General features: G+C 41.3%; 32 protein-coding genes, 2 long non-coding RNA genes and 5 other non-coding genes across 58 annotated transcripts; 22 read left to right on the forward strand and 17 right to left on the reverse strand.

The window, feature by feature from the left end:
• Positions 1-1601: 1601 nt before the first annotated feature.
• Positions 1602-5442, forward strand: LOC115673215 (uncharacterized). 5 transcript variants are annotated; one of them, XM_056308473.1, is made up of 6 exons: positions 1602-2256; positions 2918-4336; positions 4423-4491; positions 4584-4782; positions 4931-5032; positions 5143-5442. In XM_056308473.1, the coding sequence occupies exons 1-5, from the start codon at positions 2254-2256 to the stop codon at positions 4999-5001; spliced, it is 1761 nt and encodes a 586-aa protein (XP_056164448.1). In that variant the 5' UTR covers positions 1602-2253; the 3' UTR covers positions 5002-5032; positions 5143-5442. The 5 variants fall into 5 exon arrangements, with proteins under 5 accessions (XP_056164448.1, XP_030451173.1, XP_056164446.1 ...); XM_030595313.2 differs by having other exon boundaries at positions 1602-1761; positions 2135-2256; positions 4931-5442; XM_056308472.1 differs by having other exon boundaries at positions 1603-1761; positions 2056-2256; positions 4931-5442.
• A 466-nt stretch (positions 5443-5908) lies between these two features.
• Positions 5909-8095, reverse strand: LOC115673258 (WAT1-related protein At2g39510). The gene is made up of 7 exons (XM_030595371.2): positions 7878-8095; positions 7726-7788; positions 7491-7607; positions 7067-7301; positions 6803-6964; positions 6443-6594; positions 5909-6310 (listed from the first exon to the last, which is right to left on the reverse strand). The coding sequence occupies exons 1-7, from the start codon at positions 8081-8083 to the stop codon at positions 6100-6102; spliced, it is 1146 nt and encodes a 381-aa protein (XP_030451231.1). The 5' UTR covers positions 8084-8095; the 3' UTR covers positions 5909-6099.
• A 6250-nt stretch (positions 8096-14345) lies between these two features.
• On the reverse strand, positions 14346-18977 carry LOC115673216 (ras-related protein RABE1c-like). Its single transcript, XM_030595315.2, has 8 exons — positions 18819-18977; positions 17421-17493; positions 16939-17039; positions 16301-16366; positions 15967-16064; positions 15583-15645; positions 15405-15497; positions 14346-14760 (listed from the first exon to the last, which is right to left on the reverse strand). Exons 1-8 carry the CDS (start codon positions 18889-18891, stop codon positions 14677-14679), a joined length of 651 nt encoding a protein of 216 aa, XP_030451175.1. The 5' UTR covers positions 18892-18977; the 3' UTR covers positions 14346-14676.
• A 2533-nt stretch (positions 18978-21510) lies between these two features.
• Positions 21511-23705, reverse strand: LOC115673155 (inorganic phosphate transporter 1-4-like). Its single transcript, XM_030595241.2, has 2 exons — positions 23040-23705; positions 21511-22870 (listed from the first exon to the last, which is right to left on the reverse strand). The coding sequence occupies exons 1-2, from the start codon at positions 23449-23451 to the stop codon at positions 21681-21683; spliced, it is 1602 nt and encodes a 533-aa protein (XP_030451101.2). The 5' UTR covers positions 23452-23705; the 3' UTR covers positions 21511-21680.
• A 3007-nt stretch (positions 23706-26712) lies between these two features.
• LOC115673327 (40S ribosomal protein S15a-1) lies at positions 26713-28341 on the reverse strand. The gene is made up of 4 exons (XM_030595467.2): positions 28252-28341; positions 27494-27650; positions 27247-27407; positions 26713-26947 (listed from the first exon to the last, which is right to left on the reverse strand). Exons 2-4 carry the CDS (start codon positions 27624-27626, stop codon positions 26849-26851), a joined length of 393 nt encoding a protein of 130 aa, XP_030451327.1. The 5' UTR covers positions 27627-27650; positions 28252-28341; the 3' UTR covers positions 26713-26848.
• Positions 28342-36637: 8296 nt separating this feature from the next.
• Positions 36638-39467, forward strand: LOC130137454 (uncharacterized). The gene is made up of 10 exons (XM_056308775.1): positions 36638-36894; positions 37261-37350; positions 37534-37588; positions 37689-37807; positions 37979-38061; positions 38222-38416; positions 38518-38598; positions 38712-38777; positions 38994-39050; positions 39250-39467. The coding sequence occupies exons 2-10, from the start codon at positions 37302-37304 to the stop codon at positions 39385-39387; spliced, it is 843 nt and encodes a 280-aa protein (XP_056164750.1). The 5' UTR covers positions 36638-36894; positions 37261-37301; the 3' UTR covers positions 39388-39467.
• A 2709-nt stretch (positions 39468-42176) lies between these two features.
• Positions 42177-52455, reverse strand: LOC115673039 (uncharacterized). 2 transcript variants are annotated; one of them, XM_056305277.1, is made up of 12 exons: positions 52268-52455; positions 51247-51349; positions 49714-50676; positions 49509-49627; positions 48421-48585; positions 47983-48315; positions 47358-47916; positions 46478-46879; positions 46054-46367; positions 45440-45535; positions 45114-45239; positions 42177-44460 (listed from the first exon to the last, which is right to left on the reverse strand). In XM_056305277.1, the coding sequence occupies exons 1-12, from the start codon at positions 52415-52417 to the stop codon at positions 42673-42675; spliced, it is 5118 nt and encodes a 1705-aa protein (XP_056161252.1). In that variant the 5' UTR covers positions 52418-52455; the 3' UTR covers positions 42177-42672. The 2 variants fall into 2 exon arrangements, with proteins under 2 accessions (XP_056161252.1, XP_056161251.1); XM_056305276.1 differs by having other exon boundaries at positions 47358-48315.
• Positions 52456-53370: 915 nt separating this feature from the next.
• On the forward strand, positions 53371-56525 carry LOC115669192 (THO complex subunit 4A-like). The gene is made up of 5 exons (XM_056306602.1): positions 53371-53589; positions 53975-54106; positions 54245-54313; positions 54645-54835; positions 56032-56525. Exons 1-5 carry the CDS (start codon positions 53386-53388, stop codon positions 56189-56191), a joined length of 756 nt encoding a protein of 251 aa, XP_056162577.1. The 5' UTR covers positions 53371-53385; the 3' UTR covers positions 56192-56525.
• A 405-nt stretch (positions 56526-56930) lies between these two features.
• On the reverse strand, positions 56931-72456 carry LOC115672985 (uncharacterized). Of its 4 annotated transcripts, XM_056306589.1 has the most exons (19): positions 71814-72456; positions 70695-70774; positions 69992-70042; positions 68907-69395; positions 68551-68808; positions 67499-67564; positions 66313-66486; positions 65741-65792; positions 65381-65662; positions 64630-64740; positions 63010-63201; positions 61803-62078; positions 60697-61320; positions 59264-59745; positions 59096-59156; positions 58944-59012; positions 58200-58512; positions 57905-58082; positions 56931-57451 (listed from the first exon to the last, which is right to left on the reverse strand). In XM_056306589.1, the coding sequence occupies exons 1-17, from the start codon at positions 72048-72050 to the stop codon at positions 58426-58428; spliced, it is 3591 nt and encodes a 1196-aa protein (XP_056162564.1). In that variant the 5' UTR covers positions 72051-72456; the 3' UTR covers positions 56931-57451; positions 57905-58082; positions 58200-58425. The 4 variants fall into 4 exon arrangements, with proteins under 4 accessions (XP_056162564.1, XP_056162570.1, XP_030450857.1 ...); XM_056306595.1 differs by having other exon boundaries at positions 56931-57427; positions 57905-58512; XM_030594997.2 differs by having other exon boundaries at positions 57905-58512.
• A 610-nt stretch (positions 72457-73066) lies between these two features.
• Positions 73067-77295, reverse strand: LOC115672986 (UDP-glucuronic acid decarboxylase 5-like). Of its 5 annotated transcripts, none has more exons than XM_056308839.1 (13): positions 77141-77295; positions 76435-76544; positions 75994-76080; positions 75705-75792; positions 75117-75208; positions 74921-74985; positions 74750-74838; positions 74399-74476; positions 74176-74269; positions 73978-74044; positions 73819-73882; positions 73693-73733; positions 73067-73526 (listed from the first exon to the last, which is right to left on the reverse strand). In XM_056308839.1, the coding sequence occupies exons 2-13, from the start codon at positions 76522-76524 to the stop codon at positions 73341-73343; spliced, it is 1041 nt and encodes a 346-aa protein (XP_056164814.1). In that variant the 5' UTR covers positions 76525-76544; positions 77141-77295; the 3' UTR covers positions 73067-73340. The 5 variants fall into 5 exon arrangements, with proteins under 5 accessions (XP_056164814.1, XP_056164812.1, XP_056164817.1 ...); XM_056308837.1 differs by having other exon boundaries at positions 76435-76539; positions 77147-77272; XM_056308842.1 differs by having other exon boundaries at positions 76435-76539; positions 77143-77253.
• An 871-nt stretch (positions 77296-78166) lies between these two features.
• TRNAH-GUG (transfer RNA histidin (anticodon GUG)) lies at positions 78167-78238 on the forward strand. The gene has a single exon. It is a non-coding gene; the product is annotated as a tRNA-His (tRNA).
• A 1259-nt stretch (positions 78239-79497) lies between these two features.
• On the forward strand, positions 79498-79570 carry TRNAR-CCG (transfer RNA arginine (anticodon CCG)). Its single transcript has one exon. It is a non-coding gene; the product is annotated as a tRNA-Arg (tRNA).
• Positions 79571-82177: 2607 nt separating this feature from the next.
• On the forward strand, positions 82178-82702 carry LOC115673156 (RING-H2 finger protein ATL52-like). The gene has a single exon (XM_030595242.1). It carries the CDS (start codon positions 82178-82180, stop codon positions 82700-82702), a length of 525 nt encoding a protein of 174 aa, XP_030451102.1.
• A 2190-nt stretch (positions 82703-84892) lies between these two features.
• Positions 84893-88727, forward strand: LOC115673260 (uncharacterized). Its single transcript, XM_056308127.1, has 4 exons — positions 84893-85013; positions 86880-87062; positions 87316-88161; positions 88393-88727. Exons 1-3 carry the CDS (start codon positions 84893-84895, stop codon positions 88113-88115), a joined length of 1104 nt encoding a protein of 367 aa, XP_056164102.1. The 3' UTR covers positions 88116-88161; positions 88393-88727.
• A 1271-nt stretch (positions 88728-89998) lies between these two features.
• LOC115673361 (CASP-like protein 4D1) lies at positions 89999-91085 on the forward strand. The gene is made up of 3 exons (XM_030595514.2): positions 89999-90363; positions 90433-90568; positions 90705-91085. Exons 1-3 carry the CDS (start codon positions 90212-90214, stop codon positions 90906-90908), a joined length of 492 nt encoding a protein of 163 aa, XP_030451374.1. The 5' UTR covers positions 89999-90211; the 3' UTR covers positions 90909-91085.
• A 2726-nt stretch (positions 91086-93811) lies between these two features.
• Positions 93812-95082, forward strand: LOC130137489 (uncharacterized). The gene is made up of 2 exons (XR_008815915.1): positions 93812-93995; positions 94924-95082. It is a non-coding gene; the product is annotated as an uncharacterized LOC130137489 (long non-coding RNA).
• Positions 95083-96741: 1659 nt separating this feature from the next.
• Positions 96742-101243, reverse strand: LOC115673157 (uncharacterized). Its single transcript, XM_030595243.2, has 2 exons — positions 100402-101243; positions 96742-97000 (listed from the first exon to the last, which is right to left on the reverse strand). The coding sequence occupies exons 1-2, from the start codon at positions 101241-101243 to the stop codon at positions 96742-96744; spliced, it is 1101 nt and encodes a 366-aa protein (XP_030451103.1).
• A 6147-nt stretch (positions 101244-107390) lies between these two features.
• On the reverse strand, positions 107391-108633 carry LOC115673360 (uncharacterized). 3 transcript variants are annotated; one of them, XM_056307379.1, is made up of 2 exons: positions 108529-108633; positions 107391-108428 (listed from the first exon to the last, which is right to left on the reverse strand). In XM_056307379.1, exon 2 carries the CDS (start codon positions 108321-108323, stop codon positions 107532-107534), a length of 792 nt encoding a protein of 263 aa, XP_056163354.1. In that variant the 5' UTR covers positions 108324-108428; positions 108529-108633; the 3' UTR covers positions 107391-107531. The 3 variants fall into 3 exon arrangements, with proteins under 3 accessions (XP_056163354.1, XP_056163360.1, XP_030451373.1); XM_056307385.1 differs by having other exon boundaries at positions 107391-108444; positions 108529-108627; XM_030595513.2 differs by having other exon boundaries at positions 107391-108447; positions 108529-108627.
• Positions 108634-119427: 10794 nt separating this feature from the next.
• Positions 119428-119530, forward strand: LOC115663827 (U6 spliceosomal RNA). The gene has a single exon (XR_004003498.1). It is a non-coding gene; the product is annotated as a U6 spliceosomal RNA (small nuclear RNA).
• A 5106-nt stretch (positions 119531-124636) lies between these two features.
• Positions 124637-133197, forward strand: LOC115667417 (heterogeneous nuclear ribonucleoprotein 1-like). The gene is made up of 6 exons (XM_056308128.1): positions 124637-124835; positions 132057-132140; positions 132303-132349; positions 132439-132541; positions 132619-132788; positions 132880-133197. Exons 1-6 carry the CDS (start codon positions 124637-124639, stop codon positions 133195-133197), a joined length of 921 nt encoding a protein of 306 aa, XP_056164103.1.
• A 12024-nt stretch (positions 133198-145221) lies between these two features.
• Positions 145222-148379, forward strand: LOC115673232 (very-long-chain enoyl-CoA reductase). The gene is made up of 4 exons (XM_030595339.2): positions 145222-145610; positions 145765-145804; positions 146832-147586; positions 148097-148379. Exons 1-4 carry the CDS (start codon positions 145542-145544, stop codon positions 148163-148165), a joined length of 933 nt encoding a protein of 310 aa, XP_030451199.1. The 5' UTR covers positions 145222-145541; the 3' UTR covers positions 148166-148379.
• A 1820-nt stretch (positions 148380-150199) lies between these two features.
• Positions 150200-153443, forward strand: LOC115673119 (actin-97-like). Its single transcript, XM_030595199.2, has 5 exons — positions 150200-150284; positions 151501-151570; positions 151683-152076; positions 152467-153080; positions 153179-153443. The coding sequence occupies exons 2-5, from the start codon at positions 151511-151513 to the stop codon at positions 153242-153244; spliced, it is 1134 nt and encodes a 377-aa protein (XP_030451059.1). The 5' UTR covers positions 150200-150284; positions 151501-151510; the 3' UTR covers positions 153245-153443.
• Positions 153444-154120: 677 nt separating this feature from the next.
• On the reverse strand, positions 154121-158774 carry LOC115673317 (uncharacterized). The gene is made up of 10 exons (XM_030595454.2): positions 158529-158774; positions 158343-158391; positions 157426-157532; positions 156673-156718; positions 156217-156351; positions 156003-156092; positions 155773-155904; positions 155600-155683; positions 155402-155466; positions 154121-154676 (listed from the first exon to the last, which is right to left on the reverse strand). Exons 1-10 carry the CDS (start codon positions 158639-158641, stop codon positions 154490-154492), a joined length of 1008 nt encoding a protein of 335 aa, XP_030451314.1. The 5' UTR covers positions 158642-158774; the 3' UTR covers positions 154121-154489.
• Positions 158775-158879: 105 nt separating this feature from the next.
• TRNAK-CUU (transfer RNA lysine (anticodon CUU)) lies at positions 158880-158952 on the forward strand. The gene has a single exon. It is a non-coding gene; the product is annotated as a tRNA-Lys (tRNA).
• A 2950-nt stretch (positions 158953-161902) lies between these two features.
• On the reverse strand, positions 161903-163287 carry LOC115673343 (uncharacterized). Of its 3 annotated transcripts, none has more exons than XM_056307396.1 (2): positions 163159-163287; positions 161903-162975 (listed from the first exon to the last, which is right to left on the reverse strand). In XM_056307396.1, exon 2 carries the CDS (start codon positions 162824-162826, stop codon positions 162143-162145), a length of 684 nt encoding a protein of 227 aa, XP_056163371.1. In that variant the 5' UTR covers positions 162827-162975; positions 163159-163287; the 3' UTR covers positions 161903-162142. The 3 variants fall into 3 exon arrangements, with proteins under 3 accessions (XP_056163371.1, XP_030451345.1, XP_056163375.1); XM_030595485.2 differs by having other exon boundaries at positions 163145-163267; XM_056307400.1 differs by lacking the exon at positions 163159-163287 and adding an exon at positions 163056-163074.
• Positions 163288-172551: 9264 nt separating this feature from the next.
• LOC115673294 (receptor-like cytoplasmic kinase 176) lies at positions 172552-175624 on the forward strand. The gene is made up of 6 exons (XM_030595417.2): positions 172552-172803; positions 173405-173712; positions 173893-174028; positions 174126-174268; positions 174377-174500; positions 174908-175624. Exons 1-6 carry the CDS (start codon positions 172752-172754, stop codon positions 175330-175332), a joined length of 1188 nt encoding a protein of 395 aa, XP_030451277.1. The 5' UTR covers positions 172552-172751; the 3' UTR covers positions 175333-175624.
• Positions 175625-176279: 655 nt separating this feature from the next.
• On the forward strand, positions 176280-176352 carry TRNAK-UUU (transfer RNA lysine (anticodon UUU)). The gene has a single exon. It is a non-coding gene; the product is annotated as a tRNA-Lys (tRNA).
• A 286-nt stretch (positions 176353-176638) lies between these two features.
• Positions 176639-180306, forward strand: LOC115673293 (uncharacterized). Its single transcript, XM_030595415.2, has 9 exons — positions 176639-176940; positions 177065-177181; positions 177601-177913; positions 178058-178481; positions 178573-178672; positions 178769-178828; positions 178958-179041; positions 179308-179415; positions 179513-180306. Exons 1-9 carry the CDS (start codon positions 176704-176706, stop codon positions 179819-179821), a joined length of 1752 nt encoding a protein of 583 aa, XP_030451275.1. The 5' UTR covers positions 176639-176703; the 3' UTR covers positions 179822-180306.
• Positions 180307-181129: 823 nt separating this feature from the next.
• On the forward strand, positions 181130-187228 carry LOC115673011 (protein INVOLVED IN DE NOVO 2). Of its 2 annotated transcripts, none has more exons than XM_056307339.1 (8): positions 181130-181518; positions 182608-183575; positions 183885-184066; positions 185346-185435; positions 185535-185822; positions 186003-186218; positions 186423-186661; positions 187004-187228. In XM_056307339.1, exons 2-7 carry the CDS (start codon positions 182654-182656, stop codon positions 186657-186659), a joined length of 1935 nt encoding a protein of 644 aa, XP_056163314.1. In that variant the 5' UTR covers positions 181130-181518; positions 182608-182653; the 3' UTR covers positions 186660-186661; positions 187004-187228. The 2 variants fall into 2 exon arrangements, with proteins under 2 accessions (XP_056163314.1, XP_030450889.1); XM_030595029.2 differs by having other exon boundaries at positions 182629-183575.
• An 8504-nt stretch (positions 187229-195732) lies between these two features.
• Positions 195733-197731, reverse strand: LOC115673012 (expansin-A6). Its single transcript, XM_030595031.2, has 3 exons — positions 197475-197731; positions 196581-196899; positions 195733-196377 (listed from the first exon to the last, which is right to left on the reverse strand). The coding sequence occupies exons 1-3, from the start codon at positions 197623-197625 to the stop codon at positions 196068-196070; spliced, it is 780 nt and encodes a 259-aa protein (XP_030450891.1). The 5' UTR covers positions 197626-197731; the 3' UTR covers positions 195733-196067.
• Positions 197732-210950: 13219 nt separating this feature from the next.
• LOC115673010 (scarecrow-like protein 9) lies at positions 210951-214245 on the forward strand. 2 transcript variants are annotated; one of them, XM_030595026.2, is made up of 3 exons: positions 210951-211079; positions 211364-213790; positions 213916-214245. In XM_030595026.2, the coding sequence occupies exon 2, from the start codon at positions 211512-211514 to the stop codon at positions 213759-213761; it is 2250 nt and encodes a 749-aa protein (XP_030450886.1). In that variant the 5' UTR covers positions 210951-211079; positions 211364-211511; the 3' UTR covers positions 213762-213790; positions 213916-214245. The 2 variants fall into 2 exon arrangements, with proteins under 2 accessions (XP_030450886.1, XP_056164522.1); XM_056308547.1 differs by having other exon boundaries at positions 210979-211001.
• Positions 214246-216456: 2211 nt separating this feature from the next.
• Positions 216457-219018, forward strand: LOC115673248 (uncharacterized). Of its 2 annotated transcripts, XM_030595360.2 has the most exons (6): positions 216458-216679; positions 216794-216880; positions 216976-217038; positions 217209-217310; positions 218260-218518; positions 218640-219018. In XM_030595360.2, exons 1-6 carry the CDS (start codon positions 216602-216604, stop codon positions 218750-218752), a joined length of 702 nt encoding a protein of 233 aa, XP_030451220.1. In that variant the 5' UTR covers positions 216458-216601; the 3' UTR covers positions 218753-219018. The 2 variants fall into 2 exon arrangements, with proteins under 2 accessions (XP_056164774.1, XP_030451220.1); XM_056308799.1 differs by lacking the exon at positions 217209-217310 and having other exon boundaries at positions 216457-216679.
• Positions 219019-219221: 203 nt separating this feature from the next.
• Positions 219222-222777, reverse strand: LOC115673247 (B-type cell cycle switch protein ccs52B). Its single transcript, XM_030595359.2, has 10 exons — positions 222067-222777; positions 221158-221280; positions 220917-221021; positions 220654-220833; positions 220486-220548; positions 220205-220399; positions 219892-219993; positions 219710-219772; positions 219552-219620; positions 219222-219460 (listed from the first exon to the last, which is right to left on the reverse strand). Exons 1-10 carry the CDS (start codon positions 222532-222534, stop codon positions 219407-219409), a joined length of 1422 nt encoding a protein of 473 aa, XP_030451219.1. The 5' UTR covers positions 222535-222777; the 3' UTR covers positions 219222-219406.
• A 6953-nt stretch (positions 222778-229730) lies between these two features.
• Positions 229731-231800, forward strand: LOC115673008 (uncharacterized). Its single transcript, XR_004004778.2, has 2 exons — positions 229731-230415; positions 231112-231800. It is a non-coding gene; the product is annotated as an uncharacterized LOC115673008 (long non-coding RNA).
• Positions 231801-243584: 11784 nt separating this feature from the next.
• LOC115673133 (peptidyl-prolyl cis-trans isomerase FKBP20-1) lies at positions 243585-247259 on the forward strand. Its single transcript, XM_030595217.2, has 6 exons — positions 243585-243746; positions 244968-245092; positions 246069-246202; positions 246283-246362; positions 246639-246731; positions 246863-247259. The coding sequence occupies exons 2-6, from the start codon at positions 244984-244986 to the stop codon at positions 247011-247013; spliced, it is 567 nt and encodes a 188-aa protein (XP_030451077.1). The 5' UTR covers positions 243585-243746; positions 244968-244983; the 3' UTR covers positions 247014-247259.
• Positions 247260-247363: 104 nt separating this feature from the next.
• Positions 247364-250941, reverse strand: LOC115673132 (E3 ubiquitin-protein ligase SDIR1). The gene is made up of 9 exons (XM_030595216.2): positions 250527-250941; positions 249870-250030; positions 249700-249754; positions 249544-249596; positions 249184-249412; positions 248925-249039; positions 248647-248692; positions 248158-248286; positions 247364-247754 (listed from the first exon to the last, which is right to left on the reverse strand). Exons 2-9 carry the CDS (start codon positions 249945-249947, stop codon positions 247632-247634), a joined length of 828 nt encoding a protein of 275 aa, XP_030451076.1. The 5' UTR covers positions 249948-250030; positions 250527-250941; the 3' UTR covers positions 247364-247631.
• Positions 250942-253931: 2990 nt separating this feature from the next.
• LOC115673034 (aspartic proteinase PCS1-like) lies at positions 253932-255782 on the reverse strand. The gene has a single exon (XM_030595055.2). It carries the CDS (start codon positions 255716-255718, stop codon positions 254366-254368), a length of 1353 nt encoding a protein of 450 aa, XP_030450915.1. The 5' UTR covers positions 255719-255782; the 3' UTR covers positions 253932-254365.
• A 4930-nt stretch (positions 255783-260712) lies between these two features.
• On the reverse strand, positions 260713-262780 carry LOC115673130 (probable E3 ubiquitin-protein ligase RHC2A). The gene has a single exon (XM_056308319.1). The coding sequence runs from the start codon at positions 262420-262422 to the stop codon at positions 261286-261288; it is 1137 nt and encodes a 378-aa protein (XP_056164294.1). The 5' UTR covers positions 262423-262780; the 3' UTR covers positions 260713-261285.
• Positions 262781-271447: 8667 nt separating this feature from the next.
• On the reverse strand, positions 271448-273662 carry LOC115673023 (glycerol-3-phosphate acyltransferase 5-like). Its single transcript, XM_030595042.2, has 2 exons — positions 272943-273662; positions 271448-272632 (listed from the first exon to the last, which is right to left on the reverse strand). The coding sequence occupies exons 1-2, from the start codon at positions 273540-273542 to the stop codon at positions 271709-271711; spliced, it is 1524 nt and encodes a 507-aa protein (XP_030450902.1). The 5' UTR covers positions 273543-273662; the 3' UTR covers positions 271448-271708.
• Positions 273663-277586: the final 3924 nt, after the last annotated feature.

Raw genomic sequence — 277586 nt, forward strand, 5'->3', positions numbered from 1 at the left:
ATAGACTTCTAGCGATAGATTTTGATTAGTGTATGTCCTTTTCGGGCGATGAATATTTACTCTGGTTTAGCAACAAATCTACACTTTTCGCGATTAATTTTTTGGTCATTAGAGATAGTGTTTTTCTTTTTTCCTTATAGCAGACGGGATAAAGGCCATTGCAGTATAATTTCTTTTAAGTTGCTTTTCTTAAGAGAAATTGCAATCCGATATACTTTTGGTCCATTGTATATCGAGTAATTTAACGTAAAATTCGCGTCATCAATTTTGAGATGTACTTTGTCCACTAATTAATATGATACTTAACATCATTGAATTTTGAAATTCATATGACTAATATGGATCCAAGCTTATACAATGTCTTTGCCCTTCTTATTGATGCCACATGCATGCATGAAATCCAAGTAAGAACAGTAATTCTCCGCTCTTTAGCAGCAATAATGGGCTCTAATTGATGGGTTATTAATCTAGATCTACTGATTTAAACGATGACTATTAATGCCATTGAGGGATAGTTACACAAATAGTCTATAAACTTTTGTCAAGTGCGCAATGTCGTCCATGGAGTTTTGGTAAATGCTCAATCCAGTCCCTAACTTATATAAAGATATTCAATATTATCTTTTCATTAATTCAAGTTCAGAGACAGCAATAACTTTTTTTTCTCTCTTATGTTGTTTTGCACATTGGACTATGAATTGGCCCTGCCGATTGTCGCAGCCCCCGTCATCGCCTCATCTTACTATATTCCTAACGAAAAGAGGTCAAAGAATGATGGCCGCCTCTAAGATATTTACTTATTCCGGAGGAGCAGATAATTGCCTTTGGTTCAGGTATCTTGATGATGTGCAAGATAACGATGGGGATGAGTACGTTAGGAAACTCTTTAATAAGAAAAAAAAAAGGAGTGGAACGAGAGACCAATGCATTTACCTTAAAAAGGTTTACATCCGTTATGGAATATGGGATTTCGGCTATAACTATCAAGTCTCTCGTAACTGTACAGGCTTATCGTTACAGTTCTATAGACATACCAAAAGGTAGAAAATCCCGTCCACATGAGGTAACGAATATCTAAGCGATAAGCTCATTGGATGTTCGTTCTCTACAAGGCTTGTTATTGTGACCTTATGAAAGATACAGGGACCCATTCACCACTACACTACCATGTTCGATGGTGAATACGCGAAAAATATTTCGGTACGTATTTATTTTTCAAAAAATACTCGCCATACATCCAAAATAAAGTCAGCAATTTCAATACTTTTTGCACCTCAATAGACCTCTAATTAACTCCTATATATATATTCTATATCTATATAATATATACCATTAAAAAGAAATATATATATATATAAATTTTTTTTTTGGTTGGATGGGCATTGGTCAAATTGGTTTCGAAAGCTTCCCGCACGGAACCCCGCGAAGAGCACGTGGCCCATGGACACAAAAAGACCGCGAAAAGCTGAAGCGGCGCGGCCCCGTTCGAATCGGAGGGACACGTGTACGGCCGATCCGCCGGGGACGCAGGGGGCTTACGGTGGGGGCGCGCCGCAGCGTATGGCCATCCGGGGCTTAAACCCCCAAGAGCTTCCGCAGTGTGTGTGTGTGTGTGTGTCCTCCTCCTCCTTCTCCAGCAGCTCCCGCAGAGGTACCCCACCTTTCCTCCTCGCGAATTCCCCTGTATAAAAAGAACCGATTTTTATCGCTTCCCCCCGGCGCGGAGAGCCTCGCCAGAGATCGGCTTCGTCGCCGGAAAAGGTACCTCCGGTGGCGAGATGTTCTCGTACTGTTCTAGTTTCTAGGGTTTGATCTCTTGTGTGCGCGGGCCGCGGCGTTTTCCTAGTGCATGCGGGGGTACTGTAAATCTTGTGTCGACGGAAGTTCCGATCGTCGAAGTTCTTGATGTTCTCGATCGGCGTTTCTTGCCTCCGGGTGTGTATTTCGCGTGCGGAGTTTGATCGGGCGGATTGTTTTGTGCACATTGCGCATGTTGTTGGGTCCGTGGTTTTTGGCGCTGTTTAAATTTTTTTTTTTGTTGTTGTTGGAATCGAGTCTTCGTTTCCGGGGTGATCGATGAGGTGAAATCGCTTCTGCTTCGAGTAAATATCGAAGACGGTGTTTGTTTCGACAGGGTTGCCGTGACAGGGGACTGACTTGGTTGGACGCCGGGTGCTCTTTACTCGATCGTTTCTAGTTCGCTCCGCGGGGTGCTTCGCGAGTTGTGGAGTTCGACTTCCGGGTGGTTGAAAAATGGTAACTTGCGGAACCCCCTTTCGAGTTTTTTTGTGCAAATGTCTTGTTCGCAGTGCGTGAAATCATGGGTGCTTGCATGGTCATTTGTAAAATGCTGTGATTTCTTTATACGATGGCTCCGCAAAGATTATGGTATTGTCAAATGATGTGCCTTTTGCTTTCGGGATCGATTGTTTTTCTAATGTGAAGAGCTGTTTTGCTTGGCATTGTCGAATCTTCCGAGTTCTATCGGATACTTGATGTCCAAACTGTTGCCTCTTTAGGGGTATATCTAGCCACACACTTTCGAATTGCTTGTCACCCCCCAACCTCCTTGGTAAGTTCCTGCCTGCCTGCATGAAATGCAGAGTTTACGTGAATAGTCTGATCTTGTACGTCATTCCTTTAAGTTTCTCGATGGTAGTTTTGGATAGACATGAAGAGCATACTCTTGTTTCTTTTATCGTGCGTTACTCTTGTATAACGCCTTGCCACGTTTCACACCTTTATTTACTTTTCTTATGCGAATTCACGTGATTATGATTTCAGATGTTTCTGGAATCTAGCTTCTTCTCATTAATGTTCTTTCGCCGCTCTCATTTTCTTTTTCTAAATTTACTCATTCTAAGCTCTAGATCTTGTCACTTGGCTAAAAACCTGTCTAAGCAAATGGTTTTGGCAGTCTTTCCAACCTAAGGACTTTTGGATGCCGAGAGATGGAGGACCTGTCACTAATGGGGAGATCAACTATGACAATTCTTCCAAAGTAGAACCTAAACGAAGTCATCAATGGTTTATGGATGCATCCGGGTCAGAACCATTCAGCAACAAAAGACAAGCAATAGAAGCCGTGACGAGCAGGCCACTATCTGGAATCTCATCCCTGAATGTTTCTCCTTGGGACAATAATCCTACTTTTAATGCTATTCCAGGGCAATCCACTGATCGGCTCTTTGGTTCTGAGTCCATGCGGTCTGTTAACTTAGTTGATAGGAATATCGCTCCCTTTGGTGCTGGTGATATAAGTATGGTAAGAAAGAGCTTTGAAGGTCAATATGGAAATGAGTCATCAGTAAGTTTGTCTATGGCTCATGGCACTGAAGATCCCTCAGCATTTCTGAATTTTGGAGGAATCAGAAAAGTCAAAGTTAATCAAGTTAGGGAACCTGAGAACAGCATTTCTGCGACAATGGGTACTTCCTATAGAAGTGGCAATGGCAGTGCAATTCCTACTGATACTGGTTATCACAAGGGCCACAATAGCACCATATCTTTAGGCTCGGGTTATCACCATAGGCATGAGAATAATATCTCGATGGCCCCTGGCTACAACAAAGGGGAAGAAAGTTTCATGCCGATGAGTCACACCTTCACTAAGGAAGATGGAAACTTCATATCAATGGGTCACAACTATGAGAGTCGGGGTGAGAATATTTTATCCATGGGTCAGCCCTTTGCCAGAACAGATGGGAATTTCATCGCAATGGGTCCATCATATACGAAGGGAGAAGGGGATGGTCTATCCATGGGTTCCTCCCACAACAAAGAGCATGCAAATTTTATTTCTGTGGGCCAGAATTTTGGTAAAGTAACCGATAGTTTTATCTCAATGGCTTCGTCCTATAACAGAACTGATGACAATATGACACCAATTAGTCGCACCTTTGACAAGGCTGATCCAAATGTTGTTGCGGTGGGTCACACTTCAACCTATGAGAAAGGAGATTCTGGCATTCTATCCATGGGTCAGAACTACAAGGGTGAGAGCAATACCATTTCTTTCGGAGGATTTGAAGATGAACATGGGGCCCATACCTCAGTTGGGATCATTGGCAACTACGAATTAGTAATAGACAACGAGACTTTGCCTCAGGGTTCGGTAGATCCAGGCCAGAAGGATGTTGGTTCTGGTGCCGATCCAATTATTAATAGCTCTTCTGCATCGAAAGCAAATTCTAAAGCTGAGAACATCCCCAAAAACAAAGAGCCAAAGACGGCTAAGAAGGTGCCTCCAAACAATTTCCCATCAAATGTCAAAAGTCTGTTATCTACTGGCATGCTTGATGGAGTACCTGTCAAATACGTTTCCTGGTCGCGTGAAGTAAGTCTTTCATATTTACCTTTCTGTGAGCTTATGTTCTTCTGTACGGATCAGTTTTTGTTACTTATAAAACATTGGTTTGGCAGAAAAATCTCCGTGGGATAATAAAAGGGACTGGCTATCTTTGTGGATGCGAAAATTGCAACCACTCAAAGGTAAGAGTTTTATTCTACTTTGGAAAAAGTGAATTGAGCAATTGCAGTTCGAGGTTCTTGAGCTTATTCTTTTATTTGAAATGGAAATACAGTCTCTCAACGCCTATGAGTTCGAGCGTCATGCTGGTTGCAAGACTAAGCATCCCAATAATCACATTTATTTCGACAATGGTAAGACCATTTATGCAGTTGTTCAGGAGCTGAAGAACACGCAGCAGGAAATGCTCTTTGATACAATTCAGACTATCACAGGGTCTCCCATTAATCAAAAGAACTTTCGTATTTGGAAAGGTGAGCTCATTTTTTCCTCCCTGGACCTCCTAAGCTAGAATAGCCTGCACCTGAATTCAGGGAACACTGAAATTTACTGGCATGTCGATGTTTTTAAAATGACATTAATTGTTCATGGCCTCATGGAATTCCTGATTCCTCTTCTCAGCATCATATCAAGCTGCGACCCGTGAACTTCAACGAATATATGGAAAGGACGAAGTCACGATGCCTACTTGACAAATGGCACATGCACTTTCAGGTTCACTTGGTAGGTTGCTCTTGTGATCAGTGAATACTCCGATAGTACCTCGTAGATCAAGATGGGAATTCTAGAAATGGCTTATAACCATGCTTGCACATATAATTTTCTGGGTGTAGATGGTAAAGTTGCACCGGATTTTGGGATCAACTCTGTTTGAATTGAGCAAGCAGTTTAATTTTCCTTCAGTAGCATAAGCAACAGGATTGCTTCTCCCATTGTGCTTGGCACAACTCTTACCGTGTCGAATAGGTGGTCTGCACAATTTTCTTTGGGGGTAAGCGGGACTATTTATGTGGTGGACTTTCTCGTAGAAGTTGCTGTGTTGGGTGAATCAGACCTTGCCCATTTTAACTTATGTAAATATGTTCGAGAACTTTTTATCTTATTGGAAAATAATTGATGTTTTATTCCTGAAATTTAAGGATGGGACCTTGTAAAGTTTTGCAGCATGTTAGCTTCGTTGTGGCTGCCTGGTTAGGTTTCTGTGTTCCTGCAAATTAAACTGTTCTTTGAGCTTACTTGTTCCGAATCGTGCCTATAATTGTCAATAGTCGCTAGCCTTTCTTTCTTTACCATAAAGTAACTTCGGTTGAACTGAACCGAGAAAGGTAAGGCCAGACGGAGGTTGAGCTCCGCGGACCGAATGTGGCCAGCAAGCTCAAGATCCTATCGATTTCAGTATTAAGGCTAAACTTTAATATACCCACGAGATAATGACTCTATAGCCGAAGAAAGAAGGATTAAAAGCTTGGGAATTATTTATACTCGCCCAACAATTACCGCTTATGCTTTCCCATGGAGAGAGTACTCGACTCAACTTACTCGTACCTGCTCATTAGTCATTAGTTTACTAGTTAGTACCCGACGCAAGAATTCCCTGGCTACACCAAAATTTGCCTTTTTCACTATTGCATGCGAAAAGGTGGCTTTGGCTTTATTGAGTGATGAACATCAACTTCACATAAACACAACAAACATGACTAAACAACAGAACATTGAGGTCGAATATCCATATTTGAAAAAACAACTCAAGTTCTTGAATTGCTGTTACTTTTGGAGCTTGTTCTTCCCCTTCAAACGGCTTCGGTCGGCCTCACTTTGGTGACATCAACGATGACATACGAGGAAGCAGCAGCCTCTGCATTCCCGTCTGCAAAACTTGTATTGGCTAATTGTAGGTTCAACGTTTCTTGCTTTTCACTGCTTCCCGTCGCAGGCTGATCTTTGCTCTTGCCCCACAGGACAAGATACAGGCCGAGAACAATCACAAGTGCTCCGATAACCCTAGGAAAACGGAGTGCAAACTTTGTGAGGATCCATACGAGATAATACCATGAACAAGAACAATGCTTGATGATTCTTCAAAAGTCAACAAGTTACTAGGGTTGAACTATTCTGGGAAAATTGAGAAGATACCTTCCAAGGTATAAGATCTCATGTAAAGTGAAGGATCCCAGGATTGCTACCAGGACCATTTGCAGAGGATTGAAGGCAGTCACAAAAACTGGCCCCTTTACCTGCATCACCACCCCTTGAATGTAGTAACCCATCCCAGAACATACTATGCCCTGCATTTGATGAATCCATCAGTTATGAACTTCACAAGAAAGTGAAGGAGAGAGACCCTTTTCAACTCATGACTAGAGTGTCCGAAAACTGTGTATTTTCTCATGCTACGGGTCCGGTATCGAGTGACCTGGGACATGGAAAGCGTGATCATACCAACACCGAAAGACTTTGACATGGACCTCACCATTTCGGCGGGAAATGACTTACACCGTAGACAACTGCCAAGAGCTTGACGTCAAACTGGAGAGACCAAGCGGCAAAGTTGCTTCTTTCCATCGCAAAAGCGAAAACCGCTCCGAGGCACGTCCCCGTCAGACATATCAGAGCCGTCAATGTGAGCTCTGCTGGGTATGATTTCAGCGTGATCGCCTGCGTGCATTTTGCTCTCTTGTTTAGAACGAAGTGCTTATACAATGCCACCGTTGTTGTCTCTCGAATATTATTGATTAGTAATAGACGGCGGGAACTTACTTGGAGAATGAAGAAAGAAGCCCAGCAGAAGCAGCCTAAGGTGATCATAAGAGCACCCTCGATTGGTTTTTGCACAACACCATCTGAATCAGCGTGTGTTGAAGTTGATTCTGTCCATGGAAGACCAAGAACAGGACCTTTCGCTAGAGTCATGAGCATCGCTCCTCCTATGGTGACCAGGGTTCCCACTATCTTGGCTTGGCTGTGCTTGCTTCTTATGCTCAATCTCTCAAGCCTATCGTTCGAATTCCACATTGGAAGAAGGAGAATTAACCAAAGAGGTAACTATATGAGTTAGCAACAAAATGCGATGTAACGTGTGACACGTAAATACTTTGTTTGCAACAAGCTTAATTCGAGTTTTTGTCAAATGCATGAAACTTAAAGAGATATTAGATAATGAGTAAGTGCGTATATTAATTACCCGAAAAACCAGGCCATGAGGAACGCGAAAGCAGGAAGCATATTGGACATGGCGGCCGTGAAAGACGCAGTTGTTAACTTCATTCCCGTGTAATACAGATTCTGATCGATCACTGGCCTGCGTTCGTTGCATTTTGGAGAAGGAAAGAGGGATGAATTCATGTTATTTGACTCATTTTCCCCTACCAATATTTCTAAGTAAGACATAAAAGAGAGAAGAAATGAAATCCTCTTACTCCAGTAAGCCTAGCAACAAGATCTTCCAAAGGATGGACCTCGTCATTTTTGGCCTTGTCTTCCTGTAATTATTGCAATATTTTCCCAGAACATTAGTGCTTTCATTTACTATAGACACTTTCTAGATCGAGATCGAGATCGAGAGAGAGACCTCTCAAAGAGGATGGCGAAAGGAGCAACGAGTACGGTGGCCGACGCATGTCGATAGACGACGAAGACGTGCTGGCTCATTCCTTTGTTGAAGGAGAACTTGGCGACTATCGCCATCCCCGCCAATCCGAACTGGAGGAGCACCACCGCCAAGTACAGCTTGACCCGGTTCAAGACCCGAACCACTCTCTCCCCATCCTCACCCATTCTCACTCAAACCTTTGCTCTGTGCGTGTGTTAATCTGTTATGGGGCTTGCATGCAGATGGCTGTGGTTATAAACACCATCTGCATGGGGGGCAAAGGAAACAATCCCAGCACGTTTCCCTTCGTAGTCTACGGACTCCACTACATGTAAACCGTAAACAGATTTGCCAAGGAACTATGTGTCACTCGTGAAAAGAGGTATAAAACACGTCATTCCCACCAGAATTCAAAATAGCTATTTCCATGGAAGCAAAAGTAGAGCACTAATCGATTGAGCAAACCCTGTCCCCAATGTGGATGCCTTTGCTTTATTCCAATCAAGCCAGGGAGTGCATTTTCATTGCGTACGAACATGTTGTTTTAATATTGAATCATTGTACTCCTCAGTGTGGTCTCCACTTCGATTTTTTGCCTTGGATGGAATTTCTAGAAAAAGCAATTCCTTGTGAAGTCTTCCAAACCTAAATATGCGGATGAGCTGTTTTTGACTGGACGAGAGTTGTGGCTCTCGAGAACTAGATTTCGTGCTTTCGTCCGCACTCCTGTTCCCTACAAAATAATCGATACGCAGAATGACGCATCGACCTATATTAAAAATGCCAAATTCTTTTTGCTCGAGTAATTTTTTTAGACGAGCACTTCGGTAATTCTTGAGGCGCTAAGCAAATGTTCCGTAAAATTTAGAGCTATAACTTTTCCTAGCTATAACAATTGGTTACTAAACAGAAACTATAAAGCACTTGACTATCATTGGTATATACGACGATCATCGGTAGAGAAAAAGAATTCAACTTTAACAGAGTAAGGTAAATTGCATAAAAAGCGTAAGGACTCAAGGGACATTAATTATAATCGCTACCTATTACACGCGTGGTGCGATCTAGAATGCTTTGTACCGCAACAGACTTAACAAAAACCTACGGAGAATCGCCTGTCTTGGTGCCATAAGAACTCAATTGACCATATCTACGTTGTTACATCAAACTAAAGTAGGATCAGGTGAACATTGATGAGGAATATGCTATATAGTTCCTCAAATGGCCCCATTCTTCTTGCAGGATCTATGTGATTTACATCTCACTGAGCACTCAAAAAGGAAAATCAAGCAGAGGGAAGATTGTAACCACTTAACTCTTGGAGGTGGATTTCGCTGAGTCAATGAATTCCACAAAGTCCAAAGAGGAGAAAATTGTCCAAAAAGTCCTGAACCTATTGCACTTTTGCCAATTCAATCCTAAACCTTTTTAAGTTTGCCAATTCAGTCATAAACCTTTTCACTTCTTGCCAATTGAGTCCATTCGGCTAATTTTGGCCGGCCGGCGCTAACGTGGCTACCGGCCGACGCTGATGTGGCAATTTTTAAATATTTTTTTCAAAATTTTTAATCTTTTTTTCTTTCTGACTTCTTTCCTCTGGCCGGTCCGGCGACTGGCGACCGGCCAAAGGCGAGGGCCGACGAGATCGACCTCGCCGGCCTTTGGCGAAGCTCGCCCCCGTCAGCCCCTAGCTGGGCGAGGTCGCCTCGCCCAACAAAGGCGAGGCCAACCTCGCCATCGCGACCCATCTCCCTCGCTTGGGTTGCGACTGCAAGGTTGGCCTCGCCAGATCTGGGCGAGGTCAAGCCTCGCCTAGCCAAGGTGAGGCCGACCTCGCCGTCATGACCCATCTCCCTCGCCTGGGTCGCAATGGCGAGGTCAGCGTCACCTTTGCTGGGCAAGGTGACCTTGCCCAGCCAGGGGCCGGCGAGGTTCGTCCTCACTGGTGGTCGGCAGGGGAGAGCTTTGCCAGAGGCCGATGAGGTTGACCTCTCTGGCCACCTCGCCGGCCCTCACCTCTGGCTGGTCGCCGATCGCCGGACCAGCCAAAAGGAAGAAGTTAGAAAAAAAAACACTAAAAAATTTGAAAAAAAATATTAAAAATTGCAACGTCAGCATTGGCCAGACGGTTGGCGGCCACGTCAGCCGGCCTGCCAAAATTGTAATGAACTCAATTGGCAAGAAGTAAAAATGTATATGACTGAATTGGCAAATTTAAAAAGGTTTAGGATTGAATTGGTAAAAATGCAATATGTTTAGGACTTTTTGGATAATTTTCCCATCCAAAGAGCAATCTATACTAGGCCTTTCTCTTTTCGTAATACACGAAATTACACCCAATCACCAATGCAATTCGCACGAGATGACTTTAATGCCCCTATTTCTTGAGAAATTTACTCCAAAAAAGATCTAAACCAGAACACAATATCTCTTTCTGCCACGGAGAAGAGGGAGGGAGGGAGGGAGCTTGGGAGGCCGGGAGGACGCGAGGTGGTGGCGTCACGCGGCTTGAACGGAGGCCGGCGAGGCATGACGACGAAGGGGGGGCGATGGCGGTGGGTATCTCGGGGAAGGGCAAAAGAGGAAGGATAACAAAAAAAAGGAAGATAAAAAGAAAGGAGAAGAAAGGGAATATTTAAATCGAGCTGTCCAAAATTCACACGTGTTGTACTAAATTTGGGCAAGAGTTGGGTCTTTTGTACGGGCACAAAACAAAAGAACCCCATATTTGACATACAACTTTTCCTTCACGATTGATGGGTTACAAGCATAATTAGCGTGGCCCCGGTATGACTAGGCACGCGCAACATTACTCTTGACCAAAGCACCTTTCTTACTCTGCACTTCACCGCTCGAATAATAAATCATGCTGTTGATCTGTGCTTGGCTTATTTTGACTTCACCACATTATTTTGACGTTTCTTACCCAGCACTTCAACCTTGATTTTGGTTCTATAATTTAGATTAACTTAAGAGAGATAGAGACATTCTTTTACCTTCCTGAGGGTGCACATCAGATTCCTTTGAAAGACGGGGAGCGATCTCGGATCGGGTTCGACCTCGAGCGAGTCGTCATAGGGTCTTGCTTTTCGAGGAACGGACGGACCAGATAGTCGTGACTGTCTTTCCGACTCTGACCTCAACAGCAATTAGTCAACACTAGCAGCAGCAAAGTCAACGTCCAAGTCCACAGTTTTGAAGTCGATTTTTGATGATGAACATCTGAATCGGACACCATTAGAGAATGATAAACGGACAAGCTATTCGGGGTGTTAAGAATAGAAGACGCCTCGCTTCTTCCAACCCCAAATTTTTATCTCCATGATTGAACTTTTCTTGGCTGCTAATTAAAGGGTTAAGAGAAAGATTGTTGATTTGAATTTGCTATTTCTAACCAAAATGCCATCCATCTCATGAACATGTCAAAGTGGTTGTGTCAAAGCATTCATTAGGCGCAGTCTCAATCGTCATTAGAGGCAGATCGAAATCGTCGCCTACACTAATGGAGTCCACAATTTGTAGCTTCTTGCCCATTGGTAACACAATTGGGAATTTGATTTACGAATGGAACTTCTTTAATTAAATAAATTTCCTTTTTTCACCAGTTCTTTTCAAGTTGCTCCGAAAAAGCTTCACGTCACTTCACATTTCTTTTCCCTCTTTTTTGGTCTCGTCGTTGTCCCGATCGTTTTCGCATCAGAATTCAACAAATAATTACTGTTTGAATTAAGACTAATATATTCGGTTGATGTGTTACAAGTATGGATGTTACGTTTTTAACTTTAGTTAATTTTGCACATGATTGATGTCCATAAGCTCGGAGGAAATTTCTTTCGATTATGAACGAAGCTTGTAGAAACTACAAAGTGAAAGTTCTAAATCTTGCAATTATCGATATGATCTAATATTTATTAAATATATCTTATTAGGTAGATTCAAAACTGTTTTCACTTCTATATTATGACTGAGTGGCTTGGTTTCCTTTGTTCTTCTACATAATCTCTATAACAGGGCTCTACTGCGAAGAGTATGTATTACGGGTTCTGATAATGACCATGGTTACAAGTAGACCTGTCAAAATGGGTCATTGACCTGTTTCTTAACCAGTGTTTGATTGGTTGAGTTATTATATGGATTAGTTATGTGTATTAAATGGGTTATAAATGGGTTTAGAATGATAAAACCCAAACTAATATTAGTATTAAATGAGTTCACAACTTACTTAGACTCAACTCACTTCCATGACTCTTTCTTCGCTTTCTCATCCTCACTCAATTTTGTGCTCTCTCGCTCCTCTCTCACCTCAATTGAGGTATGAGTTTTCCTATATTGACTTTAATATAAAAATGTTTTAGTAATATGGGTCGGATTGGACATAGGTCACTAGATTTGTATTACTTGAAAATGGATCAAAACGGGTTAAATTAGCCAATTAAGGTCGGACCATTTTCGACCCGACCCAAACCCGACATGACCCACCCATTTGACGAGTCTAGTTACAAGCCCCTTTGTTATTTGTTTTTTAAAGTGTTAAGATGCGTGTTCAAGTTAAAGGCATTCATGTTGAAGCATCAAATATGAACAAAAGGAGATTCTTACTGTGATTGTGGATCAAGATGCAAATTGAATGTGGCGGCCCATTGGATTTTACTACTATAGACGACAAAGACGATATCCCTCTCGTTGAGTTAACCTTGATTGGGGTTCTTCTATAATTTAGACGAACATCAGAAAGAGACAGAGACATTCTTAACCTTGCTGAGGCGGCAACTAGTCAACACAAGTAGTAGCAAAGTCAACTTCCATGCCCACAGTTGTGAAGTCGATTTTGATGATACCATCTAAATCGGATACCATTATAGAATGATAAACAGACAACAGCGTACGGACTCGTGTGCGTTGTTAAAAAGATCAGGATGTTAAGAAAAGAAGACGCCTCCTTTCTTCCATCCCAAATTTTATCTCCATGATCGAACTTTTTGGGGCTGCTAATTAAAGGATTAGAGAAAGATTGTTGATTTCAATTTGGTCTTGCTAACCAAAATGCCATCCATCTCATGGACATGTCAATGCGGTCGTGTAAAAGCATTCATTAGGCGCAGTCCCAATTGTCATTAGAGGAAAATCGAAATCGTCGCCTGCACTAATGGAGTCCACAATTTTGTAGCTACTTGCCCATTGGTAAGACAATTAGGGAATTAAATTCTCAAATGGTTCTTCTTTAATAAAATTGATTTGCTTGTTTGCCAATGTTCTTTTCAAGTTGCACTAATGGAGTCCACAATTTTGTAGCTACTTGCCCATTGGTAAGACAATTAGGGAATTAAATTCTCAAATGGTACTTCTTTAATAAAATTGATTTGCTTGTTTGCCAATGTTCTTTTCAAGTTGCATTTCCTTTCCCCTTTTGTTGGCTTCATTTGAGAGTTCTTGTCGTCATCGTAATCAGGTCTGCCTGGAATTTAACGAATAATTGCCGTCTGGATTAAGTCTAATGTATTATCCGATTTTTAAAGTTAAAAGAAGTATGTGATAACTTACCGACAAATCTCAAAGAAATATAATGGGTTGTTAGAGAAATCCCTCAACCAAATGAGTAAGAAATACTAATCACAGAAAACTCCAGATGAAGAAGCAAATCAGCGGTTGGACAGAAGGTGGTGCGGAATGACCTTAGCACCACAGTGGTCTTTAATTTAGATTAAATAGGCCACCACTGAAAGAGCAGCAGCACGCATTCCTCAATCCTAACAACACAACAAGATACTCAGTTTTCTTCCCTCTTGAAAAGGGAGGGAACAAAGGGTGAATTGGGCAATGGGGTTAGAAGATTTGCACAGAGAGAGAGAAAGAGAGAGAGATAGAGAGGGATGATGGTGATCGTAATTTATAATGAATGACGTGGTTGTCACTAGTTAGTGTCCAGTATTAACCTTCCATCCTGAGCAAAACATGATCGTGCAACTCCAAGCATAATCTAGATTTACCACTATAAACAAGTGCTGTTATTGCAAGATGGGGCATTGTGTTCCACCCAAGCCGGATGTTGATCGACCCTTGCAAGGTTCATTTAAAAAGAGTCGCGTTCGGCGTCCATAATCACCATTCACCCCGCCAACGATGTGTCTCTCCTCATTGTGTATGAGGAGCCTTATAGTTGGTACACGATGATTGATTCGATGTAGTGAATGCCCACGACATCTTCTTGTGATTCATTACATTGTGAAAGACTTAATGTTTCATCCTCCGGCAGAGAGCTCAATTTGCTTGAAGATCGACGAGTTGATTCCTGATGAACCAGCATACATAAACAAACAGGCCGTGATCAACACTACCATCTTTCATCGGGAAATTCTCCTCAAGGAGACTCCACAACAATGCAAAACCAAACACGATTTCTGACGAAAGATACGTCACATACTCCCGCCTCTCACAAGATGTAGCCAGTTAACAGAAAACACTATTCAGATTAATTTTTTCCCCCTTCGAAAGAGAAAAAGGCTAATCCCAGAATCTTCTATATCAAAATAAGCACACTAGTGAGAAGGTACAAAGAAATGGAGGAACCACTAGGACATACCGAAGTTGTGAAGACGGAAAAGACAGAGTCTAACATAAGCATCCCGAAAAACGGATCTATCATAAAAATAACAATAGGCAGAATACATATGTGAAGCCAAGCCACCATGTTGGCATCCTGATAAGCCATTCATAAAAAATTAAAGATACCACCACTCGCAGAATCTCCTTGTATTTTCCTCTGTCCTGTTTTGTTTCTTCACGAGCCACAGCAAGAGGATCTTTGTGGAGCTTGGCCAGCATCAGCTGTCTTGTCTGGTTGACTTATCCTGATTGTCTGAGGCTGAAAGCAAATGGCAGCAGCATCAAATATTCATTCAATCCCCTCTCTACTTACGAATGATTTTCTAATCGTATTACGAGGCATCAGACATCAAGCATTCATCATGTCATTCTTTTCTCCTTTCCGATAACACCCCTCTCATATCGCAATTCTGAATACACAAAACTACTGCAAACGGGGAAAGGGCTAGTGCAGTAGGCGTGACAGAATGTCAATTCCACTGTACTTTTTTCGTGTTAAGCGTGGCAATATGCCGTCCACTAGTGCAATAGGCCATTATAGATGACATTTTCGTGTTGGACAGCCATATGTCTGTTAATTTGCAAAGACCGAACATACTCGTCAAAGGTGGTTCATAAAAATAACTGACTGGAAGATAGTAATATACACATCTCGACAGCTTTCTTTTTTGTGAACCGCCGCATAGATGATTTAGCAATATTTTTTCGCACATTTCATCGTTAAGTTTACCCTAATGTTGGTTCATTCTCACGATAACATGGAACTGACTCTTAGGCTCTGCTGCAGCAGAAAGTTCTTTCGCTAGTTTAGGAGTACCAAGTGCAGGTATGAGTGTGATGGAGCAAATCTGCAATGCTTAAGGAATTGAAAAGGAAACTGAAAAATAAAAAAACTAATTTTACCTCAGCCCTCGTATCACTTTCTGCAAGCCTTTGCTTAATATCCTTTGCAATTGAAAAAAATACTTCCTCGACATTCATATTGGTCTTTGCACTCTGCATCATTGAATCCCTAACATTAACAGAGCAGAAAGCATGATTCCAACTGCAGAATTACTTCTAGCATCAACTTGCAACTTACTGTTTCAAAGAACTTGATACCATATTCATCAGCAAGAGCTTGACCCCTGGAAGTAGGTACAGCCTATGCCAAAGAAAAGTACATTCTAGTCATCAGTAGACATTTCTGGATATAAGCTCTTTTTGTACATGTGTTGGCACCCCCTTCGTGCCTCATAGCGAGTTTCTCTTTACTCAACTAAAAAAAAAATAAAGCGGAAGAACAGTACACAGTGCACTGACACGCCTCTCTCCATAAACAAGCATTCATACCCATCATAGAACAATGACAGTGTGCACACACAGTGAGAGAGAGAGAGAGGGAGTCATGGTAAGGATTTTGGGGGGACGAAGGTTCTTGGAAAGAAAGTGCTAATCATAACAGCCAAAAAGCCAAGTCATTTACCCTTTTGCTTTCGTCCATGTCAGCCTTGTTTCCCACCAATATTTTGTTTACATTGTCAGAAGCATGCTGTTCAATGTTGCGAATCCAGTTTCTGATATCTGAAGTATAACAAGGAAAGTACTCCATCAAAATTCGAGTTAATGCTCATAGAAATTTTTTTAAGAACAATCAACAGACAATACACAAACTAGCTTCTTCATTAGAAACGCTACGATCAAGTATAAAGAATCATAGCAATTTACCGATTAAGTATCAGCCTGATGCCTTCAGCATTTTAATACGCAACTTACACAAAAGCAGGACCACCAAAAATCTTCAAATATGGAGAACTTACTGTTAAAAGATGACTCATCAGTGACGTCATACACCAGCAAAATGCCCATAGCTCCACGATAATAAGCTGAAAAACCAGAAAAAAAAAGTGAATAAATCTGTAGCTGTTAGAACTTAAATAGGCAAAAACAGAACTATTAAACATGATGTAAGATGCAACCTCAAGGAGGACAATAAGGATTTAGGGAAAGAAGAGGCTATTAGGGCTATATGCTCGAAACTCATTCAGGTGTCAGCAAGCAAAGACGTGTACTATGCCATAATCAATGCTCCTTTGGCTGAGTGGTTATGTCATCAGCCTAATGCTGTGGTTTCCACAAGATTTCACATCTCTCCATCTATCGAGTTTTAAGTCTATGTTCATGCGTCAAAAGAATCAGCTCTCTCGTATAAGAATAGCTTAAAGCTGGAAACAACTTACTCTTGTGATCAAACATTTGAGCTCTACATAGCCTCAAAATGCCAAATACATCACATTCGATCTAATCCAGTAGAATAGCAGGTAGCTTCAGTTTTTACTATGGAACCGATAAATAAAGCTTTCAGGCAAACGTGGCTTAGAATGCATCCCTTGTACAAAAATCCCAACAAAAAATGTCATCCATTAAAGAACAGACGCTATTTTCAGTTCAATCAAACCTGTTGTGATGGTTCGAAATCGCTCCTGCCCGGCAGTATCCCAGATTTGTAATTTAATTCGCTTTCCATCAAGCTCGATGGTCCTGATCTTAAAGTCAATGCTGTTAGGAGGAAAAAGAACAACAAATGAGAGAATTTCCAATATTGCAGAGTTTAAGCTCAAAGGAACATCCACTTTCCCCTCCTCCTGTACATCCCCTGATCTGATATCCATCGATCAAGCCAAACGAAAGAATTAAAGAGCTGCACACAAGGAGCATGGATATGTAAATTCCACTCTTTTCAATTTCTAGATGAACTATCCCCGCATGTCTATCATTTATGCCGAGCATTATAATTGATCTTTGAACTGTCATGAAATCCTCAGAGAACTCTGAACTATCGTGATCTTCCCACCCATTACGCCTCTGAACTCTAAATTGCATAGATATAACTAGAATAGTATATACAGGAAATAATATACTCATCCTCATGATACAAACCCTATAGTGGTGATGAAACTAGTTGTGAAGGAACCATCAGAAAATCTCAAGAGCAGACAACTCTTCCCAACACCTGAAACATTTTGGAACATAACACCGTCGTCAGATCTGCACACAGCAAAACTCTCTTACTTTTGCTATAGATGTACTAAAACTCATACACAACAAGAGACCAGCACAATACAACACAACACTTGAGTAACTAACTATAGATTTTTTTTGTTGGAAATCGTCAAATGAAGATTTACGCCATCAAAACCAAATACATAGAATCAAGTCCGCAAAACTGGAGAATTAGTATAGTCAACAATCAACTCGAGAAGCGTATTTAGCTAATCTGTAAGGATTAAACTGCTTAATTGCCTCCTTTCAGACACAACGGGGTCAACTCCTGGAAAACAAAGGTCAATAGAAGAGAATTTCCTCATCAAGCTTGAACCAAGTGTTCTTATCATGGGACTTACGATTTCGAACCGATTCCAAAGTTCAGGACTAATGCGCCTGATCATTAAACTGGAGGTTTAGAAAGATTTAGTTCACAAAACAAGCCAGAAAAGCAAAATGCCCTCCTCCTGCCCAATGTTCATTTAATCACATGTCAAATAAGCCTAGATGCCTCATCTCAATCTAAAATGGACTATATATGAGTTCCCAGGTCCAGGGGGCCGATTTGTCCGAAGCAAAAGCAACCACAGACGGCGACATATGCCCGACAGAGTAATAAGCCGGGAAAGATCGCGTCATTTGCACGCACGCACTTGGCCAGAAGACACAAGTGTAGAGAGAGATAACATCGTCATGTGCATACTTGCCTCGTTGGTCAAACTAATGAGCCTTGGAATCATTTATCGTTATAGCTTCGAACTTCGATATAAGTCCAGAAGAAAAGGTATACCGATGATGAGCTCTAAATCTCTATCGCAGTACTACCATTGTCTCAATCTCATCTAACTTTCATTTACCCCCGGAGCCAATCCCGTCTCGCTTTTCGGGGTAGAAGATCAATGGCTTTCGAGTCGTCGAAAGACCCCAACAATGAATCCCAGAAACAAGCGCGCCCGCGCGCACACGAACGAGCGTAAGGCCACGCCAATTCATCAAATGCACCCGACAAACTACCCAAAAAAAAAACCAAACCCTTTGAATTGCTCGATCGCACCCCCCCCCCCCCTACCCCAGAACCTCACAATCATATCTCCCAATCGACGAAACGAGCACCAAAACAAGCGCACAGCGCCAAGCCCAAACTCCTACTGATCCCCCCCCCCCCCCCCCTCCCTCATTTGCTCAGGAAACCAAGCACGCGCGCACACGAAAGGGCACAAAAAAAAAAAGGAAAAAACAAACAAACAAACAAACCCCAGGAGCGAGCAAAGGGAAAGGGGGGGAGAAACGAACCGCTGTCGCCGATCAGGAGGAGCTTAATCAGGTAATCGTAATCGGCTCGGGCCCTCGCCGGTGGCGCCGCCATCGAATCTCACCACCTCCTCCTCCTCCTCCTCCTCCACAAAAGTGGCCAAAAAAAAAAAGAAAAGAAGAACGAAATCCCTCCCTGCAAAAAAAAAAAAAAAACAGAGAAAATGCGTTCCCGAAGTTCAGAATCGCGAATCGATGCCGTACGAACGCATCCGAAACAACAACAACACAGATGCGAATCAGCGACGAGAGCGAGAGAGAGAAAGAGACCTGCGGTGGAAAAGAGAGAGAGAGAGAGAGAGAAATTAACAGGCGAGCGAAGACAAGGGAGAGAGAGAGAGAGAGAGAGAGAGAGAGGGGCGAAGAGGGGAGAAGGGAAGGAAGAAAGATGGAAATTTATCATGGCAAATTGATTTTTCCTCCCTTTTTTCGTCATTCGTTATTTGTTTTTTTTTTTATTTTTTCGTCTCGAATTTTTGGAAAGAAAAAAGGGGGAAATTGTTTTCGGGCCGAGTCGTCTTCCCCCTTCGGTCACACCGCGTACGGAAGAAGGGGGGGGCGCCGAACGTGTCTACGGTAGATCTACAGTTTGTATCCCTGCTCGCGCAGCGTGGGGCTCGGCCGCACCGAATCTTTTTCCTTCTCCCATGGACACGCGGATCGCGTGCGATCCGAGTGAATGTTTTTTTTTGTGGAGCCTCCTCCCGGTGACTTTGAAAAACGGGGGCTTTGATTAACCCCCGGTCGGCATACGTCGTTGGATCCATTCGATTCTAGATAAGGAAATTCCCCCCCGGTCCACGAGTACATCGTGCAGATACGGAACAATTGGACTCGAGCATCGGGGGCTTTAAAGTAGCTGCTCGGGCCGTTCATCGCGGGGCAAGATAACGGGTACATCGGAAGATGCGTCTTTTCGTGATCCTCTCGTACTTTACGAAGAAAATCGGGGGTTCTCTCGATGCTCTCCACCCGTCGCTTACAATACCAAAAGGATTTTAAACTTTTCCATGGAAACCATCTTGTCCGTGCCCGTGATATTGTTTGTGCGCCCAGACAATTTTGTGGCGGGGATGAGTATCGAGTCCGGTTCGATTACCGGATGGAGCCGGTTTTTGGAACCCCCGCTAAAATTTTGTTTGCGCTCTCCAAGATCTGAATCGGGGGTCCGCACTATGGTCAAAAAAATCCACATGAGAACTTCACCAACAGAAATTTTTGCAACAAAATTATGCGATTTTCTTTAATATAATTAGGATATATTTAATTCTTACCGAAACATAAATATGGATCGATTCCGGAACTGATTGGTCGTGTCGGTTCCCTAGTCCGGCTTGTTGAAATGGGGGGATTTCACAATGTAGGTTCTTGATTCGAGATCGGGTACCGATCACCCTGTTTTTGGTGAGATATGTTAAGAATAATGCTAGCCAGGCATCCCTATTTGAACAAATGGCTATACTAAATTAATACCACTCATTTTATTTTTATGATTATTGAATATGACTCACTTGCACTTAGTCAAATCGTTTTGGTTTGCTACTTTTGTACGGTAGTCGGAGTATTCCAAGTGTTACTCCTTTTCAACGGCTTTTGTATAGACGGTAGTCACAATATGCCTAGTGTTGCTCTTTTTAACCGAAGTCAATCACCAGATGCTTAGAGATATGCGATTTTCCTCGTCTTATAAGCTAAAAAGGATGGAAAGGGACCACCAATTAAGCTATCCTTTCTGGTCGATAGGATTAGACTCGCACACCACTAGCTACTCAATATTCGATTTGAGTCATTATAACTCTGTCCACTTGTGAATTTTACATGCTCATTGCAACTTTTATTAACATGCCATAAATCCGAAAGTCTTTTTCACATAGGTAGTAGATGTAGGAAAGGTTTGCTCACGGCATGACTCGAGCTTGTGATCTCATGAAAGAGAGTGCGATACTACTAAGCTATCAATATACTCTGCATTTGCTTTCAATGTAATTAATGTGAACACAAACGCTCTATTTAGAAATCATATTAATTTTTTTTCATTCGGAGACAGTAATTAGGCTTAAAGCAATTTAAGAGTTCTCACCAAGTTAGAACATAGGGGAGATTGAGAACCCATGTTTAAAAAAAAAAGGGCGGGAGCAAGGTTTTAGATTTGGATCGAAACTTATCCATCCTCTCAAGAATAATCATGAAAGAAAATATAATCACTCATAAAAAGCGTTGGTCATAGTTCAATATAAGGTGGACCTAATTAGGCAGATAGTTTTTTTATTTGCCTAATTTGAGAAGAAATCAATGATCGATCGGGTCAATATATGTAAATTAAAAGAAATTCATCATAATTGAAAATTTTAAGAATATGAAATTTCACTGTAGTTTCTTTGATTTCCATTAGTTCAAAATGTAGATGACAGATAACATCATAATCTTTTGAATTTGAATATTTATAGATGCATAAAATATCAATGGATTTGATCTCGTGATTAGTATCTAATTTTCTTTCTGATGTGCACTTAGCGTTTAGCTAACAGTTAACTAATCCTCAAAATCGGACTACTTTTCCGTGCCAACAAATATCTCTCAACATGCAACTATGGTGGTGCATCAAAAAAATTATATCATAAGATAAACATTAGTAACATACTTCTACGTAATAAACATATGAAATCATAGCTCCAAAACCAAAAACTGAACTTGGTCATGCGGTAAAAAAACTCAGTTGGCAACATTAATCAAAGATCCAAAAAGGAAGAAGAGATGTAAAAAACTGAAGGCAGACCTAATGATCAATGCCAAATTTACAGAATTATATCTAGAGAGATTAATGTAATTACTGTTCTTGTTGCTCTAGACAATTGCAGACTCGTTCTTGGCATGATTCTCTGTACCTTCGCAATTCTCCTGTGACATTTCCTCGAGTGATTTTCCTTTGGATTCAGGCACGAGAAGAGTCATGAGCAAGCCCAGCAGATTGATCACCGCAAGCACGATCAACGAGTTCCTCATCCCGATCCCTGCGGGGAACCCCGGGTCGGCCTTGGCCTTGTCCTTGTTCTGCGACGCGTACAGGAACCCGAACGCGCCCACAATTGCGCCGGCCTTCCCTGAGGCTGCCGAGATCCCATGGCACGTGGCCCTGAACCGGGCTGGGAAGATCTCAGCGGGGACGACGAAGGTCGTGCTGTTGGGTCCGAAGTTGGCGAAGAAGAAGGTCAGCCCGTACATGACCACGAACCCGATGCGGTTCTCCTTGAGGGTCCAGTGGTGGTACGGTAAGGCTAGGGCGAACATGAACACCGACATGAAGAGGAACCCGATGGACTGGATGGTGAACCGGCCGATGCGGTCGATGAGGAAGACGGTGAACCAATAGCCCGGGACAGTGCCGCACAGAGCGATTAGGGTTTGGGCACGGGCGATCTTGTAGAGCTCGCCGAGGGCGCTCATGGATTTCGCCGCAGGTAGCCATCCAACCGCGCTGAATATGTCCTTCTGGAAGAGGTTTTGGCTGTAGTAGGCAATGTCAAGCAAGAACCAAGTGCTTGTTGTGCCCAGCAAGTGCAAGCCATGCCTACGGAGGAACTCTCTCGAAAAGAGCCCGAACCGGGTGGTTTCACCCCGGCCTTGGCTCTCGAGGTCTTGCTTCTCGACTTGGATATCAATTTGCAAGACCTTCGACATGTCGGCACAGGTCTTCTCTGCGTTCTTCGCCACCAAGGCGGTGTAGCGCGGCGTCTCCGGCATCTTCATCCGCCAGTAGTAGGTCAGGACCGCCGGCAGTGCACCAAACATCAGGATTATCCTCCACACGTAGTCTGCCTGTGGGACGGTGGATCCCAAGGGATCTACGGAGAATGGCGGCGCGGGGTACGCAGCGCTGAAGATGGATGAGACGACGATGGCGACCGTCCCACCCGCGAGGATCCCGAACCCTTGCATCGCGAACACTGCCGCAATGAAACTGCCGCGGGTCTTCTTGTTGGAGTACTCCGCCATGATCGTTGCGGACAATGGATAGTCCCCTCCGATGCCAAAACCTAGCCAATCAGCACAACGGTGAACATCAGAATAACGTACTACTAGTTCACGCCAATTCGTGTGATACCGCATTATTATTCTTTTTTTTGGAGCAAAATCTACTTTCAATCGAACGTATGATCGTGCACCTAACATTGTCAATTCATCCAACACTACTTAGAAACTCACCTAGCCAGAATCTGAAGAAGCAAAGGGTCGCCATGACGGCCCTGGGCGAGCTCCCAAAGGAGAGACCGGAGGCGATGGAGCACCCCACCATGAGCATAAGGGTGATGCCATAGACGCGCTTGCGGCCCAACTTGTCCCCAAGCCACCCAAAGAAGAGCTGCCCGGCCAGCGTCCCACACAGGGCGACCCCGTTCACGGCCGACGCCGCGTTTGGGGGCAGGCTGCCGGGCTTCGAGGACCCGGGCACGTAGTAGTAGATCCGGCCGAGGAGCTTGGTCACCAGGGATATGCAGAAGAGGTCGTACGCGTCGGTGAAGAAGCCCATGCCGGCGATCACCACCGCGGTGAAGTGGTAGAGCTGGGTCTTGGCCTGGTCCAGCACGTTGAGGACCTCCAGCTGATCCTTCGCCATGGCGGGCGTCGTGCCTCTCCCTCTCTTCTGTTCAACTCCTGAGCGATGAAGCTATCAGTGTTTGTGTTTGTGTTTGTGTGTGTGAAGGGTGTGACACAATGTGTTCGATATATATACGATTTGATCATGGGAATTGTTGGGAATATTCGGTTCACGATATTAGTTCCTCAACGTCAAGGAAATACTTGTACGAGTAGTAGTAGTAGTGGTAGTTTAGGATATAGATTATCTGTTGCGTTTGAAATGCTTGGCTTTGCTTCTAGTTGTTATCAGAATAGATCAAGCTCGAATTGGTTTCGATTTTTCTCTTTTTCGAAACATCGAATGGGGCTCCTAGAAAAATAGATAGATACAGATATCCACTGGCCAGAAAAAAATAAAAAAAAATTTGTGATGTGGTTAACAGCTTGGCAGAATTTGTGCATGGATTTAGGATCACTTTCAGGGGTGACGAAATCTTGTTAGTTAGATATCCGAGGATTTTAAGGATGTTGACTAGGACTAGGTGCTCCGATTGTGACTTTGCACATCATAATATTAGGTGTCTCAAAAAAATAAATTTAGAGGGATTATGGGTATGTTGTCTATACTATGGATAAATCGGGGTCCTATTTGTAGTATGATTCGCCTCGCTCTTCAGATTCATTTCGATTACACTTAACAATTATAAGTAATTCAAACTTCTTGATATTCTATTTTGAAAAGATTGTTGGGTGGGTAGCACACGATAGAATGTGCTTTTAAAGTATCCTCCATTCCCTATGCTCAACATTGTTTGAAATATTTACATAGTCAGCCATCCAATTCTCGTTTTTTTTGCGATTTAAGTGTTTTAACGACCGAGTTCCAAACTCCCTTAATCCATGCAATCAAATCCTCCATCATAATCATTGCTAACACCGTCACCAAAATGTCGAGAGATGTGCCCATACATCATCCCGGGGTTTACCGACCCGCGACAATGCCAAGGGTTGGAATGGCACGGTTCTCGCAAGCCTTATTCAGTAATTTCAAATACCAAAGCTTTCGTTATACTTCTCGTCTTAATTTGAAATAAAGGCATATTTTCACAACACGTGATTCACCAAATTTATAATCAATTTCAACCGACATATATTAGTTAGTCTGCTTTTCAACAAAAAAAATAAAAGCTATCTAAAAGACATGTTTTCCATCTTATTTTTTCCTTATGCCATGAATTTACGAAAGGAAGCAAAAAGAGGAAAAACAGAAGGAAGGTGAAAACGAGAGAAACCGAAGGACGACACACCGACGTCAGAAAGAGGCAGGTCGACGCGTCCATTCCGTTCCAGCGTTAGTGGGACAACAAAAAAGTTGGTACCTCCTCAAGTATATGCTCCGAAGATCCTCTCTTCCCTCCCTAGAAAAGACATCGCCTCCACAATGCCCACAAGCTCCAACCCCCCCATTCGCCACCTTCCCATTCAGGTACTGGAAGAAGAAGAAGAAGAAGAAGACACGCCCCTGAAAGAATCGGTGATGGGTTCTTCGGAAGCCATTGATGGAGGTGGCCGACGATGGGTCCTGGCCCTACTGGGGGATGAGTTCGAGGAGAAGGGAGGGTGAACGGCTTGTCGCGCGCGAGGGAAACGGAGACCGTTTCTTTTGGGCAACTGTTATCTTTGGCATTTCCATCGAGCTCGTGGAGCGAGTCGAGATGAGAAGATTCTTGGAGAGCAAGAAGAAGAGAGTTAGGACTCAGTTAGGATTTGTGTCGTGTTGTTGCTACTGTTGTAATTAGCTTTAAAAGTGATGCCAGATCCTTACTCATCAATCAAGTTCTTCGCGCGGAATTTGTGTTGTTGGTTTAAACCATTGAATGAAAGAGGGATCCGTTTACTGTCAACCGTTCTTATTTATGCCTCTTTATTCCGACAGGACAGCGCTTCCATCCAATGATGGATCGAACGAATGCCGCTGTCGCGCAAACATTGAACGAAAGGGCCAGCTGAAAACAGCACATGAGTCGACTCTCTTGTCTTTATGTTTCATATATTATCGCAAGAACGACCTTTTTCGAACGGGCCATACCCGGCTCTGAAAGAGAGAGGCGAGGATTTTGCTCTCAGTTTGAAGGAATAAGAGAATGAGAGTGCCAAGTAGATTTTGATCGACGAAAATATGAACGCTAGAGGTCATTTTTCTCTCTTTACGGCCAACAATTTGTACAGTTTAATAACAGTAAATTACCCGAGAAGCCGAACGTTCGCGAGATACACTATATTATGATATCGCTGAGAATCATGTAAGTTGGTCTTCCATTAGGCAATCGGGAAACTTGGAAAGCCATGAGGTCGTTCTGAGAGAAGGATCTAGCACAAGACCACGAAAATGTGCCGATTCTCTGCTCAAGCAAAGCCGCGTTCGTTTAGAGAAAAACTAAACAAAAAATGCCACATAAATCCTCTGTTAGTTTATGGATTTATCATCAGTCATAATGACAATCCACAGCTTCACTCTTTCAACGCAAAAAATGTCACATAAATCCTCTGTTAGTTTATGGATTTATCATCAGTCATAATGACAATCCACAGCTTCACTCTTTCAACGCTTCATTTTTCACGGTACAACAAAGCAGGCAAATCGGCCTCATCAGCGCCTTGTCAAGCACCCCTGGTCGACGAGATTTTTCAGTCCTCTCCAGTGCAGTCGATTCCGGCTATAAGTTTAAAGCCAACAGAACTAAGGACGAGTTTGATGCGGCAAGATATCATGCAAGGTAGGCACTGTTTTTCCCCTTCTTCCAGTCATTTCAGCTATATAGATGATACATAATCCAGCATCGCGTACGACAAGCCATTGCACTGCCATTATCAAACACTTCGAATCATCGAAATACCCCCAAAGAAGTAGACAAAGATAATCAATGACCCTTACCAAAAAACAAAAAAGATAACCAATAACCAAAACCGTGATCACATACTTGAACCATATCCCCTGTCCAATGACCACTGAGGATTTTGCTCTCACTTCAATGAGCAGTTATCAATTGGCTGACATTCGTAGAAATACATGAAATCGCATCAAGTCACAGTTGCACTGTACAGTAAAAACTACTCCCCACTAAAAGTGGGGATTGAAGATTCCACGGCTAATACATCATACATATGACCAATAATCCCGCACTTACTGCGAACCCAAACGACCACCATGTCATTAGACAATCACCAGAACATCCATAATTAAAAGACAAACTGCATATCTTTTCAACTGCATATATAGCAGTAGAGGATAGTGGCGGAAAGAAATATCAAAAGCTCCATTAAACGAAAAATGAAACCCAATAAGGTGAACCGTATGGAAAACCAGTTCAAAAATACACGACAAAATCCTCACAGTAGAAATATTAGGGATCCATCGGCAAAATTAACTCAGCCTAGTAAAAGAAACCAAGTACTTTTCCACCAACATTCTTCCTCCTAGCCTCTTCATGATCCATGATGCCAGCTGAAGTTGTTAACACAATGTAACCAAACTGCAAGTTTCAAAGAGTTACTGAGTTTAGATCAAGAGAAGAAATCAACGGGTTGCAAAATTTTAGTCAAGTTAAGCTAAAGGCATCAGATATATTCTCAGTTCAGTCAACACAATAACTAGATGTTAGACAATATGAATGTGGCAGTATGGTAGACAATTACAAGTCGAAGCTCAGAATGCCATGTGAGAAATGCAATAAACCTATCAAGGCGAGCAGCAACAGGTAAAAGACAGCTTTGAAGTACAACAACTAACAATTGAAAATACTGAATGTAAGGAGAAGCTTTTGGAACAAACCTGTCTTGAGGGAAGCAACCTTGCGGTCCAGCCTTCGATCTCCTTGACACCGATATCAAAACGGGGACTGATAACTCCGCACTTGTTTAGCCTTCCATTGAGTTCAACCACAATTTTGCCAGCCCTGTGGTCGTCGACATACTCAAACTCGCCAATGTAACCTAGCGATGGCTCCAAGGATAGTACGACAATAAGTGCAAACCATACAAGTATCAAGTATCGAAAGGTGATTGACAAGAGAGCATACCATGCTTCTGCATCACCAGAAGAAACTTGATGATCACTTTCGACGAGGGTCTGATCATGACCTGTCTCTTTCCCGTCTTTTCGGCATTATACATGCTCTTAAGAGCATCATTCAACACACTAACCCTCACCATCGTAAACAATTAATAAGCTGCGCCCTGCAACACAGAGAAACTCAACATCATCAGCATAACAGGGACAGACATTCTCAAGACAACCGCGCAAAAGAAAAACAGAACATAAGACTAAGCAACTTGACATCATAGGTCATTTCGATCAAGTCACATCGGACACGGGGACACGGGGATCCAGAGATCAAAATCATGGGTAGCACAGATGCCGGACACAACGCAGGGCTCTCTGTAATCATCTGGGTATGCCCAAAACAGTCAAACAAGGTCATCACAGCATGAGAAACGAACACGGGATACGAATTCGTTCGTCCTACGACCACCCAACACACCCTCGAAAATATCGAAGGCTCGAATCCAGCACGCGAAGCAGCACGCGCCGAAGTAAGTGCTCAAACCAAAATCCCACGAAAAAGAAACAAAGATCCCAAAAAGCAGCAGGGCTCATACAGTACTAACGACAACACGCACGAAGCATTCAGCAACAAGATCAAAAATTTTACGTAAGGCAAAAGCAAACGAGGCGAAGCTAATCTGCTACACCAATCGAAACCCAATTCACTCAACTCGTCAGAAACCAACAAACAAGGATGCGATTGATAGAGGGACCGATGCAAACGAGCCGCACCTGAGATCGAGACGGCGCAGAAGCGAAGAGAGAGAGAGAGCGCGCTGCAGAGGGAGCGACCGAGATGGTGCAGGGTTTTCGAGGGAAGAGGAGAAGGCGGAAACCCTATTGCTTTTATACATCGCCTCTTGCAAAGCTTGGGCTCGGGCCTCGACCCGTAGGAAGCCCGCTTGCGAGATTGCAGCCCATTTAAGAAGCCCACGGCCACAATAAAAGAGAGAATGGTGAAATGAGGAAGACGACCCATTGATTCAGAGGCTTCAAACTCGCCAATATTTAATACCGTCCTTGAAATTTTAATTTATTCAATATGACCCATAGACTTTAGCCCAATGTGTAATGTCATCCCTAAACTTTTAATATGTTCGATGTGGTCCATGGACTTTTGGTATATGTTCAATTTAGTCTCCGAACTATATGGAAATATTTAATGTCGTCTTTCAATTAATTCAAGTTTAGGGACAGTATTGGACATTTTCATATAGTCTAGGGACTATAGTGAATATTTACAAAAATTTCAGGGATCATATTGAACAAATTAAAAGTTTAGGAACGACAATGCATATTGGGCTAAAGTTCAGGGATCATGTTGAACAAATTAAAAGTTCACGGACAATATTGCACATTAAACCAAAGTCCAAGGATCATTTGGATAATTTTCCTGTACTTTCGTAAGCATATGCTCAGAAGATCCTCTCGCCCTCATTATAAGAACAATTCGCATACGTATATACTCACTAATTCTCGCCTTTTCTTGAGTTTCTTTTGTTTTTTTCACTCCCCCCGGTATTCCTAATCGTCACCTTCTTCGTTCGGGCTTGAGTTTCTTCTTTCTCCATTGAAGAACAGGTGAAAGTAGACCCATTATTCTTTTGGGAGCAACTGCCATCTTTGGCATTTTCATCGAGCTCCAAGGCGAATTGAGATGGAAGAGAACAATTAGAATTATCTCCTCCTGTCGCTATTTTTATTCCTCTAAAAAATGACGATGATCCTTGCCCATCAATGTTGTTTCTGCAGTATTTGTGTTGCTATCGCCTATAAACAAAGACCGAAGAGTAACCCATCTATTGTTATCATCGTCCTGGTCGGCTCGATTCGAGAAACCGTGAAAAAACAGTACATAAAGTCCAGTTTCGTGTGCTTCGTATATTGTTAAGTATCGAGGCGATAGTGAATATGACGAAGATAAGAGTATGCGAAAGCCATGACTGTCCAAATCATCTATAGAGCGTAGGTACTTCGCCGGGTGAAAGAAACTCCTCCAGTTTATAACAAAGAAGCAAACATACAGAGACGAATTGCCAAACGTAAACATCTCCAACGTTTACAAATTTAAGTGTTTATCTGATAAAGTCGAATGAGGAATTTGCAGAAAGACAAGATTATCCGGAGAAAATTACTAAGAAATATGCGCAGTCAGTATACTAAACTAATACTATCAGTCAGAGTCAACATCTGCGATTTCTCACCTAAGAAACCCAACACAACTTTTTTTTGTTTGTTTGACGTTGGACAAAGCATCTGGCCCGGCCCAATACTTCTCAAGCGAGCACATGTTGACGGGCCTTTTGAACGGTCTCAAAATGCATGAGCGAATCGAGGCCCATAAAAGAGTTTCGGATAAATCGAGAGGGCTCGGAATAGGAAAGCCGGAGACCGGAGAACATCGGTCTCCGGCTATTCTTTTGTGGGCATTAAGATGTGAAATTGTTACGCGTAACGGGACCGGCCGAAAACTCAAATTGTCCCGAATAACCACCGTCATCCGCAAAAGTGAATGACATAAAGCACAAGTCATGCCAAGATTAGACATTTGTCAAGGAAAAAAGTTAGATAGCAAATCAATCGATAGTTAAGTTGGTAACTCCCAAATTAAAGAGGAGAATGAGACGAATGAAACTAATGGAATAAGAGGAAGTGCAACAATTCTTCATTGAAGAATATCATTATATTCATATGCATCTTTTGATATGGTTCTCTAATTCTAGATATTCAAAATGGTCACAAAACGAACAGATTCAAAGATGCACCAATACAAACTCGGCCTGCACATGACATGGGGATCAATATTTTAATATGAGAAGACATCATCTAAGTCACTTTGATATCTTTGAGTAGATAAACCGAAGTAAAGTCGATCATATTAAGTTGCGATAAAACCAATTTTATATTGAATTGTATAGATTGTTTCAAGGGCATCAGCAATAACCAAAGTCATACTTGATAGCAACAAGACCATCTGGTTTTATAATATCCACATGTGTTATAATAAGAAATCTGCTGCATGGACTTTGAGCAGCTAAAAATTAAAGAGGTCCAAGCTGTTGATGCAAAGTACAAGACCTAAGAGACAAGACTGTCCTTTGACTTATAAAAGTTTTTCAATTTCAGTTAAACTTCAATCCACATAGGAAGTATCATAATTACAAGTTGAACCTTTTTGCTTTGGTGCTATTATATTGACACTTTTAAAAAAAAGACCTTCAGTAATTGTCCTTGTCAGAAGCAGTAGCATACCATATATCATTCCAATAATTTCCAAATAAATGACCTAAGATTTTTCCATGAGAGTTACGTCGATATTAGCACGATAGCATACAATATATGTTGATATTGGGGTACCATCGAAACAATGGAAAACAGAAAAACATCCTAAGTAATCGTTTTAAAAGATTAAGGAATAATGACACCGCAAGTACTTGAAATTTTGCTATTTCACAATCGAGCACCTAAACTTTTTCTTATACAATCAAGTACCTTAGCTTTTCAAATTTGGCTTAACAAAAGGCCTTCGTTAAAATCATGGACGAAAAATGCCAACATGGACAGTAACTCCGTTGTATATGTTAGTGGTCTGCCCTAAGAATCAATCAAGGTTGATACTCTAATATTAGTTGTGGATTAGGTTGTGTCGAAAAACCGATCTTCACTATACTTAGGTAGTCATAATGTCTTGCTAGAGACCGCTTATGACTTATAGGCCAAAAGAGTTTTGGGCACACTGCTAATGTTTAGTGAACATACAGGGTCGCACACAATAGCGAACGGACTTAATATTGTCTGTGCGCCTTGATCTACTTAAGAAGTAGATTTTAATTTATTCTCCTATTTAAATTATCTATGCGGTCGTGCGCGTTATGAAATAACGATTAAACGTACGATTGAAGGTGGACGGTTTGGCAGGCCCAAATAGCCCGGCCCACTTCTTTTAATTCCGCTAGATAATGAGGTTGTATAAATAGATAGAGAATCGTTCTCTGTCTAGGGTTTTTCGATAAAGTATCGAAAATCAAAAGGCGTTCAAGAAAAGGAACTTCAAGATCTTTCGCTAGCACGTGGATCGTTGGAGAATTCCGTTCGTGTGTGTGGATACCGGTAGAGGCGCAACACTTGGGGCGCTCATCCAGACACAATCAGTTGCTGATTTATCTTCAATCTGCAAAAGGTACGTATCGAAATTCCTTTTCGATTTCAATATACACATGGATCCTGTTTAGGGTTCTATATTCCGCTGCGTTGTTTTCGTTGATGAACCCAACAGTATAGCCGTTAACTGTCAACATTGTCATTCGATGTGGCCTCTTGAGATGATGACATGTTATCAGAGATATATTGGATGGGTTAGCTCGTCTAGACCAACTCGCTCTCCTTTGTCATCACCCAAATACCTAAACGGACATGACATAAACTTTCTTAGGTAAGCGAGTAATGTTAACAATTGTCCTTAACTTTTGCTGAGAAAACAAGTCATATTAGCAAAAACGCAACACCTGACAATCTATCTAATGAAGGCCCTTGCAGTGAGCCAAATTGAAAAGTCGAGATACTCAATTCAGCAAAACAAATTAGCTACTTTGATTGTTATACGGACTAAAACTCAGGTACTCGTGGTGTTGTTACCCCAAAGATTAGAGTGGAATAAATACCCCCATCTCAAAGAGCTTACGTTTAGGTACTAGAAAGGTCCGACACCTTGATATAGACTCTTCATAACTTGGGTTTATTATAAAGGTTTACATAAGATACATGACCGGTGTTAAATATATGTTACACAAGCAGTCGTGAAGTGGAAACTCTCACGTTTCTAGAACGAATACAATTGCCAAGTAGAGGACGATAAAGCTGCCGATCAATTTTAAAAATCACCGTGATTAATCATCTGACAAGTCCCTAAGGAGATAATTGGTAAACACATTAAAAATAATAAAAATCCACATCATTAGTTAATTACGCGCCACGTTTAATAAAACCCTACAATCTCCCAAACGCGATAACTCCACCACCCGAAGTCCAACAAGAATTCATATGTAATTGTCTCTTTTGGGGTCACTGGAAGGGCTCTAGAGCAAGGCAACTCGTGTAACGTCAACAAAACAAGATTAATAAATTATTAATTAGCAAGTTGATTACATGATTAATCTGGGGGCTTTAGCATCGTTACACATGTTAGCAGTCGGTATTTCCTTGTATAAAGAATTTCGGAACGTCTACAGGACAAAGGGAAGAAAGCTTTACATGCTGTTCCTTTTGGTCTCTCCCACGCTCGGTCAACGCTTTTTCTGAGGTTGAGAGATCTGTACAGATTCGAACTGCCAATCGAAATTATATACCCGTGAATGATCGGTTAATCGGTTAATCTCATTATTAAACCCTAAGACGGTCGGAATCAGACGCTTGAGACCTCGCAGTTTATAAATTATGAACAATTTATTACATATTTTATATCATGATTCCTTTGATTTTGTTTTTGGTTGTGCACGGTTTTGAGAAGTTAATTTGTCGCCAGTTGTTTCGACTTGCATGACACGATGGGACTAAAAAACGTGGTGACATAAGACTTGTATTGCTGAGATATATGATCCTCTTTCATTAATTTTTATGTGTCGAATAAAATATAAAGTAGCTAACCCGATTTCCATCACCGTATCTAATTTTGATTTTAGTTGGGAAAAAAAATCATCTATATGAATTATGGATCAACACCTATCTTCTTCATTTTTAATGGATCGACACAAATGTTAGATTCAGATCAATGTACATGTGCTAGCATGCTCTTCGTGACGAGGATTTCGGATATTGGACAATGCTTTATTCATTACGAGAATCTAATGATTTCAAGGCATGATGAAAAAGAATAGTAGGATTGTCCTTGAAGTTATATGCTAAACCTACTCTAGAAACTTGACACTCTTTTGACTCACTAGCCTACGCTACGGCTTAGCCACAAACCTCACGTCTATGGCAGACGTCTTACTTGTCCAATTTTCATTAAGAACACCACGCACACTTACGGTGGTGCCCCCGCTTTTTCAAGGCAAGAAGGGGTAGAGAAAATGCCCCGAGCCAGGCGTTACGGCGCTGAAGTAATCTACGCCATACTTCTTTCCTATATTCATAGGGATAACGTGGCATTATTCAGTAACTTATGTATAATTTTGACCCGTACGCGAAAGAAAAGGGCGAGGGGCACGTGTTTTGGATTGACTTTTACCATTTCACTCTATGTTTCATCAAAAAACCGTGACTCACGCACTTTTTATTTTTTTAATTTGAGACTCCCGAAAGCTTCGTCATGGATAAACATCGACACGTAGATTAACACATAGACAATATTTCGAATTTCGATGGGAGCATTTTTTGCTTTCACTTAATTCCAAACGAAACTTCAACAAGGAATGGGCAAACGCACAATGACTGTGTCAAGACTCATCGTGATGTGACCAAGAGCCCGAGACAACGCAATGACAAGCAAGAACGAACTAAAAGATCGCGACCGACCCCTAAGGCAGGAAGAGAACAAAGACATACGTTATCGACAGAGTTTTTAGGGCTCGTTGTCCATCGATTTCACAGCAGAGATGCGATTAAAGTCAACCATGAACAGACGTAGGATCAAATGCTGTCGTGTTCATCCCCCATTTGAAAACAACATATATGTGTTTCCTTTCAGCTCTTTCTCGGCCGACCCAAGTCGAATGAAACTCCGTCCGAGGTTAGGTTTAGGTTTAGGTATAGGTACGACTTTATGACTAATCTCGTGGACTGCCCGAGATTAAAAAGCGAAATACACGTGGATTATACACATCGATATACATCATCGATGATCGGCACCGACGATATACAATTGCTTGTGGGAGTTGTTCTGCTCTATGAACTTACGTGCGCTTTATGATTTGGACAAGAAACGGGGGGAAAGGAGATTTGAGAGCCAAAGAGAGGTACGGGTTTAGGAAATGAAGAGATCGCTAATTATGTCTTTACTATCTTTTTTTTGGTCGGTGTCTTTACTAATTATTTAGGCCACGTTTTGCGCGAAAATACCAAGTGAAAAGGTTATCGAATCGGGCAAGCATAATGCGGCCTAAAGTTTCGAATTTGAAATCGACTAATATAGACATATGTTAGAGAATTTAGAAGAGAAAAGTTTAAATGCCATTTGCTTTTGTCGCAAATTAGGTTGTATTTTCGTTTTTTGAGTGTGTGGATTTTGGTGTCTTTATACTCCTGATGACATTTTAATTCTATCCGAATGGGTAAGTTAAAAATCGAGACTATTTTACTTATCCATTATTTAAATATTAATTTAATGACTAAATAAAAAAAATTGATACTATCTTTCTTTCTCTTTCTTTGATGAAAAAAGGATGACAAAAGTAAGAGAAAGTACATGAACAATAAAAAGATACGTTACTCATTCCAAAATATATGTATAATATTCAAGTATTAGGAAAAATAATAAGCCATATTTAAAGTAGCTATAACTTATTAATCTTATTCTTGTTTAAATTAAGTTACTTCTTTGTTCATTTCAATAGTTTGATGTCCTAAATTGTAAAATTAATTTATATGATCTACCAATTAATTTATTATTTTAATAGCGGATGTCTTTATTTTTGCCATTCTACTCTATTTTCATTTGAGTGGATGTCTTCATCTTATGAAGTTTTCCCATCCCAAAAACTGAACTGATTATACAAAAATAGATATAAAAAAATGAAGAATCCTCTTTGACTAATTATTAACTCAAAATCTATAATACAATTTAGCTTATAAATTGATTTAAATTACATTTTTCCAATCTAATAGAGTTTACATGTATAAAAGAAGAACATATAGTAAAATTATAATACAATTCAATTTATTGTTTGATACGTATAATTTGCCTAATTTGACTGTACCTTTCTCCATTGCGTGACTTTTGGAATAATTATGTGATTCGATGAAAATCTACATGGACGGTTCCTGTTAGTTTCGCACAATATTAGAAATATAGTCTCTGTTGATGTGATGAATTGACACGGAAAAACTCCAAAAATTTAATTGGAAAACACTGAACTATTATTATCGATAAAACCAAGGGTCTCCTTGAATTTCATGGTTATTTGTCACTATGTCATTACTGTGTTGAAATTTAAACGTGGATAAGTACAGTTTTCATTTGCTAGACTTTAGGAAATGCAACGAAAATGTTAAAAATTTTATGACATCTCTTCCTTGTGACTCAAGACCTATTTACCTTTCCATTCACGTAAGTAACTTGAAGATCCTTTCCTCCTCCTCCTTCTTCTTCTTTTGTCTTCGTGTTCATAAAGCATCTTGCTTTATATACAATACCATGTGAAAATGGCAAGTAAAAAGTCAAAACTGAACAACCCATCAACGTATATATTGGAAAAGAAATGGTATTTGTACCAGTACCCAGAAATAACGCTAATCATGGTCCAGATATATTTTGATTTTGACATGCACCGCGACAACTATTAACTAGTGCAATCGTATGTCAATGCATGCGGGCGCTCTTTTCTCGAGAGCATTTTCGCTTGCATCGTGATATTAACGAGTCGATAACATCGAATCAAAGATTGCGTTAATCACACCGTCATTTCTATTAGTCATATAAACGACTGTAAGTAGGATTTCCTGAAGCTAGCACCAAACGACGTTTATAATGAATTCGACACAAAGCAAATGCGTATGCTAAAATCCAGAGAAAACCTGAAATGCAGGATTAGAAAACCGATCGACGGATACGCAGCCGACCAAATACATTCAAGACCCCATAACTCAACTGATCTGATATACTTGTTTTAGGGTTTGACTATGATCAGCATGGCAATAAATAATGATCAATGGCAGTGACATGGTGAGGAGTTATGCGTCCATCATTTTCTACTGCTGAATACTGAATAGAAGTCAAATGAAGCGATGGCGACGTCGAACTGATATTATTTTCCAGAAGTAGAGAACTAAGACCCACCTTGGTGAATTGCACATAATGATAAATAACGTTGTTAATGTTTGTTTTATGTGTCTGAGTCATTTGGACGTTTGAGATTCCATTTATGCAATGAAATCGAGCTTTGATTTAATGAGCCTGCAAAGCCATGGCAAAGTCCCTCTCTAAAAACAGAACCGTTTGCTCATACTCCAAGCAAAGCTCTAGATCTCTGCTGTCATAGCTCCTCTCTTCATCTTCCTTCTCAGTCTCTATATACTCTCTTTTGTCCAACTTCCACAAGCAAAAGCCCCATTTTTTTTTTGGCTTTTTATGAACTTTTTATTGTCGTTTCTGTTTCGAAACGAAGATCAGCACACTATATAATCCCAAGAAGAAGAAGAAGAAGAAGATATCTTCAAACAGTGAGTTTTGTCTGCTCCTTTTGATCGACCAATTTATGCATTAGTTTTAGTTCCATGTTCTTGCTTTTATATTTGCCTAATCCTTCTCTGCAATTCTTTCTTTTTTGGTGAATATATCTGGAAATGGGAGAATTAAATGGTCACTGAGAAATTTGGAAGCTTTTTGAGTCACCAACTTGCACGGAATAATTCACTTGTGATCATTTTTAAAGAAATGCATGATCTTTAATATACCCACATTTAAATTTGAACTTCTGGATGTGTTTTTCTGAAGTTTTAGTTAAGTTACCAAAAATCATTTGAAGATGGTTATACTCATGAATCATTCACTATCTGCCATCTGGTGGGTTTTCTGTTTGTGCGTAGGCCATTCCAAGTTGCATTGAAGACCCTATTTAGTTGCGACAATGAGCAACTCCTTTCTTCCATCTTTACAATCTGAGCTTTTCAACATTGGTAAACAAGAATTCTTTGACTCATATTACTGTAGTTGATCTATATGCATCACCAAGCTTGCTCCTTTATTTGATTGCGACCAATGAAGGATCATGACTTTGTGGCCAGTTCAGTTGAATTTTTCGTGTTGATTAGTTTCTTCCTGATATAAATTGTTTGAAATGCTCGTTTGTTGATCTTCAGGAAACGAGTTTCGGATGCCGAATTTGGAAGTTTCTACCCTGGTGGACAACAAAATGTATTTGTCTTCTTTTTGTCTTTTACCTGAAAAAAAGAAGAAGAGGAAAACTGGCAATATACTTACATTTTTTTTCCTTGTGATATGCTTTTGATGACAGGAACATGCACAGCAATGGTGGATTCTATTTGCAGTCCAAAGCATTCAATGATGACTACTGGTTAAGAGGTGAAGATAATATGGCTATTCCTGCTCAGCCCCTTCATGATCTTCAAGCAGGTTTGATGTGTTTTTTTTTGTGATAAACTTTATAGTCTTTCTCTAAGATTAAGGAGAAATCAAGTGATATAATATCGAGCTACACACGCCTCAAAATTCATCTTTTCTTTCTAGGACTGCATCGTGCATCTAAGAAGGGATTAATGAATTTTTACCTTCTGAATTTGACAGGTTATGAGTACATCACATCAAGCTATGATACTACAATCTATGAGCAGCCAAGAAAGAAGCTTTTGGTTCCACAAACTCCAAGTGTATGCTATTTATCTCTTAGATTATTTCGATTTAAGAAAAAATTAGTTGTCAATTATAGCTCAGGATTTCCGAAGGTTAATGTAGTATAAGTTGATTTTGGCATCGAATGTGTGTTCGAGACAGAGCGGTTCAGTGTTTTGACTTGTGATCTGTCTCCAGGATTTGCAGGCCAATCACAGTGCAAGGAAGCATCAATTAGAGGGAAAAGGGTTTGTACCCGAAGAGGGCTTTAGCGTATCGCTGCTCAAAAGCATGCCTTTGAACGAGTGGAATAAGAACAAGAGGAAAAGAACCTTGTCTGATGAAGAACCTCATGAAGTCAAAAATGGCTCGGTTAAGGCTCAACGATGCAGGGTATTTTCTTTTCCTTTTAGTATAGTTCACCAGAGAAATATCGATTGTCAACTTAACTATTGTTTCTCGGACATCAAGTGATTTATCAGTTAAATTTGCAGATGCAAGTTCCCGTAAAGAGAAGTCAAAAGATAGGTGACAAAATTACGGCTCTACAAAAGCTGGTATCTCCATATGGCAAGGTCAGTTTGCATCTCATTGAGAATTTTAGTAACTTCTAAAAGATGCGCAATATATCTGAATATTAGCTCCTCAATGTTCATTGCTTTCTTCCATGTTAACGAAAACATTTCAGACTGACACTGCTTCAGTACTCCAAGAAGCTTCCCTATACATCAAGCTCCTTCAAGAACAAATTCAGGTAATGGATGATCTTCATCTACCTTGTCCAATCGATAAATGATCCAAAGACTCAAAAATCAGATAATGGAAAAGAGACCGACCCTTTTCATCTTGTTTTGATCCCTATTTATCTAGTCCTGTTTCAGAATGCATGCCGATGAACTTCAAGTGAAAATTGAATTTACCCAAAAAAGTCACTGACGATACTTCCTCATTTCTGCTGTGTTGCCTACAGAATCTTTTCCAGATGCTAAGCAACTCATATAGTAGCATCAGAGCACTCCAACCACAGGTACTCAATCACTAGCATTCACTAACTTTTCTCTAATATATTATAGAGCTTAATCTCATATGCTAGTTTCACAAATGTTATGTCTGTACAACATTTTTTCCAGTTTCAACAAGGAAAGTTATTTAAAAAAACTTTGGAGCACTCAAGAGATTTTTTCTAAAACTCTCTTTAATCTGATTATGTCATGCTTTTCTCGCAGCCGTGCCTTGGTGTAGAATTGAACGGGGAAAGGAAACTTGATTTACGAAGCAGAGGACTCTGTTTGGTTCCGGTATCATCAATTCAGAAAATGTCGAGAGAGATCCGTGCTGAAGCTCACAGTCATACAATTTATTAAGGAAGTTGGCGAAATTGTTATTACGAGACTTGTCATACAAACTTATTTAAGAGCCGATTAAAGTATCACCCGCAGGAGAAACAGTTCAGAGTGAAAAATAGAACAGGTTTTTGATTGGTCAAAGAACCTTTATTTACTCTAGAGAGGATGAGAACTAGTTGAAGAGGGTCTCTAGGTGCCTTCATAACTCATTGAGGCTTACAGATATTTATGAGGGTAGATTGATGCATCTTTATTTGGTGATTGATTAAGCTTTCTTGTTTGCTCTCTCTCTCACACGCGCGCGCACACAAATTTCAAGAGAAGAAACCATAACATTTGAATCTCGGATCAACACCTGAATACATCTTATGTCGAAATCGGGTCACAAACAGCAAAGAGACGGCTTTTAGATTTAGCATCCCAAACGTCCCACATGAGATGAACCTACAGATAAAGCTATATCATTCTTCGTCATGGGGAACACATCTCTTGTCACCGACCACGATCCAGAGTCGTCCTTCTTCCTATCTGCCCGCCGCGAGTATTCTCGCGTATTTCTCTCAGAGGGCACGGCATCTTCTGGTGACGGACTTCAGAACTAATAACCAGTGGCTCTGAATGAGGCAACATCCACTTCAAGCTCTCCATCAATGCAGGACCAGTATCTACTTCAGGAACGTTATTCAAGAGGTGAAGTCTCAAATGCTGGAATTGCACAGCAGGGGAAGCATTTCGCCTTGAATTCCTTTGGGAAGAACGAATGCTTATATAAAAAGAACGAAAACGGAAAAAGACCATGTAAGCAAATTGCAGGATTTAATCCCTTGATATTGAAAGGCGACAAATCTTGATATTGGAGTGTGCAACCAACACTTCATGTATGCTCATGTATTCTATTCAATATTTTGTGACAGTGTGTAAGTCAGAATCACCTCAATAAATCATGAGATTCACCTGCAAAAACATTTTTGGACTTGCGTGTGGAGATATGGATTTGGCAAACACAATCTCTGAGATTCAACATCAGAAGTTTCCAAGGGTATTTTTAAACCATACCAGATATCAAACCAGATTTTTGAATGTTAGGTGATTGAACCCTTAGCCGTGCCATCGGATGCAGTATTACAATGAAACTATATGGGAAAAAGATGATTTTCGGGTCGGACAATGCGGTTGCATCAATCGGTTTCCCATAAGGTGGTTAATATTCTATGTTACACAAGATACAGAATCTATCAGAAAGAATGCTAGCAAGTACAGGTATTAGAAATTAGTAGGGCCCCTATTTTGCTTATGTTGTACGAGCTGCGGAGCACCACAAGAGTGATCCTTCAATTTGCATGTTGTGTGCATCATTGCGAAATAGCATGTAAACAGAACTTGAGATTTAGGTTTAGATAATTCGCCCTCGATCGGACCAACTGAACTTGACTTATCTCGTAGCTATAGAGGTTCTATGTACACAATTTGGTTTGCTTCTAATTACTTTTTATGTTCATTTACGGCCTGTTTGGTAACCGGCCAAACAGTGCCTGATTCTATTCTTTTGTTCCTGGAAACAAAAAAAGAATAGAAATCCGTTTGGTAAATTTTTTGTTCCCGGGTACAAATTTGCTCTCAAAATCAATTTTGGAATAGAATCAAGAATTAAAAAAAAAATCATTCTTGATTTTGGGAACAATAATCGGAAATAGAAAAGAATTTTTTTGTTTCTTCTTCTTTCTTGGCCTGTGACCGATGTGCTAGCAACAGGCCACTGGCCAGGGTTGGTGAGGGCGTCGCGGCCCTCGCCCAAGCCGCGAGCCACCCTTGCCTAGGCCGCAAGCGGCAAGGGCCTCCCTCGCCTGATCTGGCGAGGGCGACCCTCGCCCAAGCCGCAAGGGTTCAGCCCTCACCTGTGGCCAGCGAGGGCCACGATGCCCTCGCCGGCGCCACCGACCCAGCCATGGGCTAAGGAAGGAGAAGAAGAAAAAAAGCAAAAAAAAAAGAAAGAAATATTAAAAAATTCAAAATATTATTAATAAAAAGAAATTTTAGGCAGTTACCAAACGCCTTCAAATGCTTAGAAATTATTTCCAGAAACGGAACAAAAAAAAAAATCATTTCTGAGCAGAAATTATTTCCTAAAACAGAATGATTACCAAACGCACCCTTATACTTCATTTTCTTTGTACTTTTATGTTTCATTTTTAAGACTTAGAACAACAGGTAAGAGGTTAATGTTAAGCTTCTGATTGGTTGATTATGCGAGCTATCCGCATCATGCATATATTTGGTAATTCCCACAATCTTCAGGAGCATGCAAGAGGCTCTTTTTAGTATTCAATTGTAAGGAACGCCACTGATAAAAAAGAGACCAAAACAAATGCTCGAAGCGCATAGCTAAGACTAACCGTACTTCTTGGATTCGATTGAAGCAAAACATAACTCACAATTGTCACGGCACATACCAACCCATTCAATCAACCACATTCGTGTATCGTGACTTACGTTTCTTTTAACCGACCTCGCTTATTACTAAAATGATCCAGCCTTCCGAATATTAGATCAAGACAATATCGTTAGCCGTGGCCCGTAGATTAGTCTAAGAGTGATTTTAGAACTATAAGACACTACCTGATAATTGCGGTTGAAGCGATAACATGGTAGTTCAACACCAAATGTGTCTTTGTTCCGACTACCCCTTAAAAGCAATAGGTTGATCTGTCTGAAGAGAATCCTTTCTACGATCTATGACGCTTCCCATCACTCACACAATAACGGCCCATAAACAAAAACTGCAGGGTGTCCGATAGATCAAATACAAATGCGGAAAGACACATAATTTGCATTTCCAGTAATTTCACAACTGCAAAGATGCAAAATCTCAATAGAAGAAACCATCACATTGATTACTGTACTAGTGAGGGAACAAAAAAAAGGTCTTTAACACCATCTATAAGAACGAATGGGATACCTTTTCAACTTGCGTGAATAAGCCTATGGGCGGGGGTCACAAAAATAAAACTAAACCCAAAGTTGCAAATGTTCTATCCTAAGCTAACTTCTTCGACAAAAACTTCAAATATGTAGTAACTGTGAGATATTGTAATGGCTACTTACATTTATCTAGTCCTGTGCATGTCCTCTATATATTCAGTGTGCTTCCTATGTCCTATGTTAGCATCCACCATGCAGCTGCGTGAACATGTCTTGAAGCTTGTTCCAAGGCTTGCCAATCCACCAGTCAACACAAATTGGAGCGTGGCCTTCGACAGGAACCAAAGTTGCTACAATTCAAGCACATCCAAGTTCACCAACCGGCTACCTTATAATGGTTGAGAGAAACTCCAAATCGGCTTCAATGCCCTGTTGTTCAGCTGCTCTGAGGACAGAGCTTGCATCCTTTCCACTCTTTGTTGAAATATGAAAGGAATTCCACAGTTTAACGGAGAATGGATATACAGATAAAGCTCTCTCATAGAACCCATCTAAAACGGGGTCAATACCTGCAATATTTTCCAATAGACCAGCTGCTTCTGCCCATGCATACTCCGGTGCTACTGGAACAGCACGAGAAATTGTGCTTACCAAGACAGAACTCGCCCAGAACAAGAGACTGGCAGAGGTAACAGCTGAGGACTTATAGTCTCTTTTAATTAGCTTACAGACCGAAATAGCCAGTGGGTAATTTGACGGTGAAATTTCCAACATGGCTTCGACAAAGTCCACTAGATGATCAGGCTTATCAAACTCTTGAGGCAAAAGAGAGGGGCCGCACCATGCCTCAAGGACAAGGTTCACAAGTGAAAAATTAGAGGAAACAGGACATAAGATATTCTTCATCAGCTGCTGAACCCTGGTTCTTTTGATATCTCCTATGAACTTTCTGGGCAATGTCTCAGTGATGGGAAAAGCTCGAGGATCATTTAAGTAAACACTCATGTAATCGAGTATCCCATTAATTTGAGCACCCTCCTTCGCTACTGTCTCATCCATTAGCAGAAACTTGGCATGCTCTCTTACACAAAGCTTGTAGTTCTCAGGAGTTGCAACATGTAGCGCCTTGTCAATTGCAACGCGAGCCTCTGCAAGTTGCTTCTGCAACAACTTATGCAGAGAAAGATTGAGGAATCCAAAAATCTCATCCAGCTGACCATAACTAGATGCTGCAGCATGCCTATCTGCTTGAGAAGCAATCCTCGAAAAGGAACATGAATGATCTTGATCCATCCCGGCCACACCTTCATCATGGGGACATCTGACTTGCCAAGCAGAGAGAAACCAACGATCCATGATGTCTTTTGCATGGTCACGTCTTCCATTCTGCAAAGCATATTCAGCAAACTGATTCCAGATGCAATGCAAGCCTGGAGCTTCTCTCGGCCACTTACTAAGTGCATTCTCGAAACCTGAAAAACTAAAATCCTCAAAATCACACTCCCCTGCCCGTGCAGAAAGGAGTAGTAGTTCTAAGCTGGTTGGATACATTGTCTCAAATCTCTCCAACAAATACCTATTGCAGTTTAAGCCATTAAGTACCACTGTACATCTAAAATGGTTCACAGCGAAATGCTGAGCTAATCTGATGTTGGCGTCATCTGCAAGTGATGCCTCAGTGATGTCACAACGTATTGCAAAATCCACAAGGTCAAAAGCTCTCTGCCGGTCATCCTCTCTCAGATGAGCAGAGGGCCAATCAATTAAGAGGAGCTCTTTCTCACATTCAAACTGTTGTACTATAGCATCAGGAAGTTTCCTGTAAATAACTAAGTACACACAACAAATCCAGAAGATGCATTTGTCAGCAATTGTTAAGCGTGAGAGGATATTAGAAAGCAACAAAGTAAACCGTTCATCAGAGTTTTCTGCACTCGGCAGGGTTTCGCAGATCATCTCTATGGCCTTGTCCACCCTTCCACACAAGCAAAAGCAGTTCACCGTCTGCAGGAATAAATCCAAGATGCACATACTGGCATGACCATTAGAAGCAGATGAATGGTGACAAAGCGCCAGTAAAGCATCCTCATATGCATGAAGTCGATCCTCAAGCTTGCTACGACTATTGATGTACATCAGCCAGAGTTCGTAAGATCCTTGGTTATGCTTGACCTGAAAGAAAACAGATGAGTATGTCTCTAGGAAATATCATCACATTTGCTCCTGATACTGAGGAGGATTAGTAAAGTGGCGTAACTGTGCAAGAATGACACAGTGGATGATAAAAAGGTGGGGGAGGAAAACGGTGAGAAGATAGACAATCATAGTAGATAATAACTATTTAAGCCCATTAGTCCGCAAAAGTATACTTCCCTCTCTAATCCTTCCACCAGAGGAAAAGAGAACAGTTTTCACACAAGAACATTAGCATGACAGTTGAAGTTCCTGAAATTATAGTACTCCCAGTCTCATAAGTGGGAGGTAGAAAATGGATGGATGACCCGTGGTGAGTGTATGTACATAAGTTCCGAACAAGAGACTTAGCAAAACTTAAAGGCGGAAAGGTGAGAAGTTAAGATCCATAGTAACTTCAAACTTTAGACGGAAATATATTCTGATGCATGCACAGTTCAATGTAAACACTCTCAAGAGAAAAGAAAATGTCGGAATGTTAAGTGTGTTGCTGGTACCAACTCATTGTCAGGAGCAAGTGGTTCATAATATGCACGGACATGTCCACGGTTAATTCTTGATACCTAAAAAGGCTGTATTCAGATTAGATAATGCTGTCTCATCATAAATTAATCAGGAAATGCCAAACATACCGCGATGTAATACATGTCATCCTTTCCGGTTGTCTTCATCTCGCTATAATAAATGAAAAGATACACAGTCCAAAGAACCACAGAAGTTGGATCAGCCTCGAGTGCACGTGACAACATAGTGAGAGCCTGGGAAATGCCAACCATTAAAGACGAGAAAGAGAAATTATTTCAGCCTCAATAACAATTCCTATTAAGAATGTATAGAATCTGGCACAATCTAGCTCCTCTTTTGAACTTGATTTAGCTGTCCAGAAGAGAAAGGGTGAAAAAAAGGGAGGCTAGCAATAAGAAGTTGCCGATACTCCGCACTGAAGAAGCAGAAGTACCTTTTTCTTTCTCTCTAATATATTACCATCCTGATTCAAAAGAAGAAGAGCTATCTCCAGGGGTTGACCATCAATTGAAGCTTGGTTTATTTGATTCTAAGAACATATCATAAAGAGAGGAAAGAAAACAAAAATGAGTAAACGCAAGCTAAGATAATCATATGGAAAATGAAACAAACAAGAAACTCAATATTCCATGAAGGTGGGTCCATCGCATATATACAAGGTCAAATAAGATTGAAACAGACAAAAAAATTAACAAGTGACAGAATAATGGGAAAAAAAGAAATAAATCGAACAAATTGAAGCACTTAAAAACCAGGTGCACTGACAGATCATATCCAACTATCCAACCTCACCCCTTAAAAAATGGTACCCTACAAACAAGCAAAACTTATAACTGCTACAACAAAATTGCCTACAGTAAGGTAACTCCATGAATCTTGAAAAAGAATGAGCTTCATTGCACTTATTAGTTGATCAATCAAAACCACCCAATAACACCTCCACTGTCAGTATTTGGAAACTAAGTTGTTAAAAACCACAAAACAGGAAAAGTCATAGCATCAGGCGAAATTGTAAGTCAATCAAATAAAAGAACACATAAGACAAACCAAGCCGCCATTTCTATTCCGGAAGAATGACGATTGTCTGCTCTGACATCCACTGATTTCGATACGGCCATCACTATTTTGCAGAACTGAATCATCCATATGTCGTACTTGTTTAGGGAGACTTGATATAGCTAAGGAGATACTAAAACATTTTTGCCAGCATTGACCGATATGTTGAGTAACAACTGCTTCATATGAACGTGAATCAGCCTTCAGAATATCTAATCCAACTACATAAGTTGGAGAACAACACTTTGAAAAACTGGTCGGAACAGCCCAGCTTTTTGCACTTGATGTTGATTCAATGTGGCAATCTGCAATTTTCGAGAAGTTTTAGAATATCTGCAACTTTTGCATCAGCAAAAAAAAGCAAGCTGTTGATAAAATATTTCCAAGAACATCGTGAAGAGTACCATGTCATTACCATTAGTATCACTGTATAGGTTCTGATGCATTTTTCCATCTGAACAGTCCTTAATATGTTGCCAAGGACATTCGTCATTGTTGCACTTTCCTCGAAGCTCATACATGCAAAGTGGCATAAGTGGATCCACAGCAACATTGCAGGAATAGCAGGCAGTGTCTTCTAAAAGTAGATCCCCACGAGTCTCACTGGATAAGCTTGTTGATGAATAAATTGAAACTCCCTCATCATTGCGCACATCATACAAGTGCCTTTTCTGCTGAGATCTGCTTAATTTGAATGAGGATATGTCTTTCACATGACAAAATGCACTCCTTATGATAGAAGCCGAATTGTCCAGAGACATTCTGCTTTCACCTTCTTGCACGACCTCATGTGGGTGTCCCTCTAGCTCGTTAGTGCCTGCATTATGGGACAACATATCAAATGAAAGAAACAGAAATTTTTAATCATTACTACACATCCATGTGTGAATTTATACTTATAAACATGTAAACTAACAAAGGGTAAAGCTCATAAACCCATAAATTACTGCTGTCTCCTTGTCTCCAAGAGAAGTAGACCATAGATCAATAAAAACAACCAAACTATGCCGAGAAAAAGATTGGATCATGGACTCCATAGTATTCTTATTTCTACATATCACAAAGATACAGCATCCAGATGCTTCAACCAAATTCTAGCATTGAGAGCCAGTCCTGGACAAAGACACAAAATTATCTCAACTTCTAGTTCATATAAATAGTGGTAGAGATAATCATGCAGAATGGCCCAAAATAAAAATTATGAAGCAAGCACACGAATAATTCTACATAAGCACTCAAGTATTCTGCTTAAAAAAGAAATAAAAGTTGAAATATTTCTTGCCAAGGACTCTCACCTTCAAAATCTGCATGCTTAACTCTCTCTGCATCAGAGAATGGTGCACTCCAGTTACTCACGTGGGTTTTCTCACTTCCAGCATCACTCTCAGATTCTTGTTCAATGGCAGCCTCCATGCTACACAAATCTTTCCGATGCTGTGAACTTTTGGTCCCCAACCGTGCAACTAGTTTCGATCTTAAAGTTGCTTCACGAAGTAGAAAATCACGAGTGCTATCATCGGAGATCTTTGTACTAAACTCATTGGTCATGCTCTCATGCCTTTCCCCAGCTTTTTGGGCCTCTCTCGGGGAATCTTGTTTGGATTGAACAAAATCATGGCCAAGTGGAAGATCCACATCTTCTTCATCGACTGACCTATTTTCGCCAATTAAGGGAGAAAATTCCTCATTAGCAACTCTCCTGCCCTTGTGAGACAATGGCTCTGATGTGATAGCATCTGGCTCACTGCATTGCTCTGAGCCATTCACAAGAAGATGAGAGGAATCGCCGGGAACACCATCCAGGCATCCGATATTAGATGCGTATCCTGGTTGAATAGATTGATCATATTCTTCCTGCATAATATGGCTGGATGAGGGCAGTGAATTCACATTCTGAATCAGATTATCTGAGGATTTCACCTGAACTCCCAAATGCTTGTTATGCAAGGAGGACCAAAATAAGCTTGTATCATCCATAATAAAAGATCGCAATTGTGATGAATACAATTCTCTTTGATGATAGAGGTGAGCACACTTGGCATTAGCCTCAATCAAAGCCCTTTGGGCTTTACGATAAGCTTTAAGAGCATTTCTTTCTTCAATCTCGCATCTCCGCCTCTGCTCTTGAGCTTCCTCGAGTTTCTTGTCTAAAGATTCCTCTATCTCAATGAGGGACTGCATTTCCTTGATGCCAGGCTCTGGCCCATTTGCATTATCCAAATCACTCAACATGCTCATATTCTTCAGAGACCCCTAAAGCAAAATTAAGAAGATTAAAGAATAATGGAAACAAAAAAATCAGTCATTTATTCAGCTGCATACATGCCTCAACTGGTGATCTACAATCCCACAATCTACCTCTACTGAGTTTTTTAAGGACACTTCAACTGCATGATCCCCAGTCAAAACTTCATCGTCTTTGCTGCTTCTCTCTAATTCAGTTTCCCTTCTAATTTGACTTGGGTCAGAACCCACTACATTTCTTCCATTACTTATCATTAGATGGTTTGTCTCCATTCCAGTCTGCAGAGCCAATTATAAAAAAAATTAGAGATAAGGTGATACTGGTTCATTATATAGGGTAATATAGTATAAGAAGTTGATTATCAAAGACTGCGCCAAAAAAATTCAGGAAAAATATATAACTAAGCAGCAAACCGTGCAATTTATCAAGAATAACAACATTTCCTTTTAGAGAGTGGAGCCTCCTTAAACACAGGAAAATTTCTAATTTCGTTCTAGTAACTTCAACAATTTTCTAATCAGGTCTCTTTACTTTCAATTTTCTAAAGTCCTACTTATTCAAAATGTCTAATCAAGTCCCTCTGATACAATGTCCAACGAAATCTAGATAACAGGGCAGTCAAAAGATGCCAGATTGTAACGTGAATTAGATATTGCTTAAATAAATACCCACTGTGAATAGTGAATTGAACGGAGCATAAAAAAACAAATTAACAGAATTAATCCATTCGCTATCTACGGTCCACAGTAGTTGTCCACATAGGCAATATTTGATTCACGTTACACTCTTGCTTCCTTTGACGGCTGCGTCAATTGGATTTGGTTAGAATTTGTGTCCAAGGGACTTGATTAGACATGCATAAGTCGAGGACTTGATTAGAAAAATTGAAAGTAAGGGACCTGAACAGAAAAGTAGTGAAAGTAAAAAGACAAAAAGTACAATTTTTCTTACAGTAGAGTATCAATAATGCATTCCAAACATTTTGATTGAAGATTTCCATAAGCAAGAGATCTTCAAAAGAAATTTAAAGACGGCATTTCCCCATGACTGAAAAAAAACATAGAAACATTCAAATTAAAATTGCAATCGGCATTACGAGGGGACAAAGATGAAAAGGGCAGAACAGTAATGTGATATTTCAAGGACCTACTAGGCGTTGACTGGCTCTGAGTTCTGAACTTAAGCAGAATCAAAAACTTACACCCATATTCTTTGTGAATGTATTCTGAGTCATCCTAGTTAGAGGCGGATTTTGTTTTGAAAGAGAACACGCGTTTACCACTCTGCCTGTCCTCTCAGGATGATCAGCAACAGTAATACCTGGATGACAACCGAAGTAATTCAAGGGTCAGTAGATCTCATATAAGGATCTTGTACATTTTAAAAACAAACAACCTTTACCACACCGTGTAGGTTAGCTGAGGCCATCGGCACCCTTTCACTATCTTGTATTTCACATCTAGTGACACTCGGTTCAGTCATATTCGTGGAATTTGCTTTTGGACCATGGTCAACCTTGTCCATCTTGCTGGTTTCCAACAACAGATCCTTTGGAGGTGGGCACAATTTAGCACCAGTTGTCGCTTGCTCGACACATCGCTGGGCATAAGAAGATACACCAGCCTTCAACCTTTTACGAGGGGGCTCTTTTGTATCTAATTGTGGGAAGTCTACAGAACGTGGGAGGTCTGCAGAGGTCGTGACGCTTATACCACCTGAATTCCTGTTTAGGTTAAGACTATAACTATTTTTAAAAGAACCTAAAACCGGATGCCTATTTTGATGAGCTAACTTAAGCTTCAGCTCTGTTTCCCGTAAAGCAATCTGCTGCCGCAAGTCCTGAAGTTCAAGATTTCTTGAGCCTATGACATAATCAGATCCATGCTCCTGGCATTCTGATTTTTGGTTGAGCATACTCAAACTCCTACCTGCACTTCCTTGCCCAATTGAAGGTGCAGAACCAATCCCGTTGTTTGCTCCCTGGTTCTTCGTCTTTGGATGTATAAATGTACGACTGGAAGGCAATCTTTTGGACATCATTTGTTTTACGTCTCGAGTAGGGTATCCCAACTTCTTCGATGTTTTCCGTGCCAGAATAGGTGGCTTCTGATTTCCATTCATCCTAACTGCTTTCGGTTTATCTTCCGACCTCTTATCCTGTCTGCTCTCATCGGAATCACTGCTGCTCTCATCATCAGAGAAGCTTATAACAAGATTGCTATTGGGCCCCAAGGAACCACCAGTTCCAGATCTACCAGACCTATGTCCAGCTTGATTCATTCCAAGACTCTTCTCATGTTTGGTTTGTATAGATGGTCTGGTTGGAAACTCAATTGAGATTGCAGGAGGACCAGCGGCATCAACTTTCACTGTTACATAATTAATGGTCAATAGAAAAACCTCATGAAAGAAAAAAAAAGATCAAGTAAAGGTTCAGACAAAACACGAGAGTCAGAAGAGCAGAAGTGTTAAGCATCTCCAGGAAATGTGCAAGTACACACTTATTTTGAAAGACATTGATACCAGACAGCAACCCTGAGATATTCTATTCTAAATAAAACAAGGAGGACAAAGAAAAATAAGAAGCCTTCTTGATTTTAAGGCAATGTAAGTCTATTTAAACAGACACATTCAAGTTATGCTGCTGATTCAAAGAACCTGTAAGTTTATGGATTTGATGAGCAGAGGTTTTAAGTTGCTGCACCAGGTCCAATGCATTTATCAGCCAATAACAATTGCATTTCTCCAAAAAAAATTTAAGCTCAATTAATTGGTGGACAATTCAAAGATCATAGTACTCACTATTCATTTGTATTCATATTCCCTTATTAATATCCAAGTCAAACTTGGAGCCAAAAAAATCCCATACATCATACTTCAACCAGCAAATGAGTCATTGTACAACAAAACATCCCTCCATCACATATAACAACACTTACCACGGTTGCCTTGAGCAATTTCACTTGCAGAGAGAGCCTGATGGCTCCTAGCAGAAAGAAGAGCTCCAGTATCCAACTGTGCGGCAGTAGAATCGGCAGGTTCCTGAGCAGCATGCGTAACGGATCTCAAAAAAACTGCTAAAAAGAACAAGAGGCGGATATTCTCAAGAAGAGAAACTGCGGATAAAAGCAAGGTTCTTAGTCATCAGTCAGCTTTTCAATCCAAAAGAGACATCAGTTATCTTTTCTCTTTAAAAGATAAAAGAGGCTCCCATACATTGGCAAGTGACCTTAGAGATCATTTATAGGCTTGAGACCACGTGGATCATGTGACGGTCAATTTCGGGTACGTGCCATAGTTTGTGCATACCAAAGTTTGAGGCCCTTTTTTTTTCTCTGGAAATCATCCTGATTCAAGCAAGTTTCCTAGGGTTGATTGCTTAGCCATTGTGCTACGTGGCTTTACACATGGGAGACTTCTAGAAAGACTCTTGTAACTCTTCCCACACTCACAAAGCCAAGACGATGAGCGAGAGCTCCCCCATTTCGATTTGACTACATCCTGCGACTTTGCCATCCACCGAAAACCCAGCAATGTTTTCACCTTCAATTCCCTTTTACTAAATTTCTTTTCGAGGAACTTTGCCTCACAGTATGCGTATCTTCGCAATGGCTAAGTTACAAAACACAAACCCTAAGGCAGAGGCCTACGTAAGCGCACTACAAACCACGGATTACACGATCAATTCACCAGTTGGAGGGGAACGAGGCGTGAGCAGGACGATCCATTCTCATCAAGCTACCTATATACCAAACGACAATCGCAAAACATACTCCGGATCAGCCGTAACCGCGGCTCGCGATCCTCTGAACACCACGAAGCACTGAAAACCGCGTCCAGTGCAGAACCTCTAACCGCGTAACAACAGACAGAATCGAAGCACTCGAGCGAATGCGAAATGCAAGCAGAGGACACGAAGATCGGACGAGGTTTGAGGAGGAGGAAGAAGAAGATGAATACGTCGTCGTCGTCGTCGCCGCCGGATGAGGAGACCTCGCCTTCTTCTCTGGCTTTGGGAGGTTTGGGGTTGAGCTGGGAGGTCGGTGCAGCAATCGGAGGAGCTGATTGCGCCGGCGTCGTCGTCGTCGTCGTGGAGCTCGGTTCCGCCATTCTCTCTCTCTCTCTCTCTCTCGCTCACTCCTGCGAAAAGGAAATGAAATGACGAGAGAAGTCGCGGAATCCAAGAACAAAAGAAGCCGGAGATGATCCCGAGTCCAATTTCCAAAAATGACCTCGGCTTGGCCCTTGTTTTACGGTGCGCATGCAAGAAGCTGATATAAGCAAATTCAGTAGAATTTATGAAATTGTACCGCGTCCTTTCCACGTGTGTGAAGTGTGATTATTTAATTAATCGAATTGAATTTGACCAAAAAAAGTTAAATGAATTTAATGGGTTTTGTTATTAAAATCTATTTGGATTGAAGTATTACTTGTCTCTCGACCCAAAAAAAAAGTACTGCTTTGTTAAATGAGAGAGTAGTGTTCCGACCAAAAAAATGAGAGAATAGTGAATAGTTTTAAGGCTTATTTGTTTAGTGTGAGTATTTTTTCTACTTTCACGACAGAATTTAAAACATCAGATAAACTTCAAATTTTACGAAAAAAAAATACAAATGAATTTACGTGTCAATATTTGTATATTTCGAAAGTTTTAAGTGTTTAAAAATAATAGAGGCGAAATATGTATATGTTGGAAGATTTAGATTCAATAAAAAAAGTAAATAAGCATTGGAAGACGAGGGCAATAGCGGAACAAACCTTTTAAACCTTTTTGTTATTTAGACTTTCTGGTTGAATACGACACAAAAACCAATATGGAGGCAAAAAAAAAAACAAAAGTAACCGCGGGAGGGCCGGACGCGTGACAGGACACGTGTCGGGCCTTCATTGGCCCGACGTCCCCCCCGAAACGACATTCTCGACTCCGCCATCTTCCCTCCCTCCCTCCCTCCCTCCTCGATCACTGCAGAATAACTTCACCCCTTCCATGCATTTCGCATCCGCAGAACGAAAGCACAAAAAGGATCGAGCAGCAGCAGCAACCCCCTTCCCGCATCCTCCCGTCCGACCGAGCGAAGATGCCCGCTTCCCTGGACATGAGCCTCGACGAGATCATCCGGCGCAAGGAGCGGCCCGAACCGCGCGGCGCCCCGGGCCCGCTCCGCCGCCGGCCGAACCGCGGCCCTGGCCCGCTCCGCCGCCGGCCGAACCGCGGCCCTGGCCCGCTCCGATCGGCCCCGTACTTCCCTCCTCCGATGCACCGCCTGAGTTCTTCTTCAGCGGTGCGTTTCACACTGACCGCAGCGTCGTGTTTCTTTTTCGTGTTACTCCTGTTTTCCGTCGAGCGACCGAGGTATCGAACGTTTGCGGATGTCGTCGTACTGGTCGGACTTTTGGTGACGAGCGGTCTTTAGCTTTTCGCGCGAGAATATAGTTTTGCGAAGCGGAGAGAGCTCGATTCCCGCTGTTGTTTCGGTGTTCGTAGCTCCGTACGTCATGCAAAGCGGCTCTTCTAAGGTCGAGGAGTTGGTTTGTCGTCCTCGTTTGTTGGCTTTAACTTTGTTTTAGCGTAGCCTGTGATTTTGTACATTAAGCCCCTGTAGTTTGAAAGTGGAAACGAGATCTCAGTGGTTTCTCGCACTTCTTTCGGATGGTGAATGGATGCAGCCGAGGGCGCCGGTCATGGCGCCGATCTGGCGGCAAGAGGAGGGGCCGTTCGGCGGAACATCCGAGCCCGAGGCAGGCACGAAGCTGTATATATCGAACTTGGATTACGACGTCACCAATGAGGATATAATGGTAATGATTTTGTGCGGTTGTCTGTCTGTGTTTTTGCTGGAATTATTCTCCGCTACGTTTGATTTGCTCGAGTTGGTAGACATCGTCTGGAAAACATAGGGCGGGCATGGAGGGAAACTCATACCTTGGTCTCTGCAGTTACTGTTTTCAGATGTTGGGGATATCGAAAGATACGGAATCCACTATGATCGAAGTGGGAGATCCAAGGTATTTCACTTTCGAAATACTTAGATGAACTACTAAATATTGTTAGAGTGATCCTCATGGGACCAACATCTCTGTCCTTCCATATGTAACTATCTCAAAACCAAAGACTTTCTGTCGAATTGCTGTTTTGAGCAAGTCTTTTTTAAACGAAGGGCTGCCATGACACTCTTCAAGTTTGGAATTTGGATGTAGTTGGTTTAACTAATGGAATCATGAATCATCATCATTTGGAAATTGTCATGGGGTGAAGATGATGAGGCTTAGGCAAAGCTTAAGTGGAAGTCCAAACCTCGAGTATGTCATGTCTTTTAACTGGAGATTGCTATTGTAGGGAACTGCAGAAGTTGTTTTCTCACGCCATTCAGATGCTTTAGCGGCTATCAAGAGATACAACAATGTCCGACTTGATGGGAAGCCGATGAAAATCGAGATTGTCGGACTGAGTCTCTTTCCTCCTGCTCCTCTGCTTCCCCTTCCTCTTCTGAATAGCAGTGTTGGAAGATTTCGGACTGCGTTTGCAAGGTATTGAACTTTCTGTTGTCTTCAAGAGCTTCGACAGAAACATTGGCAGGAACATGTTGCCCATCCTTTTCAGAATCTGATATATTCTGACCTCATGCCATTTTTTATCTAATAGCGATGGATGCCGGCATTCACTTGCTATGTTTTTGTATATACAAGGAAAAGGGATTGGAAGTTTGATCAATCTGTCTGAGCCTTAATGACAGGGAATTAGGGTATTGATGCTTGCTTGTGGACAACAGATTGTGAATGTCTGAACTAATCTACTATTAGAAAATATGCCTCTTTCATTTGCTCGAAGCTAGCTTCCTAGATCATGTATTTGCTGGTTGTAGAAAAGGAGAATGTTACGTGGATACACCTTTGGTGGCATGTAGTTTGGGGAATTTCGATGAGTGCCTTGAATGTCCTCTTATCTTCTTGCTGCGAGGACAGCTCGTTTGACGATCTAGTGTGCATTTTGTTGTAATTTTTGTACCTGAAACTTGCCCCTCAACCCCAGTTTAATGTGCTTTCTGATGCTAATGTTGGCCCAATTCCAAAAAAAACCCTCAACTTTATACTTTGTCCCAATTATATTCTGAACTTTTTTTGTCTCAAGAAAAATCACAAACTTTTATCCAAGTCCCAAATCTACCCAACCGTTACAAATCTGTCCATTTAACGTCACAAAAAAAAAAAAAAAAAAAAAAAAACAGAGAACCGGGAAGGAGCGGCGGCCAAGCCTTCGCCGGTGACCGCCGCCACAGCCGCCGGGAAGGAGCGGCGGCCCTCGCCTGGGCCTTCCCGAGGGCCGGCGACCCTCGCCGGCCCGGGCGAGTCGCCGGCGAGGGCGTGCGATCCCGATCCGAGGAGGGCGCGACCCTCGCCCCGAGATCGGGGCCGCACGCCCTCGCCGGCGACTCGCCCGGGCCGGGACGTCGCCGGCCCTCGGGAAGGCCCAGGCGAGGGCCGCCGCTCCTTCCTGACGGCTGTGGCGGCGGCCACCGGCGAAGGCTTGGCCGCCGCTCCTTCCCGGTTCTCTGTTTTTTTTTTTTTGTGACGTTAAATGGACGGATTTGTAACGGTTGGGTAGATTTGGGACTTGGATAAAAGTTTGTAGTTTTTATTGAGACAAAAAAAAGTTCAGGATATAATTGGGACAAAGTATAAAGTTGAGGGTTTTTTTTGGAATTGGGCCTGCTAATGTTTTACAGTGGACAAGGTTCTGGTGCTGAGAAACCGTATCAGGGTGGCAGCAGCCAAGGACCACCAAGAGTTGGTGGACCAGGAAAAGCTATTCTTCAAAAACCGTCTGCCAAAGACCTTGATGCCGAGTTGGACAGATACCATTTTGAAGCCAGGCAGTCATCATAAACAGCACAAATTACTTTTTAGGATACTAATCTCATCGATATGCAGCTTTTGCACGCGGTATTCACTTTTTTGAGACAAAACTAAGCATGGTAGGATATTGTCCACTGTACCTGGGGTGGTGTGTCGTTCTTTTTTGGATGCTCCAGCTCTACCTTTTAAACCATAGTAAATTTTTGGCTCATAAGTCAATAGGTAATTCCCCAAATTGTGCGTATCGGAGCATCTTTTGGCAGCTTATTTCTTTTCTAAGTTTGGAATAGCTATAGTACTGTTGGCAAAGAATCGGCGTTTGAATTGAAGCCAATTTATATTAGTTTCTATGTTACCCTTTTAATTCAGATGCGAATGGCTAGCATCATCCTTCATTGCATATCTTATAAGGTCCTGATGATTACGATTGATCCCTTTAGGCCATTGTTTTTTGCTGGATATACACTGTCACTGCAATCATGCATGGCAACGTCACATCACGATTCGAGGCTAATTGCCTTTGCATCGTATGATTGTACCACAGGTTGGTATTCTACAGTATAATGATACTCTTGCTTTCACGCTGATTTCGGTCTCGTCATCAGGCACATGACGAAAATAGCACCACCTCGATATAATAATCGATTGTGATCATGTTGTGTTACGGACCCTGCATGTTACTTTTCTCTAGCTAATTTCATGTAAATTAAAGTTTTGCAAATCTAGACGACACTTGATGAGAGTCCAATTTGCTGGGTGATTTCCCTGGTTCAAACAAAACTTTCTGCTTTCATTACTTCAAAATTTCATTCACACATGGGCAAACTCTCTCAACCAATTAATTTTACAACAACCGCAAATTAGTTTGAAGCAGCCAAAACAGGGGAAGAGGCCATAACCACATAAAAGAAAAGAACAAATATGTACAACAGTCCAAAATAATTAATGAACAGATCAAGAACCAGACTAGGCAGACATTGAAGATGCCCCTAATACTTAGCATCCTCAATGGCGCCTTCTTCAGAGCCCTTGTATCGCAAATCAAGTAGTTGCCGGTCCTACACATACAGAAGGTACAAAATCACGGTCCTCTTCATCGACAAGACCTCGCATCGACTTCTCAAGTCAATTCGAGAACTTGAGAAACTATTATTGCTCATGTAGATGGTCATATCATCGTATCCACATTGCTGAGATGCTACAGAGGCTGCAAAAATCTGAACAAGGAAACAAAAAGAATTCTTCCAGAGGTCCATCAAACTTCTCCTGCATGTACAATGGACGCCCGAACTGCTTCAAAACATTAAGAAAAAACACAAACAAAAAGCCATCTCAAAGCCAAAAATGTGAAAAAAAATGATGCAAGCTATTATACACTCGAAGCAAGCACAGACTCTCCCATAGCTCCGTGGGCCTCACGTATATGAGCCTGACTATCGCATAGGAGAGCCCGTCCCGCTGAGAATGTGTCTCAACGATGGCAAAGCAATATTATGAATGTCCCGGTAACTTGATGCTCCTAGTACAAGACAATTACAGAGGAGAAACTATCACTTTGGACCCTAATTCACTCCAAACAAAGCCAGGATATATCTTCCTAAAACAGTGAAGGAAACTAGTCTTCCCAGAACAACATATATACATATATAGGAATTTGATTAGTTTACCAGTGTCACGGCCAAGCACACTCAGAAGCTACAATAGAAATGAGTGGAGAAAGGACAAAATGGCCAAGATGAGTACCCGAGGGTATGTTCGATCCCCTGAACTTCGGGAGGCGAACATGATCTGATGTGAGTCAGCATACTAATAGTATCCTCCAGGGACTGCACGGTGCAACAACCTGGAAAACCTCAAGTTCTGAGCTGTCAGCTTTACATCACAGATTTCCCGAGATAAGTTTTTCCAATGATAGCTAGCCCTACACATGTACAACCAGGAGGAGTAATGTTTCGTAAGCATGCACTCCATCACTCCACTTCTGCATCCGGAAAAACATCAAGGATGATGATGGCTCATCCCAGAGAATGTATCATACCCCAGTGAATTTTCTAACTCCGTCCCATACCATAGCTCCAAAATCAACTTTGAAACATATCCCTTTCTGGGGAAGACTCAAACTTATTCTGATCCACAATGTTCGTGGGAGAAGGTCCCCATTTCCATTTCCAGATCATTTTGAGGGAACTTAAGCTTTGCTTATCAGGATGTGAACAGTATGTGCATTAGGTCTCAACTTTTCTCTCATAATGACTAACTTGATGTTACAACTCAACCCCAAGATCGTTTGCCAACTGAAGTATGCCACGCATCTGAAGATATGGATTCTCCAACAACTTCTCATTGTTGCTCTGCAAAGCAGCAATAAAACCCCAACAAGTGAGAAGCAAACTCCCCATACGAAATAGGTCAAGCATACATCTTACAAGTCCAATAAGAAATGGAAGGACAAGTGGTACCCTGTCCTCTAAACTAACATCAGGTTTATAGGATTTTGGTTTTCCATAATATCTCCTCAAATGTAACTCGTTAAAGCCTATTTGCAACAACATTATCCAAACTACTGAGGTGCATTATCAAAATGACATGTTAAAACCATCCGTGAGTTTAGTCTATTTTTGGTACCGTTCCTTTTCTAGATCTGCTTATAGGATGACTGTCAAACTTTCTCTAAACTGTCTACAGGATAAATGGTGTGTTGTCATAAAACAATTATTAGCTTAATTACTGTGAGTTTGTGAGTAACACTAACATGCAGACAAACCATCACTACATGCCTTACCTGCTGAGCTTTAAAAACAAGATTCTGAAGCATGTGTTGATACTTCTCAGGTTTCTCCGTCATCATCCTCTGCATATGTCATAACATGAAAATCAGCAGATCTCCAAGAAAACGAGAATGCTAGTAGATGGAAAATAGAGATGCTTTCTTGCCTTCAAAAGAAAAGCTGAAGAATAATAAGCTACTCTTGAGTCTGTGTCATCTAAAAGTTCTCTGCAAGTTGACAAAACCAGTGCTTAGACCCTTCACATACCCCAAAATCTAAGACATGATTAAAAAAAAAAAAAAACTTCATGGGGATGAGAGGTAAATGCGATCACCTGAAGAATTCTTCTCCACCGACTTCTTCAAAAGCAGAAGGGTCCACAGTGCATTTACCAATTAGAAGCAACAAAAGGGTAGCCCGAATGTCTGATCCTGCCCCAGGTAGGTTGCCCCTTCCTTTGCTTCCAACAGCAACACCCAATGCAATGTTGTCTGTTGCAGCACTAGCGAGTTGAATCAATGGCCAATAGAATAAAGCAGCAGGAACACGGGCAACTAATTGCATGGGAACAACAGCGCGTCCTTGCAGAAGTAATGCGGCCATTGAAGCTGTCCCATGATAGAAGTTACCATTATTGTTGGCTCTGCTATGAGCTTCTTCCATAGATTCCCCTCGGAGACAGTTCTCTTGTGGAGGAGCTGGTTCACCAAGATCCTTTTTCTTATTCTCACTGGCGACACGCACTCCCTCTCCAATTTGAGTGGAACTTGCCGGTGGAACTTTGAGACACACTTGAGAGAAAAGAATATCACACATCTATGTATTAACAGAGAAAAAAATACAGTTAGGATAATAAAATACCTATAATTTTTTTTAAAAGAAATTGCAGAAGTAGCTGTTAAACATGTTAACAACTTAAAGCATCCGATTCAAGTTAATCACTTGGTGCTACTCAAACAACTAAAGCCAAACAGTATCTCTGACCAGAAGTAACTCTGATAAATTTTCATGAGTTGAGCAGGCTCAGCAAGAATCAGTCTCACCATGCCAACATCCTTTTCTTACTAGCTAATCAAAAACTTTGCGGTGGACTATATAATTAATTCTTACTAACTAATCAAAAGCATTGCAACGGACTATATAATTAAAAGCTTGAAAAGATGATATATTTAAAAAGCTTTCACTTAAACTGCCATATAAGATTTAGGCCCAAACAAAAAACAAAAAGCACTACATCAACTAAGAGCTGCTTCTTTGTGCATGCTGCTCTGCCTTATGATTAGAGTTGTTACAAGCTTATCTAGTGACGAAGAGAATGAATATATATGTTTTGGCTGAGGAATACGCAATATCTAGCTTTGCATGACAGTAAAATAGATACAGAACATATCTAATTTTCCACATATTTTTCAGAAATATCACTAGTTAAACAAGAAACTACCAATCACGTCGACAATATAACAGCAAATGCAACAGGATCAATAGCTGGGTTTATCAGTGTTTGCCCCATCATATGTGGCAGTTCTTAATATCAGCTGCATATTATTAGATCCCACGGCATTCTAATCACATGTATCACCCAAGTGCAAATCGGAACATTAATAGCACTTAGAAGGCCCAATGAAGCACGAGAATAATGATCTTTCAGTAACGTATTGAAAGTGTACTCTTGACCGATTCTTGTAGAGTAATGTTTTCCCTTGCATATGTCACATTTCAAGGTTCAGAAACCACAGTCAGCTAGGATAGGTTCTGCAAGCAACATACCTTTAAAATATTCATGCGGTCAGTTTCATTTATCTGGAAAACCAGTAATAAAGCACTGCTCATGATGTCTATTACTGCATTTGCCTTCTTAAGACGGCTGTCATCAAAAGAGTGATCAGGACCACTGCTGTTAAACTGCTGCATTTCCTTCTCATCCAGCAAAAATTTGCAACGCATAAGAAGCCTCTCCAGAACAAACAGGAAACCCCATCTAATACTGTTGTGCTTTGATTTCAAAAGCCCACACAAAAGCCATACAGACAAAGGGATATCTGAAGCAACAGAATAATCAGAAGCTCCGGCATAAGTGATTCTCTGCTGCAACGTTTTTATATTTGACCATATACTAGCATCCTTTTCCTCATTAATTTCTGCTATAAGCAAATCTCCTAACCATATGTAACCATTTCGACGGCATGAAGTTCTTTCCGAATGAAGGAGTGAATGTAATGTGGACCAATGGAGATTTACGTCTTTGCCGATACCATTTCGTAAGGATGTTTCTCCAATTTTCTCGAGAACCTTGAAGGACTTTGTGATAGGTACCATATGAGAAAACTCCTTGTCTAAGTGACTAAATGAACTCACTAACACATCAAATCTCTCGGTTATGTATTCCAAGAGCTGCAAAACAAAAACAATATCCCGGATTTAGAGCTAAGAGTAAGTAACATCATCATTAGCGGCCAAACTTGTTAGCAAAAGCTGAAGTGTCATCCAAGGGATGCAAGACTTCACGTGTATAAATTAGGAGGAACCGTTCTGAAAAGATGGAGAAAAAGAAACTGGAACAAAAAAAACACTACTCCCCCTCAAGCAATAGGCAAAGGAGGATGAGTCTCCCCTAACTTTTGAGAGAAACAGAACAAAAAAGGGGAAAATGAGGCGGCTGCATTATGCATCAAAACCCTCATGTCAAAGGAACATGTAAAACTCTTAAAAACAGTAATCCAGGTACAAATGTATGCCTACATGCACAGATGCTCACACAAAATAAAAAAAATATAACATTTAGATCTTGCACATATACCAACATATTTTCCTTGAAACTCAAAACAAGAAAATGCAACAGAAGGTAAAACAGAGATCCAGCGAAGGTAGAGTACCATATTTAGTCGTTCGCTATTCGGATATCTGTCCAATGCATCAGATATTGACCTTCTCAAGATCTCACCAATTCCTTGTACTCCCAGTTTAACAGAAATATAAAAAGCTTCAGGTGCGTCAGCCAGAGTGAGCAACGTTGCAAGAGGTTGAATCTCATCGTCAGTGAATTCAGAGACTCCAGTTGCTAAACATGTTTCATTGATTTGATGTAAGACGTAGTCAAAAAGCACCAGATACAAATTTCTCCTTTCTTCCCTTGAGTTCACAAGCGAGTACTGCAAAGCAACACACAGATGTGGGAAAAATGTATCAGGAACCAGTTTGATTTTGGAGAAGAATGTTTTCAAATTTATTATATCTAAACAAGCAACTAACAACCAACCAATAAATCAGGGAGAAGCAACCAATCTCAGGTCACCAGAATAATTTTGGAAAAGTATAATTGTGCATGCAGATATAATTTTGTGCTCCCATTATCATCCGGAGACATGGCTAGAGAAGAAGTTTATATATTTGACACCTGCGTTTGCTAAATTATTGAATCTGTAGACTTCAATGACTCCTCAAGAATTTTAAGGTGAGATGGCACCAGTAATTGTTAAAAACAAACGTTTTCACAAGGGAGATAAACAACTAGTTCCTTCAGTAGACTTTCCGCAAGTAAAAAGATATCTTAGATAAAAAAAAATACTGGGTAAAAACCCATTTACAACTAACTTGAGAGCAGTTCCTCTAGAACAATATCCAAAAGAATAACTACGTTTGAAGAAGTGGAACTTTTGTCTGCCCATTAGTTAATATGTTTAAGTGTCAATCTTTATGCATAACTGTCTCTGAAAGAAATAAGTCACAGGCTGCTCATGAGGAATGAATCTAAGAAAGAATCGATCAAGTAATCCCTGAAATAGAACAAGCTTTATCTAAAACTTGAGATTTTTTTAAAGCAAAGAAAAAATTCACCGTTAATTTAATTTATAGTCCTCATATCATTATAATTAAAATATTATTTCTTTAAAGTGACATGAAAAAGAGGAAAGTCAAAAGCGGGGAAAAAAGAAAAGAACATAAAGATAATTATAAACCACTACACAAGGAAGGCAATTCATGCCCAGTTCAGCGGCAATACACCCATCTTTTCCTTCTTAGTCTTTCAGCAAGCCTATCAACTACAGACAAAATCAATTTGCATATTAAAAATTTGCATACCTCAAGTAAAATAAACTCAATCCCTCCAATAAGATCAACCTGGTAACAGACAAAAAGCGGGGTACTTGAAACAGAGTCAGTGGATTCATCAGGAAGTTGATAGAACATATTAGTTAGCATGGAAATAAGCTTGTTGTGAACAATTTCTGCCCAAGAATTCTTCCTGCTGATCTTTAAAAGTGATTTGACAACCTGAAAATCATTAAAAAGAATCTTAAATCAGACCTTTCACTCAGATTATATAGATAACACATAAAAATACAAGACTATATAACAGCAGATTTGTCCATCATCCCAAGCAAAAGAATATCAATGAACACAATCAGAAGCTACACTTGCCCCAGGTCTCTAATAACCTAGCCCACAAAAATATGGACCATGACGACTATCAAAACAAGAGAAAAACCGGATCACTTTTAGTCCACGGCAACTCGTACCATAGACTAAAACATGACACAACTTCTGACACAGGAAGCAAGAAGAGAAAAGTTTGATAGCAAGTAATTAAAAACAGTCTAATTATAAGTTTCCTTGGTTCATTAGAATGACACTTCAGAATATCCAAAGTAACTGTTAGAGTAGAAGGATGAGAAAGACAGCAAGTCTTACCTATTAAAAACAGTCTAATTATAAGTTTCCTTGGTCCTATAGAATGACACTTCAGAATACTTAATGTTAGAGCAGAAGAGAGTTACTTAATATGAGAAAGCATATCCCAAAGGATTGGTAAAAAGCATTTTATCCTTTATGATTGCTTTTTGTTCATAAAGACAGAAGACTGAAAGTCGTTGAACAATATTTGGCAGTTTGCTTCTTAACCTACCATAAAGATGCATTTAGTGATCTTTTGCGTACTTATTACTGAATGAGGAGAACCATTCTAAAATAAATTTAACTAGACATAAACTGTTACTCCAGATTAATCAGTAGCAGACTTTCTATCATGCTAACATCATCCTCAATCAATGACAAACTGAAAGATTTAGAAGCTACAGGTAAACCCCCATACTTCAAGAAGAAAAACATACAGAACCTATCCATGTAATCACTATAGAATAAAAGATGCTCCATTCTAAATAGTATGTAGTAAAATGACGAAGTAAAATAAGTAGAAGCAACCACATTTTCTTTTACGTAAACAGACAGGGAAGGTTTGTTTTTTTCAAAGCAAAGATACAGTCAAAAGATTTTACTGACTGAACTTGCGAGACTTAATATGCACAGTTAAGTAACGCAAGGTCCTATGTCACACAGCTAAGCATAAAATACTACATTCCTTAACTAACTCATAAATCAAGATAATATTCCCAGAGACATGTTTGCCAAGGCTATTCCAGGTTTTGCTGAACCTTGACTCTATGTTCCCCTTTCTTACTTAAATCCATAGTTTGAGCTCACATCTAGTAAAAAAAAACCAGCCTGTCTTTTCAATGTTCACTTGTTTTGAAGTCTATATCTCAATAAACTAATCGATCATCAAATATATGTGTGTGTGTGTGTGATGCTAACAATGATATAAGTGAAGTTGATGATGATATCTTCTCTACTACTTGGAGCACAGAGGACACAAAATGACGCTTCGAAGGAAATATAACATAGACATGGAAGAAGGTCACTCACTCTTATGTCCAGACCTTGCAACCTCTTCCTCCAAATTTTGCCCCTATCACACACGAAATAGAGCAAACAGCTAAGTGCAGAGGCCCATACAGATTCTTCCGTTTCTTCCATCTGTTGAATAAGTAAAAGGAACCCTTGAGAAGTTTATGTTGAAATAATCTAAGAGGAAGAACACAACATAAATTGATACTCCTTACCAAAAAACATAAATTGATACTACGTACACATGTTCTATATATTGGCTGACGGAACATCTTACTATTTTGACATTTCATTTAGGTCTGAGTTACCAAGCTACCTAGACTCGCATTATTCAAGTTCAACCATGAAGTGAAAAATCTCAGATATAATCTTTGAGATTCAACTGCAAAAAGAAAACATATGCAAAAGAAGGAATAAAAGTTATGATTTTAAATGCTTATTTTGCTTTCTTCAAGTTATGATCCAAACCATATTATTCAGAGACCTGAACCTTCTAAGATAATTATCAAGAAGTCCCAGATTCCTCTTGCAAAGCTCCCAATTTCAATAATATTCAACCTTAATTTGAAGAGAAAGAGTTTGATGACATTGTTGACAATGCAAATGTTTTAAAGAATTCAAGAGTTCAAAGAGTTCGTTCATGAGCACCAATGCCATGCAGATTCTTCATGATTTAGATAAGTCAACACCAAACAAGATCTTACCTAACCGACTAAAAATGCAAGAGATATTGCCTCAAAGTTTTAGGTTTCGGTTAATCATAATTTACCTGAACAAGAAAGAGAAGAATTTCATATAAAATGTTCAGGATCCAAGACTCCAAATCATCAATAGCTGTGGAAGATTCCATTCTTTTGAAAGAACTTTTTGCCAACCCATGTATTCCAACTTGAGTTTCACCATCAAGATATGTCTCTTGACAATATTCTTCTTCAATGGTGGAAGGAATGTCTGTCAGCACAGGCTCTAATAGATGAGCATGGACTCCAAGGTTCAGAATTAAATCAAAAGCACGTGCCCTGCACTCTGTTCTAGTAGAACTAAGCATTTCCTGGAAGAGCATTACAAGTAAATTAGAATCTCTGAACATAAAATTTTATTGAATTTATATATCCATTTGATGCAACACCTGAAGCATAGACAGGGTGAGAGGAGCAGCAGGCCCAGGGTCCAAAACATACCTACAAGCAAAAACTCCCAGTTCACTTTGTTCTTATATCCAAGTTAAGAATTAGGAAACAATCTAAAAAACAGACACCAAGCGCACCATGGTAAGCAATCCATCTTAAAAATTAACAAAATCCACTCAAAAAGGTCTAACATGCGTCAATATTCTCTCTTAAACCCATAAGCTCAAGTCACAATACAATATCATGCAGGCACTTAGGCATTTGGTTAATTATGAGAATAACCTACACATACATATTAACATGAAGCAACCCCCCAAAATATAGAAGTTGGTTATGCCGTGATGCAATGCTGTGAAAGATCTGTAGGTGACATGCACCAGTAGTGTATGTCTCAATGTGACCTGAATGTGCAAGTACAGCATATATGGCATTTCATATTGACTTTTGTGATCAAAGCACCAATTAACAATGAAGTTTTAAGCACAATCATCATACGATCACACATCTGAGAAAGTGCATTAAGTTAAGGTGCACAGGCACAAATTTGATGAAAAAGGTGATCGGAATGTACATGTCAATAACAAGTTTAACGAGAACACTGATAGCAACATCCATCGTTGGCTTTCCAGCATTATTTAATCTTGATACTGTCATGACGTTAGCATTTGCAGAAGACGTCTCCAAGCAGACTGAAGCAATCACCTCCCGAACCTCGGCAGGATTAAGCCGCAGAGGTTGTTGTTCACTGAATGATAGAAACAATTGATGTCAGGGGGGAAGAGAGAGAGAGAGAGAGAGAGCTAAATCAGCCTGCCAAGAACATATATGCAAGAATTGTTTGCATTGGAACATGGAACTACTGCGCTGTGCTCCAAAAGCCTATATAAGACATGCATCTCAAATAAAAACATCCAGATTAGAGGACAAAGAAGAGGTGTTTTCATGCTTTGGTTCCATTACTGGATATAGGAACTAAATACAGACATAGTTGAGCTAAGGTATAAAACCACAAAAGGAGCAACAAAATAAATTCGAGGAAGATTTATTGCAATGGCTTTGTGAAGTTTCCATTAACAGCCAGAACCAAAAGCCAATGTAGCTGAACATTTCTTTGGTCAAATTGTTCGACAATCAATGAGACACAAATTTTGGTATATTTTTTACATAAACTGAATATAGGAGGGTTTGTGTAAATTTGCGTAAGGGAATAAAAGTCATGTACAATTTCCCATGCATGATGCAGCAGAAATACATGACTAGTATGAACAATGAGTACGAGACAAGGGAATCAGTATGATTCGCCCTAAGAGTGCAAAAAGATGCATGAAGCACAAAATTTAAAGTAAAACTATTCAAATCACACTTCCAAGCTTCAGCTTTTAGATCAGTCCTTTTAACATAATCCGATACACAGCTAAAGGGGAACATCCAATTTCCCAGTTCCCATAGTTCATCACATGTTGATCCATTTAAAACAAAAGACAAGCTTCAGATCTGCATGTTCAGGGGTTTGAGACACATATGCCCAGGTTGGGATATAAAATGATATTAGGCTTCCACTCTTAAATGTATGGCTTGAAGTCTCAACACTCTCAATTAGTTTAATAAACTTAACTAAAAAAAATGGAACTCAACAGTTACTTTCATATGACCCTCACATCAACCATTATTCAGACCAATTCTCAACACTTGGAAAATAATTACACAACTGCATGAGATAATACTGTGTATGAGAATTATGAATAAATTATGCCAACCTGTAATGACGGTAGTGGAATAGTGGTCGAGCACGAGGTCGGAATGTGCTTGTAGGAGATTCCTCCCTGAAACATGAGAATTGCATGTTCAACTGATAATCACGAAATGAAGCTTTTGATCTTAGACATGGGTGATATATACAAGAACGATAGACAAATTATGTTCTTAGACTCTTAGTTTCTCAGCATTCCTCATATCCAGTTAAGAACCATCTTTTTTGACCAGACGTGGCAAATATAAGACTCATGCTGCAATATGCAGCCTGTATTAAGAAAACATTTATACTATATAGAAAAATTTCAAGGCCTACAAGTATCAGAAAATGATTCATGTAAAATAGAAGCATCCAGTAAGACGCGGATGTCTTGCTATCCATCCTGATGTAAGGAAGAGAAAGCAGGATTCAAATAGCCCCCCGCAAACAACAAAATGTACTTAAGAGCAAGCATCTCATGAAAGAGCATTATGACACTACAAAACGTCCTTCAACGAAACATTTATGGCCTGCAGCAAACCAGTGCCACTTTAAACAAGAACCAACCAAAAATGACATATTTCTTTCTGTAATATCCAACCAGAACACAGTCAGCCAAATTGATTAGAAGCCATTTGAGAGTCTATCTCAGCATCAACATGGATTCACCAGCCATCAACTGATCTAGTGTGCTTAACACTATAAAATTTTAGCACCCACTCTTCGATCCTTGCTTAAAAAAGCTTTTATATCCTAGAGAATCAGCATCTGATTTCTAAGTGCATCGCAATAGTGCCACATAAGGAGGGAGGGAGTGAAATGAGACCCAACTTAAAATAAGTCATGACCAAATCAAATCTTGCATTCTATGGATATCTGAGAGAGAGTTCCAAATTTGTCTACAGCTTTTTTTCTTTTTTGGCAAAAAAATTGTCTATAGCTGCCTGATGAATTACTTCCAAGTTTCAGTTCACTTACTCAACAGGTACTTGGTTAAAAGGAATCAACACACTGCATTTCACAGATAAGGCGGGAGCCCCTTACACATGAAAAAGCAATTGTGAAATAAATGCATACCAAATTTGGTGAGGGCCTGGCTTAGACCGTTTAGAACCTGTTATAGCTCTTAGATGAGGACGAGCAGAGGCAGAGCTGGTGATTGTCGTGACAGGAGAAGGCTGCAACAGTTGATCAAGATAAGGCATATCAGCACTGCCAAAATACTTCCAAGCCTGGCCTTTCATCTTAGATTCCATATCGCCCACAAGGAGTGCTGCTGCACCTACTTCTAGGAAGTTATGTGCATTCATGTCTTGGGAACTCACAATTCGGTCACTGCGTCATAGCCCATGTCAATTACCCACTCAAGCTAAATTGCAAGTAGGCATAAGGTTCCTATGAAATGCCTATATGTGCAGTTCGGAATAAATTACCTTTCAAGCGACCCAAATGACGACTGATGCTCCCCTAAAAGACGCCACTTGAGGACATCGGGAGCTATATAATCAAGATCCTCAGCATAGTCAACACTTTTGGGATTGAGTTTGTTCTGAGAAGATATACTTGAATCGTCCTTGCTTTCAAGAGATTCCCCACCATTTGGGGGGCTTAACTGGGAATTGAAAGATCTTTTTAACAAAGATGATAATGATGGGAGTAAATTTTTGGTTACTGAAGCAGCTCCAACAAAAGCTGCTGGTTGGAATGACCGCCTTGGAATATGTTGAGCCACGAGAGAACGAATATAATGCAGTGACTTAATAAGCGCTCCAGAAGCAAAACTGGACACAGGCAAAGGAGGCATCGAAGATGGTACAGCCTGACTTGGAACTACTCTGCTATTTGGGTTAGCATCACATTCAGCAATTGTGTTAATACAAAACCGATCAATCTGCTGTAGCGTCTCCTCACTGGGTCTATATCTGTGAAAGTAGAAGGAACCGTAAACTGCTGAACCACAGAGAAACCATAAGAGAAAGTTCCTAAAGACATAATGTACTCAGAAGGATGAGGCGTGCACTAACTAAACACGATGCATCTATAGAAACGACAGTTGATAACCTAATAAGTTACAGGATTCCTACAATGATTGATTGCCCTTAAGTTATTGTTGAGAGACCAACTAATACAGAAGCTCAATCTGTATCAATTGGACTGATACAGGAGTTCAATTAGTCAGCCTTTCACTTCCCAATAGTCGATGTTGTTGGAGGATGGGAAGCACAATTCTTTTCAAGATTCTTCCGCAACTATATAAGCATTTTAGCCCAAAAAAATACGATGGAAAGAACCAATTTTGGTGCTTGCATAAGAAGTGCATCACTAAGGACACTCAAAACCTATTACTTTACAATTCACAGAAGCCAGAACTCCGAAGCTCGATAAAACCTTCTCATCTTCACTTTTGAAGAGGCAATTAATCAATCAACTGGTGATAGGACATCAACCACAAAAACTAAAAAACCATCCATCTAGAATCTATTAGCAATCAAACAGTCTGGATACTTGAAGCACGTACCTTAGTAGGTATCTTTTCAGAAGAGACACGCATCTAGCCACTACAGCCGGGCTGCCAATTTAGAAGTAAAATGGCAAATTAATCAAACTAATTACCGAAAACACAGCACAAAAATATTCAACTTAAAATCAAAAGCATAATCAAATGAATTTTTTCTAGCTATGGCCTGGGGCTTCAAAAAACAGAACTATTGAAAGTGTCATCTTGAGGTCAAGAATCGAAAATGATGTGTGAAACCAGAGAGCAATCTAACAGCTGGAAGTGTTCTTCATCCTTTCCCTTTGTTAATAACTTTCTAGGGCTAGTTCGCAGCAGGAGGAAGAGGAGAGTGGGCTCCTATAACAGACGTTGGTGCCAGAAGCATTCAAATGACTGAGAACTCAAACATTTGCAAGCCCGGCACCTTTCCCCAGGTATCTAGGGGAAAACAAAAGAACAGGTTGCATACCACATACCAAAGTAGATTACTTATGCACCTCAATAGACAGATAACAAAAATGTGTTAAAGCATGGTCTGGCCATGTCAGTTTTGAAATATTTGTATTCATGTCGTGTGAGTTTCGGGTTCCTCTCAATAAATTGCTCTCGGTTGTATCATGCTCAAATCATTTTATCGCTTCATCTCAGAAGTTGCCACTCCTATATATAACAGTTAAAAGCCTAACATCAGTGGTTGTCAATAGATTAAAAGATACCAACATACCTGCGGTCTCTCTCTGAAATAGTGTGCTCTATCATAAAACTGTAAGCCAGATCAATTGTTGCAGAGCTAGCCAGATAGTCCTGCCATTGACAACTTGTAAGAATCTAACCTTTAACTCATAAGTTCTAGCGTACATATATAAAAAGTGCTGGTATACAGTTTCTTGAAAAAGTACCACCATATCATTCATCTGTACCTTGACAACTGCCAGCAATAATGCCGTATTTACAAAAACAAGGTCTTATTAGATAACGATCAATCTTCATTTTTCAGGAAAATTGCATGATTTCAGACACAAACTTATCACGGAAGCACATTTTGTTATTCTTAAGGCTACCATTTTGAAGACTTGTAAAGAAAAATGAGAGCCCACTGCAAACCAAATGTAAACATTTTCTGCCAAGCAATTAACGAACACTTTTTTGGTGGCAACAGCCTCTTCCCAACTAGACTCAAGTCAACAATTACTTCATGTTGCCAAAATCGGACATCCCATTGAAGCATAAACTGTGAACTTTATCCTAGCTTTTAAGAAGGGCGTAGTCTTGCAAAGATTATCATAAGAATGCCTTCCTTAGAAGCTTACAGCAATTAACTAAACCAATCAGAATGGTCAACTAGCTAGTGCGGTGGCAATGTGCTTCAAGGGTGGGGCCCCCTTTTCTCTAGAAATCATGTCATTCTTGCATAATCTCCACAAATGAGCACAAGTTCCTTATGAACATCAAACTATATCCAGCCTGAACTCTCCAAATGAAATGAAGATACAGCAAACTAGCGACATTTTTCCACAAATCAATTCGTTCATCTATGACAGCTGAGAAGATTGATTCCACTAGCAAATTAGCCCCACTTCAGCTGAATGATCCGCCTTTCAATTCAGCATCAATTCCAAGCAACCAAACTGAGCATTGAATACCACTAACTCCGCAATCAAACCAAACTAAAACCAAATCACGTGCAGCACTGCGAAACCCAGATTCCAAACACCCGCCATCCAGGACCAAAATCAAAACTTTGCAAGATCTAACCAAGACGGCAAGACTCAACAAAATCAAGAACCCCCAAGAAATCAAGAATCTAGCAAACAAATCAGAAAGGATCGAAATTCAAGCGCACCCGAAGAGTTCTGGAAGCCTCAAAGGCAACAGTGGAGGACGGGGCCCCATGGTGAGCCGAGCTGGAGGAGAGGCAATCGGCGACGGCTCGCCTCAGCGGCTCGGGCGGCTTCTTCGCCGAGGAAGATCTCAGTCTCGAGACCCCCAAAACGACGGGGCTGTTGACGCCGCCGCCGCCGAATTGGTGGTGCCTTGAGCTGCTCGGGCTGCTCCTCGAGGGGCTGAAGGCGGAGGACATGGGTGGCGCTGCGCTCGGGAATCCTATTCTTACCCCCCCTCGAAGAAGCTCCAAGAGGCTTTTCGCCGGTGGTGGTGGTGGGATTGGAGTGAAGTCCCGACAAAAAGTGACAGTGAGCGCGTGCGCGTGCGTGCGTTTTTGTGGGTCGAGCTCGTTCGCTGCCCTCTACATTTGAACAGCAACGAAACCTACAGTTGGTTGTGTGAAAGAGAGAATTTTGGGGGCGAGATTTAGAACGAGGGCGGAGGTTTTTGCATCCATTTCTCTTTCTTGGGTTTCTTGAATTTCGGAGATGCGTAAGTTGGCTGTATGAATTGGCGCAGATTTATGAGGCTTATTAGCTGTCACACAGACAGAGAGAGAAAGACAGAGAGAGTGTGCGCGAGCGTGTTTCTTAACGTGTTTGTGGAGTTTTAAGTGCATGATTAGATTTAGGGGGGGTAGTTACGGTAGTAGCAGTAGTTCTGAGATGGAATCTGGTTTTCCTTAGGGCAAAGTTAAAAAGTGGGACATGAGTAGGCAATTATCAGATTTCTTAAATTAAAACATTTGGGGTTTGCCACAATTTGTGCTGGCCAGATGACGAAAGCGCCCCTTCTTTCCTTGTTGTGCTTGAGTTTCCCTCTTGGCCAGAACGTATTCGGCTCTTAGTGCAGAGATTTCAATTGCCAATTGGTCTCTTTTCCTCCTCCTCCATCTTACCAGTTATTTACACACAAACACCAGTGAATGAGTGAAACAAATGCAACCACATGTGGGGATTCTTAATTGGGATTGAGAAGAAGAGATTTTATGGTCAATTCGAACTAAAGTGAAGCTGTCATTACAGTAATGGGATTTCAACTGAAAGGATGTCATTACCATAATGGGATTTCACTCAAAACAAGAAACTACTATGAAGAACAGAAAATTACAGATTATTGGAAGCATTTTCAGAAGAATCCTGTATTAAACGGGCATGGATCAGTCTTTTGTCATGCGTGAAGGAAATTGCTAACCCGACCATGCGCAGTAAGTTGATTCTCTTACGGGTTCTTATTCAGGATGATCTCTGAACCAGTTCATCCATCGTTGATCTGAAACAAGCAGATACAATACCAATCGCTACTGTCCCAATCGGATCATTTGTGTGGCAGGAGAATCCATATGCTGATGATTAAGGAACAAAGAAAGAAGTAGAAGCTCAAAGTTCACGACCGAGAGCTCGGCTCACTGACGAAACAAGGAAAGAGAACATGATAATTTCAAGCTCGAATGTGACAATGTTGTATGCTGTGGGGGTGTGATTGTTCAATGCTTTCTGGGTTTCTTGAGCCTTGTTCGGAAATCGTCCTCCATGAGTGGCAGGCCGTCGCGCAGCTTCACCTTTGGCTCCCAACCAAGCAGCTCCTTGGCTTTGGAGATATCTGGCTTCCTCTGCCGGGGATCGTCCGGCGTGTTCTCCACCATGGCAATCTTCACATTAGGATTGATAAGCTGCGACATCGCAGAAGTGTGTGTAAAATGGAAAGTTGACATCAAGACCATTAAGAATGATGTATCCTTAAAATCTCTATGGTGCAATGAGTCACCGGACATCGGACGAGACTCGGGTAAAGTAACACAGATCGAGAATGGATGAATAAACAAAAGAAAGGCACACCTCCTTAACATTCTCCGCGAGCTCAAGCATAGTGAATTCACCTGAAATGCCAAATAAAAGTAAGAAGCAAAAGAATTTCGTCACACACTGGACCAATTTGTCATTGAAAAGGTGCAGCATCATGACCTGGATTCCCAATGTTGATCGGTCCAGTATGATCTCCCTCCATCAGTCGTATAAGGCCATCAACCTTCAATTTTTCATTGATAGAGTTAGGGCTCTGGCACCTTGATTCGTAGTACCTCACTAGAACAATTTGAGAAAGGAAGTATAACTCTCTAATACCATATCAGAAACATAGCAGAAACTTCTAGTTTGAGTTCCAGGCGCCTGGACAGTCAAGGGCTCGTCCCTGCATAAAGCAGCATTTTTTTTTGTGACAATGATGCAGTAGGTTGTAGCCTCGTTCCAGGAGTCTAAACATGGCAAAAATATATGGACAGTTGATGAAAAATTTCGAGTTGCAAGAAACAGCCAGCCTACCGAATTGCTTGAGCAATGAAGTTGCTAACAACACGGCCATCATCAATATTCATCCGGGGTCCATAGGTGTTGAAAATTCTAGCAACCCTTATTTCTGTCAAGGTTAATAAGGCGTGTAAAAAATTGGTGAGATGTTTAAACTGAAGGTATAGACAAGACCTACACACCAAACTTACTTTTCTCATTAATAGGTAAAGTGGCATAAGGAAATGTGGCATTTTACCTATCCCATGCTGCCTGTGATAATCAAACATCAAAGTCTCAGCAACCCGCTTCCCCTCATCATAGCAACTTCTAACTCCTGCAGAATTTCGACAACCACTTTAGTAATCAATCAAAAATTCTTCCAAACTAACTTGTTAGAACAGTCTTGCCAACACTCTGCTACAATACCACAAAAGTAATACCCCTCTGGCGTACTTAGAGATTTAAGGTACCTAGTGCAAATTACCATGTTGTCACTAGGAATAGAACCCATTTTCAATTGGACAAGTTAAACATGATGCAAAGAACTCAACCTCCTATGAACATTATCCAACAAGATTTTGCCTAAGTCTTGACTAAGTAAACATACCGATCGGGTTCACATTTCCCCAGTAGCTTTCGTTCTGAGGATGCACAAGAGGATCACCATAAACCTCCGAAGTAGAGGTCAGCAAAATCCTATAACCATGACCATGAGCACTAATGACAAGCTAAAGACAGTTTCACTGTCAAGGCACCAATAGGGATGGTGGACCCTAACCTTGCTCCAACTCGCTTGGCAAGACCCAGCATGTTCAAAGTACCAATCACATTGGTCTTTATGGTCTGCTCAGCATCAAATATTTTGAGTCAGATTTTTTATAAATTTCAAAGCTGGTGGGGAGCGGGGTGTTGGGTATGAAGGTTGTGGCTCAACTAACTGGTCCACAGAGAGAGAGAGAGAGAGAGAGAGGCACCTTGACAGGATTGTATTTGTAGAAGATCGGAGAAGCAGGGCAAGCAAGATGGTAAATTCGATCAACTTCCACTAGCAATGGCTCCGTGACATCTGCATATAATTTATGGAAGTCATTTCCCAACTTTAGCCGCTCCAAGGATGTGATGATACGGTTATTTGAAATGGAAGAGAAAGGTGAAGATTAACAGCAGTAAACTTCAGACTCGGAGACCGATTAGAAGCTTATAATAGCATACGAGACAGGAGGTATCATGAAGTGTATAGACTCTGATGCTTCCTCAATCATGCTGTTGTCAACACTTCATCCTGAACAAAATTTTAAAAACTGGGTCACTAATCTTGCTTCTCCATCTACATTTGGGATTTCAAGGTTGCACCCCATGTTTGAATGCTCTCGGCCAGACTATAAGAAAAATTGAGCCAGGTGTCCAGTGAAAATCTTTGTATTCCTTTAAAATTCTGAGCAAGCACTAGCATAGAAAGATGGCAATTGAATCCAATATCTCGAGGGTGGATTCCCACCGGACAGGCATTTTTAACAGTCTGATTGCTCTGCTAGAGACACAACCAGCTAAAGAAGAGATACCGTGGCGAATTAGCTCGAATCTTGGATGGCCAATCCATTTCTTCAGATTATCCTTGCATCCAGTAAAATAGTTATCTGCAACAATCACCTAGGACAGAACAATTCACAGAATAAACGACGATATCCATACAATTGATGCAACAGAACGGTACATTAAAGGTTTTAGCCATAAAAATAACAGCATCGGATAGTTTAATAAATAAAAACCTTCAGGATCAAAATTTGTCTTATTCCCATCAAAGAACAAAGCCTGTCAAAAGGCTATAAATCGGTCGCTACGAGAACAAACCTCATTCTTCTCATTTTCCATCAACTTGTCCACCAGGTGAGAGCCAATAAATCCAGCCCCTCCAGTAACCAAAATCCTCATGTTGGACTGCCATGAGAGAATTTCTTTATAACCATATTAAAGGTCATTACGATATTCACAGTACCAATATGAATATTACACAAAAGCAATTTGGATATGCTTTAACACCATAATGAACACATGTTTGCATCGAAAAAGAAGATGCAAGGCGAACCTGAGCACAAAAGACAGTACTTGAGCTTGTCAAAATGATGAGCAATCAGACAAACATTTCCTACCTTCTAGAATGAAATTTGATTCAGAACATAAAAAGTCGGATGGTAGTTTAGAGTCCACGACAGAAAACCAAAGCTCTCATGCATAAAGCTATTACACCTGCTGACCGATCACCAAACGTTGATCCGATTATTGTGCATTTACCTGGAAAAATTTCGAGAATCTCAAAGGAGAGGGAGATGGGGATGGTTTCGGAGAAGTATGGTTTTCGCCATTGGCAACCTCTCTCGCCATTGCGTGAACAAAAATCTACTCTGCCGAGCATTGAAAAGAAAAGATGGGTCAGTCTTGTCCTCGCACCAAATCGAAACAATCCACAAATTCAACTGTCCTGATTCCAGACCAGTAACCACACGGACGTATACAGAATTTCCCAACCAATGCTTGTAGAGGAAACGAAAGCACCAAATCAAAACCACAGAGCAAAACCAAGATTAATGCTTGGAATGACGTCCGAACGAAACAGCATAAGGGGTCAATATGAACCAACAGAACCAGAGACCCTGGGTTTGTTTTGCCCGTTTCCTGATGAATGGGCTTAGTTGACAACTATATATAGAGTGCTAATCCTAAATCAGATGGGGCACTACCAAACTGCTCCAACCAGAGAGAGAAAGAGAGGGAGAGGGTAGTTAAATGACAGCGAAATCTTTGAAAGTAAAGCAAGAAAGGGCAGAACACCAAGCAAAGCTTCCCCAACGACAAAAGAAGAGCCCCACCTGAACGCATAGCAAACAACAGGCACTACCCACGAATGAAAATCAACAATTAATAACAACACCGACACCAAATAGATCGAAGATCATAACTGCACAGAGAGAGAGAGAGACAGAGAGAGAGACATACAGACACCCACAAAACAAGATTTAAGGTATTTGGCAAGATTTCTCCAGAGAAACAGAGGGAAAGATCTGGCAGTGTTCTGCTGCTGGAGTGTCTCCCGTGAAACAAAAGGGCCGAGAAAACTTGTTCGACGGTTTAGAAAGTGCATTGCGGATTGGCAGATCTCGCGCGCCACGTCATGGCGTGCTGGCTTTCACACCCTCGTTTTCATGCATTTCATGCATTGCCATATAAAAAATGAGGTAAAATAAGGTAAGGTAAGGTAAGGTGCAATCACCCTTTTCTTTTCCTTATCGACGTTTAAAACAAGAAACTTTCCATACTTTGAAAATTAAAGATTTTTTGCATTCTTTTAAAGTAAGTGGAAGAAGACCCAGCAAAAGAATTAACCTTGATCTTATAGGAGTATGTTAATTAAAAGGTTAATCTACGGAGTGAATTTGAAAAATTACATTGATTGGAAAGTTTTTGTGGGGGACCTTGTTGGCTTCATGTCAACGAATTCAAAACTTGTGAAGAGATGAGGATTCGAATATGGGAAAGTCCGATTGCGTGCTTATCCACAACGTTGGATCCAACACATCGCCTTTGACTTCATCATCATCAATACGGAAACTCGGTCGTTTTTCAATCTGGCCACCCGAACATGGAAATCCGATTTTCTTTTTTGGTTGCCCGATAATGTGGTACACTGATTAAGCAGGTGAATATGGTAATATCGTACATACTTAACACGATTGGAAGATTTTGAATCAGTACTACTAAATCAGTCAATCCAAACTCATAAAAAAAATACAGCTTCTCAAAAGGGCACACTGCTTCGGATCATTTCGATGGTTTCGGCTAATGACAGAATACCAAATTACGTTTATATTTAGTTTTTTTATCGATGATAAATGATTATCCATCACGTGTTTTGAATTACCACTCTTTAACGAGATATACTTCTATCATTTGTGTATGCCCACGAGTGATCCCATTGTTCAGGTTTTTTTAGATTAAATTTAAAAATGTGCGGATTGCTTGTCATGTAGTGGCTGTAGTTTAGTGGTAAGAATTCCACGTTGTGGCCGTGGAGACCTGGGCTCGAATCCCAGCAGCCACAACATTCATGACCTTTCTATCCTTTTCTTTTAAGCTAATTTCTTTTCTTTTCTTTCTCTTTTCCAAAATGATCGTTTGATCAAAGTTTTCGAGACCCTCATTCACTAAATCGTTTTCTATGTTGAGTAACCCTCGTACATCGCAAAGAATTAAAGCTTTTTTTGGCCTTGATTAATTTAAAGCGGAGTTGGATTCGTCATTTGGCAAAGAGCGTTGCATGCATTTAGCGATGGATTAATCTCATATTCAAAAGTTCTGTTCATTTTGTGGAAAATGAATGATTTAAGAAATATTCTCCTCAAAATGATCGTTAGTATCGCTCAAAATAATTAGTTAATGGAAAATATTTTCATTATTGACATCAATTTATGCTTAAATATTTTCGAAAACGATGAAAATATTTTTCGTTCACTCATTTTTATAAGTGATACAATTGATCGTTTTCAGAAAATCATTTTTCAAATTATTCATTTTCTAATGAAATAAATGGAGCCGAAAAGCCTCCATTAGAGTTGATCAAAAGAAATCGACTGCACCACAGTGAACAGGTCAGTTTTGGGCTGTTCTCATGGGCACCAATTCGGTTTCCAATTCTAGAAACTGAGAACCAATCTCTCTAGTCAGGTTCTCGATTCCCCGGTAGAAACCGGACCACCCAAGAACCAACCGCCCCTATTCTCAATATCTTCCTAATATCGTTAAAAAAAAGAAGGAAAGAGAAAAAAAATGGGGGAAAGTATGGGCCCGTGGTCTCGAAAGAGGCCCAATCCAGAATCCCACAGCCTTTCGCGTGCGCGTTGGGATGCGACGGCGATCGCCGCAACAAACCTCCAAAGTCGCCTTCGAAAGAACACCGAGACAAAGGGCGGTTCGTCCTCTCCGTCTTCTTCACTCTCCCGATTCAGATCCGATCGTGGTCCCTTCGTCGGCGTTTTCCCTCGCCTCATCATCGCCGCTACGGTACATCTCTCTCTCTCTCTCTCTCTCTGCAAGCGTTCCTGTCGCTGTCGGTTAGCTTTCTGATTGAGTGATTAGCGACAGCGTAGCTCCGATCCGATTCATGGCTAATCGCGTCTTTTAAGGTTGTTTTTTGTTCGTCCGTCCCGATCGCATTGTACCGTGTTCGCCGAGAATGCTAACGATGTCTGAAAATGCGAGCGGCGGTCGTAAGGGACGAAGCGGTTTTTTGTCCCGCGCTGCTCTCCGAGCGAGGTCTTTGGTGTTTTAAGAGTAGAGTTGGTTTGGGGAGGACTACGGCGTGATCGCATAGCGGAGTGGATATCGCGTTAGACTCCGGATCTAAAGGTCGTGGGTTCGAATCCCACTGCGATCGCCCTGTTTTTTGCCCGTCGTTTTCCAGCATTTATGTCTGTCATCTTCTTCCCTCGGGATTCGCTTGATTTTGTGGTCTTTTCTGTGGCTGTTGATTGTATGAACCAGAAATTCTCTGAGAAAATTGCTGCAAAATGCAGCTCGTGAGCAGCTGTGCTCGAGTTTGCTGTCTTCTCTGGACAGTGTCTTACCCCCATAGAGAATGTTGCAAGAGTCTCTTTTGTTGATATCCTGATGCTCTTCTCTGGTTTCATTGATTTGGTTACTGGGTTTCGGCACGAGTCGACCAGTAAGTTGCTTCCGCAAATGAAGAAAACGGTTTACGGTTTGCGGGCAAAACGACGGTTTTAGTGGAAGGAAGGTATTAAACCCGAAGGGGGAGAATTGCGTAGGCTTTACAAGAATTAGGATGCCGAATGCTCTTACAATGAATGACGTTTTGTGTGATGAAATTCCCGTGCCTCGACTGTTTCTTCCAGCTTTCATGCGAATAAACCTGAAGACCAGCATGGTTCTCTGGGGCTTACTCATGAATCGGTTCAATATGTTCACTTCCAGTTACATGTCTTTGTGGGTGGGGGCAGAACACCAAATTGGAAAAACTGTTTTGGGGCCGTGTATTCGCTTTTCGCTATCTGGGATTATTTCAAGCTATTGCTATCTCACTCGAATGATTTCGCTTGACTAATTTATGAGTTGTGTTTTGACAGTCTCTTCGTTCATGCATCCTGCGCTTCACCTAGTGGCTAGGACCATTGTCCTTGACCGGAGCAGCAGCCTTAAAGCAGTTGATGGACTGTATCTGGAGGGACAAGAGAGTAAGTGAAAACTGATTATCCTCCTCTCATCACCACCTTTATTCAGCCTTACGAGACTTTTAGATAGATTGCTACACATGAAGGGGGTTACCAATTTATCATTTGTAAGGCCTTAGAGTAAGAAGTGTTATCATTTTCATGTTTACTGAGTCAGAGTGTTAGCATTTTCATGTTACGAATCCTACAGTAAATTTACCATCTATAATGATAAACAACCATTACAAGTAGATCACGACCAATAAAGTTAGATTAAGCCCCCAATCAAAATCTTATCAGCCTCGTTTTCTCTGCAAGTGCAAATAGACTTCGTTCCTTACTTGCCTCAAAACTAGCGGGGACCTTTATGCTAAATTCACCACAAACAGCTAAAGTGGGAGCAAAACAATGTTGAAACATAGTAGGAAGGTAATATAGCTCATGGAGAAATCGTCGTATTTTCCTATAATCGCATGTGGAATTTCTATATATATTACGAGAGTCCCATATATAAATTCTACTGTAGGTTTGATTTATCTACATTTATTTACAGGGTGCTCTTCTTGGTGTCTTGATGAAACTTCGACTCTTTTTTGATGGAAAATACCATTTAATGGTTGGGATTTAGCATGACATCGAGAAAAGTAAAGCATGCTAATGGAAACGGCGGGGAACGGGGATTAAGTGAAAAGCACTGTGAAGATGTCTGTAACGTTCGGGGGCCCCCGAAGAGGGCTCCAATGATGAGCCGAATAGCTGCTGCTGCTAATTTATGAGTTGTGTTTTGACAGTCTCTTCGTTCGTGCGTCCTGCGCTTCACCTAGTGACTAGGACCATTGTCCTTGACTGGAGCAGCAGCCTTAAAGCAGTTGATGGACTGTATCTGGAGGGACAAGAGAGTAAGTGAAAACTGATTATCCTCTGTACACCATCACCTTTATTCTGTAGCTTGGAGTAAATTTTCTATTTTAAGTAAAGCTTATCCTCACTCGATTGCTAATCCTATGAGTTGACAACTATTGCATGCTCTATGCTTCGTCACTCGATTTTTCTCATCCACTTTCATCTTCATGATGCATCCGTGAAATACTTCTCTGTCCTTCTGATTGTGTGCCTGGCTTCTGCAGAATTGAAAGATCCAAAGGATAAGTAGAGAGCCCAGCTGCGCAAAGAAGCCTATTCTGTATGGACTTCGTGCCAAGTGATGCGTTAAATAAATCCTATTTTTCCTGGCGTCCACACGCTGGTTAGACTCTGTATGAACGGATCAGCCAGAACTCATTTCTTCTACCTTGGGATCATTTCCCATTTTCAGCTGTAACCCACACCGCACAAGAAGGAAATGTTTTTGTGAAGGTTCTGTTGATTAGCTGTAAAACTGCTTCGGCCGCGACCGGATCTCTACCTCAATTGTGTGAGAAGGAAGACGAAAAGAAACAAACACATATCTTGGAGTTGATGGCAAGGTTGGATGCACACAGATCACGAGGATTGCAATAATTCTGTAATGAGAAAAGAGACCAGATTTGTCTCGTGTAAATTGATGCGACATGCACTATACAGTGTTAAGTAGATACTTTTTCCTCCCTACTTAGGAGAAGAAGATTATGTTACAACTTACAAACACTTAATATGCTTCGGTAAGATCGCAAGACTGAAAATGAGAAGATAACTTTGTCCTGGTTATGTGTTTTGGAATTGTACTGTATTATACTATAATCTACACATGTAAGACGCTAAAATTCTTGCAATCACCGTCATTACTATGTAGAACGCCCTTAAACCCTGTGAGCCTTGGTTACTATCTTTGCTTAATGGGGAATGGGGGTGGCTCTTGGGGAGACACCAAATTAACCGTCCTCCTAATCGGGGTGGTATCGGCCGCGCTCGTGGTGACGATCTACCACTGCATATCCGTTGGCTGGTGCAGGCGGCACTTGGGCAATAACCGGCCTCAGCGGCTACGCGTTCTTGTCACCGAGGCCTTTGAGACGCCGAGCAGCATCGAGAACTCGGCCATTCATCTGGTTCCGACCCACAAGTATCAGAAAGGCGACAAGATAGTGGGCGAGGATGGCATTTGTGCGATATGCTTGAGCGAATACGAAGAGGGAGAGGAGCTGCGCATCTTGCCGGAGTGCATGCACTCGTTCCACGTGCCGTGCATCGACATGTGGCTGTACTCGCACTCGAGCTGCCCGATGTGCCGCTCCGATGCCACCCCCTCGCCGCAGATAATCCCGATGAGGAGGCTCGGCTCGGCCGGCAGCGAGGAGGCGGATCAAGAAGTCACCGTTACATTGGAAGGCATCGTTGTACAATCCCATCAAGTACTGTGAAATTTCCTCTAGCGCTTTCTTGTTTTTCTCGAAGTAAGTGCTGCCCACAATTTCATGCATAAAATGGAGTAGAGAGAAGAAGCAAGAAGCCCCAATTTCCTAAACAGGCGCACTCCATATCTTATCTGCATGCAAGATGTATAGATTCAACTAAGAATTGTGCTCAGAGCTAAGTGGGTGTGCTCAAATTTGGCTGAAAATCTCATAACTTGATCTGATTTTTATTGGTTAATCCAGTTTAGTTGAACATTGTAAAACAAACTCGATTATGACTAAGATAACCAAAGAACAAATTCTATCACTGGCCCCTAAATCAGATTTCACTGATCGAAGCTAAAAGCATATCTTTCCTCTCTTTTAGGAACCCTAAACCTTCATGGGACCAACAATCATCTACACCAACCAAAAAAAAAAAAAAAAGCAAAGCAAAAAAACGAAACAAAACAAAGACGAAGACCTTCATAGGGCCAAGAGGGACCTTGAGACTTGTGAAATTTCATTCATTGTTCCGACCATATGCCTAATCTGGAAGGTATGCTTCACGTTCAGACGAGGGGACCATCCATTTTTTTCCCAAAAAGTTTTAGAACCCTGTTAATGTCATTTCATCTTTTGCCAATGTAAACTATGCTCGCACGAATCGTCAATGGTCGACCTTGGTTGATCCTTAGGTTTAATGTCTTGTTGCTTGGTCTTGTTAACAAGGGACTATCTTTAGTGCGTTGATTAGTGACAGCAATGTAGTAGTGTCGGAACGGAAGAGTGTGAAAACTTCAAAAGGAGCAACTGTCCAAAAGTTTTTATTGGGTAAATTTCGATCTTAAAAGTCATACCGTGCAAAATATTTCGTTTTTTTCTAAGCCTAGGCGTGGAAATATGTAATTGGGAAGGCAAATAGGAGCCTTGAAGGACTTGAATTCAAGACCTTCTGCTATGATATTATGTAAAATTTTATGGAACCACTGTCAAGTATTCTAAAGGCATAAACTGTTAGATGAAATCATGATTTAATAATTAATATTCTAATAATAACAACTCTCCTAATAGTTCTTCGGATGGAGTTCATAACATTCTAATCGTTCAGTGATGGTTTATTTAAGTAGCCATATCACTTGTAGTTATCCTAATAGTTCTTGTAATTACGGGATTTCAGAATTCTATGAGAAAGTCTTTTCTAATGTAGAACTGTTGGATTTACCAGAAGTGAAGCTGGGAGCAATAGATGAAGCTACTTACAGTTTAATAATTTGTGAGATCGATACATGCATGGATTGCATCTGCATCCGGGATGGAACATGTTCATTCTTATGTATATGGTTATGACTAAATGTTAAAATGATTTAAGGACATGAAAGTGGTCCATATATATAAACAAGTTTTCCCTAAACAGTTGTTAACCTACGATGTAAAATATTCTAGGACCTTTAAGAGAGAGGAAGAGAGAATCAATAAATACACTTTATTAGAAAAGCGTATTCATATCCGAGCAATATGCATAGGAGAGAAAATAATATAATAAGGAAATTAACTATGAAATGTCCCTAATGTTTAATAATATCTCTAACAATATTCTCTAACGGGAATTCTTGAGTTTTCATAAATATACTTCGACACTACCTTCAAATCTAGCTTGCATGTGACAGAGGCAACTTTCTTCTAAAGTTTGTGACCAAACAATATGTAAGCCAAACCTTACACTAAGCAAGGGATGCTGATACATTGAACCAGATTCAATACAATAATCATTGTGTAAGCCAGACTTTACACGACAAATTAAACGTAATCCACGTCATTATTGGATTTGACAAGCACCGAAGAAATACATGATCAAAAAATTGACACATCTTTCTCATACAACCTTCATAGAACTATGTGGAAACCCAACTTGAATTGCGGCAAACTAAACAACATCACCCCACGATGTTCAACTTTGGCTACTCGTTGAAGGTATACACTTGACGACACCTTCACTCATTGATGACACTTGCAATTGAAAGAGAGTCTCGTAACTAATAACATCCATGGTAGGCATTGAGTGTTGACAAAACAACAACTTCACTCATCGATGACACTCGCAATTAAAAGAGTCTCATAACTAATAACATCCATGGTAGGCATTGAGTGTTGACAAAACTGAAAAGTTACTGAAGATGAGGTGACAAAAGATGGAGAGGCACAGCTCCCCTAACAATGAGCAGAGACTCGAATGAAGCTCGACATGTTGATAGAGACGAAGATGTTCATGTTGCTGGCCATGGGAAGGGAATAGAGAAGCCCATGGTTGCAATAGAGACAATGATTGAGACTAATGGTAAAAAGAAAGAAAAAGCTAGTTGATTTGGGTCCATTTCTCTTGATGGCTCTGATACCATGTAAAATATTTGATCTTCATTAAAAACCACATCTTTAATTAATTGACTTTTCATTGCACTTTATTAGAGAATAGTATTTATACCCGAACACTATCCATAGGAAAGGATATATTCTAATAAAAAAAATTAACTATCTTAGAAAATAACGAAATATCAAATAATATCCTTAATACCTAATAATATCTCTAATATATGGAATTCTCTAACATTCATATATACAATCCCAACCATAGGACAAATGAAGCAGGAAAATGCTAAATTTGTCACTCAGTCACATTCAATTCAAGTCCAAGCTGTCATAGCTTGAAAAAAGATAATTAAATGCCTCAATCAACCATACAGTTACGGATCATGCATCTGTTTATTAATGATGACAAATGTATCCAGCACTTGAAGACCCACATTTTTTGCTAATTTGATTGTGTTTGAGTACCAAAACTTTCCCTTATTGAATGAAGTGTAAACATCTGTGCGAAATTCTGGCACTTTATCTCCTGTCCATCAATGGCTAAACATTGGACCCATCAACCGCCAGAAGAAGCAGATGGCTGAGTTCATCTACCAGAAGCCAAATCCTAGACCAGATCAGCGATTCAAACAAACGGAAAAAATAATGTACAGTCAATCAGGGAGAGAGAAGTTAGCTTATCTGCTCACCAAAGTTCAAAGGGCCTTCAACAGTTTTTGGACTTCTATGCTCGAAGCCTTAAACAGAGATCATGTTCATGCCTAACAACTTGGTCCCGACAACCATCGACAATATCGTTCAATTTGCGTCCGATTCAAATCTGCTATTGCTTGACTCAAATAATTCACGATTCAATAAGTGAATGGTTTGATTTCAATAGTCAAGTCATGTCTCATCGATGTTGAGCATGGAGTTGGGAGTCCAGTTCAAGCACGAAAAATGGAACTGAATAGACCCATTACAGAGATTCAAATTCAAATCTAATTAAGCTCGTGTAGTTCATTGTCTGGAGCGACTTGATGATGACTTCCAAGCAGAGCATACCAAAAAATTCACACACGAACCTTTTGCGACTCATTTTCTATCTGGGCATTAATTAAGGATTTGAATTAAAAGATGCCATCCTTTAAAGCACTTGGGGAGTTGAAACAATGGGCAACCCCAGTCAGTCACACAGAATCAGATGGTCATACTCGATGTGGACTTTGAAATTAGCTGGGGGAATTTCATGTCAAAGTTGACACAGATTCTGAAGCTTTTCCTTAGGGCTTTGCATGTACAAAATTGCCCTCCCTAGCCAAGGACACCTCATGAGAGCTCTGCGGTGGAAAAGGACATGCACAGGAGGGGCAAGTATGTAGATGCACTTGGAAATTCCACCACTTAATGATATTAAAGTCACATCCTTTTCCTTCTATTTGTGATCCCATGTGAGCATTCCTCGAGGGATGTGATTTTCCAACCATATAAAAAGAAGACAATCAGTAAAGTATATTGCCGACTCTCTTTGCCTCTTCTCTTGTTGCTGTAATCATCTCCCACTTCACTAAACATGGTATCCATATGCTTTACTCCCATTAAAAGAGCAGGGGGGGAAGATTTTTTGTTTGCTGGTGTCTGGTGAAATCTAGATATAGTGAAGCCCCTCAAGAGTCTCAAGACCCTCACATGGCAACAGTGAAATTTATCCAAAAGTTAGCTGGTGCTCTTGCGTTGTAAAAAGGAAGGAGAGTTGAAGCTTCTTCTTCATCGTCAATTTTGATGATTTATGGATGGTGGTGATGTTTAAGGAAAGAAAACATCTTTGGGTTCGTTTTTGACAGTTGGGTGATGTGAGTTTATTCTCAGCTGATAAAGTGGGCATTTTTCACCACCAGCTTCTTATTTGTTGATGAAGCAGCAAGAGATTTCGGAACCCACGACGGAGCTCAACCGAGTGAAGTTCTTCTTTGGAGGGTTCACTTCTTGGTAGTCGTGAATAGAGAAAAGATTGAAGCTGCTCTCAGAAGTTCAGTCCAAGGTTCTTTTTCTTTGGCAGTTTTGCAATGTGCTGTGCAGAGTGGTTTGCTCTAACATGCATTTGGGATTTGGGTTATTTCAGAAAGTGAATTTTCTAATTTTATCTATTTAGCAATTATCTGTAATTAGGCAAAGTAGCTTCTCTTCCCTTGATTGATTTAGAGAAAGACAACACCAAAGTGGGGTGGAAAAGATGAAATCTTTGAGTGGAATTGGACTGGGGTTGAGTGTGGTCTTTGGTTGCCTTGTTTTAGCCCTGTTTGCAGAATTCTATTATTTGCTCTGTTGGAAAAAGAGGATCACAAGTAGAACGATTGAAGAAGGCTATAACAACACCCCAACTAAAGAGCTCCTTCACATTTTCTGCTGTAAAAAGCCGACTTCTTTGGGCCAAACAGCTTTGAATCCCCAAGAACTCTCTGCTTCAGGACTAATCTCTAATACCCAGTTGAACGATTGCCAGAATCAGGTACAACAACTACAAGTCCACTCAAACAAGGATATTCTGGTAAAACCATGTGAAGAGGAGAGCATGGAGACAGAGCTCATGAGGCTGCACAAGCTTGGAGGGCCTCCCAGATTTCTCTTCACCATTGTTGAAGAGACAAAGGAAGACTTGGAGTCAGAAGACGGCAGGTCCAGAGGCGAAAAGGGCTCAAGAGGAAGGAGCTTGAGTGACTTGCTTTTTACTGTGGAGACCCCATTTCTCACTCCTCTTGCCTCTCCATCTCTCCTCACGCCCCCTCTCACTTCCCCTGCGAACACATACCATAACCCGCATGGATTCAACCCTCTCTTTGAGTCCTCAACTGATGCAGAGTTCAGCAGGATCAGGGCATCACCACCACCAAAGTTCAAGTTCTTGCAGGATGCAGAAGAGAAGCTGAGAAAGAAAATGAGGGAGGACTCTGAGAGGAATGTTGTCAGAAATGGTGGTCACATTCATCATTATAGTCAGAGTCAGAGAGTTACTGATTCAAAGTCTGTGGGAGAAGTGGAGGAAGACGGGTCATTCTTGAGCATCCTAATTGATAAAAACAGGAGAGAGAAGTGAATCGCCAGCATCATCTCTCCCCCGCCCAAACTAAAAAACTTGACAGGTATGCTTGCTCTATCTATTCTAGCCTCTTATTCTTTCATTATTATCACCCAGATTGATTCAAACATCGAAACTAGTGCGTCTAGCATTAACATACGTCAATTAAAGTTAGTACTTCATTTTTCCTTTCCTTTACCCATTTCCTGTCACGAGATGTTTAGACCAATTTTCTTCAGAGTTATGGGTAAACATTTTTCTTAATAAACTCTTATGGGTTTTAAATTTCATGCAGTTTCTTGGTTAATCCAATCCACAACAACCCTTGTACAATGAACCGCGAATTAGTGAACTTTCAAGAGAAGAGAGAAGAAGACTGGATCCTGCAAAAAGATGTAGAAATGAAAAGGTGGGTCTCAAGGCAAGTGGAGGACCGGTGGGGTTAACTTTTTTTTTTTATCCAACTCCAGGTCTGCTCCTGATTTTTTACCTGTGTAATCATTCTTGTGAGTGAGATTACTGCTGAATACTGATGCTTCAGTCAAAAGCAGTGTGATTCTCGTTTCTTTCCTTTATTTCAACAATATTGCTGTTCTTTGTGTCTGTAAAATTTTGTCTGCATTCTCGTGATCTTTTTCTTTCTTGATTCACATACAGCGATGGACACCAACTTATCGCTGGTTCGATGTCCTGATGCGCAAAGATATTGCCATTGTCATGTCATAGCTGGTCAAGAATATATAACCACACACTGACGCGTTCTACCGTACCTCGCCAAAGATCAACATTTGAGTGAATATGGAATATTGTCACTAATCCACTAAATGGAGATGGTAGAGGGGGGAAAAAGCAAAAGGCAATGAAGGGATTTTTATAAGGTAGACCAGGAACATGATGAACTTCTATCTGTCTGTGCTTTAAACAAAATTCTGCAGATTGAACAAAGGGACAAGGTTTGGGGAAAGAGAAAGTTGTGAGATGGCCTTTTGGCCTTTTGGGCTTTTTCGCAAACAACCAAAAAATGCAATATGACCCGTGATCTAATTGTCGTTTCTTTTGTGGGAAATTCACAGAAAAGAGAGGTCCAGTCTTTGCCCACTTCAAGAGTCATTGTTGGCATTTACTTCATTCTCTCTTCTAGCTTTTGCTCATTAGACAATGGTTGATCCATTTCTTATAATTGCACCTATGGAGATACTGTTTAAAAATGCAAAACTAGGGTACGGATGAATAATGAAGAATCGAAGTACAAGCTTGAGAAACAGCATTTGTCGGGAGATGCTTCCATTTCCAACCACATGATATGTCCGAGTTTATGAGCTGTGATGACAAATTGTGTTCGCATAACAATGTGGGTTGAACATGGGACGACAATTTATGCCCATCCATGAATTTTCACATTCGATTCTATCTTATGATTGAGGCTTTTATTCGGTCCGAGATGCGCTAGTTGCGGAAATATTATCATAGATGAGAGAGCCTCTTATTCTTCTTTTCTGCCTTTTGGAGAAATGTGCCTAAGTAAAAAAAATTTGTCATAGTTTCTCTAGAAACTGAAATCCATTCATTTTTTTTGCAAGTAAGATCAATGACGGAAAAAATCCAAGTAAGAAAAGCAAAGTGCATGGTTACCTTTTTTTAACTCTTTTCTTCCCATGATTCGCAAAATGAAGTACAGAAAATAAATTTAAACGAAAAAGTACAGAAAATACAGATTTGGTTTGAATGTTGGGCTGACAGAAAGCTTGGTTATTACAAGTGAAAAGGCCTTCCAAAATTGGCAAGAACATGCCTACTCCTGTACATGTTTGTCCAGTTGGGCCTCGACATTGTTATTAGGTTTCCATAAAGCATTACTCAGTGAAGTGATGAACTCGTCAGGTTTGCGCTTGTCACCATCAGAGACGCGTTCTGGAGTCTTTCTCGTCACCAACCCTCATGACGTAGAAAGACCCCAAAAGTCAACGATGGGCATGAGTAGATTAGGATGTCCTGTTGAGTGTTAGGTCTGAAGGATAGAACATATAGGAGCGAGCAAAGCATTAGAAGGCAGATGGAAGAAGTTCTGTAGGACAGACCGGAGGTGAAAGTAAGGGCGGCACCCACCACCTTCGATGGCTTCAAGAGCTTTGAGCCTCGCGTTGAGACTCCTTACGCTGGTCTTCCTCGTCGTAGCGATGGCGGTCTTGGCGGCGAACACAGAGACCTTGCAGATTAATATGAAAACGGAACTCAAAATCCGGTTTAGGGATGTCTACGCGTACCGGTGAGTTGTACCGTGTGATCTTGCTTTATCAACTTCTGCATCTTCTTCATGTCTAGGAACTCTCTGCAGGTACATGCTAGGAACCATCGTGGTTGGAGCTGCATACACTCTCATCCAAATTGTACGAACACTTCACCGCATATGCAAAATGAATCAACTGATAAACCGCGACGACGGCTCTCTCTTTGATTTCTTCACGGACAAGGTGTGTAGATATTACTGGTTGATGTATAATAGCTTTAGTATGAATCAGATTTGGACCATCGACACATAAGGTGACTCGATTAAACTCAAAGAACAACCTCAACCATGACCTAGAGTTTTGTGTTGATATTCCGCAGATCGCATCGTATCTACTGGCGACCGGATCCGCTGCAGGATTCGGGGTGACAAAGGACATGAAGTCGTTGTTAGGAGGTTTGGGATTGCCCTTCAACAAATTCTTCGACAAGGGCTATGCGGCGGCGAGCCTCCTCCTCCTCGCCTTCGTCTGCACCGCACTTCTCTCGATCCTCTCTTCATTTGCCCTCCCTAAGAAAGTCTGATGATACCCTTTTCTTCCACCTTTCGGAATTGTTATTGAATGTGTTTTGCTTGCAGTAAGGCGTGGTATGTGTATAGTTTACTATTCTCTGTGTATGCATTTTCTAGCGTCACTAAAATTAATGTAATGATGAGTAGTGGATTAATATATCTATAAAAATAGTCGTCCTTGTTATTAATTGAGGCTCAGTCTTAAAAAGTCTAACATCACTCTTTTGTGCTTCATTTTTTTTTTATGTCTTTAACACTTTCAGATAGGTAGATATGTTTTTGTGAACAGCAGCGACAAGGAAAGGCCAACTTTCTAACAATCAATTCAGGAGAACTGGGATTAGATAATCTAAGTTGATAAATTTTTTTTAGCCGAAGTAGTAATTAAATTGAGTTCTCAATCAATTGTCGGAACACCCGGCACTTCTCTTTGTTCAACTTCACGGCACCAGCATGAGCGAGAGTCAGACAGCGCGGCTATGCACTGTTCCGTGCCGGAATCACCACCCATGCGATTCGTCATTTGCCATTCCAAACGCTGATCGGGGGCCGATGTCCCCGTTGCATAGCCGAAATCACAGTAGATCCATGGCTCGTTCAAAGTTATCCAATGATTCACTCGATCGCCAAACTACTTGAAACAAACATCTACATAATTGCGAAGTAAAAATCGCTTCGAAATCGCTTGGTATGTATTTCTATATAGGTAAACAATGTTTCGTGACTCAAGTAAATCCTTTGGTGGCTCCCACAAGGTGGCTAAAAACAATTATGGAACTTAGATTTTCTAATTACTACCTGTGCGGCCGCGACTCTCCTCCTCTCGCCTTCGTTTGCGCTGCACTTCTCTCAATTCTCTCTTCATTTGCTCTCCTTAAGAAAGCTTTGATACTTCTCGGAAAAAAATACTAAAAAAGTCCTAAACCTATTACAATTATGTCAATTCAGTCCTAAATCTTTTTTTTTGTCAATTGAATCCTAAACCTTTTGCATTTGTGCCAATTCAGTCAATCCGGTCAATTTCAGCTGAAAATCGCTGACATGGACTTTGGCATTCCTACGTGGCGAGCCGGCACTGCTGTGGACAATTTTTAATGATATTTTATTAATTTTGAATTTATTTTAAAATTTTGTCTTTTTTTATTTTATTTTCTTCCTTCTTTCTTTGGTCGATCGTTGGATCGGACATAGGCTAGGGTAGGCGAGGTTGAGGGTGAGCCTCGCCATGACTCACCCAGCAATGGCGAGGTCGAGCCTCACCGTCGCGGGTGAGGCTCGCTCTTGCTAGTGGCCAGCAAGGTTGACCTCACTGGCCAGAGGAAGAAGAAAGGAAAAAAAAAAAGAAAGAGAAAAAAAAGAAAAACAAGGAAAAAGAAAAGAAAAAAGGAAAAATTGAAAAAAATATTAAAATATTTTTAAAAATTATTCAGGTCAGCGCTGGCTGCGCCATTAGGACAGCCGGCATCCATTTTAGCAGTTTCCGACCAAAATTGATTGGATGGACTGAATTGACACAAATACAAAAGGTTTAGGACTCAATTGGAAAAGAAAAGGGTTTAAAACTGAATTAGCACAATTGCAATAGGTTTATGACTTTTTTGTTTACTCTCCCGATACTTCTCTTTTCTTCCCACACTTTTCGGAATTGTTATGTGATATGTGCTTTACTTCTTGCACTATGGCGTGGGTTGTATATAGTTGATATTTTCTGAGTATGAATTTTCTATCCTCACTCAAATTAAGGTAAGGATGAGTAGTGTGTCAATACATCATGTACAATGAATTCGATGTGTTTATGTCCACATCCCGTGTTTCACATCTAAGGTCCAATTACATGCATGTGAAAATGAGAGTTAAGTAATATGCGTACTTCTCGATGTGCCATTTTCTATCAGTTTAAACTTTGAGAGGAATGATTTGAATTAAATCCCAAAGAAAGTGATTAATGAAAAATGGAGAGACTCTCGAGTATGTTTGAGAGAGCATATAGGAAAAATCTTTGCATGTGCAAAGGACTTTAAGTCAAAGGGTTTTCCCGAGATGCAATTAGTGTTTGTTGAACACTTTTTTACAAACTTTGATATCCAATTTGAAAAGTATTTTTTAAAATAAAAATGAGAGAGAGAGAGAGAAAGAGAGAGAAGAGATTGGACGAGCTTGCGGTTGACGGATCAAATGACCCAACTCAGTGCCAGTTCGTTGTGATCCCGACAACGCCACCTCGAGGTTGTGCAAACCTCGAGCCTCAGCTAAGGTCACATGATGTCGATGCTGAGTTTGCGCAACCTCTAGTGAGGGCTACCGGCATTGTAGATTTGGCTCGCCGGCGGTCAAATCTACCTCACCATCGACGCAGTGCGATGTCGGCCAGATCTGCATAGGAAAGCTGGTGAGAGTAAAACTAGAATTTAAATAGAAAGTTGGAAAAAAAAAAGAAAAGAAAAACCCCTGAATTAGTATTTCGAAAATGCTCAAAACCAATACCGGGTGGATTTGCATTGTGTTAAGGAACTTTGGAAATGCTAATTTTAACTCAAAGGCCCGTTGCCAAACACGTCGACTTGGGCACAAATGCCTCTAAAGGCTCAAAATCCTTTGCAAATGCCGAATGAAAATCACCATCACACCCATTTCCTAACTTTGGCAGTATTCCGGTCAATAATTCGAGTCCTTTGCAAATGCCGAACCAAAATCACCGTCACTCCCATTTCCCAACTTTGGCATTATTCCGGTCAATAAGTCGAGTCCTTCACGTTGTCCCCTTCACGGGTTCGTGGGCCTCTCTGTTGTGGATTCCCCATTGACTTGAAAAGTCGACCATAGGAACAACCTTTCACGTCCACATATTAGCAAAGAACAAATAGACATGCGAAAGGAGGGCAGCTGAACCAAAAATTGAGCCGGAGACGAAGACATTGTCAATGGGCGCCCCACCATCTTTGATGGCTTCGATTCAGAACCACGTGTCGAGGCTGCTGGTCATGGCTTCCCTTGCTGCATCACGCGGTGGTTCTGACAGACGAACGCCCACCTCGCTACTTGGAAGTCAATCTTGCCATTGAAGTCGAAGTCCAGTTCGAGGATGTTTATACCTACGGGTGAGTTTCCAAAAATTTTAAGCCCTCATCGTGTGATACTAAGAATGGGAAAATTACTAAAAAAGTCCTAAACCTTTTGCAATTGTACCAATTCAGTCATAAACCTTTTTTTTTTGTCAATTCAGTTCTAAACCTTTTACGATTGTGCCAATTCAGTCCATCCGGTCACTTTTGGTCAGCCGGCGCTGATGTGGACGTTGGCCGGTTGACGTGGTAATATTTTAATATTTTTTTCTCTTTCTTTTTTTTTCCCTATCTTCTTCTCCGGTCGCTGGTCCTGCGACCGACGACCGGCGAGAGGCTGAGGTCGGCAAGTTCCACCTCGCCGGCCATGGGTGAGGCCTCGCCCAGATCTGGCGAGACCTCGCCATCGTTGGGCGAGCTCGACCTCGCCCGGCCATGGCAAGGTCGACCTCGCTTGCCATGGGCGAGGCTGGCCCTCGCCGACACTGGCGAGGGCGAGCCTTGCTGTCGCCGGGCAAGGTCGAGTTCACCCCGCGACAGTGAGGTCTCGCCAAATCTGGGCGGCCTTATCGTCGCCGAGCGAGGTCGAGCTCGCCTAGCGACGGTGAGGTTGAGCCAGATCTGGGTGAGGCTCGACCTCGCCCGGCGACGGTGAGGTGGAACTTGCCGGCCTCAGTCTCTCGCCGGTCGCCGGATCGGCAACCGGGGAAAAAGAAAGAGAAAAAAATAAAATAAAAAATTCGAAAAATAATAAAAAAATATTGCCACGTCAGCCAGCTGGCCAAAAGTGGCCGGATGGACTAAATTGGCATAATTGCAAAAGGTTTAGGATTAAATTGGCAAAAAAAAAAGTTTAGGACTGAATTGGTACAATTGCAAAAGGTTAAGGACTTTTTTGGTAATTTTCCCTACTAAGAATCATGACCATTTCTGTGGGATGTAGCTGTTAATCCATAAAATGCAGTTATGCAGCCTCTAGCCTCCTTCCCTTTGCCTTCGCAGTCGCTGCAACTCTATCAATTTCCTCCTCATTTGCCGTCCCTAAGAAAGTTTGATTTTACCTTTCCGAATGGAAAACTCAATTATTCGTTCTTATTATGAATCATGAACCAATCTTAGTATATCTAACATCACTCTATTTACTTTAATTCTTTTTCTGTCTTTAACACTTCTGATAGGTTGATATGTTTCTATCTCCAGGTGAGCGGTTCCAGTTTCATACAGGTTCTACTTGGAACCTAGAACCTATCCGTTGGAACATATTCATCATTTTTTGGAACCTTGAACCTACCATGTATATCCTGAAACCTGCCCGGTCACAGATTCCAGGGTCAGTTTCAGGGTCTACTCAGGTTCCACTTATATTATTAATTGGACGATTGCAGTGAATCATCACTTTTAATGACAACCACTTGCTGCTACAATTCATTGACCACAACTTATATTTAGACACAAAAAATATGAAACATAAACAAAGTAACAGTCTCAGTCATAAAATGGAAGCTTAGACTAGTGATTCCAGATTATACATTCATCATCGGACGTCATGGAATACCGCAAGATCACGTGAAAACATAGACCAAGATAAACATAAAAAATTATTTGAGGTTCCAAGTTCCACGTACCTAAAACTTAGGAACCTACCCGTCGAAATAGGTTTCCCAATATTTAGAATATGGAATCTATCATGCATACCCTAGAACGTGAAACCGGACAAGGTTCCCCTCGGTCTGGTTCTCCGGTTCTAGATTCTACCCTAGAACCATGCTAGCCCCTATTTCTGTTAACATCAGCTACAAGGCAACGTTAACTTTCTATCGATCAATTAAGGAGAAATGGATCTAAGTTGATAAATAAGGACTACGACTATTTTTATTTACAATAAATTGACATATGCAATTCCTAAAAGGACACTAGAAGTGCCAAAAGTTGTGTACGGCGCTCACTTTAGTGCCAAAAGTTTTTTTCAGATTACTTAAGTGCCACTTTTTAAAAAAAAAACGATCACTTAAGTGTCAATTCCGATCTGGGTCGCCGGAAATCCGATGTGGCTATATTTTATTAATTTTTCAGTCCTACGTGGCTCGCCGGCGTATCCAGTTAGCATATAGCCCCTAAACGATGTCGTTTAAAAGTTATATATAGTGATCGTTTGAGTGCCAATTTTTTTTAAAAGTGATCACTTTAGTGCCAGTCGTTGTTAAAAAGTGATCTCTTTAGTGCTAGTCATTGTTAAAAAGTGATTTCTTCAGTGTCAATCGTTGTTAAAAAGTGATCATTTCAGTGTCAAGCACCGACCCAAACATGCACTGGTGTAGTTTTGTGCTTTGCATTAGCTGCACAAATACGTGCTGGTGCCTGCACAAACTAGCAGAAACTAGCTGCACCACCTCGTGTAGCTCGACCAATAAGCGCAACTGAGAACCCCTCCTTGACAAGGTAATTTCATTCCTCTCTTTCCCGCCTTGTTCTGGATAAGTGTGAGACCAATTTTCGTCCACGGAACATATTGGTAAATTACTGAAAATCTAAGTTATTAGTTGATGATTGGTGATGACATTGTTGTTCTAAATACTAATTTTACATACCACCAGCTACGAACCACAAACGCACCAACACTAACTTTGCACCAACAACACATAGCTGGTGCATCTTGTGCTTACACCAGCACAAACAACAGTTGGTGCAAGCACAACCAGCAAAATTAGCACACCAGCACAACCAAAAGCAATATATGGAAATGGCAAAAGCATAGACAAAATACAGTCTATTGATATTAAACTTAATGTTTACATTTGGTCAATAACCAACTAGAACATCCCAACATCTGGGGGTTGGCTTCCCACCAAACAAAAACATTCAACTCAACACCTAACAATATCAACCCCATCAGTCTCTGCATCAACACTTCTCTTCCCCAGGCCAAGACCCTCCGCTTTAAGGAATCGTCATTGCTGCTGTTGTTGCGCTTCGCCTTCTTAATCTCCACTCCAATCTCGTTCAGGCCAATCACGGTCCACCTCTTCTTCCTGCTCCCGATACTGCACGCATTGCACGAAGACTGCAGGTTCAAAGCATAGATCGATCGCAAGTTGTGTCAAAATCAAAATAGCTATCGAGTGGTGAAGTAATATTTGCTGGCTTATCATTCTCTATCACACTGATAAACTCAACCTCAAGGGGAGCTTCACTAGTGTCAGAATCATTCAAATCTTAAGATGAAACTTTTTGAATGCATTTTCCCTCCATGTTGACCTTCCTCGTGATCTTTTCTTCTGCAAGTCTCCCACAAAATCCCAAATGTACTATATTAAAAGGGATTAAACAAAATATTATCTCCATTTCTGGATGGAATCATTGCCAAAGATAACTTCAGTGGGCCTTTTTGCCCCCTTTTAGGCCAAAACTAACGGATGCCTCAATTACAAGTATAGAACTAACAATAACATGACAGTTCAAAAGCCCGTTGTAGGCCAATGAAACTCCATATCAGCAGAAAGGTTAAAGAGCTCAAAAGAGAAATTGATTATAAAGCTTACTTAATTGTGAAATGGAATATTAGCCAACTTAAGCTAACATAATTCAAAAAAAAAAAAAATTCAAAGGCGTAAATTTTCTTCTTTGAAAGCAATAAGAGACATTGGTTTATGAAAGAGATGAAGTTAGAAACACATATTGGAGCAACCTCAGAATCGCAGACAAATTAGAAAAATATATATATATTTTTAAAAATTATCAACGTCAGCGCCGGCCGTGCTACATAGGATGGTCAGTGTACATGTCAGTGATTTCCGATCAAAATTGATCGGATGGATTGAATTAACCACTTTTCGAAATTCTTATGTAATATGTGCTTAGCTTCTTGCACTAAGGCGTCGGTTGTATATAGTTGATATTCTCTGTGTATGCATTTTCTATCCTCACTCAAATTAAGGTAAGGATGAGTAGTGTGTCAATATATCGTGTATAATGAACTCGATGTGTTTATGTCCACATTCCGCATTTCACATCTAAGGCGCAATTACGTGCGCGTGAAAATGAGACTTATGTAATATGTGTACTTCTCGACGTGCAGTTTTTTGTCGGTCTAAACTTTGAGAGGAATGGTTTGAATTAAATCCAAAATGAAAGTGATGAACGAAAAATGGAGAGATTCTCGAGTATGTTTGGTAGAGCATCTAGAAAAGAAAACCTTTGCATTTGCAAAGGACTTTAAGTCAAAGGGTTTTTTCAAGATGCAATTAGTGTTTATTGAACACTTTTTTTTACAAACTTTGATATCCAATCTGAAAAGTGATTTTTAAAATAAAAATGAGAGAGAGAGAAAGATTGGACGAGCTCACAGTTGACGGATCAAATGATCCAACTCAGTCGCCACGTCATTGCGATTCCGACAACGCCACCTCGAGGTTGTGCAACCCCTAAAGGTCACATGACATCGACACCGAGTTTGCGCGACCTCTAGCGAGGCCTACCGGCGTCACAAATCTGGCTCGTCGGCAGTCAGATCTGACCTTTCCATCGACGTCGTGCGATGTTGGTCAGATCTACATAGGAAAGCTAGTGAGGGTAAAACTTGAATTTAGATAATTTAATAAAGGTAAAGTTGGAAGAAAAAGAGATCATTAACCCCCGAAGTAGTATTTGGCAAATGCTCGAAACCAATACTGGGTGGGATTTGCATTGTATTAAGGAACTTTAGAAATGCTAATTTTAATTCAGATGCCTGATACCATACACCTTAACTTTGGCACAAAAGCCTCTAAAGGCTCAAAATCGTTTGCAAATGCTAAACCAACGGCACCGTCACTCCCATTTCCCAACTTTGGCAGTATTCCGGTCAATAATTCGTGTCCTTCACGTTGTCCCCTTCACGGGGTCGTGGCCCTCTCTGTTGCGGGTTCCCCATTGACTTGAAAAGTCGTCCGTAGGAACGACCTTTCATGTCTCCACATATTAGCAAAGAACAAATAGACATGGGTAAGGAGGGCAGCTGAACCCAAGATTGAGCCGGAGAAGAAGACATCGTCAAGGGGCGCGCCACCATGTTTGACGGCTTCGCGGGTTCAGAACCTCGTGTCGAGGCTTCTGGTCATGGCTTCCCTTGCTGTATCACGCGGTTGTTCTGACCGATGAACGCCCACCTCTCTACTTGGAAGTCGATCTTGCCGCTGATGTCGAAGTCCAGTTCGAGGATGTTTCTACCAACGGGTGAGTTTCCAAAAATTCTATGCCCTCATCGTGCGATACTAAGAATCATGACCGTTTCTGTGGGATGTAGCTGTTAATGCATAAGATGCAGTTTTGCAGCCTCTAGCCTCCTCATCTGACCCCCGAAAAATGAGTGACTTCCATACGAACTAGCCCGCCACTGGGATTACAGTCCGTCTATAGTCATGCAGTGATTCAAAATAACAATAAGAAATTCTAAGTTTATTGAGACTGACATAGAAAATGTGTTTATTAAGCGACATGGCGGATTTATTTTAGGTGTTAGAATGTGGTCCACCCGTGCAGACGGTCAAATCACTCAGTAAACCAATGCCCTATACCAAATTTTATTAAATAATCAAGGGTCACTTCATTCACTTAATAGTAACACCGGAAAAATGATCCTCGATACAAATTAAAAACATTGTCGATGAGCTCCGTCACCAGGTTCGGACGGTGCAGCGATATTCAAGCTTAGGAGATTTTGAGATAAATTACTACATGTGAAGAACGATAACTTACTCATCATTTGCAGGATTTAGAATAAATTGAAAATTATTAAGGACAATTAAAAATATATATGTACCATGACTTACGAAAATTTAAGGTAATTTACTATGCTACTGGTCAGCTACTAAGTGTTAGCATTTTCATGTTATAGGACTCTATAGTCAAATTGTCGTCTAGAAAGATTAAAAAAAATTATTTACAAGTGCAATCGAGTTACGAACACTCATAAAGTCAATTACTACCTACGAATGCAGATGGCTTATGGTAAAATTTTAGGTAAGTTGGATAACTTCAGCATAAATACGGCCCAAAAAACTGGCTGTGTCCCCTTAATTTGTCTACGGGACCCTAGAAGCACCCGATCAGAACTACATGGCGAACGAAATGAATCATCGCTCTGTTTTCTCTGTAAATAGACTTCATTCCTTACGTTTACATCAGTCTTGGCCGCCTCGAAACTGGCGGGGACATTACGCTAAATTCACTGCAAACAGCTAACTACATGGGAGCAAAACAATGTCGAAACGTGGTAGGACACGAGAGTCTGCACAAATTTTGTGATATATTTGTTATCTGCAATTTCTTGTAGAGTACTATTCTCGGTGCCATGAACCTCAACCATTGTTTTATGAGAACTACGATTTTATTAATGGTTGAGATTGACCAAGACATGAACGAAAGCACCGTGCAGGATAAAAGATCTGCATCCCTATAAACTTACTCATAGGTGAAATCGAAAAACTTCACAATGACGTCTACCACCATGGCCGCCGGCAACCCGAAGAGGACTTGGATGATTTGCTGAAAAGCCAACTTGGCTATTTCTAGAGTCGGTCGCAACGCTTTTTTCACGTAGATAGTCACTTTTCTCTTCTTCCATCCATTTCCTGGAGCTTCCTCCTGCTGCCAACTCTGTATGATCTTCTTCTTCACACAGCCCACGTGGTAACCGTAGATCCCGCAGGTACTATTGTAAGCCCAGCCCTTGGCATCGCCCTTGCATATGGGGCACTCGCCTCGCATCCCTTCCTCAAGCTCCAGATCGATCTCCTGGTTGCCAGTCCCTCGGATCTGTTTGGGGAGCAACGTGCAGAGCGGGTGGAAGGCACGGTTACTTAGGTGCTGGCGGATGAGCCAGAAAGGATTGTACGAGCCGTGCGCCTTCTTGTGCCACACTTTGTACCTGAGCCCCAGGACATGGTCGCCACACGCGACACAGCACCGCACTTTGCGCGGCGCCGTTGCCTTGAGAATGAGATGGCCAGTCGGGTAGGGAGGGTGGTTGCTGACAGGAACGGCCCAGGAGATGTCAGGCCTCAAAAGGTCACCGCAGTGCTGGCGATAATGGAAATTGCAGTCAACGTTGATGCACGAGTAATAGGGCCCGAACCCGGTTTGTTGGCACCCGTTGCACTTGTACGTGCTGCCCCTCTTTTTCTGTTCATGATGATAAAATGGGTGGCCGTGGTGGCCAATGATTATCGGCTTCGTCATGCCCTTACTCTTTTGTTTTCCGTTGGAATCCTTTTTCTTGCTAAGAGCGTTCCTGAAGCAAGACAACATCTTCGTCCTGATGGAATATGGAGACGTAGCGGGTTGTTTCGGGCGTTGATTCGTTCTTGTTAAGGAAGGGGTTTTGAGCTCGAAATTGCAGGAACACCTTATCTCTGTCAAATTCCAAAATCCTGCCCATCAATCAAATTATGTACTGTGAAGCGCAGAGACATTTACAGGGTAGATGAGATGATAAGAAACAAACCAAACCTAGAAGGAAAGTTCGTTGTAGGTAGACTCAGACTAGGCCAGATAGTTTCTTCTCCGCTCGTTCCCTCCTTATCAATCCTGCAATATCCTGATGAAACCCGATGCAGATAACATATACAACAAGACTATCTGCCGGTCGATAGTTATGCTACAATTATCGCTTTAATTGCTTCTTGTGGAAATTTCCAGGAAGTTGTGTCCTTGACTAACACTAATTAAAGTCATTTCTCTAACGCGTAACAGTTTGCCTGACAGGAGCCCAGAGAGTACATAGCGCACTGAAACGAGAAACACTGTGCGTGACGAGAGAGTACCTGCAAGTCTGTGAAGCCCATATGCTCTTGTTAACCTCAAAGAGGTGATTTTCTTCAGCTTGGACTCAAAAGTCACCAGGATCCCGCTCTCCTAGAAAAAAATATTTGTGCCGTCTATCTATTTTATTAAGTCCAAAAATGTGTTTGTCTCGCTTTTTTAATGTTCTAGCGTTATATTTGCTACTCACGAAACTCGTTTTATCATATGCATATCTAGTCAGCTATTATGCAAACCATGCTAACCACAAAAGCCGTAACTCTACCAAAAATCTCAAATAATATATTCGTGCTACATTTATCCTAAACTAATTTTCATATCACAAAAAATCTCAAATCGGTACTTTCATGCCACATTTATCCTAAATTAATTTTTGTGTCACAAAAAATTTTAAACCGGAATAGCCATGGTTTTTGTACCCCAAACTAATATTCGTGTCATAAAAAATCCCATGCGTAAAAGAAAGTTTGAGATAAATGTGGCATGAATGTACCGGTTTAGGATTTTTTGTGACACAAAAATTAATTTGAGCTAAATATGGCAAGCGTGTATCGATTTTGGATTTTTTACGATACGAAAATTAGTTTTGGATAATTATGACACAAGTGATTTGAGATTTTTGGTGGTCTAAAATAAAAGCATGATCATTGATCGATTCTTGTATAAGGGTAGCTCATTTAGCGGGCTTTTAGTGAAAAATGGTCCTCCAACGGTTCTAATGGTTTTGATGTAAATACTGTATTTGAGGAAAATCATATTCATCAACTAATTTTGAAGTATTTGTTTTTAGATTAAACTCTAACCTAATAAAGATTATATACACCACAACCACTAAGTTGAGATGATATTTCATGTAAATACAATGAAAAAACAAAACAGAACAAAAAACCCACGAATCCCGTAATAACATGCAGTCTGTTTAGAGGGGAAAATTACCAAAAAAAGTCATAAACCTACTGCAATTATGCCAATTCAGACCTAAATATTTTTTTTGCCAATTGAGTCATAAACCTTTTACATTTCTGCCAATTCAGTCCATCCGGTTAATTTTGATTGACTGGCACTGACATGGATGCTGGGCGTCCTACATGGCACAGCCGGCGCCGACGTGAACAATTTTTAATAAATTTTTAATATTTTTCAAATTTTTTCCTTTTTTTCTTTTCTTTCTTTCTCTTTTTTTTCCTTCCCTTCTTCCTCAGCCAGTCGCCTCAGCCGGTCGCTAAGGTCCGGTGACTGGCCAGAGGTTAGGGCTGACGAGGTTGACCTTGCTGGCCTCTGGCAATGCTCGCCCCCGTTGGCCACTAGCGACCTCGCCCAGCGAGGCTTGACTAGCAAAGGCGAGGGCATGGCAACGAAGAGGGCATGGCGACAGCGCTGACATGGCGAGACTCCATCACCTCGTCATTGCCTACAACTTCTCTCTCTCTCTCTCTCTCTCTCTCTCTCTCTCTCTCTCTCTCTCTCTCTCTCTCTCTCTCTCTCTCCATTTGCTCTTGTTTGAATCGATCATTCAAGGAATTGGTAATTGGACATGATCGCTTCTTCTTGATTAGGGCATCTAAAGTTCATTTGTTGATTCTTTCGATCTGTCGACCTCGTCCTCGCCTTCACCAGTCGAGCCTTGCTCATCCATGGCGAGGCTCGCCCTTGCCTCTGGCTAGTCATCGAAATCTGGTGACCGGCTAGAGGGAGAAAGGAAGAAAAAAAAAGAGAAAGAAAAGAAAAAAAAAGGAAAAAAAATAAATTTAAAATTTTTAAAAAATTATCCACGTCAGCACTAGTTGCACCATGTAGGACGGCTAGTGTCCACGTCAGTGCTAGCGGGCCAAAATTGATCGAATGAACTGAATTGGCACAAATACAAATGTTTTATGATTCAAGTAGTAAAAAAAAAAATTTAAGATTGAATTGGCACAATTGTAATATGTTTATAATTTTTTTGGTAATTTTCCCCTGTTTAGAGTGTGGGTTAGTCCTGTAGATAATAAGCGGGACTAAATCCTGTATAAGACCTTGCATTCCCGAAATTTTGTTGTACTTTACCTGAAATCATTGCAAGGATAGTCACGCTTTATATGTAGTAATTTAACTCTATGGGTTGTAATTCTTCTATAATTTCATTTTCTAACTTATAATTAGTAATTTACCTTTATGGACGTAATTCAACGATAGAGTTCGTAATCTGAAAATGCTAGCTCTTAATAGTAAAATACCAAAATTTTTTGTAAGTGACGGTACCTAAACTGAATAGTAAGTATAATTTCTGTACGAGCCCTTGTGAATGACAAATTAGTAATCATTATTCAAATGTGGTAATTTACCTCAAAGCATCATAACGCCAATTTTCCTGAAGTTCGTAACTTCCATAAAATGTCATAAACAACCTGAGTTCATTGTAAATTATTTTCTGTAGGGTTAATACCACGAAAAACCCAAAATTAGTATATTTATGGCAAATTTACCCAAAGCTAATTTTTTGATCACAAAAAACTTCAAACTGGTACACTTGTGAAAAATTTACGCTCTATTAGTCTCTGTCAAATTTTCCTTCTGTTATGATTGAATTATGCTCGACCACTCAATTTGGGCCTTCGTCGTGTCGATGTTAGCCATCACACACGGTATAAGAACACGGATCATCATTGTGTCTCGGTCTAAGTCAAGGAAGATTCTATTTGAAAAGTTCAAAGTCGCTCATACTATCTTCACAAGGGCTCGCTCTACTTGCTAGTTGTCATGCCCATCTGGTTCGGATGGTTGGGAGGATAACGCGTTTAATTAACTAGAACGAATAATGATAAAAAATTTATATTACCATGCGGCTAATAAAATAATGATAACAAGTATGTTTCAGATAAAGAATATAATGTTTACCTATTCACGATTCTTCGGTTTTATTCCATGTGCACTTTCAAATGTTATTACAATTCCATGTAAAATATTTTACAGAGGATTACAATGATTACGTAATATAATTTTTACCATATAATGTTCTTGTCACACCTTGGTAAATATTCGTAAAAGTTACCATAGTATTGCGTTTGCTTGACCATAACTCGATTCGTTTTTCTCTTTTCCATAAAAGTACTTCGTCGAAAATTCATGCTCAGCTGCTCTCCCCCCCCCCCCCAATTCCATGAAAATGCTATTTAGAAAGTTCAAAACACGCATTGCATTAAAATCGAGCAGACCAATCTGATGCATACCTGCGATATAATGTTAAACGTGATTGATGTGATGGCTCAGCTAATGATCGCTATTCACAATTTTCAACTAATAATTTTAGGGACAAGGATAGTTTCCGGAAAATTATCCAAAAAATCCTAAACATATTATACAGCGGTCAATTCAGTCATAAATTTTTTAATTGTATCGATTTAATCCTAAATATTTTGACGATTTATCAATTTAGTCTTAAACATTTTGACGATTTGTCAATATAGACCTTTTGATCAATTATCCAAATAATAGGTTTTGGACTAAAATGGTAAAATTTCAAAAGGTTAAGGATTAAATTGACACAATTGAATGGTTTAGGACTAAATTGATACAATTAAAATGTTTAGGACTAAATTAGTTGCCGTACAATATGTTTATGACTTTTTGGATAATTTTCCCACAGTTTCCCTTTTCTTGAATTAGAGATAGAACATAATGTGATTGTGTTAGCTCTTCAAAAAAAAGTTGCTAAGCTAATGAGAATTTTGCCAGATAATGCTAGGGGAATCAACTAATAAACGGCGACGGCAGCACTCTCTTTGATTTGGTCGGCAAGAAGGCATTTCGAAATTTAAAATCATTAACCTAAGGAAATATGTTGGTTAATATATAATAGCTTTAGTATGAATCGGATTTGGACCATTGACACATAGGGTGAATCAATTAATCTCAAAGAAGAACCTCGACAATGATCTAAAGTTTTGTTTTGATATTTCGCAGATTGGATCATATGTACCGGCGACAGGAATTGCAAGCCATCAACAAATTCTTCGACAGGGCTTATGCGGCCGCAAGCCTCCTCCTCTTCGCCTTCGTCTATGCCGCACTTTTCTCGCTTCTCTCTTCATTTGCCCTCCCTAAAAAAGTTTGGTGATTCTCTTTTCTTCCCACTTTTTTGAATTTTGCGTAATGTGCATTGTTCTTGCACCTACGCGAGGGTTACATAGAATTGACACTTACTATATATTGCATTTTCTATCCTTACTCAAATTCAGGCATCACAGATTAGCACGTCGATATACAACATACAATGAACTCGATGTGCACACCCTAGGTTTTGCATCTAACGCCCGATTAAATGCATGTGAAGATGAGAGCAAAGTAGTATGTGCATACCTCATCGAGCCATTTTCTATCGATTTAAATTTTCAGAAGAATGATTCGTATTAAATCACAAATGAAAATGAACAAGGAAAAACGGAGAGACTCTCAATCCCATTGACCAACTTCCACAATATTCGGGTCAATGAATGCAAGTCCTTCACGGGGGTGGCGGCCATCTCAGATGTTGATGCCCCATTGACTTGAAAAATCAACCATAGGCATGACCTTTCATGTCTCGACATACCAGCAAAGGACAAATAGACATTCTAACCAACGGGAGTCAAGCTCGGAAAGCGAATGCTCGAAATAATGAACTCCTCCTTCATGTAACGTGTGATTTGGAATGATGTTAGAACTTAGCTTCACATGAAGCATAACCTCATCAATTCGGCCTAACACCTAAAAAAACCTCAAACTTTAACTTTTGTCTCATTTCTACTTTTTGTCTCGTAAAAAACCTCTAACTTTAGGTCATGTCCCAATTCTACCCTAAACTTTTTTTTGTCCGATAAAATACCATCAACTTTAGATCTTGTCCCAATTTTACCATAAACTATTTTTTATCTCATAAAAAACCCTCAACTTTAGGTTTAGTACTAATTTTATCCTAAACATTTTTTATCTCATAAAAAAATTCCAACTTTTTGTCAAGTTTCAATTTCACTCTAATTTTTTTGTTTCATAAAGATCTCCGTTAAAATCGCCCTCAGGATTTTACGCTTATCGATCTCTTATGCTTGGGAATGTTCCATCTCTCGCGGTCGGAGAGCGCTTGGGACACTCGAATAGCTCTTGCTTGAGAGATTTCTATCTCTCGATTGTCAACGAGAAATTTTGGACTGAGGGTTAATGGAGTCAGATTTGTGACTCAAGTAAAATTTTGTGATTTTTTATGAGATTGTAAAAATTTTATGGTAAAATTGAGACAAGACCAAAAGTTGGAGGTTTTTCATGGGGCAAAAAAAACCTTAGGGTAAAATTGGGATAGAACCTAAAGTTGAGGATTTTTTATGGGACAAAAAAAAGTTTAGGGTAGAATTGGGACATGGCTTAAAGTTGGAGGTTTTTTAAGAGATAAATAGTGTGATACTTAATGCAGAAATATCTATTAAGGTTGATATATTTCTGTCAACATCAACCCCAAGGCAACGCTGACTTCCTAACAATCGATTAAGGAGAAATGGATTAAAAAATCTAAGTTGATAAATAAGGATTAAGACCCTTTTTATTTACAATAAATTGACATCTTCAATTCCTTATCAGACCTCCGAGAAAGGAGCACCTTCCATGCGAACTTGCAAACAACTAGCAGGTACCTCAATAAACTTCATTCATTGTCCTATGAAAATAATGATTTTATTAATGGTTGAGATTTAGCGAAACATCGAGAAAAGTACCGTGCAAAATAAAAGATCTGCATCCTTCTGAACTTAGGCGCAGGTAAAGTAATCATAATTCAAAAACCTCTATGATGATGTCGCCGATGTATGCTGACGGGCCGATGTCTGCTGACGAGAAACCGAAGAGGGCTCCGGCGATGAGCTGAAGAGCCACTTTTGCTATTTCCAGAATCAGCCGCAACGCTTTTTTCACGTAGATAGTCACTTTACTCTTTCGTGAAGTTTCCTTCTGCTGCAGACCCTGCATAATCTTCTCCTTCATACACCCGACGTGGCAACAGTAGTTCCCCATGGTACTGTTGTAAGCCCATGCCTTGGAATTGCCCTTGCATATGAGGCACTCGCCTTGGATCCTTTTCATGAGCTGCAGCACGATCCCATGTTCGCGACTCTCTTGGATCTGCGCCGGGAGTGACGCGCAGAGCGGGTGGAAGGCACGGTTGATTAGGTGCTGGTAGAGGCGCCAGTAAGGATTGCGCGAGCCGTGCGCCTTCTTGTGCCGCCATTTGTACCTGAGCATCCGGACTCTGTCGCCGCACGCGACGCAGCGCCGCACTTTGCGCGGTGCCGTCTCCTTTAACACGAGATCCCCAGTCGGGTAGGGAGGGTAGTTGCCGACAGAAGCGGCCGAGGAGGAGTCAGAACTTAAAAGTTTGCTGCAGCACGGGTGATAATAGAGATTACAGCCGTCGTTGCACGAGTAATAGGGCCCGAACCCCGGTTGTTGGCACCCACTGCACTCGTAGGTGCTGCCCTTTTTCTTCTGCTCATGATAAAAAAGTTGATGGTGGTGCTGGCTTCGAATGATTATGGGCTTCTTCTTCCTGAAGAAAGACGACATCTTCGTGCCGATGAAAAGTGGAGATTTAGCGGGTTGTGTCCGGCGTTGATTCGTTCTTGTTAAGGAAGGGGGTTTGAGCTTGAAATTGCAGGAACTTCTTTATCTCTGTCAAATTCCAAAACTCCTGCGCATCAAATCAAATCATGGACTGTGCAAAACAGAGGTAGTTGCAGGTTAGATGAGTTGATAGGACAAAAGGCCAAACCTAGAACGAAAGCTTGGTGCAAGGAGACTCAGACCAAGCCAGATAGCTTCTTCTCCTCTCGTTCCCTCCTCCTTACCAATCCTGCACTATCCTCGTGTACACGAGAAATGGGAATCATTGCAGTGATGAAAACATTTGCTATAAATACCCTAATTACCGCATTTGCTCGTCTTTCTTTTTGGAAATTTCGCGGAGCTAAACCAACTACATAAACCCCACTTGTGCAAGTAGATTCTATTTGAATCATTCTTTTGACGTGTTATCCCGGTCGTACAAAAACCTGCACTGAATAGTAATCATAATTTCCCTATGACCATTTCCGAACCACCGATTAGTAATCATTATTCAAATGTAGCAATTTACCTCAAAGCATCTTATAAAGGCTGAATTTCCTAGAGTTCGTAACTTCCGTAAAATATCATAAACAATCCGAGTTCGTTGTAAATTATTTCCTCTATTATTAGTAACTTAACACAATAATCATGATATCCAAGTACTGTTCGTAAATTTAAAGGCCCACTGTGAATAATTCGTAATTTCAAAAAATAAATAGGAACATTGACAAGTTTCTTTATAATCACTCATCTTCCTTAAATGTGCATAAGTTACTATCAATTTAAAATCTTCCGAGGATCGGACTATATTCTCTCTTATCTAACGGCTCAGATTGAATGGGAACGATCCCGTATTTTCCTATACGTGACCATCGAGTTTCCTTTTGTCATGATGGATTATGCTCATCCACTCGATTCGTGCCTTTGTCATGTCGACACGGTAGGAACACGGACCAAGACGGAGTCTCAGTCTAAGTCAACGAAGTTTCTATTTGAAAAGATCAAAGTCGCTCCTACTATCTTCACAAAGGCTCATTATAATGAAAAGGAAACATAAAACAGGACAATATCAAAGCAGTGATTTCCATAATATTGTTTTGAAGGCGTGTTGGTTATAGAATGATTCTTAATCATTATAGAAGGTAAGCCCCCCAAGTCAACGAGGATACCATTCGAAAAGTTCAAAGTCACACGTATCTTTATCAACCGAGTAGAACAAGCTAATGCGAACTGGCGATATAATGTTAAGCATGCTAATTATTCACGAAGACTTGATGTAACGACTCAACACATTTATATATATATATAAGAGCCAATGGAGGTGCTATTCGAGAATTTCGACATGCACTATATTTAAAACTTGAGCAAAACAAGCTAATTAAAATCGGCAATATAATGTTAAGCTTTCTAATTATTTATTAAGGCTTGATGTAACTAATTATGTACAACAAGGCATAATTTATGTCACCCTTATCTGTGATTTCTCCATTCGTGTTCAAGTGTGGGTAGAGTTTGTTTAAAATGTAGGTACATCTCGCAGATAAAAAAAAATGGGACAAGTCCCCTGTAAGACTGTAATGATCTTGAAATTCGTTGTAATTCATCTGAAATCATCTCAAGGTTGGTCATGCTTTATATAGTAATTTAACTTTATGAGTCGTAATTCCATCTATAGTCGTGTTTTAACTCGTTTTTGACTTATATCTAATAATTTACCTTTATGGACGTAATTTCATTATAGAGTTCGTAATCTGCAAATGCTAACACTTAATAATTTAACATAACATAGTAAAATACCATATATTGTTACAAGGGATGGTACCTCTTCTAAATAGTTTTCCTCAATAATTGTAAATTTCCTACTATCCCTTGTGAATGACAACTTAGTAATAGTAACCATTATTCAAATGCAGTAACTTACCTTAAAGTCTCATAAGGCTAAATTTCCTAGAGTTCGCAAGTTCCATGAAATATCGTAAACCACCTGAATTCGTTGCAAATTATTTTCTCTATGCTTAATATCTTCCCTCAATCGTCACACCATTCCTTTTACAGTTCACAAACTTAAGGGCTCTATCGTGAGTAATTCTTAATTTTCTAGAATCAATAGCAACATTGAGAATTTTATAGTCAGTAAATTCCCTTAAATGTTTGTAAGTTACTATCATTCTAAAATCTGTCAATGGTTGAAATTTATTCTCTCTTAATATAACAACTATGATTGAACGAGACTAATCCTGTATTTTCCTATATGTGACTGTAAATTTCCTTCTCTTACGATTGAATTTGCTCAACCACTGATTTATTGCTTTTGACATGTCGATGTAAGCCAATAAGAAAATAACCGAATACGATAGGAACACAGACCATAATATCTCTCTCTCTCTCTCCATGAAGAATCTGAAAAGTTCACAATCACACATACTATCTTTATAAATCGAGCCAAACAAGCTAATGCAAACTGGAAATATAATGCAACGCGTGCTAATTATTTATTGAGACGATTAAATGATTTAACTCATAATATAGAACACACACACACACACGCACACACACATATCTAAGTCAATACAAATGCCATTTAAAAGTTCGTCGCACACTATATTCATAAATCGAGTGGAACAAGCTAATGCAAACCCGCTATATATTGTTAACTGTGCTAATTATACATTAAGACCTGAACTAATCATATACATTAAGGCATAATTTATGTCAGCTTATTTCGTGATTTATCTGTTCGTGTACAAGTAAAGTCTATACATATTCTTGCAATGCTGTTAAACATTCTAGCCCAAGTTAATTCTCCACACCTTCTATTCTATCATGTGAATATCTTCCATTATCATAAATCAAATCTAGAATGTCTGTCACCTGTCGCTATGTGGAAATTTCGCAATGTTACACTTGAACTCTGACTTACTTTAAGAGGATACTTCTCCACACATTAGGAATCTAAGATAGGATCACCAAGAAGGTACCGTACAGTGTATCTCAACATCAGGAATTTTGGACAACAGCCCGTGAGTTTAGACTTTGAATTTTGCAGACAATCGAAGACAACTATCGAACAACTCGCTGGTTGTCATGACCATCTGGTTATGGTGGTTCGTGGGAGAACACATTTAATTTCCTAGAATGGATGTGATTCACTCACATCAAATTCGCACTTTAAAATTTTATTATAATTCTCTATCAAATATCTTATAGAGGATTACAATGACTACCTAATATAATTTATACCAAATTCTTAGCAAGACGGCTTCCCTTTCAAGAAAGGCAGGAATCAATGTTTAATTCTTAAAGACTCGGTATTAGAAGTAGTACATATGTACAATCCACAAAACTAACCAATGTACAAGAGATAGTTCATCACATCGGTGAAAAGTATAAATAAATTCTGCAATGTATTTGATTAAATCATGCTCAACTACTCAATTATTGCCTTTGTCAAGTCGATGTAAGCAAAAAAGTGGAACATGATAGGAACACATACCTCTCTCTCCCTGAGTCGATAAAAATGATATTTAGAAAAGTTCAAAACGTGTACTATATTTATAAATCGAGCAGACCAATCTAATGTATACCAATAATATTTGCTTGATGTAACGGCTTAACTTAGAATTGGGATTCACAATTTTCAACTAATAATTTTAGGGACATGTACAGTTTCTTTTACTTGAATTAGAAATAGAACATACTGTGATTAAGTCAGCTCTTGAAAAAAAATTATTTTTTTGCTAGGGTAATGAGAATTTTGCAAGTACATGCTGAGGGAATCAACTGATAAACGGCGACGGCAGCACTCTCTTTGATTTCTTCGGCAACAAGGTACGCAGAAATTTAAAATTCATTAACCTAAGGAAATATATTGGTTAACACACAATGGCTTTAGTATGAATCAGATTTGGACCATCGACGCGTAAGGTGAATCAATTAATCTCAGAGAAGAACCTCAACCATGACCTAAATTTTTATTTGATATTTCGCAGATTGCATCATATGTATTGGGACGGGAGCAGCTGTCGACATATTCTTCGACAAGGCTCGTGCAGCCGCAAACCACTTCCTCTTCGCCTTCGTCTGCGCCGCACTTCTCTCACTTCTCTCTTCATTTTCCCTCCCTGCAAAGGTTTAAAGATTCTCTTTTCTTCCTACTGTTTTGAATTTTGCGTAATGTGCGTTTTGCTTGCACCAATGCAAGGGTTATATACAATGGACACTTTCTATGTATTGCATTTTCTATCCTCACTCAAATTCAGGTAAAGCCAAAAAAAAGAAGAAATTCAGGTAATGCAGGCTAGCGCATCAATATATAGTATCCAATGAACTTGATATGCCCACCCCACGTTTCACATCTAAGGCCCGATTACATGCATGTGAAGATGAGAATAGAGTTATATGGGTATATCTCGTTGCACCATTTTCTATCAATATAAACTTTGAGGAGAACCATTCGTGTTTAATTCCAAATGAGAATGATAAAGGGAAAACGGAGAGACTCTCAATCCCAATTGCCAACTTCCACAATATTCGGGTCAATGATTGCAGTCCTTCACGGGGAGGCGGCCATCTCAATTGTTGATTCCCCATTGACTTGAAAAGTCAACCGCAGGCACGACCGTTCACGTCTCAACATACTGGCAAAGGAGGTAAAGCGAAGACCCGTCAGACGGGTAGGTCGAGTCGAAAATAGTCTGATCTAAATTGATCAATTTCACATGTTTTGACCCATTTTCATGCAATACAAATCTAGTAACCCAAACCAAATCTGACTAATATTACTAAAATACTTTCATATTTAACTAAATTTGGAAAATTCATACTCAAATTGTGGTGAGAACGCGGAGCAAGCGAGCGTGAAATCAAGTGAGGCCAAAAGAGAGTGAAGAGAGAGTCATAAAAGTGGGTTGGATTGTGAAACCGTTTACCACTCGTATTATTTTAGTCTTTATCATTCTAAACCCATTTATAACCCATTTAGTAAATAACTAATCCATATAACAACTTAGCCTATTAAATATATGATAAGAAATGGTCTATGATCCATTTTGACAAGTCTAGTAAAGAGTGAATAGCTGAATCCAAAATTGAGCTGCAGTTGGAGACATCATCAATGAGCGAGCCATTTCAGGGTTCAGAACCTCGTGTTGAGGCTACTAGTCATGGCTCCGCTGCCGTGTCCTACGGTTGTTTTGACGACGAATGCCCGCCTAGCTACTTGGAAGCCAATCTTGCCACTCAAGTCAAAGTCTGGTTCGAGGATGTTTACAACTTCAGGTGAGTTTCCAAAAATTTTACGCCCTCATAGGGCGATACTAAGATCCATGACCGTTTCTATGGGATGTAGTTGTTAGTGCATGAAATGCAGTTAGGCAGCCTCTAGCCTCCTTCTCTTTGCCTGCACACTCGCTGCAATTCTATCAATTTCCTCCTCATTTGCCCACCACAAGAAAGTTCAATTTTACCTTTTCCAATGGAAAAGGTTGATTTTTCGGCCTTAGTATTAAATCTAACGTCACTAGATTTTACTTTATTGTTTTTGTCTTTAACACTTTCAGATAGGTTGATATAATTTTTTCAACATCAGCGATATGGCAAGGCGAACTTCCTTACAATCAATTAAGTAGAAATGGATTAAATATTACGACCCTATTTATTTACAGTAAATTGACATTTCCGGTTCCTTATCAGACCCCCGAAAAAGGAGTGCATCCATACGAACTTGCACGCTAATGCTACAACAATCCATCAGTAGTCATACAATGATTCAAACGACGGCTAAAACAACAATAAGAAATGCTAAATTTTTCGTGACTGATTTAAAAAATCTGCTAATAAAGTGACATGGCAGGGTTTCTTTAAGGTATTGAATGTGGTCCACCCTTGCAGACTGCCAAATCACTTTAATAAATCAACTTTGTATACCAGTCTTATTAAATAATCAAGGATTGCTAAAAAACTTCATTTTATTCACATAACAGTAACACCGGATAAATGATCCTCGATGAAATCGAAAACATTGTCGATGAACTCCGTCATTGGGCTTGGATGTAGCTATGATATTCAACCTACGAGACTTAAAGGTAAATTACTACACGCTAAAATGGTTGTCTGTCGTGATTCTAAGGAAAAACTGATCGATGGGTTTGCGCGGCAAGTAAGGGTATACTCAGCGCTATAATTTGAAACCTTAGCTTGTCTTCAAACTCTCAAGTACTTCTCCATGCGAACTGATCTGATCTATGCTCTTTAGTAAATTAAGTCTGATAAGCTCTTTCACGGAAGAAGTGATCCGCTCTTGAGAGGTCTCGGCACTTATCATAGAATGCAAATCTCTCTTGGCCCATTTTCCAAACATGAAGATACCCCATTGTCCTAGAGGAGCAAACAGACTTGCGTATTGGGCCACAAAGGCCCGTAGATGTAATAATCTTCCACTTAACTGGGTATCAAAACCCTCACTTCCACTTTGAGAGCTCATTAGCTATGATGCCCCTTTTTCATGTAATTGCGCCCATACTTAATGAATGGAAAGCTCGTTTATGACCAAAAAAAATGGTTACTAACAAAGAGTTAGAGTAAAATTAAAATTATTAAGGGGAATTACTAAGTATATGTGTCATAACTTACAACAATTCGAGGTATTTTACTATGCTATTGAGTAGTTTCTAAGTGTCAGTATTTTCATGTTACGGACGCTATAGTCAATTTACCATCTATAAAGATAAATTACTAGTTATCAGTGTAAACAAGTTATGGCCATTACAAATAAATTACGATCCATAAATTAAAATTACTATATGCAAATGCAAATGTACTTTACGATAATGTCAGGTAAATTATGATGACTTCAGTAAAATTACGGCCAAAAAAGGGGACTGTGTCCCCTTATATCGCCTATGGGACCCTAGAAGCGCCCAATCAGAACTATATGGTGAATGCAATAAATCATCACTCCGTCTTCCCTGCAAATAGACTTCTCAAAACTAGAGGCGACAATTCGCTAAATTCACGGCAAACGGGTAACTGTCGAAACACATTTGGATGATAAAACACCTCATCAAGAAATCGTCACATCGGATGAATTGTTTCCAATATCCGCGTGTTGAATTTCCCATATACAATGCAAGAGTCACGGTTAGTTGTATTTCCGATATATAATACAGGAGTCGCGTATGTGAATTCTACAATGTACTTGATTTTTCTACATGGTACTTTTCTCGGTACCTCAATGAATCTCAACCATTGTTTTATGAAAATCACGATTTTATTCATGGTTGAGGTTTGGGAAGTCATCAAGGAAAGCACCGGGAAAGCGCGATAATAGATGCCTTCCAAAAAGCTCTCTGATGATGGGCCCGTTTGGTTCGGCTTTTCAAATGCAACTTGGGGGAATGTAAATACCTTTAGGTGAAAGCTACTTGGGGAAATGCAAGTGGTGTTTGGTAAAAAAATTTTGTGAAGCTACTTTGGCCTAAGTAGTGTTTGGTAAATTTTTTTTTGCAAAGGGCTTTGGCAATTTTTATTCTTAATATTCCGGTTTTGCCCCTATTACTGTTCATCTTCTTCACCGTGAGGGTGGCCGGCGAGGGCGAATCGCGGCGGCGAGGTCGCCTGACCTAGGCGACGGCCGCCCTGGGGTCGGGCGACCGCCCGGGCGCCGTCGCCTGGGTCGGCGACCCGCCGCCTGGGTCGGCGACCGCCGCCTGGGTCGTGTGACTCCAGGCGACCGCCGACCTAGGCGACAGTGCTTGGGCGGTCGCCCGACCCCAGGCGGCCGTCGCCTGGGTCAGGCGACCTCGCCGGCCCGTCGCCGGCTAGATCCACCCTCGCCGGCCCGTCACCGGCCAGATCCGCCCTCGCCGGCCCTTCGCCGGCCACCCTCACGGTGAAGAAGATGAACAGTAACAGGGCAAAACCGGAAAATTGAAATTTAAGTGAGGGCAATTAGGGAAGGAAAAATAGGCTTCAGCATTCTACAAATGCTGAAAGCCCAAAGCTGGTCCGGACCAGCTTTGGGCTTTCGGCATTCCAATGGCATTCCAAATGCTGGCTTTCGGCTTTCCGGACTCGGAAAGCCGAACCAAACGGTTCAGCATTTTGGGAAGGGGCTTTCGAGGCTGAAAGCCCCTTCCCAAAGCTGAACCAAACGGGGCCGATGTCTGCCCTGGTTGCCGACGGGAGGAGGGCTTCGATGATAATATGAAAAGCCACTTTTGCTATTTTCAGAATCAGTCGCAATGAAGTGACGCGAGTCTGTAAAGGCGTGAGGATTCAAAATCTTTGTGACCGTTGGGTGTGCGAGAGAGAGAGAGAGAGAGAGAGAGAGAGAGAGAGAGAGGAGGGTTAAGAAGGTAACTTCATGCGAACGACACCTCAATTATATTAATTAATTCATATATTGACTCTGACCAAAAAAATTGATATATCGATTGATTGGGTAAATAATTTGCACTTCAAGTTCACGCAACTAAGTTAGACCTCCACTGTATCAATAAATTCTGTTTATCAGGAGCTTTAAAAAAAACATTGAAGACAGTCTATAGAGATAATAGTATTTTCATCACTTTACACTTTTAATTCGTGCATTAAATATTGGGTTAATACCACCAAAAACCCCAAACTGGTACACCTGTGACAAATTTATCCTCCGTTAGTTTCTGTTAAATTTTACTGTCTAATTACTAAGTTTAATGATGCGTGGTAGTTGACGAGTTTACCAATTTAGGGTTTTACCCCTCTGTTTGTCACAAATTTACCAATTTGTTATTTTTCGTGATATTAATCCAATTTAACGGACACTAACGGAGAAAAAATTTGTCACAAATGTACCAGTTTGGGATTTTTAGTGGTCAAAAAATTAGTTCGGAGCAAAATTGTCACGGGTGTACCAGTTTGAGATTTTTGGTGGTCAAAAAATTAGTTGGGGGTAAAATTGTCACAGGTGTACTAGTTTGGAATTTTTCGTGGTATTAACCCTTAAATATTTTTTGTCCTAATTGATTTTTTTTAGCAAGTTTTATTATTTGTGTAGAGCGAAGATGGTCAAATTTATCTAGTCTCCCAAGTATGCACAAAAAAATGGTACACGCTCGTGTGTGGTATTACCATTTTTGTGGTTTGACATCGTGTTATTGATGATACACGCTCGTGTATCATCAATATCTTCTTTGTAAATTGATGGTGAAAATGGTACACGCTCGTGTTATTCGTTGGTCTTTAGTTTGCAGATATCTTCTTTGTAAATTGATGATATGACCGTGGACAATTGTTTACGATTTTTTAATAATTTGTTTTATTATTTTCTTTATTTTTCCCTTTTCTTTTCACCATTGGCCGGTTGCCGGCTAGCGGCACAGGGTATGACCGGTGAGGGCAAGGCTTGGTGAGGCCGCCAAGTCTCGGGCAAGGGTCGGCCCGGCCAGATCTAGTGAGGGGGGCCCTCGCTGGCCACAATGATTAGAAACCGGCCACTGGCAAAAAGAAAAGGGAAAAATAAAGAAAAACATTCAAAAAAAATTATTTAAAAATCGTTCGCGTCAGTGCCGATCGTGCCACACGGGACAACCGACATCCACATCAGCAATTTCCAACCAAAATTGATTGAATGGACTACACTGATAATCGTCAAAAAACTTAGAACTCAATTAATACAAGTGTAATAAGTTTAGGACTTTTTTAGTAATTTCCCCATTAAATACGCATTATCGAAATAAAAAACCGAAGCTCTAATAAAAAGCTACAAACTTAAGAGGTGGTGGGGCTAACCTAGGTGAGTGTTTTGATTTTGGTAAGATGGGATATGCACTCATCGGGCGGGGCTTTTCTTTTAGACTGAAAATCAGGGCGCTTTGCTCACTCCTGCCGATTTCCAATTTTTTAAGGTGGTTTACCTTAACGAAAATTACTAGCGTAAAACTCACAAAGTATCTTCATATATCTACTCCATCTACCTATTTAGAAATATAATTGAAAAATTGCTTTGTCCGACTTCTTATTCTAAATTATACCGGTCAAAAAGTAATAATAATCTATGACCAACAAAAAAAGTAATAATCAAAATTTATAAATAAACTCCATCCATCACTTATACACACACTTTTGCTAAAAAGTACATTGCCCTCGCACTAAAAACTCTCTATGTATTTTTTCACATATCTATTCTATTTTTGCACGTGCGCTTGCTTATCACTAGGACTTTCCAAGTACACCTATCAATACTTATATATATAAAAGCAAATATTGCTTTTCTCTCGCTTTTAATATCCCATTTAGCCCTAATTTGCACGTTACTTTAATGTTGTATTGCAATTTAACTTGAAAGACAAACAAATGAAACCATCTAGAGAAAAAGTATATAATGATAAAAGAGCGAAAAGAGTTAACTACCGGTCCACTAAGTTTTAGTAAATGTGACAATCAATCTCATCATTCTCTCATATCATTTTTCTAAGTTTTGAATAAATATTTGTCCTTAATTATTGAAAGAATAGTAAAATGTTTATTCCATGATTGCTTTCTACAAAAATCTGTATAGTGGCAATAAAGAAAATTATATTAAATGTTTTATTTCTTCATCCAATTAAATCTTATTATTAATTCACTATGATATTGCACAAGAAATGAAAAATAACCACACGCATGCATGAAACTAGTTTCTCTTTTACGACATTTTGAGGGCGTTTTGCTTTCGCTTGTATGTGATTTTGACCACATAAATCGAGTCAATTCATAGCTCTTGGAATGTTTTTCAAATTTATATTATATACATCGCAAATGTAAAGGTTTTTTCTTTTCACACAAGCGGTTTTAGAATGTGGAAATATCAACATATTTATGAAATAAATCTACATACTAAACATAAAAAAGTATATATGTGTCATTCTTTAAAACCTACTCACGTAAAGAAATTTCTACATATTGAGAACGGATCTCAACATCCCACATTTCCGTGAAAATCGTTTTCTCTCGACATGCACATAAGAAATATAAATGTGAAGTCCTACCCCGATTGCCGCTCGTAAAACTGAACCCTTCATATGCAGCTATCATCCAGCCAATGAGTGTCTCTTCGGAGATATCCGATAAAATTGGAACGATACAGAGAAGATTAACATGGCCCTTGCTCAAGGATGACATGCACAAATCGAGAAATGATCCAATTTTTTTGTTATTTCTCTATGTTTTTTTGCCCTTTCTCACGTTGTGGTGTTGGTCTTTAGTCCTTATGTCTTTTTATTGTTCTTATTGACAGCGACGAATAGGGCTCATGTTGCAGCGTTGGTCTTTTAGTTTTCTTTTTGGTTTCGGACTGTTCTTATAGATAGCTCAACCATATTATTGGACTTATCACAATTTGTTTCTCACGTCAAGTCTCTTACTACTGAGGCCGAAAATGGGGTTGTTCTTACTGCAGATGAGAGCTCTATAACCTCCAGATCTGCTAACTTCTTCTTGATCAAATTAGGCTGCCACAGTTAAGCTTGATTAACTAGATCCTCTGTTTTCATTGGTCTCTGCATCGAAAGGATGAAAGGAAAAGTTTCGAGACAGCATACACTTGGGAAATACGCGAGGCCGCCCGAAACTGTCTTTACATTTAAGTGGTGTGGACTCTCAGTGGCACCCTATGATTTCACCATGTTATGCAGACAAGTACAACAAAAACTACCAAAAAAGAGGATACAATCCCATTGAGATTGTGCATTGATTTCCTCAGTGAAGTTTGACATTGTCGATCACGGGCCACAAGAAACTTATTGCGCATTTGAATCTCGTTGAAGCTCATGAATTGCCGATTCCGCAATTCCGAATCAATGATCCTACTTGAACATACAGGTCTAAGTCCCCGAGACACGAGTCCTCAACATCGCCCATCGCAAACTATGAAATACCGTCACGTACCTTAGATTATTCAATGAATGAGCGCGATTATTCAATGAACCTTGCGTTTTTTGTCTAGGGTCGAGACAAGTGACAAGTCAGCATAGGTCTGCCTTTTCTATGGTGAAAATTTTTCCCGTTGCCCAATGCTTGAATATGTTAGGGGGAAGTTTGATATAGTAAAAGTTGATATCAGTTGAATAAGCTTTGAAAGCTTCATCAGAGACATCATGAATAGTGTAAATAGTATGTTCGAAAAGTTTTGTTTTAAGATTCCTGAAAAGTCTCTAAAAGATGGGTTGACATACATATGGAATGAGAATAGTGTTGTTGATCTAGGTTTCGGTATTTGCATTGATTATTTGAGGTATATGGAGAAAATTTTGAAGCCAGTGAGGGTGATAGTTTCGATGTGGGTGTAGGTGAGGGTGCTGGTCAGGGGGTCGGTGAGGGAGCTCGTGCTAATGTTGGTTTATGTAATGAGACGGTGGTTGAGCGATTTAAATCCCGATGACTTAGAAGCAAGGAAGAATGTGACAAAGTTCCGTGGGAGGGTCACAAAGGATCTTATTACAGGGGAACCATTCGTGGGATTCGTAGATAATATAATTAATGCCGAAACTAGTTACGAGATAGAGTGCTACAAAACAGATGGAGATGAGAGTTTGGAGTTGGGAGAAGATGACGATTTTACTAGAAGGTCCAAGATATGATTCTAATTGTATTGTGCTTGTGTTTAATCTATATATGACATTTGATAGTAGTATGCAATTCAAAGATGTTCTAAAAAAAATATTCGGTGTCTAAGCGTAGAGAGATAAATTTATAAAGAATGACAAAAAATTTGTCAGACCAAAATGTGCCCATGAAAGTTATTATTAGAAGATTTATGGATCTGTTGATGTTCATACTGGATCATTTCATGTGAAAACCTACTATTCATAACATACCTATGGCATTAGCTTAGCTTCAAAAATAGGAGGGTGACAAGTTCAAGGTTGACAAATCACTATCTTTCTACAATAAGATCGATGCCAACTATTAAAACTAATGCTTTCAAGGAGCTTATCAAGGAGCAATTAGGCTTAGATGTAAGTATAACTCAGTGCAAAAGAGCTAGGTTGTTTATTTATCAAGTGTTGATAGGAAACTATAAGAAGGAATATCCAAAACTATGGGATTATACAAAAGAGCTTAGGTTAGAAATCCTAGGAGTACTATTATATTGAAGGTTAAAAAGCTTTATATGCAATATAAGGCATTATTTGAGAGAATGTACATCTGTTTTGCTACTTGTAAAAAAGGGTTCCTTGGTGGATTTAGGAAAGGTTTAGATGGTTTCTTCTTGAAGGGAATTTGTCAAGGTCGGGTCTTGTGTGTTGTTGGAAGGGATGCAAACAATTAGATGTTCCCAATTGCTTAGGCAGTTGTCAAAGTTGAGAGTTACGACACCTGGACGTGGTTGTTACCAACTTGGATGTATGATCTCAATATTTTCAGCACATATGAACGAGGTTGGGTCATAATTAGTGACAAATAAAAGGCTAATTTAATTTTTTATTTATTATGCCTCTTAGATAGTCACATATATGCTTTACATTGTAATCATATTTTGCAAGGCCTTGTACAAGTTGTGGTTCAGTTGTTGCTTGTAGCTGAGCATATGATATGTGCGAGACAAATCTACGCTAATTAAGGCAAGAAATATGAGGAAATAGATGCAAAGACCATTTTGATAGTGTGTTAAGAACAGTACTACAACGAAGTATGACGAAAACTCTCAAGCATTGAAGAAAATCAGCCATGGTACATATCATGACTTAGTTCAAACCAAGCCAAAGCACCGATCCAGGGCGTTCTTCACCATTGATGTGAAATGTGACATTTTTTACAACAACTTATGCAAGTCATTCAATGGAAGAATCATACATGCCAGGTGTAAGTCTATTTAGAGTATGTTAGAGGAAATGCGGATATGATAATGACAAGTATGCATACACAGAAGGATGCATGTGCTAGGTGGAGAAGGGACTATGGTCTAAGAACCGTTAGAAAGTTAGAAGAAAATAGAGTTTGTGCGACATGCTGCCATGCAATATAGAATTGTGAGACTAGATATGAGGAAATGGATAAGGGTGAGAACTATGTGGTAGATCTGTTCAAGAGAGACTGCTCTCAAGATGGCAGCTTACTATCATCCCTTGTCCTAATTCCCTTTCTACTATAAATCATATGCATATATGACTATGTTGATGAGTTTTATAAGAAGACCAAGTTCTTAGCTGCATATCAAAACATAATGATGTCAGTTCCAGGAGAGAAATTTTGGAAACAAACTAATATGGAGCCACCTGACCCACTTCCAGCCAAGGTGAAGGCCGACAGACGTAAACAAAAAAGAACAAGGGAGGAAAGTGAGTGGGCAAATGGAGCTAGGATATCAAGGATCGAAATGAAGATGACATGACGAACTTCTTTAAGACGGGACATAACAGTTCAATATGCCCAATTAAGAAGACTGGGTCTACATCATCGCAAACACGATTTTCAAGGCGAAAAATTTCGATTAGTGCATCCATATTTCCATTGTATCATGCTTGCTTCATCCACAAGACTTTACACAAATATATTCTTTGTAGATTCAGAGACGTACAGGCAGTGGTAGCAGTAAACTACCATATTCTACAAGAGCAGTCTCTCTTGAACACATCCACCACGTGGTTCTTGCCCTTGTCCATCACTTCATATCCAATCTCACCATTTTTGATCACATGGCAGTATGTTGCACCAACTCTATTTTTTTCTAAATTTCTTACGATTCTTCAACCACAGCCCTTTCTCCACCTAGTACATGCATCCATCTGTGTATGAATCCTTGTCATTATCATTATCCGTATTTCCTCTAACATACTATTGTAAATGGACTTTTGGACTTTTACCTAGTATGTATGATTCTTCCATTGAATTCTTTGCATAAGTTATTGTCAACAATGTCACATTTCACATCAGTGGTGAAGAACGCCCTTGACTAGTGCTTTAGCCTTGCTTGAACCAAGTCATGATATGGAATATGATATTTTTTCAATGCCTGAGAGTGGTCGTCATACTCCATCATACTACTGCTCTTAGTACACTACCAAAACAGTATTTGCATGTGTATCTCCTTATACTTCTTGCCCCAATTAGCATAGAAGCATCTCGTACGCATCCTATACTTAGCTATAGGCAACAAGTCAACTACACCTTATACAAGGGCCTTACAAAAAATGATTGCAATAGAATATATTACAAGTGTGATTATCTAATAAGCATAACAAATAAAAATTAAATATAGGACTTACCTTTTGTTTGTCACTAATTATGACCCAACCTTGTTCATATATACTGAAAATATTAAGATCATATATCAAATTTGCTAAGAATCACGTTCAAGTGTCGCTACTCTCAACTCTAACAAACACTCAAGCAATTGGGAACATCTAATCGTTGGCATCCCTTCTAAGCACACAAGACCTGACCTTGACAAATTCCCTTTAAGAAACAACCATCTAATCCCATAACTTTTATACATCCACCAAGGAACCCTTTCTTACATGCAGCAAAACAGATGTACTCTTCTCAAACAATGTCTTAGATTGCATATCAGGTTTTTCAACATTCAATGTAATAGTACTTTCTGGATTTCTCCCCCTAAGTTCCTTGTATAATCCCTCCGTATGTGCATCGATTACCGGGCTTTGAACAAGCTTATCATAAAAGAACAAGTAGCCGATCTCCCTCATTGCAGATTTATTCGATCAGCTTGGGGAAGCTCGCTGATTTACCAAGCTTAATCTTTGGTCGGGTTACTACCAAGTACGGATCGCCGAAGGGGACGAGTCGAAGACCGCATGTGTGACACGATACAAGTCATATGAGTTCCTCGTTATGCTATTTGGCTTGACCAATGCGCCGGTCATATTCTGCACCTTAATGAACAAGGTACTTAACCCGTTCCTTGACCGGTTTGTTGTGGTTTATCTTGACGACATTGTTGTCTATAACTGGACGCTAGAAGGAGCACATCAAGCACTTGAGGCGAGTCTTCCAGATCTAGCGTGAGAACGACCTGTTCGTTAAACGCGAGAAATGTGCATTCGCCCAACGGGTGGTACCGTTCTTAGGGCATCTCGTTGGGGATGGACGTGGCCAAGATTCGTACCATTGTCGAATTGGAGCCCTTGACCAAGGTGACTGAGCTGAGGTCGTTTCTCAGCCTCACAAATTACTATTAACACTTTGTTCGGGGATATTCAAGCATCACCATGCCACTTACGGATATGTTGAAGAAAGAAAGGCCCTAGGAGTGGACGGATCGATGTCAAGAAGCGTTCGATCAGTTGAAGCGGGCCATGACCGAGGAGCCAATGCTCGTGCTGCCCGATCATGCCAAGCCATATGAGGAAGAGACTGACACTTTCGATTTTGCGATAGGTGGTGTTCTCATGCAGGATGGACACCCGGTGGCGTTCGAGTCTCGGAAGTTGAATGAGATTGAGCGGCATTATACGGTCCAAGAAAAGGAGATGATTGCGGTGGTACACTGCCTTCGTACGTAGAGGCACTATCTCCCGGGATCGAAGTTCGTCGTGCGGACGGATAACGTGGTTACGAGCTACTTTCATACCCAAAAGAAGCTGAGTTCGAAACAAGTTCGGTGGTAAGACTTCCTGGCCGAGTTTAACTACATGTTGGAGTATAAACCAGGAAAGGCCAATTCAATGGCCAATGTTTTGAACCAGAGGTCGGAGTTGGCCAGCATCATAAGTTGACCTAGCTGCCCATGGATCAACCGTATCAAGGAAAGACTCAAGCATGATCCAACGGCCCGGCAACTCCTTGAGTACGAGCGAGAAGGCAAAACCAGGCAATTCTGGTGGGAGGGCAAACTCCTCTACACCAAGGGACGGCAACTATATGTGTCGCTCTACGGAAAACTAAGGAAGGAAGTGCTGTAAAAGTGCCACGATTCCAAATGGCGCTCGTTGAGGACCAATACTACGGGCCTCACATGCAGGACGACGTTGACGTGTATGTCAAAACATGTCTCGTGAGTCAATAGGATCAGATCGAACAACGTTCGCCGTTGGGTCTCCTCGAGCCACTTCCCGTCCCGGAATGTCCATGGGAGAGTGTCTCCATAGATTTCATTGTGAATTTACCCAAGTACGAAGGATGTCGAACCCTCATGGTCGTAGTGGACCGATTCTCTAAATACGCGACATTCGTGCCCGCAACAAAGGATTGTCCAACCGAGGAGGCGGCCAAGCTATTCGTCAAGCACGTTGTTAACTATTGGGAAGTCCCACGGACGATCGTGAGTGATCGCGATCCTCGGTTCACCGGGAGGTTTTGGACCGAGCTCTTCAAGTTATTGGGGTCGAATCTCAACTTATCCATGAATTTGCATCCTCAAACCGATGGACAGACAGAGAGGGTGAATGCACTTATCAAAATATACCTCCGGCACTATGTGAGCACAACGCAAGCAAATTAGGCGAGACTAATTGATGTGGCTTAGTTTTCGTACAACTTACAGCGGAGCGAGTCCACAAACCAAAGCCCGTTTGAGATCGTGACGGGGCAGCAACCGCTCACTCCAAACACGGTTGCCTCGGGCTATCGGGGGAATAGCCCATCCAGGTCTCCAAGGAGTGGCATGAGCAAGCAGACTTGGCGCAGGCGTGCCTACACAAGGCCTCCAAACGCATGAAGAAATGGGCCGACAAGAAGCGACGGCACATGGAATTCCAGGTCGGGGACCTAGTTTTGGCCAAGCGACACGAGGTCCTCTGATACAGGGACGTGCACAAAGGCTTGATCTGTCGCTACGAGGGGCCTTTTTGAGTGATCAAACGGGTTGGAAAGGTCGCATACAAGCTAGACTTGCCCCCGCTGCGATTCCCCTCGGTCCGGGTCTTCCTCATGGTTGATCAGATCATACGAAAGAAGTATTGGGCGCCGAGGCGAGAATATTTGGTCTGATGGAGAGGTCTTCTGGAGAGTGAAGGAAGCTGGGAACTCTCCGAAGCTCTTTGGCAGTTCTGGAAGCATATTGACACATTTCATGCCGAAGACGCGACGAGGGCGCCGCCCGATTAGGTGAGGGAGAATGACATGGCGCAAGAGAGCGAAGGCCTCCGAGCCCATCCGTGAACGAGACGTTGCCCCTTTCGTGCATGGGAAGTGGCTCATCCGTGACTAGGCGCGACCACCGTCCGCGACCCTTCAGTTGCCTCTGACAAACGACCCTGTAGCTTTCCTTGGCAGGCGTCCCTTGAGCTTCCCCACACCCTTAAGGCCTTTGGAACTTCTTGAGTAGCTATGTAATGATTGTATTGGTTCAAACACCACGTTGGATCATGAGGGGGTTAACGGATCAGATTAGACCCGCACTTGTATATATAGGGGACCCTCCCCCTTCATTTGTACATGCTCATTTGTAAGGAAATACTACTACGCTTCTCTCTATTATTGTAAATCGAATGTGTGGGTGTGCAAGGCTAACTTGGGAGTGATCCTAAGACCGCACGGGTGTGGGATCGTTGTGAATCGATCGACCCGTGATACAATGATAAAATGCCAATGCACTACGAGTAAAAGGCAAGGATAAATGGTCTAGAAAATTCCATCCTCGACCAACTACAAAGTTTGTTTATAATCATACAAATAGTGTTCAAGTACGAAACATTCGTTTTTCAAACAAGCCAGACATTTCAAAATCATTAATTTGAAAATTACTATGAGAACAAAAAATGTTAGATTATATTGATAGAAAAAAATTATTTTGCAAAGTGTTTTTGGGAAAATCGCAAAAGTATAACATCTGGAATAAAAAAATCATAAAGTCTTGTTAGAGACCCTAGGATTTAAGACAAGCCAGACATTTCAAAATCATTACTGTGAAAATTACTATGAGAACAAAAAATGTTAGATTATATCGATAGAAACAAAATATTTTGCAAAGTGTTTTTGGGAAAATCGCAAAAGTTTAACATCTGGAATAAAAAAAATCATAAAGCCTTGTTAGAGACCCTAGGATTTAAGAGAAACAGGTTGTCGCAGATATTTATCGTAAACGACTGAGAAAATTCAAGAAAGCGAAATATTATTGGATGGAAAAGGATATCTTGTAAAGTGCTGCTGAGAAAAGCACAGTAAGGATAACACTCACGAAGAAAAATCATCATAGAGGTTTCAAGAGAAACGGTTTATTGCAGACAATCTATCCAAGATGACTGAAAATATTTAAGAAAAGCATGAAAAGTTCTGATTTTTGGGACAATAAGTTCAAAAATTTGGAAGATGGTATTCCGTAAACCGGTACGATAAAAAAAAAAGTCAGACATCATGGATAAAAAAAGCCATCCCCGTTGTTTAAAATTAGACTGTGTTTCTCTTTAATCATTTCAGCAAGTGCATCTCTGGGTACAGTATCAGCTATATAAGTATAACAGATCTCGAAGCAGGAATGTTGTGGAAGATTTGCTAGCAACCCAATTTAGAAAACGATTATTTGCCGGAAGCACATCTGTGTCTAATTATAGCGCAATCTTTTTGGGCAAGAAAATTAATGAACAAAGCACAAGCGCAAAGTCCTCACCAAAAGCCAGAAATAGTACGAAGATTTGAAAGCATATGAAACTCACGGCATCATCGTCAAGCAACGACACCCGTTCACACAATCCTAAAAAAAAAAAGATTCAAGAAATGTGCGAGAAGATTGCAACTGCAGAACGCCCAACAAAACCAGAACAGGAGAAACGACAAGTCAAAAAATTTCAAGGAAACGTCATCGTCATCCACGAAAACGAGAAGCATCCAGGGAGAGACTGAATTTCCAGGTACTCACAGAATGAAGCGCCCCTCGACATCCATCTAGCAATACCCTGGAATCTTCATCCCACGAGCCATCGCTCAGCCGCGCTTCAAGCCCACTGACCGCAGTCGCCTTCCTCTCTCTATGGGTATACCATCAAAGATGATCCGCCGCATGCAGAGCCGAATCTGGCTCCGTGGGCCGCTCGTTCGACCGTGTTGGAACTCGAGAGAGAGAGAGAGAGAGAGAGAGAGAGAGGGGTGGGGGGAGTGAGAAGTGGAAGATGAAAGCACGGACGAAGATGAAGAAGACGAGAGGACAGGAGGAGGAGGTGGTGGTCTGAGAGATGAAGTGACGTGAGTCTGTCAAGGCGTGAGGATTCAAAATCTTTGTGACCGTTGGATCAGGGAGAGACGGGAGGGTTAAGAAGGTAACTTCATGCGAACGCCACCTCAATTATATTAATTAATTTATATATTGACTCTGACCCAAAAAAATTGATATATCGATTAATTGCGTAAAAAAATTGCACTTCAAGTTTACGCAACTAACTTAGACCTCCAATGTATTCATAAATTATGTTTATCAAGGAGCTTGAAAAAGAAAAACATTGAAGCAGTCTATAGAGATGATGGTATTTTTATCTCTTTACACTTTTAATCACCAAAAATTATGGAAATCATTCCGCAATCAACTCGCCTTCAAGAGTTATAAAAATCAATACTCTTGATATCTCTCCAAAAATCGCAATACTCTCGAATCCCGCTATATCACGTTTGCCTCCTTAAATGAATTAAGTTGTTCTCTAACTTGCAAAACATCAACCTGAAAATTCCTGAAGGGAAATTGACTCGACGTTATTAGCTTATGAGAACGCGAACGGATCTCCCATCTCCGAAGACCCAAACCCTCTAACCAACATATCAATATCTTTGGAAAAGCAACGAAGCAATAGGTCTCAACAGGTACTAGTATTTCGACTGGCACGCTCTCATAGTTGAAAAACACTCGGACACTTTTTAGTAAGGCATTTCGGCTGAATTATGTCTTATTTTGCCAGTGCTTTGTGGTTTGTAAATTTTTTACAACTGATAAAATTAATAGTTCGTAAAAACCACTCAGCTGGATCAAAATCATTTATAGACAAGATATCAGAAGCACCACAGAAAGCATTGCATCAAGCCATAGGAACTTGATTGATTTTTCAAACAACACTACAAAAAAACAAGGATTTTGCCACGGAATTTAGCGACGGAAAATTTTTCGTCGCTAATTTGCGACAAAATTTGCAACGAAAAATAAATCCGTCGCAAATTAGCAACGGAAAGTTTTCGTCGCTAATTTGCGACGGAATTTGCCACGAAATAAAAATTCGTCGCAAATTAGCAACGGAAAATAAATCCGTCGCAAAAATAGCGACGGAATTTGCGACGGAAAATTAGTCGTCGCAAATTAGCGACGGAAAATAAATCCGTCGCAAATTTGCGACGGAAAATAAATCCGTCGGAAATTCCGTGGCAAATTTGCGACGGATTTATATTCCGTCGCAAATTAGCTACGGAATTAGCGACGGATTTATTTTCCGTCTCAAATTTGCGACGGAAAATAAATCCGTCACAAATTTGCGACGGATTCGTCGCAAATTCGTTTAGCGATGAATTTTGCCAAATTTTTCGTCGCAAAATTCGTCGCTAAAACCTTATTTTTATTTAGTGTTCTAAAACTAAACCTAAGTTCTTCTAAGTCTAATCACGATGATTACCATGTCTCAATCTCTCGTGATAAGGACGAGGACTACGTAAGGAATATACTCCATCACAAGACAAACTAAATATTGCCTAATGAAATCAATCTAATGCAAACTAACAATTATTAATTGAAATTCAAACTAAATTGGATGATTGTCACAACTTCAAATTCAAAAGAGATTGGACGATTTGCTACACGTCCAATTCTAAGAGATATTAGATATTACAAATTCAAATTAGATAAGAAGATCTATTATAAACTCAAGATATTAGATAATCTCTTAAAATGTTCTCGTCCCAAATAAGCTTTTTTAGATTCGATAGATGCAAATCTTATCTTATTTTTTTTCAAGACTTAGATATAGATAACACAGACATCTATTTAGTTGAATATGGTGATTTCCTCCGCACGTAGCTCTTATGTATGCGTAAATATATGGGTAAATAAATTATAGCAATTTTCAAATAGATCGGAATCGGGTGGATGTATGAAATGTAAAGTCAATATATTTATATAGGGATATCTATAGGAGATCATATAAAAGAGATATTCTTATTTAGACTTAACCAATTTGATCTAACCAATTAGATTAATTACTCCTAAAGGGTTACATCTGAATGATGAGTGAATAGAGGACATGCATTCTATTAGAGAAATATTTAGAAGATTCCATATATTTCCTTTAATTGATTGTAATTGATATTTTCCCTTTTAGATAGTCATCCTATAAAACCGATAAATAGGTTCGTGTACTCTTCATTTGACAATGATATATATATTGCTCTTAATTTTTTTTATCACATTCTTGACTTGGTATCAGAGCCCTATTATTATTTGAGAAAGCGTCAATCGAGTCTGTTTGTAACAACGATATCCACATCAGTCATGTTTCTCCACAGTGTTAGTAATGCTAGTCACATCGGCCCATTTCGCAACAACCTCCCGTAGTTGTTTGACATTCCTTCGCTGCTCTAATGAAAAAAAAAAAACATCACCAGACTTGCCACCCTTAGACGAATTAGATCATGACATTTACTAATTCGTCAAATACGAGTAATGTGTCATTGTATGTAAAAGTGTAGAAGCATATCTACTCAAGATTCCGACGGAATTAGCGACGGATTCGAAAAATTGGTCGGTATAAACATTTCCATCGCTAATTCCGTTGCAAATCAGCGACGGAAAAATAAATCCGTCGCAAATTAGCGACGGAAAAATAAATCCGTCTCAAATTTGCGACGGAAAATAAATCCGTCGCAAATTTGCAACGGATTTTGCGACGGATTGGAAAATGCCCTTTATTTTTGGAATCTGTCGCAAATTTGCGACGGATTTGACCAAAAAAACAGGAAAAATTCCTGCCCATAAAAAAAAAAATTCCCGCCCATCCTTCCTCCCGTTCTCTCTCTCCCTTTTTCTTTTTCTTTTTCTTGTCTTCTTCGCCCTTTTGCGATGGAGGATTACGGAGGCCAGAGCCATTACGAGGAAGACAACCCGTTCGCCTTCTTCGCCCATTTTAAGAAGTTTGAATTCTTCTGTCTTAGGGGAATGTCTAGAAGTCCCATGAAGTGGATAATAGGAAGTAACCAAATCATCTTCGGTCCTCATTGTAGATTTCAATTTGTGCTTGCGCACTGTCCTTTCCAGAGTAGTGAAATGTCGATGATTATTCTTGGCTGCCCTGAGAGATCCTTATCTTCCGATGTGTCTCGCCAACTTCTCATCACTTGATTTGTGATCTATATAGTTTTGATAATCGGCATAATCCCTGTCTATGTCCTCTTATCCTATAATTAAATTCGACAAGTAATTACATGAATTACTGTCTTTTTTTGATTTGATTTTGATGCTAAGGAGATCTTCTGCTCATCTATTTGGATACTTTCCCGTCTTCTGTTCCTCGCTGAATGCATACCTCTGGCTTCAGCAACGGCGTCACTCCTCAAACATGGCATGCACACGTCAGTAATAACCTATAATTGCAAGGGCTAGTACTTGTGCACCTAAACATGTTTCAAGATTGAGACGGGGGTTATAGGTGCATTAGGAGTGGATGCAGCATTGAACAGGATATTTAATCATGAAAAACGTAAACATGTTTTTAGTATTGCCAAGTTGTAATGTTGACCATGCCATCTGTTCAAATATAGATAAGTACCAATACACTGTTCAACCTTGTAGCATTTTGTGTATTTTTTTTTCAGACAGATTCACTAATTATTTTAGCAAGTATGGAGAAATTGCTGACTCTGTGATTATGATGGACAAGTATTCTGGAAGGCCTCGAGGTTTTGAATTTGTCACATTTGCTGATTCATCAGTTTTTTTTTTTTTGCTAAATCGAACCTTCCATTGCATCAGAAAAGTACAATATTACACAGAAGAGTTAGAGCCTACATCAACACGATAAATTAATGTAGGCTCTAACTCTTCTGTGTAATATTCATCAGTTGCTGATAAGGTTTTAGAGGAATGCCACGTCATAGACGGTAGAGAGGTAATATTCTCTGTCCCAGTCAATTTTTCTACTGCGCAAAACAACTTCCTTGTCATGTTAGAGCTTTCTTGGATGTTGTATCATGTCAGGTAGAAGTGAAGAGAACGATCCCCCGGGAGGATATGGAAGGAAAATCGGCGTTAAGGACAAAAAAAATCTTTGTCGGTGGACTCCCAGCATTCCTAAGCGAAGGTGGCATATCCCGCATTTGATTTTGTCTCTCTGAGACACGAGAATTTATCAGTTGACACCATGCTTTACTATTGCAGATGAGTTGAAGGAGTACTTCTCTTTCTATGGTGGCATAGTTGAGCATCAGATAATGCTAGACCACACGACTGGACGGTCTAGAGGCTTTGGGTTTGTCACATTTGCTGAAGAAGATGCTGTTGAAAGGATAATATCAGAAGGCAAAGTACATGAACTTGGAGGGAAACAGGTGAGTTATAATTCCTAACTGGGAGGAAACTTCCTCCTCCTGTTCATCGGAGATGAGCAGCTTCTGACGTGGCTCCGACCATAATGCTTAGGTTGAAATTAAGAAGGCTGAACCAAAAAGGGGAGGTAGTGACTACAGTGGAAGCCAATCCAAATTCAGAGGCAGTTTCAACAACAGTGCGGGTGGTTACGCTAAAGAATATTATCCAGGATATGGGTTTGGTGGGAAAGTAGGCAGAAATTTCGGCGGTGGTTATGGAGGTTTTGACAGTTATGGAATGGAAGTTATATTGGAAGCTACGGTGGAAGCTGGGCTGCATTCTATGGTGGATATGGTTATGGCTATGGTTTTGGGGGCCCAATGTATGGTGGCGGTGCTTTTGGAGGCAGCAGCAGCTATGGTGGCCTAAACCTAGTGGATATGGGAAAATTGTCAAATCAGTCCTAAACCTATTGTACGGCGGCCAATTCAGTCCTAAACCTTTGAAATTCTTGCCAATTCAGTCCTTCCGGTCAACGCTGACGTGGCAAATTTTAATTATTTTTTTAATTTTTTAATCTTTTTTTTTCTTTTTCTTCTTCTTTTTTTCTGCTTTCTCCCCTCTGGCCGGTCCGGCGACCGGCCAGAGGGGAGGGCCGGTGAGGCCTCTGGCGAAGCTCGCCCCGCCGGCCACCCTCGCCGGCCCTTGGCTGGGTGAGGGGCGAGGCGAGGCTCGAGCCTCGCCGTTGCCTGGATCGCGACGGCAAGGTCGAGCCTCGCCAGATCTGGGCGAGGCTCGACCTCACCGTCGCGACCCAAGCGACGGCGAGGCTCGACCTCAACTCGCCTCGCCGTCGCGATGGTGATCGCGACCCAGGCGATGACGAGGCTCGACCTCGCCTCGCCCAGCCAAGGGCCGGCGAGGCTTGCCCTTGCCCTCGCAGGTGGCCGGCGGGGCGAGCTTCGCCAGAGGCCTCGCCGGCCTTCCCCTCTGGCCGGTCCGGCCAGAGGGGAGAAAGCAGAAAAAAAAAAAAAGATTAAAAAATTGAAAAAAAAATAATTAAAATTTGCCACGTCAGCGTTGACCGGATAGCCGGCGGCCACATCAGCGCCGGCCGGCCAAAATTGACCGGAAGGACTCAATTGGCAAGAATTTCAAAGGTTTAGGACTGAATTGGCAAACTTAAAAGGTTTAGGACTGAATTGGCCGCCGTACAATAAATTTGGGAAAGTAGGCAGAAATTTCGGCGGGGGTTATGGAGGTTTTGACAGTCATGGAGGCTATGGAAGTTATATTGGAAGCTATGGTGGAAGCTCGGCTGCATTCTATGGTGGATATGGTTATGGCTATGGTTTTGGGGGCGCAATGTATGGTGGCGGCGCTTATGGAGGCAGCAGCAGCTATGGTGCCCCTAGTGGTTATGGCGTGAGTGGTTTTTATGCTGGTAATAAAGGCTATGGAAGAGGCGATGCCCGCTCGTGGCCTAGCCGCCTAGGCCGTCGCCCGTCGCCCGTCGCCACGCCCCGCTCGCCCGGCCACTTGCCCTGCCGTGGCCGAGCACCTAGCCCGTGGTCGAGGGCCGTGCCGACGACCGTGCCGAGGCCTCGCTCATTGGCCGACCGCCGCGCCGAGCCCGTTGGAGCTACAGTTACTCCATTATTTAATCAATGTTAAATATAAATTCTAGAAATTAATTTTGCTTTTAATTAGATTTAAAATCCAAATCGTCCGTAAACAATATTCGTCGCACACTTTGTCGCTAAAGAATTAATAAAAAATCATCACTAAATCCGTTCCGGACCAACGTCTGTGGCAAAAGTCAAAATTTGGAATGTCAAATTAGTGACGAATTTCACCACGGATCAGTTGGTCGCAAATAATGACCAAAAAAAAAATTCATCAAAAATTAGCAACGAATTTTGCCACGAATACATTTCGTCGCAATTTTTAGACCAAAAAAAAAAACATTTCGTCGCAATTTAGAGACCAAAAAAAAATTTCGTGGCACATTAGCGACGAATACACTTCGTGGCTAATTTGCGACGAATACAGTTCGTGGCTAATTTGCGACGAATTTTGCGACGGACAATTAGCGACGAATACAGTTCGTGGCTAATTTGCGACGAATTTTGCTACGAATAAAGTTCATGGCTAATTTGCGACAAATTTTTTGCGACGAATTTTGTGACGAATTTTTTTTTGTCACAAATTAGCGACGGAAATTGACATTTTCCGTCGCTAAATTTTGCGACGCCGAATTAGCGACGGATTTTTTTCTGTCGCAAAATTCGTCGCTAAAACCTTGTTTTTTTGTAGTGCAAGTCAAGACATTTTGAAAAGGGTACTTTGGAAAGAACAAAAAAAAAAGTTAGACAGTATGGATAGAAAACAAGATTTTGCAAAGAGCCTTTCAAAAATGGTGTCCCAAAAATCTTTACGACAGAACTTGATATTCAAATAAGACATTCTTCAAAAAAAATTAACATTCTAACATCTTTCTTTGAAAAAAGAGAGATTCTGAAATCCCACTGATTTAAAAGAAATTACCAAATAGGTTAAACAAACTCATCAAATTATGCTCGTGATATGCATAAAGTTCTTTAAAACACATTTATGTCCCAAAGATGTTTAAAAGTAAACAATATCGGTATAAGGAAGAAAAGTTTCATCATTTACAAAATTTGGAATCGACTTGGGCAAAAGAATAATTGCTTTCAAAATTCAGTAGAAAAGTATGACCCAAGATATTTTAGAAGCAAAATGGAACTTCCCAACACTGCTGCGAAAAAAGGTTTATAAATCCACAACGATATGCCAAGTTTGTTTTAAATCATCAAACATCCCGGATTTCAAATAACAAGTCCGACATTTTGAAAAGGATACTCTGGAATGGAAAGAACAAAAAAAGTTAAATTGTGTGGATAGAAAGTGAAATTATGCAAAAAGCCTTCGCAAAATAGTATAATAAGTTAACAAGATAAACCAATAGATTGTTTTGTTTTACGAGGTCAACGCTCTCCGTAGTGGAGCTCCTTCCCTATCCCAATGGTGATAGTCCTCCTTCAAACCCTAACTGGTCATTCCCCCTTTCAACACCGCTTATCTCCAAGTCACTTGGGAGTAATCCCATTCGCTCCTCTCCCCCATTACTCCTGTCCGTAAAAATCTACTCTTAGTCATGCCCTAATCAAGCTCCCCCTCCCCGTTGTAAACGCTTTCCTTTGAGGCGTGGAAAGCTCTGACCTGGGACCTGCCTCCTTGCTTTCGGTAGGTTTCCACTCCAAGCAGTAGGACCACGGTGAATTCAGGATCGGCGAGCCCCCCCCCCCCCCTTCCTGTATAGTCAACCACCCATCTTTCATTTCTGCTTCCCCTGTAAGTTGTGTCCCTCACCGATCGCGACCCCCAGGGTCCCGGTCATCCCCATCCTTCCTTTCCACCTCCCATCCCTTTCTCTATTTAGGAAAGGGAAGCGTTCTCAACTCAGGGGGAGGAATAGCGCTTTCTCAACATTTTCAGTTCTGAAACAGAAGATGCAGGAGCCAGCGCCTAAAGCTGGTCAATCACAAGTCCAGTTAAGTTTTGGCATTCAGGGTAACCCAAAGCACTTTCGTGCCGCTACCTCTAGAAGTGTAGCTTAGTCTTGCTCAAAGGAATGGGGATCGTTCTGGCGTTCTGACGGCTAGTGCCTCTCTCAGAACAGGTGAGGGTAGTACACCTTCTCCAGAATCTATGGAAAAGGAAGATGATAATGTAGCTCGGGTGGCTGCCCTGTGTAGAGAACTGGGTGATCTTTGGTCAGTAGACGACCTTGTGCTGATAAAAGGCGACATCCCTGTAGAAAAACAAAAAGAATGCGCATTAACTTTGTATGGGAAATTGTACTCGAAGCCAAATGTCAATTTTCAAGCTTTCCTTAACACAATGAAGAGATCATGGAAAACGGAACAAATAGAATGTGAGCTCATTGAACCGGGATTCTTCTCCTTTTCCTTTACATCTTTAGAGGAAAAACAGAGAATTTTGGATTCAGGCCCTTGGTCCTTTTCGAGTAACTTACTTGTCCTCCAACAAGGTCATCCGGATACCCCCGACCATTGCTACGAATTCACGCACTGCGCCTTTTGGGTTCAACTAGCAGGTATACCCCGAGGGAGGTTAACAGAAGACGTGGCTCGGGAAGTGGCAAGGAAAATCGGCGAAGTGTTAGAAGTGAAACTAGAAGCAAGAGGAGGAGGCCCTAATAAAAGCTGTAAAGCACGAGTTCTTTTGAATCTGGCCAACCCATTAAAGACAGGCACCTTAGTAGATCTGGAACATAAGAAAATTTGGGTGGATTTTAGATACGAGAGACTCCCGCACTTCTGCTACTCGTGCGAGAGGATAGGGCACTATGCGTCCTACTGCAAGGAAGTTCCCTTTGAAGAATCAGGCCTCAATGAAAACAGTAGGGGTAAATTTGGGCAATGGTTGAGAGCGGAAGTACGAGAACCTAGCCCTTTTTGGAAGATCTTCTACGGCAAGAATATCCCTATCCCTGAAGTAGACGAGATAGTTCCGGAAACTCAAAGGGATCTCATCCCTAGAGAGCTTGCACTATCTACATCAAAAGGCAAGGCTGTTTTTGGGCGGATTGAAGACATACCTAGGGAGGAGGGTTTGAATAAGGGAATCCGACCTGCTGGATTGTCTGAAGAAAATCAGATTGATTGCACAAACCAAGATTCCCAGTTGTTCATGTCAGAATCGACGAAGAAGGGTGGAATTTCGAAACACCCTGGAAAGGTGAAGAAAGGAATGAAATCTTTTAAGAAAGTGGCAGCTTCAAGGAAAGAGAAAAGAATCAACCCGCAAGGATTATGTCAGATCCTCTACCCCTCCATTAATGAGGAGACACTCCTCGATGCTCCAATCAAGGTGGTCGATGGAAGAAATGACTGGGCTCTGGTGGCTAGCCCTAATAAGCCACCGGGGATTATATGAAACTTTTGAGCTGGAACTGTCAGGGGCTGGGCAATCCCCTGACAGTCCAGCATTTCAGAGCTTTAGTGGCTCAAGAAAGGCCTGATTTAGTCTTCCTGATGGAAACTAAAAACAAGAGAACAGTTGTTGACAAAGTGAAGAGGAGAACCAATTTCCAAAATATAGAAATTATCGATCCCGTAGGAATTGCAGGGGGTCTGGCAGTGATGTGGAACGAAGAGGTATCGGTGATTGTGGAAGATTCATCTAGAGAAGTAATTAACTTGCTATGCAGGGATCAAGAAAGTGGAACTCTCATGCGTATCACCTTTCTGTATGCCCCCACAAGCTTCCAGGATAGGCTCAGGCTGTGGAGCCATTTGCAGATGATAAGTGCAGCTAATCAACTCCCTTGGATATGTGTGGGGGACTTTAATGAGATCTTGTACCATTGGGAAAAATCTGGGGGTAATGGAGCGGAGCACTACAGACTAGTAGCATTTCAAGATTGCTTAAACAGATGTTCACTCATGGATATTGAAAGCAAGGGATGTGCATTCACTTGGGCCAACAACAGGGAAGGAAGTGCACTGGTGCGGGAAAGGTTAGATAGGGCCCTTTGTAATATAAGCTGGAGAGTGTGCTTCCCAAATGCGGAAGCCTTTGCATTGCCTGCAATAGGGTCCGATCATAGTCCAATTCTGTTGTCCCTCCAACCAAACAGGATTAAAAGGAAAAAAGAATTCAAGTTCGAGGCGTTTTGGCTGGCCGATACAGAGTGTAAGGAGCTGGTGAAAGAAGCTTGGGGTGAACTGGAAGATAACCCAATACCGTTTGCTAGAAAATTAGAAAAGACCACTGAAGCCTTGAAATTATGGAGTAAGCAGAAATTCTCCAATGCCCACAACCAGATCGAGATCCTAAAAAGAAGACTTACGATCCTTACAAATTCAGGAAATGGAGGTACAAGCAGAAAAGAAATGCAGCATATCAAAATGCAAATACAAAAGTTATGGCAACAAGAAGAGCAATATTGAAGTATGCGATCTTGCATTAATTGGATTAAGTGGGGAGATAAAAACACGAAATATTTCCATGCAGCTACTGTCCAAAGAAGACAAAGGAACAAAATTTCAATGCTGGAAATTGATGATAATTGGTGTAGAGACCCCAAAGTTATTAGCCAGCACATTGCCAGTTATTATGACTCCTTGTTTAAGACAGTGGGTACCAGGAACTTCAATCCAATTCTAAACCAATGTTCCTTTCCTAGCCAAGAAGAAATGAATGAGGCTTTGATGGCACCGGTCACCTTAGAAGAAGTAAAACAAGCTACATTTCAGCAAGGAGCTACAAAGGCCCCGGGACCTGACAGGATGAATGACCTATTTTACCAGCATCATTGGGAGGAATTACAGCACGATTTACACGGACTAGTCAGCTCCTTCTTCCAATCAGGACACCTTGACCCAAAGCTTAACAAAACACACATCGTGATTATCCCTAAAGTTACATCCCCAGAAAGCATCACACAATTCAGACCTATCAGCCTATGCAATTTCAGCTACAAGATCATCTCTAAGGTGATGGCCAATCGCCTTAAGCCCTGGCTCCCAAAACTCATAGCAATAGAACAGAGCGCCTTTGTGAGCGGGAGACAAATTCAAGATAATATTTTTATAGTCCAGGAGATCCTTCATCAGCTAAGAGTTCGGGAGAGAAAAAAGAAGTTCCAGGCGATCCTAAAGTTGGACATGCAAAAAGCTTACGATAGAGTTGAGTGGGACTTCCTTTCTGCTAGCATGAAGAAAATGGGCTTCTGTGAAGAGTGGGTGTCATTGGTGATAGAGTGTATCTCCTCGGTCACATTCAGTGTAAAAGTGAACGGAGAACCCTTAAAGTACTTCCAACCTTCTCGGGGAATTAGACAAGGAGACCCACTATCTCCTTACTTGTTTATAATTATGGCGAACATGCTGTCGTCCCTACTAAGAAAGGCAGTAGATGATGGGAGTTTGAAAGGCATCAAACTAAACAGGAACTGCCCTACTCTGTCACACTTGTTATTCGCTGACGATGCTATCTTCTTCCTGGATGGGAATATAGGTGAATGTCAAAATCTGGCCAATATCTTAAACCAATACTGTTTCGCATCGGGACAAGCAATCAATCTAAACAAATCCGGGATTTTCTGTAGCGCGAGCTGCCCTCAAAACCTTAAAAGCAACTTGGTAGCTCAACTAAGAGTACCAATCATGGAGAAAACTGGGAAATATCTTGGCATTCCATCAGATTGGGGTCAAACAAAAAAACAGATGTTCGCGTGGATATTAGCAAGGGTTAACATGAAGTTGGAAGGCTGGAAGGAAAAGCTGCTCTCTAAAGCAGGCAAGGAGATCTTAATCAAAACAGTGGTACAAGCTCTTCCCCAATATGCAATGTCTGTATTCAAAATCCCCATTTCGGTGTGCAAGGCAATTGAGCAGAAAATAGCCTCCTTTTGGTGGAAACAGAACTCATCTAAATCGGGCATCCACTGGAAAAAATGGGAAATACTCAAAGAAAGGAAAATAGATGGTGGATTGGGTTTTAAGGATCTAGTTACTTATAACAAAGCTATGCTAGGAAAGCAAGCATGGAGACTTGCTCAAGACCCGACAGCATTGTGGAGCCAGCTTCTCAAAGGGATTTACTTCCCCAACGGAAATCTATGGAAAGCTACAAAGGGATCCCGGCCCTCATGGGGGTGGCAAAGTTTACTAATGGGTAGAGATGCCTTAAGCCCAGACGTGAAATGGCTGGTCGGGAATGGAGAATGCATTAACATCAGAGAGGATATATGGCTGGAAAGGGGATTGATAGGCGGCCCAGCAAACCGAGATGACCCACAAAAAGTCGCAGAACTAATCAACCAGGAGACAAAAACATGGGATGTTAATCAGTTACAAAGGATGTTTCAAGGGGAAATTGAGAGTGAAATTATGGCCATGCGGCTAAAGCCAATCCCGGACAATGATAGACAAATTTGGACAGGAAACTCATCAGGGGAATATTCGGTAAAACAGGGTTATTCCAAGCTACGAGCTGTGTCAACCAAGCTAAATACATATCTAGCGTCCTCCTCTTATCAGCAGCCCCGCTCACTATGGACAAAGATATGGAAACTACAAAACGAGCCAAAAATCCGGTTCTTCCTGTGGTGTATGTGTCACAACGCTCTGCCTACTTCAGAGAATTTATACAAAAGAAAGGCCTTACCCGACCCTTTATGCCCAATTTGTCGGGAAAACCCAGAAACAACAGAACACATATTCGCCCATTGTAGCTGGACAATCAACATTTGGTCAGATCCGAGGCTTCGAGTGGACGTATCACCAGCAAATTTATCAAGAATGGATAAATGGTTTGATGAATCCCTTACCAACATCACAGAACAATCTGGTCGTGAGGTGCTTGCAGGAATTCTCTGGCAAATCTGGAAGGCAAGGAACGCCTGGGTTTTCCATCATATTAGCCCACGATCGGGAGCAATAGTTGATGAAGCAATTAGTCTAAACGGTAACTACCGGGAGCAAAACTTACCTGTGTCGTGGAGCTGGCGGGCGAAAACCAAGACAGCGCGATGGACATGCCCAGAACAGGGAAGCTGGAAATTTAACGTAGATGGGTCGTGGATCGAAGGGGAAATAGAGGGATCGGTGGCTGGGGTATGCAGGGATCACAGAGGTGTGTGTTCTGTGGGGTTTGCTAGAGCTGCGTCTGCTTCCTCCCCGCTGGAAATTGAAGCTGCAACAGTGAAGGAAGCTCTGCGCTGTTTGGGAGAAGAGGCAGCGACGAAGAACAATCCTACGCTGGAATTCTGCGTGCAGTCAGACAACGCAGCTGCAGTAAAATACACCCTTGACCCAGCTTTGAGCCCATGGGCTTTGAGGAGTCTGTTTGAGGAATGCAACAAGTTACTCTCCCAATTAAAGGGGGTTTCTCTAGTCCACTGTCCGCGCGAGTCCAATCAAGTAGCAGACTGGATCGCCAAAAATCATCGAAAAGGGAAGCTTCCGGCCAACTGGATGTCTAGACCGCCCCAATCTCTTTGGGATTTATTTTGTATTGACGCTAGTCATCTTCACTCTTGTAATCCGTTGTTTAATGAATGAATGGAAATCTGCATTTCGACCAAAAAAAAAAAAAAGTTAACAAGATAAGAAAAGGTACTTTCCCAGAAAACTTTACAACAGAACTTAGTACTCAAAAAGGACATTCCAAAAAAAAACAAAGAAAGATTAGCATTCTAATAATTTTCCTATCCTTGAAAAAAAAGGGATTCTGAAATCCCAAATAGGTTGAACAGATTCGTGAAATAATGCACATGACATGTATGACGTTCTTTAAAAGCAACTTAAGTCCCAAAGATGTTTATACGTAATAAATATCCAAGCAAAGAAGAAAAGTTCCATGATTTACAAAATTTGGAATCAACTTGAAAATAAAAGAAGGCCCACATCATACTTGCTTTTAAAATTCAGTGGAAAAATCTAAACCAAAATGTTGTTTTAGAAACAAAATGGAATTTGCCAACACTATTGCGAAAAAAAGTTTATAATACTCGACCAACTGCCAATTTTGTTTTAAATCGTCAAGTGTTAGGAGAATGAAACATCCCGGTTTTCAAACAACAATTCAGACATTTTGCAAAGAAAATTTTGGAAAGAACAAAAAAGCTAGACAGTTGATATTTTGCAAAAAGCCTTTGGAAAATAGTATATTAAGTCACAAGACAGGAAAAGGTACTTTTCTAAAAAACATCAAAACAAAACTTAATATTCAAAAGGTACACTCCAAAAGAAAAGAATAAAAGAGATTCTGAAATCTCATTGTTTTAAAAGAGATTCTAAGATAGATTGAACAAATTTGTGGGATAATGCATACGCAACTAACTTAGACCTCTACTCCACTGTATTAATAAATTATCTTTATCAAAAGCTTTAAAAATTAAAAAAAAACATTGAAGCGGTCTATAGAGATAATAGTATTTTCATCTCTTTACACTTTTAATCAGTGAATTAAATATTTGTTGTCCTAATTGTGTTTTTTTTTCATGGTTAATTGGTTGTTAAATTCTTGATTGATCGATCCGCAATTTGAAATTCATGTTTTTTTTAAATAGAGAGAAGATGGTCAAACTTATCTATTTTCCCAAGTATGCTCAAAAAAGGGTACACGCTCGTGTGAGGTGTTAGCGTTTATCCTCTTTGTAAATTGACAGGACACTTTACTTACTTACAATCTTTTAATAATTTTTTTTCTTTTCTTTCTTTATTTTTCCCTTTTCTTTTCGACACTGGCCGGTCGTCGGCTCCCGACCACAAATGATGGCCGGCAAAGGTGAGGCCTCGTGAGGTCACCTGGTCCTGGGTGAGGTTCGGCCCTCGCCCTCGTCAACCATGATGGTCAGTGACCAACCACTAGAAAAAGAAAAGGGAAAACTAAAGAAAAAACTAAAAAATAAATAGTAAAAAAATTGTTACGTAGGACAGCCGAATTCACATCAGCAATTTCTAGTCATAATTATCGAATGGACTGTATTGGCAAATCGTCAAAAGATTTAGGACTCAGTTGATCAAATTAAAATGTGTAGGACTGAATTAGTACAAGTGTAATAGATTTAGGACTTTATTAATAATTCTCCCGTTAAATACACGATATCAAAATAAAAAACCGAAGCTCTAATAAAAAGCTAGAAATTTAAGAGGTGGTGGGGCTAAACCTGGGTGGGTGTTTGGTTTTGGTTAAATGCGATATGCACTTATCGAGTGGGCCTTCTCTTTTAGACTGAAAATTAAGTTGGGCCGTGCTCACCGCCGATTTCCAATTTCCTAAGGTGGTTTGCCTAAACGAAAATTACTAGCGTAAAACTCACAGAATATCTTTATACATCTACTCCATCTACCCATTTAAAAATATAACTGAAAAATTACTTGGTCCGGCTTCTTATTCTAAATTATACCCTCCAAAAAAGTAATAATAATCTATGACAAATGAAAAATAATAATCAAAATTTATAAATAAACTCCATCCATCACTTATACACACTTTTGCTAAAAAGTACATTGCTCTCGCACTAAAAACTCCCTATATATTTTTTCACATATCTATTCTATTTTTGCACGTGCGCTTGCTTATCACTAAGATTTTCCAAGTACACCTATCAATACTTATATATATAAAAGCAAATACTGCTTTTGTCTAGTTTTTAATATCCCATTTAGCCCTAATTTGCACGTTTCTTTAACGTTGTAGTGCAATTTAACTTAAAAGACGAACAAGTGAAATCATATAGAGAAAAAAGAGTATACATGTGTCGTTCTTTAAAACCTGCTCCCATGAAGAAATTCTAGGGGGCGAGTGTACAAAAATCTTATTCACGGAAAATCATCATAAATCCATGCGGAAAACTCGTGCAAAGCTCTAATCAATTCTGATCGGAAAAATCTGATCTCCTTGCCTTATTTTCTCGAGAAATTATTAGATGAGTATGCCGTCCCTTTCGCACGCGGTCTTAAACTCATTCAAACGGACCATCTTGATTTCGTGTTTCATGCGAGAAGGCAACGTAGACATCATGAGTACAATAATCCCTCCTTGAAAACCAAAATTATCATAGGGAAAAAAAACCATTATCTATCTTAATTACATCTAACATGTCCAAATCCGATGCTCCCCCATGTTGACGTGTCCGGATCTGAGTGGAAAACAATTAATAATTAGGTCGACTGTTGTAGTGAGTAGCCCGCCTAACCATAACATCAAGCTTTTTTTCTTTTGCCATAAAAATGTATTTTATAAGTGTACTAAATAGCACAACATTAATTGAGACTGGTTCTTGAAATGATCAGACCTTGACTCGAGAACGGATCTCAACATCCGCATTTTCGTGAAAATCGTTTCTCTCGTCATGCAAGTAAGAAATATTATTTAAAAAAAAGGAAAATCGAAAATAAGAGATAATGACATACATAAATAGTTTCCAAACTTTGACCCAATCTGATCTGCGAACTTTTAATTTATTCAATGTGATCCATGAAGTTTAACTCAATATTTAACGTGGTCTTTGAACATATTCAATGCAGTCTTTGAACTAAATGAAAATGTTTAATGTAATTTTTTATCTTAAATTAAAATCTAAATTTTAACTCAATATTTAATGTGGTCTCTGAACATGTTCAATGCAGTCTTTGAACTAAATGAAAATGGTCAATGCATTCCTTGATCTTGAATTAAAAAAATAATGCAGAGACTAAATTGAATATGTTCAGAGATTACATTGAACAAAGTAAAAATTTATGAATCACATTATATATTAAATTAATATTCAGGGATCATATTGAACAAATTAAAATTTGGAGGACTATATTGCACATTAACTCAAAATTCATCGGCTAATTGTGTCATTTTCCCTTATCAAGAAGTCAGTGATAATGGCGTGTGGTTCATCAGCCAGAGGAGGAGGAGGAGGAGGAGGCGAGGTCAGTGCCAGTTTGCCAGTTGGGAGTAGTTAGCTCTCCCACCTCCCCAACCATCCGCCTTTATTATTATCGCCCTCTCTGTTTTGGTATAAATCACCGTCCTCGTCTCGCCCCCCCTTCCTTCCTGCTACGAGCCATTAGCGAGACCCTTCCCTCCCCCCCCCCCCGTTTCTTGCCGCTTTGAGCCTCGGGTTCTGGAGCTCGTTGGGCGGATCTGGAGCCGAATCGCCGAGGGGATCAAAAGGGTCGTCGTTTTTCGCCGTTTGGTGAAGTGGGTCTGTCCCCAAAATGAAGGTCTCCGTCGTTGCGCGCAGTGGCAGGGAAGTGGTGAAGGGCGGCGTCGAGCTCGGTGACTACGTACGCACTGACTCTCAGTCTCTCTATATCTCTCAATGATTCGCTAGATTCGATTTCGGTTGCAAGTTTTAGTGTCGTTCAATCTAATTGGTCTATTCGAATGAATTTGCGGTTAGAGTATTGAATTTGCTATGTGTTTGATTTTGCGGTGCAGGCCACTGTGGCTGATCTGCAGGAGGAGATACATCGCAGGAGTAAGCTCTCTCGCGCACTTCTCTCGTTGAACATCCGAATTACTTTCACTGTTTAAGCCGTATCTATTTGCTCCACTGGCTGACGAATTGTGTGCGCTTCTACGTGCACATGATTTTAGCTTGCGGTTTGGGTTAGAAGGACCGGCCTTCTTAGTGGAAGGCTAGGCAACTTTACGCGGTTGCTATAGGAATGCCTTAGATAAGAAAACTTCCCCACTCTGGACTTATAAAATCTGGGTTAAATTCATTTTGCATTGGTATGTTAACTTTGATATGCGACAGTCTTCATCCTGTGGAATTCGTTTGTCTAGAAAGTTAATCATGGTATCCTGAATTAGCTAAATTATCTATGTCCAAATAAGAAATGAATTAGGTGAATTACCAGAAACTGCAATTATCTATGTGCCTTTAATTTGCGCGCATATGATTTTTACGCCAGGAAGACCACTTGTGACATGGAGATCTGCATGTTTAGGATAAGTAGAGGATGAAATCTTTGCTTAAGGAAACTCATTTTACTATTCTGCACCTTCTCTAATTGTATTGCCTAAGGCACTCGGGAAATAGTACTTGAGTCTCTTTGAAGACGATAAATAATAGCTTGTTTGTGAGACATAACCGGACTTATGAAAGTTTTTTCTACTCTTTTCAATTTTCAGCAAACCTCTTTTTGGAGACATCACTCCCTATAAAGATCTTTTGCATGACCCCAAGTTGAAAAGTCATTATTTCTGGTGCTTTTGATCACCACAGGTCTCCTTCAGTGATTACTCAAATTATGGCTGCTCACTGTGATCATGAACCTTCTATTTTCCAATCTGTATGAGTATATATAATGAACCTTTTTTATTCTCTCTTATATATATTGACTTCACATTTGGATAATGAACCTTTTATTCTCTCATGTATACATTGGCTTCACATTTTGGTGGAAACCAGTTAGCCTAGACCCTCATGTTCACTTGCCTATGATTGTTTTGGAATTGAGATCGCTATGTTAACATGCTCCTGTGCCTCGCATCAACAGCCAAGAAATTCTATCCTTCGAGACAGCGGCTAACACTCCCTCTCCAGCCTGGATCAAAGGAGAAGCCTGTCGTTCTTAACTACAAAAAGAGCCTTGAAAGTTACACTGAAGGAAACTCAGCCAATTTAACTGTTGTATTCAAGGACCTTGGACCACAGGTTTCTTACCGTACTCTTTTCTTCTGGGAGTACCTCGGTCCCTTGATCCTCTATCCCGTCTTTTACTTCTTTCCTGTGTACCGTTACTTTGGCTACGAAGGGGAGCGCATCATCCACCCTGTACAGACTTATGCTATGTACTGCTGGTGTTTCCACTACTTCAAACGAATTATGGAAACATTTTTCGTGCACCGTTTCAGCCATGCAACCTCGCCCCTTTCTAATGTTTTCCGGAACTGTGCCTATTATTGGAGCTTTGGCACATACGTTGCTTATTATGTCAACCATCCGCTTTACACTCCTGTTAGTGACCTCCAAATGAAGATTGGATTCGCATTTGCGTTGCTTTGTCAAGTTTCAAACTTTTATTGTCATATCTTGCTGAGGAATCTTCGGAGCCCAGATGGGAACGGAGGATATCAAATTCCTCGCGGCTTCTTGTTCAACATCGTTACTTGTGCAAATTATACTACGGAGATTTATCAGTGGTTGGGTTTCAACATTGCGACGCAAACCGTTGCTGGGTATGTCTTCCTTGTGGTTGCTGCTCTTATCATGACCAATTGGGCCCTTGCGAAGCATCGCCGCTTGAAGAAGGTATGTTTTTCTGACATTCTTAAGTCACTTCATGTCTGCATGTTTGCCAGAGACACCATGATTAACAGAAAAGTTAGACGTTAATCTTCTACTCAGGCTCGTCAATTCTCATTAGGTAGACCACTTTTCTGTTCGTCTAGTGTGGAATTGCTTGAGCTCAACTTATTGAGTCCAAGCGTGATGTATCAGTAAAGTGTGCTCTAAGTGTTTTAATGAAATCATGCTGGGATATAGAGCTGCTGGGCACATGTCAACAATAATCACTTATTAAAGGACAAATTAAATTACCATGAAGTACCTAGTGCTTTGTCCAAGAGCTGAACATGGCCTGAATTTGTTCATGTTAAGCTTGCTCTAAGTTTCCATGAATGATGTTATGTCTATGCATAAGCATCCTATACGACATCAGTATATGTTGATAGGTTTGTTGAGTCTAGGAATATCACTAATTGGTGATCTCTAAATTTTTTGTACTTCTGGCATTGCATTTGACAATTTCCTGTTGAACAGCTGTTCGATGGAAAGGAAGGAAGACCGAGATATCCACGGCGTTGGGTGATCCTACCTCCCTTCCTGTAGGAAATTCAACGCTATGTCAGCATCTCCATTTAGTTGTGGTTCGATTCCGGATCAGTTCATTATTTAGTCAGCAGTCCTAGACAATCTTTGTAATCCAACTGAATTAGTTTTGTCTAGCTATTGCTCTACTTGTCCTTTCATTTTGATTACATGGATAATGGCATGAACCTTATGGGTTCAATTGTCCATTGCCAAGGTTCTGGATTGATCTTCATATGTTATCGCCTTTTCCAATGTTTATTCATCTATCCATCTTTTCCCACAGAATGATGCCCCTTAGGATGAACTTGCATTATTAATCATTTGTAGCATCGACTGTGATAGCGGCCATGATTTGTTAGATATTATTCGTGATTACTTTCTGAGGATTACTTGATAAGCTGATAAAGGGTCGACTCCGGTTCATAGGTGCATTCAAGATAAGGTAAAGTTGTGCTTTAACTAACAAAACCGTCAACAGGCTATAGAATAGACTTGATCAACTAAACTAACTCATGCTTCCACATCTTATCCCTAGTTCCTCGCCAAGTTTCAGTCTCTACGATTTGCACATGTCGAGGAAGCTGTTCACTAAAAATTTTGAGCCTTATGCTCAATTCAGACTTCACTACAGTAATCATTTCAGCATATATGTCGAGTCATGTCCATCACATTCCAAAAGCTGAAGATGGGCAAACACTAGGGACTGATGATGACGTTCGGTACTACTGGCAATGCCAGATCCAAGACACCTTTCGAAGCAAGCCATATTCATCATCATCATTGAGCCACATTCACAGATCAAAAAGCCATCCTTCTTTTGCCCCTTTTTCAAACACTTACCATGGGATAATAAAGCATCAGGATAGCTCAGCACACGTGCATGACGCAACTGCGATCGTAATCAGTCGAAACCCACATTCGGACAGATAATACAAACATGTTGATGTCCCCATTTATTGTCAACACATGGTGCTCTGCTTCTGTCTAAAGGCTAAAAAGCGCTGAAGCCGATTTGTTTACTTTGCAATCTGTCCTAACGTACGTGGTCTACACATCATTATGACCACCTTCCGGAGACTCTCCACATTGCCTCTGATTATTCCGGCGTAATTACCCACTTTGGGCCCAACTGATCATCGTACAGGCGGTGTGCTTAGAAATTGATTCAGAGAGTTGTTTTCTTGCTGCTACCGTCCTCAGTGACAGTTATTCTGATATTAGGGTAAATTCAATCCCTTGTCTTATGATTATGAAGACAACTAAATCATTAGCGAAATGCATGGAATGAAATGGGCGTGTACAAAATCTCTGTTTGTGCTTATGGCTTATAAAGCAATGTCGAAATCGAAGTGATCGGTCCCTTGCGTGGAGATTGAAGGAAGAAAAGAGGGTATATGCCAAACACTTTTACGGACCAAATTGGCACGACGTTGAAAATCGTGATCCTATCTTAAGTTTTATCGCCTATCAAGATATCAGAAGAGAATCTAGTTCATCCATCTTAAGAGTGACCAGAAAAGGGAGAGAAATGTCCAAACAAGATACGATGCGCGTCGTCATTTAAAGCTGCTCCATTTAAAGCTCGCCGGTGAGAGAAGATGAAGGCTGCGACCGCGCCCGTTCGAAGCTCGAAAACCGATCCGTCGAGAATTCCCAAATTCCCGGTCACCTATATAACTCAATTTCTTAATACGCCGTGCCCTGAAAATGCAAAGTTCTTGTTGAAGTAAAAAAAACTACTAAAATCCCCCCTTAAGAACCCGAGGCTCATAGAGAACGGAGGCAATAAGAAGAGGAGTAGAAGAAATTAAAGAGATGCCAATGCCTAAATTGGTCAGGACAGCCCCCAAAGAAATAGGGGAGAAAAAACGCGATTACAATTTTTAAAATGGGAAAAAAGGGGGGGAGAAAAAGGGGGTGGTGGTGGTGGTGGTGGTGGGGGAGCCACTCATTCATTCACGGAGCGGCGTCAGTCCAGGCTGTACAATCCAACGGCCCTCCTTCGCTCTCTCCCCCTTCATATATATATATCAACGGACCACCCCCTCTGCTCCTCCTCCTCCTCCTCCTCCCTCTTCAAACACTCCCCTCGTCATCGCTCTCGCTCGCCTGCAATCTTCGCATCTCTCAACAGCAGGTTCAATCTCTCTCTCTCTCTCTCCCTCTATCTCGTTCTCTCTACCTTCTTCTCCGGTGGTGGATCTGCTTTCGATTGCTTAGATCTGCGCTCTCCCGTGGGCCTGCGACGCGCGCGGCCGTCGCTTTTTTTGGGGGATTTCTTTTTTGTCCGATTACGGTGCTCCAGTCGCTTCGGGGGATCTCTGGGTGCCGCGGAGGATCTGGTTGATTTGGACGAGCGATTGCTTTCATTTCGGGGGTGCCTGGCGTTTTCCGAGATGGGTTTTTCTTTCTTTCTTTATTTTGTATGCGTGTGTGTGTTCGATTGTCGTCGGGGTTGGCGTAGCCGAGCTGGTGGATCTGGATAAGGATCGCGCGAGGTCGCCGCTGCGGTTTCGGTTGTTTTCCCGGGTTTTTCTTTCGGTTGCATTGCGGTGTCTGAGCTGATCTCTGGCTCCTTGAGTGTCGTTTCCGAGGGGAGGAGCGGCTGAGAAGTCAGATGCTTCGAGGGGGAAATGCGGTGGATCTGTCCCCGATTGAATGTGAGGAGAGGGAAGAGGGGGGAGTTAACCGATTGGTTAATTGTCGATTGCGGTCGTATCTTAAGGGCCTTCGAGATTTGCTCTTTTTGTTGCTACTTTTGGTGATTGTATTTATGGGGTTGTGAAAAATTTGCAGTTGAGATCGTCTTTATCTTGGTCACCTTTCTCTTTTTTTCCCAATTGGTAACTTTGACGAGCGCTTGAATTTTCTAATTTTCAATCAAACTTTTGGCTGTAGCATTTTCTCGGGGATGGTTTTTCTGATACTCAGCTCATTTGGTTTATGTCGTTGCCTTATGCTAAATGCTCTGCTTTGTCACAGATCCGTGATTTCGTTGATTGTATGTTTGATCACCGAACCATTGGAAATATTCTTGTGGTGTCAATTGCCGCACAAAGCTTGAGTTTTGTTTGAATAGAAAGCAATGCCGTGCTGTTTCATTCAGGAGAATTAATTATAGCTGGCTGATGATGTTTCGGCTTGCTAATGATCTGCCGATGGAAGGAATTTATTTGACGTGTCTGAATGTTTTGAGCGGATGCATTGATGTGCACTGATGTGTGTTTCGTATTAGCGTTTGCCCTTGGTAGCTCGATCAAATGGGTGGCACTTTTCTAGGTCTTTATCTTTTGAAGCACAGTTGAGCGCTTGTCTTTCTGCTGACAAAAGCATAAATACTGCTTACTCATCAGGTAGAAGAATATGGCGGAAGCAGAGGATATCCAGCCACTCGTCTGTGACAATGGGACCGGGATGGTTAAGGTAGATATGAATTATTGTTTTGGAGCTATCATAATCGAATATGGAGAACTTATGTGCATGCAAATGTTTCCAAAGATGACGCTGTAGTGATTGATCCTAATCTTCTTTTTAGGCTGGATTTGCGGGCGATGATGCTCCACGTGCTGTGTTTCCCAGTATTGTGGGTCGCCCTCGTCACACTGGTGTGATGGTTGGCATGGGCCAGAAAGATGCATATGTTGGTGATGAAGCTCAATCCAAGAGAGGTATCTTAACATTGAAATACCCAATCGAGCATGGTATTGTCAGCAACTGGGATGATATGGAGAAGATTTGGCATCATACTTTCTACAATGAGCTTCGTGTAGCCCCAGAAGAGCACCCCGTTCTCTTAACAGAAGCTCCTTTGAATCCTAAAGCCAATCGTGAGAAGATGACCCAAATTATGTTTGAGACCTTCAACACACCTGCAATGTATGTTGCCATTCAGGCTGTCCTTTCCTTGTATGCAAGTGGTCGTACTACAGGTGAGCAATTTTTGCTACTTAAAGACTACTAGATATTGATTTAACTTGTATCTTTTTTAATTTTCTTTTTCAGTAAATTTAACTGCCAAAAGGTTCCTGGAAGAGTATCTTGCAACTATAAGTTGCTCCCTTACTTGAACAGTATACAAAACACCCCCCGCCTCCCCTTTCCTTCCGTCACCCCCCCACCCTTTCTCTCTAATGAAGATAGGATTGGAGGGGATTCTGATTCTGAGTTGTAAATTGTTTGAATCTTTTGCGAAGTAATTGCTTGCTGATCTTCAGTAATTAGTTTACTGGTTTGTCGTCTTCTGTCCCAATTCCTGCTGTGTGTAAGTTCTTTTCTTTTCCTTAATAAAAGGAACTCATTCTTTGAAATGACTATCACAGGTATTGTGTTGGATTCTGGTGATGGTGTGAGTCACACTGTGCCCATATACGAGGGGTATGCTCTCCCTCATGCTATTCTTCGTCTTGACCTGGCTGGGCGTGATCTCACCGATAGTTTGATGAAGATCCTCACTGAGCGTGGTTACTCGTTTACCACCACGGCTGAGCGTGAAATTGTGAGGGACATGAAGGAAAAGCTGGCTTACATTGCCCTTGACTATGAGCAGGAGCTGGAGACCGCCAAATCTAGCTCTGCAGTCGAGAAGACCTATGAGCTTCCAGATGGACAGGTGATTACAATTGGTGCCGAGCGTTTCCGGTGCCCAGAGGTCCTGTTCCAACCATCCATGATTGGAATGGAAGCTGCAGGCATTCACGAGACCACATATAACTCCATCATGAAGTGTGATGTGGATATCAGGAAGGATCTTTATGGCAACATTGTCCTCAGTGGTGGTTCTACCATGTTCCCTGGAATTGCTGATAGGATGAGCAAGGAAATTTCTGCGCTAGCACCAAGCAGCATGAAGATCAAGGTGGTTGCGCCTCCTGAGAGGAAGTATAGTGTCTGGATTGGTGGTTCCATCTTGGCCTCTCTCAGCACTTTCCAGCAGGTCTGTTGCTTTTCATGCCTTGATCTCTTACATGGATACTTTTTAATATGTCAGAATAGATAATCAGTAATGGGATCTTGCTTTGTTTTTGAGTGCAGATGTGGATTGCGAAGGCAGAGTATGATGAATCTGGGCCATCAATAGTCCACAGAAAATGCTTCTAAATATTTTGAGAGAATAGGGTTGTGGATCAAAGAAGTATCACTTTAGGAAGAACTGCGACTTGCATTTCTTTCTTTCTAGCTTTCATTTATGCTTCTTTCTTGTTATTCTCATGTTGGAGTGATGACTTTTGAGGAGGTGAGGACTTTGATTGCCAGGATGGTCGAATTCTTTGATTATTAATATTTTGGGATCTCTCTATATTGCTGTGCGCGGCTTCTGTAAGCCCAACAACCCCTTTTCCCTCTTGGTGTATGCTTGTTTCTTCGGAGTATAAACTAAACAGAAGGAGCGAAGAGTTTCAAATGATGAAATGGGTCATCTAGTATTGGGAGTGAAAGGTGCTTATACATTAGGTCTTCGTGTTTGAAGAGAGGTTCAATTCACCTATATTTATCGGTTCGTAGCGGATGGACATTTTGGTGTCATTCCTTATCTGTATTTGACTGAACTGAATGCCCAACTCTAGTGAGTTCATCAAACTGATTTTTTAGTTTGAAAAAACTTGCAAAGAATGGATTATGAGCCGAGAAATTTTGGCAAAAACAGAGAAAATGGGGGCACGCATCTCGGCATTCGCTTGAAATAGAGTTGATCGGGGACACATCGAAGTCAATACGTTGAGCTCTGAAGATGCAAGTGAAGTGATTATAAGCTTTCGCATCCGTGGAAGTTTAGAGATATTGAACCCTTCCCTTCAAGGAGTTCCTAGGAGACAATATTGCACCATAATGATGTGGACATGTGATTCCTGATCGACCTCATGTACTCATGATGGCAATCGTACAAATCCTGCTTTTCCTAGAAGCATCGTACAAATCCTGTTCCTGCGGTTTCTGCCAGCACTCGAGACATTGAATTAACCTAAAACAGGTGCAAAATAGAAAAGTCGTATCCATTCTAGAGATCAAAAGGAATTTTTCAAAGGACACATCCCTACGGTCTCTGAGGACGGTAAGTATTCATTCTCTACGATGGTAAACATTCCAGTTTCCTGCAAAAGGGTAAATAATCTGAAAACATAGCCAACGCCCCCAATCATTTTGTCAAACTTGAACCATTAGTGTTAGCCTATTGGATCGGGTACATGGAAAGAGATCAAAATATACTAGCATCTTTTCAAGTTCAGATGCATCTTCCTAAGGCGTGTAACGTCAAAATGGCTCTATAAGGTTCTCCACAGCCTTTGCAACAACCTGCTCGAGTGGTTTGGTGCTAGAGCGAAGGTCGGTCGACAAAAGAAAGGCTCAACTATGGATTTTCCACATTCTGGTCCTGTATCCCACCGACATGAGCGCAAGCTCCCAAAGCATATTTGGAATGCTTAACAAGTTCACCTTTGACCCAGGAATTTCAGACCAATTGACAGATATCTCGATCATCGGGATGCCAAACCATTTGCTCAGGAAAACCAACTCCACATCGAAGCACCACCTGCATAAATCCCACCCAAAGTTTTTCCTTTTTCAGTTTCTCTTTCAGAGTGGTCACTCACATGTTTAAGGGCGCGCAATTAATTATAGAACTAACAGGCTGTTAAACAGGCATTATACATAGAATGACTGGATGCTTTGTTTGTGGATGTGTGCTTAGAGAATTCTCTAAGAGTTAAGGAAAGAAGCCTCAAAACAGTAAAAAATGAAAGGTAGAACATAAAAAATCTTATGCTATGTAAATGTGATTTCAAAGGGGAATTGAGGAAACCGAAGCAATGCAATGTTGAAGTTCTCATCAAGACCTGCAGGTGTGCCATGTCTTGTACATTACTATCGCTATTTGTTCTAACCTAGAATGAAAATTTTGATTATGCAAGCAGTTATGACACATCATCTACATATGAAAATGCCATTCAATCTCACAGGTCAAACCACTCTATTTTGATGTAATTTGACTATTAAAACATGGTATTGAACTTCCGTATAGCACTTAAGATCTTTGTAGGGAAGTTTGACTAGATTCAGTTATAAGTAATAGACTAAGACTCGCAAAAAGAGTATTGACCTCTATTAGGTAGAGGAATCAAATGAATGTACTCTCGAATTGGCTAAAGCAGTAAAGAGTGTCAAGAATAATGTTAAGGATCTCACCACCCTGCAAGAGCACGGCCAAGGAAGTGGCTTGAAACACATTAAGAGATGAGAAATTAAAATGAAAAGTACCGTTTCAAACGGACGTTAGCAAAAAGCTTCCGTGCTGCAGCCCTTGTGAACATCTTGAAACCACACTGTGACAAGTAAAATTTCATGTAGTGATGAGGTATGGACATTCAGCGAAACCCATAAAGAGTTTAACAATAAAGGCACCGTCAGTGAGACAAACTGGAGGGGGAGGAGAGAACTGTTATCATGAACTAGTACCTGTGTGTCACGAATTCCAGAACCGGCAGTTAATAACACCACGAGATGAAAACCCTTCATTAAAAAGTTGCGGTACCACTTCCTCTGAAACATTATCAAAATCTTTAAAATTAACTACAAACTCAAAAAGAAGAGTCTGAAAGAGGAGGAAGAAAACTCGAGACTGACTTAACTGTAGCCAGAGCCTTCTCCTCCAGATGTGCACGAGAACCAAATGCAGCAATAGGAATATCAGATATTCTGAAACTTGAATCATTACTCGCTGAATCTCCATAATGGAAGTCCTGTCTGGCAACTACATGAATCTGACAGGCAAGAGAAGCACAATCTCTAAATTATTTCGGTTATCTTTCACAAAATACCTAGAAAGATCTCAGTCTGGTTAATCATAGCTTATACTGACCTGATTTTCTAGTTTCTCAAGGTTGTTAACCTTAGTTGCCCCATCAGCATCTAGCATTAAAAGCAATTCACCACGGGCATGAAGCATTCCCTGTTTTACAATGCTTTCACAGATGTAAAGAACTTCGATCAATTGCGGTTACAAACAGATTAGTAACCTGATAATGCCTCGAGCTATATTAGCCACGTAAGTGCATGTGATAGATATAACTCACTTTTCTAATTGCCTCTCCCTTTCCATGATTTCTACCAAGGAGGATGACTCTGACATTGTCCACCGTATGCTTTTTCACAAAGTTGAATGCTACTCTTGTGGTTTCATCTTTACTCCCGTCGTCAACAATTATGACCTATTCAGAGATGGAGTATAACTGATGTAAAACAAGGTCCCTTTTTTTTCAAATAACTGGATATTCAATATGCAGCACAAAATGGTCCAAAAGTGTATCCAAAGCGAGATACAATATAATCTAGATTGTCCTTGACATGTACAAATACTCATCCAACTAATCTACATCATGCTTGATCATCAAGACTGCTCATACATACCAAAAGAATCATACTGAGAACAATGGCGTGCCACTAAAGTAGGCAATTTTCTGCTTGATATTCGGCCAAGAATATCTGATTGACGTTAGATTATAGAAGGTTAATCTACGCAGGAGAAATACCTCATATGAAAATGACTTGTCCTTTGCCGCACGTTGCTGAAGATAACTGAATACAGAAGAAGGCAAGAATTATATTGCTTGACTGAGCCCATAGACAATATGAGCAGTCCTACTAGGAAATTCATAAAGTGTAAAGCAAATATTGAGATGTGGCACCCCAAAACAATTATGATTACAAAGAGGAAAAGAAAACATGTAGGGGAAAAGGATTTGAAAGGAGTTGCAAGTTCTTGTAATACCATTCCGCCGATCTAGATTCGGGGCATTTGCCTGAACAAAGACTAGAACTCCTACTTGGATATTAGAAAACAATCACTAATCAATTTGAAGAAATGTCCATGTACAATAATGTGCTATCAGCTTCCAAACCAAACATAGATTCCTAATTGAGAGGTTCAGTAGAAAAAAGAACAATTTTGGTTTTCCATCAGCAATTAGCGTAATTCCCTTCTTACAGTTCTATTTTACTGTAGTGTCTCACAATCATACACATGAACATAGTTATACACATTCAGATCCCTTTGCTACCCCGAAAAGGATTTTAGTATCCTCAACAGTCAAAGGAGCCTTTCCCATTATGAGGCGAATGGATGATGCGACATCAAAATTTAAAAGATCAAAACTGCAAAAAGTTTATCCGGTTGAGAAAAAACTATTTAAAAGAACTTCATATTTGGCGAATGTAGGAAAGGGTTCCCCAGCTTGCATCTACTACCATAAGGAGATTAGCATAGAGTTGTCGGTTTAACTTACTTCATGGTCTCATCAATAGCTGAAGGGAGTCGATGCTCTTCGTTGTATGCAGGAACTATAAGAGAGATATATTTTTCTGCAGGATCGAATATAGAGGGACATTGAACCTGGAAAAGCATTTTAAGTGAAGTCAGCATCTGCCAAGAATTCACAGGTCAATCATTTAACTTTATCTTGGCCGATGATTCACCGACTACTTTCCCAAGATTTAATTCCTTAAAGGATTGTATTCATGTTTCAGACTTTGCCTTTCCCTCACGGCTTATAACCGGTAGTTATCATGTTCTGGCACCAAAATCTAGCATTATTATAAAGTTTTTCCAGTATGGCAGCAAATTAACCACATGGTGAAGCTTCCTTTGCAGAACATGGATTACAATAATCAAGGCAACAAGTACTGATCAGTGATAAAATGAGGGAGCCTGAACTAATGTGATCTGAATTATGTGTCAGAATGTGCAATTAAATCCTAATTCTAAGCGAGGCTTTATGAATTGCCTTCTGAAGGTGGTAAAAACCTCAACGTAAAATCAGCCAAGATCCCAAAGTAAGCAGGCATTATCAATTCTATTGAACAGATGACTGCAACAGCAAAAAAATCTCAGAAAGGACTTTGGAAATGCAAAGCCCTTATCGGTTCCGTGCAGTTCAAAAGTCATTTTCGATGAAACTGATAGGTGGCACAGCTCAAATACGAGAACATTCCATTCACCGTTCGGCCCGCGTCGCACCAATCGGTTGACCTATCGAAAATCTCTTTGATTTCTGCTAAGGCCGACTCAATCCACAAACACGTGCACAACCTCGGCGTGCATTACCCACAAGCGAACCATTGCCCAAGCATCAATCTTTTTTACGCAAGGAGAAACCCATCCCCCCATGTACGATGAACACGCCCAAAAATCCAAAAACGATACCTTCTTCAACGAATTCGGATCCTCGAACACCGGAGGAGCTTCCAGATGTCTAGACAAAAGCAGAACAAGATTCATGAGCAAAAAACAAAAGCGCGGCTCGCTACCAAATCAAGAACCATATATATATCCTGAAAACTTCGAGAATTAATCAAAAAAAGCGAGGGGCATTTCCGAGATCGAACGTACGCGTGATTGTGCCTCCTCCGGTAGGCTTCAAGGGCGACCGCCGAGAGCAAACCCAGGAGCAAAATGCAGAGAAACGAGATCAAGATTTCGGCCGCCGTGAATAAAAATCCCATCTTTCGTCGGTATGCTTTGAGCTCCGCTTCTGGGTGGTACTGGAGGATGAAGGTTGACGACGATGATGATTCAATGCAGTTTTGGTCAGAGTTTTGGCGAGTTTAACATTACTTCAACCCTTCATCTTTCTGATCTCCGTGTAACTTCGTAGATGTAGGTCTTTCTCTTTTGAAAACGAGTAGGTCTTTCTTTTCAATTATTGTATAAATTAATTGAGTAAGAGTGAAATAACAAGAAGCCCGTCTAGCTCAGTCGGTAGAGCGCAAGGCTCTTAACCTTGTGGTCGTGGGTTCGAGCCCCACGGTGGGCGATTTCCCTTCCATTACAGCTTTACTCTTTTCTATTTTATGTTATTGCTTCGACATTATTTTGCTTTTTTCTGGTTAAAGTAGACGCATTATTTTACATTCAGAGGAACAATGTACATATTAATTTCCTTATTTTAAGTTTTGCGGTGGAAATTCGATCTCATTGTGTCCAAGTAACTTTTACGTTTGGACATTTTGAGTCATAGATTTATCATTTAGCTTGCTAAGAGTGAGATTTATGACTGTATCTTGTTCGTCTTACCCACTTTCCCTTTTTTCCCCCTAACTGTTTTCAAATGCATCTACATCACGAATGGATCGCATTTCTGAGGTGTCCATTACTAACATTTGGAATTTGGCTACTTGTTAGAGTCTCATGGGAGTCGCGATTTCAATGTGTTCCAGAGATATACGTCCAACTTTTCACAATGTCCTACTACGTACCTAAAGAATTCGTCTGTGTCCTCAAAAAAAGATTTTACTTTAGAACGGCAACGTGGCTAAAAAAGCGTCACAAGTGGATTGTAGAATTTTAATTAGAAGACGATGAAATGGGCATAATCATGCTCGGTGGGCGACGATGGTCCTCCAGAAGCATCTAAAAACCCTTCTTTCGCTCTATAAAACGTAAAATCTTTATCCATAACATACTTTAAGAAATCTGCTATGATTGTCAAATTGCAATGAAAGAACCGTGTACGTTCATGTCCCGAACCTAAATGGACTAAGCACGTAGCATGTTGAATCCAATGGGCTTTTTCTGGCCCAGAAGAAGGCCCATCGTGCCCATGATCGGCTTCAACACAAGGGCCTTTCTCATTCAACGGAAAATCCAAAGGCCCACCCCTGGGCCTCTAAGAAGAAAGGAGACAGCCATCTGTAAAGCAGCTCTATGACGTGCTATGTCGGGTCGTGTTAATCGCGCCGTGTCGAAATAGAGGTGCAACAGAACATGACTAATCTGAACACTGCAACTTCCAAGAAACACGGGCGAACTGCCTCGTCGCGAACACAACACACTAATTCGGCTATCAAATGTATCGCCGCTTCGGGTGTCGGCACGACATACTTTTAAGCCGCGCACTCCATAAGCTACCTACAACTAGGAAATTGGCATCCTAACTAAGTTCTGGGAGTCGTATGTGCCTGATCTAATCCTAGAACTTTCGTGTATTCACGTGCCCCTCCCTTAGTCCTTCCCACTCATTACGCCCACGCTGATAATCTGGCAAAAGCTCTTGTTTAATTGGGTTAAGCCCATATAATTAGGTTGATATATATCTGTGTGTGAGTGTAAGAGAGAGAGAGAGAGAGAGAGAGAGAGAGAGAGAGAGAGAGAGTGATGATTCATGGGAAACAAGTTGGTCGGAGATGGGACCGAGACTTGCTATGATTAAAGCCACCAAAGGCTGGAATCAGGAAAAGGGTGTTCTTTCAATGTCTCTCCCCACTTTCCCTTTTCTGGTAGACCCTTAAAGCTAAGCTCAGAAGGTAAAGAAGTTGGCCCGTCTCCAACCCAACACCCCAAACCTCCTTGCTTTATCATATCCTTCATCATCAACTCTCTATCTCTCTCTCACCACTCACATCCCATGCTTCCATCGCCATCTCTATCCACACAGATCATGGCACCATCAGTGGCATCGATGCAGCCTCATGAATCCCATGAACGTTGTCAACTAATGGAGAAGTTGTCACCTAAACTTGAGTTTATGTAGACTGAAACATACATAACATCTTTCCCAAATGATCCCTCCAATCCAGTTGCTTGCGATAATAAATGTCGTATGGACTCGATCTCTTTTCGCTAGTCCCTTGTACGAAGATTCGCCGCGATTGAGTGACCCGCACTACAGCTCTGACTCTTATAATCATATACTCCCTAATGACCGAGAAAAAGAATCTTTTGTTAAACTGATGATGATGAGGCCTCATAAAAAAGCCTAGAGAAGATACAATCAATTCGGCTCTGTCCAAGAGATTGATTCCATATTCAATTCAGTGTACAGGGTCTTTAACTGTTGCACAAAGAATACAAATCCCAGGGAAACAGAATCTGCAGAAAACTAGCAGTTCTGCTTCTCTCAACGCACCCTTTTACCCTAAGCTTCAATAAAATAAGAGGGAGGATGAATAAAAAAAAGAATAGGGAGGACAAGTCTCTACCTTTCAAGAAGTTCCATGTTACAACGGTAAACCACAAGTTTGTGAATCTTGCGGTGAGATAGTGTTAAATTTAATTAGTTGCTGGAAAAAGTTGGCAGGTTGTTTATTCACAGTTTGTGAAACTTTTGGGTTCACGGGTTAGATAGATCTGAGCGCACAAATCACTAGAAAACAGTGTTTGAGCACCAAATTCTCGCTTTTCTTTTTCTCGAGAAAAACAGGGAAACGGTGGAAATCTTTTGTCAAACATCAGAATGTGTTAGCCTGTGCTTTTCACTTAATGAGGAAAACCAAATGGGGACTGTTTTACCAGCTGGTGATTCAACGACAGACAACAACGATAATGTTACTTGGGGTGGGAGGATTAGTGATCACAATTATGACGATAATTACAACAACAGTGAAGGTAATGAGACTAGCAGTTCTCTTCAAGCTCCATGCTGATAATGATTGAGGAAGCAGCCCAAGTCCAAGGTTAATTATTGCTTTTTTTTCACTACAGTTCATTTATAAAGCTAAAGAAGCTGTAAGGAAGCTTAAAAGTCTAAAAAGCATTCTAATGTTACTGTTTTATCAAAGACTAGGGTAAGCTAAGCATAGATTCATTGAAAAGCTCAGAAATTTGTCTAATCACCTCTTTAATCCGAAAATGTAGGAAAATGTGTAGTAGAAGACTTCATCTTTCTTCAGCTGTGAAGAATCTTTCAACTCCCTCAAGAATTTGCCAGAAACATATGATGTGCCAAACAGAACATTGAAAATCTAGAGAAGGGTCAGAAATCAGTATGCCCAAACAACAACAAAAATCGTCATATTAAATTCACAACTATGCGAAATCTAGAAGAGCAGAACAAAAAGCATGCATGATGTCCAAACGAATAAACCAATTCCCCCCAAAATTACAACACCACTATCCTCAGAAAAATAGTCAGCTCAAACATTCTAGGGAACGAGAACAGATTGATCACCCGGAATGATGAAAATAACAGGCAATCGCGGTTTTTGGTCACGGATGAGCAAGAGCCGCTAATGAGCCATGGCGACAGGAGGGCAAAAGCTGATGCTCCTCTGATTAGGCATGGCCAACATAGCAGTGTGATCCAAGAAGTCCTTGAGCTCGACCACGGACTGCAAAATTATCCTAAGATCATCAGCGCAACCGAATCCTACGCTTCCCACGCGACGAACCGCATAAACATAGAACGTAATGCACCCTTTTCTGAACTTGAACCGGGCCATCTCACACCCGTTTAGGCCCCGGATGAGCTTCTTGTTCACTTCCCCTAGAGGAATCTCCGGCGGCCACATCCGGTCCACGGCGGACTTCAAGCTCTCGGATTCGAACACGAACACAAGCACCTTCGACTTTTTCGTGCCGAGGCCGAGTGTCAGCGTGTGCCACGCGTGGTGCGCGAGTATGGTGAAATTCGTAGGCAAATAGGCTGTTGTTGAAGGGAAAGGCAATTTGCTGTCGTTAGCCTTATTAGTCGGTGGAAAGGACAGGACTTTCAGGAGCTCAAGAGGCCTCGCTCTTCGGATTGTGAACGACTTCACGATGAATTGGCTGCCGAACCGGAGACCCTTTACTTCGGAACTGGGCTTGAATGAGAAATCTGATGTTTTTGTCGGTGTGGACTGAGTTTGGTCATTGGGGTGTTGGTGCTTCTGCTTCTTGTGCTTCTTGTTCTTCTCCTTCTCTCTCTCTCCCATGGCCTCTTGTGGTTGGTTGTTCCTGGACCTTCTGGTGTTTGAGTGAATTGGTTATGATGCCCTTGGATTTTCTGTGGGGGATAGATAAACGGAGGATTTTCAGAGGTTCTGGTGATGTCTGGGCATGTTCAAGCTTTCACAAGCCTCCTCTGCATCAGAAATAAATAGTCAAGAAAGGAAAAAAGATCTATAGAAGGCAAGCTATTCAACATGTATATCCCCCATTCACCGTCAGTGTATGGCATGAAATTAAATGTTGGATTGTCAAGTGATCTGCATCATTCTACAATATAAAGTATGCTGGTCAGATGCAAGTACTGGTTCTTGGATACCCTCATTCTTGACGACATATTACAACAATGCCACTTCTACTTGATCTGCCATAACCAGAAACTTCAGCCCTTAATTGAGGTCATCCATCCCAACCCACAAAAAGGAACTGAGAAACTGACTGGATGAGCAAGATACCAAAGTCAAAAAGATCTTTTTACTTGCCCTTGATCCCATATAGATCAGAAGCAATGGAGCATAACATGTGCCAAGGCATGATCTTGGGGGTGGAAGTGATAATTACAGCTCCAAATTTAGCATACATTCGCATCAATAGAGGCCTGGGACCACAATTGGTGGTGAACTCATTCAGGAAATTGTGCTGACCAAGAAACTGGATTTGTATTCTGTGCCCATGCGTTGAAACTAAACCCATTCGGCATTCACCCATCTCTTCTGATATAAAAGACTTGACTCATTCAGACCAAGTTTGACCAAACCATTACATGATTAGATTGATATATAGTCTGATCGAATGGATATATCTTGAGGTCATCGTTTCCTCTTTCAAAACAATATATCTGTAATGAACAAAGGAAAAGAAAGTGACAAAAAATTGTTGATGTTGTCTTGAATTCCACGAAGTTTCGATCGATTAGAGATTCGAAAAAATCGATCGGGAAATCTAAGAAGGCTTGGAGCTTGCACTCTACGCGTTTCAAATATATTTCCTATCTATATGGGATTTCATGGGAAATAGTCCTAATTCAATGTAATTGGGATGTGTCGTGATATTCCTAATATTTAGGGGATAATCACTAAAGATTTATTAGTTAGTTTCCTAAACTGATAAGATCTTTAGGATGAAACTTCTTGGGATTAGGGAAGTAGGGATCTGATGATCTATTTATTCAGCATTGTACCTTGTATCAGATATGCTCAGAAATAAGAATTGTCTCTCTCTCCCGTGGACGTAGGCGGAATTCTTTCGCCGAACCACGTAAATCTCTGTGTTCGGATTATTCTTGTTTCATCTCATCTAGTTAGGGTGCTCTTCCGCACAACAAAAATGTGAAAGAATTCATGGCTCACCGACACTTGGAAATGATCAAATACAGAGGGAGGGAAGTATAGATCAATGGGGAGACACAAGCAATAGTTCATCAGTCACTATAGACCCCACCATTCACAGGTTGGTGCAATTTGCAGTTCAGAGAGAAAAAAGAGAAGCTTTAAATAATTCACAAGTGATTTTTTGGTTCTTATTGAAATATTTGATTGCATGAGTTTGGGAGAGAGATAGGGTAGGCCTCACCTCACTTGACAACCCAAGGAGTCCTCTCTAAAAGCTTTCTTCTTCCAACTCATGGGACCAATAAGAGAGAACTCCACAAGGTTCCATAGGGGAAATTACAAAAAAAATAAAAATTCTAAACTTATTACATCCGTGCCCGTTCAATCATAAACATTTCAATTGTGTCAATTAAGTCATAAACATTTTCAAGTTTTGCTAATTAAGTCTATTCGGCCAATTTTGGCCAGAAATTGCTGACGTGAATGCCGGGCGTCCTACGTGGGCACAATCATTGCTGACGTGGAAATCACTACGCGTTGCGGCCCTCGCCGACCCTAAGTGCGAGAAAAAAAGAAAAAGTAAAGAAAAGGAGAGGAAAAAAGAATAAAATTCACTAAAAAATTAAAACATTACTTAAAAATGTCCATGTCGGCACCGGTCGCATCACGTAGGACAGTCGATGTTCATGTCAATAATTTCCGGCCAAAATTGGTAAAACGTGAAAATGTTTATGACTTAATTGACACAATTATAAGGTTTAAAATTGAATTGATACAAATACAATAAGTGTACGACTTTTTTGGTAATCCTCCCCGATCCTATATCATGGCCAAATCCCTAGCAGTAACTTATCCTATATCATGGCCAAATCCTTAGCAGTAACTTACTCTAAGAATTGACCATTGCGATGAACCGTGAAACCTTCCGAATCGTCGTCAAATTCATCTTTTGCAATCATGTTCTTGGATTGATGCCGTGTTGGAACACGTACACCTTGTCATTTTCGAACTCACCAGCCCTTCCACCGATTGCGGACTCTGGAGATACATGTAAGCCAAGTATATTCGGACGTAGAAGACAGAATCGGTACATTCTTGGAAGTATGTTAAGGAGTCTCTTCAAGATGCACATGATGTTTGGACTCTGTTCAATGACCTTGGAAGCTCTCATCAAATGGAGGAAATAAGAGAGAATGGGGGAAAAAAAAGAAAACCAAAAAATTGAATGTTATGATACTTTTTCTATTCCAAATTTACGTAATTATGTTCTCCTTATGATTATCGTCGAAATTATAGTGTTTTTTTATAAATAAAAAAAGTACATATATGTTGGAGATGCACTGAGAAATTCGTACTAATTGTTAATCTCATTGTCCGGGAACATTATGGTTGAGCTCCATTGTACCAATGTACCAACCGAATAAGCGTAGATGAGAAAACTTCAATGGACCGGACATCTACCCGTTATATTAGATGATCTGTCTCAACTAATTTGTATTTTTTTTTGGTTTCGTTCATCGTATTCTCTAAGACAAGCAAGGCAAGAAGATGCTGTTTAGCAGTTGCAACGGAACTGAACACATCACAATTGGACAAGATTTTGGTAATGAATCGTTATTAAATGAAAAAAAAAAACCAGTATTCGGTACTCCAATCAAGGGTTGGCCCCTTTACCAAAGACAGGATTGTACAACTTCAGTGCGTAGCGCTGCCCGTTGAAGGGAGGGGCGGACGGCGACGTTGGCAAATTAGAAGTCGTGAGGTTTGAACATCATTCGTAGCCTGTATTTTGGCTGTCATCCAAATGTTTCTTACTAACAATTTGGTTGCGATCGATCCGTTTCCTAAGCCCGTGGAAAGTGGGTCGGGTTCAATTTCAATTAAACCAATGCCCGATCAATTTAATCTTAACTTTCGTACCTATTGTACCTATGAATATTCACTGATTTGATGGGCGATGTTGGGCCAAGATATGCGGGTCAATCCATGGCCCGTGGTTTGTAATTGAGCCCGGCATAACACCAGATTGCGATTGCTCAAACTTGATGGTTTCCTATTGTGGGTCTTGGTGGGCCATTAATTAGCCTAACATTCTTGATTAAATTAGCAAAAAATCTTAGTCTTCATTAATTGCTCTCTATATTGTTTTTTTAGGACCCCTAACTATGAACTTAATATATGCTCCACCGCCTTTTATCGTGAATTTACATGATGGCTTCGTGATTTCTAGTTTTTACTCGGCTTTAATTTTATCATACTCATTACGTGTTCCCTTATTGATCTTGTCCTCCAAGGCATAGAGCCGATGTTGCATACTTAACAAGCAAGATCATCCAATGATCGTGATCTCCCATGTATTCGTGATTTTATTGCTTTGTCTGTTCGAGTTTAATAAGTGATTCTAGCGTACCATTCACGTTCTCCTGAGGACAATCTATCGAGATGACACGTGTCGGGGTCTCTAGAGATCTTCAAAACTCCCTGTCTCCAAGCTCTCTTAGCCCCTTTTCCCGCCACACGGTCCGGTCGATCAATCGTCAGGATCCCTAGACCCGGGAAAGGACTAATGGCGAGACGCATACAAACCAAACTATTTTTACGCAAACCGGGTATAATGTTCGACAAATGAAATAGAAATGATGTTCAAGAGATACATGAGGTTACACAATTTCTCCAACCCAACATTATAACCGTATCTTATAGAATAAGGTGGAAACATTCGGTCCATGTGAACCACGATGGACAGTACATTGTCAGGGACGATAATGAAAACAAACAGGAAAGTTGTGGTGGAAAAGGGCACAATTACAAACCCCACATTGCTAAGATACACCGTACTATTTCGAGGATACGCTTTTTATCTCCTCCTGCTGTCCCACGTTGTAGTGATTCTGGTCACTTGGGCAGTGTGTCTAGGTCATAAATATATGAGCAAATATGCTGTGCTTTTCGAAAATCTAAACATTCCAAATCAATCGTTTCTTTTTTCTTTGGAGAATCAAATTCAATCTTGCCTTCGGATATTGAATTAAGATCTTGCTAACGAGTACTTTCGAGATATTGATCAAGCATACTTGATGAGGAAGTATTCGATTCTCAAAATATTTATCGTGAATATTACGGAAATAATCGGTGCATTGAAAATTGTAATCTTTTCCTTATTTAATTATTTATTCAATGATCAACTGTACTTTTTTGACATAATCTTTGGGATTAATTGTTGGTATCTAATTTACATGACATGGCATTAATTTCTCTTTACATTCTACTTTTAGTACTTTTTTTTGGACCCCTCACGATTCCCTTATTGCATATTTCACTGCCTTCTTTGTTGGAAATTTACCGATGGAGTCACACTTTTCAGTTTTACCTTGTTGGTATTTCTATCCGGCTTTATGCATTCCGCTTTTAATCTCATTTCCCAAGGCATGGAATCAACGTCGCATATTTGACAAACAAAAAATTTTCAAATAATTGCATTCTGCAACATAACCTCGATTGAACGAGTTCGTTTGCTCGAGTTTAATCAATGATAAATAGTGTCGTTCTCGCTTACATAAAAAGAATGCCTTGAGATGACACACGAGCGGGTCGCTAGGTTAACAAAATATTATATCCCTGATTTTGTTTATCCAAGTTCGGTGAAATATATCCCATCTAAGAAAGGTTAAAAATATATATCGTATAGTTTAAATACGTTTTATATTTTATTTAACTTAGCAAAACTATCTAACCCATATATTCAAATCTTCTAAAAATAAGATTTTGACATCAATAGAATTACGTTAAATAAGAAATAGACTGAAATTCTAAAAAAGATTTGGAAATTTGAAATCTTTCATCTTTCATCGAAGAACATTCTAGGCTTACAAAAATATTATATCACTGACAAGGCAAACCCTATTTTAGGATAGGTTGATATCCATTCCATGCGAACTCTATTTAGACAACTCTTTAAAGAGGCCTCAACTGGAGACACTGTTGCAAAACCAAGTCTCCAATGGCCAGCAGTCGCGGTGCCAGCAGTCGTGGTGCAGCTAAGTCCCCAATGGCGTACGACAACGATCCGGAAGCTTGTGACTTGTTATGGTCTTCGATGCAGACGTACGACCGGGTGAGGAAGAACTTCTGGACCAAGCACTACGCGCCCGGTACCAAGAGCTTCATGTTCGACAAGAACACGGCTCCCTACAACTGGCTGATGACCGGTTGGCTGGCCGAGGAGCGAACCGTCGCGTCCGGACAGGTCTACAAGGTGATTCGATTCATCTAGTTTTTCGTATTGAGCCTCGTAAGTCATGTTACTTGCTGTGATTCGAGTCTTTCTGGTTTTCCCTCGCCAATCTGCTGCTTCCCTTCTAGCGAACTTGAAGGAGAACTTCGCCGTGAAACGATAAGAATATTGATTTTCCCCGCCCAGTTTAAAGGCATGAGATTGGTAATGAGCACAAACTTGGCTGGTCGATAGATTGATTAGGAACGATATCTCGAAATCTGTCGAGTACGATGGCTAAAATCCATCAAATGTGCAAAGATGTCCTAGAAAGATTGATTCTATTCACGGTTGATATTCTTAGAATCACGGATCATGTGTTGATATCTTATGTGATTTTATATAGTTTTTCCGGTTATATTATTTGATTGAATTTTTTTTAATAGTTTATTAATTTAAACTTTTGAACAGTTAGGGTTGACTGACTGCATGCGTATAGATATATGTTCTTTTCTTCATGGAAGTGAACTGAGTAAGCATATATTTATACGCGTGAGACCCTAAAATAGTCAAATAATGGGAAAAATAATCTTTGATCTTACTAAATAAGATGTCGAAATATAATCGAAAATTCTAAAAAAAACCAAAACTATATACGGAAGAATAAACCTAATCACGATCTCGAATTAATAGTATCGTGTCGAGAAATTGGGGTATCATAGTACCCAAATATGTCCTCTAGGGCAAGTCTAGAAGTGATTTTCTGGTTTTCCATTTCTGGAAGTGATAGTTTGCTTCTGCACTGATATGTTCTACCAATCATTTGAGCTCAGTTCTATTATGATCCAACGGGATCCGTCTACAACAGCAAGAAAGAGGTTCTGCTTGCATGGAAGGAGGCCGGATACATAGTCATCGACTAATAGCTTAAAAGAGCAAAGTAATTGATGTTCTATCTCTTGAATCTCGACGTTCGTTATAAGGAAATTTAGATCATGCACCGTTAGAATATGTTTATTTACTTTTTGCTGTTATCATTGTTAACTGTCAATTCCTGTCGTGCTGCCAATTGTCATTCTACAAATTTGCTGGACAATTGTGCAAATTAGCTTAAGTTATTTCGCGAAAAATGAATGACTGGGAAAACATAGTTTACAAAACTAAATGATTAAAAAAAATTTCGCCATTCATGAAATTTTTTAGATATAAATTTGTTGATAATGAAAACATTTTTCGTTTGCCGAAATACCAGTTTAGCTTGCAAACTACATCGGCTAATCTTTGGATTTGACGTTAGAAAGTATTATTTCGCAAATATATCTCATGAACAATTTTTCGAATGGGTTGTGTGCTCTTTCAACATAAATCGCAGATTCGAAATCGATTCGGTTTTTTAATCCAAACAATGAATAACAATCGAGCAAGCACGGTATTGTCTTTTCGAGGTTTCCGGACACGAAACAAAGAAGAACAAGGATAGCTTTGTACATTCCCGAGACCTGATGGCTAATGGCAACTGGCGAAGTTGAGCCTTGTTCGACGGTGGTGAGGAAAGGGGATCCGGGACTCGAATGTTCGTTTTCTTTTTCCTCAAGCGGTACTCTCTCTCTCTCTCTATTAAGGATGCACAAAATCAAGAGAAAGAAGAGAGAGAGAGAGCGGGGGAGATGCATAAAGAAGAGAGAGAGCGTAATTAATGAGGTGAGCGAGGATAGTTGTTGTGCAGCTGACAAGCCTATAAGCTTTTCAATTTTTCATCTTTTAATTTCCACTTCACTTAAACACATATCACTTTATTAATGAATCTGAATAGGATTATATATGCCACGTATGCTGATGACATGGTGATTTGAAACCACTAAATATTTTCTCGAGGAGATGCGATGTTCGATCTTTAAATTGAAGAGATACAACTCTTGAATGGGGTACATCCTTTCGTTAGTTTCTGAATCTTTAAATAGGCTCAAAAACTGCTAGAAAAAGATCAATGAAATTTTTCGCAGTGTTTGAATGTATAATTGAAGAAAGCTTTGAAGTTCATCGTTGTATTCTTATAAGAGGCATTGCATCTTAAAATTAGTATTTTCGTTGATTTTTTCTTTTGATTTGATTTTCTCCATTCTCTATTTTTAAATCTAAATTACTTTTAAATTTGTAGTCTTTGTTCCATAACACCTTCTCCAAGACCAAACAAGTAAATTAATAGAGTAAGGAAACGCCATTAACTAGCGAGTTTAGGACAAACCGAATAGACTTACAGGGTTCTCGGTCACACGACTTGGAACCGAAAGTCTTTTTTGGTTATATCAATGGGATGTCCGAAGCACGGATTCGGTGTGGCGGTCCCGTCGTCCCACACACAATCGGGTAATTATTGGTGAATGCGCAAGTATGGTAATTCGAGCAACTCTTGGGATTGGCTAACACTTGAAAGTCGGAGTTTTAAGCCAAGGGCGAGGATCGACAGTGTGTGCAATGATTTTGCTTAATATTGGTGTGTTTGAAAGATGGTTTCTTTCGTGACAAACGTTTGAAACATTTCAAAAGCATGGAATGTGGACGTAGGACTTCTTTTTCTTGTTTTCTAAATTTTGGAGATAAAGCACATATCACTACTTTTCTTAGGGTGGAAATAGACCAACCTTGAGACTCATAAGTACATGCAAACCATTGGCAAGACTCGTTCTGCCAGACGAATCCGACCTATCTTCAGAAACTCTAAAGCCCCTTTCTGTCAAAACGTCCATGTTTTTTGCAAAACATGTATGTCAACCTTGGTAAGGACTATCAATGGCAACGAGGGTGCATGCAATAACCTAATACATGCAAAATACAGTAACCCACTACATTCGGGCCATTCGAAAAAAGGGATTTTACCATAATAAGACTCGCAAAATCAATCGACTAGCACAAGATGGTCGGGACCGGTGTTTGCCCGATCGGAATTCCAGCAACCCGGTGAATCGAAATCGAGTTCGATGTCGCGTTCCTCTTCTATTCGAAGAGTCGAATCAACGTTGGAGCAGTAAGCGAAATCGAGTTACGATATAACCTTTTCAAGGCCTAGGCATCTAGAGAGGAAAGACCCACACGGAAACAAGGAAAACACGAAACATATACTAGAACAGGAAGTCTCCCAACGCAAGAAAAACCTCAAATGTCGTGCGGATCTTGGTGATAGAAAAGTCTGCCTCGTTCTAGATGGGGCGCAATGTTTTCAACCAAATGCACCGAACAAAAAGAGACAAAATAATCATTATGGTACCAAAATATCATAAGGAAATTATAAAAATAATTTGATGGAGAAATAACGACCCTCGAGTATAATTATAGCTTCTAATGTCAAACCTAATCGCACGGCACCCAAAGTCAGAGTTTCCACAGGACCTTCTTGCCGGTTTCTCACCAACTTTATTTATTTTTTTGTATTTTACTTTTTTTTTTAGGGTCCCGCTTACACCTACGTGATGACGTCACCGTGTGATTATTCTATTTCATTTTGCCTCTTTACCACCTATATGACGACCTCGTGATGCCATCATTTTATTTTTACTTGAAGAGATTCGAGCGGTTTTTGCTTTTTTATATTCCAATTTCGAAGTTATTGCATGTGATGATAAGCTATTGAAGTCAACAATTTATGGAAATCTCGGCACCACCGCCATCTAACCCAAAAAAGAAATCATTTTTCCTTCGACTTTTTAACACGATATATATAATTATTGCATTCTTTAATGACAATTTAGAAGAACGTTTAGGTTTACATGAGTAAATGCATCATGTCGAGTAAATTACATACGAATCATAACATCTTCATTTTGAAATCGCACGTCGAACTTGATATATTTTTTCTCGAGATAAACCCGGATTCGGAGCAGATTGATTTGATGGTACATTGCTACATACATGCAAGTGCGATTGCTGCCAAAATCATAGACAGTTAGAAAATTCCATATACTCAAAGCGAAGGCCAATTCAACACCTTTCTGTCAAGCCCGCTACCGGTGGTCTTTTCGATCAGAACTTTCCAAGAACCCAAAAGGGAACGAACCAACTCTGATCTACCGTTGTCAGTTGTCGATTTCTTTATCAGTCCGTCTAATAATTCAGCAAAAAGACCTTAGCGTATTCTTGGGTGACGGTCGTTTCTTCCAGTGGGAATAGCTTTGCTTTCACACCTTGAGCACCTGCTCCTTCTTTCCACTTTGCTCGGGTCTTGTTTTCACACCCTCCCTCATTTTCCTTCTTTGAAGCTTCAACTGCTGCCCTTCTCTCTCTCTCTCTCTCTCTCTCTCTCCCTGGAAACTGGTGGTTCTTTAGGAGGAGAGGAGAGGTGCAAATTGTTGATCTTTTCTTGGCTTCTCCTACATGGGGTGTTGCTTGAGTGCAAGAATCAAAGCTGACAATCTATTTCCCACAGGTATGAACCGGTCCTAACTCGTTTTCAGATGAAAGTTCGAGCTATACTGATGGCCTTTACTCGGGCACGAGGATCGCATTGGGTGTTATTGCCAGAATTAAGGACGTGCCATGGATAAATACGCTAGCTGTGTTGGCTATTGACCCTCCACTTGTTTTAGCTAGTTTCATTTTCCTTGATCAGGGGAAAGCTTTATTTATAGTGATGAGTTGTCTTTTTGGCTGATACGGTTGTTTTTGGGTTATTTCGAGTAAAAGTTTGTACTCAAGCTTCTCTTGAGCACCAGAATGTTTAGTCATTTCTAAAGCTGCTCTGGTTGTCTGGATCTTGAATGCCTGGCTTCGAGTATATTTTAGTCCTGTTTTTTGTAGGGTCTGAGATCACTACAAAAGGTTCTTCACTGAAATCTATCAATTTCCTCATACTCTTGGTGGCTATTATATGTTTTGGCTACAAATAATTACATCAACTGACGCAGAAAATATTAATGTAGAATGTTGAGACAGGTTGGAGTAGCTGAAATTGATGATCGGAAGTAACCAATCAAGATTACGGTTCTTTCGTATGTGATGAGATAAATGGCTTTTTCACTTTTGTCTAGGGGGAAAACAAGGGAATGTCTCGGGGGGTTCGAGCCGCAAGGTCTCATCCTATTCGGGGCCTCAAACTTCTCGGACAGAGGATGAGATATTGGAGTCATCCAATTTGAAGAGCTTCAGCTATAATGAACTCAGGGTGGCGACCAGGAACTTCCGGCCCGACAGTGTGTTGGGTGAAGGAGGTTTCGGGAGTGTTTACAAGGGATGGGTCGATGAACAAACCTTCGCTGCAACCAAGCCTGGAAGTGGCATTGTCATTGCGGTCAAGCGGCTTAACCAAGAAGGTTTCCAAGGTCACAAGGAGTGGTTGGTGAGTGTCATTTTTAGTACTATGCATCTCAAATAGTTTAAACATTCACAGCTTCTCTCGTTTTGTTTGCTTTTGAATGCACGCGACATGCAATTTATAGCTGGCCATGTTCTTAAACAATTTGATTTCAGCTCCAGATGTCAGTTCTGTTCTTTTCTTGACATGACTTTTAAAATGCAGACCGAAATAAATTACTTGGGGCAGCTGTATCACCCTAATCTAGTGAAACTGATTGGTTTTTGCTTGGAGGATGAGCACCGGCTTCTGGTTTATGAATTCATGCCTCGAGGCAGCTTGGAAAATCATCTGTTCAGGAGTGAGTAGTTTCCTGTAATAAAAGCGTGCTCTTCTCTGTTTTTATCAGAACTTTTTCTTGTAAACACGTACCTTAAAAGTCCAATCTTCATGAACAGGGAATTCCTACTATCAGCCACTATCTTGGAAACTCCGCATAAAGATTGCGCTTGGTGCTGCCAAAGGTGTCGCATTTCTTCATAGTGATGAGGCCAAAGTGATATATCGAGACATTAAGCCATCCAACATCTTGTTGGATTCGGTATGTAATAGAGAAGTTCTGTAGTGATATATAGCAGATAGGACTTGGAAGTTTTTGTCTTGCCTAGTCTTGCGCTCCTCACTCTTGAATTTTGCATTACGTGTACAGGATTACGATGCAAAACTTTCCGATTTTGGATTGGCCAAGGATGGGCCGACAGGCGACAAAAGCCATGTCTCTACAAGAATAATGGGTACCTTTGGATATGCTGCTCCAGAATATATGTCCACAGGTATCTGTCAATTGTGCAGTTCATTTTGACATTCTGATATCCTGATTCTTAAGCAAATGTTACTCCTGCAATTTCATCCATATCATCCCAAAATTTTCCTGTAGGCTGAAAAGCCTACTACTTGATGCAGCATTTTCTAGGTTAATACTCGACTCTGGTGAATTTTTGAGGACTAAGTCTGATCATTTATGGAAAAATATCATGAACTGGTTATGTGGTCATGTTTGTTCATTTCAGCTTGCGTTCGAAGAATTCATCTGATCGACCAACAAGTAGTGGAGTTAATTTTTTTAACGAAATCCTTAGTAGGATGTCATTAAATGGCATATGCAATCATCATGATGGTCATGATCCAAAAAAAGTCTCTCCCATCTAGATTCTAACATTTAACTCGTTCTCTTGTACAGGGCATCTCAGTCAAAAGAGTGACGTCTACAGCTTCGGGGTTGTCCTCCTCGAAATGCTATGTGGCAGGAGAGCGGTGGACAAAAACAGGCCGGCGGGAGAGCACAACTTAGTTGAATGGGCCAGACCTCACCTCACGAGCAAACGGAAGATTCTCCAAGTGATGGATCCTCGTATTCAAGGGCAGTACTCATTGGGCGTGGCCCTGAAATTAGCGAAGCTCGCAATCTGTTGCCTCTCAACTGAACCTAAGTGCAGGCCGACTATGAACGAGGTGGTCAGAGCATTGGAGCAACTTCAGGCCTCCGAAGAGGTAAAGGCTAATGAAACTTCATCAGAAGTGCAACACCCTTCAAGTTCGAGCGACGACTCCAAACATCCTAGAAGCACCAATGACAATAGTAAAGAACACAATGCGCTTCAATGAATGACATGGTTTGTAGAGTTACGCCACACTGGGAGGCGGTTTTTGAACTCGCCATAGCTACACTCACCGAACAAGTCTTCGGTTTGGAAGCTGAAGAGCATAGAGAATTATGATCCCCGGATCGTTGTCGATCCCATTTTCTCAGTGCCTCGCTGCCGAATCCTGAAGAGAGGATATTTTATCTGGTTGTATGTTATTCCTGCATAGCTGATAATATCATCCACTTGCTGTGTATACATGTTTGTTGTTCCTCACTAGTAATGAATACCAACTTTTGCCTTGCTGATGTAAAGCTCGAGCTGATTCGGCACATCCAAAGAGGCTTTGGATACCTTTTACGCGCTCCGTATCCGATCTTTCCTTTCCCTTTCCCTTTATCCTTAAAGAAAGGAAGCTTGATCAGCAATCCCCAAAGGGCTTACAAAGCGAAGCATCCTTTGCTTTGTGGGTGCTATAGAGAAGCAGTCTGATAGCTTTCTTGAGAATATATGCTATTCCTGAAGCAAATGATAGGTAAAAGAGAGTCAATATTCCCAAAATGAGACCATATGAAAATGAGGAACAGGCCATCATGGACAAAGAAAAGATCACCAAGAGCAGAGCAGAGAAAGATCATCTTTGTTCACAAAATTGCGCGCTTTTCCGAGGAGGCACGAGAACGGTGTAGCTTTTGTGTGCGACATACTCGTGCATCTGTTTGCGATTTCAATCTTTCCACGCTAACAAAAACGACATACTTGTCTGGAAAAGGGGAAGAAAACTTGTGTTAAAAGAAGCAAACTCCTTTCGAAAATTTTTAGAATCCAAAGGGGGTTTAAATTAAGAGAAACGAACGATTAATCTGTAGGGATGACCTGGAATAGGCAAAACAGTCACTTGGGTTAAATCAGAAGGGTCATCAAACTTGAAAACTAGATATATTAATAATTACCATTTTGAAAAACACAGCCGTCTTAGCTCAGCCGGTAGAGCGCATGGCTTTTAACCATGTGGTCGTGGGTTCGATTCCCACAGACGGCGGTCTGTATAATTTTAACTATTTTTTTGTTATCTTTTTCCCAACTTGTTATGTTGGTGGCACTCAACGACTTCAACTTGCTTCCAAATTCAGTTCTCTTCTCTCTCTCTTAAATATTTTTTTTCTGTATTCCAGGGGGAGGTGACCTGTGACAAAAATGAAAACTGTTCATGGGGTTCACGTCAATTGCCCAATTTGCCAAAAATGTTTGTATTAAATTCAAATGTGTTTCGGTTGACCTCCAAGACCAAGATTCATGTGACCACCATGCACTCCACTAATGCCATTGCCCACCACCACCACCACCACCCTCTCCCCTCCAAACCAGATTCTTCTCCCACCGCAATGTTCTCATGCATTCGCACACTTTTAACTCCTCTCTCTCTCTCTCCCCTTTTGTCTCTCGTATTCCCTCTCAATGTCCTCTCCTTCTTCTTCTTCCCCTCCCTTCGTTCTCTCGTTCTTATAAACCTGACCTTTCTTTTCCTTCTTCTTTCGACCTTCTTCGCGTTGCGAATACAATGAAATTCGAGGACCTGCTGATGGAGAGAAGCGAGGAGAAGCAGAAAAGACAGGACCTTGAGGAGGAGGTATGGCCTGGCCCCTCTCTCTCTCTCTCTCTCTCTCTCTCTCTCTCTCTCTCTCTCTCTCTCTCTCTCTCTCTGGGTTCTTTTATTGATGAAATGAAAAGGGTGATAACAAAATATTTGGCAGGTGACCAAGTTGCAAGCGGAATTGGAGGGGCAGCAAGTGCTCAACGGGGTCTTGCACTGTGCACTCGACTGCCCTGCTTCTTCCCACCCGGGTCTTCCCTCTCTGATTCCACCTCAGGTGACGAGCTCCACAATCTAGGCATCCATTGATGCATAACATTTGCGAGTGCATCATGGTCGTGTTGCATTTGATGCGGTGTCCTTGTGGTTGTGTCATCCGTTGTCTTGGTTAAAAAAAAGACGTCTTCGAAAAAGTTATGTATACCAACTCGATTTTATCATATTAGTGCCGAGCCAGATAGATTACAATGATGGGTCTAGATGTAGGTGCAGCACCCTTTTTGCTTAAGAGATTTCATGAGGCTCCCTAGGACTTGTCGAACACGCATTGACGCCCCGGAAGCTTGAGTAATTTGAGCAAAAGTATGAGACTGGCGTGATTGACATGGGTGGTGTATGTGGTGAAGAGCTGGGAAGTATCTTTGCATCTCTCACCTAATTGATACGATAATTTCCCAACGTTGTTTACATGTACAGGTTCAGGCGCTTCTGTCTGAATTAGCTATGGCGGAAGAAGAGATCGTTTGGCTAGAGCAGAAAATCAAAGATATGAAATGGAGGCTGTACCAAGAAAAGAAACACACACAGGAATGGCAGATGCTGCAGCAGCCCCGGCGACGGCGGCAACCGAATCGTTGTATCGACTACCAAGCAGAGATGAGAGAACACGAGCAGCCTTTGAAAATGCACTATTTAGAAGAAGCAAGGAAGCAGAAAATAATCAGACAAAGAAGAGCTTCGGTTGGTTCTGCTTCAGACATGCTGAGCATCAGTTCCGCAAGGTCCAGCGGTACGTGATCATTGGCACATATTTGTTGCCAACTAATGAATAATCTCTAATCATCTCTGAATGATTTTCGATTCTGTACCTAAATGTGAACTTTTGGTCCGTGTTCACGACTTTCTTTTGCTGTATGGGAATATGATTGGGCAGAAGAATCTGTCGACAAATCAATCAAGCATATAGGGAGAAGTAGATACCATGGCGGTATGGACCAGGAATATGGATACATTATAGAGAAGCCTAATGAACTCTCTGAGCAGCTGATCAAGTGCCTCATAAGCATATTCCTCAAATCGAACCACGTGTCACAGGATAGAGAAGGACCAAATCATGTTCCGAAGCTCACCCTAGCTTGCAAGAATTCCAAGTCCTCTGGAAAGAGCTCGTTTGGCTGCAAAATCTCTCCAACATTTGTCGATGGTTACATCTCGAGTCTCGACCCTTACGGCGTGTTGCTAGACGGAGATGGTACTTTCAGAGATATTGGTCAGTACAAAAGCTTTATCCCAATCACGAGAAGCTCATTAGACATCATGCATCTTCAGGAGTGTTTGCCAGTAATTCGGAAATTAAGGTGAGTCCCACAATCATTGAGAGAACCAACAGTTGATTTGACACAAAATCTCTTCGAGAGAAGCTTATGCAATACCGCCGATTCTTTTCAGGGTCTTGGTGCACAAATTGAGCAGTGTAGACCTGAGCTTTTTGACATATAAGCAGAAGTTAGCGTTCTGGATCAACATCTACAATGCCTGTTTAATGAATGTACTGTAAGACATCTCAAACATACATGAACAACAACAGCCGAAATCAGTCACTATCTGACCCAAAATCTCATTTCTGCCAAATTTTCCGATCCAGGCTTTTCTGGAACACGGTCTGCCCTCCTCTCAGGAGAAACTTCTGGCGCTAATGAATAAGGTATGCCAATATTTCCTGAGCTAATGAGTAAGTATTGTGCATAAGTGGTTTTATTTACATGAAGTAAGATTTCATCTTTAGTACGACAGGGACTTGTTTTCAATTGACTATGATGACATTTTGAGGCAGGCTGCATTGAACGTGGGCGGCATAGTACTAAACGCTCTGGCAATCGAGCATTTCATTCTCAGACATCCATGTGAAAGCACACATGTAAGTACAAAGACGACAGGATATTTAAGTCAGGCTCTTGAAACAAATTCATCAACCTAAGGTTGGTGAGATTGCTATCGAGTGCAAGGACCAAATAGTTCACGTGGTTCTCTTGCTTGTTCATGTTTTGCTCATCTTCTGGACAGATTAATGGTTCTTATACTCTAGTTGACTAGCACCGGTTTTTTGTATAGTTGTCTTTTCTGTGTTCTCTTCTCGTATTATCCGAAGAATCGTCTAACACCACAAACTTATCACTGCAAAAGGGTTCTATTGACGAGAAAGAAATGCTGCTTCGCCATGCCTACGGCCTCGGCTATCCTGAGCCAAATGTGACCTTTGCCCTTTGCCGGGGCAGCTGGTCTTCCCCTGCAGTAAGTCTAAGTCTCCTAGGTGTCTCGTCTCATTGATTCAACCAAAACTCTTGGTCGTCCGATCTTTACTCTTTTTGCTAATTCTGTTGATACACAGTTAAGGGTCTATACTCCAGAAGAGGTAGTGAACGAATTAGGGAGAGCAAAGGTCGAGTATCTGGAAGCGTCGGTGGGGGTCACGAGCAAGAGAAAGATCGCCGTGCCCAAGCTTTTGCAGTGGCACATGAGGGACTTCGCGGACGACATGGAGTCGCTCCTCGAGTGGATCTACAGCCATCTGCCGCGTTCCGGGACTCTCAAGAGATTGATGATGGAATGCTTGAACTACGACACCAAGTCCCACGCCTCCAAGATGGTCGAAATCCAGCCTTACCGATCCGAGTTCCGGTACTTGTTGGCCTTGTAACCGGAACAAGCGAGACACATCCCAATCAACGGGAAAAATGCACTAAACATCTTGACAGATTCAGCTCATCAGGAAGAGAAAACGACGGCCAGGCCGTGTTAAGATTCTGGTACTTGTTGGCCTCGACCACTAAGTTTCTAGGCCGTGCTAGGATGCAGCGCGACGCAATTTACGCTAGTTTTTCCGTCCGATTGGAGATTCAAGAGTGCATAACACAGATTATCAGAGCTGATCAAGCAATTAGCAGGAGCGTAATCGGCTCGGAGAGCAATTAATTAGGGTGCACCTGGAGTTACGCAATTAGCATTCTTTCCGCATAGATGTTTCAGATTCACCTTTGCTTCTGTACCATGAATTCAGTGATTTCATATCTTCCTATTGAAGAAAGTGGCTGCTACGTATTTAAGCAAATGGGAAAACATATCAACGATGGAAGATAAGTACGGAACAACTTATGTTTTAATTTGACATATGCTTCAATGCAATATCGAGGCAGCATTACTGGCTTAGATTGGACGATCATAGCCACTTAGAGCGCAATAATGTCGAAGATACTGAAGCTGAATATCCATTTAAAGTGGGACGCACCCCTCTTTATAATCAGCAGTATTTAACAAGTCTAATCATAAACTAATTGTAGCACGTTCTTTGTCTTTTTCGGCCAAACTAATCATACCAAGTTTGTTCCCAGAAAAAAAAAAAAAAGATAACGACACAAACGGTCAGTGAATCTTGACCCAATATGTAATGTGGTCTCTAAATTTTTAATTTGTTCAATGTAATCCCTGAATTTTAGCCTAATGTTCAATGTAGTCCCGAAACTGTTGATACATGTTCATTATAGTCCCTGAAATTACAATGAATAATTTCATAAATTTGTGCCAAAAGTTCATAGACGACATTAAACAAATTAAAAATTCAGGGATCACATTGCACATTTAGCCAAAATTTAGAAATTATATTGAATAAATTAAAAATTCATGAATTATATTACATATTAAATGAAAATTCAAAAACAGTTCATGTCATTTTGCCGGAAAAAAAATGATACGAATAAAAAAAGGGAAAAGTAGGTGACTAATTCATGAAATGATAGATAGTTAGGTGAAGAAGTAAAAAAACCTCCGTGGGGCTATCATTACTGCGCCTCTGGGTGGGCACTGCCCGAGCCTTTACACGTGGACGGCCGCGATCCCAGATTCCCCCCGCGCGGAGGCCCTCCGATGCGTCCACGCGTCATTCCGTTGACCGGTCGACCGCGCCGGGAAAGAAAAGGGTTCCTGCCTTTTTCTCCATCAGTTTGAGGGACCGCTTTTTCCAACCTCTTCTTTCAAGATTTCTCGTTCGTTCGTTCGTCCGTGTCGGCCCCTTCCTCGTTTGAATCGCGCTTTCTTGAAAGCCTCTCTCTCTCTCTCTCTGCCGCGACGAAACTCGTGCGCAGAAGGCCGAGCCCGAGGCCCCCACGCTCCCCCACGCGCCCGCTGTCTTGTCTTGTCTCTCTCTCCGACACTTTCGATGCCACACTGCGGGACTGTGGAGCGAGGGGTGTACCCGTTCGCCTTTGTCGTGTAATGGAATCATTGATACCCTTTTGACAGTCCCGGACGTTGGGCCAGTCGTTGGCGAAACCCACCCCACCAAAAACCCTCAATTCGAAGGGTTGCCCAAGAATCTCCGGAGGCTCCGACCTCTTCGAGGTAATGCGCGTTCTTGGAAGGATTCGATTTCCCGAGTTGAATTTTGTGTTCCTCGGTGTGTCGGCCTCTCCGTGCATGCATGCCCGGTTCTGGGTTTCGTTTGGAATTTTTGGGATTTTGCGTCTTTGCTTGTTTTTGTGTGTTGAGGTTCAGAACGGGTGTGGATTTGTCGAATTTGAGTTTCTGGTGGCCTTCGTGCTTCGCCTACGGTTGATCTGATGAAAACGGAAGCTCTGTCTTGTTCTCACCTTTCACTCGTAGTCGTGTGGTGGCGATTAAGCTGCATGATCGTTGTTTTGATGTGAATGGAGTGGAGGGCTGGTTCCAATTGGATTTGCATTGTCGGTTTCATTGTGCCGGACTTTCTGTCAGAATTTCTTTTTGCAATTCTCAGGAATTTGTGGGTACAACTTTTCGGTTTTCCAGCTTCGTTTTCTTTTGAAACTGCAGGAAACTTGTTTGTTCTGTTTTGAAAGTGTTATCTTTCGAAAACACGGAAGAATAGTTTTCAAGTTCAAGCTAGGGGGGGAAAACAGTCGTTTAGTTGTTTTTGGTTCGATTGAAAAACACGGGCATTGGTAGATGTGCTGTCACAGTAGAGATTAGACCCCACTCTTACCTAGTGTTGAGCACCCCCACCTCTCTCTCTCTCTCTCTCTCGCCCTCCCTCCCTCCATGACTGTTATCAATGGAGGCCCAGAGAGGGCACCAGATTGAAGAAAGCTTGACATCGACTAAGCCTGAAGACATGGCCTTTCCGGTATCAGGCTTTTGGAGGAGAAGTTTCAAGGCAGTTCCCAAATATCGTATACGAAAAAAGAATAAGCAAAACATGCATTTACTTTCACATTTACTTCCTGCTTATATCGAGTAATCCGTGGAAGTGAAGATCGTTAGATCCATAGTTTCCCTTTTTTTTTTTTTTTATTCTATGAATCTCGTGAATATTTGCAACAGCTAAAATGATTAATTTAATGTGGCAAATGTATGGTGAAATGATTTAATTAAATTAGCTTGACATCATTTATTTGTACAATGTAAATCTATACCGAACATTACTTATTAGCAACTAACACTATGCTTCTTAAGTATTATTCTTCATCTGTCCAGGTTCTGGTTTTTGGGTACAAAAACAATGGGAAGCTTATCGGATCACCAGTCCGATGGCGATACAGACATTAGTGATTCTGACATGGCTGATTATGAAGATAAATCATATGAAGAGCTGAAGAGTGGCAATCACCAGGTCAAAGTTTCAGATGAGGCATTTGCATGCCCCTACTGTCCCAAAAAGAGAAAGCGAGATTTCCAATATAATGAACTGCTGCAGCATGCTTCCGGGGTGGGCAAGAGTTCCTCGGATAAGAGAAGTGCAAAAGAGAAGGCCAATCACCTAGCTTTGGCAAAGTATCTGGAAAAAGATCTATCGGACGTGGCCGGTCCTTCGAAACTTGTTGATGAGGGTAAAGCTCCAATTGGCTGTAGCCATGATGATAAATTTGTCTGGCCATGGAAAGGAGTTGTCATGAACATTCCTACTAGACGGGTGGAAGATGGGCGGTATGTTGGCGAGAGTGGGTCCAAGTTGAGGGATGAGCTGACCAGAAGAGGCTTCAATCCTATGAGGGTTCACCCGCTTTGGAATTATCGGGGTCACTCTGGAAGTGCAGTGGTGGAATTCAACAAAGGTTGGCCTGGCTTGCACAATGCCATGTCATTCGAGAAGGCTTACGAAGCAGACCGTCATGGCCGCAAGGATTGGTATGCGGAGGGTACCCAAAAAATTGGGCTTTATGCATGGGTTGCCCGTGCTGACGATTATAATTCAAATAGTATTGTTGGGGAGCATTTGCGCAAGATTGGTGACCTGAAAACCATTCCAGAGATTATGGAGGAAGAGGCTCGAAAGCAGGATAGGCTTGTCTCTGATTTGACAAACATAATAGAGGTGAAGAATAAGTACATGCAGGAGATTGAAGAGAGGTGTAATGAGACATCAAAGTCTCTTAAAGTCATAATGACAGAGAATGATAAGCTTCATCAATCCTATGACGAAGGTCGCTCACATGTTTCTGCTATGAAGCTTAGGATTATTTTCTTAAGAATTTTAACATACAAGATTCAACCCCCACTTTCTGAATAGTATTATACTCTAAAGTTGGAAAATTATTTCCTATCAGCCCTAAGTTCTTAAGAAGTTAGGGAAATTTTGATCTTTTCTAGATTTTCAAACGATTAAAATATGAAACTTTGATCTTTGAACAGCCTTGAACTTTTAATTTATGTCTCGATTCAGCATTTTTTATGGAGCTGATATGTTTGACTGACCTCAAACAACACATTTTCTTTTTATGGAGCAATTGCAGAATTGAGAAAGATACAGACGAGTGCACATGATCACTACCGGAGAATTTTTAGTGATCATGAGAAGCTTAAGTTCCAACTAGAATCCCTCAAAAAGGACCTAGAAGTGCGAGGACAGGACTTGGAGAAGCGTGAAGCGCACAATGAGATTGAGAGAAAGAAGCTATTGGAAGAGATTGCAGAGGTATTTGTTGCTTTATTACTGCATATTTAATATAGAATATCCTCATCGATGTGCTAGTATTACGTTTGTATCATTCTTTATTTTGACTATCAATAAGCCTGGTGGCAATGGACCGATCTTTTAATCAAATTTTATTTTTGTGAGTGAATTGAATGCTGCATTTATGATTAGGAGAATGGAATGGTTATTTCGGTGATTATTTAATTGGAGACGACCAAATTGATGTTGTATTCAGTATTTAGAGTAGGCTTTCTTTATGGCAGATAATAAATGAATATCTTGAATGCATTGGCTTGCAGTCTGAAATTAGTGGGACCGATGAAAATACCATGAGATGCATTATGCATGCATGAAAAAATCACATTTAGAATCAAAGAAATAGCATTTTAGGAAAACATTGTTCTACTTGTGTGATACATTCATCCAGATTCATGAGCGAGACACGATATTGGATTCATACGCATCCTATGAGAACTAAAGACAGTATTTTGAAAAATGAACTCTTTTTTTCCATAGAGAAAAGAGTCTGAAGAAACAAAGTTAGCCTTGATGAAGTATAGCTCCAGAAGTGCAGTGTTGGTTGTATAACTAGACTCATGGAAGAAATATATGGTAGCCTCGTTGTTGACTGTATAATTAGACTTATTAACTTTTCAACAGCAGCTGATTTTCAGAAACGTTACTCTAGATATAATATACGATGAAGGATTCATATAGTAGACGAGACTTAATTGTCTAGCTTTGTGCTGCCAGGCTCTACTTTTGTCAATTACACCGCAGCTACTTTTTCTTTCCACTAGATCATGTAGGGCCAGGCTTTTGAAAGTTGTACTGTGGGAAGTTTTTGGAAAATATGCCTAGTAGGCTCGATGTTCTCATATATAGAGAAATTGGTTTCTCAGAATTCCTGGTCCTTGTATCACTTTTACGCAAATGCGTGCTCCAAGATTTTCACGAATATGTGTAACCCTCCATTTCTTCTTTTCGCACTTGCATTTTAGTCTAGTTTTCATTTTTGAAGCATCTGCCTTTGCTTATTTATTTTTGTAAAAATAGATTTGTTGTAGAGATGTTTAATATGATAATACATATGTGTATATGTGACACGAAATAACAATGCGACATTATTATCTCTGAATTCGTTAAACTGCTCGCAAATTGACGCCTATTGATAAACTCTATTTGCCGTTACTAATTAATTTTCGGTGTTGTGTGATCCTTTGCGCATCTTAGAGTATAATTATTTGGTGAGGCTAATTTCTAACTTCTTTTACATCAGAATGCCCAGAAAAACAGTTCACTTGAATTGGCTGCTTTGGAGCAACAGAAAGTCGATGAAAAAGTCCTAAAACTGGCTGAAGATCAGAAGGTGTTCCCATCATATTTTTTTCTCATGTCGAGAGAATGCTTACCTTTTCATTTTTTTCCTTTTTGAGACTATGATGATAGCGATTATATTATTTTGCAGAGGCAAAAAGAGGAACTTCATAATCGAATAATTCAACTAGAAAAGCAGCTTGATGCAAAACAAGCCCTGGAATTGGAAATTGAACAATTGAGAGGGTCAGTAAATGTCATGAAGCACATGGAAGACGAGGATGATGCTGAAATATTGAAAAAAGTAGATGTTTTGCTGTCGGATCTGAGGGAAAAGGAAGGGAATCTTGAGGATCTAGAAGCACTGAATCAAACTCTCATAGTAAAGGAACGTAACAGCAATGATGAGGTTCAAGATGCTCGCAAAGAATTGATCAACGCAAGTTTGCTTCTCGTCCTCTTTTATAGCGAAATTTTTTTAAATTGTTGGCTAGTAATTGGGTTCTCTTGTATCATTTGTCATCTTTTTCTTCTGTTACTTCACTCAACACAAGTTGCTCTTGCAACTGTATGACGCAGATTTGACTTACATAAGGTGCCAATCGACTTTACTTTGCAGGTGCTAAAAGACATGTTTAGTGGTTCCAAGGCACACATTGGCGTGAAGAGAATGGGAGAACTTGACAATGAACCATTCCTCGAAGCGATGAAGTTGAAGTATAATGAAGAAGAAGCAGAGGAAAAATCGTCAGAGCTCTGCTCGCTGTGGGAGGAATATTTGAGAGATCCAGACTGGCATCCCTTCAGAGTTATCGAGGTTGAGGGGAAGCATCAGGTATGACTTTTGTAGATTTCTCCTATTTGCCATCAACCAGGTCTGCAACAAGTCGATAGCTCTCATAAAACTTCGGTAGCTTACAACATCTCACACTGCTATAAGTTCTCGTTTTCAAGCCTCCTATATTTCGCGATACTTCCTGCTTAGCTTTTTATTTTGCATGTGAGAGACAGTTTCGTTTCTGAATCGACATTTTTGCAGGAAATAATTGATGATCAAGATGAGAAGTTGAATACTCTAAAGAGAGAAATGGGTGATAAAGTGTACCGGGCAGTCACGGCAGCACTCATGGAGGTGAATGAGTACAATCCTAGCGGAAGATACATAATTTCGGAGCTATGGAACTATAAAGAGCGGAGAAAAGCTTCGCTCAAAGAAGGAATTGATTTCCTTCTGACGCAGTGGAACGCACCTAAACCCAAGAGGGGAATGTCTTGAAGGTTAGTTTTTCATGTGTGAATTGTGTCTTTGCCTATTTTATACAAATAAGAAGTAATAGACGAGCGAGGATTGCATCCTGAGTTAGTTTGGATGTTCAGTTAGGGCTTTCGGTTACACAACTCTCTGTCAATAGCGTCCTTTGTTGGGCCAGAGAAACTGGTGTTTCTTTGTACTAGTAAAATGCTGATGCCAAGACAAAAAATCATTTTTAGTACTGAAAACTATATTTCTTTTTCTGGTACTTCTCTGGATCTCGCCGGTTTGACGGCCTCTCGCAAACTGTGTGTTCATGATAGTCCAGAAACGAATTAACCTGCAGTTTCTCACGCATTCATCTACAGGACTGCAAAATAAGAGGGTGGCGAGACGAGGCAATTCCTGTGAAGCTGCAATGTCTCGCCAGAGGATTGATTTTTCCATAACGGGTGACTGGCAATGCATGTTCCGAATAAGCTTTATCAAGCACTGAAGCTAAGTGAATGATTTGTACCGGGGAGGCTTAACTAACTGTGTATGTACGAGGATTCAGTCTTGTACTTAATTGCCTAACTGATCTCTTTTCCTAATATTGCCGTGAATTTGCTCCAACATAAGCTCAGATGATCACTCCATGATGTTGTCATGAACTATGGTACTGATGGATTCTGGTTATATCACGAAGTCACACAGGGTATATGAACTCCTCGACCCATAAGAAGAGAATTTCGGCCCATGATGAAATACTTCGCTAACCTCATCGATCAGGTAAAAGATAGTTGAAACCCGAGCGAGTGGCTCGAATGTGAAGTTTTTTGGGCTGGTGTGGGCGGCCCAAAAATGTCATTTTCCCCCCTTTTTTGATGCCCTGACAGAACTACAAATACATGTCAAGGGAAAGGATTGGAGCCTCATTTTATGCTCGTAAATCACTTTGCCCACCAAACCTTTCAAGATTAAGGGTGTGTTTGTTTGAGTAAAGAATATTTCACGTATTAGTTTTTAGATTTTCACTCGTTCGGTTTGTTGAAAATGATTAGTCAACGAAAAATCGTTTGACACAAAGTTAGAAGTTACAAAGTGATTTCCTAACTGAATAAGGGAAAAAAAAAATTTCTGGAAAATGATTTCTCTGAAAACATTTGTCTTTATCACGAAGTTTTCTTCGAAACAAACATATCCTAAAAGTAAGTCTCAATATATAATATAAGGTAATCGTTTTCACAGTTTATAATTTTCTTTAGTATCCAAAAAAAATTGAAAAGTTTCGTCTCAGTAACTTTCCAAAGGTGAAATGAATTTTGAATTTATCAGAAATTGGCATACATTTAAACATGTCTGTCTTTTTGCTTAAAAATTATGTTAACAAGTGCCCGTAGCGTACTAATTAAATTTTGTTTGCTATTGATAAGCGATAGGGTGGAGAGGGGCGATCAGCACTGCTACCTTTATCGACATCACCTTAAAGCTCTCACATTTATCGCAGAACCTTCATTTCGAGTAATAACTCATTCCACCTTAGATGCACAAGTCCATAACCGTAGCCTCGCCGTCGTGCGCACTAATTAATCCTACCCAAAAAAAGAACACTTTCCGAGACACTTTGGAAATCTAAGAGATTCGCGATTCATGAAGATCGATTCCTTTAACCGGATGATCTTACATTCTTAAAAGCGAAGCTTAACAAGTAAGTAAGTGTGCTCAAGGGGGGAATTGTTTCGCGATTTCCTTTTTACATGCATTTTTTACATTTCTCTTTACGCAAAAGTAATTAACTTTTATAAAATTATCGATAATTAACGGGAAGCACTTTCCCACATTCTTAGTTGCAAAGCTGACAATTTGAAAGAAAAATGTCCTAACCCGTTCTCCCCCGTTGTGACCCGAACCGACCCGACCCGGTCAGTCCACATCATATATATATATATATATATATATACCTTCTTCCTTCTTCCTGTGCATTTCCTGGTGAAAGCCCCCTCAGAAACCCTAATCCAAAACCCTAGAAATCGAACACGGCGAGATGCGCGGATCACCTCCAGGGTCCTTCTCTTCTCTTCTCTTCTCTCCTCTCGATCGATCGAGAAACGAGTGTAGTTTGCGGTGACCATTGGCGATTAGGGCAGTGATTAGAAAGAGAGAGGCTCGAGTGGGTGCTCGCCCTTCCGAATCGATGGAAACCGGTGGCGGCTGCGAGGGTCGGCGGATCAGGGTGCCGCCCCTCGCGGGTGCGTGGGGGGCTCTGGTATCTTGCCGGATCCGCCACGTCCTCGCCGCCGCCGCCGTCGGCGGAATCGATTAGGGGGGTTTCTTTTCTTTTGGCCCCACGATGACGGACTTCTTCAATCCTTGTACACTTGATATGAGCCCCCCCCAGGGTCGCGAATCCGTGTTCGCTTTCTGTTCCCTCGTTCCGAATCGCATCTGTTCGTGTTTCGCCGGGAAAAATTACTTCTTTTGTGTGCTTTTTTTCTCGGTTGAGCAAACGTGTGCGTACAGAGAAAGCTCGATCTGTTTCCTGCTGCTGCTTCTTGGCAAGGGAAACTTGGTTGGGCATCGGTCAGACAACCGTAGGGATGAGGCATCCACAGACGGCGGGGTTCTTCGTCTCGTTCTTGTCTACTGAGCCCATCTCACATCCTGTTTCATTTCACAAAGTTGTCATTTTTATTTGGTTTTTCTTCTTGCTAAACGAAAATGGGGGTTAATTTCAGACTTCGTTTTTTTTTTGGGATGTCTGTCTTTTTCTTCTTCTTTTGTGTCCATGCAGAGAGTTTTGTCATTTCACCGTGTTATAACAGCTGTAATTGTAAGATGAGAGGGCCACGAAAATGTTCTTGTTATGGTGTTTACATTGAGCTGAGAAAGGAACCGACAGGAGTCACGGATACCCTTCCTCTGTTAAGCTGTCAAAATGGGTCCTATAGCAGGTAGGGCTGTTAAAATGAGTCCTAGATCCATTTAGGTAGCGAATGATAACCGGAACAGAATGAGATCCCGAAACAGAAATAGATTTTTCTATTTCTGGTTCTAGGATGAGTTTCTGAGAAAAGAAACCCGTTTGATAACGACCAAAAATTTCTATTTCTAGAACAGAAATCCGTTTGATAACAGCACAAAATTTTTATTTCCTGAAATAAAAATCCGTTTGATAAACAACACAAAATTCTATTTTCAGGAAAAAAAATTCATTTTTTTATAAATGGAATAAAAATAATTAGAAAATTCAAAAAATTCCTAAAAATCTCAAAAAAAATCCAAAAAAAATTGAAAAATTCTAGAAAAATTCATCACAATTTCCAAAAAATAAAAAAATTCAGATTTCGGGAAAATAGGAAATTTGCTGAATTTTTTCAAAAAAAATTAAAAAATCAAAAATTTCAAAACTTCATAGAATGGCTTAAAATACCTGTGGCCACCCACTTTTAGTGAAATTTAAATTTTTTTAGGTGCCCAAAAAAAATCAAAAAATCAAAAATTTCAAAACTTCACAAAATAGTTTAGAATACATGTGGCCACCCACTTTGAATGAAATTTAAATTTTTTAAGGTGCCCAAAAAAATTCAAAAACTCAAAAATTTCAAAACTTCACAGAATAGCTTAGAATACATGTGGCCACCCACTTTGAGTGAAATTTTAATTTTTTGAGGTGAAAAAAATAGCAAAAAATCAAAAATTTCAAAACTTCACATAATGACTTAGAATATCTGCGGTCACCCACTTTGAGTGAAATTTAAATTTTTTTAGGTGTCGAAAAAAAATAAAAACATAAAAAAATCAAAAATTTTAAAACTTCACAAAATGACTTAGAATGCCTCTAGCCACCTATTTTGAGTGAAATTTAATTTTTTTTTAGGTGCCCAAATGGTATTTTTTATTTTTTTATTTTTTAATTTTTTATCGGCACCTAAAGAAATTCTAAGTCATTCTGTGAAATTTTGAAATTTTTGATTTTTTGCTTTTTTTTCTTTTTTTCGGCACCTAAAAAAAATAAATTTTCATTCAAAGTTGGTGGCCACAGGTATTCTAAGCCATTCTGTGAAGTTTTGAAATTTTTGCTTTTTTGCTTATTTTTATTTTTTTCCGGCACCTAAAAAAAATTAAATTTCGCTCAAAGTGGGTGGCCACAGGTATTCTAAGCAATTTTGTGAAGTTTTAAATTTTTTTATTTTTTTATTTCTTTCAGCACCTAAAAAAATTTAAATTTCGCTTAAAGTGGATGGCCACAGGTATTCTAAGCTATTCTGTGAAGTTTTAAAATTTTTGATTTTTTGCTTTTTTTATTTTTTAGGCACCTAAAAAAAATAAAATTTCGCTCAAAGTGAGTGGACACAAGTATTTTAAGCCTTTCTGTGAAGTTTTGAAATTTTTGCTTTTTTTGCTTATTTTTATTTTTTTTGGCATCTAAAAAAAATTAAATTTCGCTCAAAGTGGGTGACCACAGGTATTCTAAGCCATTCTGTGAAGTTTTGAAATTTTTTATTTTTTTCTGTACCTAAAAAAATTTAAATTTCGCTCAAAGTGGATGACCACATGTATTCTAAGCCATTCTGTGAAGTTCTGAAATTTTTTATTTTTTGCTTTTTTTAATTTTTTTCGGCACCTAAAAAAAATTAAATTTCGCTCAAATTAGGTGGCCATAGGTATTCTAAGACATTATGTGAAGTTTTTAAATTTTAAATTTTTTGATTATTTTTTATTTTTTTTGGCATCTAAAAAAAATTAAATTTCGCTCAAAGTGGGTGGTTATAGGTATTCTAAGCCATTTTGTAAAATTTTTTATTTTTTATTTTTTTATTTTTTCGACACCTAAAAAAATTTAAATTTCTCTCAAAGTGGGTAGCCACAGATTCTAAACCATTCTGTGAAGTTTTGAAATTTTTGATTTTTTGCTTTTTTTTCCCACCTCAAAGATCGTAACTTCCAGATGAACATGTGCTTTGAAGAAAGAGTTCTCCCAGAAATGATTCTCATTTTTTGTCTAGAAATAAAAAACCTACTTTTTTTTTGTTCTGATTTCTGGTTCAGAATCGGTTCTTGAACAAAAAGTTGTTCCAGAAATAGAAAAATGGAATTGCGTTACCAAACGGATTTCTGGTCCAAAGCTATTTCTGGGAACAGAAAATCAATTTTTGACAGAACCAGAATGGTTATCATGCGCTACCTTAGTTTCCGAGATCTGTCCAAGTTCTGGAACATATTCTCGGAACCGGTTTCTTTTTCTGGAAACTTGGAATCTACTCTCCATACTTAGAACTTGTCACAGTTTCGGCATGTACTCAATCTTTTTTTTTTTTCGTTTCATTTTTAGATGCATACTTGTATATAGCTGTAATATGGCAATCAAAGAGTTAAATTTCATGAAGAACATAGATGATGATCTACGAGCTCTAAGATTTTTGCAAAACAGGGTGGGAGGAAATGCCGAGACAAAGATTGCGTAGCATATCTCTACCACCACCAACAGAACGACCCCTTGGACTAGAGCTCTTTCATATCCTGCCATACCCCCCTCGGGGGGATGGGGTGTAGCTCCTTCCCCTCGTTAGAAAGATTGATGACCCTACACAGTACACAATGTTTCAGCGTGCACGCAGAAAGGTTGAAGAAATGCAAGAGTAAGCAGCATAGCACGATATCAAGGAGCTCAGCCATCTATTTGCTTTAACAAGAAATGAGAAAATTAAAGAAATAATCGAGACAAGTAATTAACAGATTGAACAAATCATAATCTTCTACAACCACTTGTAGAGATAGTAAAGTACGTTATCTAGGGGAAACAAGCTAATTTCTATTGCCCTGAAACACAATACGGTAATACAGCAATGAGAACTAGGTAATCAGTTTATAGGTTACTGGTTGGGTTCCTACCCAAAAACCGATAACTGAACCGCATAACACAGTTTCCAGAAAAAGTGGAACCGAGAACGGTTCTACCCTTAAATCATGCACATCCCTAATATTCAATGATCTGAGTTGATATATGAGTCAGTAAAATTTGGAAAATGGGTAGATTTGTTTCTTATAAAAAAACCAAAGCCCACTTAAATGGGTGTAGTGTAAATGGGTTTAGACTCAACCGAAATCAGACCCAACTACAAGGCCTTGCCCAGTGCTCTCCCTCTCCCTCTCCCCCTCTCTCTCTCTCTCTCTTTGCTGTGAACCTATGACGTGAACACGGAAAAACGATGACACAACCGCCACCGCCACCGCCACTATCGTCGTCGTTGTTTATCGGATCGGAAGATTGAGGCCAAATGCTCTCTCTCTCTCCCCTTCTTGTACTTCACAAACAGAGTTGTCACCGTCGCCACGAAGTACACCTAGATCAGCACGATCGCTAGGGGTGAGCAACTTGGACCGCCCAAATCGGGACCGGACCGACGGGTTTGGTCCGGTTCTCGGGACTATCGGTCCAGTTCCCTGTTCCTAAAAGCGAAACCGGTTTCCGGGCAGTCCGGTTCCCGGTTCCAAAGGAGAACCGGACCGGACCGGACCGACTATTTAATATATATATTTATTATTTTTTTCTTTAAAAAAATTAATAAAATGTGAACTAAACTCTAAGTGAACTTCATTATCATAAATTCATTAATAAAAATTAGTAAAATGTGAATTAAACCCTAAGTGAACTTCATTGACATAAATTCATTGACAAAAATTAGTAAAATGTTAACCAAACCTTAAGTGTTTAACAAAAAAAAAAAACTAAACTCTAAGTGACCAGTTCCATTGGACCGGACCGGACCGACGGTCCAGTCCGGTTCCCGGTCCTAGAACCAACCGGTCCGATCCGCGGTTCTTAAAATTGGGAACCGGTTCTCTCTATGCGGTTCTCAGTTCCACCTTGAAATTGGATCGGACCGGGAACCGATTACCCCTAACGATTGTCATCAAGAGGCTCACTCGCAGAAAGAGGCATCAAGCGCATCAGCGACCTGATTTACGAGGAGACCTGTGGAGTCCTCGAGACGATGAGAAAATACTCGGTGATCGCAAAGCGCCACGTCAGCGCTTTTTTTTTTTTATCCATACTCGATAACTGGCTGGCACGTGTATGCTGAGGTGGAATAAAAACTTAAAAAACTTGATTTTTCTCTCCTTCGTCCTCCGTCACAAAGGAGCACCCCGTCCGACCACCATCTCCACTCCTTTCGGCGAAGCCTGCGGTCGGCTCCGTCGTTGCTCGAGGTCGACCCAAGCTCCGTCATGCTTGCAGTCAGCTCCGTCATTACTCGTCCAAATCTGGCCTCGGCCACGGCCGCTAGATCCGACTCGGCAGTCATTCTCTGAGGTTTGTCGAGGTCACGGCCTCAAGGTCTGTCGCGACCATGGCTCCGCGGTTCTAGATTTGGACGCGACCATGTCTCCAGATCTGTCGCGGCCGCGCTCCGCAGAAGGGAACTCGCTGGAGGGAGCTCGAAGGGAGGACGATGGAAAGGGACGTCAGGGAGAGAGACTCCACGACCGTTCCATTTCCCTCTGGCGATGCGGCACCAGTTCGAGTGTCGGGTACAAAGGCCAAGGGAGGTGCAGCAGAGGTAGAGAGAGGGGGAGAAAACTAGCGCTAGGCGTAGCAGACAAGGCGCGGCGGCGGGCCTCAGCGACGGGGACGGTGGCCGGATTGCACCCTGGAGATGGCCGCGCCGGATTCTCATGTGGCTAGGCTGACGGTGATTGGATGGAGGAGCAGGCGGCTTCCTCCATGGCCAACAACCGGATCAGTAGAGGAGAGTGAGTTGGGGAGAGAAAAACAATCAGATTTTTCATTTTTTTTTAATTCCAACTCAGCTGACACGTGTCAATCTTATATTGAGAATAGATAATAAAAAATAAAAAATAAAAACGCGAGCCGCTTCAGCTATCGACGTAGCGCTTTACAACTACTGAATATCGTCTCGCATGAGGATGCGATCCGCGACGCCGTGACCTTCACCGAGCAACCTTGGAGGAAGATGGTGACGGCAATGGACATCGTGTACACGCTCAAAAGGTAGTGCCGGACTTTGTACTGGTTCGGAGGCTGAGGTGTGATCTTGCTGGGGTTCTGTGATGTATTCGATGTCTGGCGAAGTTTTCAAGGGTGAAGACGAATTGATTTGTTAGCTGGCTAGTGTCCTCTTCAATCAGATACAGTGTTTTAGGAATTACCGTTAATTTTGGTTGGATTAGATGATAGTGTTTAATGTGCTTTTAATGTTAGTGCTGTTGATATGCTTACTTACTGCGATTTGTTCTCCAGGAATTGTTTTCTGTTTCCTTAATTATATCCGGGATTGTGTCATTAGGGATGAACTACATTACACCCCCCCCCCCCCCCAACTGTTTGATAAAATGCTCAACCGAGCAGCCATTCCCCACTAATTTTGACCAAACTTTTGTTCGTCCCCCTTGAGGAAATAAGTAAATAACGATTACTAGGATTTTATCTTCCCCGATAATGTTAGGGTGTTGGTTTTGACAAGCTTCATGCTTGTGAACACCTGCATGAGCTTTTTAGAGCAGGCCTATCCTGTGTTAGGCTCCATGGCGAACAACCGTGATATTTATATTTTGAAAATAATCATAGTCATTAGATACAATAGTTTCCCTTTGGCTGTGTAAATTTTGACTCAAAATCATTTTTGAAAGAACTTGGGTTTTAAAGTATAGATTTTTATAGATTAAATTAAATATGAATGTGTTATTATAATATGAGTTGGATTAGGTGCTTGTTGGATTGGGTACGAATCACCAGATTTCTAATGCGTATAAAATGGGCTGACCCCATCCCGACCGGACACACCTTTTTTATTTTTATTTTTTTTGGGTCGGCATCGGATACACCATTTAAAGGCCCTAATTGCAGCAGCTGTGCTCTTTTTTCTCCATGGCTAGAGAAGGGGACAGAGCAACCTAGCAATTAGAAAGCAGGAAACGAAGGAGACAGAATAATTTCTCGATGTCCCATCACCGATTTACATTTATCGAAAGTGGGGCAAAAGAACAAGAAGCAAGATAAAGCTGAAAGCAGAGGTCGTAAGAGAAGAGAAGAGAAGAGAAGAGCAGAGCGAGATTTGAGGACACAAAGGTGTGATCATCACATATATAAGTATTAATGAAATGTGAACCTTCCATTAAGGTAAGCAAAAGCTGCGGGCTGTTACACGAGCTTTGAAGCCACTTCAGCTCCGACATCAAACGTTTTCTAGGATTCCCCTTCTCCCTCCTATCCCCCAAGAGTCAAAAAAGCGTTTTCTCCGCCACCGAAGACGCAAAACACAGACACACAAATTATACGCCCCCCACTCTCTCTCTCTTGCTCATCCACTTTCCAGGAAAATCAAAAGAAAGTCAATAAAAATAAAGAGACAAACGTATAATCAAGTTGGTAACTTTAAGATGGTGGCCAGGGAAGCCGGGGGAAAGCTCTTTTTCCGGAGCGTTGGACTAGACCCTGAAGTTCTTGCCGGAGAAGGTCTGGCCGAACTGCCAGTTGGAAGGGACGACGTTCCAGGAGGTGGAGGTGCGGCGGTCGCTGGCGGTGATCCGGAAGGAGAGGGACTGGCCGACGAGGACGGAGTTGGACTGCCAGTTCTGGCCCCAGTTGCGGCTCATGCTCATCCACCCGGTCTTGGACCCTTTCACCCACACCTTGGAGATGTCCCCCGCGCCGGCCACGTTGGTGACCAGCACCAGGTTGAAGTACCTGAACCCGTTGATGGTGAACCTGATCCCTCCTTGCTTCCGGCACGGCACGCTGCCAACAGATCGAATCGGACCACTTGAGTTATACACGTTCATGGAATTGCACGAGGCCCGTAAGGTCTCGATTCAAGAAAAAAACGACCTTAAAATTATTAATTGAGAAGTTCAAGAAAAGCCCATGAAGAATTCAAGGCCCTTTAACTGTTTTAACCCAGGAATGCGGGAAACCGAATCACTTGGTCACTGCTGACTCACCGGCGGTAAGACACGGGGACGATCCCTGCGCGGTACTCGGCGATCTTAAGGAACATGGGCATGGCGAGGTCGAAGTGTGGCCGGGGAGGGTTGCACCACCCCCCGTCGTCGTTGGGCAGGGCGTAGTTCGGCGGGCAGAAGTTGGTCGCCGTCACGAAGATGGACGGGCTCCCCGAGTGGCACCACTGGGGTTCGTTCGCGCACTTGATCTCGAAGCACGCGCCGCAGCTGAACCCGTTGTTGAACAGCGCCGTGCTGAGCGCGGCGGTGTTGACGCCGTAGCCCTGGCTGTACAGGTTGCCGTATCCGCACGCGCCACCTGCGAGGAAGTTGGGAAAAGGTGGGTGAGTGACCCTGTTTTGAATCACGTGTTTGTTGTCTGCGAAATGTTTGATGAAATGTGTGCAAGAGCAAGTTCTGAAATGGAAAAGTCAGGTTCTTGATGCAGATGTTCTTTGATGCTTCCTGGAGTGAAAGCGAAACCAGATTTGGTCCGCAACAGAATAATGTGCTTTATTTCAATTTCGGGTCTGACATCTGAAGAGCAGATCACCAAGAACACAATGCTTTGCTAGGTGTTTGCGAAAATTGGATGTAAGTCCAACTGGTAAAGTCGGCTTCTCGGTAAAACGCACCCTGTCAAAGCAGTTTCGTGAAATGTAGCTTGAAATTGTAGGGTTGTGATCCTAACTTTCCTAGGAAATGCAGCTTGAGAGATCATGTGTTCGCTATAGTTGAGCGGGAAAAAAATGCAGATGAGAGACAGCATTTTGAAAAACTCTCTCAGGTCTACCGGAGAGTTTGTGAATAGAATGGAAAGGGAAGGAACTCATGATAACCGTGAATGAAAGACTTCGAGATTTTGAAGAATCAGGACTGAGCCAATTACAGTACCCATAGTCCCGGACGCGTCGCTGCCACCATAAAATGTGGCATGGGCGGTCTCCCACGCACCGCCGCTGTAGACGCCGGGGATTCTGGCCTCGGCCAGTGTCGAAAACAGTATTAGAGAGACGAGGCCAACCACACTGGAGACACTAGCCATGGCCTCGACTTCTCCTACAGTCAGTATTAGAAATGGAAAGGAAGTGAAGGGCTGTTGGAGAAGTCGTGGGGGTGGGTGTGACTTGTGAGGAGAAGGAAGATGGGCGAAGCGTCCTATTTATGGACGGGGGGAGGCTAAGCAGAGCAACCCACATTGTCAACAAAGTGATTGGTTTGGGGACGACATTATCTCCCTTGATTAATGCTGGTTTTGTCTCTCATGATCAAATCAAAATCAATTTTATAAACGACATCTCAGTCTCCCTTCCTGGCGGCAACCCCACTTGAACTGGCCCCCTAAACAAATTTGCTGTTCGACGTTTCATTTGCACCGGTTTTGCATAAATGCCCTCGAGGCTTAACCCACGCTGTGTGGGGAGACTAGGGATGTTTGCTGTGGAATGAGTGCCGCGAGGGGCATAAAGGGGAGATGGTAATGGCCGCAAGTATTGACATGGAGGCACTTTGCTTCAGTGGCAAGTTGTGCCATCGACTCTACTTCTTTTCTTTAAAAATTCTATTCTCTCCGCAAGCCCTTTCTCTGTTTCTACTTTACCTGTTTCTTTTTTACCTTTTGAACTTTTGGACCCCAAATTGGATATGGGATTAACTCGAATGATTCTTAAAGGTCATCGGTTACAGAAAGAACCGGTATCGACAGCTCCGATTAACCCGCGAAACGCCCGAAACGAGCTGCGAAAGTGGCATCTTTTTTTCGAGACATTCCAGCGTTAAGCAATCCTCGTTAACACGTTGCCAGCAGGCAGCAGCGAAGGAGTGGTTGGGTTCGTAGCTGAATCTGGGTCGTTCCCACTTTTCAACTAATTGAAAAGAGGGGGAGAGAGCCCGATTGCCGCCAAATTGATGGACTTCACCGAAAAGGCGGACGTCCAGCTGGGGCCCCACCGATCCGCATTCACCGGTCCACGTATTGCGCCGTGCATTAGCCGTACGATGTCGTGGGAAATGGCTGTGTGCGTGTCCCAGGTTCTGTTCCTGGTCTTCACGGTCACGTTCTTTGACTCCCTTTAAGTCAAAGTCTCCTTTTTTAGGCATCTCTTCTTTTAATCATGTGATAGACGTTTCCTTTTCGAATAAACAAATAAAAAAATATTGAAATTTTCAAAAAAAAAAGGGGTTGATTTTTCGATTCTCGAGCATGATAATCTAATCGAAACAGCCCCCTTTAGTGGATCGGGTTATGGAGCGGCCTAGTCGTTATTGAGAGGGCTCATGAGCACATTAGCTTGTGCGGTTATGCCCGATCCCAAAGGGCTTATCGAGATGTAATTTTCCCTCCTTGACCAATGAAGTTTCCGTGTTCGGACTGTCGACTCGTTATTATAAGGAAGTGTCCGGTGTAATTTATGCCGAAAATCCCTCGAGAAGAATAAGGAGAAACCGGTCTTCAGATGTCCTACTCGATAACTCTCACTAGTTCAATAATGTAGCCGCTCGGATAATAACGAATGAGCTGCACATCTTTTTCAACGGGACAAGAATAAAATAACGCAAGAAGCTTTCGTCTTCTTGATTGCAGTTCATTGCTATACAGTAGGGGTGTGCAAAAAACCCGGGACCGCCCGGGACCGGACTGGAACCGGTGGTTCCCAAGGGGACCAGTCCGGTTCCCTCCAATTTTTTGGAACTGGTGGTATCGGTCTGGTTCCCGGTTCCCGGTGTGGAACCGCCCACCCGCCCACCCGGACCGGACCGGTAATATAATAATAATATATTTATTTTTTAAAATTTTAATTAAAAAAATCTGACCAAAAAAAAATTAAAAAGAAAAACGTAACTAGACACTCATAACTCTCTGCTCTCTTATCTCTGGACACTCATTTGATGGGTACCCACTTGATTTATAGATGATGTGGTTAATAAAACCGATCATAGTATAGGAATTGTATGGAAAGTTATGTTTTTTTCTTTTTGTTCCGTTGATCCGATGTTGGTCAACATATTTTTTTTTATTTGTCTAGGAAAACTTGGTGGGACCGGTTCCATGGACCCGTCCGGGAACCGGACCGGACCGTCCGGTCCGGTTCCCGGACGGGTCCATGGAACCGACGGGCGGTCCTCGGTCCCAAAATTGAGGACCAACACTATGCGGGTTGGTCCTAGGGTTAGGGGGTGGACCGGCCCAACCCGGACCATGCTCACCCCTACTATACAGAGAGTAGCATAATGTCAACCCCCAATAAACTAACGCATAACAATGATCTCCCGGCAATTGCAATCTGCGGAGATGGACTTAACGGCCAAAGCAACCTAACACATTGCTTCTGGTGCAATTCTATTCACTCGAGAGAGAGAGAGACAGAGAGTCAAGCCACGAAATGAGCAAGCACATCAGGTTTTTCTCCATTCTATACCTAATCTTGCCTATCCATTTCGAACCAAGCTGATGAATAATTGCGAATTGAGCTACCAAATCCTACCAAGGGAAGATAAGGATTTTGACCGAAGAGAAAGGCTTAGGAGAGAGCTTTTGGGGGCGGAGGGGAAGGTGCTATGCTCACTGCCTTTTCATGAAGAGTATAAATTGTGCAGCCAAAAAAGGGTCCAACCCCATCAACCAAATCGAAGAAATCCACCACGTCACCCGGAAATAATTGAAAGTGTGTGCAGTTCAACGACACCACACTAACCCTAATTCACACACACACATAGACACTAACCCTTTGCATGTGAGCATGCCCACCAAGAAGATTTCTCCCACCAAGCCCTAGCATCTTTCCCACTTTTTAACTTAAATCCCTCTCCCCTCATTTATATGTTTGAAACTAATTCCCACCTTTTGACTTTTATTTCTTTGGGATTCCCCGGGATTTTTTCTTTTCCTTTTTTGTACGCTTTTTGAGCTACGCAATGCCTTTTTCTTTATCTTGGAGGATAAAATGTAGAAAGCCCTGAAATATGACACTCGTGTCTCGCCATAGTGGGACTTAGACGGCTCGTGGGTGGTGATGGTTTTGTGATTTAAAACTGACGGCCACACTAGAAGCAACAATGGAGAAATAGTAGTCCTAAGTTCGAGCCCGGACAGGACCCAAAGGTCAGGCATAAATTGTTATCCTAATCTGCCTGTCTAGAAATTTTATGCATAATTCTTCGGTTCAGATTGAACTCGGCGGGCCAACCGGACCAGGTCGGGGTTTCTAAGTATATAGCCTAGTCCAAGCTTACCCAACACAGCCTATTTGGCTCGCGTAATCTTGAGCCCACTCGTAGATGGCTACGACTATGGTTAGACCTAGTGCTAAGGAACTGGATAAGATATCGCCAGAATTGGTCCAAATATCATCAAAATTAATTTGTGCGAGCACAGCTTACTATTTCGAAGCCGAGCATAATATCACTTATTCCACATTTCAAGATATCGATGCCCTCGTTTTTAACCTCCAAGGGTTACTTGAATGTTCAGCCGTTAATCCAAGTGTGCAGATCCCACGTTCGATTTGTAACATTTCCCTGTCGAGGTAACCTTGAAGCAATGCTTGCCATGATGCGGATGATCCTTGCTCGATGCATATAAATGAAACAGGTTGTGCATTCCACGAGAAATAATGGAGTTAATAGTTTGGATACCTGTCTTGATGAAAGGAGAAATGAATGCGCTCTCTTATTTAAACATATCTAAAGCAGCACATTATCCTTCCTACTTTCACTAAAACATAGATGCTTTAGATTAGCCGATTTTTTTTTAAAAGCGCGAGAATAAACCGACAACCCAGTTATCTATTTTCAGGCTAGGAATTGGTAGGAGAAAAGTCATGGAATCATATTGACTGGCTCCACAAGAAGTATGTGGAGGGAAAACCAATGGTGTGTAGATCTCTATACGAGTACTGAGATCGCATATTAAAAGATTTTCTTGGAGCACCCACAAAGAAGCATCGTTTGCTTGATTGGATGGAAAGTGATTCTAACGGTGGAAGGTATTTCAGTTGGCAGCAAAGTTGCTGATGCTCGAAAGAGAAGGAAATATCAAATGGGGTTCCTCACACTCTTTTTGTGATGTAGAAGCCAGAGCAAATCTTTCCCACTTTAAGTGATGATGAAGCTTCTCATCTATGATGATATGGAGAGATTTGGAGATATCTGCTTGGCTTATCTCCCACAATTTTCTTGGGCAAGAAAGGTGGTATCTTTTTGTACAAATATCAGTACCAAATCGATATGCGAATTGGAATCGAAATCTGTAGTTTATAATCGCGGGCCAAATCGAAGAGTAAAGTTTGGTGAAGTACCTAAAATTAGTGTGGTTTTTTTTTTTTCTAGTAGGGATATATTCAATTCTAGTAAACTGAATTGCAAAATGAGGAATTTTGAGTAAGGGCCACGGTACAAACACAAAGACATGCCGATCTTGAGTACATGTTACAATTTCTACAAATAAGACAGTTGCAGCACATTGGTTTATTCACTAGTGTTAGTTTATATAGTTGTGAAACTATCTTAACGTATCATACATTGTAAAATGCAACAAAAGTCAACTTCAATGGACGGGCGACATACAATACATATGAATTTATAGGTCCATGTAGACTCGTAGATGAATCGATACATTCTCTTATGACTTACTATTTTTCTTGATTCAACTAAATATATGCACGTCATTTTAATCCTTGAATTGGGAATCGATAAGTAGCGATGACTACGTATATTTCTACATTTGCTTCTTTTTTGCCCGATAAGCAATCATTTGCCGAATTAAGTAGTAGACAATAACAAAATAATGTCTAGTCCGTACACTATTAAATATTCTTATTTTCGATGACATGGTAACCCCGCTTAATGAGAAGGTTCATTAGCAAAACCGCACCATAATTAGACGTGATTAGATGGCTTCGATTAGAGCACGTAATGATCATAACTTCCTGTTCAGAAACCCAATAATCAAAGGAAAAAAGCTTACCATGCCGACGAAAATCCTCGTGCACGCTTGAATTGAAAACTTGCCTGATCTTTACCAGACCACCCAATTTGGACCTAGGGACCATTTACCATGTGATGTTCCCACTTTTTACAAAAAAAAAATATAATGCCTATGTGTTTTTGTCTCCATAGACTCTGTTCGACTTTACGCAAACCCCAAGGGAGGGACAAGGAAAAAGTTCCAATTTTATCGAGCAAGCAAACGCGGAATCATGCACAATAATACAATATTTTTGCACCGTTCCCATAATTATTGCTATATTTTTTCTTATAAAAAAAACTTTTTTTCCTCGTACGATATGATCCTTTTGGACCCATTTCGAGATTGTGATATTCAAGCTTCCTCTAATTCCATAATTGTGAGGGAGGGTCCTGTCCGAAAAATTTAGGGAAAAAACCACCAAAAACCCCAAACTTTGCCATCCGTGACACATTTACCCCGAACTTTTTTTTGTGACACCAAAAACCCCGAACTTTGCTTTTTGTGACACATTTACCCCAATGTATTTAGTCCATGGGCATTTTCGTCTTTTCTGCTTTTTCTTTTTTTTTTTCTTTCCTTTCCTTCGGCCTCGCCCAGGCGAGGGCGAACCTCGCCCGACGCCGGCGAGGGCCGCCCTCGCCGGATCGGCGAGGGCCGCCCTCGCTCGGACGCCGGCGAGGGCCCCTCGCCGGATCCGGGAGCTGAGGCGGCGAGGCCCCCTCACGGAAAGGAAAAAAAAAAAAAAAGCGAGAAAAGACGAAAATGCCCATGGACTAAATACATTGGGGTAAATGTGTCACAAAAAGAAAGTTCGGGGTTTTGGTGTCACAAAAAAAAGTTCGGGGTAAATGTGTCACAGATGGCAAAGTTTGGGGTTTTTGGTGGTTTTTTCCCAAAAATTTATGAATTGCCTTTAAGGTTAAGAGGCGAACCGACCCCAATCATGAAATCAAGTGGACTATATTATGTTTCATGTCCGAATTCGATTTTTTGGACTCGGGCCAATTAATTCTTGGTGTCGGAATATGGAGAGGGGACCCAATTGATGCACCGTGCGTCGTTTAATCAATGCTCGTAATTATTGTAAGTCCTCGAATATCCCAAAAGAATCAAGACGAACGCAAAAAGTCAATGCTCATCATTCAATGAGTCTCCCGATAATTCTTTGTTCAACAGGATTCTATTGTTCCGTGTGCAAAAAATAAGCTTTTCTTCATATTAATAAATTTCAATATGCATTAGTAAGTATAAAACAACTATTAATAAAAAAAGAATTTTCTCGTCAGCAATTTAACAATATTTTTGTGAAATCGCTAACTTTTTAATAATTACTAACTACCCATTTATATTTGCATAATTTACCAATGATGAAAATATGCTTTTATATGGAATTACCAACTTAAATTAGAGTGATTTAAAAACATTTGCCAAATTAAGTTACTAGCTAGTTTTGGGTTATTGACTTTCATTTTAGTTACTTATCAACATTTAGTTCTCTTTTTTAATTTACAAAATTTTCTATTAAGGTACCAATTTTTATTTGTCTTGGTTAGCAACCTCGTGCATTTATTAACTCCATTTAAAAATCACCAACTTGAATTACTATGACTCATCAAGTTTTCTCACATTAAAATTATCACCGAGTACTGGATTACCAATTCTCATTTGGGAGGTCACAAGGGTCGGATAGAAACCTCACTCTCTCTCTCTCTCTGCTCTCTTTCTCTCACTCACTTTGGTTGTCACCTCCACGGATCAACCTCCGTTGCTCGACGCCGCATCTACACTTGCTCTCTGCCACTGTTAGACTATCACGGGGCGGGGGCGCTTAGCTCGGCTGCAACTCGAGACTCGGTCTTCTTCCTCTGCTCTCGCCACATCGACTCGGTCTTGCCTCCTCCGCAACGGTCTTGAGGTCCTCGAGGGCCTTGGTGACCTCGACCTAGGAGTGGAGAGTCTTGGTGGACTCGAGCTTGTGGAGCTTTTAGAGAATTGGGTCGGACATGTGCGTCTAGAGGTGGAGCATTGTCCTTCTCTTTGTCCTTGTCGTTCTTGTTGACAAGGAGCCATGGCTCGTCGATGGAGTTGATGTCGAAGACGGCGAAGCCAGAGGGTCCTAGACGTTGACATTGGCCTCGGTTCACTCGGAGGAGGCACAGCCATGGCAATGGCCTGGAGCACAAGCTGCTTAATTAGTTCTCTTGATCAACTACTTCAAAAAAAGGAAAAGAAAAAACAGAGAAAAAAATGAGACACGTGGAAGGATATATATATTGGAATTGACATGTCCCACCGTTAACGACCACATTGAACAAAATATTAACAGGGGCCAGATTTGGGTACGGAGTGAGAATTTGTGATTTTTTACGAGGAAAAAAGAAAGTTGAGCCATAATTGAGACTCATTTAAAGTTGATGTTTTTTTAGGGATTTGGCCCATGCATAAGGCACAAGAGAACTGCAAGGAAGATCGACGTGGGATTTTCTAATTGTTTCTAAAAGAATGAACCCTACCCCTAATCTAAAGCAACAAAGTGAAAGAGAAAGAGAAGATTACCGGAGAAGATGGATGAAGATAACCAGAGATTTGGGATTTTTAAATGTTTTCGAAAGAATGAGCAGAAACAAAGAGAAAGAAAAAGAGAAAGAGATAGAGTTGAATTTCCAGGTGGACTTATCTACGTCATCCGAGTTTGTCACAGGTAATTCCAAGTCAGCAAGTTGATAAAAAAACTTAAGGAAAGCTAATGGAGGGTAAATGTGGCCCATGTGTCTTGGTTTGCAATTTTTTATGGCACAAAAATTAATTTGAGATAAATGTGGCACAAATATATTGGTCGGAGATTTTTTATGGTATTAACTCTTTATTTAATTAAATATATAGTATGTTTCACTACTTGAGAAGCCTTGGAGTTGTGAGAATGGGGTCAAGGCCCACTACTTCAAGTCGATCTCATAAAATTTATGGGAAAGTATACATGTGTGGGTGTGTGTTATGTATGTATCTCTACTGTTATTTTCTGTTTCTTCTCGGGCATGCACGCACAAGGCACCAGTCACAGCCATAAGTGCCCTATTTGCACCAAAATGCTCTAAGGAGATATCTTAGAGAAGAAAGCAACAATAGAAGATAAACTAATATAAACAATGAATAAATAACAGCGTAAACGAAATATAAACAACGTGATATATATAAACAACATTAGATAAATGATAATAATTGTAGCAACGTTACGATATGATTAAAATATAAATGATTACAAAGATATTGAAAGAGAACCCACCGTGAGAAATTTACAATGCAAAGGAATACAACAGGTGTGATCTCTAAAAACGCAATTGTAAGTTTGATTCTTCGATGTCATGATTGTTTTTTTTTTTTTAATTCTTCGTTGGCATGAATAAAGCAACTGTAATTGAAATATAAATGAAAAAAATTGTAACAACGCTACGATTATATATAATATACATTTGTGTGTTCTGTATTTCTTCTGTTATTACGTTTCTTCACCTGGCATGCACGCAGAAGGCACCAGTCACGGCCATAAGTGGCCTATTTGCACCCAAATGCTTTGACATGGCGAACCATCTTTCATTTCATTAAGTTGGGCCAAATATACAGTTCATGTTTCACTACTCGATAAGCCTTAGAGTCGTAAGAATGAGGTCAAGGCCCACCATTTCAAGTTTTTCCCATCAAGTCATGCTGAGGTGTGTGCCTAACCCCGCAATTGGTAAAGAAGCAAGTTTTAAGATTGACCTAACCATGGGGGTTAGTCTAAGAGTTCGCATTCGAGAGCTCTTTTCTTTGCCAATAATTTAATTAGCCCGAGTCGTGTTTTAATATGCGCGTACGCTCGTGCCACGACAGCCTACCGAGCTATGGCTTATGATTTTGCACAATGCCCAAAATTTGGCTCTATATAGCAAGGCTACGATGACAAGCAAATAATCGACATGCATCCGAGATTCACCACTTCATTAGCATCAAGTTCCAAATTCTCTTACTAACCTATCATGGAATCGTTAGTACTTCGAGTCTCCATGTCCTATCAACACAACTTTCAAATGATCTCTTTTTATCGGGTCAAATGGGTCGGTTCAAATGCGAACCAGGTTAGAATGAATCTCTTCTTTTCGGGTTGATCAGGAGGGAACTGGGGAGCACCTGGAAGTCTGCATATGGCCATTCCGCAGTCACGTACCAGAAGGAACATAGTTCGGTCAGTCCTCAAAATCATGAGAATCTAATGCTGCAATCATCATACAAAATTGTCTTTGCTTGATGTGACTTGATGATTTTCAATGTCTGGGAACCGTGCGTGACGGGCTGTCGTGCCACTTTTTTTTTTTTGGCTTAGCGCGAGATGCGGAATTTTGACCTCATTGAAGTATGGTAAGCCATTCAGCTATATTTTTCTCCGGCCTGATTGCATAAAATTTATTCAACCATATCTTTTATTGCTGTGTTATAAGTTATGAATGTTGCCTACATACAAATTTAATTAAATACAAAAATATAAGGAGAAAAGTGTCAAAAGAATCCTAAACTATAGCATTGGTGTCAAGTTAGTCATAAATCTTTTAATGGTGTCAATTTAGTGCTAAAATTTTTGAGCTAGAATCAATTCAGTAATTCCGATTAATTTTGGCCGGATATTGCCTACAGGCAACTGACCAAGATTGGCAGGATTCTAGCGTCCACGTCAACAATATCCGACCAAAATTAGTTAGAATTACTGAATTGGCTTTTAGTCAAAATGTTTAGGACTAAATTGACACTATTAAAATGTTTATGACTAAATTGCCACAAATACAATAGGTTTATGACTTTTCCGACACTTTTCGTAAAAAATGTGGGTGATGCCTACTTAAAAGATGGAGGAAAACATGATACTAGATTACAATTGACAGTCATTCACTCTCTACGATATGCTATTATGCTCTCTCAGCATTTCTTTTTCACACCACAACGGCATGATTCATTTTGAAGTTGATCATGTGCTCGCGATTTTTCTAGTGATTGACGTGCTTAGCTTAGTGAATTAGTATGGCCAAGGGGCTACTATTCTTTTTCGTGTGCATAAACAATGACTTCATTTTTAAGTTTCACGATCAAATAGTATTTGTGTCGGTTTTCGTGTACCTCGACAAGTCCACCTTCCTAGGCGATTACCGATAGGATTCGAATCCCAAAAAAAAAAATTGAGGAAACTCCTTGATTATCTAAACCAACATCATCTTGTGGGTGCTAAGTCCATGTACGAATGGTCTTGCTGACCCAAGTATATAATCGTGGACACGTGACGAAAAGAAGAAGCATCACATGATGCTTCTGAATATGGTGGCGGCTAGCCTAATTGAGTTCGCCGTCGCGAGTTTCGTTTGGACTCCGGCGTCGCCCATGTTATTCTCAAGGTCAAATCATCTTCAAGCTAGAATCATCGTACTCATTGTCTGGTCAATTGCTCTTTCAAACAAGTCACAAGTGAACATACACAACCATCACGCAAAGTTATCTCATAATTACTTAAAGCTGGATTAACCTTTTCAGGTTTGGGTAAAATATCGATAAGCGACTTGTTTTCGCTTAAGAATTCAGCATGAACAAAAAAGCCACGACCAAAATCCCCCTTTCAAAAAACGACGAAAAGCTCCGCCGGACCTTAACGCAATGAAACGTATGCACGGAAATATCATCCGCATCCGCATCATAATTGGTTTTATCTAACACATCGGCTATCATATTTTAAGTACACCAATACGCGTTTCTTGCATTGCAAGAACCCTTTGCAAGTCTTGCTTAGCATAAAGATATTGGACAAAAAAAAAAGCAGCGTAAAATGGAAAAGAGAAGTTCAGCGGTTAGTGAAATCGCAGAACTTTCATGACAATACTTGGGCTTTGACCGGTGGTTCTATGTCATATTCCATTAGCTACGAAAGCACGCCATTGCTGGCGGCGATTACAAGTTAAAAAAAAAGGAGCGAAATGTATGTGATGGAAACAAGCGCGGGAGACAAGGATGCATACGCGGGCAAGAATTCTTGTAAACCCTAGTTAGGGCTTATTTCCTACGCTTAAAAGTTAACCACGAGATCAAGCGACAATTCAACGCACGGAAGCAACCCGTTTTTTCTCCGCGTTGAAGATGGAGAAAGCAATTAAGTAAAGTAATTAACGTCGCGGTCGATATTCTTGAGATTAATGCGGGAGCGACGACCACCATCTGCTGCAGGAAACTCACTTTCCACGAAACATCCGGAGGGAAAACAAGAAGTAGACAGCGACGTGCATGCATGCACCGAGATGATGGTAAATCCTTTCTTGGACCAGGCACACAGGATGGAAGCTTGAGGCTAGGGTTTCCGACCTTGAGGTGACAATCTTGTCATCTCGTAAAAGAAGAAACTCAGAATCAAGATCAAATCTGATATGATTGTGGAGAAAGTGTTGACGGATGTTGATGACTTCCCCCGACTCCCACTCAAAGTGTTGTTGGTGCACGCATTAGAAAGGCTAATCCATTTGGGTGGTCGCTTTCGCTTCCATTTGCCGATAAAATCAAGAATAACTTGGAAGATTCAAAGCATATGAATTGATATACATCATAGCTAGGCATGCGCATCATAGTACTATGATTCGGATAAGACATAAGTTAGATTAGTGCCGTGGCATTATCCGAATCATTAATGCTGGCGACGATACACCGGAAGTCAAAAGGGAGAACACGTTTCGTAATTAAGGAAGCTACACGGGTTAGAATAAAATCACATCATACGTGCCAATGTGATGAAGATAAAAAGGGCAAAGTGCTAATTAATTTGGTGCTAAATCCTTTGGCATTTTGCCAATGTAAGCCATCCAATCAATTTCGACCTGAATTCACTGACATGGACGTCGGCCGTCCTACGTGGCACGGCCGACGCTAACGTGGACAATTTTTATTATTTTTATTTCCTTTTCTTTTCTTTCTTTTTCTTTTTTCTTTCTTCGTTTGTTGGTCGTCGGGCCTTGGCAATGGCCGGCAACCAGCAAGGGTCAACCTCACCAACCTCTGGCCCGAGGCCGGCGAGGACCACCCTTGCCTGCCATCTCCGAGGCTCGGTGACCAGTCGAGAAAGAACGAAAAAAAAAAGACAAAGAAAAGAAAAGGAAAGGAAAGAAATAATAATAAAATTTACAAAAATTATCCTTGTCAGCGCTTGCCATGCTACATGGGATGTCCGATATCCACGTCAACTAGATGGACTACACTAGCAAATTTTCAAAATGTTTATGACTAAATTGATGCAATTGAGAGTTGTATGACCAAATTGATACAAGTGTAATAGGTTCAAGATATTTTTTTTCGGTACTTTTTCCGGAAGATAAACCTCACACGCACTTGCTAAACATGACAAGATTATGTTTGATTGCTGTATTCAACATCCAGCTATAGCTAGCAGATGAATGAACCTTTTTCATGTGTCCACGCCACTTTGCCTAAACAGAACATATACTCTCGGTAAATGGACTTTGGATAATATATATATTTATTTATTTATTCCCACGACTGGACCCTCGCGATCGCCATCTTATCAACTATGCCAATTTAAGTGGGATGCTGTCGGAATATTCTCTCCAACATGACTAACCATAGTAAACAAAAAGATAAAACAACTATATGTTCCGACATAGATATTTGTAGTATTGTCGCTTCTTGTCCGCGTAATTTTTGTACACGAAGTACCCTTTTACTGAATTAGTTTCTTGCAAAAAAAACCTCGAAGTGGCATGTTCGATGCCTCCCCTCTTGGCAATTTACGATGGTGAAAAGGATGTTCCGTTTCGTACATAGAAGCAAGCATATGCACGACACGAGGATCGTGTCTTTATTGTGTCGTCCATAGAGATTGATTGTTTCTTTTGCCCTTTTCACAGCCCCAAGTCCGTAGTAGGATCTGGTTTTGAGGAAGTACAACATTTAAGAGGGCGAGATCCGAAGACGAATTACGGGACAATCCCGTAGAAAAATAAGAGAATCGAGCTGTCGCTGCCTTGCGAAGCGAGCGGAACATAAATGAAGCCTGAACCGTCCATATATGTGAATTCCATAAAAGTCTCAAAGACCCGAGTTTCGCTGCTTTCTCTGTACATTTCCCGACGCGTGAATTTTACACGGCGGCCGGAAAAATGTTTTTTATTTGTACTTTGATGCATGGGGACGAGGGCAATTCATTAAATTACTACACGCCATTTACCACAAATGAAGAGATGCGGTGATCGATATTTCCATTATCGGAATAGCCAGGAAGGAAATAGTAAAAACGTCAATTTCCCTTTTTGTGTTTTGGGTCCAAATGCATATCCTCTTGCAGGCCGATGGATATATATTTTCCACCGAAAACGGACGGTGGAGATCGGACGCGTTCTTGTCCGTCCTCATCACCTGCTTAAGCCGGGCTTTATCATGTTCTTCTTTGTCTTCATAATCGAAAACTCAACTTCTCTCTCTCTCTCTCTCGCTCTCTCTGCTGGTTCGTCACCCAGGTACCCGTCGGCTTCATTTTCTTCTTCGTTTTCGTTCGAAAGTTTCGATTTTGATAGGGAATTGTGTTGAAGTTTTGAGCTTTCAAGTTTTGAGCCTGTTCTTGAAAGCTCCCGATTACATCTCTTGGCCTAGGCGATGCTCTTTTCCGAGTTTTATGGCGTGTTCTGTTCGTCATCATTTTGTTGTCGTGTTGATTTCCGTTTCTGGGTGTCAAAGGTAAGCCGCGCGGCATTTATTGCCTGCCTAAAGATCTCCTGCTCTGTTTGTTTGTTTGCTTGTTCAGGGAAAGTGGTAAGGAGGTGCCTTGCGTTTGGTCAAGTTCAGGGTTTACGTGTATCTGGGTTTCTTGAATCTAGACGAAGTCACTAAGTGAGAAAGGAAGCTCTGTAGAGAGAGATGTATAGCTTGTTCTGAACAGCGATATAGAGTAGATGGTGTCACGCCCGATGGATGGAAGAGTCGGTGGTGTCGATGGTCGGGCCGATGGGAACGCCTGCAGTGATGAGGCGGTCACGGTCTCGCCAGATTATAATCTTGTGAGTAGGCTCAAAATTGACGATGGGGACGATGTGCGGAATTTCGTGGGTGCTGTGCCGTTGTCGTCTGATCTGAATCTAGCTAGAGTAGCTCCGTCTTTGAGCGTCGTCGCCCCGGAAAAGGAGTCGGTTGAGGACTGCGATTTCAGCGACGTAGTTCTCAAGTACATCAGTGAGATTCTTATGGAAGAAGATGTGGAAGAGAAGACTTGCATGTTCCAAGAGTCCGTGGCCCTACAGGCTGCCGAGAAGTCCTTCTACGAGGTCATCGGTGAAAAGTATCCACCTTCACTGAATAGCCACCCGATATCTCGTACTGATGTGAATCATGATAGTCCTGCCAATCTTTCTGCCATCAATTCTGGCAACCAACGCAATTCGCATGGTTACGACTTGGTAAAGCCGGGATGGAGCTGTGACTTGGGTGAGCCCGGGGTCTCTGTTACTTCTTCCGTTTCGAGTTCCTATACTTCAGTTAGCTCCCCATATAGTAGCACTAGTTCTATCACGGATGGGTTTGCCGATTCTCCTGTGAGTATCCTTTGGTTGCCGGAAGTTTTAAGTGAAAAAGAATCGGCGTTTCATTTCAAGAAAGGCGTTGAGGAGGCTAGTAAGTTTCTTCCAGACAACAGTTCTCTGTTTACCGATTTGGACAAAAATAACTTGTCTTTTAAGATACCAGAGAAGGATGCCATCAGTACCGTCCCAAAGGTGGAGAAGACTATGGGGAACGAACACTTGAATAAATCTAGGGGAAAGAAGAATCCTCACTCTGAGGATGTATGGTTGGAGGAATCAAGAAGTCACAAGCAGTCATCACTTTCTACTGAATCAACTGTGAGTTCAGACATGTTTGATGTGGTATTGCTTAGCTGTGGAAAAGATGATCCACTCCGTGAAGAGTTGCAAAGCGTGCAGCGGAACAGACAAACAAAAGGGTCGAACGGGAAAAAGGGCCGAGTTAAGAAGCAGGGACGGAAAAAAGACGTGGTTGATCTGAGAACGCTGCTGACTCTCTGTGCGCAGTCTGTCGCAGTAGATGACAGGAGAAGTGCAAATGAGATGCTCAAACAGATAAGACATCACTCATCTCCTACTGGTGATGGAATGCAAAGGATGGCGCACTACTTTGCTAATGGTCTCGAGGCACGCTTAGCCGGTTCCGGAACTCGGATTTACACTGGCCTCATATCTAAACCGACATCAGCTGCCTGTGTCTTGAAAGCTTATCACCTATACCTTGCTGCATGTCCATTTAGAAAGATCTCAAACTTCTTCTCAAACAAGACGATAATGAATGTAGCTGAAAATGCAACCAGGCTGCACATTATTGATTTTGGCATCCTCTACGGTTTCCAATGGCCTTGTCTCATAAAACGTCTCTCATCACGACCTGGTGGACCTCCTAAAATTCGAATAACTGGGATCGATCTTCCGCAGCCGGGATTCAAGCCAGCTGAAAGGGTGGAGGAAACAGGGCGCCGCCTGAAGAACTATGCGAAGACTTTCGGCGTGTCATTTGAATTCAATGCTATAGCACAGAGGTGGGACACTATCCAACTGGAGGATCTTAGGATTGATAAGGATGAGGTTCTCGTGGTGAACTGTTTGTACAGATTAAGGAACCTACTCGATGAGACGGTGGTGACTGAGAGTCCAAGGGATATTGTTGTGAATCTAATGAGGAAGATGAATCCAGCAGTCTTTATTTTTGGAGTTTTAAATGGGGCCTTTAGTGCCCCATTCTTTATCTCCCGGTTTCGAGAGGCTCTTTTTCACTACTCTACTATCTTTGATATGCTTGAGACAAATGTTCCCCGTGACATTCCAGAGAGGATGCTGCTTGAGAAAGAGATATTTGGATGGGAAGCCATGAATGTCATTGCATGTGAAGGCTCGGAGAGGATTGAAAGGCCAGAGACCTACAAACAGTGGCCGGTGCGGATCATGAGGGCAGGGTTTATGCCGCTTGCGTTGAATGAGGAGATCACGGAGACGGCAAAGGACAGAGTGAAATCTTACTACCATAAGGACTTTGTCGTTGATGGAGATGGTCAGTGGCTTCTGCTAGGATGGAAGGGCCGAATTGTTCATGCACTCTCAACTTGGGGACTTTCCACCAAAACATATTCACCCAAGGCATGAAGATGATAGAACAAGAAGTTTTTCTCATGGTGAGTCTGGTTTTGATCCTATATAATTTGGGATATCTAATTATCTAAGTTATTACCTGTAGTTATCATCCGAATTCTGTCATACCGAATTTGTGCATGTGCTCAGTTCTGTTCTTCTGAATCAGGTGGGCAGAGACATGTGCAGACAGCGCTAGGCAACGTGGCGAGTTGCCAATCCTCAAGACTCCTAAAGAACAGAAATAGGTGAATAGTGGACTGTACTGCTTATATGTTCTTCATTAGGAGGGATCCTCATAGGATTCTGTATATACGCTGGAAGATATCTGGGCAGCACTTGCATTGGCAGATTTATGGCTGCGATTTTTAGATAGTTCTCTTTTTGTTATATTTTGATTCCAATAAGTTCTGAAGATTTTCTAATTTTTACAAATGCAGACCATTCATAGAATGATTAGATGAGCATTCTTTGATTAAATATCCGTTCTTTCTTTTCAGCGTCGGCGTTTGGCCTGCTTTGTTCATTGCTCATATTCTCGAGCTTGACTTGATAAGGTTGATGATGTTTGTGAGATCCATATTTGCTAAAATGGGCGGCAATGATCCGAAGTCCGAATTAGGCTTAATAGAAGTGGTTCGTTTTCTTTCTATACGCAATTCAAGTTTTCATTTGTGTTCATGTTGGCGATTTCTATATCTGAATGCGGGAAACGCAATGTATACGCCTTTACCTTGATCTATGTATGGTTAGAAAGGGGACATTGATTGATTAAAATGCCGACTCGTCCCTCATCCCTTTTTTCTCTCCTCAATAAAGAAGCCATTAAGTAATTATCTCGTTATCGCATGACGTTTATGTGAGCATTGTGCGTGTGAAATATTGGATTTGGTGGGACCCATATGATCAGCGGCTCGCATTATTGGGGTGCCGATTCCAATAAATGGAGTGACAGATGCGTATGTGCAAGAGTTTAGTTAATGTTTGAGGTTATTAAATGTACACCTACATACTATATGCACATAAATATGTGGTACTTAGTTAAACATTAGGTTGGGTTGGGGACAAGTTGCAGTCACCTCCTTGCCAGAGAGGCAAAGCAGCTCAGTATGCCTAATGTATACACAGACATGGTCATGGAACTGTGCTCCTGAAGTATACGTATGATCACACTACAATCTCTATTGCATTGTCACATAGACAGCGTCGTCTTCAACTTTCTCAATACAAATCTCGATGAAAATTGGGCGTCGCTCGTCATTCTAACGACGGAGATCATTCATCTCTGAGAAGTCATTTTCTGCTAACTGGGTTGGTCACACTCGTGCTCACGCACTTCAACTTAGCACTGGGAAATACAGAAATCTAGTAGCTTTATTATAATGCGTGCATCATGTGCGGAGATGTGATCTTGCGGTTAGAGCTCGAGCTACCCTTTTTGACTTTCTCTTTTGGAGATTGATTGTGAGGGAAGCAAATTGATGCGACACTGAGTGATCTCCAATGAGAAGAGAAGGTCAACGTCCCAGCGAATAAAGAAAGTTCCTGAAATGTCGCGTGGATACATCAAGAAAGCTCTGTATGCACTCGTTAGGTAAGGCCCCTATCCACATTTCGTCTTATCAGATGACAAAAAGCTTGAAAAGCGACACCAAGAATCGAATTCCCAAGTTTGACTTTGCATCTCATCGAGGGGTCTATTTTCTATAGACATATGGTATCGGTTTCTCGGCAATTGCTATGCAATGCTGCTGTCCGAAAGGATCTTGTGATGCTGGAACAGTGAACAATCACCTAACGTCACGAAGACGACAGTTAAACAAATGACAGAAGATAATTGAACACTAAGCTCTTCGTGTGTTAAGCGGTAATGACTACAAACTAATGCACCTTGCACGCGGCATTAGCTGTCTATGTGATGAGTAGAGTTTAGAGAGGCTTCTTTTAACTGATGTGACTCGAAATAACGTGATCCGAATGCAACCTGGGGCAAATGACGGTGATGGTGGCTCCAGACCGTGAATATTTGAAAAATGACACAAACAGTCCATGAACTTTGACTCAATGTGTAATTTGGTCCCCGAACTTTTAATTTGTTCAATGTAGTCCTTGAACTTTAACCCAATGTTCAATGTGGTTCATGAACTTTCATTTTGTTCAGCGTGGTTCCTGAATTTTTGGTACATGTTTAGTATAGTCCTTGAACTTTATAAAAATGTTTAATGTAGTCCTTCCATTAATTCAAGTTCAAGGACTATATCGTACATTTTCATATAGTTTAGGAACTAAACTGAACATGTATAACAAGTTCAGGGACCACATTGAACAAATTAAAATTTTAGGGACCACATTAAACATTGGGTTAAAGTTCAGGGACTGCATTGAACAAATTAAAAGTTCATGAACCAAATTACACATTAAGCTAAATTTCAGGAACTGTTTGTGTCATTATCCCTTTTTTAGTTGGTAACCAAATCGTAATCTCGTTGACCGCTACGATAATCAAAATTGAGGATGGAGCAAAGCCCGAGGAAAAAGCCCGGCCCGGCTTCGAAAGATCCATACATGACAGATAAATCTAATGGGCGACCCGAATTGGACCCAACATAAGGAACCGGTCCGACCCGGGCCCGACCATTGATTGCGAACCAGCCGGGCCATCTCGGGCCGCTCTGGCCCGACCCGTAATTACAATAGCCGCTCCGGGCCACGGAGGAGGAGGGCGGTGTGTGTGGCTCGTCGGGGCGGCGCGACTGCTTGAGGCGACGCCGACTCCTGCATCGGCTCGCGTAGGCTTTCCTCGCCCCCCCACCCTGGCCGGCCGGAGACTGACCGGAGGTTGAGGGAAGCCGACAATGAGCGGCGCCGGAGCCCCGGACTTCTTCTACAGAGAAGCTCAGCGCCTCGGCTATGTCGCTCGCTCTGCCTTCAAGGTCCCTCCTCTGTTCTGGCCCCTCGCTTGCTCTGACTTTGAATATCGGATTTTCTGCTTCGAAACCGTGTGAAACTTCTTACCCTTTTTCCCTACGGTTTCGTGCGCCGAACAGCTGCTTCAGATGCAGAATAAGTACAAGCTGATAACCGCTGGGTCCTCTGTTCTCGACCTCGGCTGCGCTCCCGGCGCTTGGCTTCAGGTCCTCTCTACTCAGCGACCGTTCGACGTGTTTCTTGAAATCTCTCCATGCATCTTTCGTTTATCATCCAATCTAACTGACGCGTTCGTGTCTAGGTTGCTTGCCAGAACTTGGGTCCTCTGAAAAATGGTGGGTCTGTCGTCGGCATTGATCTCAAGGTTTGTGGCTCTCTCCCTGTGCGTGTTGTGTGTGTGGCACTGTTAGGTTCTGATCAAATGGAGTGGAGTGGACTCAGTGGAGAGTGTTCATCTCTGAATTATGTTTTCTGTTGTTTGGAAGAGTGTTTTTTCTGGGTGTATGATGGGAGAATTGGGGGTATGCAGAACAGAAGGTCAAGGTTCCTACAATGCACTGTGATGCTAGAGTTCAGACAGTTTGTGCCGATGTGAGGAACTTCCCGAAGCACCAAATTAAGGCCCTTTCTCCTCAGGTAGCTGCTTATTGCAAAGTACTCACTCGGACTTGAAACGAAAATATGGATGTTTACTTTTGTGAATGGGGATGTACGTGAGTTCTAAATGTTTTGTAAATCACTGTATAGATCGTTACTTTCTGCTTCCTCCTGAACCAAGGTTAAGTCTTTTGTCACCGGAAAATCTTACAATGTCATGGATACCTAGGTTAAGCATGTACAGACACGATTTATTATATTCGTCACCAGATATCCTCCGAAAAATTGGAAGCAAGATTCTCGTTTGTTTTGTCTTAATGCCAACGAACTTCACCTGGGGTGTCTAAATCCTGGGTCATGGAATACTTTATTAACCTGATGAACTAGATAAGAGACTGCCTGAAGCCTGAGTGAGTACTCTCGACACGAGATTGGTTGAACTTGTATTGAAATGCGCCTAAGCCACGAGTCCATATCTCAAAGGACTAAGTCCATCCTGTGGGTTGAAGCAAGATTCATTATATATTCTTCAACAATTTGAGATAGGGCTAGCTATGTTAACATCAAATGGCACCAATGGGAAACTATTCCGGCCTTGCTTGTTTTTATTATGCTTACTGCCTTAAAGCCTCACAATTTTCTAATTAGGAATTAGAACTAGTCAAGGTAGGACATCCAAAATACACTCTGCAGCGCGTGAATATGCAAAAGTACTCATCTTGCTTTACACATCATTCCTTGGGAAGTTTGATCCTACTTACAACAGTTTCTTATTCCGTGTCAACATGCTGCGTTTGCATCAGGTAGCTAACCTCCCTCAACTAGGAGGCTCTTTTGCATAGGGTCTGATGCTAGTCAGTCTTACCATATCATTCATAGAGTAGACAGCTATTTTTTCCAGTATTCTGTACTCTGTATGTAGCACTGGATTAAATGCAGTGTTGCTTCTGAATTTATGAGCATATGTGATTTGCCTGCCTCTTCTCAGCAAAGGGGATTTTCCGTCGTACTCTCCGATATGTGTCCCTTAGTTTCTGGGATCACAACTACGGATGCGGCTTTATCCGCTGAATTAGGGATGCGAGCACTTGAGGTAGCTGTTGGCAGGTCTGCCTTAGGTCATATGAGTGGCGATATCCAAATGGATGGACAGTCAAAGCCCTCTGCTTGTGCTCCTGACGACGAGGGTGTGTTGCGACCAGGAGGACACCTAGTCATTAAGCTTCTGGAAAGTGAGGATACACAAGGTAGACTTGCATTTCAATAGGAGAGATTTTCAGTCATGAGTCATATTGTGGCTTCTCGAATGTGTGTTGCTAGGAGAGATTTTGAGTCATGTACTAACCTTCTTTCTTATCGAATTTACAGAATTCCGCCGGATTTGTAGCCCTCTTTTCAGAAAGACATCATGGTTGAGGCCCAAAGCTACGAGGTCTTCATCAAGAGAGATCTATTTTATCTGTCAAAGTTTGCTCTCCTGAAAACACCTTTGCTTCACTTGTTTGAGAATTTTCCTGGAGGTTGAGCTTTCTTGAGCAACGGTGGCTGGCTGGCGTGTTGTATTATCTGGCTTGTATTCTTTTCCGCCATCCACTGCACGATCCTAATCATCGGCGGACTTTCTTTTCTCTAACTTACACAAGGGCTGTCCTTTATTGTAATAATGGTAGTTCACAGGATGGAAGTTGTCAATCCTAGCCTTCAATGGCACATTCACTACGCGGATTAATTTTTTGTGGTTACATAATTCCAATCCACTGTTTTTACTTTTTCCTTTCCAGAAAGTTTGCATGAAGTTTTCACAGCAGCTGGAAGCTCCTTGACCATAGCATATCTATTTTTTCCGATGGAAGAAATGTTTCAGCATATGCTTGTTTTAGACGGTGACAGGGAATTTAAGGAACTCTCTAGGGCGTCACATAATTTACACATCATGAGACCATAAACTAATTGAGATCATTTACAAATCTTATTATACCACACATATTAATCTTGTACAAAAGTTTCTTCTCTGCTACTCACAATTTACAAAATGTGTAATTTCAGTTTACAGTGCAAGATCTTTTTACATCGTAATGTAATCAAATATGTTTCTTTTCAAGAGAGACCGAGCTAGCATGAACAAGCATGCAGCTCTATCTGATATGGGTTCGCCCCAAAGACCAGAGACCTGTATCCTTGACCGGTGCCTGCGACACGCAAGATAGGAAAATTCATGAGGAACCAACCAAGAAGAGCAAGCTTAATCAGAGCAGAATGGCATCGTCACAGGTTACTCACCGGCGTCTTAGCCGATGGAAATACATTCCAAAACCGCAAGGTCTCATCACCAGCTCCTGTCACTATTGTCTGCAAGCAACAACAGAATTATGACTGATGGTTTTGGCAAATGCACGACAACACTATTACCCCTTCCATCGGAAGAACAGTTACGTTACCTGGCCATCTGGAGACATGGCAAGATATAGAACCCGAAGACTATGGCCAGTTAGAGTGGCAACCTGTTAATATAAGAAATGACCAATTTAAGCTTATGCCGTTCCTCGATGAAGTCTAGCCTTCGAAAGCTGTGATAATGAAACGATGGAGACTCTTAACACTCGCTCAAAGGCTTTCTTACCTTCGCCATGGATGGATACTTCCACACCATTATTTGATTCTGTGAATACCCATGAGTGCTCACCAGCTCATTGACATTCTTACTCCAAGCCAGATTACATACCTGCCAGCAAATATGTGAGGATATTTTCTTAATGATTGCTCTTCTTTTATTCGCATTACCACTGCTGAGTTCGGTCCCATACGTGTGAAGGAATTGCAATGCCATATGTGCACTCGAGAACTATAAAAACCATATGGAGTAATTGGATCTCACACACTCCTAGGCTTCATGTAGTAATGCACTAAATATTAGTAGTAAATAGGTTCAATACCTGACTCCCAGTGTCGACACTGCTCGACTGATGGCCATTGGTGGTGTTCCAGAAGCGTATGCATCGATCAGCGGTTCCTCCTCCTGATGCAAGTAGCCCATTCTGATGGGGAGACCATGCTATGGCTTTCACTGCTGCAGTATGCTCAGTAAGCTTCAGAACTGGTTGCTGAGAGTGCTGATTCCATACCAGTAGCTGATCAACCAATAATAAGCTTGTTTAATATTTCATGCTCAGTTTAATATGGAAGATAAAACGACTTACCAGAAAACAAGAATTACCTGATTGTCGTTCCCACCTGATGCGAGTTCTCTGTCATCATGGGACCATTTCAATCCACATACCTGAGTAATTCAAACAAAAGGGATGATCGAGGTTGCTCAGGATTAAAATTAGCCCTCCATACCAAAACTTATAAGACTGCAAAAAAATTTCTTGCTAAGTTCTACCTCAGATTTGTGGCCGACAAGCTTGCCTACGAAGTCATTTGGAATGCGAAGATCATGCTGAAGTATGACCCGGTCTCTGCTACCAGAAGCTAATGTGCGCGAGTTCCATGCCAAGACCCCTGTTCTGGTCTGATGACCACCCATTGTCCGTACTCTCTTGCACTGAGCTCCATCCCATATCTGTCGTACAAAATCAGTCGGTAATCTTTCAAATCTTATGAGCCCTATGATGTGCCAATGCGTGTGGATTAACGTTCTATTACCTGAACTTGACCGAGGCTGGTGCCAATTGAAATGTATGAACCCTCTCGAGTCCACTGTACTGCACAGACACCATCATTAGGTCCCAGATCACACAGCTTTGTCACCTGAAAACAAGATGATAGCACTGTAAGAGCACAACCAATTTCACATTGGGCTTTGCTGATTTTACAGGAAACTCTCAGCAAGACATTGAGAATCAAAATCTGGCAGAGATCAGTTAAGACTAGAAATGCAACTTACTTTGCTGTTTGATGCACTCCATAGGTAAACACAAGTGCCCAATCCGACCGCAAGCACATTCTGAGATGACCAGTCAACCAGATTCAAATAGAAGTCATCTTGCAGCGATGGGGCATCCAGAACCTGCATAAGTAAACAATTATTTGTCTTCTCCCATTCTTTGGTGCTTAATACCTACTACGGCCATCAATTAAGCTCACTACATCTGATCTAATTTCTTCCTACCAGCTGCGGGATTTATTTTCGGATCATTTCTAGCTATTTTGCACTCAATGGTTGGGCGGTTTACAAAATGAGCTAGCTATAACCCTTCCCTTGGTTCCCACTCCTTTGGGCCATTTTAGTCAGCATTCCAATCAAGCTGGAACTATGACCGAAAAAAAAAAATGAGGCTGGAACAATGAGAGTTGTACAAGATTGCCAATTTTGCTATATTATTCCAATAGCTAAACTATTTTACTGCTGACTAAATAACAGTTGCTTATGAGAAAAGCCTGCTATGATCCATCAATTTTCTTCACCAATTTCAGCAATACTGAATATCATTCTTGGTCAATGGACACAGCTGTATCCTCATCCTCAACTTTGACATGATCTTCCATTGAAAAAATGATTAAAAGTGTTAATATGTCCAATCCAAAAGCTTGAGTTTATAGATGGCATATAAACTCCGAGAAACAAGCTTCCTTTCACATGCAAGCCGGATTATAAACTACACTTGGAATTTAATGAACGGAGACTGCGCAGAACTCTGATACAATATAAGAAAATCTAATCCAAAAACTTAAGCTTATAGAAGAGGGAGATATAAAGAGCATATAAGCTCGTGGGCAAGCCATAGGATAATTTAACAAAAAGAGTCAAGATTACTCTCAACAACAACACATGAAAGCAGCAGAATTGCCTCACCTTATGCGGCGTCTTGGGCACCTTCCTCGGTGGCTTAGGAGGCGTCGAAGCTTCGCTGGAGAAACCGCTGTCCTGCCTCAGGATCGACGGGGAATACGGCGAGTTCGGGCCCGAACTCTCGGTCTTGAACCGCAACATATTCTTGCTGGGGCTCATGGGCGACCCTTGACCTGCAGGAGAGAGAGAACCAAAATCAGACCCAAAAAGCTCAGCCTTTAACAACCTCGAGTACGCCTCGTTCCCTCCTTCCTTAACCGGCGACCCTTTCTCGACGAGCCCGAAAGTGTGGAGCCTAGAAGAAGATCTGCAAGGGATGAATCTGTCGCTGATGGAAGAGGACTTGGACGGGGACGTCAGGTTGGAGATGGCCCGGAAAGATGAACCCGAGAACGCATCGAGCCGGAGCGAGGTCTCGGACATCCCGGACGGGAGATTGATGCCGCTCTTCCTCCGCTGAGCTGAATCCATCTTCTGGGTCTTGCTGATCTCAATCTCTCCGTATCTGGGTGTGTTCTTGGATTTCCGAACTCGCGCAAGACAGAACAGAAAAGCCCCTCTTCTTGGCTCGAAGAGAGAGAGAGAGAGAGAGAGGGGAGCTTTTCTTGCGTCGCTGCGTGAAGAGGGAGATCTGCAACGGTCGATGGACGGCGTGGTTGGGGTCTACAGGAGCGGGGGTTCGATTGAATTCTTGGTGAAAAGAAAGAGAGAGATTCGTAGTGTTTAAGGTTTTATATGGAGAGAGACATGAACATCGTAACGGTCGAATTCGCATGTACAGTGATCGGAGCTCGATTCTAGCTGTAATAAAATCAATCTGCTGCTTTTTGGCTTGCCAAACTGGCGACTAGCCGTTGCTCTTTTGGTGCCGGCTGCGCTCGTTAATTACTGAAGTGCCACCACCGTCTTCCATCCAGCCTCCTTGTTCCTTAATTTCTTGGCTTACTACGTGTTGATCACCGCTTGACCAATCAAGTTATGGTAATTACGTTGCCTATTGAAGCAGAATTGCACTTATAGGGGCGTAAGAATTGACGATAATTAGGGAACACTGAAAATGTGTAATGATCGGTAACGATCGGCATATGAGTCGTTGTCATCTAGTGTGATATGATCCTTACTAGGCGTGTTTCTTTCTTTTTCTTTTTAATAGTGCTATCCCGATTAACATTATTGATTTTCTCGCAGTGCATTTGCCAGCATTAACAATCTCCTAACAGGTGATTGTCTAAATTCTTACGAAGTTTGTCCATAAAAGTAAGTGGGAAGCATCGTATCCCTGATATTAAAAGTTTTTATATGTTAAATCATCTACAAAGTTACCAATTTTCGGACTTATAGTTGATTCATTCTATCAAGTCAACGCGATATTGAATTGGTTCATTGTCTAAAATCGTTACCGATGAAAATCCTAGATGGACATTTATATTATTTCTCGGATGTGTGATTTGATTTAGGTAGTGTCTTCATTAAGTTTAATCTTCCCTTATGGGTATCATGGTGCTGATTGTCTTTTGTGGTTAAGAGCAGATTATAATAAAAAATAAGACTACATTTGGTCGTCTGGATTTAAATTGGAATAGGATAGAATAAAGGGAAATAATCCTCCACATATCCCCATATTGTAAAAAAGAATTATCATACGTTTGATGCAACTTAAAATAAGATTTGGAATCTTTGAAAATCCTTCTCATTTGAAAATTTTTAAAAATCTTTGAAAAATTCCATCTCTAACTTTGCTCCTCCTGTACACGAGACTCAAAACCCTCTTGGCCACGACTCTGGGAAGTCGACCTCGGAGCATGACGTCTCTTAACCGATACGAGTTCACGTAATTTTGGGACGGACTCATGAATAGCGGGAGGCACTTCCTTTGGGTCGTACGGCTGAACTCCATTGCCGAAGAAAGCGGCTAAGAGAGGCAACAGCGGAGAAGGTGTGCGTCGTGGGATGGGCTCGTTAGTGGAGGTTCTGCACCATGGTACCGTTGCAGCGTTCTTGATGCACAGCAAGTGGAAGTCGACGCTCGAGAGCGTGGCCGCCAAGAAAGCTGATGGTGTGCTGGTCGTTCTTCATTGGCCAGTAAGTGAATAGCCAGCTCATAAAGGATAAAAGGATTTATGGGGTTTCCTCATGTGGGCCCATTAAGGGCCCGCCAAGTTCCCCACAAATGAACTCCAAAGTTCAAGAATACACCTGGCCCACTGAAACAAAGGGGGTTAAAAAGATTAATGAATATAACAAAGGGGCCCATAGTCTTCTTTCTATGGGCCTTGTAGACTTGACTACCTTTTGGGCCTAATACTATTGCCTTGTCCAGGCTTTCATCTTCTATTGATGACCGGGTCGGGTCTTGACTTGGCCCACGGTTGTGGACAAGTGGTATCGAAGTACAAAATCACAATGTTACTTCTACAGTTGTAGAAAATTGTGAGAGCTCTAATTTGTTAGCGTGGGGTTATATTTTTCCTCTATACGTCTCTAATTGATTGGTTATAAGTTATAAGCATCACGTACACGAAAGTTTAACTAAGCATAGATGTGGATTTTCTCCGTACTTGTAACGTATCAATTTCAATATTGGTTGGAGGAAAGCATGTCCTGAAAATATACGAGAGTTTATAGCACGTTACCATGAGAAAGTTATAATCCAATCAACAAAAGTTCAAAAAAAAAAAAAATTTTCTACATGACAGAACGGATCTGATAATAACAACGCAATAGCGAAATTATATGAATTCTTAAAGTGCGATACGACGTCACGACACAGCATGCGGATTGTCAATATTCGCGCGGAACGAACATAAATAAATCAAAGTTGAAGTGACACCACTATCGTGCCTAATCACAACTTCTCGTGGGTATCTAGAAATTGCACCTCTAATTCCTGCCCGACTAATCGGGCCGATTGGATTGAAAGCATGAATTTCATTTTTTTGTGCTTTTGATGGAAAACACAGTTTGGCCGCAACGGCAAAAAGAAAGGTTGACTTTTCGGACCACCGTGCAAAAATATCGTCCCACGAAGTTGAAACGGACGACATTGACCGATGAATCAATTGTGTCCCAAAATGATGTCTTTTCCGACGCGTAATGCACGGTTGAGCTTAATTAATGGGAGTGCTTATGATATAAACGAACGATGGAGACTAATATCCGAAAGATGCAATGTCTGCTCCTCTTATTTTCTAAGGTTTTTTTTTTTTGTAACCGAGGATCCGTCACCATTCCCCGGGGACGAGCCCGCACAGGTAATCGGAGCGCCTATACCTCGGGGGAGACTAACCCAGCAACCCACCGCCAGGGCCCCCCACTTAAATTACGGAACCGAGCGGGGATTCGATCCCAGAACCTCTCTGAGGGAAGGAAAGCGCCCACCAACTTGGCCATGCGCAGGTGGGTCTCTTATTTTCTAAGGTTAATGACATGAAAAACCCCAAACTTGTATATTTGTGACAAATTTACCCTCGGTTAGTTTTCGTTAAATTTTATGGTCAAATTACCGAGTTTGATGACACGTGACAATTAACGGGTGTACCAGTTTAGGGTTTTACCCCTCTGTTTGTCACAAATGTACCAATTTGTGATTTTTCGTGGTGTTAATCCAATTTAATGGAGAGTAAATTTATCACAAGTATACCAGTTTTGGGTTTTTTATGATCAAAAAATTAATTTTAGGTAAATTTATCACAGGTGTACCTGTTTAAGATTTTTCGTAGTCAAAAAATTGGTTTGTAGTAAATTTGTAACAAGGGTACCAATTTAGGGTTTTCCGTGGTCAAAAAAAAGTTTTTGGTAAATTTGTCACGGGTGTATTATATTTCGTGGTAAAAAAATTAGTTTTAAGTAAATTTGTCACAGATGTACCAGTTTGGGGTTTTTCGTGGTATTAACCTTGTTTTCTATATTTCTCGAGCCGGGAGATATGTGAACCGAGATCCGAATGCGTATTAGATACAAATTGTTCAATGGGAACAAGAATATTGAGTTTGATGACGGCTTTGAATTTTTTTGCTAGAAAGTAAATGACAAGAGGCGGGTCATCTCCATCCGCTGCCGTGTATTGAACTATAAAGATCATAATCGCAATTAATAGGTTCGCGATTGGAGTATTATAATCCGATTCGATTTAAAAACGTATGTCATGCATCAATCAGATGAATCTGTAAAGTTCCGGGTCACAAACGGATTTATCGATCCACCGTCAAATCTACCGATTCTATAGGAGCTTTTCAGTTCGTTGGATTCATGATTTATGACGTCTTACCTAACAAATAATTTGATTTTTATAGTATTTTATGATGTGTGTACATACCAAAATTTTTCAAAGTAATAGACCAAATTCATCATTTACAATCCAATTTTAAACGAAGAGGCACGTAAGCTTCTTGTCTTTGTATCTGAGTGGGATACGTGTACAGAAATATAATGTATTGTACTGTCTTATACATGAAAATCATCACATATAATTAACAATAATTTTTATGTTTGATCATGGATCTTACTGAAATTTTCTTATTTTGTAATACACTCTACATTAGTGTTTTGGCACATGCTGGGTGATTATCTCAACGAAGAAACTAAGCGTGATTGTCTAGCGAAGTGGAGAAACGTAGGTATTTTATTCAATTACTTAACATGAAGTAATTTGGAAAAAGTCCAAAAAGTGAGACCAATTTACTTCACATTGCCAATTACATTTAAATATGTAGGATGGAGGGAAAAGATAATTCTAGGAATTTTACTCGATCTTATGATTTGACTTACGATCCATAAGTATGAAATTTCAATTTACGATTCACGCCTATGATCATAATATCTAATGTACATCTTGAAAGTTTGGATCGAACGAACTAAAATCGGTCTTGCTGAGAAAATAACCTACGGTTTTAAAAAGGGAAAATTACTAAAAATACTAAATTTATTTTATTTTTGTTAATTCAGTCATAAACTTTTTAATCGTGCTAATTGAGTCCTAAACATATTCATGTTTTGCCAATTCAGACCATCTGGCCAATTTTGGCTAAAAATCGCGGACATGGACGCCGATCATCCTACGTGGCACAACCGACGCTGATATAGACAAATTTTAATAATATTTTAAATTTGGTATTAATTTTTATCTTTTCTTCTCATTTCCTTTTTCCTTTTTCCTTTTTTTTCTTCTTTTTCCTTTTCTCTTCTTTTCTGTTTTTTTCTTCTTTCTTTTTTCTTCCACCGGCCTCAGGCGAGGGACTCCCGAGCCTGGGCTGGGCGAAGGCCGCCCTCGCCGGCCCCTTATGAGGACGACCCTCGCCCGTTCCAACAAGGGCGTCCCTCGCCTGAGGCTGGCCTTCGATGAGGCTCGAGATGGCCGGCGGAGAGAAAAAGGGAAAAAGAAAAGAAGAGAAAAGGAAAAAAAAATGAAGAAGAAAAAGAGAAGAAAACAAAAAGGAAAAAAATCAATAAAAATATTCAAAAAATATTAAAATATCATTAAAAATAATAATTGTGAACGCCGGCCATGCCACGTGGACGCTTGGTGTCCATTTCAGCGACTTCCGGCCAAAATTGATCGGATGGACTAATTAACAAAACGTGAAAGGATTTAGTACTCAATCGATACAATTAAAAGATTTATAAGTAAATTGGCAAAAGTGCAATAAGTTTAGGACTTTTTGAATAATATTTTCAATTTTTTTTCAATTAAATAGAATTGATACTCGTGTTGTTTGTCACAATGTAAAATCATAATGCCAATAAATCGAATTTGACCGAAGAAATAAGCGAGAGATAAAAACCACAAAGATACGATGATGGCATAGGGAAAAAGAACTATTCTAATCCAAAGTTTTTGTTTATCTGTAGAGCCCCCAACTCTAACATTAATCTAGCTTAACTAGGAGAAAATCTTGAATGCCTAGAACTAACATCATCCTTGAAGGTTCCGTGAATCCTACCACGAGCGATTCTTCCAAAGAATTGCAACTAACATGTATACTTCAACCATTCTATCCCATCCCTCTCTTTTTTCTTTATCAAGAAGACAAAGAAGAGAAAAAAACAAAGAAAGAAAGAGCCAGTTACGTGAAGAGGGGGAGTTAAGATTTGATTTAGCCGCACAGCAAACGTCGGGTCCGAGGGATGAGACGTCGGGATATGAACAGAGACTGCAAACTTTAAAGCTTACCACAAAAGGGAAGGAGCTTCCCTGCGATCAGGCATGGGAGCCCCGAAGAAAGAGACCAGAAATGGGAATTCTAAACCTAGTACACGCAATCGAATCGAATCCCATCCCATCGAGTGGACTCCCCGTGAAATTAGGGGGAAAGGTCAGATCACACCGCTGCCCTCATATTCTTTCTCGTGTCTCCATTGCTTTATTTGGAAAAATGCTTGTGGAGAAAGCAAGAGTTCCCAGGCTAAAAATGTGTATGTTTAATGGACCTAAAAGCTACCATTACTGGGGCTGTTCGTATTTTGCCTTTTTTGGGGCGAGTTTCATTGTCTTTTGGCGTTTGCGGGGCGAGGCTCTGGTTCAGAACAGGCCCATCTTTCTGGGTAAAATTTGGTTGCCATCCAGATTCTACGGGTGCTCCGGTACCGTCACGCTGTCGTTCACCTCATCGATCTCGAAACACCATGTACCTACCGTTCGATGACTTAGTCCCGTGATGATCAAGTGAGATCCGGATGTTATTATGTTTTGTAATGACTCTGCTTCGTGTGGATCGGATACGAGTTTATATAAAGTTCACCGAAAGAAGCCGTTGTGCCGTGCGAGTCTGCGTGTTATATGGCTTGCTGTCCGTTTCTTCGCTAATAACCTGTTAGATGTCTGGACAAGTCTATCGGTCTATCATGGTCGCACCGAGTTTTGTTTAATCACCCATTTAGTTAAATCCCATCTAACACACTCTGCAAAAACTTAATCTTCGCAGAGTTTCGCAATCATGATATTCCCGGCATTGCTCCATCAGATACACATGATAAACATGTTGCTTGAGTACCGAGTAGAAATGCATAAAACCGATTAATCAAAGTTTATGAAACATGTTTTCTTTTAAACCTTAGTGCAGCATTCACATGTTTTCTAAGCAGTGAATAACTCCTGCTTTTTCTTATTACGTGCTTGTGTTCGTGTGTATGAAAGTGAAACGATTACCTCCTTTGCATTGGTTCATTATATCGAATTTTATACAGTGTTTTGTGTTGCCCCGCTAATCTTATGGAACTGATCAAACCAAATAGCTCATTCAAATGGAGAAAACAACTCCACAGATGAATTATGCTAGGAATAAGAAGAAAATGTACTAAAACCTTGTTTACCGTAGTTGGTATTAGAGCATAATGCACTTGTAAGATACGTCTCCACCTACAAATGAAAGAACTATTTTTCTTCAACCTTGAAATTTTATCGAAAATAACATATATTCTCATGTCCAATTCTAATCTCTAGTATCAAGAAAATAGGCAAGATTTGAGTTTAAATCTCCCCCATCCTACAATTTTTGGAAATCTCTTATTCGTTTCCTAAAATGATCATATCTTCAGATGTTTCCTGTTCAGTTATATTCTTAACCTTTATTTTTGTCTTTTTAATATGCATACATGCATGAACTCCTTTTCAAAAAATTCATTTAATGGATATTATTTTAGTATTTTAGCATTCATCGGTTAATGGAGACAAGGCTCCATCGGACTCTATATTAAGAGGCTAAACTCTCTCATATCTCCACTCGCAAACCGCGCACTCTCTCTCTCTCTCGCTCTGGCCTGTTCCTTGATCTTCCACTTTGTTGTTTTGGGGATCCCTTCAAGCTTTTCCACCGTGCTATTTTCCACTTGGGTGTGCCTGATCTCTTCCTTTTCCTTAGTGGTTGACATGGGATTTTTATACTAAGAAAACACACAGTAGCTCTCCCTCCCTCCCTCCCTCCCTCTCTCTCTCTCTCTCTCTATCTCGACAAGGGTTTCGGACCTTTTTCTTAATGCCCTTTGATTTCTTCGCTTTACCTTATCCTTTATCTCCATGGGATGCTAAAAGTTGGGTAAGTATAGATTCTAGGGTTAGGGTTTTTATCTCACCTGCATGTGGATTGGTGATGACAAATTGCCCCTATACGAAGAAGCCCAAGTCGTTGTTTGCCATTGCAGCATCATGAAGATTCACAAAAAAAACTTTCTTTTTTGAAGAGAGCGTCTTTTTTAATAATTACTGGTGGTTGAGTTTATGTGGTCCCTAATTCCACCTTAAAAGCGTCTCTCTTCAATATGATTTTATTATGGGAATCTTGATGATGCTGCAGTGGCAATAAATGGCTATTCACTCTCGAAAGCCAGAAGTCTGAGATCAAATTTATGAGGATGAAGGTAATTATGTTTTGTCAGTTAATCAAAAGCAAATCCTAATTTTTCAAGAACTCTCCAAAAAGAATAGGAATTTAAAAGATTGATGCTTGCTGTCTTTGTTGGTGGGTTTTGAGGATCTTTGTTCTGTTAACCCAACATGGAACAGAGTTTTGGTTCTAGAAAAGGAGATGACTTTACCTTGGTATATATTGTGTTAACTATCAGCATATGTTTCTGCTTTTTCGGTGATGTTAGTATTAGTAAGGATGGGACTGAGTGATGCTTCTGAATTTTTTTCCCGTACGGGAACGCACCTGATCTTTCACTAGCTATGTCTGTACTTCTGTACAAGAGTAGAACTTGGGTAACTCATGAGCATGATGTGATTGAAAGCTGTTTCTGCCTCATGTATATTGTTATTATACTGTGTCATTGTGGGTATGTTTTTTGAAGGAGTTTTTTTTGTGAGTCTCATTTACCCATATACTGTCTTCGTTTGGTTCCATAAGATTAGCCAGTTTGCTGGAGTAGTCATTAGATAGTAATATGCGTTGGGCCAAGATGTATAATACACACTTTAACTGGTGTTGAGAGTTGCTGACTTGCTTTTATGAGATATATATCATTTGCACCTTATTACGTATTCTCTGGAATAATCTGTGGTTTCTATATGGTTTACCTTGGCATGTCTTTTTTCTCTGGTTCACCTCATATCAGCTTTATTTAGGTATTAGCATCACTAAATGGTATCTTTCTCAAGAGCGGAGCCCAAGCCGCCGAGTTATTTTTCTTATGTCACCGGACTAACCTCACTGCTCGTGCTGATTGGTCACATCTTAACACAGAACGACAACATTTGGCCAAGAAGAGGTACAACGACAGATTTCAGGGAAGTTTTGATTTTGAACACCTGAAAAATGCCTATCCTCCTTTACATACTTATATAGTGGAAGGATGGTTCCTCTAAATTTATTGAGAGGATCATTACCCTAAGCTAGGAATCCATCTAGTGCTCTGTCTTCCTCGGTATGATGGGATCTGCAAGATGCACAAGTCAAATATAGGAAAGGACTACATGATTCCATCAGAGCAGTTCTTCTTTCCCAAATTTCCCCGTCTTTAGAAATCTGAGTATCTGGGTTTGTAGTGGTTCTATGGAGGATTGGATATCTGGCCTTGATTTCTACAAAGTGGATCTTTTTCATTCACATCTCCATAATCAATCCTTGAAGACCCCTTTCGTGACTTTTTTTTGCTGATTTCCTTTTGATCTGACCCCCTTATATACAGTGAGGCTAGGTTGTCAATACTTACTAATCTGTGACTATGAGGGGGAACAAAAGAGCAATCTGTCTTGTATAAAGAAAACTTACGTTAGAATCTATACAGAAAGACTTTTGTAGCAAGTTCGCAATTATTTGACACGCGAGACGTATTATTAATGGCTTGGAATCACCTCTTCCTTCATTTGGAGAGGGTGTGGGCGCTTGCACTCTTGCTCAGAATATCCACAGATATTGCCACTTCATCTGTCCCGACAATTATCCGCAGAGACTTGTCTAAGTCGCATAGTCTACCTTGTCCATTTGGAACCTCATCAAGATTCGCAAATGGAGGAGCATCCAATTTTAGGAAGGTCCCATGCCACCTACCGAGACCGGTGTAGTTATTCAGCGGCACCTATTAACATGACTACTCGTACAATGTAAAAGTTGTTGCATACCTTACAACCATGGAGTAACTTACAAATAGGCACATAACCAACTATGCAAAATGTTCATATCTTTTCTAGGGCTTTCCCAGGAGGTGGTGGTGGTGGTGGTGGTGATGATGGCTCTTGTGGTCCGGCCTTCGATTATAACGCGACAATTCCGTTGCAGGAGGCTACTCCAATTAACATTAATTAAGAAAACCTGAAAAGGAGCGGATTTTCTGGAAGAATATTGATACCCATTAGCCATCTGCACAGAATTATTCTCTCCCTTTTACCAGCTTCAAGTTTCAACAAATGCCCTCCTAATTAAAATGCAATTCTCTTCCTCTCCCTCCCCCTCTCCAAAAACACGTGGCTAGGGTTTCTGTGTGGAATCCGTTTGGCTCTCTCTTCTGTAGATGGGTACGTTATCTACAGTTCTTTCAAGCGGGAAGTCTGCGTTATGTATAGTATGATAGAGTCTGCAACAGTGAGGGAAGATGATTGGATTCTCTAAATCTGAGGGTGGCAGAGGCTTCATGCCGTACTGGTGAAACCCACCTGGATCATCAGTGTATGTCTGTACTTGGGTTAAAATATGTGTACCTTCAGAATATTATGACTGATATGAGAGAGAGAGAGAGACTGTGTGTGGGGCTTTTTTACTTCGCGGGGTTTTTCACATTACTCTTTTCTTTGCATTTTTCACTCCAAACATTTATGAAATATCGTTTTGCAGAGTTTTTTCTTTCCCTTCAGCTACCTTTGCTTTTGCTGTTCTTGGGTGTTCGTACGTGTATTCATAATCCTTAGTTGAGCTTTGGGTATCAGCAGAGCTCTTTTTCAGGTATAAGCTTGTTTTGCTGCTAATGTTAATTACTCAGATGAAAGTTCCAAGTTGATGAATAAAATCTTCAGCAACTAGTGTCGATCAATGTTAAAAGGAAGACATAAATATGATAAGTATCTACATTCTTAGATATAATTTCTACCCCCGACCAAAAAAAAAAAGATATAATTTCTACCATACATAGAGAACTAGGATTTTACTCAAGGCAGGTTGTGGGGGATACTAAACAGTAGACACATATGGATTCATGCTTTCTCTTTTTGCAAAAAGATGGAATCAAGAATTGTTCATGGCATCACATGATGGAAAAATTCATCAGGCAATATGTTCTTTTTCTGACAACAAGGTGTATGTGGGACGGGAGTACAATCATAAATAATTGAAATAGTCCGGCGCATAAAGACCAACACGCGCAATGTTTGATTTAACAGGTTTTACTCTTCTACAATAAACTGGATTTTTGTACACTCTCGTTGCTCATGTACATACTCGCCGTCTTGCATCAACATTGCCCTTGCTCTCTCAATTGGCAAGTTTACATCATACTCAACAATTCCGTCTAACAATCTTTCTCGAGCAAAGTTTAGTTTCGCAAAACACGTCGGCTTCGTCTAATTTAAATAATCTCTAGAAGAAAAGACGATGCGTTTCGCAGAAACCTGAAGCTATAAGTTGGTAAATAAGTGTGTGATTACACATTTTTCGTTTTGGTAGAGCATGATTTAACATCGATTTAACATTCAGGCTTACCTTCTTTCTGTTGATTTGTGTCTCCCGATTCTAGTTGAGATTGCAGGTGAAAATTTTGAACTATTGGGTCACCAAAATGATCAGCTTTTCTATCATATATATCATCACAAGGAATAGGAGTTTACACATGGTTTTATCCTATGTTTGTGCTCCTTTGATTAACGAGTTCTTTGGACCGAACAACAACAGCTGGAGAGATCGTGGGCTTTTGATAGTGCCACTGGACCGAGTGCTTCCATATAGGGAATGGGAGATAATTAGGGTTAAGTCCGGCTTTAGTTTCCTGAGTTCCAGAGCCTTGTGCGATTTTATCCTCTAGCTTTTATTTTTGCGTAGTCCTCTGTGACGTTAGCATCGTGTGCGGTATTAAATAGGCCACGTCATCAATTGATTTGACGGTTTAGAGGGGAAAATTGTCCAAAAGTCCTAAACCTATTTCACTTTGGCAAATTCAATCTTAAACCTTTCAATTTTGCCAACTGATAACTAAAAACTTTCACGTTTTGTCAATTGAGTCCATCCGGCCAATTTTAACAGGAAACTACGTGGACGCTGGTAATACCATGTAAGATGGTTGGTGCTGACGTAAATAATTTTTTATAATTTTTTTAAAATTAAAATTTTAAATTATTTTCTTTTCTTTTTTCTTTTTCTTTCTTTCTTTTCCCCTTTTCTCCTACCAAGTCCGGCGAGGGTCGCCGGCCGACCCTCTCCAACCACAAGTGAGGGTCAACGACCCTCGTGGCCACTAGGCCAAGGGCCATGAAGCCCTCGTTAGTCATGGGCGAGGGTCACGACTTTTGCCTAGTGGCCGGCCAACCCTCCCATGACCGGCGAGGGTTGGCCTGCCACCCTCGCCGGGCTTGGAAGAAAAAAAAAAGGAAATAAAAAATAAAAAAATCAGAAATTCTTTTATAAAAAAAAAATAATAAGTGTATACGTTAGCGCCGGCCATACCGCGTAGGACAGCCAACATTTACGTCAGCGATTTCCTTATAAAATTGGCAAGATGAATTCTTTTTTTTTTTTTGGTCAGAAGATGAATTCAATTAGCAAAATGTGAAAAGGTTTAGGATTCGATTGACAAAACAGAAATGTTTATGACTGAATTGACCAAAGTGCAATAGGTTTATGACTTTTTGGACAATTTTCCCCGGTTTAGTGAGAGCAGCCGTGAAAGTATTTGGCTGCACAAATTGAAAAAAGTTAGAGGATTTGACTGCCGAAAATAAAATATAGAGGAACCAAATAGCACAGGTCAAAAAAAGGATAATGACACAAACAGTCCTTAAATTTCGGCCAAATGTACAATATGATCCCTGAACTTTTACCTAATGTTTAATGTGGTCCCTGAACTTTTAATTTATTCGATGTGATCCTTGATCTTTTGGTACATGTTCAATTTAGTCACTGAACTATATGAAAATATTCAATATAGATCACATTGCATATTGGGTTAAAGTTCGACCACATTGAGCGAATTACAATTTCAAGGACCATATTGCACATTATGCCAACGATTTGTGTCATTTTCCCATCCAAAAACTAAGAGGACTTGCTCGAATAAAGCAGAAGATAGAGGACCGTTGCCCAGATGCTAAAACCTAGAGCAGGAATAAAAATCCGTACTGGGCCCAAAAATAATTGGAGGGAAAAAAAAAAGAGAGGAAAGCGATACAAAACGGGCCTTGGCGCTCATTCAATCTTTTGCCATCAAGTCGGAATTTTTATGCACGATCTTATCTATTTTGATCGTGTGTTCGGGGTCACGAGCTCGTTTCACGTGAAGAAGAGAGACCTTGGACAAAATTATTTTGGACTAAGCTTTCATAATATATCACCTGTAATAACTTCCTTGAGATTGGCGACGAGAAAATGAAATCAAAAAATACCAACTATATTGATTTGATTCGCCTATGAAAAAAGGTGAAAGAAAAAGAACATTACATAGGCATGAGCAAAATAGTCGATGGCTGCAGGCACACGTGGAGAGAGAGAGAGATTATGATAAATCTGTCACAGGTGTACAAGTACGGGGTTTTTTATGGTAAAAAAAATTAGTTTAGGGTAAATTTGTCACGGATGTATCAATTTGTGATTTTTTGTAATATTAACCAAAAAAAGAAAGAAACCCACGAGACGAGAGAATTACTTTTCTTCCGAAACTTCAATATTAAATCACGAATTCATCTGATAATTTGTTTTTTTAATTTCAAAACGATCGGCGACGGTTTGCGAATAAGTTCCGAAAGAATCAAAATGAGAATCGAGATCCGATTTGGGAATGCTGTGAGTATAATTAAATTAGGATGGGTCGGTGCAAAATTGGGTTGGGGGGGTGGGGCTGCTCGTTTTGTGCATGTTAGACAAGTGTGCCGATTGCTTTGGCTAGCGGGAATTGCGAACACGTGAAAGAGTGTGAGCACTGAGCAAAGCTTTCTTGATATTAGCCGAAAACATACTTGGATTGGACGACACGCTTCCGACGCCAGAGATGTTCATCTTTTGGATCGATGATAGAACGTGTGCGCGAGCGCAATCGATTGTCATCCATTCCCGTGCCAAGAACGACAACGTGAGTTTGATTACATCCACACGTTACTTCAAATCTCAAATCGAGGTGTACATGCCTCGATAAGTTAGTTTTGGAGGGTCCGCCAAATATCAAAAGAGATCCCAAATTCGAGCCCGCCATACATGTGTTTGTGAAATCTCAACGTTATACTCGAGAGTACGAGCAATCACGAGCCAACCGGATACAATAACGGTAGGTTTGGGAAGAACTTTGAACGGCGGTTTCTGCACTTCGAGTTCGCTAAAATCGTTTCGAAACTATACACGACGCTTAGATCTAAGCCTTTTTCAAAATCCGAGGCCTAGAGTTGTCTTCGCTCGCATCCCAATACCGCTTTGCAAAGTTTTTTTCCAAACTCGCCCTCACTGCTCCGTACCGCATCGGGATAACTTCTCTAATGCGAGGCTTCATTTCCCGTGATATCCTCACACTTGCATCTCGATATAGAGAGATAGGCTATGCACAATTCAACGATTGGATTGAATGCGACACATGAAGCCCGAAGTCATACCTGAATCAGGACAGGAAACGTTGCGCCATCAGCTGAGTACCTTCTTTTGGAAATATAGACGCACGAGGGCCTGATTGGATCCTCATAAACGGACGGTATCGAAGTCGTGTACTGGCCGGAAGCGTGAGACGCAGCATACTACCGGGGAAAAGTTAAGAGGTTTCGAAATTTCGTGGTGATGCTAGTTTCATAAAGCAAGGGAAACATCATACCGTGGTGATCGAATGAAGAGCAACCGAAGGGCTCGATCGATTAGAGGTTCTCGATTTAAAAAAAAAAACTTGTCTCGAGTCAAATCGTTTATTCTAGTGATAAGCTTTGCCGGCCAAACATTATTAGAACTCGACTAGCACACGAGGCAGTCCCTATCTTGTCTTGGATTTGGGAATGAAACGAGAAACCTCCACAAAAAAAAGAAGAAAACTCGACCACGACATGGTCCGCGAACAAAAGCCCACCTTAGGACAAAGCTCGATGCAAAGATGGATACGTCAATTCGAATAATTGGTGGGCTAATTAGGATTAAATTAGATAATCGAGACATCAGGCTAAATTTTATATTATCGGAAAAAGTCGATAAAAACGGGTCCACCTTGCGCACGCCCTCGCGCATCGTTTTTTAATTAAGCCCGCCCTACTAAAGTCCGTGACTAAGCCGGAATTAAATAACGGACTTAAGCTACGATCCAACAAACGGGCGGTTAGGAAAAATGCCAATCGCACGATCACATTTCTGGTGTTTTCGCGTATTAATCTATGCGTCCGGGTGCCTTTGTACACGTAAGGGTGACATTACTCGCCACCTAAACTTAACTGAAAAGATAATCATGTTTAGGAATAATGACGATATTATGCGATTGACTAGCTCAATGGGTCATTACTCTATGTACATACGTCAAGTTGACTTTCATTATCTCCTTTGCTTTAGCTCAGACTCGTATGATTGATCTAGCAATATTGGGCTCCATTTATTTATTTATTTATCCTTAATTACTATATTAATTTATGGTTTCATATTACTATTATGTCTCTTTTTTCAAATGCCATCTAATTTAAATAAAGCGATGATAATCGAAATACATAATTGCGTTGGAGAAAATTATGACACGTCTGGATGTCGACGGTTCATGCATTGAGCACCCGTGCTCATCAGATCTCTTTGAGAGTGGAATCGATTCGTGCTCCCTTTGAAGAGGACTCTAACGGACACCTTTCAATTTTACGTATGCATGCCATACAACCTACGGAAAATCTCGATATTCCGACGTGCTACGTCGGGCTGCATGATAGAATCTTTTAAAGAGCGAAGAAAAAACTCGAAGCGGAACCCATGTCCTCCGACTCTAACGTGAAAAATATAAGAATATTTTGTAATGTTATTTTTTTTCTCACCACCTGACGTATAACAGTTTTTGAGGGGTCAAAGCACCCGACACGAGTGTTGACTAATTTCAGGACCGCATTGAATTATAAGTTACATTAAGGGGAAATGAAATTCCGATGTAAGACAAAAAAAAATCCCGCTCCGAGAGGGACCTCGTGTCGGGAGGAGAAACCGACACGTATCGCTCATTGGCCAATTGGGGAGCGCCATTTCCTTTTCCCCTCTTCTCACTCTTTTCTTGGCTTGGCAAGTTTCCTATGTTTCTTCCTTGAAGCAACCATCCGACGTGTGATGCTCGAAGTCCCAATCCAATGTGAAATAGATGATAATAATAATAATAATCCTATCCACGTTACAACTGATCTTTACATTCGATAAAATTGAGTATTGTCCCACAATTGGACATTTGAATATATTCTTTGTATAATTTCCCACCAAAATGAAATCACGAAACTTGGCATACTATCCGAGCACTTGTTAGGCATAATTCGTGGGAAAAAAACTCATAAAAAACTCAAATTATATGCACTATGACACATTTATCTTAATTTTTTCTGTGAAATAAAAAAACTCCAATCTATACCCACCGTGATGCATTTACCCTAAAATTTTTCTCGTGACATCAAAGATCTCAAACTTATACCTACGTGTCACATTTACCCTCCATCAAGGCTCAGCCAGATGATTTTCCAGTTAAAACGATGTCATTTTTGTTTCACTTAAGCTATGTAGATGCCATTGTCAATACAGTTTGCCTTTCGCCATTCATGAAAATAGATTTTTAACGGTGCTCATTGGCAGAATATTGACACGGGGTAAATGTATCACACGAGTACAAGTATGTGGATTTTTGGTGTTACAAAAAAAAATATTTAGGGTAAATGTGTCATAATGAGCATAGTTTGGAGTTTTTGAAAGTTTTTTTCCTCGAATTTCGTGAAAAACGTTTTGATATTTAAAATATCAATTACTAATAACAAGAACACAATGCATTGGAGAAACTACAAAAATGTCCTTAGTTGATCGTTCGAATAATTTTTCTGTACATCATGAATGCACGATGAAGGTTTTGTCATTCAGATGTCCTTCGGACATTTGTCGAACATCGAGCTTTTTTTTCCCATGTTATTATCTATAGTGGCAACTTCGGAAATTCATGCATTTCGATTTCAAGGTAGCCTAGGGAGCCTCGAATTTTGATTTTTTCCACGATCATTATGGTTTTGAGAAAAAAAAAACACAAAAATATCAGGTGGGGCCCGACGAGGACGATGATCTCACCAAAACATTTCCCACTCCCGGCACCAGTTCCCCCTTCTCTGTTTCGTCGTCTTCCTCCCTCCATCGCTTCACTTCATAAATACTCTCTCTCTCTCTCTCAGTCACATCGTCGTCTTCCCTCAGCTGTAATCTCTCTCTCTCTCTGTGTGCGTCAGCGGTAACCCACCACGGCAGCGGAAACGGGAAAGAGACAACTTCATTCAACCAACCAAACCATAAAGAGCGGGCTTTGATTTCTCTCTTCCTTTCTTTCTTTCTTGGAGAAGACAAGATCTTCCGCATGGCTGGCAATCACGCGCCAGCGGTTTACTTCGACGACAAGTGGAAGCTGTCGCGGAAGGAAGCGGCGGCGCCGCCGTCGCGGTCGCGGCCGCCGTCGCCGGGGAGGTGCGCTTTCGCCAGGAGGTGCGCGAGGCTGGTGGGCGAGCAGAGGGCGCGGTTCTACATCATGAGGCGCTGCGTCACCATGCTCCTCTGCTGGCGCGACTACGGCGACTGATGGATTGGATTCGCGCTGCTGTGCTCTGCTCGTATCACATCATCGAACACGTTCGCGGGCGACGACTCCGATGATGATTCGTATCTGGGTTCGCGAAATCAGCCGGCCCCGATCATCGGTCTAACAAAAGGATGGATCTTTTTCTTCTTCTTCTTCTTCTTTGTAAGATCTTGCGCCTCTCTTTTTGTGCGATGGTTCTTGATTGGGTTTGACCTGAGAACAAGAAAAGCCCCCTGTTTTTAGGCTTTGGTTTTTGGGTGTTTCCGTAGTGGCGTCCGAGGAAGATGATAAAGAGGAAGATTTTGCGAAACGCATGCAAAGATTTCCCCCCCTCTTTTCTTGCTTTCATTTTGCTGATCCAGTTCAAATCTCGGATTGATGTTAGAGCTCTGTTGACTCTCGGTGAAGGGAAAGGAGAGGTGGATGTAAGTGGTACGTTACTGGGAAATAAACGAATTTAATTCCGTGTACATGATTCTTGGCTTCTTTCTTCTTCCTTCCATCAATGTTCTTGAGTTCAGTTCTTCTAGCTGAGGTCTGACTCTGAGCCTGAGCCCTGCTGTTCTCTCCCCTCCCAGCTGTAACTTTCTGAAGTCGAAGCAGAAACAGAGGAAGATGCATCGTTGGCATCAGTAATCTCTGCACCAACTAACGTAATCACATCACTTTGAACTTCGCGACACGACGTGTTGACTCATCTCGTTCTCGAGCTAAAATTCACAGCCAAAAATTCGCTGCCGGCCAAAAATTCGCTGCCGGCCGAATCCATAGCTCTCACCAGAGCTTCTCGCTCGTGTCTGCACCGAACCATCCAGTGCTACCGAATCTAGTGTGTCGAATTGAACCTTGATGCGAGGATCTGGTGCGCATGAGTGACAACAGGGCGAACGACGGGGTACTATGCTACTGCTAGGAATTCAATTAAAATAATACGAACGTGCCTCAGAATAGGGCAATGACAGCTTTAGTGCCTAGGGTTGCGAGAGTAGGTCATGGACGTCGTCGACTCGATTGATTGTGTTCGTGACTTGATTTCGAGGGGGTGGTGGGGGCCAAAAGGAAGAGGATGAATTGGAGCTAAGAAAAGGGTTGCATCGTGGATGACGCCACCTCCTATTGATGGGGGCGCCCTTTCCAATTTGATGCGCTTCGATTGAAATGTAAAGGAAGAAATCCCGTGGGGGTACAAAAGCCAAAATTGGAAAGACCCTTTTGTTTTGCAAGCTCTTTCTTGCGACTTTCAAGCCCTTCAAGGGGAAGGGATTCCAGCTTGACCGTTCCTGGACCACCTCCGATTCAACCTCGTGTCGTTGGCCAAAACCGATTGGAAGAATGGTTCTCGATCTCGAAGGGGGAAAGGAGGGCATTAGTTACTGCCGCATTTGTTTGGTGGCAACTGCTCGAGTGCTGTGCAGAGAGATGTTTCTAATGTTTTTTGGTGCTATCATTGTAATCTTTTTTCACCGATCTCGGCTTTGACTATTGTGGTTTTTTACTTTTCGATTCGACACGGTGAAAAGTCCTGACCATTAACTCGCCCGCCCCCCCTGCACGAAATGATGGTCGTCCAGAGCGAGAGATGACCGACCTGTTGATCTTGAGTTCACTTAATACATGACTTTTTCCGTCGATATTTTTTTTGTTAAAATCGGGAAAAAATAAAGAGAGAAAGATGTATAGTTTGTTTTGATTGTCACCTAAAATAAAACTTGTGGGATTCTCGATTATTGCGATATATATGATGTTCAATTTCCCCCCTTCGGTAGATCAGTCGTAGGTTAAACTTTTTGGTATAATTCATCAAGTCGGGTGGATAAATTTTTTGTCAGATTAGCCTCAATTCCCATCGTCTATGTCAATGCACTTCTTTTAAGGCCTCAAAATTGAATCCAAATAGCACTAGATCAGAACCAAAGTTGCAATTTCCATGTTCTCGAGCTTTAGTCACGGTCAAAGCAAAAACAGTACCTGAGCTTTCCTTGTCATTTTATCTTCTTTTCATGCGCATTTTCGGCAGCCTAATCAAAGGTTTATCGAGTTAATCATTGTTTTCCAAGTCGCCTACGAGATTAAGGACAAAGAACGAGAGACCTAAGGCGTAGTAGGCCCCCACGAAATCGCGAGAATGATTCATCTAATGATTGATCGGTCAAACCGATCGATCGGTGTGGATACATGGATTACTTGAAGATTTGGGTCCATTATTTTCCTAGATTGCAAATTAATGATTGCACTTGCACCTTGCTTTATAAAAAGCACCACTTTTTGCTAAGGATTAATTAGCTGGAAAATTATTCAAAAAGTTTTAAATTTATTATATTTTTTATCAATTTAGTCATGAACTTTTCACTTTTATTAATTGAGACCTAAATATTTTCATGTTTTGTCAATTGAGTCAAACCGATCAATTTTAACCGAAAACGCTGATGTGGACGCCAATAGTGCCATGTAAAACGGGCGGTGCCAATAATAAATCCTTATTCTCCATAGTGGTGATTAGTTATTCAAAGTGGTAGATTTTAATAAAGAAAATGGTCATGTCCAGGAAAAAAGTTAAAAGTTTCTCGATTTACAAGAGTAGGTTAAATTGAAAGTTTAGAGCACGACTCGTCTCTCCATGAACAAAGTGAGCGAATATATAAGGATTAATACCACGAAAAACTCAAAATCTATATACTTGTAATAAATTTATCCCAAACTAATTTTTTGATAACCAAAAATCCCAAACTTGTACACCCGTGACAAATTTACTCTCAATTAGTTTCCGTTAAATTTTACCATCAAATTTCTGATTTTGATGACATGTGACAGTTGACAGGTATACCGGTTTGGATTTTTACACTTCGTTTGTCACAGGTGTATCAAATTGTGATTTTTAGTGGTGTTAATCCAATTTAAAGGAAGTTAAATTTGTCACAAATGTACCAGTTTGGAGTTTTTGGTTGTCAAAAAATATGTTTAGGGTAAATTTGTCGTAAGTGTACCAGTTTGGGATTTTTTGTGGTCAAAAAATTAGTTTGGGATAAATTTGTCACAGATATACCAGTTTGGGGTTGTTCATGGTATTAACCCAATATATAATGAGTTTTCATTAGGTTCACTATCAGTGTACAAAAAATAATTTATTAATGACGTGAGGACGAATTCGGTTACAAAATTAACTCAAAAAGGACATATCCATTCGTTCGACGGTGAATATGTAAGCCTTTTGTTGCACTAGCAATGAACCTAACAATACTTTAGGGTCCGTTTGTTTCGAGGAAAACTCACATTTTGAAAAAAAATTTCCTAAAAAATGATTGCTCGCGCCGTTTATGAAAATGTACAAATGAAAAATATTTTCATTGTTCACAAAAATGTTTAGGCATAAATTGCTGTCTATAATGAAGAAATTTTTTGTTAGCTAATTATTTCGAGAGATGCAACCAATCGTGTGTTAGAATAATATTTTTCAAACCGTTTATTTTTTCGCGAAACAGACAAACGCCGATATGTGATTATGTTAAGATTGTTGGATTTGGGTGCTAAATCATGTCTTGATTTGGGCCGAAGATATGCCGCCGGATATACTCGGACCCGGCGGGCCTCCGGTGGCCCACGTGGCGTAAACCCGGAAGGAGCCCGCTTTTTATCTACAGTTTGCAGTGACAAAAGCAAGGGGAGAAGGAGAGAGACGAGAAGCCGCGCGGAAGCAGCAGCAGCAGCTTGTATGGCCGCCGGTCGCCGATCTGTGACGCAGCTCGATCAACTCCTCCACTCCCGCTCCTCCTTCGCCTTCGCCGACCGCTGTGGCTGATCTTGTCGATCCGGTCAGTTCTGAGCTCTCTCTGTGTGTCCTCGTCCGTGTTGAATCCTCGCATCGATTGTTTTCTTTCTTTTTCTTTGTTCTTTTTCTTCTTTGGCATTTCTTTTTTGGTGGATGTATGGATGTAGTGCGATGTTCGGATGCCGAGACGAATCTGTTGCCGGTTCACGAGAATCTCGGTGCTTGATCGTGGTTTAAGCCTCTGGGGGATGCTGTGTTGGGGTTGGTAACGGGGCGTGTGGAGGATGAAGATTACTGCTTGTCCCTTGGCTTTGATTATCAGAGGATGTGTTTGTCAGCTTCGTACGGTCACTGTTTGCGCATAGGGCTTAGTTGAATCGGTGTTCTTTTGTCTGGGAAGAGTATGGATTCTGTGGAATGGAGTGACGAATCTTTCGATTAGCAGCGATCTGAGTCCTAGACTTACTGAAAAGAGCAGCAATTAAGCTGTCCCGATCGTCACGGCTCTTGTTTCTGCTATGCGGAATAGTCGATATGGTAGGATTTGATTGCGTTTTTCCTTTTTTGTAGAAGGTTTGATACTTGATGCTCCGTTTGTTTTGCAGAAAATGACTGATTTGGATAAAATTTTCCTAAAAATGATCACTTGTATCGCCTAAAATTAGTTAATGAAAAATGTTATCATTAATGACAATAATTTATGTCTAACCATTTTCATAGATGATAAAAAAAAAATTCGTTTCTTTCATTTTCTAAGCGATTTAAGCGATCAATTTTAGGAAAATGTTTTCCAAATTAGTCATTTTCCGCAATACAAACGAAGCCTGAATGCACGAATTGAAAAGTTTAGCACTCGGGTATCATTCCTGCACGAGGCTTACGATTCAGAGTGAGCTTTTCGTCCTTTCTTTTTTTCAATCTTCGAAAGTGCATTTCACCATATATACATTGATTGCTAAGATTTGTGAAATATTAATTAGTTGAAGGTGAAGTGAACCAATGGACGTTCTTGATGACTTACTTGGGGATGCTCCTTGGAAGTTCGGACGAGCGGTTTTTGTGTAGTTCAACTTTTCAGTTATTTATCTTGTACCTAGAAATATAACCTTATCTCGGTTTTACTTGTAATTTTTTTAGGTTGTAAAGCATGTCGAGCACATCATCTCCTTCTTCTTCTTATTCTTCTTCTCGGATCGAGTATCGTGACCCAATAGAAGCCTTTTGGCATGCATCTGTAACTCAGTTACTCTTTCCATACAACCAGGCTTTTCATAAAAGTCATGGCTGAAGCAATCGATTTGACCGGTGATGGAGGGGTCCTGAAGACAATTGTGAGACGAGCAAAACCTGATGCAGTCTCTCCTTCAGAGACCATTCCTCTTGTTGATGGTATGCAGCTAATTGATTTGATTAAAACGACAGTCATGTGTGTGATAATCTTGTATGTGCATATGAGGACACAAGACCATGAATTTGATACCTTATTTAAGGCCTTTTTTGTCTTCCTACACAACTAATACTCCGCATATCATTTGGCGTTGGTATCAAGTAGTACTCCAGTCAAAATCCACCTTTTAGTTCTTCATATGTTACTGGAAATAGCACTTTCTTGAAAATGAAGCCCCACCGAATCAATGTATACAAAAAGTATTTATAGCAAAGTGCAACAGTTCCATTTGTAAAAGGAATAGGAAAAAAAGGTGCCTTTGATCTTCTGTTTCTATCAGTGGACATCCTTAAAGTTGATCTATACAAGAATAGACCTTCCGGATGAACCCTGGGCTCGGTGTTGTATACTGCTATTTTCTTTTCTTGTAGTAACAATACCTTATTGCAGTTAGCTGACAAACTAGTCGCAAAGTTTTATTCTTTTCTTACAGCGCCAGACCATACTACAGTTAGTTGTGATGCAGCCCTATTCTTTGTTCTCATTAGATGGTGGCAATCATCATAGAGCTTTTGAAATCATTGTCATACCGCCTTAGATTTCGTTTTAACAATTTACTAGTGATGAATGCTAGGCCTTGACCCTTAACAGTAAGGAAATTTATCTGCCCATCTTGTGATAGTGCTCCTAAAGTTGATTGCTGGACCAGAGAGCCGCATAATTACACCAAGTAAAATCAGGAAGAAGATAGGAACCTTTATTTCTTTCTTGATGCTATGCACAATTCAGCCACATAGCAGCTTACTTAAACTCATTGCCTTATTGTAAGCCTCTTAAGTAAGAAGTACAATGTTGGGGTTAGAGAGTGCATCTACATTGTTTGTAAAAGTTTGAAAAGTAAGAATGACAATCCTAATAGCTACATTTAGGTGGAAAGTTGCTCTTAAATGTCTGATTGTTTGTCTTTTTATTGAGCAGTTCGTTATGAAGGAGTTCTTGCTGAAACTGGTGAAGTCTTTGACTCAACACATGAAGACAATACTCTATTCTCCTTTGAGATCGGAAAAGGCTCAGTGATCAGTGCTTGGGACATTGCATTGAGAACTATGAAGGTAAAGGATTTATAACTTGTTGAATTCTGAAAGCGCGTATTGTGTCTCCATTGAATGCACTTCTTTCTTGATTTTGTTAGGTTGGGGAGGTTGCAAAAATCACATGTAAGCCAGAATATGCCTATGGCAGCGCGGGTTCTCCACCTGATATCCCACCAGAGTAATATCTGTGCTCTTCTAATTCTTTACCATTATATATAACCACTATATGACGACCCTACGTTTTGTTCGTCGAGAAGAGAGAAGCAGAATGTCAGTTGGGGTTTTGGGCTGGTGAAAGCTTGAAATTTCTAGATGCTTTTAACAAGCTGTCCTGACTATTTATGAATATGGCATGTTCATGCATCATCATGAAAGCTTACTTGTGAAGTTCCTGAAAAAACTCTTTATTTTTATGGAAGAAATAGTTTGATGTGTTTATCACTTGCTTATGCAGTGCAACCCTTATTTTTGAGGTGGAGTTAGTTGCATGCAAGCCGTGCAAGGGCTTTACAGTGACCAGTGTCACCGAAGACAAGGCTAGGCTTGAGTAAGTCATCTGGGAAATGTTCTGCGACGTATTTAAGGAAATGTGGAGTTTATGAATTTTTTATTATCATCGCTGGTAGTACGTCAGAAAAGAAAATTTTGATGGTTTTTCATTGTTGGAATCCTCAATAGGGAGCTGAAGAAGCAAAGGGAGATGGCTGCCGCAACCAAGGAGGAAGAGAAGAAGAGGAGGGAAGAAGCTAAAGCTGCGGCCGCTGCTCGTGTTCAGGCCAAACTGGATGCGAAGAAAGGTCATGGGAAGGGAAAGGGAAAAGCAAAATGAACAGCCTTATAAGGAATTCTCAAGTAGATAATAACTCAGTTTTGCTTCATGCTTCCCTTAAACTTGGCTAGGATATTAACCCTGAGTTTTGTGGAATACAAGTTAAGCTCATACTTTCCACTTGACGTTGTGCTTGATTTTTATTGTATAAGCATTCTATATAATGTTTGTCGGCTTCGTTTTGAGGGAGCAAAACTGACCGTAAAGGAAAAAGTATGTACTACATGAAGTATGGTATTTTGATTACGGTGGCTTTCGAGTTTCGAGTATGTCCCCATGTCTTGTACAGAGAAACTGCAAATAATATTGCAGAGCGCTTAACAGCGCGTTGGTGTTCCGGGTTGCATGAATTGGTGGTAAATGGTAATTCAACTCTTGAGGCCTGTCAACAGAGAGCGTATAACAATGACTTCGTTAAAATTCCTCTTTTTTGGTTATAGGTAATAGCAAGACTCTCTGATGCCATTTAAAGAATAAATGACAATCATCAATCCTGCTTCTTCACAATGCCTGTGACTGACAAATCATCGAAGGCTCTGCCTCAATCGACGCATTAGGATATCTACAGCACAATTGGTACTTCACCAGATGATAATACAACAATGGCTTTGCCACTAATCAGACCATGAATGTAGCGTCGATTCCTCGCCCATTTTCACGCCATCCGGACGCAACTCTGAATTTACAAACAGGACACGTTCCCTGCTGTCTCAGCCATGGATCGATGCAAGTTGCATGGAACTGCGAAATAACAGCATCCATCAAATTCGTCAGTTTTCTTAAAAAGAACATAACTAATAGCACGATAAAGCGGACATGAGTTGGGTGGTACCCCCTTGATACCTTCTCTATGAAATCCAATTTATCATTAAAGACATTATTTCTGTCAAATTTTCACGATGATCTAATCCCAACAAATATAAGTTGTCGCTGCGCAACAATAATGCCTCATGTGCAATCCACAAAAGAAATTATCATAAGACTTGGCAACAAAATAGCCACATATGGTTAGTGGAAAATTATAGTTTGTGGGTCTGACTTATTCCGACAAACCAACGATATTTGGCAGACTTGTTACTTGATGGACGAAACTTGAAATTCTGGTAAATCAAGTGAAAGGAAAAATAATCACGATGGGATTTACCTGATGCATGCACGGCAAGCTTCGGATGAGCTCTCCTGCCGAAACTTGCTCCAAGCATACACTGCACATCAGCTCGTCATCTGAACTCTTCATGCTCCCAGCGGCAGCACCTACATCTTGCTTTTTCTCCTGAAAACGTGCAAACAGACATTCATGCTCAACTGACACCATTCATCAAAGAACACGACCCATTACTATAATTGGGATGCAGAAAGCTAATCCTTCCATGAACATTCAGCAAGAACAAAGTCATCAATGTATCAGCATCGTGGACAGCTCAAACCTCAAACGATGCATGAAGATAAAGATCCATGAGCCTTAGGACTACAATTGTACACCATCTTCAGATAATAAGTAAACCATCGTAATGTTTCGCACAGCAAAATAACAAATCACCACGCCTGACACATGTTCAGGGGGAAAAAGAGCGGACATCCACGTGATATTCTAGATGTTATGCTGCACAATACAAGATGGTGCAGTCAATACCTCAGTGGATAATGAAGATGAGCCATGTTCTGCAGAGGAGCCATTACTGTAAGAAACAAGTTGATTATTTAGCGCACAGATAAAACCTATAGATAGTACAACCCATGAAATTATGCTATAAAGACATTGTATAACTAGCATTACTTAGGCCATCTTAAACTACAACAAGTCACTGCAAAAGCTAAGAAACAGAGAGGAGTAACCCTGCAAACAGAAAAGCCAAAAAAAAAAAAAAAACTAAATTATTTGATTAATCTCTCGTGCCTGTGCAGTCTTACCCTGGAAGACCAGTAACCTTGTATTTGTGGACTGGAAGAGCATTGATCTCTTCTTCACTCATTGATGGAACTGTTGGAACATTATCAGAATCCAGTGCTCTCAAAGTTTCATAGTCTGCAAACAAATATAACTGATCTGTTAACCACCTCTCACAAATGTCAATAAAACATATAGCATGAAAAGATGAAAAATCTTGAAATACATGATAATCACAGAAGATGATCTCCAAAAAATCGAAGTCAAAGTATGCCACTAAACCTAATTCATCAAATTCACGGTCCAGAAGAGCAAGCTGAAGCCTAAGGCCTTGCAGACGTCCTCTTGTTGCAAGTGCTATGGACGGTGGCATATGCAACCGCAATTCAGTATGACCAAGAAGGCTATTGGCAGCCACGGCGTGGACCTGGGCCTGAGCTTGAAGTTGTTGGCAAGTCGCATACATCCTAAGGGTTGTTGCCATCAAGAAGACACCAAGCACAAGCCAAAGCTGCACAGATTTTCCAAAGGTTGGAAAGGGGAGAGGAGAGAGGATCTTATTAATCAGTCGCAAACTGCTAATGTATAAGAAAGGCATCTGAACAAAAACCAATTTCTCAGTTTAAAAGTCTAGAACAGCACCAAAAAGTTCGGTGACATCTGGTTGGAGTTGAGAATCATGAATAGCAGGAGAACTGTTACAATCAAAACCACAGATGAATCGAATACATAATTTTGACAATTGACATAGCTAATAAACCTAAATAAGAACAATATTTCTTGAAGCAACAAATATACCTGTGACAAGAAATGCTAGTGAGTTAGACTTAACCGGTCGTGCTGCATGAAGACGCTGGTACAAACAGAAAAATTTAAGCGATACAAACAACTAGGACAAGATGAAATCAAATGTAGCATCAAACTTGGTAAGCACCATGCTAGCCATTGTTTAAGTACGAGAAACATACCACAGCGCGACGCTCGGGAATAAATTCTGGAAATCCAGTCTCTATATCTGGTCTACTACCTCGAAACACAAAACTCATCTCCGTACAAGTTTCCAAAGAACAACAGTCAGAGCTGGTCGAATGTGTAAAAATCAAGCACGACCAACCGTCCCTTCAATTATCTGCAAATATCAAGGGAAATTGTGAACTCGGCAGTCATATTTGACGGACAACTAGGCAAGTAAAAAGCATTTTCAGGTGAAATCGATAATCATCAAACTTCTTCAACGAGAGAAGAAACCCTGATCTCATGTACATTGGGCACAATCAAAATGCCGGCGACGACATCGCTGCATAAGAAATTCCAAAGCAACCATGAAACTCCAAAAAAATCGAACATTGGCAGAAGCAAGCACATTTACTGCACGAAGACTAACACTGTAAAATTGTGAAGCCAAACATTTTAAGGTAGCTGAAAAGATTAATTCGGAAGGAGCCCTGCGCCCAAAGTTCACCACAACCCATTTCCCCAATTTCTGAACCAATCCCTAGCTCGCATTCCCCACAATTCTGGACCGTATCCCCAAAGTTTGCATCTTTATCCTTCCGGCACAACACTTGCGTTAAAATGATCATCGGAAACAACAGAAAAAAGAAAAAGGGTATTGAAGAACTCACAGGATCATGCTCATCCAACCAGTCGACAACAAGAAAAAACAACCAATTTGATATCGCGGTCGAACTCTTCCCGCGAAAAGGCCTCAACTTTATCAAGGAATCGAGAGAGGGGCCCGAGTTGAGAGAGCGGGAGAGATCTGAGTCGAGTCGGACGAGTCGCGCTTCTGGGCTCGCCCTCGCTCGCTCTGGGGCGCCTCGTCTCCCTCTCGAAAGACAGACAAAGCCGACGCGTTCCTCGTACGTCTGGGTAGGAGGAGCAACAGTTAAACCGTTGGGCGTTGATGCTCCGTCCCGCATTGGCCCTTCAACGACGTCGTTTCGGCATCGCCTTTCTTCTCGTTCATGGCAACCTGAGATTTTGGATTCACTTTACCGTAATTGTTTCCAGCAAACGTAGTTTTTACAACAATGTAAAGCGTTTTCTAAGCATAAGATAGATAGAAGGTGACATAGAGAAAAGCTAGCAATGCTTAATCATGTAGATGATTATCATCGCAGATCAAATCTAAGTAATAATCACTCGAGTTACCTTTCAGATTTATAATAGGACGGGCATAAAAAAATTTATTTTGGAAGTGGAGGATAAGATTTTTAAGTTCGTTTAACAACTTAGAAACCCGTGCTTATTTAATCCTTCATTTTACTTTCGTAAGCCGACGCCGACGTGAACCTAATTAACTCGAAATCAACACGGTTTAATTTATTTTTGACGGCATATCATATTGAGATGTTTTGGTAAGAGAGTACGGAAAAGTTAGTGGCCAGCGTTGCAACTTTTAGAAATTATATAATTTATGAGTCCTTGTCTTGACGTGGGGCGGCTGTAAGTGGATGAAGAAAGGCCGACGCATGAACAAATGTTGGTGAGAGAGAACTGACAACCGAGTTTCAGGCGTGACATTCGATTCGACGAAAACGATCGTTGAGTTCGCGATACATTGCACGATTGCACTGACAAGACTAATCAGCGAATGGGCGGCCCGCCCGCTTAGGCTCGATCGGCAAAATGGTGGGTTTAGAGAACAGCCTCGCTTTATCTGGTCTGCCAACTTTGGCCCTGGCCGAGCTCGAACCAAACATTTTAATGCACCGTTTAGGCTCCGCACGGTGCGGGGCAATACATTGAGCTCGGCTATCGGCTCGGCCCACCCCGGCTCGGCCCGATCATTCCGAGACATTCTAAGAGGCGAGCAGGTCCGAGCAACCTCGCATTAAACCCGGTTTGGAAGCTTCAAAGGTGGGTCCAAGCACTAGGAAGTTAATTGCCATAAAAACAGGTCCAGTGCGCGTGCATCGGTGGGTGTTGACGATGCACTTAAAGAAGCATCAGAAAGAATCAGAGACGCGTACGTATGGCCCTCGTTCATCGCAATTACGGACACGAATGGTGGCGATACTGCCAAAAGAGACGGTCTTAAGTTGGGGACGGTCTTGAGTGTGAATCGAGTACAGAAGACAGCGGGAGAGGAGAAGAGACCTACAAAAGCACACGTACGCGTGGTTCTCGTTCGTCCTGAATTTTCGTGATGGAGGGGAGGACTTCAGAGCCAGTCAGAAAGAGACCCGAGTCCTCTCTCTTCCTTTTTTTCTCGTCTCTGCAGTACAACGACAGACAGATGTTTCATTTGTCGGTTTATGCGTGGTTGTTCCACTTTGGCCTCTGCTCAGTTGGTACTGAGCAGGCTCTTGTCGTCAACAATGACACGAAAGCCTAGGATATGTGTTGAATAGATTCACCGAACAATGTCTCCCGACGCTTCCATCGACCCTAGCCTGAAATTGATTAGAGTATGCGGGCCGATCTCCAGTTCTAATTTTTTTGAGTCGAAACGAACTAGTTTCATTTAAATAGCACAACTAGTAGAATAACGACAATCAGCATCTAAACATAACAAATCTTAGAGGGGTCTAGTAATAATCATATGCTGCTGATGGGTTGACGTTTCAGGAACCGTCTCTTCATCCCCAAGAGCGGGCAGCTCCTTTCCATAGAATAACTTCCGAAAGGGCCTTAATTCACACACTTCAGCTTTAAGCCATTGGCCAAACTTACCTGCTATGTTTTCTTCTAACACCGACTCTTTGCAAGGCACCTCCTTACAAAAGGTGGCATAATGGCCTACACGCCCACAAGAGTAGCAGAAGCGTGGGAGCCTTTCCCAAAGCTTTTTATGACCCAGGTTAACACTTAACAACGGTTCTAGACTTTAGGGGGAAAATAAACCCAGATAAACTCTTTGCTTTCCCAACCTTATAAGGACTGTTGCTTTTGGATTCTAACTTTACGTCCTACACCAGGCCTATTTTCTCAGCAACATTTCGCACCACTTCCTCCAAGACTCTTTCTAATGGGAGGCCTTGGATACGGACCCAAAAAGCACAATGTGTGAATTCATAGCAATATTTGAGGATATCAGGATCACATTGCCGAAGAACCAGCAAATTACTTGAGAAAGACTAAGGACTAGCTTCCAACACCTTTTCACCTCTACAACCGAGCCGAAAGTGAACGAAAAGAATCCTGGTTCTATTGGAGCACGCGCAATAGTTCAGATTTTTACGCCTTTCTTATTGCGCTAATAAAGGCTTGGAAATTAACATTTTGACTAAGAGTAGAGTTTCTCATATAGAGTTAAGTCACATTCTCGTTTTTTCTCCGAAGGAATCTCACCCGTGATCGACACTACATCATCTTCCGGCCATAAATCACCCAACTTTTTACATAAAGCAGCCGAGCAAATATTAGATTCATTCTCACGTTTCATTCTGGTTTATATTAAACATGGTAGAAATTGATGGATGCATTCTGAGTACAGCAGCTATTCACCCCATCAGTGCTTACTGCTTGAAGAACAAGCAAAGGAAAATCTCCACGAAGCAAGCAAGATAACCAAGGAGCTGCGTCTGGGCACAACAACTACGCTCGCACCTAGAAGGTCCACTGATCAAACCCCTCGAGCCGAGCCAGCAAGTCGACCATCGCCGAGAGTGTCTGGCTTTTGGTTTCGAAAACGCAATGTAGGACCTATACCGAGATAATAGGGACAGCCATAGTGTCGAAGGGAATAGGGCACTCGCCTATTGCTAATTTAGTAGAAATTTGCACATGGATTGGTGTTAAAAGTGTGAATGATTGGGTTGGTGGAAGCACATCGATTCAGACGAGGGAATGGATTTGAAGGGGTGGGTTTCGGGAATGTAACAGTGAAGTGGGTCAATGGGTGTTTAGGGTTTTGGTAGGGCAATGGAACGGGGATATGGGTGTTCAGGGTTTAAAATTGGGTAGGGTTTTGCGAAAGCTATCACCATTGAGATAGAGGAGACCTCTTATAAAGAAGAAGGCCTAAAGAAGAGCAAACACCGTATTTATGTACTTTCTTGCTTGATCACTTTAGAAACTAAATCTGTATAAACCTTACATGATGCATGGTATATAAAACCTCTTCTCAATGCATATTACAACAATTATCCGGGTGATTACTCTCGATTTAGAAAAATAATCATCTAAAATGCACTCAACATACATTGATGATAACCTAAAATCGAAACTTTGCACGAATTGTATAACAGTCAAAGTTCTCTACCTAAATAGCATCCCCTTCCTCTTGCATCGCCCAACTTTTTTTTTTTGAAAAGAATATCGAGTAATCTATAAAACATGTATACTAAGTCCATGTGGATCAGTTATGCCTCATGTTAAGACTCTCATGATTATTGATTCAGATAATATCGATTCAAATTATGGATCGATCATGTAATAAAATTGTGGCCGCCTCATATCAAGAAACAATGTGGACTATTTGGTCCCACTCTAGGTTGACCTACACCACACCCCGCCCCTAACCTAAGCCAAGCCGTTGACTAGCAAGATCACACCTAACCTCAGCGAACCCGACCCTTGACCTCTCCAAATCGAACTCCATCCACATGTCCTGCTGATGGTGATGACCGATCACAAACGCCTCTACGCCCAGCAGATCAGAGTTCCCGAATGTGAAGCAATACACCCAATCACTCCCCCTCCTCTCCCCGGGCACCCGATACAGTAGCCTCCGGCCCGGCACGCTCATCTCGGCCCCCCGAAAAACCAGCCTCACCTCCGGCAGTTCGGGCAATTCGGGCCGAGCCGAAGGGACGAGGTAGCACAGGTCCATCGCCCCTTGGAACACGAAATTCGGGTCGTTCAGGACTCTCAGCGTGCCCCGAGTCTGTCCTGAGAACTCGTTCTTTAACGCAGTGTACACCGGTCCGAGGAGGAAGGTGAACTGGGTGCCCGAGTCGACCATGGTCTGGCCCGCCCCGGTGTGGTCGGGCTCGAACACGGACTTCGGGAGGGGCAGGACTTTGCCGGAGACCTTGATGCCCTCCATTTGGACCGTGTACGCGACCCGGTCGAAGTAGGGCAACGGGGTCGAGATCTGGACCAACGGGGTGTAGTTCAGGGGCCCGACCCAATCGAAGCCCGCGTCCCCGAACAGCAGGACGCCGGAGGAGTCGAGGCCCGAGATGCAGTACGAGAACATGCCCACTCCCATCTGGGTCACGAGGGACAGGGACCCGCGGTTCATGCCCATGAGCCCGGTGGTCTTGGCGTCCTCCTCCGGGCTGCTGCTCTGGCCCGAATCCATGCACCCGAACAGGAAACCGGGCCGAGCCGACGGGCCGATCAGGAGGGTGTCCGACACGAGGGTGCCCTCGGCGGAGGAGGCGTCGGCGTAGGACACGACGACGTGGCAGCGCTTGCTCGCGTCGCAGGAAGCGGGCAAGGGCAGGTCTCGGGTCCGTTCCGCGCAGGTCGGGGAAGAGCAGGGGACGGTGGAGTAGGACTTGGAGGCGAGCGGGCGGAAGACGGGCTGCTGCGAGGTCGGGGAGCTGCAGCGGAGCCAGGAGAGCTCGCTGCCGGTGTCTAGGACCATGGTGGCGGGCTGCGGCGGGGTCCCGATGGAGAGGGAGACGGTGAGGGTGACGTTGTGGCGGAAGGGGAGCTTGCTACCGCCGGCGGCGGCGGAGGCTCTTGTTCTCGGGAGGGACGAGGAGGGGTGCGGGACGTGCTGGGTTTTGAGCGGGAGCAGGAGGAGCTGCTGGTTTGGCGTCGGAGACGAGAGGGAAAGCGAGCAGTTGGAGTTGAAGATGGTGGCGAGGAAGAGAAAAGTGAGGTGAAGAAGACGGGAGCGGTGGCCGAGTATGGCCATGGACAGGATTTGAAGGTGGTTTTGGGTAGGCTCTTTAATGGATGGAGGGAGGTCTGGTTTTGGTCGGCATAAGGAGACAGGAATGCAGGTACGTGTTCGTGTCGTCTGGACAGGACAACTACCGACTTTTTTAACGTGTGATTACTCTAGAGGACCAGAGCTAAGCATGTCCTTAAAAAGGTTTCCTCCCGGACCTTCTCTGGACTTTGAGATATAAAGCATACGAAGGGCATTTCCTCCTTCTCGAGAAGACAAAAACTAAAGAAGAGAAACTGGGGGCACAAGACGTGGGCACCGGCACGTTAAAATAAGAATCGCATCTGTAAAGCCCGTCATTACTACAATGCGAATGGACAGGCCGCAGAGACCCTTGTAAGAGTTTCGACACCTCTTCCTTGATGAGGGACATCAAGGATCCAAGGAAAACCCTTGATAAAAGTAACCACACCAATGTGTGATTACTCTCGAAGAAAATGCGTTCGGATCATGTTTTCAAGAGAGGTGCTTCGTCAATGGGTGTATTAGTAGTTCCCATTTTTCCAACTTTTGTATTATTATACTAATGGTACATATAATTATTTCAGCTGAAATTTTCTCTAAGGTTAATAAAGTTGTATCATGGATAATCTTTTAATTAGCATCTAGAAAGTAGAAAATAATCGATAAGAAAAAGAATTCATATTCTATGTTGTTTTTGTCGAAAAAATATTTGGTATTTAGAAACAATCTATTGTCGAAATGTATCTATTGTCTTTATTAGTGGCACGAGGGATACTCATGAGCATACTGCCTAAGTTGATTTACATAAGGCATTTTTGAAAGAGTTTGAGACATCGCTTATCCGACGTTGTCAAACTCACATAATGAATGTTGATACTAGACTAATTTCTATAAATAAATAATAAACGACCGCCTTCTTGCATGATAAGTTTGGAAATACATAGATGACTCGATAAACAATGGATATTAACAATTTAGGCATAAATACGATTATTGTGGAGCTCAACTTGCTAGTTACATGCACATCGGATAAAAGTTAATTTAGGTGAGAGTATTTTGCCCTCCCAAAAAACCTTATGAAAACATAGCAATAGACGACATGCTACGTCCAAACAAAAGGTGTCCTGTCGAATGTACAGTCTTCACGAGAACCTGGACACACCCCTCAACCACCAAAGATTGAAAATCCACAGCTTCGAAATCAAACGAAGAAAAGAAATAATACTTTCTATTAATGGGATTCGGACATTTGATAGACATCACTTCCTTGTCCACACACATGTATACGATTGTGGGTAATGACACAAACCTAATCGATATTATCAAGTTTAGTAGGCCAATGGGGAATCCGGGCCGTGGGAAGCGACCAAACTTCGAAAATCAGAGGGACCTCTCGATTTCTTTATTGACCTTGATTGACGTGCGATATGGTGTCCAGCACTACCCGAGTATAGTACATGGTTTCCAGACGTAGAGATATAAATAATTGCTCGAGTGTAATTTTTTTGGGAAGATTCTTTGGTTTCAGTGCTTGTACGATGTGACTGTGAGGGTTTCGACACGAAGCTGGTCGAGGGATTAAAATGTTTGACGTGCCAAAATTAGTTTGGATAACTGGTAAAATAATTAAATATTAAATTACGTATTTATGTAATAATTTAAATTTTTAGAATAGTCGATTGTGGTCTATCAAATCTTATATGATATTATAGCCGGAGGTTTTGTATTTAAATTTTTTCCAAACCCCATTTACTTCCCTAATTAAATATGTCCACGTTTAATACTAGGCAAAAATATCAAACTAAGTATAAGAATAATTGTATATTAATCACGTATTCATCTAACAATTTAGGCTTTAGAACAGTTGGCTATAGTCTTACAAAATCTCACGAGAACTCGACTGCTTTAATTATTTTCGATATATATATATTTTATTTGTCATTCTACTATAAATTGAGATAAGTGCTAGTTAAAACTTTAGCTTTCGCCAAGAGGAAGCCTAAATTCGAACTTTATAACATATCTAAATGAACCCACGTACATCCATCCTCACTTTTTGCATTGTATCTCCGACTGCAATCTCCCACGCTCCATAATTTACCCAGTCACTGTTCTCTTTCTCAAGCTACTCCATTCTCGGCATTGGATTCACTATTCGACCGCATATCGTGGGTGTGCATGAGTGCAAATAGGTCTTTCTAAGGTCTCGAAGATGTAAAATGAAGGTAGTTAAATGTAAGAATGCAGAAGAGAGGAATAGAGAATGTTCTGTATATTTGATGATTTATAAAAGAGTACATGGAGAGCCAATTTATAGGCTTATTAGATAACTAATTAAGATAACAAGATAAACATAATATTAAATCTAAATCAATCAAGGATATGCAATATCAAAAGAAATATATGTATAATCTTGAGAGATATGTAGAATCAAATAGATATCCTAATATCGTTAACAAAGGTTTTGAAATATGAAGCGGGTTACATGGAAATTAAAGTTGAAGATGGTCTTTGCAGTTAGCCATAAATTCTCAGTGGCAACAAGAAATAATAATTTCTAGCAAAAAAAACCAAGAAATAATAATAATAATAATAATGAAGCCCAAAGAAAGAAGATGGGTGTCCGAGCTATAGCAAGGATATTGCGAAGTCCAATTTAAAATAGGAAATGAAGAAATCATAAGTAGCAAACAAAAAATTTGGTGTGCTTTCGCCCTCAAGAGGAGAAAATGCAGAGCGCGATGAAACTTGATTCCAAGCATTGCAATGTAGTGGCATCACATTCGGACCCCCCCGACGCACCCCACCATTAAATCTGTCCTAAGCTTTTGGTTTAGTGGTAATGAAGGCAGGTCAAATGCAACCTACTTCTCTCTCTATTGTCTTATTACCTCTATAATCTCGCGCTACGCGAACCTTACAAACTCAATCGATCCATCGACTCTCGAGATGGGATATGTAGGGTTTCGTTCGATGAAAATTGATGTACCTCCATCTATCGCGAGCATGCAGCCAAATTCAAGTCTAATCTCGCTACTGATGAGATGGTTGAGAGCAGCTCTAATTGATTCTTTGCCCATTTTTTCTTTGAAATTCAGGGCAAGAGTTTTTGCCGTGTCAGAGAATTCAACAGAACAGCTGTGACCAAACGAGGAGGAAGTGATTGAGCAATCAGTGGTCCAGAATACAGAAAGTCGTTTTTCAAATGTTTTCCCCCTAACCAGATGACAGGATCATCAGTGTCGTTCTCAAGCGAGAGCATTGTCATGGCATCTGCCATTTCGAAGTCAAACCGGAAAAACAGAGCACAAATAAATGAGCCAGAGCTATCTTCCTGCTCAGTTCTCACCAAAAAGGCAATCTGGTCCCGCAACAGACGAGTACTACAGAAGGGAATTAGCTGTTTTGACAGTTCAATGATGATTATTCAAACGTTTCAAAATTGTTTAGAAATGAAATGATAACCCCGCACGGCATCCTCGCGGGATGTTCTGAAAGTCCAAAAATTGCCGGATTAAATGCACATGCGACTTTGTTGGCACCTAGAGAAACAAGCAAGAGGAAGAAGAAACGTTTTCTTTTTCTGAGCTTTACTTGATGAATTCCAAGTGCAGTAAACCCCATTACGGTCCCTGCAAGAGATGAGAGGAACAGGACGTTCGGGGCATAGCATTGCTCTCCTCTTGAAAAGTTAGCAACTTCCCATTTCTGACAAAGGCACTAACCTATAAAGGGAAGCCCTGCAAACAGTCTTCATCGACACACCACACATGGCTTATAAAGCCCCTGTCACCCTGAAGAAAATGGGACTCTCTCACTCTCTCTCCAGCTGATCTGGCACTATCAATTGCATGGTTATATTTTCTCTATCCCTGATTCGAGGACTTATGGTACATGGGTTATAAATTATGAGGGTCACTTGCATGCAAACTTTGACCAAATGGAATTGTTGGTAATGTCCGTATGAATAACCAGACAACCAGAAAAGTGATTGATGGAATCAGTTAAGGAGGCGAACACTGCCCCTTTCCACGCTCATTTCTTTTGTTTCTTGTGGAATATAATTCAACTTCTGTTGCCCGGCGGTCAGATTGGATTCACCGGACATATAACGAACCAAGTCTGGGCAACAAATTGCTCAATCAGCAGGTCCGTAGCGAACCAAGTCTCAAAGCTGCAGGCATTCAAATTTGTACACTAGCAAGGCCTTCGGAAGTGGAACTCAGCGAGTGATGGTGGCTACCAACAACAACAGCCCTTCGATTTCAGCAACAGGGTCATACGCAACGACCAACTAGGCAAAAGGCGGTGGTAACATCTGTTTCGACTAGTACTACAGGAGGGGCAGCAAAGTAGCTGCCACCAACTAGTCGGGTGGGGTGGTGGTGAGGATTTGGACAGTACACGGAAACAAATCATAGTTTCTATCAACCCTGATCAGTGGTCCGGATTCAATTCTCATCTCTACTCTACAATCGTCCATCAGAATAATAAAATTCCACGGAGAGTTTTCACTTCAGGAAAAAAAAGTAATATGGCCATTCGCAATTTACGTACATCTTGTTCGCAAAAAGTTTCACTGATCAGATTACCGACGACGACAAACACAAAGAAATAATCAACGGATCTTCACGAACTACGGTGCAACAGATGACTATCAACAATTACCAAGGAGATCACCACATTCAGGTAACAAACTCCATAGCACCCACCAGACCCCGGAAAGAAATCACATTGTTCACTGCCCTCTGCTCAGAACTACAAGTGCTGGTGTAACAGAACTTCGGAAAACCTCGTTATGACTAGTTAGGTGATCTGCCATACCAGAAACATAAGTTTCTCAACCATCATTGTAAATCCAAGTTGCTAAATGGAACTCAATTATCACCAAACAACAAAAGTTAGACATAAGTTTGATTTCGATTGGAATTACATCAGCAAAGGTTGATAATTCTGTTAAGAAATTCATCACTCCGTCCAGGGGAAAAAGATAATTTAGCAGAGAGAAGCATTGAAGTTACTCATTCTTCAGCCGCATAAGTTTTATCATAATGCTTTGGGAAAAAAAAATGACACTGACAAATACAACAAAATGCGTCCTATCTAAACAGATAGAGAAAAGGGAAATACACAAAAAAGAGTTGCAGTAAATCCTGCTAAACTGACGCGACTTGGAACAAACAGTGGGGGTACATGAGATCGTGGACCTGCTTCTTCTCCACAAAACACAATCCTTTCTTGCACAGTCTGTTCATTCACAGTGATCCTCATAAAATTTTTGCTACTGCTTCGTCCATTAACAAGATCTTAGTCTCATTCAATGTTAAGAACCAGGGAGTTCCCCCACTAAATCCTTCCTCGCAGAAGATAACTCAAAAGTCCCGCAGGAACAAGTATCGACGGAACATCACGTTGCTTTTCACTCTTCATCAATCCAGTGATCAACTCGTCATCCCAGCAGAACAAGTATCGAGAGAACATCACATCACCTTTCTATTTACACTGATCCTTCCCCCACTAATATTCAGTCCCTTCTGCATTGCTGCTTTTAGCCCAAAGAATATGCCCTATCTCCTGCCTGCAGCGTTGGCTAAAGCTCTCTGCCTCCTCAAAGAAGACATATTAGAGGTCGAAATCGACCTAGTTCTCACAGTTGAATCCAAACTGGACCCAGAACTTGACGCAATGGACGATCCCGACCGTCCACCAAAACAGGCAAACAGATTCCTCAAAACCCTCCTGATCCCACCACTCTCTCTACCTCTACTCCCTCTTGCAGCCCAAGAAATTCTCCTGGGCACTCCTCCATTATTAAACCCACCATCCATTTCCGTGTAAACAACCGGCAATTCCCTCTCGCCACCTCTTCTTCCGCCGGAGAACCGTCCCACCGCGAATCCCCCACCAGGCAACCTCCATATAGTCAAACCTACTGTGTCCTCATCCTCCGACCTACTATTTTCACCTCTATTCGACTCCTGGGATTCCGGGGTATCTGCTGGCAGCTCGTAACGGCACACAGGGCACGAATTGCGAATCGACAGCCAAGGCAATATGCAATCAGTATGATATAAGTGCTTGCAGGGCATTTCTCTAGCCTCAGACCCTAATTCAAACAATTCCTTACAAACGGCACAGTGCAATTCCGTCGACACGTGGTCCTCACCGATTTCAATCGTGGGCATCGACTCAATTGCCGCTTTCGATGCTGGCGGATGGTCAAACCTCCCGATACCATTAATCTCGATCTGCGAGAGCTGGTCAAGCAGCCTATCAAACCCGGATCCGAGCAAAAACTCGGATATGCTCGCGGGCAAGGGCCTCAACCCGGACCCTCCGCCATCATCGTAGTACAACTCATAGCTGCTCCTCTCGCCGCCATCATTGCTGCCGTCGGACGGCCGGCGCAGCACGATGACCGGATTGAACGGGGACCGGTCGCCCCCGTTCCTGCGGCTCCTGCGCAGGCCCGGGCCGGGGCTCTGGTCCTGACCCGACCTCGACCCGATCATGTACATCGCGGCGGTGGGGAACCTCCTGCGGCGGGCATCGGCGGGAATCGGCGGCGGCGGCGGCGGTGGCGCGTTCTCGATCTCCTCGACGAACCCGCTGTTGCAATTGGGGCAAGTGATCGAGTCTTGGCTCCAAACCCTGATGAAACGGCTGCACCTGTAGCACCAGTAAGACGACGTCGCCGAAGACATCTAATGATCCCCCGGAACCTGACGACCGATCGAACCTAACCCTGGAATCCACACCCCCCCCTTCCTCCTCCTCCTCCTCCTCCTCCTCCGCCTGCTGCAGATCCAGGGAGCAAGAAAACCCAACCCCGACAACCCTAAAAATCAAAACTTTGGCTCGAGCGCCATCGAATCCAAGTCGATTTTCTACTGCAAACGGCCGAAAGAAACCCTAATTCGCGGAACCCAGATCACAGAAGAGGATCGATTCCATGGAGAGAGGTTCAATTGGGGAGATTGACTGTTCGAGGACGAGCAAAGATCGAATTTTTGCTTTGCTTTTTCCCCTTTGTAGGAGAGAGAGAGAGAGAGGAGAGAGAGTGGGTGCAAGGCGAGAGAGAGACAGAGAAACGGCGAAACCGCGTTTATCGTCTGTTGGCGTGTTGCCTAAGCTTCTCGCGAGGGGACACGTGGCGCCACCGCGGGAAAACGACGTCGGGTTTGATCCCGGCGATCAGATCGGGAGGTCGGTTAAAGAGTATTTCCGTTTTTTTCTTTCGTTTCTTTTCGTATTTTGAAGCGACGAGCCGAGCCGAGCCGAGCCGAGCCGAGCCGGTCGACGGGAGCGGAAAGCACACGCGGGGCGGGATGTTCTTGTTGGCGCGTTGGCGTGCGCGGTGGAGGCTTTGAGATGAATTTACAGGACCGTTTTTTCTTTTGGTAAATTCGATAAAAAAAGGAAAAATGAAAAAAGGCCAATTTCAACTCCATATGCTTTCGATCAAAAAATAAAAAAACTCCAAATGCTTACTTTATTTATTGGGAAAATGACACAAACAATCCTTGAATTTTGACCCAATTTAAAATGTAGTCCATAAAATTTTAATTTATTCAATGTAGTCATTGAAATTTAGTCTAATATTTAACGTGGCCAGTGAACTTTTAATTTGTTCAATATGATCTCTAAACTTTTGGTGCATGCTCAATATAGTCCTTCCATTAATTCAAGTTCAAGGACTATATTGAATATTTTCATATAATTCAGAGACGTTCGGGAACTATATTAAATAAATTAAAAATCCCAGCTAGTAGATTTGTAACAAATTTACCCTCCGTTAGTTTCTGTCAACGAGAAATCACAAATCGGTACACCCATCAACTGTCTCTGAGGCTGCGAATGATAACCATTTTGTTTCAGAAATAAATTTTTGTTCCTGGAGGAGTTTCTTAGCAAAAAAACACGTTTGATAACGACACAAAATTTCTTCTTCTCGAGTGGTCGGCGGGCGGTGGATGGTGGCGGGAGGAGGGCGGGTGGCGGCGGGAGACGGTGGCCGGCGGTGGGAGGCGGACGACGGCGGGAGGACGGTGGCCAACGGTGGGAGATGGTGGCCGATGGACGGCGGGCGGCAGCCAACGGTGGCCGGCGGTGGGTGGTGGCCAAAAGAGGGTGACTGGCGGCGGGAGACGGTGGCCGGCAGCCGGCGAGAGATCGTGGCCGGTGGACGGCGGTGGGAGGTAGGTGGCGGTGGGAGGAGGGTGGCCGGTGGTGGCGGACGGCGACTGGCGATGGGAGGTGGGCGGTGGTGGCGGGAGGAGAGAGGCGGGGGTGGGAGGCGGGTGGCGGCGGGAGACGGTGGCCTACGGCGGCCGACGGCCCACGGCGGCCGGCGGTGGGAGGTGGGCGGCGGCCAAAGGCGGGCGGAGATGGCGGGAGGGAGGCCGGGGGTGGGAGGCGAGTGGCGGCGGGAGACGGTGGTTGGTGGTGGGTGGCAGCCGTAGGCCGCCTGTAGGGGGAGGAGGGTAGGCGACGGCAGGAGACGGTGGCCGGCGGCGGGTAGCAGCGGTCGGCGGGTGGCGGTGGCCGACGATGGGCGACGGGTGAGCGACCAGCTAGTAGTGAGGGAAAGTGATGAGAAGAACAAAAAAATTTTGTTTCTCAGCAAAAAATTTTAACTTCTGATTTCTGTTCCAAACCTATTTCTGGAACAAAAATTTGTTCATGAAATAGAAATTAGAATTTATTTACCAAACAGATTTCTGTTCCAAACCTATTTCTGGAACAGAAATAGAGAAACAGAATGGTTACCATTCGCAACATTATTATCCAACTTAGCAATAATTAGTAAAGAATAAAATTTACTATAGATGTACTGATTTGGATTTTTCGTTATATTAACTCCTTTTTTTTTTTTTACGCCGAACTTCCTTTTTGGAGAAATGGTATGTGTCGACTGTCGAGTCTGAATCCCCCGTCCGAACGGGGGGGGATGTGGAGGGACAGCGCGTGGGAGTCCGAATCATTGGTGATTCGGGGAAGGGTGGGGGCGTGGGGGCCACGAGGCTGTCCGACACGTCACCGGCTCCCCCCTGTCCTTTTGTTTCCTTGGCTCCTCCTTAAAGTCCCGCGTCTCGGTCGATGCTGCGTGGGGGACATCAATCATCATGGGCCTTTAACGCCGTTTACTCACCTCCGTTTCCTTTCGTCTCTTTCTTTCTCTTTATTTCTCTTTTTCTCTTTTTCCTCCTCTTCTTTTTATTTTTTTTACAGGACGAGATCCTCTTGCCACGTGGGACGCGGATCTCGATTCCGATTGGGCCTGCCTTAGCGCCTCACTTTGCCCGAAGGAGCTGGATTTTGGACTAAGTTTTAATCGGTCGGTCAGTGCAAGTGTTTCGTGATTCTTAGGAAGTTCGAGAGACCCGATTTAGAGCCTCTTCCCACTCAATGGGTCCTTTCCCAATTTATCCTTACCATACCATATACTGTACAGGGATAACGCCGCAAACAATTCACGAACTTTGGCATAATACGATCTATGAACTTTTAATTTGTTCAATGTAATTCTTAAAACTTAATCTAATGTTAAATGCGGTCCATGAACTTTAGCCTAGTGTTTAGTGCGGTACCTGAACTATATGAAAATGTTTAATATAAGCCATGAACCTGAATTGACGGAAAGACTATATTGAATGTTTTCGTATAGTTCGGAGACTACACCGTACAGGTATAAAAAATTCATGAATGATATTGAACAAATTAAAAGTTCATGGACCACATTGCACATCGGGCTAAAGTTCATGAACCGTTTGTGCCATTTTCTCTAATATATATATATATACAGCCCATTTTCATAAATATCTAACTACTCTTGACGTAAACTGTCGTCCTGGACTGATTAGGAAGGAAAAGATGGGATTCAAATAATTACCATAAAAAACAATAAATAAGAGAACTGATTTCAAGGGGATTTTTTTTTTTTTTTTTGGGTCAGTGATTTCGAAGGATTGAGTTGCGATGCTGTTTGAATGTTCGCGGAGAACAAGAAAAGGGAAGGCGATGCATAATGACACAAGTATCGTTCAAGAGCATAAGCGAGAAAGAAGAATAAAATTCATCAGGCAAATGCGCAATCCCTGTCCATATATCTGAAGGGACGCGTAAAGGGGGTCGAGATGTAAATAAAATTGACCCGAATCAATTCCGTCGAAGCCTCTCCCGAATCCTATCCCGATCACTTCCCTTCGCCATTTTTCACTCCATCCTATCACGATCGTGGCGGGCGTTCTCTTCTAATTGTCAATCAAGACAAGAAACCTCTGATTAAGAAACCATCGAATGATGATCAAATTGGAGCTAATCACTACTCTAATCGGTCATTATCTCACCCACTAGGCCATGCACGCTAACGTAGGGAGTGGTTAAAGACTCTCGAGAGAGTCGTCTATAACCGTGTTCGTTGAATCGCACGGGGACATGGAAGTCTCGACACTGTGCACGTGTCGAGACTTCCATCCCGAGAAGAAAGACAACAACGTTAAGCTCGTTTTCGTCGATTGTACGTGTGACCGGAAACCTACATCAGATGCCCTCGAGCCTTCGTGTTTCCGAAGCCGTCCGACGATTCCGTCCGTAATCCGTCCTCCTCGCACGATCCGTACGCGGACCTGCGCAGATCGATCTGGCAAAATCCGAACGCGTGATCAAGGGCGGTTTACATCACTCATCCTTTGCATCCCCGGCACAATTCATTAGCATGTGGTCAAGACCCCCCCAAAAAAAAACCAAATTGAATTTCTCCTTTCTTTAATGTTTATATGTTGACATAATCTCGATTAGTCAGTCGACTTAATTAAAGGTCGGGTCACCCCCAACACCTTGTTTCGCGGAAATTAAGGAAAATGGAGCAGGTTCACCCTCCTTTTTCTTTTCCAAATTGTCCCACTAATTTTACCCCTTTCTCTTGAATTTTTTTAATTAAAATTTTTTTTTAAATTTGCGGGGTTCTTTTCTATTCTTTATTCATTTTTTTTTTTGCTTTCTGCCTCTTTCGCTTTTTTCAGCTTTCACTTCCCAAAAAAGAGAGAGAGGAAAGAATCAAAAGGAAGAAAAAGAGCTGGAAAAGCTGATGACCATAACGCAGAAGGAAAAAGGTGCGAAGCCCCCGCACTCACCAATTTTACCCCCCCCCCCCTCCAAAGAAGAGAATAATGATGGCGCTTCGAGAAATTCGTGGGAAAAAGCTAGCCACAAAGAAAAGATTGGGGAATTTTCTCGTCTTTTTTCCCCCGGGAAAATGCTTCTTTTTTTTTTTTTACGATGCTTTACAATTTCAATGGTTGATTCCTCGCGATAAGCTCCAAATCCGGTTTTGTTTTGGCGTGATATCGAGTCGAAACGAGAACCTGAATCGCGCCCCATTAACGGACGGAACGGATTACGACGATTAAAGCAAAAATGAGGTAACGGAATTAGGCTAATTGCAGTTGTTCTTGCATGTTAGTGTGCATCGAATCCGAGGATTTTCTATGGACAACGAAAATAAACTAGACCCTTTTTTCAAAAAAAAAAAATTTTGGGTAGAAAGGATGATCATCTCCAAAGCGGACATCTAACTTTCCGGGAATTTAACGTCTCGCCGGGGGTCCGTTCTTTTGCGTCGTCTTGTTTGCTTGTTATCCATCGAAGTCATCAAGAATTAAAAAGATTCGACCCGAAAAAAAAAAAATCGAGAATATGAAGCTTTTACAGATCGCCTATTTCAGACGGTAAAACGCAGCCTAACGCGATTTTTTTCTTTCATTTTTTTTTCCATTATAGAAAAAGAAGGGGGTGAATGTGTTCACGGTGACGACTTTCACATGCGTCCCGCATCGCAGCAAGTGGAGAGAATTTGATCTTTTCCCGGTTTATTAAAGTTTATGCCGATAAGGAGAATCGGAACTCTCTTTGGCATTCGTCCAATAATTGAACTCCTCGATGCCTACAAGACAGCCTTGCGATGAAAATAGAAATATCAAGAGTAAAAAAAAAAAGGAAAAGATCCCCATGATTGCTCTTCGAATTTAGCGTACGTGCATGTGGCTGCGCTTGGTTCGGCTCCCGGGGAAAGTCTTGGGGGGAAAATGCGAACATTTAAGTTGAGGGGGCTTCTTGAAATGTAAATAGTATTTGGTAAAGTGTAATTAAAAAATGCGTTTGTTTCACCGAAAATTTTATGATAAAGGAAAATATTTTTCGTAAAAATCATTTTAAAGGAAAGCGCTTTGTTTTTATTTTTTTTTTGGTGGTTTAGGGAAAGTGATTTTCTTCTTGTCAAAAGAAGAAGTCATCTTCCTTGTATATAAACTTGTTGTTTTCAGTTCATAAAAAAACGTATTCAGTAGATCGATTAGTTTTCCGTAATCTAAATATCCGAAAGTTGGAAAACAATTTCCTAAAAGCAATTTTTCTCCAAAACATATAGATCCTAAATATTGTTTAACTAGACATACAAAAGACGTTAGGTATATATTTTAAATAAAAAAATAAATAAAAAGAAAATATACTTGCGACTGCCGGACTCTGATAAGCTTGATTTGGCACCAGAGGCCATCACCTAGGTTCACCTAGCAGGGGTTGTGCGACCGCAAGCGAGGCTTACGGGTAACGTCGCGCGAGGTGAAAATGGTGAGGGTAAAACTGGAAATTCGAAAGCTTAGCGAGGGCAAGGTTAGAAGAAGAAAATGCATTAACATTCCTAGAATAGAGATGCCAAAGCCCAAAGCTGGGTTGGACTTGGACTTACATTGTACCATGGGATAGGACTTTGGAAATGCAATGTATCCTCCCAAAGCTCTCAAAAAATAATTTCCTAACACCTTGGCATTTGCTAAAGGGCAAAGTGATTCCCAAATGCAGCCTATGTCCCCTCTAATTTAGCCTCGCCTCGCGACCTTTACCTCGCATTGCCGGATCTGGGCGAGGTCTCAACGCTCTCGCACCCTGGTTTGTGGTGGTCGCCGGCCATTGCCAAGACCCCTGGCGATGAGCAGGGGGAAATAGGGAAAGAAAGAATAAGAATAAGAAAAGGAAAAGAAAAGATTTAGAACTTTTTTTTAAAAAATCACAAACATAGTTCACGTTAGTGATTCTAATTTGTGGCCAAAATTGGGCAGAAGACTACATCGACAAATCGTCAAAAAGGTTAGGGTTAAAGCGATCAAATAAAAAAATTCGGGATTGAATTGGTCGCCGTATAATAGGAAAATAGGTTCAGGACTTTTTGGACGGTTTTCCCTTCCAAAACGTCCGTGTTTGTTGGATCAACATCTGCTTCTCAAATTTCTTATTAAAAAACAGAAGGATATGCTATAACCAACTACCAAGAAACCATATCAAACACCCGCTTGAACTTAGAAAAATCTCTCTCTACGTGGTTTGTGCGGTTGAAAGGCGTCATAACCACCAAAGAAACTCACATCTAAGTTTAGTGACACACATGAATAATGCATTGACCAATAATTAAATCATATTATTACCTAAGTGCCGACGCCACATTCCATTTCCAATGTGGATGTCGCAATACACGATGCGTGCAACTGTCGGATTCTAAGGGTGGTTCGCCCGTATGCGTCATGTATTGCGCCATCATCACTGCTTATAATAATGACGGTCTAATCTGCGGATGGCCGACTTTGTTTAGAAACACAACCAAAACGACCAGCTAATCAGTAGATCCATCTGTGACTTTTCTATTAATTGTAATAGCATATATGCACAATAGATTGGTGTTAACTGTCATGCACTGATGATTTAGATCATGAACCGCGCGGCACTTAAAACTTCGATTCGTCTTGTTTGGCTTCGGTAAGCCTGCTCTCGCTTGCTCTTCCATGTTTAGGGAAGCGAATTCTGCAGAGATGAAGCGTCTAGAGAGAGAGAGAGAAGCTCTCGAGAGGATGCTTTGTATTGCTCGAATACGGCGGTCTAGAACTGGTATGACCGGGTTCGCGACCACTGCAGCGTCGCGTCGCACAAACCCAACCGGCAAAGAACGGACTAAGGAGAGCGAGAGATAGTGGTGTTGCAGAAGCCAAGCGATCGAACAATAAAATAAACAAAATAAACAAAATAAATAGGACACAAGATTTACGTGGTTCGGTTATAGTGACCTACGTCCACGGGAAAAGCAGCACGAAATTCCACTATAGATCAAGCGATACGACGGAGATTACAACCATACTCGAGTCACTCAAACACTCTTAAGTGTTTTCCAAGCCCCAATTATATCAAATAATTCACGCAATGATTAGCCCCATAATTCCTCACGAAATAATCTCTCAATCTCACGAAAGAGTTAATACAAATTCTTGCCGCGAGAATTTAACCGGCTTCAACACTAACTTCATGGATATAATTCACAAATTCCCTCTGCACATCTTCGCACACCAAGCACTTGCAAGCCAAGCCAGCGGCGCTTCAAGAAGTCTTCTTCATCAATAGTAGCGCACAAAGACTTCTTCTGCTTGCGGCCAAGTTCAAGAATGTATAATATATTTCCAAAAGATTCGGTGGCCGACTTCAACGTGCAGATGCAAATTGCGTGTAATTCGGTTCACTAGTCCAAGATTTGGACTTTCCCTTCGGATAATCTTTGGCCACAGAACTCACAGTCAAAGTCCGACAATTGCCCTTTTATTATCCGCGGCCACCTCCAGAGGACAATATATGTTCTCTTTCTCGGTACTTTGCTCAATTTTTTTTCACATCTTTACCGCAATTTTCTTAATTTTCAAGGTGAACATGGCATAGCTCTGTTGCTTTTGGTTTTTTCGTATAATAATATTGACCTCGTTGAGAAAAGTTCTGGCTCCGGTCGCTTTTAGTGGCCAAGGGAGCTTGACAATGGGTAATGGAGACGGCGACAGCAGTGCAGGGCGAGGGGCAGGTGCTGGTGGAGGCACAGATGGACTTGCGGTCGCCGTTGGCTTGCAGTCGTGCAGTGTGAATGGGTGACCGCGCACTTGCGCAGCTGCTCCCAAAGGCGAAATGAGAACGAACAATAAACCCTTCAATTTTTTTTTATTGCTGATGTATTCAGATCTTAGAAGGATAAATTCATTTAATTTTAGAGAATGCTAACTTTAGAGGGTCCCAATCTCGTATATAGTATATATATGATATGTAGAAACTACGGCCACATCATCAAACGCACATAAACTAGAGTAACGTCGGCCTGCTAGTCCACAAGAACTACTAATGGACAAGCTGATGCTTTCTTGATCGATTTCTTCATCATATGATTGAGCGAGCTTTCTTATTGTCATTACTAGGTCAAGCTGATGGTTGTAAGACTGGGTATTGAAATAGGGCGAAAATAGCTTTAGAAGAAAGTATTCAAACATCTCCTACGAACGAGAGATGTTTACGTGATCCGAATAACACGGAATATGCCGCATCTCAATCAAACTTTTGACATTCTTAAAAGAAAAACCTAAGTCCTCGACATCCACACCAGTCGACAGTTTGAGAGCGAGGCAATAGTTTGGCCCCGAGCTGCGAAACTTCTCGTCCAGTTGACCTTATCAAGACGACATGACTGAGCTAATCTCTTCTCCAACCTTAAATTCACAAAAGTTGCAGAGCTACTTTTGTCTTGGAGTTGATCGTTTATCAGAAAATCGTGCCAATTTTACAACCCCAGCTAACATCCTTGATACTTGCCGAACTTAGCCATGCATGCTTGACTACATCTACTTAATTGAACAGCTTCAAATGTGACCGAGATTGAAGAACTTATTCCCTTCATTCGATGCATTAAACAGGACTAGCTCACAATTGATGGTAACAACTCTCCATACATTTGCTTAGTGTTTACAGATCCTTAAATAATAATCTCCCGACAAAACAAACAAAGGAAAAGGAAGTGAAGAGAAAGAATGCAGACCTATGTTGTTTCTAAAACCAAAGAAAGATTCCAGAGCGTCCTGGAGAATATTACGTAATAGTTGTAACCGTCGATCAGTCTTATTGCGATCTCCGTCAATCTCAGTGAATAAAGGGCTCGAACGTGCTCACGACTCTCTTGACGCGATCGAACAACGAAGCGTGCGACGACGCCGACACAGTTCCGTCGTTCCCGGCAAGAACCCTGTACTTGTCCTTTCGAGTCAAGTTGGTACACTCGAATCCTAGCGTGGTCCCCAAGAGCCTCTGCACGTAGTTGGCGACGTCAATCGGGCTCTTTCCGGATGAACAGGTTGCCTCAGCTGGCAGCTGGTTCAAGAAGGTCACCTCGTAGATGGGTCTAGGGTTCATCATGAAGAAGATGGGGTCCATGGCCTTCCATCCTCTAGCTGTTGTCGCGTGAAACAGCCCGACTCTATAGTTCATCGCGACAGGCACTATCCGATCGGTTAACTCGGCAAATAGCGCACTGAACCTCAGGAGGAACGGTTCTCGGCATGTTGTCCCTTCGGGGCACACCGCTAAATCGCCTTTTGATAGTTGGTCCTTGATCATCTCTCTGTCTGCTTCGCGGGTTCGGGTTAAGCGGATTGTAGGTATCGGCGACAAAATCTCTGATAGCTTTGAGAGGGAATAGATAACTGCCGGGATCCTGCGGCCAAGAGCAGTGGAGAGGACCACGGGGTCCATCAGGGTGCGGTGAGTGCAAACAAACAAGACGCCAGTGGCATTGTCTCGGGAAACGGGGGGCGGTGGTTTTCCTTTGATGATGACTCTACCTCCCAATATCGGCGCGATGATCGGGATGACGCCGATAGGCAAGCTCAAGCCCACAACGATGCGGATGAAAGCTAGTACTATCCCAAAGGGCATCCAAACGAGGGTCAAGAAGGCCATCAACGGGGTAGGGCGTTTGGCAAGCCTGCCGTCGTGGAAGATCACCTTGAGCGGCTCGGGAGGCTCTAGGTTACAATGCTTTTCGGCGAAGGGTGGTTGCTTTTGTTCCTGTAAGCAAAGAGCAAACCTGATTGTCCATGAATCCTGAGCGAACGTGTCCAAGCTAGTTTACAAGTTCGTCCTCGATATACAGACAATGATTTCTCGATCAAGTGATGCATATGAATTTAGACATGGACGGGACATGTTGATATCATCAAACTGCGTGGTCTAATTAGATGAAACCTATAGCACATGGAACATAAGAAAAATAATGGGCAAACTCTTGCTTAAGAATGATGTGGTGGACCGAATCAATATCTGTGTTAAGAACTTGCACGAAACGAGGTGTGAAGCAGTTAGGGAGTAGTGTACAGACCTTGCAAAGAGAGAGAAATGAAAGGCCAGGCCTTCCTAGCCCTTTAGAAGGCCTTTCGTCATCACCAAAGAGCTTGTCAACGCGGCCGAAAGCGGTGCCATCGCCGCCCTCAACAAAACCCGTAGCATACCCAAATCGGTTCACGACGAGCTCGCTTCCGATAACTTCGTCAGCCCTCAAATGCTCCATCGCAAACCTCTCCACCATCACTCCGGGCATCCTGGTCACCACCACCCTCTTCTCGCAGGCGCTGAACTCTCTCCAGGCATCACCATTCAAATCGTCCATGAAAAACTTCGGCAAAACGGCTCTAGACACCGCTTTGATCTCGGATTCCGGAACCCCCGCTAGGGCGACAAAGATCATGAGCTTCAACCCGTAATCTTCCATCCCAAACGCGTTGAGGCAGCAGATCACGGGCCATAGCAACAGCAACAGAGCAAAACGTAGCAAGTTGGACGCTTCGAACGCCATCAACATGAAGTAGGAGAACAGGTCCGGGTCCTTCAACAGAGTCCCCTCAAACTCCGACACCACCGACGATGACGACTCCTCCTCCATCGCGGGATTCCACTCCCCCGTATCCCTCCTCTCAAACATATTGGATCTTTCGATTGATAAGATGTTGGTTTTCTTGGTATGCGATGATGATGGGAAACAAAGGGTTTTTAGGGGTTATAAGGTCATGAGGGTGAACGTACCATTGACTTGCGTCTAACGTCCGAATGAAAGGCAGTTTATCCAATCACAACCACCAATTTATATACTTCTCTCATAAGCTGTCGTGCGTAAATCTTTGCAGTTTCACATGGGCAATCACCAAACAGGAAGATTGTACGCCACGTTTGGGCTAAAACGATCGATTACTTAACCCCAACAACTTTGTCTGCTTGCGCTGACAAATTCTTCTTGCTTCGTGTCCATGTGCGCTCGTGCAACCTAAAATTGTGTCTGTTTACGGTAACTATTAGGGTAACTTGAGCAATGCGTGAACGATTCAAATCGGGTTCGGATCGCATCCTCTTGTTGCCGAGTTCTATCGAACTCCATTTGCCATGAATTTCTAGAAAATTCATTGTAACAAGGTTTTTAGCTTGTCTAATTAGTGCCAATAGGTCAATAGTATCATCGTTGCTCGACTATAGACTATAACTAAGGCTGTGCTTGTTTTTCATTAAAATGTTTTTCAAGAAAATGTTTTTCAAAATTACTGGTGTTTGGGACATGAAAATTCGAGCGGTCAGGGAAAACATTTTTGGTGAACAAAAAATAATTTTCTAAAACTGGGGACAATGACTTCCCCTTTCTGAGAAATGGAAATCATTTTCCCATCTTCTTCATGCGACCTAAGGCTTTTTTTTACCTCATCCCTCGTCTCCAAAAATGCTCCTTTCCTCCATCTTTCTCACGCAATCTATGGCTTTTTTGTCTCGTCCCTCGTCTCCAGAGCTGCTCCTGGCTTCTATGCCTCGTCCCTCATCTCTAGAGTTGCTCCTCCTCCTCTGCCGCCTCACGCTTCTCTTCTAGATAGCAAAGCATAGGGGGTGCCCCGTTGTCATTCTCGCTTTCAGTCATCGTTCACAGTCCCAAGTCAATCGTTGAACAACTTGCTAAAGTTTCGCGTCCATTGATTCTCTAAGGTCCGAATTCCAGATCAGGTCGCTTTCTACTCCCTCATCTTTGAGTAATTTTCCCATGTCTAATGCAGTTCTGTCTTTGGAAAATTGTCCAAGAAGTCCCTTACCTATTATATAACGGTCAATTCAATCATAAACCTTTCAATTGTGCCAATTTAGTCCTAAAACTTTTAATGATTTTCTAATTTAATCCTAAACCTTTTAATAATTTGCCAATTTAGTCCTTTTGGCCAATTTTGAAAATCGCTAACGTGGCGATCTAATCAGCGCCGGTCATTATATGTAACACGACTGACCAATCTTGTATCAAATGTGGCCAACATGTTTTCTAGTGAAGGTAGAGAATTTATCATGTACTCGGCTCCTGCCCCTTAGTTATCGGCATTAGAGCCCGGCTTAGGTACTCGACTCCTATGCTCAGGTTCCTAGTGGCTAGGTCTGAGAAATCTTACCTTTTGCGACTGAGACCTGACGGTTGGGCTTAGGAATCCTAGTGGCCAGGCTATGTCCCCCAAGGCCAAGGCCTCCTTGGCACCGGAAAAATAATTTGATGATATAGCATGCATGTGACATCTCTAAATTAACTTATTAAAGTATTCTCCGCTTTAACCCCAACTGATATCGAGTCTCATGATTTTGTCCTTTGCATATAGGTGGGTACCTTCCCAGGAGATCACCCATCCTGGGAATGCTCACACCTAAGCACGCTTAACTTTGGAGTTCCAAATCTAAGCATTATCATTACATCAAAAGTGCTTCCATGAGTAAATTCTAGTTTTCACACACATATCTTAGAATCGCTCTCCCCCTGTTTGGTGCATAGTTCAGTTCATTCTACCCCATTTCGCCATTCTAGAAGCTTGCCAAGAGTAGCTCCTTGTCCAAACTCTCTGGCCACAGTGACCACTCCTCACTCTCGTTGGACCGAGTCATTATAGGCCTACTAGCTTCCGCGTGGTTCATCCTCGAATTACACACCTACTGGAGGGGGTTCCGCTCTGATACCATATTGTGACATCTATTGATTAACTTATTGAGGTATTGTTCATTTTGGCTCGTCCCATACCGAGCCTCACGATTTTGTTCTTTGGCGTACAGGTGGGCACATTCCCACGAGGTCACCCATCTTGGGAGTGCTCCCACCTGAGCACATTTAGCTATGGATTTCCAAAGCTAAGTATTACATTTACGTCAAAAAACGCCTCCGTGAGTTAATTCAAGTTTTCATATATATGTTTCAGAATCGCTCTCTCTCTCTCTCTATTTGGTGCACAGTTCAGTTCATTTCTACCCTCCTCGTCATCCTAAAAGCCTGCTAAGAGCCGCTCCTTGTTTAGGCCCTCTGGCCTGGCGACCACTCCCCGCCCTCGTCAGACCGGGTCATTACAATGTATATCCCTTATATCACACAGTGCATGTCCATATAGGAAAATCAAAGCAAGTTTCCCTTATCGAAAGACTAAGAATATTTCCAGCTCATTTTTCAAGTTTTCAGCCAAACACTGTAAAATATGTTCTTTTTCCTGAAAAGCATTTTCAAAAAATGTTACATTTTCCACGAAACAAATAGAGCCTAAGTTAAACATCATTATACGTAGGGGTGAGCATCGATCCAGAATCAACCTTGGACTAACCCTGGACTAGCCCAACCCAGCTGGTCCTAGTCTGCTTCCTAGGGGGAGTGGGCCGGTCCCTAGTCCTGGGATCCCTAGAACCGACACTATGCGAGTTGGTCCCTGGTTCTAAGGCTTTAGGGTTGGTTCAACCTAGAGATGGTGACTTTGTCCGAAAGAATCGGTGGGATTTAATGTTGTGAGTTTTCCGTAACGGATGTCGTCTTTGTACTTTTCTTTCTTGGGGCTTGGGGTAAAGCATAAAGATGATGGAGGAGTTTTGGAGGGGTGTTAAGCAACATTAAGGATGAGGAGTTCTCTTTAATGGGATGGATGTAAATAATTAATGATGAAAATAGTAGAATATCTAGGCCGTTTAAAATAAAAACTTTGTTGCCTCTCTTCACTCACCTCCCTTCGCTAGATCTATGACCTTTCCTTGCTTGCCTCACAAACACAGCTCAACTCAGAATTTGAAGCAATCTTTTAAGAATGAACAAGATACAAAGTTGTATATTTCATGATTTATGTTACGCATTTTGAACTTTTTATTCTTTAATTTTATTTCATTTGTCCATCTCCTATGGTTTGTTGCTTTTGGCAAGTGGAGATTTCTATCGTTGCCTTATCTTAGATTTCTGTTTGATTTGTACCGGTGTTCACAATTTGGTTGCTCAATATCGCATTGTCAATGGATATATAATTTCAAAGAGTACGTTTTTCTTTCAAGGAATCAACAAATGAAATAAAAAAAGAATCGATTGGTCCTAGGTTGACCCTAGAACCAGACCGTACCCACAGGGTCGGTCCAGTCCTCCTTAAGCTCAACAGGGTCGGTCCCCAATCCCAAAAACTGGGGATTAACACTGTGCGGGTTAGTCCTTGGATTGGGTGCTGGACCCAACCCAGACCATGCTCACGGTGGCTCGACCCCAATTAAGATTGCATGATATGTATTTATAATAGTGGCTGCTTACAGTAAGAGTACAGATAGAAACATAATTACAAAAAGACCTCAAAGTACATATAAATTGCACATTTATACCCAGCTGTCGCATTAACATCTTTTGTTTTTATTGTGTGTGTGTTACTTTGGATGTATGATTTTAGCTCGCATAATGTGTAAGTGATATTTTAAATATCAAAACATTCTTTATCATTGAACAAGTATAGTAAATGCTCTCGTTGCTTGCAAGACTTCTTAAGCATGTTCAATAATAAATGATACATTCCTTAATGTATTCATTACACATAACACGAATATTGCCAATGCCTTATTTAACTTCTTAATATTGATATTTAATAAGTGCCACTACGACATTTACTAATAAATTTCATTTATATTATACGAGTAAGGTCGAACTTTCAATACATGTGCCTATTCATGCTCTATA

Source organism: Syzygium oleosum, unplaced genomic scaffold, assembly GCF_021117445.2.
Source record: "Syzygium oleosum isolate NSW1041296 unplaced genomic scaffold, Sole_v2.1 Sole_v2.02, whole genome shotgun sequence".
Lineage (NCBI taxonomy): Eukaryota > Viridiplantae > Streptophyta > Magnoliopsida > Myrtales > Myrtaceae > Syzygium > Syzygium oleosum.

Coding starts and splice junctions, on each gene's coding strand:
- LOC115673215 (XM_056308471.1), top strand. Junction 4,337..4,422: donor ACGTTTCCTGGTCGCGTGAA/GTAAGTCTTTCA, acceptor TTGGTTTGGCAG/AAAAATCTCCGTGGGATAAT. Junction 4,492..4,583: donor AAAATTGCAACCACTCAAAG/GTAAGAGTTTTA, acceptor ATGGAAATACAG/TCTCTCAACGCCTATGAGTT.
- LOC115673258 (XM_030595371.2), bottom strand. CDS start 8,083: ATGGGTGAGGATGGGGAGAGAGTGGTTCGGGTCTTGAACCGGGTCAAG. Junction 6,595..6,802: donor TCTTGGCAGTTGTCTACGGT/GTAAGTCATTTC, acceptor CATCAAATGCAG/GGCATAGTATGTTCTGGGAT. Junction 6,311..6,442: donor GAGATCTTATACCTTGGAAG/GTATCTTCTCAA, acceptor CCGTTTTCCTAG/GGTTATCGGAGCACTTGTGA.
- LOC115673216 (XM_030595315.2), bottom strand. CDS start 18,891: ATGGCGGCGCCACCGGCGAGGGCCCGAGCCGATTACGATTACCTGATT. Junction 17,494..18,818: donor CCTCCTGATCGGCGACAGCG/GTTCGTTTCTCC, acceptor AAAATGTTTCAG/GTGTTGGGAAGAGTTGTCTG. Junction 15,498..15,582: donor GTATCAAGTTCTTTGAAACA/GTAAGTTGCAAG, acceptor TCAATGATGCAG/AGTGCAAAGACCAATATGAA.
- LOC115673155 (XM_030595241.2), bottom strand. CDS start 23,451: ATGGCGAAGGATCAGCTGGAGGTCCTCAACGTGCTGGACCAGGCCAAG. Junction 22,871..23,039: donor CTTCTTCAGATTCTGGCTAG/GTGAGTTTCTAA, acceptor CTGATTGGCTAG/GTTTTGGCATCGGAGGGGAC.
- LOC115673327 (XM_030595467.2), bottom strand. CDS start 27,626: ATGGTGAGGGTTAGTGTGTTGAATGATGCTCTTAAGAGCATGTATAAT. Junction 27,408..27,493: donor TCTGGTGATGCAGAAGCATG/GTATGCTCTCTT, acceptor AGCCATCGCTAG/GTTACATTGGCGAGTTTGAG. Junction 26,948..27,246: donor GGTTGCTTCCCTCAAGACAG/GTTTGTTCCAAA, acceptor TGAAACTTGCAG/TTTGGTTACATTGTGTTAAC.
- LOC130137454 (XM_056308775.1), top strand. CDS start 37,302: ATGAGCAACTCCTTTCTTCCATCTTTACAATCTGAGCTTTTCAACATT. Junction 38,417..38,517: donor TTAAGGCTCAACGATGCAGG/GTATTTTCTTTT, acceptor TTAAATTTGCAG/ATGCAAGTTCCCGTAAAGAG. Junction 38,599..38,711: donor TGGTATCTCCATATGGCAAG/GTCAGTTTGCAT, acceptor AAAACATTTCAG/ACTGACACTGCTTCAGTACT.
- LOC115673039 (XM_056305276.1), bottom strand. CDS start 52,417: ATGGCGGAACCGAGCTCCACGACGACGACGACGACGCCGGCGCAATCA. Junction 46,880..47,357: donor TAAGCATGCAGATTTTGAAG/GTGAGAGTCCTT, acceptor CCCATAATGCAG/GCACTAACGAGCTAGAGGGA. Junction 46,368..46,477: donor CCTATACAGTGATACTAATG/GTAATGACATGG, acceptor CGAAAATTGCAG/ATTGCCACATTGAATCAACA.
- LOC115669192 (XM_056306602.1), top strand. CDS start 53,386: ATGCCCGCTTCCCTGGACATGAGCCTCGACGAGATCATCCGGCGCAAG. Junction 53,590..53,974: donor GCCTGAGTTCTTCTTCAGCG/GTGCGTTTCACA, acceptor GAATGGATGCAG/CCGAGGGCGCCGGTCATGGC. Junction 54,107..54,244: donor TCACCAATGAGGATATAATG/GTAATGATTTTG, acceptor TGGTCTCTGCAG/TTACTGTTTTCAGATGTTGG.
- LOC115672985 (XM_056306589.1), bottom strand. CDS start 72,050: ATGTCCTCCGCCTTCAGCCCCTCGAGGAGCAGCCCGAGCAGCTCAAGG. Junction 65,663..65,740: donor TCACCCTGTCTATGCTTCAG/GTGTTGCATCAA, acceptor ATGCTCTTCCAG/GAAATGCTTAGTTCTACTAG. Junction 58,513..58,943: donor TTGTTTTTAAAGCTCAGCAG/GTAAGGCATGTA, acceptor GCTGCTTTGCAG/AGCAACAATGAGAAGTTGTT.
- LOC115672986 (XM_056308839.1), bottom strand. CDS start 76,524: ATGGCGAGAGAGGTTGCCAATGGCGAAAACCATACTTCTCCGAAACCA. Junction 75,793..75,993: donor TGGAAAATGAGAAGAATGAG/GTTTGTTCTCGT, acceptor GTTCTGTCCTAG/GTGATTGTTGCAGATAACTA. Junction 73,734..73,818: donor GATCAACATTGGGAATCCAG/GTCATGATGCTG, acceptor TTGGCATTTCAG/GTGAATTCACTATGCTTGAG.
- LOC115673156 (XM_030595242.1), top strand. CDS start 82,178: ATGGGGAATGGGGGTGGCTCTTGGGGAGACACCAAATTAACCGTCCTC.
- LOC115673260 (XM_056308127.1), top strand. CDS start 84,893: ATGAGCAGAGACTCGAATGAAGCTCGACATGTTGATAGAGACGAAGAT. Junction 85,014..86,879: donor GACAATGATTGAGACTAATG/GTAAAAAGAAAG, acceptor GGGTGATGTGAG/TTTATTCTCAGCTGATAAAG. Junction 87,063..87,315: donor TCTCAGAAGTTCAGTCCAAG/GTTCTTTTTCTT, acceptor GCCTTGTTTTAG/CCCTGTTTGCAGAATTCTAT.
- LOC115673361 (XM_030595514.2), top strand. CDS start 90,212: ATGGCTTCAAGAGCTTTGAGCCTCGCGTTGAGACTCCTTACGCTGGTC. Junction 90,364..90,432: donor AGGGATGTCTACGCGTACCG/GTGAGTTGTACC, acceptor AACTCTCTGCAG/GTACATGCTAGGAACCATCG. Junction 90,569..90,704: donor TTGATTTCTTCACGGACAAG/GTGTGTAGATAT, acceptor GATATTCCGCAG/ATCGCATCGTATCTACTGGC.
- LOC115673157 (XM_030595243.2), bottom strand. CDS start 101,243: ATGTTGTCTTGCTTCAGGAACGCTCTTAGCAAGAAAAAGGATTCCAAC. Junction 97,001..100,401: donor TTTTTCGATTTCACCTATGA/GTAAGTTTATAG, acceptor CAATGCGTGCAG/TATCGGGAGCAGGAAGAAGA.
- LOC115673360 (XM_056307379.1), bottom strand. CDS start 108,323: ATGTCGTCTTTCTTCAGGAAGAAGAAGCCCATAATCATTCGAAGCCAG.
- LOC115667417 (XM_056308128.1), top strand. CDS start 124,637: ATGACCGAGGAGCCAATGCTCGTGCTGCCCGATCATGCCAAGCCATAT. Junction 124,836..132,056: donor TGCGGTGGTACACTGCCTTC/GTACGTAGAGGC, acceptor TTTTTTTTTCAG/ACAGATTCACTAATTATTTT. Junction 132,350..132,438: donor ACGTCATAGACGGTAGAGAG/GTAATATTCTCT, acceptor GTATCATGTCAG/GTAGAAGTGAAGAGAACGAT.
- LOC115673232 (XM_030595339.2), top strand. CDS start 145,542: ATGAAGGTCTCCGTCGTTGCGCGCAGTGGCAGGGAAGTGGTGAAGGGC. Junction 145,611..145,764: donor GCGTCGAGCTCGGTGACTAC/GTACGCACTGAC, acceptor TTTGCGGTGCAG/GCCACTGTGGCTGATCTGCA. Junction 145,805..146,831: donor GGAGGAGATACATCGCAGGA/GTAAGCTCTCTC, acceptor TCGCATCAACAG/CCAAGAAATTCTATCCTTCG.
- LOC115673119 (XM_030595199.2), top strand. CDS start 151,511: ATGGCGGAAGCAGAGGATATCCAGCCACTCGTCTGTGACAATGGGACC. Junction 152,077..152,466: donor TGCAAGTGGTCGTACTACAG/GTGAGCAATTTT, acceptor TGACTATCACAG/GTATTGTGTTGGATTCTGGT. Junction 153,081..153,178: donor CTCTCAGCACTTTCCAGCAG/GTCTGTTGCTTT, acceptor TTTTGAGTGCAG/ATGTGGATTGCGAAGGCAGA.
- LOC115673317 (XM_030595454.2), bottom strand. CDS start 158,641: ATGGGATTTTTATTCACGGCGGCCGAAATCTTGATCTCGTTTCTCTGC. Junction 156,093..156,216: donor AGGGAGAGGCAATTAGAAAA/GTGAGTTATATC, acceptor ATTGTAAAACAG/GGAATGCTTCATGCCCGTGG. Junction 155,684..155,772: donor AGGAGAAGGCTCTGGCTACA/GTTAAGTCAGTC, acceptor ATAATGTTTCAG/AGGAAGTGGTACCGCAACTT.
- LOC115673343 (XM_056307396.1), bottom strand. CDS start 162,826: ATGGGAGAGAGAGAGAAGGAGAAGAACAAGAAGCACAAGAAGCAGAAG.
- LOC115673294 (XM_030595417.2), top strand. CDS start 172,752: ATGGGGTGTTGCTTGAGTGCAAGAATCAAAGCTGACAATCTATTTCCC. Junction 172,804..173,404: donor TGACAATCTATTTCCCACAG/GTATGAACCGGT, acceptor ACTTTTGTCTAG/GGGGAAAACAAGGGAATGTC. Junction 174,501..174,907: donor TCCAGAATATATGTCCACAG/GTATCTGTCAAT, acceptor TCTCTTGTACAG/GGCATCTCAGTCAAAAGAGT.
- LOC115673293 (XM_030595415.2), top strand. CDS start 176,704: ATGCATTCGCACACTTTTAACTCCTCTCTCTCTCTCTCCCCTTTTGTC. Junction 176,941..177,064: donor GACAGGACCTTGAGGAGGAG/GTATGGCCTGGC, acceptor AATATTTGGCAG/GTGACCAAGTTGCAAGCGGA. Junction 178,673..178,768: donor ACAATGCCTGTTTAATGAAT/GTACTGTAAGAC, acceptor TTTCCGATCCAG/GCTTTTCTGGAACACGGTCT.
- LOC115673011 (XM_056307339.1), top strand. CDS start 182,654: ATGGGAAGCTTATCGGATCACCAGTCCGATGGCGATACAGACATTAGT. Junction 185,823..186,002: donor CTCGCAAAGAATTGATCAAC/GCAAGTTTGCTT, acceptor TTTACTTTGCAG/GTGCTAAAAGACATGTTTAG. Junction 186,219..186,422: donor AGGTTGAGGGGAAGCATCAG/GTATGACTTTTG, acceptor ACATTTTTGCAG/GAAATAATTGATGATCAAGA.
- LOC115673012 (XM_030595031.2), bottom strand. CDS start 197,625: ATGGCTAGTGTCTCCAGTGTGGTTGGCCTCGTCTCTCTAATACTGTTT. Junction 196,900..197,474: donor CGACGCGTCCGGGACTATGG/GTACTGTAATTG, acceptor ACTTCCTCGCAG/GTGGCGCGTGCGGATACGGC. Junction 196,378..196,580: donor GTCCCCGTGTCTTACCGCCG/GTGAGTCAGCAG, acceptor ATCTGTTGGCAG/CGTGCCGTGCCGGAAGCAAG.
- LOC115673010 (XM_030595026.2), top strand. CDS start 211,512: ATGGTGTCACGCCCGATGGATGGAAGAGTCGGTGGTGTCGATGGTCGG.
- LOC115673248 (XM_030595360.2), top strand. CDS start 216,602: ATGAGCGGCGCCGGAGCCCCGGACTTCTTCTACAGAGAAGCTCAGCGC. Junction 216,680..216,793: donor TCGCTCGCTCTGCCTTCAAG/GTCCCTCCTCTG, acceptor TGCGCCGAACAG/CTGCTTCAGATGCAGAATAA. Junction 217,311..218,259: donor TTAAGGCCCTTTCTCCTCAG/GTAGCTGCTTAT, acceptor GCCTCTTCTCAG/CAAAGGGGATTTTCCGTCGT.
- LOC115673247 (XM_030595359.2), bottom strand. CDS start 222,534: ATGGATTCAGCTCAGCGGAGGAAGAGCGGCATCAATCTCCCGTCCGGG. Junction 220,549..220,653: donor TTGTCGGCCACAAATCTGAG/GTAGAACTTAGC, acceptor TGAATTACTCAG/GTATGTGGATTGAAATGGTC. Junction 219,621..219,709: donor CCATGTCTCCAGATGGCCAG/GTAACGTAACTG, acceptor TGTTGCTTGCAG/ACAATAGTGACAGGAGCTGG.
- LOC115673133 (XM_030595217.2), top strand. CDS start 244,984: ATGGCTGAAGCAATCGATTTGACCGGTGATGGAGGGGTCCTGAAGACA. Junction 245,093..246,068: donor GACCATTCCTCTTGTTGATG/GTATGCAGCTAA, acceptor TTTATTGAGCAG/TTCGTTATGAAGGAGTTCTT. Junction 246,732..246,862: donor GAAGACAAGGCTAGGCTTGA/GTAAGTCATCTG, acceptor AATCCTCAATAG/GGAGCTGAAGAAGCAAAGGG.
- LOC115673132 (XM_030595216.2), bottom strand. CDS start 249,947: ATGAGTTTTGTGTTTCGAGGTAGTAGACCAGATATAGAGACTGGATTT. Junction 249,040..249,183: donor CCGTGAATTTGATGAATTAG/GTTTAGTGGCAT, acceptor ATTTGTTTGCAG/ACTATGAAACTTTGAGAGCA. Junction 248,693..248,924: donor AAGGTTACTGGTCTTCCAGG/GTAAGACTGCAC, acceptor TGTTTCTTACAG/TAATGGCTCCTCTGCAGAAC.
- LOC115673034 (XM_030595055.2), bottom strand. CDS start 255,718: ATGGCCATACTCGGCCACCGCTCCCGTCTTCTTCACCTCACTTTTCTC.
- LOC115673130 (XM_056308319.1), bottom strand. CDS start 262,422: ATGTCTTCGGCGACGTCGTCTTACTGGTGCTACAGGTGCAGCCGTTTC.
- LOC115673023 (XM_030595042.2), bottom strand. CDS start 273,542: ATGTTTGAGAGGAGGGATACGGGGGAGTGGAATCCCGCGATGGAGGAG. Junction 272,633..272,942: donor CATTTCTCTCTCTTTGCAAG/GTCTGTACACTA, acceptor CTTTGCTTACAG/GAACAAAAGCAACCACCCTT.